Source organism: Panthera pardus, unplaced genomic scaffold, assembly GCF_024362965.1.
Source record: "Panthera pardus isolate Hobbes unplaced genomic scaffold, ASM2436296v1 HiC_scaffold_20, whole genome shotgun sequence".
NCBI lineage: Eukaryota > Metazoa > Chordata > Mammalia > Carnivora > Felidae > Panthera > Panthera pardus.
Genome location: NW_026526766.1, coordinates 79588673 through 79835294, shown reverse-complemented (window position 1 = coordinate 79835294; position 246622 = coordinate 79588673). Strand labels below are relative to the sequence as shown.

At 44.1% G+C, this 246622-nt stretch overlaps 5 protein-coding genes and 2 long non-coding RNA genes across 12 annotated transcripts; all 7 read left to right on the top strand.

Moving 5' to 3' along the window:
• The first annotated feature begins 14024 nt into the window (after positions 1 to 14024).
• LOC109269880 (complement C5-like) lies at positions 14025 to 56721 on the top strand. The gene is made up of 21 exons (XM_053908244.1): positions 14025 to 14154; positions 14739 to 14931; positions 17274 to 17436; positions 19019 to 19089; positions 20572 to 20663; positions 22321 to 22403; positions 27203 to 27305; positions 28233 to 28347; positions 28874 to 29000; positions 29783 to 29898; positions 30341 to 30526; positions 32894 to 33097; positions 34108 to 34317; positions 34412 to 34561; positions 35995 to 36124; positions 43409 to 43471; positions 45992 to 46186; positions 48779 to 48863; positions 50770 to 50843; positions 52930 to 53054; positions 56525 to 56721. The coding sequence occupies exons 1-20, from the start codon at positions 14090 to 14092 to the stop codon at positions 53013 to 53015; spliced, it is 2511 nt and encodes an 836-aa protein (XP_053764219.1). The 5' UTR covers positions 14025 to 14089; the 3' UTR covers positions 53016 to 53054; positions 56525 to 56721.
• LOC109269881 (60S ribosomal protein L6-like) lies at positions 16097 to 17011 on the top strand. The gene has a single exon (XM_053908245.1). The coding sequence runs from the start codon at positions 16097 to 16099 to the stop codon at positions 16958 to 16960; it is 864 nt and encodes a 287-aa protein (XP_053764220.1). The 3' UTR covers positions 16961 to 17011.
• Positions 56722 to 66299: 9578 nt separating the features above from the next.
• On the top strand, positions 66300 to 156144 carry LOC109269885 (complement C5-like). The gene is made up of 41 exons (XM_019454000.2): positions 66300 to 66404; positions 70039 to 70231; positions 73087 to 73249; positions 77236 to 77306; positions 80456 to 80547; positions 83794 to 83876; positions 86507 to 86597; positions 88637 to 88751; positions 90532 to 90658; positions 92694 to 92809; positions 94210 to 94395; positions 95679 to 95882; positions 97925 to 98134; positions 98261 to 98413; positions 99474 to 99603; positions 100975 to 101037; positions 102440 to 102637; positions 104995 to 105085; positions 107104 to 107177; positions 107875 to 108014; positions 110001 to 110228; positions 111676 to 111736; positions 116612 to 116701; positions 118571 to 118783; positions 119253 to 119328; positions 122644 to 122803; positions 124756 to 124851; positions 126128 to 126299; positions 129013 to 129218; positions 130509 to 130661; positions 133078 to 133140; positions 134941 to 135022; positions 135548 to 135605; positions 140489 to 140591; positions 140989 to 141063; positions 141180 to 141285; positions 142136 to 142219; positions 143149 to 143238; positions 145443 to 145526; positions 150963 to 151101; positions 151683 to 156144. The coding sequence occupies exons 1-41, from the start codon at positions 66340 to 66342 to the stop codon at positions 151819 to 151821; spliced, it is 5043 nt and encodes a 1680-aa protein (XP_019309545.2). The 5' UTR covers positions 66300 to 66339; the 3' UTR covers positions 151822 to 156144.
• Positions 156145 to 165374: 9230 nt separating this feature from the next.
• On the top strand, positions 165375 to 195838 carry TRAF1 (TNF receptor associated factor 1). Of its 5 annotated transcripts, none has more exons than XM_019454005.2 (9): positions 165375 to 165757; positions 176093 to 176344; positions 176443 to 176833; positions 178686 to 178770; positions 187351 to 187416; positions 187902 to 188312; positions 190132 to 190309; positions 192241 to 192389; positions 194640 to 195838. In XM_019454005.2, exons 3-9 carry the CDS (start codon positions 176694 to 176696, stop codon positions 194856 to 194858), a joined length of 1248 nt encoding a protein of 415 aa, XP_019309550.1. In that variant the 5' UTR covers positions 165375 to 165757; positions 176093 to 176344; positions 176443 to 176693; the 3' UTR covers positions 194859 to 195838. The 5 variants fall into 5 exon arrangements, with proteins under 5 accessions (XP_019309550.1, XP_019309549.1, XP_019309551.1 ...); XM_019454004.2 differs by lacking the exon at positions 165375 to 165757 and adding an exon at positions 172634 to 172868; XM_019454006.2 differs by lacking the exon at positions 165375 to 165757 and adding an exon at positions 172999 to 173448 and having other exon boundaries at positions 176093 to 176221.
• Positions 195839 to 196940: 1102 nt separating this feature from the next.
• On the top strand, positions 196941 to 201604 carry LOC109269888 (uncharacterized). The gene is made up of 2 exons (XR_002081309.2): positions 196941 to 198698; positions 198796 to 201604. It is a non-coding gene; the product is annotated as an uncharacterized LOC109269888 (long non-coding RNA).
• Positions 201605 to 203702: 2098 nt separating this feature from the next.
• On the top strand, positions 203703 to 212544 carry LOC109269889 (uncharacterized). The gene is made up of 4 exons (XR_002081310.2): positions 203703 to 203882; positions 207965 to 208079; positions 210105 to 210196; positions 211536 to 212544. It is a non-coding gene; the product is annotated as an uncharacterized LOC109269889 (long non-coding RNA).
• Positions 212545 to 223989: 11445 nt separating this feature from the next.
• On the top strand, positions 223990 to 243939 carry PHF19 (PHD finger protein 19). 2 transcript variants are annotated; one of them, XM_053908239.1, is made up of 16 exons: positions 224322 to 224489; positions 224957 to 225076; positions 226916 to 227116; positions 227606 to 227687; positions 230282 to 230377; positions 230872 to 230972; positions 231517 to 231665; positions 233254 to 233349; positions 234107 to 234175; positions 234380 to 234500; positions 236005 to 236072; positions 237574 to 237735; positions 238296 to 238383; positions 239175 to 239260; positions 240263 to 240358; positions 241462 to 243939. In XM_053908239.1, the coding sequence occupies exons 3-16, from the start codon at positions 226931 to 226933 to the stop codon at positions 241802 to 241804; spliced, it is 1743 nt and encodes a 580-aa protein (XP_053764214.1). In that variant the 5' UTR covers positions 224322 to 224489; positions 224957 to 225076; positions 226916 to 226930; the 3' UTR covers positions 241805 to 243939. The 2 variants fall into 2 exon arrangements, with proteins under 2 accessions (XP_053764213.1, XP_053764214.1); XM_053908238.1 differs by lacking the exon at positions 224957 to 225076 and having other exon boundaries at positions 223990 to 224489.
• Positions 243940 to 246622: the final 2683 nt, after the last annotated feature.

Genomic DNA, 246622 nt, shown 5'->3' with positions numbered 1-246622 from the left:
GACCAGTCAGGGAGCGAGACGGGCCCGGGAAACCGGGCAGCGAACGGTCTCGTGCGCTGTGCAGAATATTCCTCCGGTTGGGGACCGAGAAGCAAAAGCAAGCAGCCTCTGAGGAGACGTGGGTTAGGGCTTTCCTGAAAGTGCTACGTTTCACCACATGCATTCAGCATTCATTTAAGTAGAATTTGGCGGATATTGTGAATTTGGAAACATTCTCAAGAACACCTTCCTCCCCCTCCCCCCAGCCTCCCACTCCCCTGCTCGTACCTCGAACCGTGTCACCAACAGAGGCTGCACCGTCTCCAGAAATCTCCAGAGCAGTCACTACCTCTCTTTTACCGTAATCTTCGAATCTTGTTTGCGCAAAAGACCAACATCCCGGCATGATCTTTAACTTCGTTATGACCTCCTCCCCCCTCCCCCCCCCCACCCATCCCTAGTTCTTAGGCATTTGCTCACAGATTCTTCCTTCCTCAGAGTTCATGGTCCATCTTTGTAACACTTTTAGAAATTTCCCCCATCTGTGTCTCGGTTTCCTCCTCCACGAAATGGGATAATCACACCTACTTCCTACAGTTTTCCTGAAAATTACACAAGTTAATGCCCGTGAAAGAACTTAGAAAAGTGCCTGCCCCACAGTAAGTTCTCAGTATGTTTTAGTTATTTTGTTATCAGGCAAAGGTTTCCCAGAAGAGGTGAGCCTGAAAGAGGAGAAGAATTTAGTCAAGGTGTGGGAGAGTGGGGGAAGAATTTGCTTGGCAAAGGGGAACAGCTTGTGCAAACCCCAGGAGGAGGGAAAAAATAGCTTGAAAATCAGCTGATTGTTAAGTAGGTCATTATATTTAATGCAAAAATCTGGAATGAAAAAGCTAAAAATAAAAAAAAGAAGAAGAAGAAGAAGAAGAAGGTGGAAGAGGAGCCATATTATAAGCCACACCGGGCCCTTCTAGTTTTTCAAGTCAGGTGGATTCACTTCAATAAGAAATTCAGGTGACTTCCAACAGGGGGCACTATTGCCTTCACATTTTCATGAATGATGCTTCCCCACCTGTCTCCCGCTGTTTATGCAACACAGAAGGAAGCCCTTGGAGTTGTTGAAAAGGTGAAATTCCTGGAAAGCTCCAGGTTTTAAATTTAAGAGGAAGAGGTATTCATTTTTTTTATTGAAATTAGGTTGAAATTAGCTTGGAATAATAACGTGCACGTTGCTGAATTTCTGTTCGGTCATTTTGTTCGTTTGTTCGTTTATTTTGACACTCCTTTCTTTTTCTTTTCCCCCAGAGAATTGGATTTATCGCGTAACCTCACTGCTATGCCTCACAGTCTGCAACGATATTCAGGTGGGTTCCAATATCAACACATGGTGTGCTGGTATAGTTCATTATCAATGTTATCAGTAGCCACCAAAAATATACACAAAGTCCGGAGGATGGTGCGAAACACTTTTCCTGTGGGTAGTCTCTCAGTCCATATCCAGTCAGCCTTGATGGGTACTCTCCAGTCCCTTATTGCCAATTTTCCTCCTTCAACCAGATACAGTGCCCTCTATTAGTGTCTAGCATGAAGGTGTTGGACAGACCTTAGGCCTTGAAGATGTCAGAGGGGAAACCTTTCTCTAGGTAATTTGAATATTAACTGCCTCTCTTAGCATGCTACAGGAACCTCCCTCCCTAAAGCAAGAGTGAAAATTGGAAAGGAGTGAGGGTAACTCATTCATTCCACGCCAATATGTATTTATCCGATAACATGAAAAAGTTGTTTCTCTTCTGAGTTGCATTTACAATACAAATATTAGCCACGGTAGAATGACTTAGCTGTCCCTCGGTTCTTTCCCAATGATAGCAAAGTTATTCTGTTTGTTTGAACTTGCCTCATGTTATGAAACCCAGTTTAATCATTTGGCAAATTTGCTTTAGAGGAGAATCAGACTAGCTGATCAGACAGGGACGGCAGCTTCCATTACTGCCATTTCTGCCTGTGACTTTTGAAAGTTAACTAAATTACGGATGTATTTTTAAATAAATGCTTGTTTGTTTTTTTTAATCTCACAGAGTAAGGTATAATTTGCAATAGAAAAACATGTACTTTGTCTAAATGCAAATTTTGCGTTAGACACCTATGAATATTGATATGTGAAAATAACCTAACTCTTACAATAATGTACAATGACCTGTCTGCAAAATACCAAATTCTTTGGGCTTGGTTTGCAAAACTGTTGATCATCTTGTCTCAATGTAGTGGGTTCATTTTTTGTTTTTATTGTTGTTCATCTGTCCTTGGCTTTCCTCTCTATTCATTTTTCCTATATATATTAAAACCCTATTATGTGCCAGATCTGTGGGAATGCAGTGGTGAACGAGATAGTTTTTACCCTCAAAAAGATTGCAATCTAGTGGGAAATACAGAAAAGTAAGACACTCTGATAATAGAATATAATTAGAGACTTGGTGGTGTTCCACTAAAGTTCTAATGTGAATTTGTGTATGGGTTGAATCCAGAATGGGAAGGACCTGTAATATCCAGTGATTTATAACAACCCCATCCAGGATAACCTTGAGCTGTTTCCAGTGCCAAGGTTGGTAAAGACACCGAGACTTGAAGAATTTGAGGCCTGCTCTGTGAGTTCAGATCTAAAGGCCAGTAACAAGCTTTTTGTGCTCAGGTCCAAACCAGACCCACTCAAGCAGATCCTGAACTCCTCTGTCTCTGAATCATACCACCTGAATCCACACTATTACCTATCATTTACCTATTCAGGGTTAGAGTGGCTTTCCCGTGTGACCAGAGAATATTTGAGACCAAAACAGCCTCCAAATACTATTGGCTTGTATCTAGCTTTGAAATATTTTAAGCTCTAAATTCCTGTAACTTCCTTTTTTAAAGCTTTTGTAAGTTAACATTTTGAATTTCTACAAAAGGGAAACCCTTTCTTTCAGAAGCTTTCCAGCTATAGATGAAATGCTCAAGTTAGCAAATTGCCATTTTGCCACCCTCAACATATTTGATTCAAAGATCATCAATAGGTATTAAAACCATTACGTGAAAGACAGTTGGGGAATAACATATTCACTCAAGATATCGTGTACAGATATCAGCAAAAGGGAATAAATTCAGGATAGCATTAGAAAAGGAAGTGAACTAGAAACAAATTTCTAGAAGAAGGAAAACAATGTATTTGTATTGCCAGGTGAATCAGAGATGAGCAAGATTAACTATTCATGTAAAACTTTCCCAGATTCTTTTCAACAGATTTATAGAATGTAAGAACTAGACAGAATCTCAGGTTTGGTCATATCCTCTAGCTAACATCCTTCAATTTACAGTTAACATTATCATCTTTCAGTCTTAAAAGATAAAGTTATTTTCTTACCTAGAATTGGCCAGGTTCTAGTGTTAAGTCATTGGCTGAAGGCTGCCTGGGAAGAGCACAGCTTGAAAGCTAATGTGGGTCTTGAAAGCATTGACAACTGGAAGCTGTTAACTAATATGCTCCTTGAAGCTGGATGGCAAGCTCTTTCTTTTTATGTTTATTTATTTTTGAGAGAGAGAGAGAGAGAATGCGAGAGCATGAGCTGGGAGTGGGGGGAGGGCCAGAAAGAGAGGGAGACACAGAATCGGAAGCAAGTTCCACAATCTGAGCTATCAGCACAGAGCTCGACAAACCCACAAACCATGAGATCGTGACCTGAGCCAAAGTCGGACGCTTAACTGACTGAGCCACCCATGCGCCCAGCAAGTTCTTTCTTTAAGGGAAATCCAAGCAGACCATCTTCATGGTTGCCACACTGCTGTTGATCAACCAAAGATACCACTCTGTTGCCAAAGTGCCTATGTGCTGACGGAGTTGGTGTCTGATGATAAGTGTGCTTCTGTACTGAGGGAGGAGTCTCCTGAACCAAGAGGTCCTGGCCTCTTGTCATTATTTCTTTTTTTCCCCTTTATGTCCTTAACAGATATAACTGACTCTTTCTCATTGTTAATGCTGATCACTACTATGTAAAACCAATCAAAAGCATACTACTGAGCTCTTCTTGTCTCTCAATTCCCCATGGAGACTTAAACAATTTCAGCTAACCTGTTATTGGGGTTTCCTGGGAACTTAAGCATAGGCCTATTGAAGCTGAACCCAAGGAAAGCCAGGATGACAATATGTATTGTCAGAGTCCTCTCCCCATCTCCATGTAGACTGATGCAGGAACTTGAACTCCTCTTAACTTCCTCTTATAATGACTTCTGAGGACCTCCTTAGTAATTATGCCTTAGATGGCCCTCACTTAGGGTGACACTTAGATTCCAGCTCATACTCTAAAAAGTAAAGTAAAAGAGACCAAACTAATCTTAGAAGATGGTCCCATAGAAGAGAATCTACTTCTAGTACAGTGATTCTTAGCTTTGGCTACATATTTAATTACCCGAGGTAATGCCTGCCCACCCCACCCTATTCAGAGACCTTGATTTAATCAGACCAAGGTATGACCTAGGACTCAAGATTTTTTAAAACTCCCAAGGTGATCCTGATGTGCAGGTAAGACTGAGAACCACTACTCTTGGTGGTGGTGGAAGCCAAAGAAAGGAGCATCATTTGACAAAATCAACACGTGAGTTCTTCGATTTGTTCAATTCATCTGTTCAATGAATATGGCAAATATGACTCAGCCCTGCCTACCAGATATGACTACATTTCATTAAGGCAATGCAGACAAGTAGAATATAAAACGAGATTGGCAGAATTGTATAGGAAGTGTTGAAATCAGTAAGAATGGGTCGTAAAGGCACACACAGAAAGAGGCATTTATCCTTTTCAGAGTAGATCAAGGAAGATATCTTAGAAAATAGGGTTTGTAAGCTGAGACCTGAGGACAACCCGTGGAAGTTAGCCACATGAAAAAGTTGAGATGAGCATCTAAGGCAAAAGGAATAGGTAGCTTGTGCGAGGACCAAAGATATTTGAGAGAGCAACTTGAGGAAACCAGAAGTTCATCAGCAGGGCTAGAGCACAGTTGGAGCAGTAAAACTGTAAATTAGGTGCCACAGCCAAAGGGGCTCAGATGAGCCATGTTAGGTGTTAAATCTGTAGATCAGTTTGGGGCATATTGCAATCTTAACAATATGAAGTCTTCCAACTCATAAGCATGGGATGTCTTTCTATTTATTTAGGTTTTTTTAAATTTCTTTCAACATGTTTTATAGTTTTCAGAGTATAACTTATACTTCTTTTGGGTTTTTCCTAAGTAACTTTATTTTCTTTGATGCTATTATAAATGGAACTGTTTTCTTAATTTCAGTTTAGTCATTGCTGCTATATAGAAATACAATCTACTTTTGTGTATAGATCCAGTGTCCTACAACCTGGCTGAACCGATTTCTTAGTTCTAATGGTTTTTTGTTCGTTTGTTTTTTAAGTGGATTCCTTAGGATTTTCTAATACAAGATCATGTCATTTGAAAATGGAGATAGTTTTACTTCTTCCTTTTCAATATTGATGCCTTTTGTTTATTTTTCTCACCTAATTGTCCTGATGAGAACTTCCAGTATAATTTTGAATGCAAGTGCTTTTTCCTGATCTTAGGAGGAAAGCATTCAGTCTTTCATCATTTAAATATTATGTTAAGTGTGGATTTTTCTTAGATGCTGTTATCAGGTTGAGGAAGTTTTCTTCTATTTCTAGCTTGTTGACTTTTTTTTTTTTTAAATCATGAGAGAGGATTGAATTTGTCAAATGTTTTCTTCTGCATCTGTTGAGATGACCATGGGTTTTGTTCTTCATTCTGGTGTTACAGTGTTTTACATTAATTAATTTTGGGATGTTAAACCAACTTTACATTCCTGGGATAAATCCCACTTCCTCATGGCTTATAATCCTTTTTATATGCTGCTTAATTTAGTTTGCTTGTATTTAGTTTGTAGTATTTAGTTTGTAGCATTGTTGAGAACTTTTGCATTTATATGTATAAGTGATATTGTTCTATAGTTTTCCTATGATGTCTTTGGTTTGGGTATCAGGGTAACACTGATCTGATAGAATGAATTGGGAAGTGTTCACTCCTGTTATATTTTTTAGTAAGAGTTTGAGAAGAATTGGCATTAATTCTTCTTTATATGTTTGATAGAAATTCACCAGTGAAGTCATTGGACTTGGGCTTTGTGTGTAGTTTTTAAATTGCTAATTGAATTTCTTTACTTATTATAGGTCTTTCCTGATCGTCTATCTCTTCTTCAATTTTAGTAGTTTATGTATTTCTAGGAACTTTTCTATTTCATCTGTTTTTTTATTTCATCTGTTAGCATACAGTTATACATAGCATTCCTTTATAATCCTTTCCATTTCTGGAATATTGCAAATAATGTCTCCTCTTTATTCATTATTTTAGTGAACAAAAATTTAGTGAATAAAAATATTTAGTGAATAAAAATTAAAAAACTCTGACAATACTTTTTTCTTGGAGAGCTTAAAGATTTGACTAATTTGTTGATTTTTTTTTGTTTTTGTTTTTGTTTTTTTTTAAAGAACCGACTTTTGGTTAGGTTTGACTTTCTCTATTGTTTTCCTATTCTAGAATTCCAAATCTAATTGGTGTTTTTTCCTTTCTTCTACTTGCTTTGCACTTAGTTTTCTCTTCTCACTGTCTTAAGATGGAGATTAGGTTGTTGATTTGAGATCTTTCTTCTTTTTTAATGTAGATGTTTACAGTTACAGAATTTCCTCTAAGCACTGCTTTTGTTGCATCCCATATATTTTGGTATGTTGTCCTCATTTTTATTCATCTCAAAGTATTTTCCAATTTCCTTTGTGATTTTTTTTCTTTGAACCATTCGTTATTTAGGAACGTGTTGTTAAATTTCCACACATTTGTGGGGTGCCTGGGTGGCTCAGTCGGTTAAGCGTCTGACTTCAGCTCAGGTCATGATCTCATGGCTTGTGGGTTCCAGTCCCACGTCAGACTCTGTGCTGACAGCTCAGAGCCTGGAACCTGCTTCAAATTCTGTGTCTCCCTCTCTGCTCCTCCCCCACTCACACATTCTCTCAAAAATAAGTAAACATTAAAAAATTGTAAAAAAAAAAAAAAAATTTCCACACATTTGTGAATTCCCAATTTTTTTTGTTATTAATGTCTACTTTCACTCCACTGTGATCAGAGAACGTATTCTATGTAATTTAAATTCTTTTAAATTTATTGAGGCTTGTTTTATAGCCTACCATATGAGTGAATGGAGAATGCTTCTTGTATACATATGTCCTGGTCTGATATGATATAGTCACTCCAGTTTTCTTATGGTTGCTGTTATATATCTTTTTTTACCCAAAACCTATTTGTATCTTTGAATCAAAAGTGTGTCTTGTAGACAGCATATAGTTGGGTCTTGTTTTTGTAAAAACCCAGCCAGACAATCCTTACCCTTTGATTGTGTAATTTAACCTACTAACATTTCATGTGATTATTGATATATCTAAATTTATATCTGCCACTTTACTTTTTGTTTTCTATATATCATGTATTTTTTGTTTCTCTATTCCTCCCTTATAGCTTTTTTTAAAACATTAAATGACTATTTTCTAGTGTTAGTTTTAATTCCTGTAATTTTACTCTATTTTTAGAAGTTATTTTCTTTTCTTTTTTAATGTTTATTTATTTATTTTGAGTGAGAGATCGGGAGCATGAGTGGAGGGGGCAGAGAGAGAGGGACAGGGAGAATCCCAAGCAGGCTCCCTGCTTTCAGCACAGAACCCAACACAGGGCTTGATCTCATGACCTGAGCCAAAATCAAGAGTCAGATGCTTAAACAACTGAGCCACCCAGGTCTCTAGAAGTTATTTTCTTAATGATTTCTCTATGGCTTACCATAACTTATCTGAATCTACTTCATATTTATGCTAACCTAACTGTACCGATACATAAAAATGTTGTTCTCATAAGCTTTCCTCTTTCTCCTTTTTGTGCTGTTATTATACTTCGTGCCTAAATATATGTTACAAACACACCAATGCTTTAACATAATTATTACCTTATAAAATATAAGATTATTAAATAAGCTGAGAAGAAAAAACAAATGTATATTTGTAAAGTATATTTACTTTTCATTTAAATTTGATGTGTCAGAAGTCTCATCACTCTCAAAATGCATTATTTAATTTTCTTTTGCAGGGTATTTATTACTATATCATAAAGAAAGAAGAGATTGTAAAACATATAAGTATAGCTTGAAGAATAATAACATATTGAATACTTGCATATAGGGCACCCAGGTTAAGAAATAGAAGCTCTCGGGGCACCTGGGTGGCGTAGTCGGTTAAGCGACCGACTTCAGCCAGGTCACGATCTCGCGGTCTGTGAGTTCGAGCCCCGCGTCAGGCTCTGGGCTGATGGCTCGGAGCCTGGAGCCTGTTTCCGATTCTGTGTCTCCCTCTCTCTCTGCCCCTCCCCCGTTCATGCTCTGTCTCTCTCTGTCCCAAAAATAAATAAAAAACGTTGAAAAAAAAGAAATAGAAGCTCTCTGTGTGCCTGTATGTACCCATTCTTTATATGGTGTCCCATCCTCTTCCCCAAAAGAGGATGACTTTTATATTAATAATCCTTGCATATGAATAATTTCCTTGCTTTTCATTATAGTTTTACCAGGTGTATGTTTATCCTTAATTTGTATAATGTTTATTTCTGAATAACTGAATAGAAAGCCAAATATAGTTACTAAGGAAAAGTCAAGATTGCCATTAGTAGATGAAGTATTCCTAGAGTAGATAGGTGAATAGTTTCTGGGTCACAACCTAGTTTTATCTCTTGAGAATTTACAAGAGCCACTTTGGGGAATGTCTGTGCCTGTGTACATGGTAAATGTAGTGAGTTATGATAAGCACAGAAGTTACTGCATTTGGGCGTCTGGTTGGGGGTAGTGTAGATCAGGAATGGAGAGTAGGAATTTCATCAGAACAAATTGCAACAAGCCAAGTACAAATAAGAATCTGGGTCAGGTTCACCTGGGCATTCTGACTTCAAGTGAAAAAGATGATATAAGAGCAGAATGGGGGCGCCTGGGTGGCTCAGTCGGTTGAGGGTCCAACTTTGGCTCAGGTCATGATCTCGCAGTTCGTGGTTCGAGCCCCGCATCGGGCCCCGTGTTGACAGCTCGGAGCCTGGAGCCTGCTTCAGATTCTGTGTCTCCCTCTCTCTCTGCCCCTCCCCTGCTCAGGCTCTGTCTATCTGTGTGTGTCTCTCTCTCAAAATAAATAAATGTTAAAAAAAATTTTAAAAACCCAGCAACATGGATCTGGATGATGAAAATCCTCAACAAATCTGTCCCTTGAGTCTCAACTGCTACAAGTGTTTGGATTTCCTGTACATCTTGTGCATAGCTGTCATCCTGGACTTTCCCTTCACTATCCCATTGAGAAATCCTTTTGCCTCAAGCCTGCATTGGACCTTCTGCATATCTTTATTTTCTTGGTTTATACTCTTATTTTGGTAGAGCACATTCTCCTAGCACATTGAAGTCAGATATATAGGAGGCAATTTTTTTTAAAGCCTTGCATTTCTGCAAATGTCTTTATTCTACCCTTAACACCTCATGGATGGTTTGATTGACTGTAGAAACTAGAAATAATTTTCCTTTAGAAATTTGAAGGTATCCCTCCATTGTCTTCTTGCTTCCCTGTGGCTATTGAAAGTTCATACCATTCTCCATTCTAACTCATAATCCTTCTAACTCTTAATCCTTTATATGTCATATTTCTCTCTGTGTCTTTCTGTCTGTCTGTCTCTCTTTCCTTGGAAACTATTAGGATCTATTTCTTGTCCTCAGTGCCTCCAAAGTTCCAGATGATGTGCCTTGGTATCAATATATTTTCATCTTTTTACTTGGCCATTGGAAGGATCTTCTAATCTGACAACTCCCATCCTTCTTTTCTGGAAAATTTTCTAAATTATTTCACTGATAATAAGCTCCCTCCTATCTTTCTGGAGCTCTCATTTCTCATTATTCAGCTGCTGGGCCTCCTAATCCTCTTATTTTATCCTTCTTTATCTTATATTTTATCCTTTTTTCTCCTATTTACCATCTCTTTGCTTTTTTGAAGATTTACTCAACTTTATATTCCAGAGTTTCTTATATGTTTTTAATACCTAAGAGCTCATTTTGTTCTCTGAATGTTCCTTTTTTATGGTATCCTGTTCTTGCTTCATGATTGCAATATTTTCTCTTTTTTTATGAGTATATTAAGGGAGGTTTTTTTTGGGGGGGGGGGTAGATGAATAGTCTTCTTCACTTTGCATAACCTGTATATCCTCCAAGTTTTTTTTTCTGAATGTTTCAATCCTTGTCATATATGTTAGAAGCTGTCCTAATTTTTTGATATTCTGTTGTAGAGCAAGGAGATCTTTAAAGTTGTTGTGAATGTAGTAAGTTTAAGATGCTAATTAGATATCCAAGTGTAGGTTATGAGTAAGGCAATTATATATACAACTCTAGGGCTTAGGGGGGTGGTCCAGAGAATGAAATTTAAGTGCGTTGGTGTATGTAGACAGTATTCAAATTCATGTGATTGGATGAGATTGCTTAGTGGGTGAATGCACATTAAAAAGTAGAAAAAGGCCCAAACCCTGGGGCACTCCAACATTCAGATATCAATTGGAGATATAAATTTGGAAGCCATCAGTGGTCTTTGAAATAATGACCTTCCAGGGGTGCCTGGGTGGCTCAGTCAGTTGAGCGTCTGACTCTTGATTTCAGCTCAGGTCATGATCCCAGAGTCATGGAATCGAGTCCCCCATTGGACTCCACACTGAGCATGGAGCCTGCTTAAGATTCTCTTTCTCCCTCTGCCTCTCTTCCCGCTTGCACTCTCTCTCTCTAAAACAATTTTTTTTTTTTAATTAAGAAATGAAATAATGACATTCCTGTTTGTGGAAGAAACTAAGGGAATTACAGATTTCCATGGGAGCTTAAAGTAGCCAAATAACTCAAATGAAGAGCCTACTGAATTCTGTATCTTTTTTTTTATTAACAAAAAATTTCTCTTAATGTTTATTTATTATTGAGAGAGAGACAACATGAGCATGGGAGGGGCAGAGAGAGGGGGAGACAGAATCCAAAGCAAGCTCCAGGCTCTGAGCTGTTAGCACAGAGCCCGATGCAGGGCTTGAACTCAAAAACCATGAGATTATGACCTGAGCCAAAGTCAGATGCTCAACCAACTGAGCCACCCAGGCACCCCTGTATCTTTGATAGAGGCACAAGTAAGTACCTTCCTCATTCTCTCCTTAAATACTAAAACATACAGCAATCTAGTGATTCTCAACAAGAGACCATTTTGCCCTGCTTCCCATCAGGGGACATTTGGTAGTGTTGGGGACATTTTGTGGCCGTGACTAGGAAGAAAGTTCTGCTGACATCTAATGGGGTTGGAGGCCAGACATGCTGCTAAACAGCCTACAATGTACAGGGCAGCTGCCCATTATAATCACTCTGCCCAAAATGTCAGTAGTGCTGTGGTTGAGAAGCCTTGAGATAACTCCACCTGTGTAATTTCTCTTCCCATTTGTCACGAGGTTGGGGGGAGAAGACTCTGAAAGTTTCAGTATTAGGGAATATTAAATGTATGTGGCCTATTTAGGTTTAAGAAGTACTGATAATAGGGGCACCTGGGTGGGTCAGTTGGTCAAGCATCAGTCAAGTGTCCAACTTCAGTTCAGGTCATGATCTCATGGTTCATGGGTTCGAGCTCTGCATCAGGCTCTGTGCTGACAGCTCAGAGCCTGGAGCCTGCTTCAGATTCTGTGTCTCCTCTCTCTCTGCCCCTTCCCTGTTCGTGCTCTGTCTCTCTGTTTCTCAAAAATATATTTAAAAATGCTTAAAAAAAAAGTGATAATAGTGTGAAATTTGACCTGACACTTTTTTCGTTCCCGATCTTTGTCATTGTATTTGTTCCTTCTTAGTAATCATGTGAGTCCATGCATGGGACTGAGTACAAAACGAGTAACACAGATTGTCCTTTTGTGGCCCAAATTTTGAACCTATATGAGAAGAAGATATATATTAAATATGCCCTTGAAATAAAGTGATTTTTCCTTTCAGATGGCTTCAGTAACTGAGATGGTTGGCCAAAAATTAAAACAAAGCTAAAATTAGTCTCATCTCTGATGAGAGTGTTTTTGACACTGTTGGTTTGAAAATGTTCTGGACTGGATCTATGCAGCTACAATCTTAAGGTCTTTTTACATTAAATGATCCTTTTCAATACATTGTTGCTTACTAATTTTCCTATCAATGCTCCTGCTTGACATGGTTTAGAACTCAATCAATGGTTTAAATATTAGCTTACAGGCCCCTGTTCAAAAAAATGTGTTGCAACAACATGTATGTCAGCAACATCACTTCATGAGAGAGTTCATTAACTACTCACACAAGGCCATTAGTCCCGACAAAAGTATAAAGTCTAACATTATAGCTATAAAACTCTTGCTTATCAAAATCTAAAACTGTTATGATAGAACAGTTTTTAAAGTTGCTGTTGTGAATGAACATTTGACATCTCAGAATTTTATCAATTTCTGCTTGCATTTTACCGTAGAGAACATTTTCACTAATACTTTGCATAAAATGTACTACCTATTATTTCCATGGAACAAAGAACAGTAAGTCATAAGGAGATGGCAACATCCCCAGGGTCAGAGAAGCAATGCCGAAATTCTTTGTTTCCTGTTGCATACAAAATGAAATCCAAGCTCATTAACTTGGCATTCAGGGCCATCCACAACCTGCCCTCAACCTGCCTTTCAACATTATCTTCCTTGGCCCACCTTTTCATTCATTCATTTGGCAACAACTTGTTGAGTGTCTAAGTATCCTTTGGACAGTGTAATAAGTTCTGGGGTATATCCCCATTATATATGTTAGACCCAGTACCTGTCCTCATGGAACTTACAGTCTAGAGAGAAAAACAGTCAAGTGAAGATGCAATTACAAAACCCAATAACCTAACTACTAGCCACCCAATATACCTAGAGACTTGGCAGTTCAGGATGGGACCATTCGTGCAATTGAATGCAGACTTAAGGAAGCCTAAGACAGCAATAGCTTCATTGCTCCCTTGCCCATGCCCTGGTTGTCGACATTGAGGAGTCATTTCTAGTCCTAGAGTTCCCTGGGAACATTTCAGCATTTGGGGATCTGCCTTGGGACTTTAGACCTGCTCTACAGTGGATCAGTACAGACCTCGTGGGCCTCATTCAACCAGACCCATTCCATGGAAGCCTCAGAACCACTTCCATATCTGAGACATTCTACATGAGATCCAGGATGATAGTCCCTTCCCATGCTCCTTAAAATTAGAATGTAGAGCCTGAGACAGGGAGACATTCCTTGCAAGTGAGTTTATTACAAGACTTCTCTCAAGAGAACCTGTAAGCAGTAAGGGAAGCTGCACGGGGCAGGGCAAGAAGTAAGCAAAGATGTGGTTATCAGCTGAGGTCTAGCTTCACCCCGACCCTACCAGGGTGCTCTGTAGCATGGATGCTACCACGAAGTTGTCCCACCTTGAAGCAAGGAAGGTAGGCTGTTGTGCCCCCAGAATCAATCAGTTATTGACTATGAACCAATCCCAGACAGAGATGTAACATCTCAAGCATTTCTGGGCAAGCTGTCATCTGTGGCTAAGGTGAATTACTTGGAGAAGGGGGCAAGTGAGAAACTTTAACAGCCAGCACTCAAGGTATCTATAGAATGGTTGCACCAAGCCCAGTAAGGGGGATCTGGTCATGGCATCAACTGCATCTACTACACCCAGAAAATGTGCAAGACCAGAGCAGCCTCCAAGTATTTTGTGTCTGTGTCCAGCTTTGAAACATTTTTCTAGAAACTCCCATTTGGGTGTCTTTTCTGCTTTACTCATCAATATCTGCTTTATATTTCAAATCCCAAAATTACTTGTAGACATTCAAAGGTTATGATTTAAATTCTTAGCTTTCCTTCTCAGTGATCCCACTATCTAATGTTAATAATTAACCTGAAGACTAATTTAACCAAAATTTTCAAGCTGAGTTCACAAAAAGGAGGACAATTTCCAGAAAGTTGTCAACAGCTTAATGCTACCCCAGGCATGGACATTTTAAGTGTAGTCTGTATTTTTTTCTACTTGGGAAAAAGTTGGGCACAAGAGCAAACGTAAGTGAAAAATCCCGTTTTCATTTGCAACGTGTTTTGGTTATGCTTTTATAGAAAACAGAACTCAATCACTGCCACATGAAATTAATTTTCTACTTCTGAAAACTCCAGGTTAGCTTCTTCTTTTCTCTATTGTCCAATGCTGTTACTCTGTTTTCTGTATGAGTACTTTGTGAACACCACATGACTTGTATTCAAAAACTTTGTATTTTTCCCAAGCTGTTACCTCTGCTCCGGGGAAGGGTAACTTACTGATTGGTATTTTGATTAAAAAAGGTTCTTCAAAAGACAGAAGCATGATCCCTATTTGCATTTCTTATAGTGTACTCTATTACATACCCCCCCCCCCCCCCCCCCCGGCTGCAACTGATCAAAACCACTTGGATCTGCCTCCTTGAAATCTCATCCTTTGGATACTTTCAGGAAGCTATCCTGGCTTCATCATAGATAATAAAACATTGAGAAATAAAATATATGTTGTTAAATATAAGAAACAGTGCTAATTTCAGTTGATTCTCCTAAGTGAAATGTTTTTAAAAAATTATGTTTTATTAACAGTCTCTGTAATTTTACTGTTTCAACAGGTATGTTGTCTCAGCCCCTAAAGTATTCTATGTTGGAGCCTCTGAAAATGTAGTAATTCAAGTTCATGGATACACGGACTCATTTGCTGTGACCATTGCTATTAAAAGTTATCCTGATAAAAGTTTTACATATTCTTCTGGCCAAGTTAATTTGTCTCCAGAAAATAAATTCCAAAGCTCTGTAAACTTAACTGTATGTATTCTTATCATAGTTTCTTTTATATGCCAAGTGTTTCTTTATAAAACACACATTGATCCTTTTTTACATGTAGGTATAAAAATGTGTTACATCATACTATTAAGTTCATTGACTAGTTGAGAAGAGATAAGTGTCATATGTTTATATACATAAGTAAGTGGGAAATGTTAAGAATCTGCTTCTGATTTGCAGGCAATGTAAAGAAATGTAAAAGTGTGAATGACGCAGATTAAGGTTATTAATATGAAAAGATTTGATGACATGAGGTGAAAACAAAATCAGCCACCACATATACCTGCTTAAAAAATTTCAAGATAAATACAGTGGGGCCCCCCCGCCCCATCAGCTGTTTTACTTTTTGTGGTTTGAGTTAACCATGGTGAACCATGGTGTCCAGAAGCAGATGATCGTTCTTCTGATGTATCATCAGGTCAATAGTTGTCTAACACTATGTCATGTGTTTGCGTCATTCACCTCACTTCATCCCGTCACATAGGCATTTTATCATCTCACATCATTACAAGGAGAAGGGTGAGTATAGTACAGTAAGATATTTTGAGAGAAAAAGAGACCACATGTGTATAACATTTATTACAGTACATTGTTATAATTCTATTTTATTATTAGTTATGGTAATCTCTTACTGTGCCTAATTTATATACTAAACTTTATCATAGGTATTATGTATAGGAAAAAAAAACAATATTTATAGAGTTTGTACTATCCACAGCTTCAGGCACCTAGTCTTGTAATGTATCCTCCACGGATAAACTGTACCAGAAAGAAATAATTAAATACTTAAATTTTATATATTCAGAGGGAAAAAATAAGAGGAAGAGAAACATAGACATAGATTTGACTCTGTTGATCTAAAAAACTCAAAGAAGTGAACAGAGAACAATTTGAACATTTGTTTTCCTGAATTATGTACAACGTTTTAACCTCTTTGTTCTACAAAATTAATTTTCTCCTAAAGTATATACCTATCATAGGCTTTTTGTACTTTCAGTTTGGATTTGAATCAAGTAAGTTTTTCAAACAGATTTGTGAACAACGTTCAAGGAAAATTAGAGACATGTCCACAACCCTTTTCCTCACCCTTTAATAGATATGTTCTATTAAAAATTGAATTTTGGAGTTCTCTTTCCCATCTTGCAAGATGGCAGGCGAAAACGCTGAGAAGCCAGATGCTAAGGAGAAGAAACCTGAAGCCAAGAAGGCTGATGCTGGTGGCAAGGTTAAGAAGGGTAACCTCAAGGCTAAAACGCCAAAGAAGGGGAAGCCCCACTGCAGCCGAAACCCTGTCCTAGTCAGAGGAATTGGCAGATATTCCCGATCGGCTATGTATTCAAGAAAGGCCATGTACAAGAGGAAGTATTCAGCTAAATCCAGGATTGGAAAGAAAAAGAAGGAGAAGGTTCTTGCTACTGTCACAAAACCAGTTGGTGGTGACAAGAATGGTGGTACCCGAGTGGTTAAACTTCACAAAACGCCTAGGTATTATCCTACTGAAGATGTGCCTCGGAAGCTGTTGAGCCACGGCAAAAAACCTTTTAGTCAGCATGTGAGGAAACTGCGAGCTAGCATCACTCCTGGGACCATTTTGATCATCCTCACTGGGCGCCACAGAGGCAAGAGAGTGGTTTTCCTGAAGCAACTGAGCAGTGGCTTGCTACTTGTGACTGGACCTCTGTCCCTTAATCGAGTTCCTCTGCATAGAACACACCAGAAATTTGTCATTGCCACCTCCACCAAAATTGATATCAGCAATGTGAAAATCCCCAAACACCTCACTGATGCTTACTTCAAGAAGAAGAAGCTGCGTAAGCCCAGACACCAGGAAGGTGAGATCTTCGACACGGAGAAAGAGAAATACGAGATTACAGACCAGCGCAAGGTTGATCAGAAAGCTGTGGACTTGCAAATTCTGCCAAAAATCAAAGCCGTTCCTCAGCTTCAGGGCTACCTCCGCTCTGTGTTTGCTCTCACGAATGGAGTTTACCCTCACAAATTGGTGTTCTAAATTTCTTACAAAGAACCTAATTAAATAACAGATCCATCAAAAAAAAAAAAATTGAATTTTGTTCAGTGATTGTCATTTTTAACAGACATTAAATCTGGATAATTTTTTGAAGTAATTGTTTCAAACTAAATTTGAGAAGAAACTGAAATACATTTTTTCAGGAACACCTCTGTATTTGCTGTTTTATTTTACAAAATTTTTGTTACAAATAAACAATTATTCAACTCATTTTCATAGCTACCTAAAAGATAAATGCTTTTGTTATCTTAAGATTATTATATAATATTCCTTCTTTAACTTTGTTTTTAAACAGATACAACCAAAAGATTTATCTGGAGGACCAAATGCAGTTTCATATGTATATTTAGAAGTTGTATGTGATCATTTTTCAAAAGCAACAAAAATTCCACTCCGCTATGACAATGGATTTATCCTCATTCAGACAGACAAATCTGTTTACAATTCACATGAGTCAGGTATAAAAGAGAGGGAATCTTAATTTCTGGGGGGAAAAAAAGTGGGATGACCTAATTAATGGTATTGAGACCAATGGATTTTATCTTTGGGGGGGGGAATGGAATTAATTCCCAAATTTATACCATACACAAAACTAGAGTTGACAAACTAAAGGTTAAATTTTACATTATAAAAACAAAGAATCAGCAAAATATGAATATAATTTGGAGGTAAGGAAGACCTTTCTTAGAATGATACCAAGTCTCCTTTTAAATTCTTTTTTTAATTTGAAGTGACGTATTATAGAACTTAATACAAGAGGCTGAATTTTAACTTGAAAACAATCTCATGTTTATTCTCAATATCCTCTTCTTTTACGAATAGAATTTCAATTTCACATTAATGTAGAAAATTGTGAACCAAATTACAAAACGCACCTAGCAATGTTTGTCTCCCGTGTTTCTGTTCGAAACAGCTTTAGTCTTCTTCCGGTAAATTCCCTTTTAGAAATTATCTCAAGGGAGAGAAGGCAGGTGAAGTAACGGGTATATTGAATGCTGCAGTGCTTTCTGAATTGCCATTAAAGATGATGGCGATGGTGATGATGCTAATTAGGTGACCGAGGATGGAGGTCACCTCCATAATTTTAGCAACAGTACAAGCTCCCTGCCAGTACACATTAACTGCTCTTTAGACACTCAGAGCTGTTTCTTGGAAGCCTGTTGCAAAAATCACTGCGTGTCTAAGGAGAGATGAGACTCTCCCCCTGCTATGCATTTAGGTACTTCATTACACCTTGAGGTATGCAGATTCTTGCCTGCATTTTTTCTGCTAGAGAATGCTTCACTGGGTCTGTTGACACAAATAACCACTTATGTTCCTCCTCTATTCTATAATAATTTCAGATACCAGGGAGCTGCAGTCTTTCTTATCTATCAGTGGTTAAAAAATACAAAAAGTTAATGGGGCGCCTGGGTGACTCAGTCGGTTAAGTGTCCAACTCTTGATTTCCGTTCAGGTCATGATCTCATGGTTTGTGAATTTGAACACCTCATCAGGCTCTGTGCTGACGGCATGGAACCTGCTTGGTATTCTGTCTCCCTCTCTCTCTTCCCCTCTCCTGCTTGCTCTGTCTCTCAAAATAAATAAAAATAAACTAAAAAGAAATAAAAAAGTTCGAGTGAAAATACTCAGTAAGTTGAATCATATCTTAAGTACATAAAGAGGAATATTTAAAAGAACCCATTCAGGAAATTTTTGGTAAAAGAACATTTTTTTATTTTTTCACTTTAAAGTTCACATCCAATATTCTAACTCATCTTTTCCCTTTTTTTTTTTTTTTTTTGGAAAGTAAGCTCTATGCCCAAAGTGGGACTTGAATTGAATTCACGACCCTGAGATGAAGAACCACGTGATTCTACTGACTAAGCCAACCAGACACCCCTAATTCATCTTTTCCTTTAAACTAGGATTTTATGTTTGGGGTTTCTAAATTTTAATCTAGATTTCATGACCCTCATGTTATAGGGTTATTAATGATATTGTCAGAGCATTTAAGAGTTGAACAGAGTTTCTAATAATGACAATTTTTTTTTCTTGTAGTAAAAGTTAGAATTTATTCATTGGACGAAGACCTAAAGCCATCACAAAGAGAAGTTACCATAACTTTTATAGTGAGTATGCCTTTAATTTAAATCAAATTTTAACCTTGGCATTTTCATTATATGAATAGTTTTCCTTACTATAACACAAGTCAAATGTGGCATTAATTTATTCAGTATTGTATAGAGGCAGGCATTTATTTAGCACCTGTTGTGGGTGCAACCTGGTAATCTTATGCTTCTTTTATCCTGATTGCTAATTTTTGTGTATAAATTAAATAGTGAAATATATTTTATATGGCCCCATTAAAAAACACCCTTTAGTGACTCCATCTCCAAAGTGGATGTAGTTAATTAGTTTGTATCCTCTTGCCATCTGTGAAGAAGCATGGGCAGATGTAGTGAGGGTTCTAGAAGTATAAATTGTGGTACCTTGAGATGTGCATGGCATGCAGTATATCATTACAACAGTCTTATGCAATCAACATAATCATTTCCTTTTTATGGAAGAAAAGGCTGAGGGTTAAAGAAGTTAAGTAACCACTGAGATCATACTGATACTAATGAGTTGAATCAGGATTCAAACCCAGGTCTGTCTGTCTCCAGAACCTTAGCACTTAGCTCTCTTGATTTGTTTGGGGGATTATGGGATGTGTCTTTCTGTGGATATTTGAGTTTAGCCAACCTGACAAGCATACATAATATGGTAAACCAAGTAAAGAATAATGTATTGTCAATAACAGGCCAGCTTGAACAGGAGGCAAAGCTAGAGACGATTACTAAATTATTCTAGAGGGACTTCTGAAGGGACAAAGCCTGGTCCTGCGCTGGTTTTAATGGAAACCATGGAGAGAGTTTGATAGAAGTGGGATGGTGTCTCAGATGTCATGGAGCCAGGAAGAAGCACAATGTGGAGATGACCACGACAGTGGCTTGGCCACAGCAGACTGACCCAGAAACACTTTAGGGAGAGACAGTGACCACAATGAAGCATTATTTTACATTTGGGGACTTGCGGGGGGACAGACAGACTCAAGTGAACCTGTTGAGATTCTTCACAAATCCCATCATTCTCTTGTCAGAGGCCCCCTGGAGGTAAGACATTGAACAGGTAGAGAGGCTGCTGCTTTGGCATGCCCTGACGTGTTCAGGTTTGATCTTGAAGAAACATGGAGCCAAAGAAGCCTTGTGCGCATGGCACAACATTATGAAGATAGTGTTTGAAGATTATCCACAAGTCCTGTTCAGGAAGAAGGGTGGTGGAAAAAAGCCTTGCTGGGAGTTGCTTAATGTATCTTAAATATTTACTATACTACTTACACACCTGTTCAAAATATGTTTTTTGTGCCTTAGAAGTTAGTCTTTCTTAACAAGCCTGACCAGGTGTCATCACCTCAATGCCAGGCCAACATTGCATGTGCTTAATTTCAACAAAGTTCCTTAGCATTTACTGAATATTTCTATAAGACTGTCAACCGCATGTCATGTTTATGTGTAACTTCGGTACTTATAGTTGTTTTAAAAAATAAAACTTGCTTTTCTTTTCACTCAAAGGATCCAGCAGGGTCAGAAGTTGCCATGGTAGGAGAAAAAAATTATACTGGAATTATCACTTTTCCTGACTTCAAGATTCCATTTAATCCTAAGTATTTATTTTATTTTATTTTATTTTATTTTATTTTATTTTATTTTATTTTATGCAGATAATGGGTTTTTTTTATTGAATAACTGATCTGTGTAGTTGCTGAGACCACTATGTACAGACACAAGAGAAGGTGTTTTATTTCTTGGTCTCTTCTTACATGAAAGTGAAGGGCAATGTGTTTAAAAACAAGTGAATTTTCATGAAATCCTAAGTATTTTAACTTATTTTGGGGTAAAGTTGTTTCTCTTAAAAGCAGTGGAGGTGTCTGGGGTAATTGAACAGTCTGTGGAACCATTTACGTGTGACTGAAAGGTGCTGATGTACACAAAGATTTGTTCTGGCTATCCTTATCAGGCCCTATTGAGTATCCTTCCAACAGAAAGGAAGGTGGAGCCTGCTTGGGCTCTTGTGCATTGAGGCAGGGGGCCTGATGTAATAATGCCAGCTGTAAGCACCAAGCTAGTCTGCTGTATTCAGTTCAGTGAGCACCTTTTACAACAAAGTCCAGGCAGTAGACACTGTGGGAGACAGACCCTACCCCCTAAATGCCGAGAGTACAATAGAAGAAAGAAAAAAAATGTACAAAAGGAAGATGTCCACTAACATGTGTTTAATATTCTATAGTAGATTTGGAATTTTCTCTGACATTTATTCCCAGAACTTGGAAGATATTTTGAGATCCAATTTGAGAGTTACATTGCATAATGTCTTGAAAATGTAACACCTCAAAGCGGTATTTTACTGCAGTAAAAGAACTGACATTTATGGATCCTCTACTGTGTACCAAGCACTCTGCTAAGTTCTTTCTTATTGCCATTTTCAAGATAAAGAAATTAAGGCTCAGATAAATGTTTAGGCCTGTTCAAAACCACCCGACTTTAAATGGTGGACCTGAAATGGGAACCCAGATCTCTCTGGCCAGGTTCTTCCGTACTCTTTCCTTCTACCACACTGTCCCTCTAAAAGGAATTTCACTCTGGCCTCAGTTGTAAAATTTTCAAAACTATATATCTGTACCATTTTGGTAAGTTTCACCTGATCAAATGGTCCTAGAAATGTACCCTTGACTTTCTGGCATGTTATATAGTGTAACATATATTAATATGTTTAAACTTCAAGCTTGGTTCATCAAATGAAAAAACAATGCCTTTAAATGAAAAACATTTTCTAGCTAAATACTATGATATACTAGAGAGTGAGTCAGTAATATGAAAATAAATTTCAGTATATTTACAACTCCACCCAAAGTGCATATTTTTGTTTATAATTTTAAAACATCTTTCAAAAATAGTCTATTAATTAGGTGGTGCATAAATCTGAAACTGCTGTCAGGGTCGTCTAAACATGAAGTTGTGGTCAAGGGTTTTGGAGCCAGAGTAACAAAGTTTGAATCCCAGTCCCACCACCTACTAGCTCTGTGTCCCTGAGTAAGTTACTTCACCTCTGTGAGCCTCATTTCTCTGATGATAAAATGGGGATAATAATATAACTTGTTCTATGGTATTTTTTGAGGATTGAATGAGTTAATACATGTAAAGCTCTTAAAACGGTGCTTGGCCTATACTAAGTGCTCATTTGAATGTTACCTACAGTCATTGGATGAGTTAGAGATACATTACTTGGTGATACTTAAAGTTTTAAATGTATTTCTTTCACAGATACGGTTCATGGACAATTAAAGCTAAATACAAAGAGGACTTCACAACAACAGCAGTTGCAATGTTTGAAGTTAAAAGCCATGGTAATTTCTCATAAGTTACTGAGATTTCCAATGTGTATTTTTGAAAACTGTTCTCAATAATTTCATAGACTGAAGACTCATTAAAGAATAAATACAGGGCAGTGAGGAGTGGTAGACAGAAGTGGACTGGGGGACAGAAGGCCAAAGACCTGGGGCTCTTAATCTGGCTTACCTCAATTCGGTCACTGAACGCTCTGAACCTTGTTCCCTCGTCGTCATTCTGCAGAGAATCAAGTCCTGTAAGGAGGTAGGATTAGATAATGTTCTTGCAAGAACCATGGTTCTCTGACACTCTTAGGGATCATCTAGTCTGACCCCCTTGTCTGAAAATGAGGCCGGGTGAGGAGGGTCAGGCCCAGAGAAATGGGAAGACTGGTCTAGGTTTCACAACCACTTTGTCCAGGCCGACAAGGAGAATGGCACCTCCGACTTAGCCAGTGCTCCTTCCCATCAGCTGTAAAAATCAATGCTGTGTTTGGAAAATTACAATGTTTAGAAAAAAAATAAAGTATAACTTACTTTGGAAATATTAATTGTACTAATAACTAACTTATTAATAATTCCTTCTGTTCATTTCTCATAGGGGCTAGATTATTAATTTGTATGCTCTTATGTAAATTTCCTTTTGTTTTAATATGAAATTTATTGTCAAATTGGTTTCCATACAACACCCAGTGCTCACTCATCCCAACAGGTGCCCTCCTCAATACCCATCACCCACCCACTCCTCCCTCCCACCCTCCATAAACCCTCAGTTTGTTTTCAGTATTTAGGAGTCTCTTATGTTTTGGCTCCCTCCCTCTCTAACCATTTTTTTTCCTTCCCCTCCCCCACGGTCTTCTGTTAAGTTTCTCAGGATCCACATAGGAGTGAAAACATATGGAATCTGTCCTTCTCTGTATGACTTATTTCACTTAACGTAACACTCTCCAGTTCCATCCACGTTGCTACAAAAGGCCATATTTCGTTCTTTCTCATTGCCATGTAGTATTCCATTGTGTATATAAACCACAATTTCTTTATCCATTCATCAGTTAATGGACACTTAGGCTCTTTCCATAATTTAGCTATTGTTGAGAGTGCTGCTATAAACATTGGGGTACAAGTGCCCCTATGCATCAGTACTCCTGTATCCCTTGGTTAATTCCTAGCAGTGCTATTGCTGGGGTAGGTCTATTTTTAATTTTTTGAGGAACCTCCACACTGTTTTCCAGAGCAGCTGCACAAGTTTGCATTCCCGTTAACAGTGCAAGAGGGTTCCCGTTTCTCCACATCCTCTCCAGCATCTATAGTCTCCTGTTTTGTTCATTTTAGCCACTCTGACTGGCGTGAGGCGATATCTGAGTGTGGTTTTGATTTGTATTTCCCTGATGAGGAGCAACGTTGAGCATCTTTTCATGTGCCTGTTGGCCATCTGGATGTCTTCTTTAGAGAAGTGCCTATTCATGTTTTCTGCCCATTTCTTCACTGGATTATTTGTTTTTCGGGTGTGGAGTTTGGTGAGCTCTTTCTAGATTTTGGATACTAGCCCTTTGTCCGATATGTCATTTGCAAATATCTTTTCCCATTCCGTTGGTTGCCTTTTAATTTTGTTGATTGTTTCCTTTGCAGGGCAGAAGCTTTTTATCTTCATGAGGTCCCAATAGTTCATTTTTCTTTTAATTCCCTTGCCTTTGGGGATGTGTCAAGTAAGAAGTTGCTGCGGCTGAGGTCAGAGAGGTTTTTCCCTGCTTTCTCCTCTAGGGTTTTGATGGTTTCCTGTCTCACACTCAGGTCCTTTATCCATTTTGACTTTGTTTTTGTGAATGGTGTAAGAAAGTGGTCTAGTTTCATCTTTCTGCATGTTGCTGTCCAGTTCTCCCAGCACCGTTTGTTAAAGAGACTTTTTTCCACTGGATATTCTTTCCTGCTTTGTCAAAAATTAGTTGGCCATATTTTTGTGGGTCTAGCTCTGGGGTTTCTATTCTATTCCATTGGTCTATGTGTCTGTTTTTGTGCCAATACCATGCTGTCTTGATGATTACAGCTTTGTAGTAGAGGCTAAAGTCTGGGATTGGGATACCTCCTGCTTTGGTCTTCTTCAAAATTACTTTGGCTATTCAGGGCCTTTTGTGGTTCCATACAAATTTTAGAATTGCTTGTTCTAGCTTCGAGAAGAATGCTGGTGCAATTTTGATTGGGATTGCATTGAATGTGTAGATCACTTGGGGTAATATTGACATTTTAACAATATTTATTCTTCCAATCCACGAGCACGGAATGTTTTTCCGTTTCTTTATATCTTCTTCAATTTCCTTCATAAGCTTTCTATAGTTTTCAGCATACAGATCTTTTACATCTTTGGTTAGGTTTATTCCTAGGTATTTTATACTTCTTGGTGCAATTGTGAATGGGATCAGTTTCTTTATTTGTCTTTCTGTTGCTTCATTATTAGTGTATAAGAATGCAACTGATTTCTGTACATTGATTTTGTATCCTGTAACTTTGCTAAATTCATGTATCAGTTCTAGCAGACTTTTGGTGGAGTCTATCGGATTTTCCATGTATAATATCATGTCATCTGCAAAAAGTGAAAGCTTAACTTCATCTTTGCCAATTTTGATGCCTTTGATTTCCTTTTGTTGTCTGATTGCTGATGCTAGAACTTCCAACACTACGTTAAACAACAGAGGTGAGAGTGGACATCCCTGTCGTGTTCCTGATTTCAGGGAGAAAGCTCTCAGTTTTTCCCCATTGAGGATGATATTAGCTGTGGGCTTTTCATAAATGGCTTTTATGATGTTTAAGTATGTTCTTTCTATCCTGACTTTCTCGAGGGTTTTTATTAAGAAATGATGCTGAATTTTGTCAAATCCTTTTTCTGCATCGATTACAGGATCATATGGTTCTTATCTTTTCTTTTATTAATGTGATGTATCACACTGATTGATTTGCGAATGTTGAACCAGCTTTGCAGCCCAGGAATGAATCCCACTTGATCATGGTGAATAATTCTTTTTATATGCTGTTGAATTCAATTTGCTAGTATCTTATTGAAAATTTTTACATCCATATTCATCAGGGATATTGGCCTGTAGTTCTCTTTTTTTACTGGGTCTCTGTCTGGTTTAGGAATCAAAGTAATGCTGGCTTCATAGAATGAGTCTGGAAGTTTTCCTTCCCTTTTCTATTTTTTGGAATAGCTTGAGAAGAATAGGTATTATCTCTGCCTTAAATGTCTGGTAGAATTCCCCTGGGAAGCCATCTGGTCCTGGACTCTTATTTGTTGGGAGATTTTTGATAACCGATTCAATTTCTTCACTAGTTATGGGTCTGTTCAAGCTTTCTATTTCTTTCTGTTTGAGTTTTTGAAGTGTGTGGGTGTTTAGGAATTTGTCCATTTCTTCCAGGTTGTCCAGTTTGTTGGCATATAATTTTTCATAGTATTCCCTGATAATTGCTTATATTTCTGAGGGATTGGTTGTAATAATTCCATTTTCATTCATGATTTTATCTATTTGGGTCATCTCCCTTTTCTTTTTGAGAAGCCTGGCTAGAGGTTTATCAATTTTGTTTATTTTTTCAAAAAAACAACTCTTGGTTTCATTGACTATAAATTTCTTACTCAACTACTTAAACCATGTTCTCTGCTTACCAGGTTGATGAGGAGACAGAAAGGTATTTATAATTAGGAGAGAAGAGCAATCCCATGTAAAAATTTGAATTATTAAACATGCTAAAACCACAGCAACAGAATATCCTCTGAAGCAATTAAACTGAACTTTAGAGTTGCTTTGTTGACACTCTTAGACGCTGTTCAAATTTACAAAGTCCTTGCTCTATCTTTTCACTACCAGAGGGCATTTTTCTCTGACACAAAAAAGCAGCCAGTGGGAGCCTGGGTGGGTCAGTTGGTTGACCTTCCCACTCTTGATCTTGGCTCAGGTCATGATCTCATGGTTTGTGGGTTCCAGCCCTGTGTCAGACTCCATGCTGCTTGCGATTCTTTCTCCTTCTCTCTCTGAGCTTCTCCTGCTCATGCATACTCTCTCACTCTCTCTCAAAGTAAATTAACAACAACAAAAGGGCAGGCAGAACGTGAGACACTTGCTTTGCCCTTCTGCAGCCAGCCCCTCCCAATTTGTCCTGGTCACCATGGAGCCAAGTCTCCCTTCTCTCTGAAAGGCAGCTTCTCCTTTTGGGTTAAGCAGTCTGCAGAGCAGTGAATAAGTAGGATTGTGAAACCTAACGTTACTCCTTGAATGGGCAGAAGTGAAAGACATAGTCCTGTAAGCAGTCAAAAAGGATTCTTTGTGAGTTATAGCCTCAAAGAGCTGCACAGTCTAAAACTTCCCTTTGTTCTAATTCTCATTTTTGTAAGAAAGTTATTTTCTAAAGCTAATAACTAGAAGATGCCTTTCCTGAAAGTTGAAGATTTACACTTACATTTTGGACACTGAATGGAAAAGAAGAGTCAAACGCTAGATGCTAAAGGAGCAAAGAATTTCCAATTTAATAAACATTTATCAAACCCTATATGAAAGGCACTTGGGGCAAAGGTTTATACAGGTTAACAAGATCAGGGCTTGTCTTCATGGAGCTCATACTTTGATAGCAACACATGTGCTTTAATAAGGGCATCACTGCTAGAGCAGAAAGATGAGATTGATCCCTGATTTGAGTATAAAGAAGCTTCAGAAGCTTGATGATTGTCATAAAGAAGGATGGCTGTGTGACTGATACTGTTAAGTCCCATTGTACCGAAAAGTTTCTTGTTTGAAACATAGTTTAAACTGTATATCTTTTTTTTTTTTGCCTAGATTTACATTCAGTGAAACCACACTTCTTTATCTTAGTAGAACCAGAAAATTACTTCATTAGCCATAAAAATTTTGAGGACTTCAAGATTACTATAAAAGCTAGGTAAGAAAATAACTATTTTCAGATTAATGTAGCCCCTGAATGTGAAACAGCTTTAATTTCAAGAGTCAAAATTGACTGACTAGTAGTGCTTGCCTGAGGTCCTATGTTGAAAAAGACTTTGAGGTTCAATGTAAAAAATACTGTGATTAATCATATCTAATAGCTGTGGGAAGTAGATTCAAGGAGAATTGCCTGAAGTATATTGGCTGAGTTCAGTCTTGTAGTTATTCTACAGTCTTGTAAGCAAAGAACCCTAAAGATTGAAGTCATGGTGACTATTCGGATGACTATAACTGGTTAGCTATTAAAAATATGATATAAAAACCATTCAGTTCTTTATATTTATGACCTCATTAATATTAATTGATCATACAACTTAATTATCAAAAGCAGTTCTAGAACAGATTGAAAATGCTCAGAAGTCATACTTGGCAGATGAGCTAATGAGAACACAGACTTGCCTGTTTTATATTTAAATAGGGAAAGTTTGTGTTTTTCATGGACTCAAAGGCAAATATTGGGCTAAACTGAAAATGACACGTCTCCAGGTTGGATGTGATATTGCCCCTTTGGCTAAAAGGAGCACTGGGGAGTGGCTCCCTGTTGTTGCCACACCATGCCACAGTCATGGAAGAAGGTGGCTCTTTACAAAGAGACCTAGGTCCTAAGCTCACTTCTCCATGAACTTGCTGTGAATTTAAAACCGTGGGAAGTTGAGCAAGTTTGTTTTATCCCCCTGGGAACCAATTTCATCATCTGTCAATAGAAATAAAAACACTTACTTTCCCCTGCACCTGCAGAGTGTAACAATGAGATGTACTACTGTGTACACAGTTCAAGAGTACAAAGCAAATTTCGCATTTTATCTGTATGTCATTACTATAACTGCTTTATCAAAAAGCAATTAATTATATTCCGTTTTGACAGATATTCTTATAATGAGAATGTAACAGAGGCTAAAGTTTCTGTCTTTTTTGGGATAAGAGAAGATTTACATGGGAGTGGAAAAGAAATGATGCATGAAGCAACACAGAAGACAGAGGTAAAGAGAGATTGAGCTACCTTCACAGTCATGGAGAACTGAGGCAGTTCACCAGCACATGGAGACTGAAAGTGGGCTTTCACCCTCAAGAGTCCACGGAATTAAACAGAAGAGAACAAAACAAAACCAATAGAACTTCGGGCTTTGAGAAGTTCCACTGGTGAAAGCAGATAAGCTACCGAGATATTTGTCTTCAATCTAGAGAAGGTTCAATCAGATAGACAGTAATACCCAAATTCTAGCCTCAGATTCTGAATAGGATGAGACGTGATGTCGAATCAGAGATGTTCCATCTCTGATCCTGCAATATGACCTGAAGCTTCAGGCTTGAAAGAAATGACCTGAATATTAATCAGTTATAAGTATAGAATCAAGCTTATACTTTGTATTACCACAAGTTGTAACTACAATGTCATTGTCAGGTGAAGATTTTGCAGGCTGGTAAAAGCAGAATTTGTTATTCCCTCTCAATGAATTCTTCTCTAATATTATAACTTCTACCTTTTTGTTCCCCTTAAAAAATCAGCTGATTGATGGAGTTGCACAAATTAATTTTAATACTTCAAGGGCAATTAAGAAACTGTCATATAAAAGTCTAGAAGATTTAAATAACAAGTATCTTAATATTTTTGTGGAAGTACAAGAAAGTACAGGTGAGTTATTAAATTAATCTATCAAATTCATTTCTCACAGTTCTTGTTACAAAGTTTGAATAGAAATCTGCAGCTTATTATTGGTGCATTTTGGGGAAGTGCCTTTGCCAGATGAGCTCCACCAAAATACATGTCCACGAGCTCTGTGCAAGGGAAATGCTCATGAAAGTGATGACGCCCTACTCCCACATGCTAAGGATAGACTTTTATGTTTCAAAAAGAATAGAATGATGGTACCAGAAAATTTTACTTGCAACAATTATTCACATTATGAAAGCATCCCTGAGTCATTTGTGTGCTTGCTTACCTATTATTAAACATTTTACACATATCTTATACCATACTACCTGGTATTTGTTTGGATATTGCCTTGGAAATGAGAACCATCCACTTTACATGTGAGTGCCTCTTCTAACAGGATTATTGACTCCTTGAGGGCATGAGGCCCTGCTCAGTTATTTTTAAGTTAAAAATGGGATAAATAATCTGACAAGTGGTCTGGAACAGGAGAACACTGTATCTGAAACTGGTGAATGGGCGTCTTCCCAACCTCTTGCAAACTGTGCTTTACTGGTCATGGAGTGGCCAGGTTCTTCTAGGGCGACCATAACAATCATCGAGACTTGGGTTAATAACTGTGTGTGAAATGACCAAGGAATGAATGGATAGCTTGTCCTTATCCAAATAAAGAAATGCAGAGGGATGGAGTGGGTACCCGTGCAGGTCTATGTACTACAATGTAGAACTTGCCAAATTCTAAGTGACACATTTTATTACCTTAGGTACATTCTTCCAAGAAACCAAAATGACTGATATCAAATACGTCCTCTTACCTTACACACTGGATTTGGTTGCTACTCCTCTTTTCCTGAAGCCTGGAATTCAATACTGCATCAAGGTTAGATGATTAGAAAATCTAATATGGTGGATTTTATGGTCTGTGGGAGGACAGAGGAAAAGGATGTCTGATAGATCTTGCTTCTCTGTGACCTTCAGTACAGACCCATGAATAGAGGGTGAGGAATAGACAAGGCAATGACGAATGCTGTGAGGAAAACAATGGTCTTGATCCAGACATGGTAATAATTTCTTCCGACCCATGGCTTATGGGGCACATGGAGAAGTGCTCTGTTCTTATTAAATGTTCAATAACTGTACACTGATTGAATGTAATTCATATCATATATGCCTGGAGTGGTTAAAACATGACCTTAAGAGAACCACATTTGCTGAATTAAATCCTACAAAGTTTGTGCTTGGGACTGAAGGAGGGGATTATTTTGGGGGTTTTCTTTTCATAAAGAATCAATGTCAACCAATGAAATGGATTTGGTCAACAGGTACAGGTGAAGGATGCCTCTACCCATTTCGTAGGAGGGATTGAGGTAATCTTGAAAGCAAAAACAGTTGGTAAAACTCAGGAGAAGAGAGAACTGGATCCAATAAAAAGCACAACAAATTACAATGATGGAGTAGCTTCATTTGTGGTTAACATTCCCTCTGATGTGACAACGCTGGAGTTTAATGTGAGCTGAATTCTCATTTGTTGTATTTTCAAATGTCGCCTCAGTCTGTGTCATAGTGAGTACACAGGAAAGATACGTGAGATTTTATGCATAAATCTAGTGAACAACTCAGACATTTGACTTATAGGCACAGGCAATAACATGTAGTGTACTGAACATTCCATAAAGGGTGTGAATCTGTCAATTTTGTAATTAGGAAATAATTTTTTCTTATGCTAAACAAAATACTGCTAAAATCTAGAAAATTTAGAAAAAGAATTGCCAGGAGGATACAAGAATACAGTCTTCTCTTTTCCAGTATTTCCAGCTATCATCTCTCCCTCAGTTCCCATGCTAATTCTGCTAAAGAACAACCTACATTCTTCTCCCCGTTCCATACCTCCTCAGGCTGCTGAGATCTGGCTTCTGCCCCCACCATATCATTGAAACTGCTCTCACCAAAGATATCCATCAGCCATTTGCTATGACCACTGGATAGTTTTTAGTTCTTGTCTTTCTTCCATCTCTAAGACATTTGGTGTGATTGACAATTGTCTTTTTCTTTAAACAATGTTATGGCCTCTGTGATGCCACATTTTCTTCTTTCTTATTTTTCTTCTTTGCTTCCTTCTTTATAGCCTCCATTTTGGACTAATAATCCTTAGTTTGCCCTCTAAGTGGAAGTGATCCTTAGGGTTCTATCCAGACCTTCCTTTCTTCTTATGTGACACATTTTTTATTTGACATATTTCCTCTGTCGTTCCATCTGCTCTCATACCTTGTGCTGAAGACTCATCCTACAAGATTCCTACAGACACCATTTTCACCATATTTTTTTTCTTGGATATTTCAAAGAAGCTAAACATTGCTTTGTCTAAAACTGAGGACCACTACCAATCTCAAACCTAGACCTCCTCCCAGTGCCCTGTTCAGAGAATGGCCCCACAGCAAACCAGTTCCTCGCTCTCCTCCCACTCTCCTTACTGAGGCAAAGGGGGTGGAGTGATCTTTCTGAGACACAAATAGGACCTCAATTGACCTCATCCTTGCTGCCTTCTCCAAACTCATTGCTTGCCACTGTTCCTATGGCTCCTCAAACTCCAGCTTCACTGGAAAGTTTGCAGCCCCCTAACACCCAGTGCTCTGTTGCCACAAGCCCTTTGTAACCCTACCTGGACTCTCCAACCCCATTTCTCTGATTCCCTTGCTCCTACTTATTTGGGGGTCAGCTTTTAAATCGTGTCCTGCAAGAAGCTTTCTCTAAGTACCCTGTGCTAATCAGGGTAGGTATCCTTTACTCTCTGAATGCCTCAAGTTTTCAAATTTCTTAAGGGCAAGAGCTATGTCTATATTGTTCACCGTTGTGTCCCCAACAAGTAGCATAGTTCCTGACACATGTTAGGGACCACTAAACATTGATTGGCTGAATGTATATCTATTTCCAAACCTAAACAAGGGCCAAATGTTATAGTCTCCCTTTCCTCTAATAGCATGAACCATTTTTCCTTTACACTTGTTATCAAATTACCTTCCCCAGCAAATGACATCTAATTCTTCAGCTTCATGGAAAACATAAGTGGTTGTAATCTCTTGTTCAAGAACTGGCACAGCATGGCACATATATTTATAAGAGTGCCCTGTGACCCTGAACTTTACCCTCAAGAACAGATCTTGTTTACTCTCCTAAGAATTGAGATTATTTACCACCATTTCCATTCACAACCAATATCTCTATTAGCTTTTAAGAATTATTGATCTCACGGCTCATGGGTTCGGGCCCCATGTCCGGCTCTGTGATGACAACTCAGAGCCTGGAGCCTGCTTCAGATTCTGTGTCTCCCTCTCTCTCTGCCCCTCCCCAACTCACTTGCACTCTCTCTCTCTCTCTCTCTCTCTCAAAAATAAATATTAAAAAATTTTATAAAAAGAATTATTGCTACATCCCTTCCCATATTTTCCCCCTCTCCAAATTCCTAGTTCCTGCCAACCTGTGGCAGAAGGAAATGAGTCACTAAGCTGGCATGTCATTTAAGAAAGAGAGCCAACTTTAGATCTAAGATCTTTTCTTTGACTTCACTGCACTCTTCTACAATAGCCTAGATTTTCATAGTTAACTTTATTATTTTTAAAATTAACATCCTTTTCTGTAATCTCTTGATAATGTGGCTTACCATGATGTTAAGGCAGTAGAATACTAATTTGCCTTTTCATAAGATGTTGTGAAACTTGAGAGATGTATAAGGTATATGGATACATTCACACATGTCAAGCGCTAAAAGCCAGACCTGGCAGTAAATGGGTACTAGAAAAGTGTTAACATTTACCATCTTCATCATCATCATCACGTTAAGCCTCAGTGTTGTACTTTTTTTGACACTGTCTTTTTAGGTCAGAACTGATGATCCAGACATTCCAGAAGAATATCAGGCCAGCAATGACTATCAAGCTGTGGCCTACTCATCACATAGCCAAAGTTTCCTTTCCCTTAGCTGGACAGACAGTCACAAGAGTTTGCTTGTGGGAGAACATCTGAGCATAACTATTACCCCTAAAAGTCCATATGTTGACAAGATTACACACTACAATTACTTGGTAAGCTCAATAATATCTTACATTCACCCAGACCCCTGCTTGCAACATTTTCTTTACTTATGCAAATAATCCTTTAAATGATTTCTTACGTGACACAAAGTAGTACCCAATTGATATTTAGTGAATGAATGGATGAACTTACATAGCACTTTATAATCTGTAAAGTACGTTCACAAACATCCTCATAACAGAGCTCACAACACTTCTTTGAGCTCAGTGAACAATGGAACCAATTGGAGAGGTCAAATGACCTGCCATATGCACAAGTTTTTAGTGGTATGTTTAGGATTTTGTTCAAGGTCTTCTGAATCTTGGACTGATATTCTCTGCACAGCATGATGCCAAGGGTTGATCACAGCCTTCATTCAGTCCCCAGACTAGTCAGTGACCTCAGCAATGTTTCATGACCAACCAGAGCATTACCACGTTTTAGATTGCTAGGCCTTGCTAACATTCCTTAAGAACATGCCCTATTTGCAAAGGGAAGAATTGAAGTCCTGTGCTCAAGAACAGATATAGTGATTCCAGGCATTGCTCACTGCTGTTTAAAATACAAACTAGCAAGGATGGCAGCATGATATATTGAAAAAGACATGGGCTTTGAGTCAGAAAGATCAGAGTTCACTTCCTGGATAAATCCATGTTCAAAAACAAACCTTTAGAAGCAAATAGTTCCAACCTATCTTATTTTCAGTGACTGATGACATCATCTTGTTTACTAAGCCATTTGTTGGAGTAAGCAATAACCTTATCAATTCTGAGAGAGGAACCTTTTAAGATAATGGGGCAGTTTACATCTCTGAGCTTCAATTTCTACAACTTCTAAATGGGCTAATAAATAAAATCACAACATACAATTGTGAGGATTAAATATGTCCATGTATATATACCTAATGCATAGTAGATGCCCAAGGGATAGTAATTCTTTTTTTTTTTTTTTTAATCACTGCCTAATTACTAGTCCAACTTTAAGCCCACTTTGATAAATGTTTGTTGTTATGTATTTTTAGATTTCATCTAAGGGCAAAATCATACACTTTGGCACAGAGAAGAAACTCCCAGGTTCATCTTACCAGCTTTTAAACCTTTCTGTGACTCAGCACATGGTTCCTACAGCCCGTCTCCTGGTATATTACATTGTCACAGGACAGCAGATAACAGAATTAGTATCTGACTCAGTCTGTCTAAATATTGAAGAAAAATGTAGCAACCAGCTTCAGGTGAGCCACAGATACTCTCCTTAGCCTGAGGTCATCCTGAGTAACTGTTTAATTTCACCTTGAGATACTTTTTTTTTTTTTCAATTCATTTTAGATCTATCTGTCTCCAAATAAAGATATATATTCTCCAGGCGAAACTGTATCTCTCACTATGGAAACTCAGTCAGAATCGTGGGTAGCGTTATCATCAGTGAGCCGTGCTATAAATAGCATCCAAGAAAGAAGCAAAAATAACATGGAAAGAGTTAAGTAGAATAAATGCTGTCATTCCTGTCGTTACATGTCGTTACATGTTATTACATGGCTCGGGGCCAGGTGGCCACTCGTTGTTCTATGGGTCACTCATGGGAGAAAAATAAAGGAAAAAGATATGGTTGCACCAATGTCTATCTTCTCAGCTAAATTTAAGGATAGTAATACCAGCAGCTAACATTCATTGAACACTATATGCTGAGTATTATTGTAAGACCTTTTAATTTATTATACCATTGAATATTTACAACAATCCTATGAGATAAAAACCAACAATAAAGATATTTAAAATGTATTGAGTCCTTATTAGTGGAGTTCCTGTGTTATGAATGAGGAAAACTAAGTCACAGATTAGGTTTCTTGTGACCTGAGTAGAATCCCAGCACAGGATATAATCGAGTGAACTTGTTTGATCTGAGTTACCCATTTTGGTTATCCTTTTAGACATATAAAGGATAATGATCCAGTTAATTTACTCTCCAATTTATTTTGTTTTATATGAACACACTTTATTTGGGAATATCTTCAGTTAAATGCTAAAATGCAGTTTTCTCTGGGAATAAACTAAAATGTAATTAGATCCACATTCAGAAACCTTCAGATGCAATCAATTCCAAACTAGCTTCCTTTCAGAGACTGATGACATCATCTTGTTTACTAAACCATTTTTTAAAAATAACATCATTGACTCTCAGAGAGCAGCACGTGTGTGTGGATACCTTTTAAGCAAATCTATAAAATTAAATTTCTTACTCCAGGGCAGGGATATGAATAAAAATGCTGGGGTTTTGGTGAGTTGAATATATTAAAGTCAATGAAGAGGTATGGAGAGGGGAGCAGAAAAACAGGGGGTGGGGGGAGACTTTGTGGCCATGAATAGTTGTTTTGTCTGCTCCTGCCCCTTCCCCAGCCACTCTCAGGGGCCACTCGGGTCATGGTCACAAACTCTTCAGAGGAGCGAACCCTCGTCATCAAAAACAATTCGCTGGGTATCCCCAACCGATTTTAATGCTCTGCCCTATGTTGGGTAGAGGAAAACATGCGGTCTGATCCCCCTCAAAATTTAGAGCTAGAAAAGGACCATGAGAGGTAGTGAATGTTTTGTTTACTCATTCATTCACTCATACACTTGTGCAAAGGATATTTTATTAATTCAATGTACTGTACAAAGCTCTAAGAAGGGAGAATGTAAGCTGTTTCCTAAGAACTTCCATATCAAAGTTATATTGAATGAATTTTGATAGTATATATTCAAGAAGTGAAACCCAGTGAAATGCAGTAGGGTTTGGGAAAACCAGGGAACTAGATTTTAACATTTAATAAGTGAGAGACTTACAACTAACATTATCCCCAATTCAAGAATTCCTCATAATGGCCACTAACTGTTTTTCTTGGGGGGTGGGGAATGATTTCCTTTCTCAACAGATACTGCAATCTTTTGATAAAAGTGGCCAGGACTGTGGAGGAAGTGGTGGCAGGAATAATGCTGAAGTGTTTGACTTAGCAGGACTCACTGTCCTCACCAATGCAAATGGAGATGACTCCCAACAAGATGGTAATTAACTGTTTTCAACCAACTAACCTGAATATTCTTGTTATGAAAATACACCTCTTTTCCTGGACCCATACTAATTTTCCCTCCAAATCCTCCCTGTTCCACTGCGTAATTTTTTTAACTAAAAAAAAAAAAAAAATTATATTATTGTGGTAAAACTCCGAACATGAGATCTACCCTACTAACAAATTAAGTGAGGTGTTAAATACATTATTGTTGACTATAGGTACAGTGTTGTACAGCAGATCTCTAGAGCTTATTTGTCTTGCTTAACTGAAACTTTATTCCTTTTGATTAGTGACTCCCTATTGTCTCCTCCTCCAGTGCTTGGCAACCACCATTCCACTCTTTGATTCTATGAACTTGGCTATTTTAGATAGCTCATATAAGTGGAACCATGCTGGTTGCCTTTCTGTGACTGGCTTATTTCATTTAGCTTAATATCTTCAAGGTTCATCCATGTTAGTGCATATTGCAGAATTTTCTTCTCTTTTAAGGCTAAATAGTAGTACATGTATACATACGCACACATATATGTTGTGTGTGTGTGTGTGTATATGTATATAATGTGTGTGTAATATACATACACACAATGGAATACTATACATACACACTCTTTATTCATTCCTCTGTTAATGGACATGTAAGTTGTTTCTATACCTTGGCTTTTGTGAATGGGTGTTACAATGAACACAGGAGTGCTAGTATCTCTTTGAGATCCTGATTTCAGTTCTTCTTAGATAATAAGTATCTAGAAGTGGGATTGCTGGATCATATGGTAGTTCTATTTTTATTTTTTGAAGAACTTCTATACTGTTTTTCACTGCCTTACTTTGCATTCCCACCAACAGTGTGTAAGGGTTCAAGTTTCTCCACATTCTTGCCAACATTTATCTTTTTTTTTTCATCATACCCAGTTTGACAGATGTGATTTCTCATTGTGGTTTTGATTTGCATTTCTCTGATTAGTAACATTGAGTATTTTTTCATATACCTGTTGGCCATTTGTATATCTTCTTTGGAGAAATGTCTATTGGAGTCCTTAACCCACTTTTCAATTGAGTTATTAGGTTTTTTTGCTATTGAGTTGTAGGAGTTCTTTATGTATTTTGGAGATTAACCTTTTATCACATATATAGTTTGCAAATATTTTCTTCCCTTTCCTAGGTTGCCTGTTCACTCTGTTAGTTGCTTCCTTTGCTGTGCTTTTTAGTTTGATGCGATTCTACCTGTTTATCGTTTCTGTTGCTGTTCTTTTGTTGTTTTATTTTTATTTTGTAGCTCCTCAGAAATATTTTTTTCTTCAAATTTGTATTTAAATTCTAGTTAACATACAGTGCAATACTGGTTTCAGCAGTAGAATCCAGTGATTCATCACTTACATACAACACCCAGTGTTCATCATAACAAGTGCCCTCAATACCCATCACCCATCTAGCCCATCTTCCACCCACCTCCCTCCATCAACCCTCAGTTTGTTCTCTATTGTTAAAAGCCTGTTATGGTTTGTTTCCCTCTCTCTCTTTCTTGCCCCCCTCCCAAATGTTCATCTATTTTGTTTCTTAAATTCCACATATGAGTGAAATCATATGGTATTTGTCTTCCTCTGACTTATTTCGGTTAGCATAATACACTCTAGCTCCTTGCATGTCATTGCAAATGGTGTTGCTGTGCTTTTGATATCATATCCATGAAATCATTGTTATAACCAATGTCATGAAGCTTTTCCCGTATGTTTTCTTCTAGGAATTTTGGGGTTGTAAATCCTACATTTACATCTGTATTCATTTTGAGTTGATTTTTGTATATGGTATCAAACAAGGGCCCAATTTTATTTTTTTGCATGTGGACATCCTATTTCCCCAACACCATTTGTTAGAGAACTTCTTTCTCCATTGTGTACTCTTGGCACTCTTATTGAACATCAGTTGACCATATATGCATGAATTTGGTTTTGGGCTCTCTATTCTGTTCCATTGGTCTGCATGTCTGTCTTTATATTGGGATCATACTGTTTGATTACTGTAGCTTTGTAATATCGCTTGAAATCAGAAAATGTGATACCTCCAGCTTTATTCTCCTTTCTCAGGATTGATTTGGCTATTCATGGTCTTTTGTGCTTCCATATGAACTATAGAATTGCTTTTTCTGTTTCTATAAAAAAAATGCCATTGGGATTTTGATAGATTGCATCTAATCTGTAGATCATTTTTGGTAGTACAAACATTTTAACAATATTAAGTCTTCTTGTCTGTGAACATGGGATGTCTTTCCACTTGTTTGTGTCTTCTTTCATTTCTTTCATCAGTGTTTGTAGCTTTCAGCAAGCACATATTTCACCTCCTTAACTAGGTTTATTCTTAAGGTTTTTATGGAGAGGTACTATTGTAAATTAAATTGTTTTCATAATTTCATCTTTGGATAGTTCATTGTTACTGTATAGAAACACCACTGATTATGTAGATTTTTTTTATCCTGCAACTTTACTGAATAAGTTTATTAGTGTAATAGTTTTTTATGCAGTTTTTTTTTCTATATATATAACCATTTTATCTGCAAACAAGGACAATTTTACTTCTTCCTTTATGGTTTCAATGCCTTTTTTTTTCTTGCCTAATCACTCTGGCTAGAACTTCCAGCAGTATGTTAAATCGAAATGATGGAGAGTAGGAATCATTATCTTGTTCCTGATCTTAAAGGATATGCTTTTAAGTTTTTTCTTTTTTTTTTTTTTTAATGTTTATTTGTTTTCGAGAGAGACAGAGACAGAACGTGAGTGGGTTAGGGGCAGAGAGAGAAGGAAACACAGAATCCAAAGCAGGCTCCAGGCTCTGAGCTGTCGGCACAGAGCCCGACAAGGGGCTCGAAGTCACGAGCTGTGAGATCATGACCTGAGCCAAAGTCAGACACTCAACCGACTGAGCCACCCAGGCGCCCCCTTTTCAGTTTTTTACCATTGAGTATGATGTTAGTATGATGTTACCTGTGGGCTTTTTATATATGGCCCTTATTATGTTCAGGTACTTTCCTTCTATTCCCAGTTTGTTGAGACTTTTTTATCATGAAAGAAGGATGAATTTTGTCAAATGCTTTTTCTGTATCTATTGAGACAATTGTGTAGCTTTTATTTCTTTATTTGTTAATGTGGTGCATCACTGTGTATCACATTAATTGATTTTCATATTTTGAACCACCCTTACATCCCAGGTATAAATCCCACTTAGTCATGGTGTTTGAGCCTTTTCCTATGCTGTTGGATTCTATTTGCTAGTATTTTGTTGAGGATTTTTGTACTTATATTCATCAAGGAATTTTATTTTCTTGTTGGTGTCTTTGTCTTCGGTATCATGGTAATTTCGGCCTCATTAAATGAGTTTGGAAGTGTCTTTCCTATTTAATTTTGAGAAGAGTTTGAGAAGGATTGGAATTAATTTATCTTTACATGTTTGGTAGAATTTACCAGTAAAGCCACCTGGTCTGGACTTTTGGTTTCAGGGAGGTTTTTGATTATTGACCCAAAATTTGTACTAGTTATAGGGTTTTTTGGTCCTTCTGTTTATTCATGATTTAATCTTGGTAGGTTTTATGTTTCTAGGAATTTATCCATTTAATTTCTTCTGAGTTATCCAGTTTGTTAGCGTGTAGCTGTTCATAGTAGTCTCTTATGATCCTTTTTACTTCTGTGGCATCAGTTGTAATGTCTCCTTTTTCATTTCTGATTTTACTTATCTGGGTCTTCTTTTTTTCTTAGTTAGGCTAGCTAAAGGTTTGCCAATTTTGTTTATCTTTTCAAAATACCAAGTCTTAGTTTCATTGATTTTTTTTTTTAATATTTCATTTATTTCTGCTGTAATCTTTGTTATTTTCTTTTTTTATTTATTTATTTTTTTTTTTTTTTACTGACTTTGGATTTGGTTTGGTCTTTTTCTAGTTCTTTGAAGTGTAACATTAGGTTGTTTATTTGAGATCTGTCTTCTTTCTTAAATTAGGCATTTATTGCTATGAACTTCCCTCTTAGTACTGCTTTTGCTGCATCCTATAAGTTTTGGCATGTTGAATTTTTGTTTTTATTTCTTGAAGTATTATCTAATTTCCTTTTTGATTTCTTCTTTGACCTAATGGTTGTTCAAGAGTATGCTGTTTAATTTGCACATACTTGTGAATTTTCCAGTTTTCCTTCTGTTGTTGACTTCTAGTTTCATTCCATTGTGGTCATAAAAGATACTTGGTATAATTTCAGTCTTCTTAAATTTGTTAAAACTTATTTTGTGACCTAACATATGATCTATTCTGGAGAAGGATTGTGTGCCTTTGAGATTAATATATATTCTGCTGTTGTTGGTTAGAATGCTCTGTATATGTTTGTTAGGTCTATTTAGTCTATAGTGTTGTTTAAGTCCTCTGTTTCCTTATTGATTTTCTGTCTGGATGTTCTACCCATTATTGAAAGTGTGATACTGAAGTCTCCTCCTATTACTATATTGCTGCCTACTTCTCCCTTCAGTTCTGTCAATATTTGCTTTATATATTTAGGTGTTCTGATGTTAGATGCATCTTTAGTTGTTATATATTCCTGTAGATTGACTTTATTTATCGTTATATAATATCCTTCTTTGTCTCTTGTGACAATTTTGACTTAAAGTCTATTTTGTCTAAGTATAGCTGCCCTTGCTCTCTTTTGATTACCATTTGCATGGGATATCTTTTTCCATCCTTTACTCCCACAACACATTTCTGATAAGCTTGTCAGCACTCTGCATGAACCCCCCCCACCAGCATCCATGTCCCTCTAAGGAAGAGAGTCTGTCTTAGGTCAGATTAAACTGCTTCTGGATCTTTTCCTTTCTTGCATTGCTTTAGGGCCCTGTGATCAGACCTCACTTGTCTTCTTGGGGAGCACCTTAGAGGGGGTCTTGTTCTGTCAAACCACTTCCTGGCATGCCTTTCTCCTATCATTTGCCATAAAAGCTCAAGCTTCACCTTTTCTTCCAACCCCACTCCCAAGCTGGCCTTGGAGAATGACCTCTCCCCCTGTGCTAATTTGCTAGGGTTGCCAAAACAAAGTAGTACAGACTGGGTGGGTTAAACAACAGAAACTGTTTCCCCACAGTTTTTAGAGACTAGAAGTTCAAGGTCAAGGTGTCAGTAAGATAGATTTCTTCTAAGCCTTCTCTCCTTGGCTTACAGATGGCCACTTTCTCCCTGAGTCCTCACACAGTCTTTCTTCTGTGTGTATCTGTGTTCTAATCTCTTCTTATAAGGACCCACCCCATATTGGATTAAGGCCCACCCAATGACCTAATTTAACTTTAATTACCTCTTTAACAACCTCATCTCCAAATATTTTGAAGTACAGGGGGTTAGGACTTTAACATATGAATTTGTGGAGGAAAACTGAATTCAGCACCTAACAGTCCCTTTATACTCAGTCTGACGTTATAATATTAATAGAATGAAACCCCAATTTCATGTCTTTCTTTTTTAATTCTTTTTTAATTTTAATTTTATTTTTTAAATTTATATCAATTAGTTAACATATAGTGCAACAATGATTTCAGGAGTAGATTCCTTAATGCCCCTTACCCATTTAGCCCTTCCCCCCTCCCACAACCCCTCCAGTAACCCTCTGTTTGTTCTCCATATTTAAGTCTCTTATGTTTTGTCCCCCTCCTTGTTTTTATATTATTTCTGCTTCCCTTCCCTTATGTTCATCTGTTCTGTGTCTTAAAGTCCTCATATGAGTGAAGTCATATGATGTTTGTCTTTCTCTGAGTGACTAATTTTGCTTAGCATAATACCATCTAGTTCCATCCACATAGTTGCAAATGGCAAGATTTCATTCTTTTTGATTGCCGAGTAATACTCTATTGTGTATATATACCACACCTTCTTTATCCATTCATACATCGATGGACATTTGGGCTCTTTACATACATTGGGTATTGTTGATAGTGCTGCTATAAACATTGGGGCGCATGTGCCCCTTCGAAACAACATCCCTGTATCCCTTGGATAAATACCTAGTAGTGCAATTGCTGGGTTCTAGGGTAGTTCTATTTTTAATTTTTTGAGGAACCTCCATAGTGTTTTCCAGAGTGGCTGCACCAGCTTGCATTCCCACCAACAATGCAAAAAAGACCTTCTTTCTCCACATCCTCACCAACATCTGTTGTTGCCTGAGTTGTTAACGTTAGCCATTCTGACAGGTGTAAGGTGGTATCTCATTGTGGTTTTGATTTGTATTTCCCTGATGATGAGTGATGTGGAGCATTTTTTCATGTGTCAGTTGGCCATCTGGATGTCTTCTTTGGAGAAGTGTCTATTCATGTCTTTTGCCCATTTCTTCACTGGATTATTTGTTTTTTGGGTGTTGAGTTTGTAAGTTCTTTATAGATTTTGGATACTAACCCTTTATCTGATATGTAGTTTGCAAATATCTTCTCCCATTCTGTTGGTTGCCTTTTAGTTTTGCTGATTGTTCTCTTTGCTGTGCAGAAACTTTTTATTTTGATGAGGTCCCAATAGTTCATTTTTGCTTTTGTTTCCCTTGCCTCTGGAGACATGTTGTATAAAAAGTTGCTGCGGCCAAGATCAAAGAGGTTTTTGCCTGCTTTCTCCTCGAGGATTTTGATGGCTTCCTTACATGTAGGTCTTTCATCCATTTTGAGTTTATTTTTGTGTATGGTGTAAGAAAGTAGTCTAGGTTCATTCTTCTGCACGTCGCTGTCCAGTTTTCCCAGCACTACTTGTTGAATAGACTGTCTTTATTCCATTGGATATTCTTTCCTGCTTTGTCAAAGATTCGTTGGCCATACGTTTGTGGGTCCATTTCTGGGCTCTCTATTCTGTTCCATTGATCTGAGTGTCTGTTTTTGTGCCACCATATTTCGTGTCTTTAGATTTTTGTGATATCCAGGATAGGGACAGGATTTTACTGATTTTTGTTGTTTCCTAACTGGGAGACAAAAGGCACTCACTAAGTGTTTTAAACAGATGAACAAACACCTTAAAAATGTGTGTATTTGATGCTTTCTGTCTTATTATGTTTGAGCTTCTTGAGGTCATACTTTAGCAAAGAACAAATAATAATAGTGCTACCAAAAAATATGCTTACTCTGCTCTTGTACATCTCTGTTTTACGGGTATACAGATCAGAATTGTTGTGGGAAATAGAACAGATCTCTGATAAAATATACACAGTCCATTCTGTGAACTGGTCATTTAGATAATCTGATGGAAGCATTTATTCTGAGGTATGTTCTCTCTCTCTCTGTTTTTTAACAGGTGGATTGTTGGAGAAAATTCCCAGATCAAGAAGAGAATTAAAAGAGAAAATAGAAAGTCTAGGTGATCCAAAGTTTCATGTTGTTTTCAGAGGTTATGATGAAGTGATCCAGGATCTGCTACATTTTCTCATTCTAGCTAATTGATGTAGACCAGATGAAAAGATCTGTAGGCACACCCAGCTTTTGCTCTTTATAGGAGTAAAGCAAACTGGTTAAATTAACACACATTTACTTCGCAGAGTCTTAACTTAAAAGAAATAGGTCACCACCATAGCCATTCTCTATAGTGATGATAAAGTTGCTTTCTAATTGTCTCATAGATCTTCCTCTCTCTCTCAGAGTAGCTGGTGCAGCAGTTAAATGTGTAGCTTCCCCCCACATTCTCACAAAAGCTAGGTCTGATGAACTTTAGGTTGAAATAATAGCTAATGCTAATTGAGGACTGACTACATGCCAGGCACTGTGGATGCCTCATAATCAGATTTTCTCCTTAAACACTCACACCAATCTCATGCAGTAGGTACTCTTATTACCTCCATTTTCCAGATGAAATCATCAAGGCCCAGAGAATTTAATACTAAGTAACATGTCCAACATCTTGGGATAGTGAGTGGCACAGGTCAGATTGACAGCAGAGCCCACTACACTAGTGACTGCTGTGCTCTGCTGGGCACTACTTCTATCCTTTGGATGTTCAGAACCTGTCCGGGTCACTTGGAAGATGCGTGTGAAAGAACTGATTTAAAATTTTTTTTTTTTAACATTTATTTATTTTTGAGACAGAGAGAGACAGAGCATGAACAGGGGAGGGGCAGAGAGAGAGGGAGACACAGAATCAGAAGCAGGCTCCAGGCTCTGAGCCATCAGCCCAGAGCCTGACGCGGGGCTCGAACTCACGGACCGCAAGATCGTGACCTGAGCTGAAGTCAGATGCTCAACTGACTGAGCCACCCAGGCGCCCCTTTTTTTAAATTTTTTTTTTTAACATTTATTTATTTTTGAGACAGAGAGAGAGAACTGATTTTAATATAGCACTTACATTTCAGTTATACTATCAATAATGTCAAGGAGTTACAGATATTGTGCTTTAATAATAACAATGATAATATTGTCATTAGTATATGTCATTAATAATGACGATAATATTATTAGTAGAATAATGATGATAATAATATTATTATAAAGCGCCCCCCCCCATTTCCAGCAGGGATTTGCCACAAAAGCATATTTAGAAGGCATCACATAAAACAATGTTTTTAGAATTAGAGACCAGGTTTGGGTCTCAGCTTACTACTTACAGCTAAGTGATCTTTGACAAGTTAAATGGAGATAATTTTTCTCTGCTCTGCTCTTAGGAGAACTGAATGAGATCGTACAGGTAAAGCACTTAGCTTAGGAGGAACTAATGTTTAATGCTTTATTCTTTTTATTTTTTATTGCTTTAAATTTTTTGATGCCTATTTATTTTTGAGTGTGAGAAAGAGAGAGAGAGAGAGAGAGAGAGAGAGAGAATGAGCGAGAGGGGGAGGGGTACAGAGAGGGGGAGACACAGAATCCAAAGTAAGGTCCAGTCTCCGAGCTGTCAGCACACAGCCTGATGCAGGGCTCAAACCCACGAACCACGAGATCATGATCTGAGCTGAAGTCAGATACTTAACCAAATGAGCCACCCAGGTGCCCCAGTGCTTTATTCTTTTTAAAGCTCTTTCTCACCAAAGCCACACTCTGACCGAGGCTAGGCAGAAACTATAATCATTTAATGATGGCAAAATGAGTTTCTGAAAACTGAACTGTGTTGCAAAGTCCAGATGACTGGAAGAGGTGGGGCAGCTACAAGTGTCAGAGCTTCTATTCTGTGGCCCAGTGGCCTTTTCACTACATGATGCTGCCTCTTAGCTCCAGCCCCGGCCCTGCCTCTTAGCAGCTACACCCACTGGGACAAGTCTCTTCCCCTATCTGTACTATTATTTCCTCCTTTCTAAATGACAGAGAAGACATGACCAAGTCTAAGGTCCCTTTCAGAGGTTCTTGAGAAAACAGGAGGGCAACCTCAGTGAAAGTTCTTACTCTTCACTTCACTCACTCAGACTTTGTGCTGGCTGTCTTGACCTTCTTGGCCAAGTGCGTGTCCAGGGGAGAGTGACTGTACAAGGGCTTTGAAACCATATCCTGTGAAAACATGGTCCAAATAAAAAAGCCTCAGGGATGTTTACTGGAAAAAGGATGAGATTTAGGTAGTCATGATGACTGTCTTCAAATATTCAAGGAAGTGGTGGTTATGTGACTTTTGCTGCACAAGAGGATTAATTCTATGAGTACCTATAAAGAAATAGGAGTAAGAGTTTGATTTAGAAGATGTCAGAAAGAGTTTTTCAGCAATTAGAGCTCTCTGAAATGGAACAGGTTGCCTGGAGAGGAAGCAGCTTCCCATTCTGATAGCTGTTCCAGCAGGGGCTGGTTGACCATTGGTGCTGGAGGGGGTGGAGCCGGGGGTACCAGGGAGGAAGATGAACCAGAGCCTGTAAGTCTAGCCCCAAGACTTTGAATCTGTACTTGACTAAGAGCAGTTGTATTATCTCAGCATCCACGTTCAAACACCCATTGATCCAGAAGTGCTGTTATGACGGAGCCTTTAAAAGCGAGGAGAGCTGTGAGCAGAGAGCTGCAAAGATTACCCTTGGCCCACGTTGTTCCAGAGCTTTCTCTCAGTGTTGTGAGCTGGCAAATCAACTGCGGGAGGACACGTCTTACATCCATGTAATGATTGGAAGGGATGGTATGTGTAAGCGCTCCTGTTTTGTGTGCAGTACAGTAAGAGGGTGCCAAGCAGAGTCTGTGCTGCCATTGGAAGAAGTACTTCCAAATTTGGCTTCATGTAGGAAAGATGAAGTATGAACTCCTGCCAATTTGGCCTGAAAAAAACAGAGTGGTCAGTGGCAATAATACTAGTTTGGATACCACTAGTCCCACTAGTCCCACTGACCAGCTTTCTCACTAACTCAGTGTGTAGCGTTTGCAGGTCGTTATTTATCCTCTAAGAGCTAGTTTGTGAAATGGAAATATTTGACGGAATGATTCTGTGATACTCACTTTGTACACACATCATTGACCACACATGATACTTAAAATCTTGCAAAAAGACAGTAGGAGACTTTGAAGAATCAAAATATCATTATTGATTCTGCCATAAAGCATAACCAATAAGAAATTTTAGAAGTAGAAGAAATCCCAGTAAGTATATACAGAAAAGAGTTTCCTTTACTTCAATTTCACATGGTTTCGTGGAAAATCCTGATGAGTACAACTTATTACAATTTTGTTTAATTTTAATAACCTTTTCCACCTATTTTCCTTGGTTTCATCTGAATTCTACTTAACTGCCCTACTGTGCAGATCATGCAAGTTAAGGCATGATCATAATTAAGAAAAATATTGCAATGTTTGTTTAATCTGGTGCTTTAAAAAGTCAGTAACTTTTAAATTATTTTTTAAATTTTTTATTTTTAGTTTTTTTCCAATTTTATTGAGATATAATGGGCATATAACATTGTGTAAGTTTAAGGTGTACAACATAATCATTTGGATTATGTATATGTTGTGAAATGTTTACCACAGTAAGTTCAGTAAGTACCTCTCATACTTACAATTTTTTTCCTTGTTAAATAACTTTTTTTAAAAAAAGGATTTAATAACTTCTTTGTGCCTTTCCATGAACTTATAAAAGTATATAAACAAGTAAGCTCTGAAAAATATTTTAAAATATAAAACTTATCTTAAATCTTCAATAATAGTGATATTGCTGGGAAATCTTTCTAAACTTATGAATGCATATGATTGAAATATTTTTATGAGTTAAAAAATATATGAAAGTAATATAACCTATAGGCTTAAAAAAGCCAAATAATAAAATTTAGAGGAAAATCAACAAAATATTTAAGAATAAACATTAAAAAAAGCTCTGTCAGTTGACTGTTTTCCTTATGCTCTGCCTTATGTTCCCATGACTTATTCATTGCCTGTCTGGAGAGGCCTGTACCTCCCTCTCCCCTTCACCCATTTTTTTCTAACTCCTTACTTCCTTTCCCTCTGGCAACCATCAGTTTGTTCTCTGTGTTTATAGGTCTGATCCTGCTTTTTGTTTGCTTACTGTTTTGTTTTTGTTTTGTTTAGATTTCATTTATGAGCGGAATCATATGATATTTGTCCTTCTTAGCCTGGCTTATTTTACTTAGCATAATGCCTTCCATGTTAATTCATGTCCTCTTTTCTTCTCAAACTTGCCAGAGCTTTCTCTATTATATTGATCTTTTTAAAGAAACAATTTTTTAGTTTTGTTGATTATAATTGTTTTCTGTTTTATATGGTCCATTAATCTCTACCTTCTACTTTTTTTTTGTTTTATTGTTCTTTTTCTAACTTTGTAAGTTAACTACATTTATTTTTCATATGAATTATTGATTCAGGTGTCTCCTTGTATTTTTTACAGTTTTTGCTGTATGTACTTCAAAGCTGTGTTCTTAAGTACATAGTTTATGCCTACCTCTTCTTTTTAGCAAAATGTAACTCTATCCACATAAAATATTTTTTACCCCATTTAAACTGTTCTGAATTCTGTTTTATCAGAAGTTATTATTTAACTACTAGCTTATCTTTTGTCAGTATTTGGCCTGTATATGGTTTTCTATCCCTTTATTTTAAACTTTTCTCTATCACTTGGTGCTGTTGTATAGCTTTTAAATCTGTTTCTAGATAAGTTTTCTTTTCTTAACCTGTTTTGAGAATGTCTAACTTTTAATGAGATGTTTTAAGCCCACTCAAGTTTGTTGAGTTTATACTTATTCATGTTCTCTTATATTTTCTATTGAATATGCTTCCTTATTGTTTCTTTATATCCTTTCTTGCCTTTTGTTGATTTGCTTTGGCACATCCTTCTTTACCCTTTTATTAAAAATTTGCACTAGTTTTCCTTACAAAAACAATACTGTAATAGAAGAGTGTGAAGTACAAGGTAAAAATTCCTGACCCCTGTACTACCTGCCTTCTAAGACATTGCCATTGTTTAAAATTTTTTATCTTCCCAGAAATTTTCTCTGCCTATGTAAATATTTATGTCTACACCTGTAGCTGTATCTCTGTATAACATTTTGTTTTATACCTATGGGAGGTTACCATTCTGTATTTTGCTTTTTGCATGTAATGCATATTAGACACCTTAAATCGAGGATTTTATTTTCCTATTTTGATATTACAAAAATTAAATGTTTGATCAAATTCATTAAAATATTTAATTTAAAGTTAGCCATCATGCTTTAACATGTAACTCTATTGTATGTTATGTTTACCCTGTGTTTTCATATTTTTAATTTAGAGGCATCAAGCATGTACCCAATAATGTTTGAAAGAAGCATTTTTTTAGAAAACGGGTTATGGGAAGTACATCATGTCTCTAAAAGGTATTCTAAGATTTTATTGTCTTTTCCTTAGGAATTTTAAAAATTATTCAAATATGACATATAAGTGGTCTGTCAATCTTCAGAGGGTTTCTTTGATTATTAAAGATAGCACTGACATTTGATCAAGGTTAATTTGGTTGGCTATTGGGCTGGTTTTTCCCTCAGTAGCAGGGTTAACTGAGCACTGATCTTTGTAGACGAATGCCATTTCACTTACCTTGAACTTATACTGAGCATGTAGTTTGGGGTGATATCTGGGCATTATACTTCTGTGTAGTTGTTTCAGTACTTCTAAACAGACTCTGGTGTGTAACAAACACACCAACAATGTATATCATCCATTTAGGTATGTATTTCCAATGCTATTTATCTACATAACAAATAAGAGAAGGCAATATTTTCCTTGTATTATAAACACACGCTGTAAATAACCGATTATCCATAAGGTTTGAGAAATGATCAGTTTTTCTTCAGTTATCATGACTTGCCTGATGCCCAACAGCCTCCTTTACCCTCCCTGATTCCAGCTCTATCCACTTCTCTGATTCACTTTCTAAGCACAGCCACCCATGTGATTATGTTAAAATCCAAATCTGATCATGCCATTTCCCCACCTAAAACCATTTCTCCATGACCCATCAGGCAAAATCAATGTAGATTAAGACCCTCTCATCCACTGCTCTTGCCAATGGCTCCAGCCCATCTCCCAGAAGCCCTTGCCACTATCCTTTATTGTGCCCTCTGTGCTCCAGCAGTACTTGGTCTGTGCAGTTTTCTTACCTTTTCCTGGAAATCCTCTTTCTTAACCCTCCACTCCTAACAAAAGGCATTTCACATTTGACAACCAACTCAGACACTGGGTTCACCAGAAAGTGGCCCCCAAAGAATTAAATACTTACCTCTCTGCATTCTTACTGCTTGTATTGAAGCCCTATTACCTCTGTGATCATGTATTTGTTTACATATTTCTCTCCTCTTCTAGAATAAGTTATTTGAGGCAGACAGCTTGTTACTTATCCCTGTATTTAGTCTTAGGACTGTGCCATGCACATGATAGGCACTTAGGAAATGTACTGTTTAGACTAAATGGACTTTGATATTCTGAAAATTCCTTTTTGTTTCAATTGTTTTTGATTACTCTACTTTTCTTAAAAGTAGAGTTCACTGAAAATAATATAATTTTAATTTGATAACTTATCACAGCCCTTTCAGTTTATAAAAGTAGGGCAATGAAAACAAAACATGGGAGTATGTTGAACCATGTCTTAATCCATCTGGGCTGCTATAACAGAAAACCACTGACTGGGTGGCTTATAAACAAGACATTTATTTCTCATAGTTATGGAGGCTGACAAGTCCAAGATCAAGGCACTGGCAGATTTAATGTTCAGTGAGAGCCCACTTTCTGGTTCACGGATAGCCATGACAGAAGGAATGAGGGAATTCCCCAGGACCTCTTCTGTAAGGACACTAATTCAGTTCATGAGGGCTCCACCCTCATGACCTGAGCACTTCCCAAAGATCTCCCGTCTAAATGCCATCACACTGGGGATTATATTTCAATGTATGAATTTTGGGGGGAATGCAAACATTCAATCTATGCCAAACCACATGTATATGCCTGTAACCAAACATTCTTGACCCACACAGCAATTTCATATATTTCAACTTAATTGGTGTATAGGCAATCATTCTGAGAATGTAGGAGTCCCTTGTTGTCCTTTGTTCTTTTCTTGACTTTCTCCCCACCTATGGTCACTGATTTAACTTTGTTTTCTTGTGATTTGCTTCAAGAGCCCATATGTGAAAACTGTAAACATTTCTGATTAATAGACCATGTTAAATTGGTTCCAGGTTAACTAAGGCTCACCTGTGTGTGATAGCTGTGAAATATTTTATTTTCTAGGCATCAGATAGAGTTGACGCTACCTGATTCTCTACCTACCTGGGAAATTCAAGGTGTTGGCATCTCAAATCAAGGTAAACAGCTAGTATGATATACTGAATTAAGGAGCAGTTTATTCATTGCAATGTGTTTATCATTTTATTGACAGTTTATCCAGAACTTTGGCGATAGCATATTTTAGACTCTCATTGTAAGCTCGTATGAAAAAGAGTTATCTATATGTTTTTGAACATATTTTGTTCATTTAATGTTTTTGTAAGCCATCATTATATGAGCCACAGTTTTAAGTTCCTACTTTCCTAAAACTGTTATGATTTGCTGGGAGGTTGAGGTGGAGGATAAAAACAGGACTCATTACTGAGTTTTCCCTCAAACTATGGGTAACAGTGCAAATCAATATCATTTGTAAATTATTTTTAAGGATATTTATTTGAAGGGTGCCTGGGTGGCTCAGTTGGTTGAGCATCTGACTCTTGATTTCAGCTCAGGTCGTGATTCCAGGGTTGTGAGATCAAGCCCCACATCAGGCTCTGCCTGACCATGGAGCCTACTTGGGAATTTTTTTTTCTCTCTCTCTCCCTTTCCCCAGCTCACACACCCCCATTTGTGCACACCTTCTCTCTCTCTCAAATTAAAAAAAAAAGTTATTTCATTTTTTATAATTCAATATTTCACCCATTAAATGGTTTCCATAATGTATTCATGTCTTTGGCTACACTGAAAAATAGGATGGAGACAGACTGCTAAAAAAAAAAAAACAAAAAACAAAAACTATGCAATTTTGTAACCAGAGCACTAACAACAGCAACAAAAGAACAATAATCTGATAAAGTTCCAAAGATATTAAATTCTAACAGAAAATATTATAGTACATACAGTACTTAATCTTTAAAAAGAACACAAGTAAAGGTAGCTAAACAGAAGGTTGTGTGAGGGATGGCTGTGGTGGCTGAGTTATGGAGAAATGTGTAGACATCTGGGGAAGCTGATGGCCAAATGGAGCCGATGAAAATATGTGGGGCAAATGGACGTTGTGTCATAGTACTCGGTTCCTCATTTGCTGGCTGCTTTCAGCTGAGTAATGTACTTGTGTTCAGCTCCTATTACATGGTGGCCAAAAATATTGAAGTGTTAGGCGAAAAAGTGCACATGAATCACCAGGATGCATTGCCATCATTCCCTGTCTTAGCAGTCATTGCAAGCTAAGAACATTCAGGCCTATACCTGGAGCTGAACAGACTGTGCCTAAAAAAATGTTGTGCGTGTGTACTTAATATTTTTATCCAGTGCCTTAAGGAAATGATTCTCAGGCTAATGGAAGTTACTAATGTTTTGTTGTGGTGGTGGTGGCTGAAGTTCACAAACTAATAGTGCAAATGTGAACACTGAGTGGATATTTGATGATACTAAAAACTCTCATTGTTTTTGACAGTGAGGTTAAAAAAACGGAAGTTATTGTCTTTGAGAGATATATGCTGAAATATTGACAGAGAAAATAACGTGATACTGAGATTTGCTTCAAGATATTTCAGGAAGTTCAGGAGAGATGGGTACAGAGGAAACAAAACTGGCCATGAGTTGATAATAATCACTGAGCTGGGTAGTGGGAATGTGGAGGTTCATTATGCCATTCTTTCTACTGTTTATATAAGTTTGATTTTTCCTATAACCAAAAGGGTACTTTTTTAACTTTACAAATAATCATAATAAGGCCTCTTTGTTTACGGCCATTATTTGAATGTTGAAGACAAAGGCCTGCCCGCCAGATAGCCCCGTGGCTCACTCTGCCACAGGTTCCGGGCTTCCCCTGACCAACCTGTGTACCGGACCTTATCTTCTTTATATGTGTCACTGCCTGATAGTTTATCACATATTGTTTATGTCTTCGTGACTAGGGGGAAGATTTTGCCTGTCTTGTTCACTATTGTATCTGCATTAGCTAGAACAGTGGCCCATGGTAGGAGACTAAGTATTAATTGATTCGAGAAATAAGCATCACTAAGTAGAACTTTCAAGAAGAAGAGAGAAATACAGGGGGAAAACAAAGGAAACTCAATATCGTCTTTTTCTCTTCCTCCAAGTCAAATGCAAGAATTTTGGAGAAGAAGAAGTACCCTGGGGGCCCCCTAATGTGCTTCTGTGCTCTGTCACCCCTCACAGGTCTGTGCGTTGCTGATGTGCTGCAGCTCCAGGTGCACAAAGACAGTTTCCTGGTCGGAGACAACAATATGGCGATCGTCAATTAAGAGGGACAGTTTCCCACACCAAAGTTCCTGAGCAAGTAGGTAAATATGTGGCACCAGAGTCAAGGGCTGAGAAATCTGATGGTAAATCCACTACACACAATTCACTTTAATGTGGCATGAACACCGCCCTTAATGCAAAAGGGTCTGACATCAGGGAGGATTGGGGTGAGGGGGAAGGAGTGAGAGACTCTCAAGTTGTATATAATTAACGTATCGCCAGAGAAAAGGAATGGAAGTTTAGGTGAGAATAAGGTCATATTTTTGTTGGGAATGGTGGGAGTTGAGGGAAGTCTTCCTTAAATTAATCCACAGAAGCACAAGACTGGTGGTTGCCAGTGGTGGGGTTGGGGGCTGCGAGAGATGTGGAGTAACTGCCTGATGGGTAAGGGTTTTTTGTTTTGTTTCGTTTTGTTTTTTTGAGCAATGAAAATATTTTGGAATTAGATAAAGGTAGTAATTGCATAATATTGTGAATGTACTGAATACCACTGAATTGTTCACTTAAAAATGGTTAATTTTATATGAATTTCACCTCAAAACAAAGAAGTCTTCTTGTACTAGCTAATGGTGGGGAGGGCAGTGGAAGTCCCCTCCTCTGTAAAAGTAGGAGGATTGGCAGATAAAATCATCTCTGTCCCACCCCCACATCACTCTGGACATTTGGGATGGATCTCAGAGAATGGGTAGGATTTTCACAAGTAGAAATAATGACTGGAGTATTTTATGATGATAAAACAGCATACATATGGAAAGGGGAAACCATGGACAGTTTATTGCAGCCAGACCCTAGTAGGCTTAGAGGTAAAACATTCTTTTGAACTTCTAAATTATTCCCAGAAGCAGACTAAAGGACCCTTCCCAGTCTTACAGTGAGTTGATGGCAGACCTAAACCTAGAACTTTGGTCTTTTGACTTTTAGGCTTGTGCTCTTTTCGCTATAGAAAATAATTGATTCCATATGCTTTAGATCAACAAATTGGTCTTAAATAAATTGTACTAAGAGTTGCAGTATAGGGACGCCTCGGTGGCTCAGTCGGTTAAGCGTCCGACTTCAGCTCAGGTCACGATCTCACGGTCCGTGAGTTCCAGCCCCGCGTCGGGCTCTGGGCTGATGGCTCAGAGCCTGGAGCCTGTTTCCGATTCTGTGTCTCCCTCTCTCTCTGCCCCTCCCCCGTTCATGCTCTGTCTCTCTCTGTCTCAAAAATAAATAAAAAATAAAATAAAAAACCTTAAAAAAAAAAAAAAGAGTTGCAGTATATTTAAAAATGAATATGTAATCCAGGAATTAAAACCCCAAATCTCAGTCTGGAATGACCATATAGTTAACACCAGTTTGTCTTTCAGAGTTCCAGTGAGAGCCATTTTCTTGGGGAACCTTCTATTAGCCCCAAGCCCTGATAGAACTGTTACTTTCCTTTCTATTTATCTCAAGTCTATCATTACACTCGTAAGCATGCTTATATAGCTAATGTCTGAGTCTCCTACTAATCCGACCTAACATTTACTGAGGACTTAATCAAGGTCAGATCCATCCTAAGCTTTTTGCAAGAATTCATTTACCTAATTTTCACCATAACCCTATGAAGTAGATATTTCATTTGTTCTCCCTTTACGGATAGAGAAACTGAGGCACACAGCGATTAATTTGTGCAAGTCAAACAGTGAATAGCAGAACCAGGACCCAACCCCAGCAGACTGATTCACGAGTCCACACACTGAAGCTCCTCCCTGAGAGCAGCAGCGACTGTCTCTATGATTGCATCCTCGGCACCTGCCTGCCCAGAGCGTGTGCACGACTGTCAAACAAACGCATGGTCTCAATGCGAGCTCAGGAATGGCTCATACTTGGCTGTGTAGCCTGAGCAAGTCACCTGGCTTCTCTGAACTCAACATGTATCCTAACCACCATGTTTAGAGTTGTAAAGCCCAAATGAGATCATGGATGTGAAAACACCTTGGACAAGAATGAATGTTTAAATAAATACAAATGTACAGGATGACATAGTAAGGATGCTTCGTAAATTATATTCTTCTAAATACTTTAATTATTTGAGAGAATCATAGATTTGGATTCACTTTTGTTCAAAAAGCATTTTAAGAAAAGTTCAGGTAGAAGTCTTTTTCAGTGGCATGATTTGCCTCAATGAGACGCATTATTTGGTAACAATTCTCACTGGCTTGAGTAACCTGCCAGCAATGACAGCTAATTGCCTTTTGGACAGAGGCTTCACATAGATCTTAACTTCTTCCTTCATATATTGGAATAGGCTCAGTTTCATTTCCTTCAGAGTTCAGCATTCATAAGATTTATGTGTATTATTTATGCTTTTAATTAAGGCCTCAAGTAGAATAAAAGCACACTTAACCTTACTTGGGAATTGATTTCCATTTTAAAAACAGTAATGGGGTCACTCACTTTTGATTGGCTGTCCTAATTATAAAGCCACTAAATAAATGGTTACCTAAAAAAAGAAAGAGGTTATTAAACAGATGAATCAAAAGCAGTGAATTGCTCTTATTTATGGTGCCCACTTTTATTTCTAATTTATTTCTAATGCTTTTATTAGAAGTGAGGGCCCTGGAGCAAGCCCTGTAGTAGAGATCCAAACCTAGACATCAACCCCAAATTCTGGCACCATAACTAAACCTTCAGGTTTGTACTCAGCTCCTTGACTCCTTTGAAATACTATGGCAACTTGAAGTTATGGATTTCAAGTCATTCTATATTAAAGCAAGTAAAAAGAGGGAATCTCTCAGAGACAAATTCATTGCCAGTGTTCATTCAGCCCACAGTTATTAGCATTGACTCAGGTGGCGGGCACTGAGATGGCAATAAGAAGTGACTGCTGAAGCAGAAAAACAGAAAAATTCCCAAACACCACCTACCACTGTTATCAATATAGAAATTTCCTTTTTTTCTGCAACTGAGATAATTTTGTAATAGCAAGGTATGCTTGACCAAACTTGACCTGATACCCTGATTTGTACTGTTTGGCCCCGGGTCCTTGCCCTTGCCTTGAGTATCTTCGTGGTGGTTTGCTCATCTCTGGCTACTGATGGCCAGAGAAAAGATCTCCTTAGTTGAGTACATTCCTGGCAGAAAAATTCACCTTCCTCCCCCCCCCCCCATAAGCTCAAGGTCTTAAAATGAAATATTTAAATATATTTATGAATTCTGCCTTTCATTACAAAAGAATACTCTGTATTGCCAAAAATAATAATCTTTGGGAGTTCTGCTAGAATTCAACATCATGTTTTGATATTCAGGAATATGGAATGCAAAAGATGAAAACACTTGTGTCAGCGAGTACTAACTAACGTGGAATTCATTCTTTCTTTCCCCCTTATTATCAAAACCTGAATTTTAGCTGGCCTTCATTTCCCTTGAAGTTGGACACAGCCTATTCCCAAGTCTCTTAATGAAATGTATGTATGGGACTTTGGAGAAGGCTGCTCAAAGCAAGTGGATTCAACAGGGAGGGGTCTCTTTTCTGCCTTCCTTTTTGCAGCCCTCATCCTACAAACAATGGCTGGAGTTCCAGCAGCCAACATGGACCATGAGGTAACACTGAAGATGGAAGCTAGGTGATAGCATGGTGGAACAAAAAAATAACGGCCCCTGCCTCTGAGGACATATGGAAATGCCATTGCAGCCTTGGACTTCTGTTATGTGAGAGAGAAATAAACATATACCTCATTTGGGCAACAGTGATTTTGATTGTGTGTTATATACAGCAGAACCTAATTCTTTTTTTTTTTTAATTTTTTTTTTCAACGTTTATTTATTTTTGGGACAAAGAGAGACAGAGCATGAACGGGGGAGGGGCAGAGAGAGAGGGAGACACAGAATCGGAAACAGGCTCCAGGCTCTGAGCCATCAGCCCAGAGCCTGACGCGGGGCTCGAACTCACGGACTGCAAGATCGTGACCTGGCTGAAGTCGGACGCTCAACCGACTGCGCCACCCAGGCGCCCCAGCAGAACCTAATTCTAATTATTATAAACTCATTTTCTTTCTCTGGCCCTGTGTAGCTCCCCTGTCATAACGCTCATCACAGTTTGGTTTAACTGTTCATTTGATGGTCTGTCTTCAACACTAGACCCCAAGTTCCTTGAACATCCTGTCTAGTTCTGCATTGCTGCCCCAACCACTGTCTGGTACATTTTAGGTGCCCAATGAACATTTGTTGAATGGTTGACTGCAGGCACACCTAAATCTCAATTCTCTCTTCTCTCTTTCTCTTCTCCATCCTTTATAGATTATTCCTGCTATCAGACTTCTCCATCTGATTAAGCCATCCTTCATCTCTCTCCATCCCTAATGACAGCCCAGTCATCTCTCTATCTCATCCCAGCCTCTTGCCACCCCCTGCAACATTCCCATCCCTGTCCACCACATCCTTCATTCCTAAGCCAGGGATACCTGGGATGCACTCCACCAATTTCACAAGGGTGAAGGACATTATTCTTAAAAGGGTGAGCTAGGATGCTAATACAGGCCTTCTCGCCAAGTGCACTTGAAGCTAGATCCCATGTGGCACCTGGGGCTGGGGTTCCAAGGACCCTTGGGGAATTCTGAGAGACAATTCCAAGCCCAAACCATGGTCTTAGCAGTTCTCAAGGTGCCCCTTACCCATGGCCTGTGCCAGGGCTTGGTGCACAGGATCCCCCCCTTATGTGGCAGAATTAGCCCTCTCTCTTTCCCAGATCCCTATGGTCTCATCCCCAGGTTCTGTCCCACAGTAGCTGGCATAGTAGCTGCTCAGATGAGGAAACCTGTCCAAGCAAGTGAAGAGGCCACCAGAGATGTCCACACTGAACTGCCTTTCTTGCTCCCCTAACAGAGTAGGGAAAAGCTTTTAAGAGGCCCTACCCTCACCCCAGCCAGATCACATCCATCATCCCCCAAGATCTTATTTTCTTAAGGGAAAAGTGCAGAACTCCCAGAAGTGATTCTATGTGGTCTAGAGGCAAGATGTTATTAAATGCTGAGTACATGTGGTATAGGATTTGGCATCTACTTCTCCTTGCTCATATTATATATGCCTCAATTCTGATCTTTGAATGTCTGCCTCTTCCCTGGTCTTTTTTCTTTGCAGCTTAAAAAAATTATAGTAAAATATATATAACATAATATTATTTTAACCACTCATAAATATACAACCCAGTGGTATTAAATACATTCACAATGTTGTGTAACCATCAGTATCATTTATACCCCAAACCTTTTCATGATTTGTAACAAAAACTCTGTGCCTATTAAATGATGACTCCCCCCTCCTGGTCTGTTTCTTGATCAGGGACCCTGCCTCCATCGTGGCCATCCCCTGACCTCAGCCGTATAGTTAGGTAGGTCCTACCTATTTGCCAATAGTCCATCTTAATGTGATTTTCTGCCTGGCCTCTTGAGGAACGCATCCCAACATGACCTACCTGTTAAGATATTACTTTCTTAGACCCCTGATACTGGCTGCCTCTCTTTTGCCTCGTTTTGAAAGTGCTCTGTAGATGCTGGCTGCCAAAAGGAATGCTTTCTAAGCATCTACAAGCTAGGACACTGTCTGTCCAACCCTTGGGAGCTGGCTTGCTTCCAGGTCATATCTCCTAGCTCATGCCAGTCTGTACGTCTGCCTAAAGTAACTGAGCTATTGTGTCCTTTTGACAACCATCTTCCCAAACACTTCTTCCTCCTTATCATTCTCCTCCCAGATTGCAATCCCTTTGCTACTTGCCCTGTGCTATTTGAAGAGACTCCATGTGATGTTAAGAGACTTTGGAGTCCTATATGGCTCTGCTCCTGGCTTTGCTACTCCAGAGCTGGCTTCGTGGACATGCAGCTTGTGTAGTCACAGAGGGCCCAGCACTCAAAAGGGCCCACACTTCTGAATTTATTAATAGTTATATCTTTGAACCTGTGTCTTATAAGTCTGATGGGGAAATGGAGCATGTAGGTGAACAGAGGAGATATGTGCAAACACATGTGCCCACCATTCCTTTTCACCCCATTCACATAGAGCATTCACGATACCCCATGAACACAGAATACCAGTGGACCCACAATGCAGTTTAGGGAGACTCAAAGTGAATACAAAGTAAGTATGTCATGTCTATGACTCAGCAAGCAGGGTGCTGACAGCCTTTAGAGGCCATATATTCCTTTGGAGCCAGAACTTGGTTTGAATGCAAAAACAAACAAACAACAACCACAACGGCATTCTAAGAAACACAAATGACAGAGGAAACTCATCATATTCTTTCTTGTTCATGTTATTAGCCAATGACTTGAACTAAATATGATGACACAGAAGGAAGGGGAAATACAGGATAACCCATAGCTCCTTTTCCATTCAGGCTTTTCTTATTCTTCAGTAAGCAAAGGTAGAGAGTGTTGGTAGAATACACACATGTCAAAAAGTAAAATAACAATTGAGTTTGTTTTGCACTGCATTTCCAATGTTCTGATAAGAACAAAGTATACATGAATGTATGAGATCTGAAAAACAAACTGCGTGGTCTTGGTGATTCTACATATGAATTAAGGGCCCTTGTATTAGCATTTAAAACTAGCATCGCGCTAAATGAAGATGAATGGTAAAATTCACGCCATTAATTTAAACCTTTGATTTTGCTTGACTTAGAATGACATTAAAAATAGCAAGTAAAAAACACCATTGCAAGTTGAGGAAGAGACCACAGAAGAAATGGTTTTTATGTTTTAATACCGCACCTTTTCTTACTTTTTGAATAAGCAGGTCTACATTTTCATCTTACACTGGGACCCTCAAATTGTACAGGTGGCCTTGGCTACTTCTTTCTGTGTGATTCTAGGCCCCCTTCCTTCCTTTGAGCCCTTTCTGATCATCAGGGTCTTTGTGTGTAAAATGAGAACAATGCCAAATCATGCCAACCAACATCAAGTGGCCTCTGCTGCTGAGCAATCATTTTATTCATTCCTTATTTTCTTTCTAAATAACTTCCATGAAGATATCTGTGCAGCAGTCTGGTGAGGGGGAGTCCATGGATAAATGGAGGAAAAGAAAATTCTAAAAAGGGAGCAGACTAAGCCTTTGAGAGGTTTAGCAGTGATTTTTGGAGAAAAATCCATTGAAAAGTTCTGTGATATTTGGCTTTTTTTTTGTCCAATTAATGGAGACTTCTGCATGTTTGCAGGCAGAAAGAAAGAAGTTGATAAAGCAGGAGAGATAAGATGCTTAAAAAAATAATCATAAGAACTTACATGTTTATATGATTTCCAATGCTCAGGGATATCACATTTCAGGATTCCTATAAGAAGGCAAGGTAGGCATTGCTCTCTCCAGGAACTGAAGAAACTAGTTCTCAGAAGGGACGAGAAAAGGGAAGTCTGAGTCTACCTTGGGGAAGGTGTTAGGTGTTAGCACTGGCCATCAGCACAGCACAAATTATTCCAGTCTGCTTTGGGATGAGGTTAAGTTACTACCAGCAGGTGGCGCTTTCAAGGAGCTGTCTGAACCTGCTGCTCTTTAAGAACTTAAAGTATGCTTGGGAATTTTTATTTTTTAATTTTTATTTATTTTTGAGACAGAGACAGAGCATGAACGGGGTAGGGTCAGAGAGAGAGGGAGACACAGAATCCAAAGCAGGCTCCAGGCTGTCAGCACAGAGCCCGATGCGGGGCTCGAACTCACAGACTGAGAGATCATGACCTGAGCCGAAGTCGAACGCTTAACCGACTGAGCCACCCAGGCACCCCTAGAGTATGCTTGGGAATTATTGACTGGTAAGCAAGTGCCCATTAGTGGTGGTACTGAGCACAAGGAGCTTTCCCCAGCATTGTATCTTTAGAGAAACAGCTATTCTAGTGTACAAGTTTAGTGTTGCTAGGTAATGGCAGGGATTCAGGAATGCCTTAGCTGGGTCATTTTGACTTGGGTTCTCTCAAGGACCTAAATACAAGATCATCCATCCTTGGATTTGAATCGCCGTGTTTCCTAGGGTGTGGCTTACCTGGTTGTTCTCTGGCTGTGCCTACCTCTAGCCTTGTCAGGTCATCTCCCCAGTCTACGATCTGCCTGGTTGTCTGATCAGCTAGTCTTACCTCAGCACCCCGTGAGGAAGAGAGAACCGGACAGAAGTCAGATTAGTCCTTCACTTAATGTCATACCTATTCCCATGTAGTACCTTTGAGCCTTTGTCTAGAATTTACAATGGTGTGTAAATAAAAATCAGAATGTGTGGATAAGGCTGTATAAAGTATTATAGAGTTTATAAAATGGAGAATCAATTACAAATAGCTGGAGGAGGGGTCAAAGAGAAGCTAAGACTGCAGCCTGGTTTGGTATGTCTCTCTTCTTTTTCCTACTGACCCTACCACAATCAAATCCCCATCTCTGCTAGTTATTAGATGTGTTCCCTGAGGCAAACCACTGTATTTTTCTGAGCCTCAGTTTCTTCATTGGTGACCTGAAGGTTATAGCACCCTTCAGAGTGGTTGTGCAGATCAGAGACCATTTGTGTAACTTCATTATTGCAATAATGGATACACATTAGGAGCTAGTAATCGGTGGCTATTACGTTGTCATTATTTGGATAAGTTCTTTAAAAGTTGAGAACATGTCCTCTATGTCTGGCTCTCACAAAGCACCTATTAAAATTCACTGGAGTTCAATAGGTCTTGTTGAGATGGTGAATTAACATTTATGCCCTTCCTTCCTTTAAAAAAAATATTTACTTATTTTGAGAGAGAGAGAGAGTGTGTGCACACTCACAGGTGGGGGAAGGGCAGAGAGAGAGGGAGAGAGAGACATGGAGCTCGATCTCATGAACCGGTTAGATCATGACCTGAGCCGACGAAATCAAGAGTTGGACACTTAACCAACTGAGCCACCCAGGTGCCCCTATGGCTTTCCTTCTTAATTACTAAACCTCCTCCTGCGAAATAAGAAAATGCTTCAAACAGTATCTTTCATAAGGGTCAGAGTGAGGAGGACCTTTTTGAGCAAAGACTTCTTACGGTTTATAAGGAAAATAGTAGGGTACACATAATCTGCTAATGGAAATCAATGTCATAAACAAAAGCAAATTTTCTTTAAATGCCTTCTAAAAAGGTTCTGGTCCATAGAAACCTTTTTGTGCTCCTTTGCTAAGTTAGGCTATCAGACTCTCAGGATGTAGCAATTAGATAGATTCTTAAGATGTTAGTCATCTAATCCCAGACCTTTAATTGACATTTGCAAACAAAAGAAGTGGGAAGCAAAATCTGCTGGGTTCGATGATAAAGATAACCTTTCATCCTGAGAGTCATGCTACCGTTGTTGTTGTGGTCTGCCCGGCAGCGGCCAGGAAAATAAAACTGTATCAAATACAGATTGCCATGATGCTGTGCACATATTTCCAAAAAAAAGAGTAGGTCATAAGTCTGTCCTAGCCAATAAGAAGAACAGTGACCATTCTCAGATTCACGCTATGTGTCAAGAACTACATACATGTTTCATATCATTCTCCCATCGGCTCTATGAAGAATTATCATTTGATTTTATAGACAATGAAAGTGGATCTTAATTTGGCCAAGATCCTATCCATAGATAGGCAGTTAGGATTTGAGTTCGAGCCTGCCTCACTTCAAACCATCCTTTCTTTTTTTTCAATGAAATATTTCAAACTTTTAGAAAAGTACAGTGAGTGATGTATCAAACACCAGTATAACTACTGCGAAACTCCCCTGAATTATTTATAAAATATTGCCATACTGACTTCAGATCTTCCTTTAAAACAAAACATAAGGGATACAGTCTGTGTACCCTTTTCCTACCCCTTCCCCCATTCTCTTTCCCTTCCCAGACATTACCGTTTATCCTGATGCAGTATTTATCTTTCACAATCATGTTTATGTTATTACTACTGATGTAAATGTCTATAGGCCATAACATTGCTTTGCATTTTTTTTAATTTATGTTCGTGTTATTATGGTCTTTGTGTCATTTTGCAGGTTGGTTTTATCAGCCAACATTGCTTTCCATTGCATGAAAATACAGTCATGTATTTACCGTTTTTCTATTGTTCTAGGTTGCTGCCAAATTTTGCTATGACAAATAATGCTACAAAGAGCATTCCTGTGCTAGTCTCTTTAGGCAAATGTGTGCACATTTTCTGGGGTATATACCTAGAGTTTCGACCTTTCCATTATCCTCTACCAGGCCTCTTGGAGCTTGTGGTGAATTGCTGAGCAATGTTGGGGTACTGGGGTCTTGTAGGATACAAGCACAGGATTGTGAAGGAACAAGGGACTTATAGAGGACTTGGTGTTGACAGCCCAAGTCACTTGGGAGAGAAATTTTAATTTGCAGCTAAAGCAGTGGCTCTTGGGCACGAGATGAAAAAGAGATTAGTTTCTCCTTTGTCCTGATCAACTGAAAAACTAATTTCAAGCTGGACTTGGAGATGTTAGTAGAAGTAACGGGAAAGGACCAAGTGAAGCAAGAACGCTTGGAAGAGGTTGTTGGTACTTTAAGTCAACAATTTTTAAACCATGTGCCCAGGGACCCCAGAGTTCCCATTAAGCCTCCTCAAGGGCCACCTGGGGGTGCACCTGGGGGAGACAGGCAGACAGCCTGCACCCCACTGTGCTTCTCTCAAAGCACCTCTACTCCAACTATTTTACACATTGGAATTTTTGGCAAGACTTTGTTTCAGTAAACTATTGTAGCTAAGTGTTTTTTTTAATCCATTTAAATAGGAGCACCTGGATGGCTCAGTCAGTTAAGTGCCCAGCTCTTGGTTTCAGCTCAGGTCACGATCTCAGGGCTTGTGAGTTCGAGCCCCACATCTGCTTGGAATTCTCCCTCTCTTCCTCTCTGCCCCTTCTCCACTCATGCTCACTCTCTCTCTTTCTCAAAATAAATAAATAAACTTTTAAAAATCCATTTAAATATATAGGAAGACAAGTGACTAAGGAGAGATATTTATATATGAGGTTCCCAATTAGTTGTAGTTTGTACCCCAATATTCCCTCTCACGCGGCTGTTATAAATAGACTGAGTGGGCTGCATTCTTCAGTGCTGGTAGCACTAACCCATATATATCCCATATTTCTGATGACACACCAACTTGAGGATATAAATAAGTTAAGAATAATAGTGATAGTATTGGGCTGACTATTTAGGTGGTAGGAACACCTTCATATCATGGTGACTTCCGAGAATAATAATAAGGAATTACGCTATTTGACTGGAGTGAAGAAGGGCAACATTGAGGCTGAAGAATCAAGTAGAATCCAGATCAGGAGGGGCCTTGTGAACTAAGTGAAGTCATGTGGGCTCTGTCCTGAGGGTAGAATCAACATGGCATTAGCAGGAAGGCCAGATGACCAGCAAAGTTTCTGCCAGACTTGGATTCTCCTCTTTTAGAGTTGCATGTTTGTATAAAAGCTAAAAACTACCCCCGAAAGTCAACATTGTGAAGAAGAATCCACCTCTGAGCCATGTTTAAAAGGCAGTTAAAAAGTTTCAAACACACTTGAAAATCTGTGAATTGAATTTTGGTTTTAGTGGGGACCTCTGAGATCCATTATTTTAAAAAGTGTTTTTGGGGTGCCTGGGTGGCTCAGTCGGTTAAGCGTCTGACTTCGGCTCAGGTCATGATCTCGTGGTCCATGGGTTCGAGCCCCACGTCGGGCTCTGTGCTGACAGCTCGGAGCCTGGAGCCTGCTTCAGATTCTGTGTCTCCCTCTCTCTGACCCTCCCCCGTTCATGCTCTGTCTCTCTCTGTCTCAAAAATAAATAAAGGTTAAAAAAAAATTTTTTTTTTAATTAAAAAAAATAAAAAGTGTTTTCTTTCACAGAAATATGCCAATATGTTTGGAAATGTTTGGAAATGTTTGCAAATATCATTTATCACTATTGATTCTATAATACAAGCAAACTTCCTTGGGCTTAAAACACAGATATCTACGATGATTTGAGTATTCTTGCTTTCTCCTAAGTATCTTTTCCCGAAAATGATGGCAAAAGGACTTTGTTTGTTTTAACTTGACCCATCTTTCGTAACCCAGTTTAATCATTTCACAGATTCCCTTTTGAAATAAATGTACTAGATTGTCAGACAATCATGGAAGATTTTTTTTTATCACCTCAATAACATGTAAGAAATATCTTTAGTGAAATTTGTATATCAAATTCTCTTTTGTGTGACATTTTTCTAATGAGTTTAGTACTAAAATGTTGGTAAGGTTAAAACCTTATTAATTCAAAGCAAGGAATGCCAATGTGACCCTAAAACATCTGAATAATTGAAAAATGTCTAGAGAAATTGGTTCTGTTACTTTAGAATAAAGTACCTATTAGGTACTAAGGTAGATGAGTACAAATATAAGGAAGATTGTACATAAAATTTTTTCTAGCAAACATAAAACATACAAATCTCAAGGATAAAGTTTTATTTCATTCTAAGTTAATAGACTTGTTTGTTATAGGAAGCTTTTTTTTTCTTCAGCTCTTCTATTAAAATTATTAAAATCTTCATTGAAAGGTATAAACATGAGTTTATTTTAAAAAAAAGATATTCTGCATCTGAATGAATGCAAATTTGGAATTTGTGTCATATGAATTAATAGATATTGGAGGATATCCATTCCCTGCTAAATAGAAAAGTATTTGATGGGTTATTTCCTAGAAAACAATGCCAGTGTCCTCAGCATGGCATTTTCATTGCCTATCACAATCTTTCCTCTACCTAATGTTCAGCATCTTCTGTAGACTGGGACAGACCAAGGAACAATTCCATAGAGCTTCTCTGAAGATCTGTCTTATCCTTAGGCCATTTCCAGTGCCAATGACACGACCACTCAGGATTTCTCTAGAAAGATTACTTCATGAGCCTTGTCTAAACCAGACCTATCCTAAAATCATCTCATTTTGAAACAGAATCCTGGTGGGTCTCTGTCAGTATCAGAGCATATAGATTTATCAGAGGCATGCTCACAGATTGATACAACTTCAGAGCAGGTGTCCTGGTCAAAAGGGATAAGGCCAAAGGCAAAGAGACCTACTGGCTTCTAGCTTTGAGCCATTCATTCTACTGTCAAATTCCCATGTTAGAATCTCCTTATTTGTATTAATCAAAATAAATCTCTAGGTCTAAATCCCTTTCTAAAAGATCTCCTACCTCTGCATCTGGGCATTAAAGGGTGTTTTTCAGTTCTGATTTTAGTTTTCTGACTTAAAAGTCCCTCTTTCTGACATTAATAATTAACCAGTAAACTAATGTACCCAAATTCTTCAATCTCAGTTTATTTAAAAGGAGAGTAGCTTCAAAAAGGTTATATCCATGGTTTACTGATACCTCCAGCCATGGGCCTTTGGGGCATACTTGTTTTTTTAATCTTCCTGGGTAAAAGTTGGGGACAGGAACAAACGTAAGTAAAAGAACCCATCTTCATTTATCAATGCATCTTAGTTGTGATGAGTGAAAAATAAATTCAGTAGATGGTGCTAATTTGAAAATAACTTTCTACTTCCTAGAGCACCTGGTGAATAGTCTCACCTCTGAATGAGAAAGTCATGGAAGCATTTTGATTTGAGGAGTGGCTTACAACACAGCAGCTTTATGGGATTGTTATTTATAAAAATCTACATAAGTGATTGTTTGAATTCCTCTTCAGAAGAGCAGAAAATAAACTCAAGATAATAAACTTTCTTGCCATTGATTGCTTATTTCTATTTGGTTCATAATTTTCTTTGTATATTCCATGTACTTATTGTACATAGTAAAGCACATGTTACTTTGAGGTCAATTCTAATACTGTGATTTGAAAACCTATTGTAACTGTTTCTAAATTTATGAATTAATTCTTCACAAATTTTGGTGTTATAGAAATATTGTGCATTTTAAAGTATTTCTTAAAAAATACTGGTTTGGGGGCGCCTGGGGGACTCATTCAGTAAAGCATCTGACTTCGGCTCAGGTCACGATCCCGAGGTTCATGCGTTCAAGCCCCATGTCGGGCTCTGTGCTGACAGCTCAGAGCCTGGAGCCTGCCTCAGATTCTGTGTCCCCCCTCTCTTTTTTCCCCTCCCCTGCTCATGCTCTGTCTCACTCTGCCACTCAAAAATAAATAAATGTTAAAAAAAAATACTGATTTTGGGGGCACTTGGGTGGCTCAGTGAAGCGTCCAACTCTTGATTTCAACTCAGGTTATGGGTCAGGCTCTGCACTGACAGCGTGGAACCTGCTTGGGATTCTGTCTCCCTCTCTGTCCCTCTCCCGCTCGTGCTCACTCTCACTCCCTCTAAATAAATAAATAAATGAATAAATAAATAAATGATTTTGTATCTAGAAATAGCATTTTAGTACTGAAAAGGAACTGGAAAGTATCTAATTGAACCTACTTATTTCACATATAAGGATAAACCCAGACAGAGGGGAAAGTGACTTGCCAAAGATCATGCTGCTGGAGGGAGACAAAAGCAGGGCTTGTATTAAGGATTCTTTTTTTTTCCACTTTGGTTTGCTTTTTCTTTTTTTCATTTTGTCATAAATGTATACATAAATATTGAAAATATAAATATAAATGTATACTCAAGATGTCATAAATTTACAACACTCTCCCACCCCTATCTGATTTTCTCACATGGCCACAGTCTTACCCCCTTCCTTTGGTAGTTTTTATATACTCGCTTTTGAGAGTCAAGTGGCAAAAGTTCAGGGAGATTGAGATTAAGTGACTTCAAATTAGTAGTAGAATTAGGACTAGAACCTGGGTCTCATGATTCTGAATTCTTTCTACTACACCGTACTGGCCCTTAATAAGCATCTCCTTTCTTTCTCTGAAAAAATGACAGTGTGCTGTTTACAGCATAGCAAACAATATAATTAATTTGATTGATTGATTCAACAAAATTTATTGAGCACCTACCATGTGATAGGCACTGGGGATGTAATAGGTGGTATAAAGCTTGCATTCTAGTGGGAGAAGCAAATGATGGGTGGATGAATGAACCAATGAATGAATGAATAATATTACGTGGCTATCAGTACAAGGAAGAAAAAAATAGAGTCAGAGGATAAAGAAATGATGGGGCCTTACCCCAAAGTTGTAGAAAGTGAGAGGAAGCAAATTATGCAAATATCTGGAGAAAGAGTATTCCAGGTAAAGGCCAAAGTCATATTTTTGCCTCTCTGCAAGCTCAGTGGCCTGATCTTCTTTTCTTTTTAAAATATTTTTAATTAACTTATTTATTTTCAGAGAGACAGAGAGAGCGAGTGGGGTAGCAGCAGGGGAAGAGAGAATCCCAAGCAGGCTCTCCACTGTCAGTGGAGAGTCCAATGTGGTGCTCAAACTCACAAACCATGAGATCATGACCTGGGCCAAAACCAAGAGCCAGACACTTAACCAATTGAGCCACCCAGGCGTCCCTGGCCTGACCCTCTTAAACTGTTGAAAGAAAATAAGAAAAGTAGGATATATTTTTTTAAGAATGATTTTTTTATGTAAATAGATTGTGGTACTGATAAGCCAATAAAGACCAGAATCTGTATGAAGGGTGATTCCAAAGCCATCTTTTAGGGACTTCTAAATACTGAATACTTTATGTCTTATCACCACCACCACCACCACATGGACAATTCAAAATTAAAACAATATTAAACTGAAAAAGATAAAACTTACGAGAATGCTGAAATTAAAATAGCGTATTTTTCTAGATTTTTCAGATTGCATAACTCTTGCTATCTAGTCTAGTATAGCAATTGAAATTGTTAACCCAGGAAACGGGCTGCTTGGGTTCAATTCCTAATTCTGTAACTTAACTGTGTGACCTTTGGCAAGTAAATTATCAGTTTCTTCATCTGTAAAATGGGAGTAATAATAAGATCTTCCTCACAGAGTGGTTGTAGCACAAAGTGAGTATGTCTATCTACCTATCTATCTAGTTGTTAAAACAGTACCTAGCACAGATTTCAGGAAATGTATCTTATTATCAGCAAAACTTAACTTTTCTCATTTCCTCCTCTTCCTGGGTAAGCATTTGAGGAATTCAGATGACGGTTGGAAATCTGGAGATCTTTTCCCTCTTTTACAATTTGTTTGCTGCCAGATGCTTTAAAAGGACTTAATTGTTTCCAAATTAATTTCATTTGTTACCAAAGACTTCCTGACTTTTTAAACGTCATATTGTTGACAGGGGCCCGCAATAATTCTGCCAGGTGCCGTGGCAGGTGGTCTCCAGGCCTGTTCGGCCACTTGAATTGGTCCATCACTGTGACCTTTTGGGTTGGAGCACACTTTTCTTTTCCTGTGTAATCACACATATGGCTCTCACTATCCAAATTAGCCACTTTCATGAAATATAACTAAGAGTTTATATTTGTAAGTGTTCTTTTAATAAACCAATGAAAATACACACATTTAAAAAATTTATTTCAAAAACCTATATAGACTCATTTGCATTCTTGTGTAAACCATGTGAAAAACAATACTGGGAATAGCTTTTAACTCATTTTAGTCAAATTAATGAAACTTAACATTTATCAAGTACTAAGCACGCTAGGTGTTTTCATATACATATTCTCATTTAGTCCTTACTGCAAGCTGGTAAAGAAGGTGTTATTTTCACAGGTAAATTATTTTGGTCTTAGAAAGGGTTAGTGACTTTACCATGGTCACTCAACCAGTAGATGACAGACTGGAATTCAATCCCTGGTGCCTTTGTCGCCTTCTTCATTGAGTAAATATATTGACCTTAGGTACATATTCCAGTCAACAGCATTCAGAGTCTCTCTTTGCTGCAGCGGCTCAGGGAAAGTGTTATTAGTACCTTTCTAAATGCTAACTAAATCTCCAGCTCTGTTTCTCAAGTCTTAATTGCAAGCTTCTTCTTCTTGGAAGCCATGCCGAAATTATCATAGATCACTAATAAACTTTGATTTAAAAATACCACTTTTGAGAAAATGTGCCTATTTGAATTTCTCAAGTGAGATGAAAAAATAAGAAACACGACGAAATGCAATCACCTAAAGATAACGGCCCTTTTTTTATCCTGTTTCAACAGGTATGTCATTTCAGCGCCAAAAATATTCCGTGTTGGAGCATCTGAAAATATTGTAATTCAAGTTTATGGATACACCGAAGCATTTGATGCAACAATCTCTCTTAAAAGTTATCCTGATAAAAAATTTAGTTACTCTTCAGGCTATGTTACTTTATCCATGGAGAATAAATTCCAAAACTCTGCAGTCTTAACAGTATGTATTTATTCTTCATTTTCTTTATACATACAGAATATTCTCAACAAAATGTGTACCAACTTTGAATGTTGTAGAGATTTGGCCATTTATTATCACTCACCACTGTGTAATTATTAAATGATGTCAGTCACCCCTGATAATATGGATGAAACAGAAAACTCTAGAAGAGTTGTATCTGATTTTTGAGCAATGCATGTAAATTGTAATGATCGTATTGAAAAGTAAAATTGTACTAATGCAAAAATATTTGGAAATGAAGTGAAAATACTAGCTAACTGTGAAAATTACCATTACAAAGAAATTGAAAAATATGAATATGCATCTTGATCTGTAATGCACTGCCTACAAAACCCCAACTATGCTATAGAACATTTGTTAGCTTGAACTCCAATATTCTGCAATTATAGCTTCCCAAACTAATAAAATTATTGGTTACCTGAGTGAACAGCTCCCATTGACAAGCTGTATCATTCTGGATCAAATAACTTTTCCTTCTATGAAGATATTGTAGTGTACCTTGGTTAGAGTAGTGTTTGCAGCCATTTCTTATTTAAAATTCTAACTAAAAATTACTTCCTGCTCAAAATGCTGTTTTAAATTCTGATATAGATTCTAAAGTAAACAACCAGAAAATCAAAGACAACTAGATGTGGAAGGGGCTCTGAAGCTCATTTAGACCAGTGTTTCTTTAAAATGAGCTCCTTAAAAAATAATTTATATGTGAAATTTTAAAAGAGCTTAAGATTAGAGGGGTGCCTGGCTGGCTCGGTCGGTAGATTGTGCGCTTGTGATCTCGGGGTTATGAGTTCAAGCCCCACGCTGGGTGTGGAGATTACTTAAAAATAATAAAATTTAGGGGCGCCTGGGTGGCGCAGTCGGTTAAGCGTCCGACTTCAGCCAGGTCACGATCTCGCGGCCCGTGAGTTCGAGCCCCGCGTCAGGCTCTGGGCTGATGGCTCGGAGCCTGGAGCCTGTTTCCGATTCTGTGTCTCCCTCTCTCTCTGCCCCTCCCCCGTTCATGCTCTGTCTCTCTCTGTCCCAAAAATAAATAAAAAACGTTGAAAAAAAATTTAAAAAAAAAAAAATAATAATAATAATAAAATTAAAAAAAATAAAAATAAAAAGCAAAAGAGCTTAAGATGAGAATTATATTGATATTCAGTATTTTGAATTTATTTCATAAATCTGTTTTGGTTTTATAATTATATAAAACTCATAAGCATAAGAAGATTACACTGGTCTGAGGTTTTACATATTTAAGTAACATTGTAATAAAAATAAATTTTTATTATATTATAAACAATAAAAAGTCAGCACTGAGAGTCCTCCAGAACATTTTATCCATTATAAAAATTTTTAAGTTTATTTATTTATTTTTTGAGAGACAGAGAGACAGAGAGAGTGAGAGGGGGAGGGACAGAGAGAGAGGGAAAGAGAGAATCTCAAGCAGGCTCCACACTGTCAGCACGGAACCCGATGTGGGGCTTGAACTCACAAACCATGAGATAATGACCTGACCCAAAACAGAGTTGGATGCTTAACTGACTGAGCCACCCAGGCACCCCACATTTGATCCTTTAAATGGAGTCTGTATATTATTCAAGTTTGAGAAACACTGATCTAAATAAATTGTAACCAAATGTAGGAATTTTTTCATTAATGTTCTTGATTGCAAATCCTCTAATCTCTTAAATACTTCCAGTTACTAAGTTTATTAAGAATTAAAATTAATTTCCCAATTAATTTCAGTAGACACTCTTATATCTGATGTCACTGGCCACACATGTGTGGCTGTTACCTTTAAATTTAAATCAATCAAATTTAACTGCAATAAAAAATTCAGTTCATCAGTCACAATAACCACATTCTAAGTGCTCAAATAGCCACATGTGACTGGCGGCTACCATATCGGACAATGTAGATATTGAACATTTCCATCATCACAGAAAGTGCTCATGACTTGAGCAGACTTAGATAGTTAATTCAAAGAGTAGATTAAGTAGGCAATCATAAAATTTGATGCATATCTTCGGCATTTAATTTTACATCGTAATGTGTCTTTGTTTGCCAATTGTTTGATGTTGTGCCAAAGTCTTTTCTTTAAGCATGGGCACCCTGGTTGGAGTGTCAAATCTTATTTATTATGCATTGCACCTTTAACAAATCATCTTTGTTTACAGTTTCTGTTTCTTTAAAGCGGAGAAAGAATGCAAAGACACTTGTAAAGCAATCTGAGTGCAGTCTTTATAGGTTTTTACTGTCTTCCAAACTTTGACAGTGATCTCACAGATTTAATTCCACGGGTGTTGGTTTTACCCCATGTTTCCAAAGCCTGAGTTTTCATAGAAACACTTTTCTTTCTTTTATTACTCTTTATGTATTATATTTGCATATCATGCAAAACATATGTAAAGTAATTACAATTACATACACCAAATGAGAAAGCAGGCAGATCAACCCGTGGGGGCAGAAGGATAGAGAGAGTACAAAGTGTCCTGAACATCAGGCAGGATGTGGCACCGAGGGACTGGAGAGCACGGGCTAATCCAGTGAGCTGATGAAATGAACGTTTGTTAAGAAGCTTCTATAGTAGCAGCTTTATTAAGGGTATATAAAATTTAAGAAACATGGAAACCAAAAGACTTTTAATTGCTTAAGGCTAAATCCTGACTATGATATTTGACATGACACACTTTGGGTAAAATTTATTCAGTATTCTGGCTCCTCTACGACTTTTAAAGGGTTAAATACTCATACCCATTTTTTTGTTCTATTGAAATGACAGTAGGACTCAGAAAATCAACAGTTTTTATAACCTAAAAACTATAGTCCATCAACATTTTCTTTAACAGGTACAACCCAAACAGTTGTCTGGAGGACAGAACCCAGTTTCACATGTGTATTTGGAAGTTGTATCGAAGCATTTTTCAAGATCAAAAAAAGTGCCAATAACCTATGACAATGGATTTCTCTTCATTCATACAGACAAGCCTGTTTACACTCCACAACAGTCAGGTAGGGTATAAGATGCCTCTTCCTCTGTGGTGGAGAGGGGGGGATTAACATTATACTGTAGAGTTTTTTTTTACACTTGAAATTAAATGGACACAAGTTTCCCACTTGATCAAAAGAGTCTCAATTCCCAATGACTTCTATATTTATAAATAGCATTTTAATCTAAAATTTATATAGAAATTACTAAATACACCATTTAAGTATAAATTTTAAATTCGTATGGAAAGTACAAAATGAACCATTATATAATCTGCCCCATTAGTTGTTTCCATGGAGAAAAAAGCTTTTTTAAAAATTGTGAAATATTGTGTTATATTTTATTTATTAAACAAGTAGAAGATGTAATTGCAAATATAATTTTGGAAATGAGAAAATAATTTATTATGGAGCCATGTTCATTTTTTAAAAAGTTCCTTTGACTTTGGAGCTATTCCTCAAATTCAGAAAACAAATCCAACCCTAGGGAATCAGATGATTCAGCAAAGAATAAATTAGATAACAGACATATGGATATTAATTTTCTGAGGGACTCTACTTAAGAAAGTTTCTAATAGAATATTGCTTCATATTCGTGGTTCCTCTGTTAGTGGGAGAAAGGGCAGGATAGCAGGCAACATTCTATGACTGATGGATGACTGGATTTATTCCCAGTGAACCAAAAGTAAAACTCAAAAAAGTGTAGGGGTGCCTGAGTGGCTCAGTTGGTTGGGTGTCTGACTTTGGCTCAGGTAATGATCTCACAGCTCGTGAGTTCAAGCCCCGTGTCAGGCTCTGTGCTGACAGCTCGGAGCCTGGAGCCTGCTTCAGATTCTGTGTCTCCCTCTCTCTCTGCCCCACCCCTGCTTGCGCTCTGTCTCTCAAAACTGAATAAAGGTCACATGTCTGCAGTCAGTTGACTCCTCTGTATCTTCTTCTCACCATCGTTAACTTTTGAGTACATCAAAGATAGCATTATAAGAGAGCTACATGTGGGAGGGGAGTTTATGGACTTTCAATAATGTTATTGTTGGTGAAGGACAGGGGGAAGGGTAGAGGGACCAGCCAGCTTTGTGGAAATGCTTTTCACACAGTGCATACTTGCTAAATGTTGGTTGATGTTGGTGATGACAGTAGTAGGAAGGAACAGGCCTAACCGTGACCACTGCACTAGGGGTTCCTGTTCAGACAAGCTCAGAAAGGAAAGGCCTAGAAAGGGTGGGATATTGCTGTCAGCTTGGACAGATGGTCATTGGCAGAGTAATAGCATCTCTTGACTCCAGGAAGAGGACTTAGTATGTACATAGAGCCCATAAAGCTTGGGCCCTTTAAAACATAATCATACCTTGGGGTGCCTGGGTGGCTCAGTCGGTTAAGCGACCGACTTCAGCTCAGGTCATGATCTTGAAGTCCGTAAGTTCGAGCCCCACATCTGGCTCTGTGCTAGAAGCTCGGAGCCTGGAGCCTGCTTCGAATTCTTTGTCTCCCTCTCTCTCTGCCCCTCACGCACTCACACTCTGTCTCTCTCTCTCTCTCAAAAACAAACATTAAAACATAATCATACCTAGAAACAGACATATCTTTGCCCTTGTCCTCCTCTTATATCAAAGGACTAATTTAGGAGATTAGACACTCTGGAGCCAGAGTGTCTGGGTTCAAACCCCAGCTTGGGCTGTTGTGAGCTCTATGACCCTGCACGTGTTACTCAACCTCTCTGAGCCCCACTTTCCTCATCTGTAGAATAGAGATACTACTAGAACTTACCTCACAGAATCGTTGTAAGAGATAAGTGAATTCATATGGATAAAGCACTTAAGACAATGCCTAGCTCAGAGTAAGCACTAGGGAAGTGTTTTCCATTACTATTTGATCTGTGGAATAGCACAAAGCCTCATTTACACAGAAGAAAAAAAATTACTTAAAAGTAATTCTCTTAGAACTGATTAAATCTTGTTATTTCTAGCTCTCATGTCTTGATCCACACATTTAATCTGAAGATCCTTGAGGGATTTAGTGTAACCATCTTTAAGGCTAAAGGCTTAAGTCTTCAAGGCTTTGTAGGTTAAGGACTTCAGAATATTAACCAAAATCCTTCAATTCCATACAACCTGTGTCCTGCCTTCCCCTCCAGCCTTATCACCCACCATGCTCCCCCTCATCTGTGGAAACCAGTCAAACTGACCTCTTTCTAGCTGCTTTCTCACACTACGTTCCTGCCCATATTAAAGCCTGTATATCTCTGCCTGGTACATGCATGCCCCCCCGCCCCCACCTGCCTTATTAACACCCACTCGATTCCCACATGTTATCCATAGAGCACGGCCTTCTCTGACCTCTATGACTGCTTCGGATCTCCCTCTTCTATGCTCTCAGAAAGCCAGGCAGTGTCTTCATAGTGCTTCTCACCCTGGATTGCACATACACTTGTGATATCACGGGTTCTCTCTCTCCTCCACTCCGTGTCTGATTTTCTTACCGCCCTATCTCCAAGTCTAGCATCGTGTCGACACATAGAAGGCATTCAATACGCTTTTTTCAAAACCTAAGAAGCCATTATCTTTGGTACTAAAGAATTATATTGATCTTGCCTCCAATACACTGTTGCCATGAAGACAAGATTAATTTTCTAATCTAGACTCCAACTGGGTAAAAAGTAGATATGTAGCAGTTGTAGAAATAACAATACTAAAATAAAAGTAATAAGCACTCGTTGAGTAGTTATGATGCGCCAGGCTGTGTAACAGCTTTGTCTCATTTGGCCCTCACAATGCTACAGAATGGATACCAGCAGTTCTGTTTTACAGATGAGGGAACTAAGATTTAGAGGGATTAAGTCTCTCACTCCGGGGCATGCTAGGAAGCGACCTTCCCAGGAATGAAACCAAAGTTTTGACCTCCAGAGTCTCCAGGGCCTGAGCTCTTAACTTTTTGTGACATACTGCATCTGGCAGCATCCCAGTGACACTCAGTCTGAACTGGGTATGTCCCTAATGCAGAAGGGAGGACACGAGGCAGAAGGGGGATGAGGGCAAGGGGGACAGCAGAGTGTGCGTGGCGGGGGAGGGGGGGTGGGGGGTGGGCAGATTTACTGAACATTTTGCTTTGACCTTATTGAAACCAATTTTAGAGAGCTTAATGTGGCTTCTTTATGTAGAGCTTTGCATAATACTAACCCTTTAAAAGGATTATGGCTCCACTTGAATTTTATTTTGTGGCTAAAGTTTTGGCCATGAAATGATTTGAGCATCAGTAAATGAACATCAGGGAAATTACAATATGTCGTATTGGAAGGAACTAGATCAGCAGGTCTCAAGCAGGTAAGAGTTCAATTCTAAGCAGATGCATTTGCTTAAAAGGCAGGGAGGGATCTATTAGCTGGCGAAAACAAATGAAGAGAACTAATTGTTCCTGAGCCCTTGCCATTACACATTCAACAATGACAGAACAATGGTAGGATCTGGCTCAATGAATCTAATACCACACAATTCAAAGCTGCCATTAGCAACAATAAGGGATACTTTGGGGGCCTTGCTGGTTTTTATAAGTACAAAAGTATATAATGTTGAAATCAAACTACCTAATTTTCCACCGAAATCTTCAACTCTTATATGAGACATTATATTCCCATATAACCATATGGTAGAGATCACTATGAAATTCTTTTTTTATTTACCATGAAATTCTTGATAAACAGTGGCCTAATGTGTGTTCCCCAAAAAGTTGTATGGATATACATTTTAACAAAATGACCTGTACTTTACTTTCACTAGGAAAAGTAGCTCTTTAAAGACATCCAAGAGAATTCTCTTTAAAAGAAAATAATCTTCAGTAATGTATATGTCTGTAAACTAACTTTTTCTTTCTTCCAAATATGGATTTTTCCTGTGTAGATTTTTGTGATTGAGTTTTTTTTTAATTATACTCATCTCTTTTAAGGATGATTATTGTAAAAAAAATCAAAATACTCTTGTGTTTAATGGAGGTTTTGATAATATCAATTATTCTTACAGTAAAGGTTAGAGTTTATTCACTGAATGATGACCTGAAACCAGCCAAAAGAGAAACTGTCTTAACTTACATCGTAAGTATGTTATTTATTTAAATAATAATTTAGCTCATCTTCAGGATTAGGTATGTGGTTCCATAACTCTGCCCTAACCCCACAATAACTCATTCAATGTTTGGTAAACGGTTATTGAACATCTTCTGTAAGTATAACATTGTAAGTCTATACCTCGACAATAGATATATGTAAAAAAAACTCATAAAAATTAACTTTCAGCAGTTATGACTTTGAACTAAACGCTTTAAATATATCCTTCATGATTCCTTTCTTAAAATGCATCAATCAACCACTAAGAGTTGGTTGACTATTAATTGAATATTACATCTGAGATTTTTTATTTGTACCATTCAAGATAAAGAATTATAATCTGGGCCACTTACACTTAAGAAACTTAGAGTTTAGGGGCGCGTGGGTGGCTCAGTCAGTTCAGCATTCAACTCTGGATTTCTGCTCAGGTCATGATCTCTCGCGGTTCGTGAGATCGAGCCCCACGTCAGGCTCTGCGCTGGTAGTGGGGAGACTGCTTGGGATTCTCCCTCTCACTCTCTCTCTGCCTCTCCACAACTTGCTCTCCCTCTCTCAAAATAGATAAACATTAAAAAAAAAAAAAAAAACACCTTAGAGTTTAGTAACATACTAACACATGCGAAAAATAGTGTTAAAACATGAGATAAGTAAGGATCAGTAGTTATCAACCCTTTATCAGCCATAACATGCATAATAGAAGACATGCCTCCTGTGGTCTTACCAGTTTGTGTCACAGCCCTATAAAACTTTTGTGAGGAAGTAACACTCACCCATTAACAGCAGGTATATTAGTCATGGTCTTTCACAATAGGCTGCAGCCCCTTTTCTCCTACTAAAAAAGCCTGTAAGATGAAAACCTTACCAGAACACAAGAAGGAGTGAACTACAGGGATAACTTGGAATGCTGTATAGCTTACAAAAATCATAAACCTTTAACAAACTTTAACCTCTGACTATGTGATAACGATTTACTTGTGAAACATCAGAGTGTGCCAAGAATGTGGCTGATAACTATTGATATAGACTGTAAACTCCAGCAGTCCAGAAAAGAGTTTAGGATGGCCAAGGGATGGGTCAAGGAAGAAGTGAGATTTGGACTAGGCCTGTAACAATTGAGCCAAATTGAGAGTGGTGGAGAAGACATGGGCAGGTTGCTAGAAAGGAACAACCGAGAACAGAATCAGAGGTGAAAGGAACTGGACAGGAAGAAAGCAATCTGATTCCAGAGCAGAGGCATCCCTGGGAAGAGAGGGGTCAATAAGATCTGAAAGTTAGAACAGGGCACCAGAGGCTTGAATAACCAGACCTGGAAGTTGAGAGTTGATGTAGCAGGTTGTAGGGAAGAACCCCTGCGGATTTACTGAAGAGACCAGGGAAAAGAATGGAGGGCAAATGTGTAGTCATGAGCACCACTACAGTAGAAGTGAAGGGATGTGCAGTAAGGGAATCCCATGCTGGGCTGCTGCAGAAACCTAGGTGCAGGGAGAGGTGTGATAGCAGCAGCAGAAGAAGTGCAGAGAGAGGCCCCTCAGACTGCCTGAATGAGGGTGAGGAGAAGAAGCCAGTGAGAGTGGCATTGACAGCCACTAGGAAGCCAATGTGAATTTACCAGTTTATAACGGGTCTGTGTGGGCTGGCTTGTCCTAAAACTATGAGCCTTTTCCTCTGGAACCAAGACTTGAGTTGAGGAATAGCTATACATACTGGAGTAGATACTACAGGACAAAACCCACTGGAGTATAAACCAAACAAATTATACAGTAGGGCCAATGGCACATGAGATCAGAGGGAAGGCTAAATGGAGGTGAGAGGGAGGGCTGAAGCGATCCTTTTCTGGAATAGAACAGGTTTCAATTAAAAGAGTAGACCCAGATTTGTAAAAGTAGTGGAGAACTTCCTATGTAGGGAACAGGATGAGTTTTCCAATGGCAGCAGGAGGGAGTAAGAAATGAGATCGCAAATAAACTGGCCAAGTGGTATTGGGAGTCTGGGAGGGGACAGAGTGAGGAGAGGCAGTGTCAGCTCAAATGCCCTTTTTCTGTCAGAAAACACAAGAGGATGTGGACAGATGCTTTTTATTTTATTTTATTTCTCCCAGTTGAGCTTCAGTGCTGAAAAATCCTGGCACAAGGGAGACTGGATGCCAGTCATCCCATGTATAAGCTGCCCCAAGAAGAGAGGATTGAGGAATCTGATCCCAGAGCCACAGAGAATCTGTATACAGGAAGTGTCCCGAAAATAGTGCTCAAGAGAGATCATCACGGAAGCACTGGGTGGGACGAACTCCAGGGATAAAGAACAGCACAGAAGATATTTAGCTGCCATCCTGATTCTGGTTCAGAATAGGCCTTTGTACCTCGAGGGAAAAACACCTTAAAATCTTGGCCGTGAATTTCATAGTCATGGCACATGGTGGTAAATTTCTGGATTAAGGTCAAAATGGACCTCTGCATGTAGTCCAAAGAAAATTAAAAAAACCTCCTTTCAATAATTTTCAAACCCACACATAGAAGGAAATTTATGGGGGAAGCTTTACGAAAACTTTCAAGTTTGATTAACCATTTTGGGTGTTTAATCAAGTTCAAAATGTCCATAGGGCACAATTCTAAAATGTCTTGCTAATAAAAGCATTTTATAGCATGTTTGCTTTGGAAAACTTCACATGAACAGATATGGAATTTGGGTTGTGGTACCTATAAAGCCTGTAAGTTCACATTTGGTTAGTTATAACATCAGTTATTGTTACACTTCTTTTTTTAGTTATTACAACAGAAAGTTGAGTCTCTTCCAGATAATTGAGACTAGGATATGCCGAACACCAATATAAACCTCTCTCTCTCTCTCTTTCTCTGTCCTCCCTCCCTCTTCTTTCCCTCCTTTCCTCTCTCTCTTTGACTCTCTCTCCCTCTCTCTCCCTCCCTCTCCCTGTGGCAGGACATGGAGGAGAGGTTAAAAAGAGGGAGCTTAAATGAACCATATTTGCCTTTCACAACATTTAAGTGATCTTCCTCCTTCATATTTAATTTGGAGACATAGATATTCGTTAGTAAATATTTCCACAAGTCAAAGATAATATAAATCAATTGACTTGTTTAATGTGGCTTATGTGATTTGAGTTTGTTTGTTTTTATTCAAAGGATCCTGAAGGATCGGAAGTGGACATTATGGAAGAAAATGATTATACCGGAATCATCTCTTTTCCTGACTTCAAGATTCCATCCAATCCTAAGTACTTTAAAGTATTTGTTAATATAAGTTTTCTCTAAAAAGCACATCTGGAACTTTTGGTTGTGAGGCAGATAACCAGTCAAATGGAGCCACCTAGTGCTAACAAATGGTGTAAGCGTGAAAGAAAGGAGGCTGTGCAAAACAGTGCCCTTGTCATGAGCACCGGGTGATGCATGGAATGTTGAATCACTATATTATACACTGAAACTACTATAACGCTGCGTGTTAACTAACTGGAACTAAAATAAAATAAATAATGAAAAAGTAGAAAGACCCTAAAAAATGTTCTTAAACAAAAAGGGCACAACGTAAGTGTGAAACAAAATGTAAGTCTAATGAGAAGTGAGGCTCAGTTTCTGGCAAACAAAAACCTCCCACTTCTCATCAATCCTCTTTATATATAGAAATAAAAATTTGGGAGAGACAAAAATAGTCCCCAGGATTTTTTTTTTTTTTTTTTTTTTCATTAAAACCATCAACCCTCTACCCTTCAAGGAACCTAAGAGACTATCAGTCTAAAAGGCTGGTATGGTCCCATGCCTTGCTCTGAGAGTTATAAAAATATTGGTCCTCTGTAGTCTTTGTCTGTGTAGACTACCAGAAGACAGATTTCAGGAGGGAGAGTGTTCTCAGAGCCATTTCTTTTCTTTTTTCTTTTCTTTCTTTATTTATTTAGGCCTCCTGTGAAAAGGATTTAAGGTGGCGCCTAGGTGGCTCAGGTGGTTAAGCATCTGACTCTTGATTTCAGCTCAGGTCATGATCTCATGTTCATGGGTTCAAACCCCATGTGCAGAGCCTACTTGGAATTCTCTGTTTCTCCTTCTCTCTCTCTGCTTCTCCTCCCATGCTCCCTCTCTCTCTTTCTCTCTCTCAAAATAAATAAGTAAACATTTTAAAAATGGATGTAAGAACAGTTTAAACTGCTCAGTGTAATAAAATGAATTCAATGTAATAAATATTTAGTGAGCATCTTCCTGGTATGTGCAAAGCACATAGGGAATGAATACACAAAATGGAAATGAATAATCTACAGTCCGTGTCTTCATGGAAATTATAATAGAGCAAGACAAATAAGTGTACTTATATCTACCCTATGACCCAGCAATAGCACTGCTAGGAATTTACCCAAGGAATACAGGAGTGCTGATGCATAGGGGCACTTGTACCCCAATGTTTATAGCAGCCCTTTCAACAGTAGCCGAATTATGGAAAGAGCCTAAATGTCCATCAACTGATGAATGGATAAAGAAGTTGTGGTTTATATATACAATGGAATACTACTTGGCAATGAGAAAGAATGAAATATGGCCTTTTGTAGCAACGTGGATGGAACTGGAGAGTGTTATGCTAAGTGAAATAAGTCATACAGAGAAAGACAGATACCATATGTTTTCACTCTTATGTGGATCCTGAGAAACTTGACAGAAGACCATGGGGGAGGGGAAGGGGGAAAAAAAAAGTTAGAGAGGGAGGGAGTCAAACCATAAGAGACTCTTAAAAACTGAGAATAAACTGAGGGTTGATGGGGGGCAGGGAGGGAGGGGAGGGTGAGTGATGGGCATTGAGGAGGGCACCTGTTGGGAGGAGCACCGGGTGTTGTATGGAAACCAATTTAACAATAAATTTCATATTAAAAAAAAATCAATTTGAAAGTTAAAAAAAATAAATGGCTAAATACAACTTTAAAGCAAAATCTCCTTATGGTCATTTTTCTGACCTCTGGAAGGGAGTTTGCAGTTAATTTGCTGTTTGCAATTAATTCACTGAAGATGTTCTAGAAATGTGAGTGAAGTTGGGGATTTAATTTTTATAATGCATACTTCCTTGAAAATATTCCATGCTCTATCACACGGAACTGATCTTATTATTTTATAACTATTATCATTTCTCCAACTTCATCTTGTGCCATTTGCTCCCTAACAGATTTTATTTATATCAGACATGGTAGCCCCTCACGATCACTACTTTTCTACCCCAGTACCTTTGCACATGGTGTTCCCTCTGCTTAGAATGTGCTTCACCTTGCTCTTCACAAGGCTGGCTTCCTCTCATTCTTTGGGACACAAAGTAAATGCTCCCTTTTCAAAGAGGCTATTCCTGGATGCACCATCTAATGTAGTCCCTCTCTCTTTCTCTCTTTTTTTTTTTTTTAGTCTCTTATTTATTTACTTCATGGTACTTACCTCAATGTTACATTTATTTATATGCCTCTTTATTGTCTGTTTTTGCCCACTGTTACATCGTTAGCACTTCAACATAACAGGCACTTGGCAAATATTCATTGAATTGATGATGATGATGATGATAGTCACAATATTAAGTATATTGATTGCATAACCAACATGCAAGATAAATAGCATTTTTCTCATTTCACAAATGAGGTTAAGCAACTTGCCCAAATCCAATTTGCCAGTAAATATAAAAGTGGGAATTACAAATCTCTTGGACTGTAGCTCTATGAAGACAAATTCTTCCATTTTGTTCATTTTTATCTCCAGTTGTTTCTCCAGTGCTCAGTAAATATTTTTAAATAGAGGTTGTTAATTAAACCCAGGTCATTTTCCTCTTTAAATGAACCATGCTTTGTCTCTAACCATAACTTCTTTTATGTGAGGTGTGTGCTGTATCATCTGGGTAAGCTCGACTTGTATCTTTCTACAAACATTGTCCTACTATAGTGCGGATTTTAGTATTATGTTAGTATAATTATGGTTTAGATTAATTAAGTTAATCCTCAAGTTTCACAAGCTCTTCAAATCAAAGCCATTGACTAGATTAAGACAAAATTCCTGAAAAAAATAACAATATATGAAGAACTAATTACCAAACAATTTCTATTGTCCTGAAAATGCTCAATTATTTGTTTGTTACTTAAAGTTCTACACAAATAAAATACATTACGTAGGCTAAATGCATCTCTACTTACTTTCTCCTCTTTATTTTTTTTAACATTTATTTATTTTTGAGACAGAGAGAGACAGAGCATGAGCGGGGGAGGGTCAGAGAGAGAGGGAGACACAGCATCTGAGGCAGGCTCCATGCTCTGAGCTGTCAGCACAGAGCCCCAGGCAGGGCTCAAACTCACAAACCGTGAGATCATGACCTGAGCCAAAGTCGGACACTTAACTGACTGAGCCACCCAGGCGCCCCATTTTCTCCTCCTTAAAACACGAATCGATTGGATTTCCTCTGGGCAAATTAAAACTACTTGATGACTTCCATAATTTTAAATATTTTGCTTCCACAGATACGGTGTGTGGACAATCCGAGCTAAATATAAAGAGGACTTTTCAACGACTGCAACCGCATATTTTGAGATTAAAGAATATGGTAATTTGTGATAATTAAAAGCTTACCTGTAAAAAAATTAGTGTTTGTGCACTAATGCTTTCCATTAGTGAACTTACGGCAGAATCAGTCCCAAATGAAGAGGCAGCCCGGCTGGCATGGTTGTAAACAGTGGCTGGGGGCGGGGACGGGGGGAGGGGGTGTGTGCTCATTGTTGGAAGGCCTAGGCTCTGGCTCTAGCATGCCTTTGTTACCCTCCAATAAGCTCACAAACCTCTCTGGACTTGTGTTCCTCATCAGAGAGCCAGAAGAGACCTAGTCCCCCAGGGAGCTTGACTAATGACGGTCAAAAATTATGATTTTAGGAGAAGCTTAAGTAGGCTGAGATGAAGTGAGCAGAACCCAGTAAGACGAATGATTTACTCAAGTCATTAAAACCAACTGGTGCGAGAACGAGAGCAATTGGGTTTGCATCCCCCAAGTTCAGTGCTATTTTCCTTCTGGCTCACTAATCCCTAATATATTTATCTGAAAACTTAAGATATTCTTATTTCGAAATCAATCGTATTAATGGACTAATAATTAACATATAAATAGTTTATCTTTCCATTCTGATAGTTGTTTACTAGAGTATTTATGTGCTTTGATATCAAATTTAACTTTGTTTTGCTTGAAGTCATTTTTTATTCCTCCAGGAGACTCATAATAATATGGAGAATAAATCCACAGATGTTAACGATTGGCAAACAAAACAGTGACAAAAAATAACTTGTTATGCTGAAACAATTTCAAAGGTTCTAGCCTCTCAATAACCTATAAGCCTACCTGATCCCACTCCCTCCAAGTATGTTTGCTGCTTCTCATGTATATCTAGAATTCATCCACCTCTTACCATCTGAGACCATCCTCATCCATTCATCACCAGGCTCCCCCCGCTCCCCGGACTACTGCAAAAGTCTCCTAATTGCTGTCCCTTCTTCCAAGCTATTCTCACTTGGTATTGGCCAAAATAATCTTGAAATGCAAATCTCATCATGTTATTTCTCTATTGAAAAGTCCCCAATAGCTCCTTGTTCCTTTGCTAATCAAAATCAAAATCCTTATTTTGAGCTGGCCCCTGCCTACCTCCTCTGCAGCCTCATTTTATACCATTCATCCTCTTATTTCCCTCCAGCAGTGGTGACTTTGGACACAATGTTCCACCTGCCCAGAACATTCTTCCCCTCCTCCACTACCTAGCCAACTCCTACTCATGTTTCAAGTCTCAGCTGAAAAGCCATTTATTCAGCAAATCTGTTCCTAACTTCTCTTTCCTGGGAAGGATTCTCTGTAATGTATATTGGTTTTCATAACTGTGGTATAGGTGTTTTTCTGTGTAATTATTTGCTTACCACTGTCTTTACTGTTTGACTAATGAGCTCATTAAGGACAAGGTTTGTATCTTTCTGTTCACTGGGATATCCTTGTCAATAGGAGCATGCCTGCCACATAGCAAATAGGTATTAGATGAAAGGATGAAATGTTTTCCTCCATGTCATATCAGAGAGAACACACCTGCCTTCATCTTTGGTAAAATAGGGAATGCACCCTAGAGCAACAAAGTGCATTCCTCTTTATTTCCATTTTGTCAGCACAGAGCCCAATGTCAGGCTCAATCCCATGAACCATGAGATCATGATCTGAGCTGAAACCAAGAGTGGAACACTTAACTGACTGAGCCACCCAGGCGCCCCAATTACCCAATTTTCTATTAACAGTTTCGGTGGTTAATAGAACTAGAATCTATGGGACCCCTGGGTGGCTCAGTTGGCTGAGCGTTGAACTCTTGATTTTAGCTCAGGTCATTATCTCATGGTCATGGGATCAAGCTCACATTGGGCTCTGCACTGGGCATAGAGCCTACTTGGGATTCTCTCTCTCTCTCTCTCTCTCTCTCTCTCTCTCTCTCTCTGCCCCTCCCCCACTCGAGCACTCTCTCTTTCTCTCTCCCTCAAGAAAAAATTAATAAAGAATCCATAAGCCCTGGTACACAGCTTTAGTATAAAGAGAAGGCAGTGCCCTTTTGACAGGTGAAATTCTTTTTTCTTGAGCAATCAAGATACCAGAGAGAGACAGAGAGAGACAGAGAGAGGGAAAGAACTCCTTCCTGTCTACCCTAATTTTAAATTTTGCATGAATGTTCTTTCTTTTAGCTAATTATAAGCTTTCTCTTCTTGACTAAAGTCAAAGTTTTATGTTGGAATTTGGAGACTGGATGGGTTTATCTACAAGACAAAAAAGGGAACTGTTAAATCAGCCAGAATTTTCCTCTTCTATTTTAAACTTAACAAAACTCATGGAGCATATACTATGTTTAAGGCTCATGAGAAGCGTGGGAGGGGGAGAGATACAAAGATACATAGAGTATAGCCTTTTTGGTTTTCAAGGAGCTTATACTTTAGTGAATAAATGCTGTAATCAAAGTATAAGCAAAGTGCTTCTGGTACACAGAGCTGGATAAACCTCTGATGGGTAGAGTAGGAGGTGTCCCAGAGATATTGCTGACAGTGATGAGAAGGAGGATGACGATGGCAAGGTGGATGTTGTATTGATGTCACAGCTTGTCTAACTATACCGGAAAGAAGGCTACTCTAATTTAAATGGTAAAATTGCCTCTTTGTTTTTATTTTCAGTGTTGCCACATTTTTCTGTCTCAATAGAACCAGAAAATAGTTTCATTGGCTATAAGGACTTCAATGATTTTGAAATTACTATAAAAGCAAGGTAAGAAAGTTTTCTTTTTTCTTTTTTTTTCTTTCTTTTTTTTTTTTTTCAGATCATCCAGTTAAATTGAGTGCTAACTCTTATTGGTGATAGTTGCCCAAAGTGAGAAGTGTGATTCCTCCATCCACTTTATTGAGATATTGTTGACATGTAACATTGTGCAAGTTTAAGGTGTACAATGTGTTGATCTAATCTGCATATATATTGCAGAGATCTGTGATTTACTGGCAGTGTTTTTCGTGACTTTGGGATTGACTGAGGAAACATTGGGCTTATAGTTTATTTGTTTTGATTTTTTGCTGATTCTGATTTTAGTTTTGTTGGTTACTCAACAGCAAAAACTCCTAAAGTTTTAAGTTCAATGTGTGTGTTTAGGAACCAGCATGACATAAGGATATTGGGGTTGAGATGTGAAGAGTTTACTTCTCATCATTTTTTAATGGCTTAATCAACCAGCTAATGCTGCATGACCTCTTCAAGACCCAATGCTTTAAAACCACAACCATTTACAACACAGCTGGGCAGTTCTGCTGATCTGGGCCAGGCTGAATGTAAGCGGTGCTCCCCCGTGTGCCTGGGGTCGGTTGGCAGCTCACCTGGGGGCTGGCTGGTCTAGGGAGGTCTTATTTTCATGCCTGGCAGTTGACTTAGATTGACTGAAAGTACAAAGATAATTGGACTATGTGTATCTTTCATCATCCAGCAGATCTGTCTGTAGTAGCAGCAGTGCTCAGAGAAAGAATATGGAAGGCATAAAAGTCCATCACTTCTACCACGTTCTTTTGTCCAAAGCAAATTACAAGACCAGCCCAAAGGAAACAGATTTCTTTTACACCTTTTACCCACAAGGAGCTCCAAAGGTGGTAGATATATGGGGCAGTGGAGAACTGGAGTTAGTTTTGCAAGCAATCTCCCACAAAAGCTCAGGTCATTTAAAAATGACAATATAATATCATTATTAGTAACAATAACCAATTTGCATAACTATATGTGTTGGGCATCTTTCTAAGTACTCTGTATATATTAGCTTACTTAATCTTTATGAAATCGCTATGAGATAGTTACTATTTCTGTCCCCATATTACAAATGAAGAAACAGAGGTACATGAATGTTAAGTAATTTGCCCAAGATCTCACAGCTAGGAAGTCCCATGGTCTGTCTGGTTTCAGGGTTCAGGCCTTTCAACCCTATCCTACACTGCCTTTCTTAGTAGCATTTATTCCTAAAATAGAGTGTTACTTAGTCTAAACCAACATAAAGACTCATCTGACAGAGAATTAACAAAGTGACTTCTTGTAGTTTATTTTTTTTTAATGTTTTATTTATTTTTGAGGGACAGAGAGACACGGTACGAGCTGGGGAGGGGCAGAGAGAGAGGGAAACGTGGAATCCACAGCAGGCTGCAGGCTCCGAGCTGTTAGCACAGAACCCTATGTGGGGCTTGAACCCATGAACTGCGATATCATGACCTGAGCTGATGTCGGACGCTTAACTGACTCAGCCACCCAGGCACCCCAACAAACTGACTTCTTTTAATGGAGGAACTTACTTTACGTGTGCAGACCATGGATAAGGGAGGTTAACTCTAGCTATAGTATTGTTTTCTATGCAGCAAGTTTCCTTTAGCCTCTCTTTAGTTCTAAACTAAAAAAAGGAAATACAAAGTTAGAATGTTAAAAAAGAACTTATCTCCTCTAACAATGAGATTGAGCGTGCTGCTTCCAAAGGTGTCAAAGAAGGTAGGGCACAGTGCTTCACTGATACCAAAATCATCAAGGAAGCAGTGTTTCCTGATCCCGGACCTGAGGTCTTTTGATCTCCTCAAGCAAGATCCGTTTTTTTCATCTAGCACAGAGTCATAAAAATCCGCACTTCGGCTTTATTATTATAGCTTTATGAGGATGAGATATAATAGGGAATGGAAGACACTTTAAAGTGTATCGAGTGCTTTATGTAATTTCGAGTTGTTACATTTGATCTGAATTTTATTATTGTAACCATGTTAGCAAAACAATTCTATGGCATTATTGTTTGGCAGATATTTTTATAATAAAGTCGTCAATGAGGCTGAAGTTTATGTCACTTTCGGAATAAGAGACGACTTAAAAGATGATCAAAAAGAAATGATGCAAGAAGCCATGCAAAACACAATGGTAAGATGTTAAGACACGTGCGTTCACTTGTACCTAAAGATGCATCACAAAGGCTGGAGAAAAGTCACTTCCAAATCATCGAGTCCAACCCCCCATTTTACACAGGTGTGCAAGTCGAAGCTAAAATGCTCTCTTGGCTTCTCCTGAGCCTCAGGATGAAGTCCACTTTGTGTGACATCAGCCTCCCTCACCAGCCTGTCTCCTGCTCTTTCCCCTTTCCCTCTCACCTATTCGGGTCACTAGTTCCTGGAACTCTCACTAGTCTCTCTTGCCTCCAGGTGTTTGCAGTGCCGCTCCTGCCTGGGAATGCTCTGTCCCTTTGTGGCTTCTGCCTCTTTGTGGCCTGGCTAATCCCTTCCTACTCTTTAAGTCTCAGTGTTAACACCCTTTCTCTGAGAAGTCTTCCCTGACTCCCGTAAATTAGGTTGGCTGCCCCTGCCAGCTCTCGAGCCTCCCTTACTGGAGTACGTTTTGTACTTTATTACAGTGTTCTCAACCAGAGACATCATTTACCCCCAAGGGCACATTTGGCAATGTCCAGAAAACATTTGTAGTTGTCACAGCTGGGAAGGAGGGGGGTACTACTGGCGTTTAGTGAGTAGAGGCCAGCATGTTGCCAAATTCCCACAATGTGCAGAGCAGCCCTAACAACAAGTTATCCTGTCCAAAATGTCAACAGGGCTGAGACTGAGAAGCCCTTCTTTACTGCAATGGTTTACTTGCTTCTCTCTCATCCTCTACACTGAACCCTTTGTGGGTCTGAATTGTTCCCATTATATGCCCAGAGCCAACCTGGTTCCTGGCAAATGACAGGTGCTCTATGAATATTTCTGAGTGAATGAACTCATTGGGAAGTTATTTGTTCATGGTCAAGGGCTAGTGGTTGCCGGAGCTCAGACTAGAGCCCTGGTCCCCTTATCCCTTGTTCAGTGTTCTTGACACTATACCTCAGATGATAAGGGCTCATGTCATTCTACTGATTCTTGTATATTCTTGTATACATTCTACTGATTCTTGTATATTCTTGTGGTTTGTATTTAGCCTATAGTTTTCCAAAGAGTTCTATTTATTCAAGTTATAAATCAGACACCTCTTTTTAATGTAAGATTTTATGCTGGACACTGAGATTTGAAGGTAAATAAGACAAAAGTCCCTGGCCTCAAGCTACTGGATTTTAGAAGAAAAATAAGGCAACATCTATTTCACTGTTGTGGTTAATAATTAAATAATATGATATGACTTAACTCTATGTCCCTTTACCCATTGGGTGTTTTTAAGTTAGTGTTTCCATGTGTACGCAGCGAAGTCCAAATTAAATATCATAGAACCCAACAAACTCTCAGGAGCAAAAGTGAACTAAAAGCAGGCCCAGAAACATGGGTGACAACTCAAAGATTAGAAGAAGGAATCTGTGTCAGCTAGTATAAAAAACAAAAAACCAACAACAACCAACCTTGTTGAACCATATAGGGTTTAAGACTCTTCCTATACATCTACCCAAACTAAGTTAGAAAATAGTATTCTGGGCTCAACTGTAGACTCAATCATTGACTCTACTGGTGACAATAAACTACTCCTCTGATAGTTGCCTTCTATTTAGAAGGTAATAAAGGCAGATTTTGTTAATTTTTCCCTTCTCTGATGTCGGACGCTTAACTGACTGAGCCACCCAGGTGCCCCAACAAACCGAAATACCTCTTTCTGAAAATACCTCTTTCATTTTCTCTAAAATACCTCTTTCTTCTCTGAAATACCTCTTTCATTTTCCCTTTTCAAAAAGTTGATCAATGGAATTGCTCAAGTCACATTTAACTCTAAAATGGCAACCAAGGAACTGTCCTATGAAAGTCTGGAAGATTTAAACAACAAGTACCTTTATATTGGTGTCACAGTCATAGAGTCTACAGGTAAGTTTTTTTTTTCCTTGAATAATATTTAGACAGCATATTAAAAGTATAAATAATTTCTAAAATTCTTTCATATTTTATTTTCTTCCATAGCTAAATATTCCTTTTCATATCATTAAAAACAGATTAGAGTAGAGCTCTGCCACTCTATCATTGGGTCTCTATCACCCCATGTGCAAAAATGGGATAGCACTGCCCAGTTGACATCTTGAGTAGCCTAGCAGGCTATGTGACTTGAACATGTAGCACCCCAATGTTCTCACCTGGTAAGAATAAAAATCTAAATGACATTAGGTATGTACAAATGTGTGATAAAATGCTATGCAAATGGAAGATACTGCATTATCATTTAGTCTCCTTATCCGTACAACGAATATACCACCTAAAGCCCCTCTCAGCTGTAATATTCAGGAATTCTATCTAAAATCAGAGATAATGGTTTTAAAATGGGTACAATAATAGCATACATATAGGGTTGTGGTGAGGATCAGAGAGTCAATATATGCAAAGCACGTAAAATAATACCTGTCAGCTAGTGAATACCATATAAGGTATTAGCCCCCTCCTCCCCCTTCCCCTCTATCTTCTTTTCTCCTCCCTCCCTCCCTCTTCCTCTCCTGCTCCCTCTTCTCCTTTTCCTCCTCCTCCTCCTTCTTTCTACTTATTACTTTCCTAGCATCCTTAAAAGTATTTTGTGCTCTCAACCCCGACTCCAGTGGTTTGTAATAGTCATTAAATATTACTCCAAATTCGGTCAATTTGTCTTACTTCTGGCATCTTGATTACTGATGTTCTTTATATTTTCAGGTTTGTATTGAACCTCCAAACTAACTTGAACAAGTTATGTAACCACACTAGCCCCTCCTTTTTGTGGTGAAATGAGAGTTAGACCACATGGTCCCTAAGGCCCCTTCCGCCTCTTTGTATTTGTCCTTGAAGGGTAGTAGAATGAAGAATGGCGATAATTATCCAGTTATTGAGTACCTTGTATTTATCAAATGGTTGATAGATGTTGGAGAATGATACTCCTTGCCCAGGATATTACTTTCGACATTATTTTAATGTTTGTTTTTTACTTTTATTTTTTCTCAATTTATTTCAAATAAATTCAGTTTAAGCTACATTTATGAGATATTCAAAGAGTGTTGCTAAACATACAGGCTTACAAATATGAATGTGTGTAATCCCAGCATTCAAGTGGCTTACAAACTAGCATCGGCTGTAAGACAGGTAAACGAAGAATTCTGTTATAAGCAGGAATTCTATTTGCCCTCTAGGCAAAGTACTTAATGCTACTGACCTTCAGAGGTAGGTGAGCTCCTAGATGATTGCTGAGCAACCAAGTATAGCACCCTGAATGTAATCAGTCTTGAAGGATAAGTAGGGTTTTGAGGCAGGGATGGTAGATGGGGAGAAGTGGGACACCATCCATAGAGAGGACATACCACAGGTAGCAGGCAAGACTTGATCTTTGAGATTATCTGGCTGATTATCCAGTTGGCCGAAGTATAGGATATGCATATGGGTGTTACGGATGTAATATTGGAAAGGACTTTGGGGATACTGGAGCTTTGTATGTTATTGGGCCCCTGCCAGTGGACTCTCAGGGCTCCCTCTACCTCAGGCACTCTTTTTCTGTTTTCCTCTCCATATCTCTCCATATCCCTGTGCTCTACAGGTGAATCCCTGCAAAGCTCAGTGCCTAGTCCTTTCCCTCTCTCCATAATCCCTTGTACATATTCAACTGAAACTCAGGCCACTGAGAAAGAGTGGTGGCCCTTCCTCACCTTCCTCCCCAGTCCAACCCTGTAGCTCTCCTTGCACAAGCCTTGGATATAAGGCTTTGGAAAACACCTGAGGTCTAAACTTTTCTCTGCACTACCCCCTTTGAACCAAGACTACTGATAAATGAATGAGTGCAGGAATGGAGCAAGTAAGTGAATAAGTCTGTGGAGACATATACAGGTCAAACAGATCCCCGTAGGGATTGGCACATTCTTAAAAAAGGTCAACGTGATGCATGTCATTTCTTTAGGTGGATTTTCTGAAGAGGCAGAAATTCCTGGCATCAAATATGTCCTCTCTCCCTACAAACTGAATTTGGTTGCTACTCCTCTTTTCATGAAGCCCGGGATTCCGTATTCTATCAAGGTAGATAAAGGAGGGAAGATTGCTGAATATGGTTCTCTTTTTCTGTTTACAGAGAGCATGGGGATGGCAAACAGGGGAGGGAAGCTGGAGAAGGGAATCACAGAGGGAATTCATTTGTAAAACCTGCTCCTTAAGATGCAAAAGAAGGTGGGAAACTGCTGGCCAGCTTCAGCCTCAGAGTGATTTCAGCCTGTAGGGCAAGTGCCGGTATTTAGCAAGTAGTCAGGTAGCCTGTGCTAGGCATTCCCTTAAAAAGCATTACATTAAGTTATATGTAAATAAAACACCGTAAGTTTATAGTTAAAAAAAAATGCCAACGTTTGGGGCGCCTGGGTGACTCAGCGTTTGACTTTACCTCAGGTCATGATCTCATCAGAGTCCGTGAGTTCAAAAGCCACGCCAGGCTCTGTATTGACAGCTCAGAGCCTGGAACCTGGAGCCTGCTTCACATTCTGTGTCTTCCTCTCTCTGCTCCTCCCCTGCTCATGTCCGTCCTCTCTCTCTCTCTCTCTCTCTCTCTCTCTCTCTCTCTCTCTCCCAAAAATAAATAAAAAGTAAAAATTTTTAAAAAGTAAAAATAATGCTAACATTTAAAATTATTTGGTGGCATGTTCTTCAAAAGCCTTAAAACAGAAATATCACTCCTTGAAAATAAAACCCCTTTCTCTCCCCATTTTCTACTTCCCATGTGTCTTATCTGAGTTTGCATTTCTGTGCTTTTCAGTCTGCCCCTGTGGTCTTTGCATACACCTGTCTCACCTCTCTCTGTGTTATTCGCCATGCTTTCCATTTTGGCTCTTTCTGTTCTTGCTTCTCTGTTTCTCTCTTTCTCTCTCTCTCTCTCTCTTTGCTTCCTCCTTCCTTTTTACTATTTTCTCTCCTCCCTCTACTTTTCCTTTTTAAAATATTGGTAGTATAGCGTTAATGTGTTCATTTGACTTTCTAGTTATATTTTATTTAGTATTTTATATTTCACTATATATAGTACATGTTATAATTTATAATATAAAAAAATAATCATTTTTAAGATGAAAATTTTTGTTCCCTGTTCTTAACTTAGAAAGCTAGAACAGAGTGTTTTACTTTTTTATTCTTTGGAAATGTGTTGCTATTAAAACTCAACTTTAGTATAATTAAAATGTGTTACTTAATATTCACTGTGGGTCACTGGCTTTTAAGAGAGAAAGATTTACCAAGCTAAAGCAAGTTTTGTATGTGCTTAAAGTATCTAAATAGAATTAGGCCGTTCTATAATCTAAGGCCATGCCTCTCTCTACTGAGTTAAATGTGAATAATTTATACTTTGGTGGGGAAGAAGAAAAATTATTTCAGAATTGTTCCGCTTTAAAAAAAAAAAGTGATGAGCTGCTGAAATGGATCTGGACTGTTCTGGCAAACAGGTGCAGGTTAAGGATTCATTTGACCAATTGGTAGGAGGGGTCCCGGTGACCCTGAGCGCACAAACGGTCGATGTAAACCAAGAGATGTCTAACTTGGAGTCGAAGAAAAGTGTAACACGTTCCAGTGATGGAGTAGCTTCGTTTATGGTTAATCTTCCATCTGGAGCAAGGATGTTGGAGTTTAACGTGAGCTGAATTCTCCTGTTGGACTTTCTGGGACAATGTGTGCTTTTTGACTGTGTGTTTTGGCTAGTGTGCAGAACAGATGCAGCAGATTTTAAACATGAGTCCAGAGAACAGATCCGCAATTTTGCATTCAAAGGGGGTGGGGGGGGGGAAGGCACCAGAGGCAATATGCTAATCCATTGCCTGGTTCTTGAGGAAGATAAATCTATCATTTTCTATTTGGGAATTAATGATTTTCTCTTACATTAGCAAGACTTTATTAGGATAGGTATAGCTTCAGAATAAGTATAGCAGTGGAAGTCAGTGGTAGAAACATTCTCTCCCTCACCCCCACTTCTTATCTTTTTTCAGGGACACAAAGGGGTCACACATGGAAGTCTCCCTTTTTCCTAGCTGCATGAGCCACTCTACTTTAGAGCTCAGTTAACAGGTTTCTCTCTCAGCAACTAATGTTTAAGTTCCCAATCCGCCCCCCCCTCCCCGCCCCATAAATGATTAGTTAATGCACATTAATGACAGTGACATGCATACATTCACTATCATCTACTAAGCACTTAGGAAATGCTAAGAGCTTTCTGTTGAACACATTTAATACCCAGTTAGTCAGCTCTATGAATTAGAGAATATTATTTTTGCCATTTTGCAGCTGTGGAAATATAGGCTTCTAACCTCTCTTGTGATTAACTTATCCAGAGCTAATAAATGGTGGCTCTGGGATGCAAACCAATGCATAGCTCACTCCAGAGTGTGAGCTAATAACCCCTTTGCTATCAAAGGGGTTATTAGCCATGATATCATTTCTGCCCCGTTCCATATTTATAAGTACACTTCCGTGCTGCTCCTTTACAATGAAACTGGACCAGAAAGTCTGTGCGATGTTCACTCCTGTCCCCAGTCCTCAAGGCCTCCTCTTACCACCCTTCTCTTACCCCCAATCCCTGCTAACCCATGGGAAGAGGAGTCCCCAACTTTCCATGACATTTCAGGAAAGGTGCCAATATTTGTTCCAGAAGCATCTTTGCCTCTCCTCTTCACCAGACTTTCCCACCATAGCTCATAACCCCATATTATTCCAATTATTGTCCATAGTCTTTGTAAAGTTACTTGATATCACAGCTGTACAAACATTGGAGTAGTGGAGGTTTGTTTTTTTTTTTCCTCTTTAGCATCTGGTGTTGTGAAAGTTAGAAATTTATAAAGCAAAGAAAGAAATTTACAAGGTATGTTTCATAAAAAATATTTCATCACAGTCCACATGTCTTTTTTGAAATTTCCCTTTTCAGGTCAAGACTGATGACCCAGCTCTTCCGGAAGAAAATCAAGCTGGCAAAGTTTACCAAGCAATAGCGTATTCATCGCTCAGCCAAAGTTACCTTTATATTGACTGGACTGGAAACTATAAACCTCTGCTTGTGGGAGAATATCTGAATATTATTGTTACCCCCAGAAGTCCATATATTAACAAAATAACTCACTATAATTACTTGGTAAGTACAGGAATGATAGATTTAAAACTATCTATTCCCCCACCTTGAACATTTCTCTTTGCTTACAGAGGAACATTAGAATGACCCCTTATATTTGTTTTTACAAGGTACTTTCAAGGACATAATTCAATTTGATAATCAGTGTTTTCTAAAACCTTTGAGATGGGTCATGATTTTCATGACCATTTCCCAGAGGAGGAAACTGAGGAACAGAGAGGTTAAAACGCTCACCATGGTCACTCAGCTTGGAAGAGGAATATTTTTTTTATTTGAACTGGGAACCTCTGACTCCTTATCTGATACGCCCTTCGCCTAAGAGAGCCTGATTACTCCACAGAGACTGATTAAATTTTCACATTACCTCTGCTCTATTTCATGGCCAAAGATTACAGGCCTAAACCTATTTCAAATATGTGCATTTCACTGGCATAAAAGGGAGACTCAAATCCTGCTCTTAAGAGTTGAGTCATATGATATCTACCCCAATTCTACCCTTTAGCAACATCCCTATTACATCCCTTATATTAAACAAAGGTGGCCAATCAAGCCTATAGGTGAAACCTAGGACAGAAGGTGGGGGAAATCTTAAGGGCTTCCTGACATTGCCAAAGAAATGGAATGAATTATTCCAGTGGCCAGGCCAAACAGGTGGTGATAGCTTTTTCAACATTTTTGAGAAAGAAGTTTAAAAAAATAAATGAGGAACACAGATCATATTGATGGATGAAGAATTATGGGACCTGTTTAGGAACTATGTACCAAAACCACATATGCAGTCTATTTAACTATGTACCAAAACCACATATGCAGTCTATTTAATGCAGTCTATTTAAGGACAATTTAAGTTTGAGGACATTTTGGGTTCATGTGGTTTGTAACTTGTTTTTTAACCATATGTCTCCAATACAGAACCAAATCTCTGGCTTTAAAACTTAATTCCCAGGGGTGCCTGGGTGGCTCAGTTGATTAAGGCTTCGACTTTGGCTCAGGTCATGATCTCACGGCTTATGGGTTCGGACCCCACATCAGGCTCTGTGCTGACAGCTCAGAGCTTGGAGTCTGCTTGGGATTCTGTGTTTCCCTCTCTCTCTGCCCCTCCACTGCTTGTACTCTGTCTCTCTCTCTCTCAAAAATAAATAACATTAAAAAATTTTTAAAAAAGGGCGCCTGAGTGGCTCAGTTGGTTAAGCATCCAACTTCGGCCTAGGTCATGATCTCACCGTTCCCAAGTTCCAGCCCAGCATCAGGCTCTGTGTTGATAGCTCAGAGCCTGGTGCCTGTTTCAAATTCTGTCTCCCTCCCTCTCTTTGCCCCTCCCCTACTTGCACTGTCTCTCTCTTTTTCCCAAAAATAAATAAACATTAAAAGAAAAAATTTTTGGGGCGCCTGGGTGGCGCAGTCGGTTAAGCGTCCGACTTCAGCCAGGTCACGATCTCGCGGTCCGTGAGTTCGAGCCCCGCATCGGGCTCTGGGCTGATGGCTCGGAGCCTGGAGCCTGTTTCCGATTCTGTGTCTCCCTCTCTCTCTGCCCCTCCCCCGTTCATGCTCTGTCTCTCTCTGTCCCAAAAATAAATTAAAAACGTTGAAAAAAAAATTTTTTTTAAAAAAAGAAAAAATTTTTTAATTAAAAAAAAACCTTAATTCCCAAATAAGATGCACTCTATTCATCATCTATTTTGTTTTAATCAATAAAACAAAAGAGATTTTAGTGACAGCATGATGACTTTAAATAGATTTGGGATCAACTCTTAGCTCTCTGATTTCCTAGTTATGTGATTTTGAGCTAAAATCAGTATGACATTTAGTTAATTCCCAAGCCCCAGTCCCTTTATCAATCTACACAGTGGGCGTAATATTCCTATCCAACTGACTTGTGAGAAAGAAAAGAATTAAGTAAACGGAAAGGTTCCTGACCTTTCCTGGTTCCTGTTAACCAGGAACCTTTCTTTCTCTTTAACATACTTTCTACTCCGTCTCCAAGCTCCATACTGAAAGCAAAACTTTTGTTTTTTAACATGGTCACTACTGCTGTTTATTTTTAGATTTTATCTAAGGGCAAAATTGTCCACTTTGGCACAAGAGAGAAACTTCCAGATTTATCCTATCAAAACATAAACATTCCAGTGACACAAAACATGGTTCCTTCAGCCCGTCTCCTGGTCTATTACATCGTCACAGGAGAGCAGACAGCAGAGTTGGTGTCTGATTCAGTCTGGTTAAATATCGAAGAAAAGTGTGGCAATCAGCTCCAGGTAAGCCACAAATTATGAGTCACAATCAAATTTTCTTCTGAATAAAGGAGACTATAAATATAACTATTTGTGAAGTTTTGTCTCATGCAAATAACCTTGTCTTTTCTTTTTCAAATGATCTTTTAGGTTCATCTGTCTCCAAGTGCAGATGCGTCATATTCTCCAAGCCAACATGTATCTCTTAATATGGCAACTGAGTCAAATTCCTGGGTGGCTTTATCAGCAGTGGACAGTGCTATATATGGAGTCCAGAGAAGAGCCAAGAAACCTCTGGAAAGAGTTAAGTGGTGCATGGCTTTGGTTGCTGGGTCTTGGGGTGGCTCTGTATAATGCTTCACAAAGTGTGGCCCCAAGGGTAGGTTGTGGGGAAGAATTAGGGAAGACTGGATCTGCTCTTCTGTAAATATACTCAAAACAATGGCTCTTAGGAAGGTAAGCTATCCTCATGTTAGTCTCTAAAACATTGATTCATCCTTTTTTGTTTTTCCAAGTGTAGCATATGACCATAATGGCAATTATATTCCTGGGACAAAAGTGCCATCAATTTGGACGATTTTGAGATTGAACCTGGGGGCGGGGGGCTTTATAAAGTGGCAGCATAATGGAAGACTGGATAGGCAGCCTATGGAGACTTTTCTGTTTTTTGTTTTCTTTTTTACTCTCATTAAAATCTGGAACAAAAGAATGTGAGAATTATTCACTTCCCCTAAGTTCCCATTTATCTCCCCTATGCCCTGTTAACTGTTTTGTAGGCTTGAATTTCTTTGAACAAAAAAGAAAGATAACTATACAGTTAAAACCATTCAGAAAAGAAAAAAAAAAAACAAACATTTGGGATCAAAATTAAAACTGGAATAAGCTTCCCCAAACAAGTTCTCACCCACTTAGAACCTAGAGCCTTCTTCCTCTAAACATAAGAGGTTGTGCTCATTTCTTTTTAGCAACTTAAAAATTAATTTGTCTGTTAATTTAGTCATTCATGCATTTATTTATTTGTTTGTTTGTTTGGATCTTATATTGACCACAGCATTCGTTCTATGTCCAACACACCATGGGTTAGTTCCTAAGAATCTTCTCACCAAAGTGTAAAACTTAGTTCTTGTTTTAATATTGAATGTGTGTGTATTTATAAATATAAAAGGACACACTAAAATAATGAAGTTGGGAAATCTGGTCTTTGGCCGTTTGACAGATGAACGATGGCCTGATTTGTTCTACCCATGTGACAACCAGTACCTGTAATTCTTCGGGGAAATAATTTATACATCTAAGTAGACTCCACATTTTGCCTTGAGTTAATTCCTAAGAATTATTAAATTAGCTAACCACCTCTGGACAGGTATTTCAAGTCTTAGAGACGAGCGACCTGGGCTGTGGGGCAGGTGGTGGCCGCAACAATGCAGATGTATTCCATCTGGCTGGACTCCTCTTTCTCACCAACGCAAATGTAGATGACACCCGAGAAGATGGTAAAATGTTCAGCTTTTTTTTTTTTTTGGTTTATTCTTCAAAATGATTACTGAAATTTACATTGATCAATTTACATTGATACCGTTTTTGTAATTGTCTTCCACAAATTCTCTATGCTCATCTTAGAGAGACATGACTACGTAACGCCCCAGTACAAAATGTTTTACTGGCCATCAAGATAAAGTACAAAATCTTTAGTGTAGTCCTCAGGGATCTTCCACAGTCTTCTCCCCAGCTCTCTCCAGTTATCTTTTGTCTTGCTCTATCTTACCTGAGGTTTAAGCTGTGCAGACCCAAGTGTAGTTCTAGGGGTGGCTCTCTGCTATTTTATTTTATACCTTTAGGCCTTTCCCCATCAGGACTGCTTTCCCTTGTATTAGCCTGGAGAAGCCGATAAAAGAATCCCCTCCTCAATAAGGTTTCTTCCCCATACAGAATTGATCATTCCCTCCTCCTTTCACAGAGAGAATACTGTGGCGACTAGCTCTATTTATAAGTAACACAGTAGCAGGGCATCACTGAATATTCTTCCATTTCGTTATGTATTTTGCCTCAGCCAATGCACTGTGAGCTCTTGAAGGACAAGGACCACATCTTAATCATATTCTTTCTGTGGCTATAAAACTGTTCATAATTATATTTGACCTGTTATTCATAATAACAGAGCACAAAGAGCAAATGATAAAAGTAGCATACCCAACAAAAACTTTGCTCACTTTAAATGCTTAGATATTTCTCTGTAATCAGTGGGTCAAAGAGGTTGCAGGATTCAAAGCCAAACTTGGATCAAACAAGTCAAACTAGAGGACACTAGATCATGAGCTCCTCTAAGGTAAGATAAATGTTAAGATGTGTTGTGCATGGTGCCTAGTCAAACACAGGCTCTCAGAATTTGTGGAATACATGAATGACTTATGAATGTTTTAAGTACTTAAATAATTTCATGGAATTTTCTTTTTTGTCATTTTAACTCTTTTTTTCCTTCTTCTTCTTCCCCTCCTCCTTCTCCTCCTCCTTCTCCTTTTCCTTCTTCTTCTTCCTCTTCTTCTTCTTCTTCTTCTTCTTCTTCTTCTTCTTCTTCTTCTTCTTCTCTTCTTCTTCTTTTCTTCTTCTTCTTCTTCTTCTTCTTCTTCTTCTTCTTCTTCTTCTTTTTCTTCTTGTCTTCTTCTTGTCTTCTTCTTCTTGTCTTCTTCTCCTTCTTCTTCTTCTTCTTCTTCTTCTTCTTCTTCTTCTTCTTCTTCTTCTGCTTTTTCCTCTTCTTGTTCTTTTTCTTCTTCTCCTTCTCCTTCTCCTCCTTCTTCTCCTCCTTCTCCTCCTTCTCCTTTTCCTTCTCCTTCTCCTTCTCCTTCTTCTCCTTCTTCCTTTAACAGATAAGCCCTGCAAAGAAATTCTCAGGCCAAAGAGAATGCTGAAAAAGAAAATAGAGGAGAAAGGTACTCTAAAAGTTTGATGCAATTATAAAAAGGTTATGATCCTATTATTCAAAAGCTGGAGAGAACGAACCATTATCTAATTATTCCTAATCCAAATGGAATGGATGAAAAGAAAGATATGTACAGATGTCTTAGCTTACCTCTCTCAGAAATATTAATCCAAATAACTCTACAACTTCATTTGGCATAACCTCAGTCTGAGGAAAATAAGTATTATTTCTATCTCTAAAGTTAAAAGGTTAACTTTTTACTTGTTACAAATATTTCCTCTGCATAGACTTCATTTGGCAATTAAAATTATATTCTTCCATTTTCTTCTGACCAAAATCATGATTCGATTAACTTTGGAGTGTACCTAGAAACCTATTTCTTCTATTCCGTGTATTTAACAGCTGATAGTATTTTGGATTATTCTTTGGGAAATCAGTCTAACAGAAATTATTTTTGAACAATTATTTAAATGGAAATATGATCACTGGTGATATTAAAAGAGGAAGAATGTTGAACTGAAAGTCGGTGGCCAGAGTTCAACTAATAATCATGCTTAGAGTAAGATAAGAATTCCTTCCATCTATATAGGAGTTATTTTAATTCCAACCCTAGTTCTAAGTTCTAACAATATGAAAGACACTGAGTAGTTTGGGCACTTATGATAAAATATGAGCACTTATTGGGATGCCTGTGTGGCTCAGTTGGCTACGTGTCCAACTTCGGCTCAGGTCATGATCTCATGGTTGGTGAGTTCAAGCCCCAAGGCGAGCTCTATGCTGACAGCTCAGAGCCTGGAGCCTGCTTCAGATTCTGTGTCTCCCTCTCCCTCTGCACTGCCACCCCCCCCACCTCATGCTCTGTCTCTCTCAAAAATAAATAAACATTAAAAATTTTTTATTCATATTCATTTTTATACATTCAAATTTATATTCGTTAAAAATATTTTTTTAAATATTAGCTCTTACGATGCCACCAGTGGAGTTCCACAAACCACATCCTATAAGAAAAGTTTTAAAAAGCAGGATATGTGGCTTAAAGAAGGAAGCACTTATACAGTGCTGATAGCCATCTTCAAATATTTGAAGGCTTCTCCATTAACTTATTTCACTCAAAGGGTGCTGAACCCAAGGTGCCAGTGTCAAAAGTCAGTATTTAGCTTAATTGCAAGAAGCTCTTTAAACATTTAATATGAATGAGAATGATCTGCCTTGTGAGACCACATTCTCCCCATTCCTGGAGTACCCAGCTGAGTGTGGGGGGTCACTCACCTAGCCTTGGCTGTTGCTACGGGTCCGGGGATGGGGGCAGGGTCATGTGGCCGTAGACCCAAGGACCCCTCAGGATCCTTTCTGAACCTGGGGTGCTACGACTCTGTGCATAATCAAGGACATTTGCATCATTACTATTTCAGTTGCTAAATACAAATACACACTATTCAAGAAATGTTGCCTCGACGGAGCCTACCGTAACGACGATGAGGACTGTGAGCAGCGTGCTGCCCGCATTACGCTAGGTCCCAGATGCATCAGGATCTTCAAGGAATGTTGTCTTATAGCAAAGCAGCACCGTGATGAGGATCTTAGTAAAAACATCCGGCTGGGAAGGCTGCGTGAGTTTGACATTTTCTATCAGAATTCTGCTCAGTATGGGGAATTTTGTGTGATCCTGTTCTGCTAAAAAAGGACAGTTTTCATGTTCTATTTAAAATTGAAATTAGACTGGGGCTCCTGGGTGGCTCAGTCAGTTAAGCGGCCAACTTTGGCTCAAGTCACTATCTCACAGTTCATGAGTTTGAGCCCCACGTTGGGCTCTGTGCTGACATCTGGGAGCCTGGAGCGTGTTTCAGATTCTGGGTCTCCCTCTCTCTCTAACCCCTCCCCTGCTCATGCTCTCTCTCTCTCTCTCTCTCTCTGCCCCTCCCCTGCTCATGCTCTCTCTCTCTCTCTCTCCCTCTCTCTCAAAAATAAATAAACATAAAAAAAGAACAAAATTTTTAATTGAAATTAGGAAAAAAAATGCCCATTAGAAGAAAATCAGTTATTGTTTTGGGGAATCAAAGGAGGCATATGTAGTAGAGAACAGAGCGCACGGGGCCACAGTCAAGACCCAAGGGCAAGTGTAAGGCCAGCTCTTTCTATAAACTTGAATCATTATGTATCTCCTCTGAGCCTCAACCTCCTCATTTTTAAAGCAAGAAGTGTAGGCTTAGATGATCTCCAACATGCCTTTGAGTTCTAGAATTCTAGGGTTCTGTGATATTACAACCATTAAAAATTTTGTTGATGCCTATGTTGACCAAATATAGCAAACAATTTCTAAACCTAGCATGAGGTTAAGTGTACTTACACAAAAGATTAAATCTTCCATTTCAATAAAATATATTTTCAGGATTTAGAAAACTCTCATTGATATGTTTCCAGAACTTTCAGGACTTTCATTGCATCTATATCTAATCAAAACAAAAGGAACAAAAGCAGAATGACAGCTCCTGTTTTCAGAATCTGTTTCTCTTAACAGTGTGTCTTAAACAGCGTCCATCCGAATGGATATATTTCTGCAAACGTAAATTTTTGTGGTCATTTCTTAAAAACCATGTTATTAGATATATTTAGGTTGTTTTCAGATGTTTGCTTATTTCAAGGAGCATTTTCACAAGCCACCTAGTACATATATTTTTCATTGTCCGGTTTTTCAACTATAATCATCTGGTTTGGCTTCCACTGCATGGAACTGAGTTTCTGCTATTGCCCCCAATCCACCCCACCTCTCTGGTGCTCCGCTCTGCCCCTCATTCTAGACAGGTTGGCCTCCCAAAACTCCTACGGGTTTTGCAACTCTGCAAAGGTCTATATGGGTTTCTTTCCCTGTTCTGCAGCCTGAAAACTGCCTGCAGACAGTAAACCTGGACAATTTCAGGGTTCAACAAACCAGTGTCCCTTCTCTCAGGAATCATGGCCCTGGGTCACTTATGCTCTAATGTCTGAAAACTGTTGTTTTATATAACGTGCCTGGTGTTTTTAGTTCCTGGGGTTTTTTTCTTTCTTGATTTTTTTTTTTTAAGGCAAAAGAGTAACTCTTATCAGTGCATCTTGGACAGAAGCAGAAATTCTGTCCATTTTATTAAGGGAAGTAGAAATAAATTTCCCTTAGGTAAACCTTCTTTATTTTATAATATAAACACAATTACTGTAATAGAAAAAATGCAAATAACTTTATAGATTGATGAGTATCTTCTATAATCTCAGGAACACTAAACATTTAGCAATTTAAGAAACAAATCATTGAAGATATTTTTGTGCTTTATTTGTTCTCTCAGTACTATTAGTGGAGAAATTCCAAGACCTTTAAAGTTCTATTTTGTGGGGCGCCCGGATGGCTCAGCCCATTAAACGTCCAACTTCAGCTCAGGTGACGATCTCACGGTTCATGCGTTCAAGCCTTGCATTGGGCTCTGTGCTGACAGTGCAGAGCCTGCTTGGGATTCTCTCTCTCCTCTCTCTCTCTGCGCCTACCCTGCTTGCACCCTCTCTTTCTCAAAATGAATGAATGAACTTTATTAAAAAATAAATAAAGTTCTATTTTGGGGGGCACCTGGGTGGCTCACTTGGTTAAGCGTCTGACTGGCTCAGGTCATGATCTCACGGTTTGTGGGTTCAAGCCCTGTGTTGGGCTCTGGGCTGACAGCTCAGAGCCTGGGGCCTGCTTCAGATTCTGTGTCTCCCTCTTTCTCTGTCCCTTCCCCGCTTGCTTTCTCTCTCTCTCTCTCTCTCTCTCTCTCTCTCTCAAAAATAAATAAGCATTAAAAAAAATTAATAAAGCTCTATTTGAAAATCACTAAACAAAATGTTTCATTGTCCTTTCAGAAAATATTTAAGTTATAGATTAATGTCTGTCCACGTTTTAAAATTTGGCTCTAAATAAAATGCGTGTTGTTTTTTCATAATCACATATACTTTTTCCCCCCAGATATAAAGACCCTGTTACCAGTGAGCAAGCCAGAAATAAGGAGCTATTTTCCAGAAAGCTGGTTATGGGAAGTTCATCATGTCCCCAGAAGGTATTATACTTCTTTGACTTTCCTCTGAAAAATGTGGGAAAATGCAAATATTATGGCCATAAATCTGGAAACTACCCATTTCCCAATAGTTTATTTAAGAGTTAAGGCAATATTACCATTTGGTTAAATTTTGTTTTATTTGCTTTACCTTTTTTTTTTTTTTTTTTTAATGTGTGCTTTGCTCTAGTCATTACTTCCAGGACAAAATTAACTCTTGGTAAGGAAGGGTACTATTCTATTTAATTTCATCCCGCTTCAGTAAGCCTTTGCTCAAATGTGTGCTATATGCTGCAGTGAGCAGCCATCATCTTGTCTTGTCTTTTCTTTTCTGTTCTTTCTTTCTTCTTTTTCTTCTTCTTCTCCCTCATCTTTTTTTTTTTGGGGGGGGGGGGGGTGGGCGGGGAGAGAGCAGGGAAGAGACAGATAGTGAAGGAGAGAGAGAATCCCAAGCAGGCTCCATGCTGACAGTGCAGAGCCTGACACGGGGCTCAAACTCACAAACCCTGAGATCAGGACCTGAGCTGAAATCAAGAGTCAGATGCTTAACTAACTGAGCCACCCAGGTGCCCCATTTTATTTATTTATTTATTTATTTATTTATTTATTTATTTATTTATTTTTATTTATTTATTTTTGTGACAGAGAGAGAACAGAGGAGAGGCAGAGAGAGAATTAAGCAGGCATTTTCATCCTGAAATATCTGTATTAGAAAATAAATACTGATTAATAAGAAGAAAGATTCTCTTCTTGTTTTTCAACACACTCTTAGGGAATGCCTACTCTATCCCAGGCACTGGAAACAGTGATGAACAGTGCTGAGTCCCTGAGCATCACTGTCCCTTGGGGGCTCCAAGCATCGACTTTTCAAGCCCCAAGGCCCAACACTGGCATCAGTCTTAAAATGGGTCTCCTCGTCTCTACCCTCGTCTCCTCTAAGTTTTCCTCCACAGTGTCACCCATTTCAGCTGACATTCCCCCGGGGCTAGCACTTCCTCTGGTAAGCCTTCCCACCACTCTCCCCCACCCTATCAGTGACTGGGGTAATTACCCCTCCCAGTCAACCCTGTTGCCTATATCATACAGTGTTATAATGGCCTGTTTACCTGCTGTCTCCCACATGAGAAGGACTCTTTCAGGGCAAAGACTAAATTCAGATTACTCTTTTATATTCCAGACCTGGCATAGGGTCCAGCTTGTTAGAGGCACTCAAATAAATCTGTTGAATCAATGCACACTGGCTCTGAACTTTTTAGATGATTTATTGGTACAGTTATTACAATGAACTACAATGTATTTACTTAACTGTCTCTTCTACTAGACTATAAACTACTTGAGAATAGGTTTTTATCTCGTAAGTGCTGCATATTCAGTATTTAGTGCTATGCCTGACTCAAGGTTGGTGGACAACAGCTGTTTGTTGGATCAAAGAAATAAATGTATAAGCTTAATCTTAACCAGAATTTTTTCATTATGGGGGCCCCTGGGTGGCTCAGTCGGTTGGGCATCTGACTCTTGAGTTCAGCTCAGGTCACGCACGGTTCAGGATGGGGCCCTAGTCTAGCTCCATGTTGACACAGCAGAGCCTGTTTGGGGTTCTCTCTACCTCCCTCCCCCACCCCGCCCTCTCTCCCTAAATATATATTAAAAAAAGAAATTCTTAGTTATGTTGACTTCGTTATGAGCACCGTTAAGATGCATTACCTTTCTGCCCTATTTTAGAACATAGCACACGAGAAATATTTTTTCTGTATGTTTTGAGTTTGCGGTGTTTCAAAGGCATCTTTCTGAATTTGAATTCTCATACAAGTGAAATATTTAAAAACAAGCAACAAGTAGGAGACTTAATGAATATATTTTTCTGGTTTGATTTTTCCTTAACACCTGACGTCATTTTGCTTTATTGTGAATTTTTTCTTTCTTCTAAAGTAGTAGGCAGCAAACATTCTGTTTAGTGAATGGGGGCAAATTGGGCTACTCAATGTTTCACTGTATTTGAATATTAACACATTAATTTTCAGAAGCCAATTGCAGTTTGTGCTACCTGATTCTCTAACTACCTGGGAAATTCAAGGTGTTGGCATTTCAAATAGTGGTAAGCAAACTTAAGTTGTATGCTCATTTAAGGAGTGATTTTGTTAGCAAAATGTGGTTTTTTTGTTATAATTTATAAACTCACCCAGGACTTCAGTGGTGTCATTTGTTAAATATCTTTTTAATATACTACAAAAAGACTTGGATATGCCCATATCTCTGACCATATTGACGAGCATTTTATAAATGCTAATGTCCATTTCCCATTTCCTTTGTTTTTCTCAGTGACTGGGAGCTTGAGTAGAGTTAGAAGCAAATGTATTACTTTTCCCTTGGGCTAATTCCCTTTTGTGGTGATTTAGTGGAGGTACTTTATAAATCACTTCAGGGTTGGTTTCATCTGTTTGTATTTTTTATTTCTTTAAAATCGTGGTTTCCACAATCAAAATTTTATACCTATTAAATAGAGCCAATAATGCATATCCAAAAAGAGATTTGGCACTTCAGTTGATAAACATTCTCATGCCTTAAATAGAATTAAATATTTGTTGGAGAAATGAAGTTTTCTGTTAATACCAACAATTATTGAAATAAAGATCAATGAGTGGAAAATTCAAGGACATGACAGTACACAGAAAAATATGATACAGTATTCCTTTTTCCTTGAAGGACAGCAATTCTTAGGTGTAGTAGTACTAACAAGGCATTAATAGGAATTCCCTAATATGCCTCTACTTTGCTTTCCCTTTGGACCGAAGGTATATGTGTTGCTGATACTCTCAAGGCACAGGTGTTCAAAGATGTCTTCCTGGAAGTGAATATACCATATTCTGTTGTGCGAGGGGAGCAGATCCAGTTGAAAGGAACTGTTTACAACTATAGAATGTCTGGTATGCAGGTGAGTAGGTATTTATGGTATGTTCAGATAAATGGAAAAAGGAAGAATTCTCTGATTTTATATGAATTCTATTCATGGAATGATCACGTACACACACAAAACACAAAAATTCAGCTCAGTGAAGGGATGAAGAAAGGCAGACTTAAGACATGTATTCTTATAACTCCAATTTAAAGAAGAATACAAGTCTGTAAGATAATCAGTATACTGTGGAGGCTCAGAGAAAGGGCTTCACAGGCAGTTCATTTATGTCCCTGGATTCTGAGTTTCTTCATCGTCTTGCATCTAACAGCCCTTTCCTTCTCTCTGTCTTTACCAGTCATGCTCATCTTTGCTTTGTAGATGTCCGGGTCCCCTCTGAAAGTTATTTCAGACATCGCACCGTTACTTTGTAGCTACAGGTCTGCACATCACTGAAACCTCCAATCCCTTGACTTCCTCACTCCTCTGTTATCCATTAGCCCTCTGCTGTCTTTACTTCGCTCCTTGTTCAGGTTAGAATCCATAAACTACCACTATAATAATAAACCACACTAGTTAAAGTCATGTTAATTCCCTTAACTCTCTCTCACTCCTGGGTACACTCCCTGAAAAACTCCAACCATGGTTGGACCCACCATTTCTCTTCTTTTTGCCGCACACAGCTAAATAGAGAATTATGCAATAGGGTGACTGATTTCATTTGAAAATCACAGTCACAAAACTTTATATGGGAACTCAGTGTGTCCAAAAATCTAACTATAGTTTTTATTTATTTTTTAAAATTTATGTATTATTTAATTTACATCCAAGTTAGTTAGCATATGGTGCAACAGTGATTACAGGAGTAGATTCCTGAATGCCCCTTACCCATTTAGCCCATCCCCCCTCCCCAAACCCCTCCAGTAACCCTGTTTGTTCTCTATATTTAAGAGTCTTTTATGTTTTGTCCCCTTCCCTGTTTTTATATCATTTTTGTTTCCTTTCTCTTATGTTCATCTGTTTTGTATTTTAAATTCCTCATATGAGTGAAGTCATATATTTGTCTTTCTCTGACTAATTTTGCTTAGCATGATACCCTCCAGTTCCATCCACATAATAACTATATTTTTTAAAAAGCTCTAATTTCATTCTCAGCGGTTTCCAAAAATTTTGCTTACATGCTCTCTAAATGCTGAGGGGAAAGCTATATACCCCATTGGCATATTTTGAATTAGCTTCTAAAATTTTTTATCATAAGTTCAAAAAATATGCTAATCTATAACTTTTGGAATATTTAAATATTAATATTTTAATGAAATGGTTATATCAAATTTCTGAATGTATATAGCAGAATCTAAATGCCATAAAATTCCATTTTAATATACCCAAATAAACTGTAATTACCAACAGATTAAATACCAATTCCTCTGTGAATACATATTTCCATTTCACTCTCCTAATGTTGTATATGCTATGCTTGAATGTTTTCTATTGATCACCCTCATACTATGATGCAAAAAAAGTAGATATCTGAAATCAAAATATTTTTTTAAGTTTATTTATTTATTTTGAGGGAGAGAGAGCATGAGCAGGGTAGGGGCAGAGGCAGAGAAAGAGAGACAGTGAGCACAAGCTGTGGGGGAGCAGAGAGAGGGAGAGAGAGACAATCCCAAGCAGGCTCCACACTGTCAGCATCGAGCCCATTGGGGGCTAGAACTCATGAGCCATGAGATCAAGACCCAAGCCGAAACGAAGATTAACCAACTGAGCCACCCAGGTGCCGCTGACATTGAAATATATTTAAATTCTATGATTATAAGACCCCAAGTGTCAAGTAATTGCTTGAGGATTTAGTTTAAATTGTATAAGGATTTTGATACACATTTCTCCTCTGCCTTAGAATCTAAGGGATTATTTAACACTGTAAAAATATCAGGGAGAGTTTGTATCCAGACAAACATGGTCCAGGCATACTTTCCTTATCATAAAGTGTTTTAATGTAACTGTTTACTGGTGATATTTCAGTTCTGTGTTAAAATGTCTACCGTGGAGGGAATCTGTACATCCGGAAGCCAAGCCATTGGCCACCAGGGCATAAATCCCTCCAAATGTCTGTCCCAGAGAGTAGAAGGTTCCTCCAGTCATTTGGTGACCTTCAGCGTGCTTCCCCTGGAAATCGGCCTCCACAACATCAACTTTTCACTGGAGACTTCACTTGGAAAAGAAATCTTAGTAAAAACATTACGAGTGGTGGTAAGAAAAATATGCTTTTTCTGATTCTTCTTAAAAACACTTTTTTCATAGAAAGGGAATTAAGAGTACACTTAACCGTAATGAGCACTGAGTAATGTATAGAATTGTTGAATCACTGTATTGTACACCTGGAACTAATATAATGATGTATGTTGATTACACTGGAATTAAAATTTTTAAAAAGAAAGGAAAAGAACAATAACAACAAAAAAACCCAACTTTTTTCAGTCTGAAAAAAATGTCAGCAACTTATCACTAAGTGGTTCAGAAAGAACACAGAGAAGAATAATGTAAATGTAATAAAATGGTAACATTTGTGGGAAACTGGGGGGGGCGGTTATCTCAGATTTTTTTTTTACTATTATCATAACTTTTCCTTAAGTCTGAAATAGTGTTTTAAAATTTAAATAAAACAATGATACTTGCTTATTGTAGAAAATATAGAATACTGAAAAACCACAGAGAAGAAAATTAAATCACTGATAACTCCCACACCCAGAGATATACAGCTTTAACAATTTGGTATCTAGCCTTTCAAGCTTTTTCCCCCTAGCACATTCAGAAGGTCTTAAAATCTATGTGCCAGACATTATGCCAGGTATTGGAGATATAACAGTAGATAAGATACAGCCCATGCATTTACAGTTTAGGATTTATAGTCTACAGAAATTTTCCATTTACAAATGAGTAAACAGGGTAAAAAAGAAAACTATCATTTATTAGAGTACTATTTACCCACATAGTCTGTTGAGTGTTTTCATGTTATTTTACTAAGATTAAGATTCTCACCAAGAGTCACATGGCTAGTTAATGACAGAACTGGGCCTTCTTGGGTCTTCATTCTCTGATTTCTGTTTTAAGCCATGAAATCACTTCAGTAAACATGTACTGACCTATTTTGTCCAAGGCATGCTCTATGCATCCTTGCATGGTGTTTCCATGCACAGACTCTGAAGACAGGCTCTCTGTGTTTGAATCCTGGCTCCACTGCTTACAAGCGGTGTGACATTGGATAATTTTCTTGATTTCTCTATGTGTCATTTTCCTCATCTATCAAATGGGAGTAATAATATCATCTACTTCATAGAGTATTTTTTGAGGTTAAATGAGCTAATACATACAAAGCACTTAGATCAATTACCTGGCTTATAATAACTTCTATTTAAGTATTTGCTCTATTATGAAAATAGCCAGAAAATCTTATCCTTGCATGTATGAATGTAAATATCTAAACATATTTGACCTTTAAAAAAATGATTTTTCAATCAGAAAGTGGTCAAGTTGATCCAAGAATTCAGGTCATATAAATTTAATTATGTTCTTTTGTCATTTGAAGGGGGCATCCAAAATCCAGTGAACAAATTAAGTTACAGTTAAATGAGGAACAAGTTAACTGAGGGAGTTAAGTTTAATTATATTCTTGACTGAATGTTTTCTGCCTTTTTAGCCAGAAGGTGTCAAAAAGGAAAGTTATGCTGGTGTTACTCTGGACCCAAGGGGTATTTATGGTAGGCAAAATGATTTTGTATTTTATATGTTATCTTTTGCCCTAGAAATTCAAGTGTATAGGTAACCTGAAACACTGTTTTTTAAAATGTTAATTGTCTGGGGGTGCCTGGGTGCCTCAGTTGGCTGAGCAACCGACTTCAGCTCAGGTCACGATCTCACAATCTCACAATTTGTGAGTTCGAGCCCCAAGTCGGGCTCTGTGCTGGTAGTGCAGAGCCTGGAGCCTGCTTCAGATTCTGTGTCTCCCTCTCTCTCTGCCCCTCTCCTGCCTGCACTCTGTCTCTCAAAAATAAACATTAAAAAATTTTTTTTAATGTTAATTGTATGGGATCAGAAATACCACTTCTTAGTTCATTGACATTCTTCATAGCATGTGTTATACTGTAATCTGAACGTGTTTAGAACAAAGAGAAATAATTCCATTAGTTTTAGTGCAAAGCATTGAAATAGTAATAATTGCATGATTTCTCTTATATATTAGTCATTTTGTATCTATCACAATAATTTACAATACTTTCTTATAGAGCTATCAATCCAAAGAACACCTAAGAAAAAGTCTTCTATGTACTAATTTAACATGCATGATTTGAAAACACAAAAATGCTGATTAATCACTTAACTAACCCATTCCTCGTTGTTCCTGCTTCCCTGATTTTACCCATCAATAAAGATATTCTGAATCTTCTCACAGTTAGAATTTTGCAAACATTTGAGCATCTAATCAAGGCCTAAGTATATACATACATGAAATAAATATGTAAATATAAATACTTATATTTATAATATATATATATGAAATTTAGAATGTGTTCAACTAACAATTCTTTTCAACAACAAAGAAGATAGCCTTCCATAGTCCTTAGTAAATGGTTAAAATTTACCTTATTATTGCATCGAATCATTTTCCTTTCTTTCAGTCATATAGCAATGAGAAAAAAAGTTTACTTACACATCAAGAAAGACATTTCCTCTGAGAAAGCAAAGAATTCAGACGTTTACATTTAAATCAGCTGAGAATCATAAGCATACTAAGGATGACTTCAACAGAGTAACAAAAAGAAAAATTCATCCTACATGCATATGCTAACTTTTTTCTTTAATTTTATCTTCCCACAGACCTTCTTCCAGCCTGTCCATTGTGAAGGATCTGTGGGTAGAGATATTACAAATCCTGAGGTTTGGGGCCTCATGCAATTAAATCAACCCTCAGAGCCACTGGGTCCTTTGGCTTTCCTTCCTTTGTACCTTTAATGCCTCCTGTGCCCAAAATGGCCCTGTCTTACACATCCCAGGCGTGGACATCAGGGCCACAAGATGGGATTGATCTTTTATCTGGAGATAAATCTCTCCATCAAAAATCTTGATCAAATAAATAATATGTCTATGTCTCTTTCCAATCTTGCCATCTGATTTTTTCCCTTATTGTTTGAGACAATTTAGATTTAAGCAGCTTTGTTACTTTCTGGAGAGCTAAATAGGGTAAAGATGACAAGTAATTCTGTCCAGTTGAGTTTGGAGATTTTATTAAATACTTCCAATATTTATATATTGGAATTTCTATACCAGTATGATACTTTATAGAATTCCATTTTTTAAGTGTTTATTTATTTATTTATTTATTTATTTATTTATTTATTTATTTTTGAGAGAGAAAGAGAGAGAGTGTGAGCTGGGGAGGGGCAGAGAGAAAGAAAGAAAATCCCAAGCAGGCTCTGTGCTGACAGAGGCAGAACTCCAACTCACAAACCTTGAGATCATGACCTGGGCCAAAGTCTGACGCTTAACCGACTGAGCCACCCAGATGCCCCTAAAATTCCATTTAAAAAAAAGGCTAAGATGTATTTGGAAAAGTAAATGGACAATAACATCACTGAAAATTTGAAAAACTATATGTCAGTGAGGGAGAAGGAAGTGTCAGAGCAAATTGTAAAGTAATTAAAATTGCATGACATCAGCTTAAAATGAGAACTAAATTTGGAAACTCAGTCCCACAAGCCCTCATCTTGACTTCCTGCTTTCTCTCCCCAACGAGCCCTTTGCCTCCAAATCCTTTCTTCCCTCGGCTGCAGGGAGCCCGTCTCGCCCTCCTCTCTTCCTGGCACACCACATCGTTGGAGGTCAGGGCAGGCCCCTCTCGTGTTTTCTCCCTGCATTGCTGACCCCTACTCTTAGTTCCATTCTCTTCCTGACATGCACTCAAATCCTCGTCTACATCCTATTCTATCTACATCCTATTCTATGTCGCCAGTTTGTAAACGCAACACTCTGTCTTAAAGAAATAGTCACTGCTTCTTACATAGTGTCTCAGAGTCTATTCCACCACAGTTTTTCTTAGAGACAGATTTTCCACCACCATAAACCATGCTGAACATCCTTACACGTCTCCCTTTACAAATCCGCATCAGCCTTTAGCTGGACTGTATATCCAGAAGTGTGACCCCTGGGTCAAAGGGCATACATATCCTGAATATTATTTACAGCTGTCATATTGGTCTTCAGAACCACTGTGCTGCTTTCAGATCCACCAGCATTGCATAAAGCTTGTCATCTGCCTACATCCTTACCAACCCTTGGTATTATTACCTGCATCTGTAAAATGTGCCGCTTGGGCATACAGTATCTCGTTGTTTTAATGTAGAGTCTTCTGATTACAAATGATTTTTAACCTTTCTCCATATGTTTATGGGCCATTTGCACTTCCTATTCTGTGAATTACCTATTCTTATCTTTTGCCCTATTTCCTATTTGCCATTTGGGTTTTCTTGTCTATTGATTTTTGTCTCTGATGTGCTTGCTTTGGTAGCACATATACTAAGATTTTTGTCTCTGGTGTACTTTTTTGAGCAATAATTTTAACAGGAATCCTTTACTCTGATACGGTCAAATTCATTATAATTTTACCTTAAGGCTGTTATATATTTGGAGGGTAATCTTTAAGAAGTCTTTCCCCACCCTTAGTTCACAAAGATAATGTTGTATACTATTGGTTTTATAGATTTAACTCGTAAATGTTTTAATCTCTCTGGCATCTACCTTTTTTTTTTTTTTTTTTACAATTTTTCTAATGTTTATTTAGTTTTGAGAGACAGAGCACAAGTGGGGGAGGTGCAGAGAGAAAGGGAGACACAGAATCCAAAGCAGCTCCAGGCTCTGAGCTGTCAGCACAGAGCCTGACACAGGGCTCAAACTCAGGAACTGTGATCACTACCTGAGCTGAAGTAGGATGCTTAACCGACTGTGCCTCCCAGGGGCCCCACCTCTGGCATCCAGCTTCTTATGTGATGATGAGTCTTCTATCATGCTTTCTGACAAAGAGTAAAATTTACTTCTCTTAGTTTTAGTTTTCTCTTCTGTACCTTTTCCATCTGGGAGCACAGTTGCTAATGAGAATTGAGATAGTCAAGGGTGGGCATCAGTGGAAAAATAGTGGGGGATCGAATTTAGATAATTTCAGAGAGCCTACTGTCATTAAGTACAATGTATTGAGCATGAACTGTTTGCCAGACTCTTTGTCTGTATTACTTTCGCCCTCATAAAAACCCTTGGAGGAAAATGTGATTGCCTCTGTTGAACTGAGGAGCACAGTGAGGCATAGAAAGCTGAAGTGTCCTGCCCCGTGTCACGTATAGAGTGAGCTCCTTCTGAACCCCATGCCCTTTCAACCACACCGCAAATCTCTTAAATGTCTTCACTGAGTTTTATTTCAATATTATATCCTCGGCATTTATTAAAGGTTAGTGAAGAAAGAAGTTACCTGAGGAACATTCCTGTCTCTTCTGCAAAGTCCTCTGGCTTGTCCATTGAATGGCAAAATGTCACTATTTTCTGTTAACATCTGCCCTGTGCCAGGGACTGTGCTAAATGCTGGGATTACAACATTTAATAAGAGATGGTTCCTGCCCTCAGAGCTTTCTTGGCAAGACAATAGTGTGTGTGTGTGTGGGGGGGGGTCTCTTTGTGATGACTGCTGTGGGCTCTGCAGTAACACTTCCTGAGCTCAGATCCAAGCCCCATCTGCACAGCTCTGTGACCTTGAGCAAGTTGCTTTCCAAACCTCAGTTTCCTCATCTATAAAATAAAAATAATGACAATAGACTTGGCATACAGGATTGTTGTAAGATCCAGTATAACAATGCATTTAAGAGCTCAGCAGAGTGCTTGTTCTACCAATAGAATGATAAATGTCATTTGTGTGAAATAAACCAACGATTAAAGTAGAAAAATGCTCTGATACAGGTATGCTAAAACTCTGTTATTGCGCATAGAGCAAAAGTGTCTAAGTTAAATCAAGCGAGATTGGAAAGAATTTCAGGGCATGTTTCCCAAAGGAGATAATCTCATGTACCCTTGACTAAGGAATTACTTTAGTTATTTTTAGCTTTCAGTTCTGAGAATAATTTTCTCTCTTTGGACAAAACGGCGTGCTCCTTTTTTCTGGTGGATAAAATTTATATATCCTATTTATTTCCTATCTTGTAATGACCAGGAAGCTTACAGTTAAATTGAATGCTCTATTTAAAGAGATTATATAAGCCTAGGGTCTGATAAAAATCCTTGATTATTTTTAATTTCCTTTTTAGATTTTAATGTTATTATAAAAGAGTCTTTTAAAACAATTCCTTGGAAGCTGGTATATTATAAATAATCTGCTACTGGTGCTCCCTCAAGAATTCTGTGTAAATCCAATAATTTTTTAAAATGTTTATTTATTTATTTTGAGAGAGAGAGGGAGGGAGGGGCAGAGAGAGAGCCCAATGCAGAACTCAATGTCATGAACCATGGGATCACGAACCAAGCCAAAATCAAGAGTCAGATGCTTAACTAGCTGATCCGCCCAACCACCCCAATCTAATTTTTTTTTTTTTAATTTTCAGGTGTCGTTACTAGACGAAAAGAGTTCCCATACAGGATACCGTTAGATTTGGTCCCCAAAACAAAAGTCAAAAGGATCGTGAGCGTAAAAGGTAAATTGACATATGCCATTTTCATTTCTCATTTCACTTTATGCTTTGCACTACAATCAAATATCCTCGTGATTATTCTGTTTCTCCTCCTCTCTCCTCAGCAGCATATACAAACCCATCTCTACCCCTTCCACCTTCAAACCTCCAACCACTTTTCCGACCGTCTTCTTCCACTGGCCTGATTTAAATAGAGGTTCATGCTCCCATGATGGAGGGTGGGGGGCTGTCATTGACCCAAAGACTTCTCTAAAACTTTCCATGATCTTAGCGACCACTCTTGCACCAGACAAGGCTCTATGACATACACGTGGCCTCACCAGGGGTGCACTGCTCTACTGAAACACAACATCAGTCCCAAAGGGGTTCTCTTCCTTCTGGTACATTGGCGGAAGGGGAAGCTTTGGTGGGCTTTCCCTCGTCCCTAGCCTTTATAAGTCAATAACATATCATTAAAATAATAGAATGTCCTGACTGCATTTTAGCTCAGAGAGAGCCCTGGACTCACAGAATGTTAGTACTGGAGAAAACTTTTAAGTTTATTTATTTTGAGAGAGAGAGCATGCAAGTGAGTGTGAGGGTGGGAAGGGCAGAGAGAGAGAGAGAGAGAGAGAGAGAGAGAATCCCAAGCAGGCTCCACGCTATCAGCACCGACACAGGGCTCAATCTCACAAAACTTGAGATCATGACCTGAGCTGAAATCAAGAGTCAGATGTTTAGGGGCACATGGGTGGCTCAGTCGGTTAAGCTTCCAACTTTGGCTCAGGTCGTGATCTTGTGGTACATGAGTTCAAGCCCCGCATCGGGCTCTGTGCTGACAGCTCAGAGCCTAGAGCCTGCTTTGGATTCTGTCTGTCTGTATGTCTGTCTTTCTCTCTCTTTATTTATCTCAAAAATAAATAAACATTAAAAGAAAAAAAAAAGTCAGATGTTTAACAGACTGAGCTACCCAGGCACCCCAGGGAACAACTTGTCTAATCATGTGCAATCCTATTGGATGTGTAAATACTGGTTTGCCCAACATTGCATGATGAGTTATGGACAAAGCCCTCACAGTCCAGGCTTTTGCTTTCCTTTGTGGGAGCAATTGATTAATAGGGTCTACAATGTCTAAAGCTATCAGGTTGAACGACAACTAATTTTCCATGTCCTCTATGCAGTAATCTGCCCACTACATTATACCATCTTACCACCATATTTGAGTGGTTATTTTTAAGGCTATTCTTCATGTTTCTTTCTTTTTTGTTTTAATTTTTTTAATGTATTTTATTTTAAAGAGAGAGCAGGGGAGGGGCAGAGAGAGAATCTTAAGCAGGCTCTATGTTCAGTGCAGAGCCCCAGGTGGGGCTCAATCCCATGACCCTTGGATCATGACCTGAGACAAAATCAAGAGTCGGACGCTCAATCACCTGAGCCACCCAGGTGCTCCTTGGTGTTTCTTTTAAATCCATATTCCTGACCAGATCTATTTTGTCTCTCCCCAGCTAAGAAGGAATTCAATTGCTTAGATAAAAAGGAAAGAACAGAGAGAGTTGCTCTTCTCTGTATTTAAAAAAAAATTTTTTTTTAAATTTTAGTGTTTATTTTTGAGAGAGAGAGAGAGAGACAGAGTGGGGGGGGGGGCGGAGAGAAAGAGAGAGGGAGACACAGATCCTAAAGCAGGCTCCAGGCTCTGAACTGTCAGCACAGAGCTCGACATGGGGCTCAAATTCATGAATCATTAAATCATGACCTGAGCCGAAGTTGGACGCTTAACCTACTGAGCCACCCAGACACCCCAAGTCTGCTCTCTGTTTAAAATATACCATTACTCAGAAGTTGATAACAATTGATTTCATCTACCTTGAGTTTTTGTTTGTTTGTCTATTACAGGACTGCTTATAGGAGAGGTCATGTCTACAGTTCTGAGTCAGGAAGGCATTGACATTCTTACCCACCTCCCCAAGGGGAATGCAGAAGCAGAACTGATGAGCATTGTCCCAGTATTCTATGTTTTTCACTACCTGGAAGCAGGAAAAAATTGGAACATTTTTTCTACTAATTCACTTATTCAAAACCAGAACCTGAGGAAAAAATTAAAAGAAGGTAAAAAAAAAAAATCCATTTTACACATTATACCTAAAGATCTTGTGGTTCTTAAACCAATGGTGCCATTAAACCAATATATAATTTTATGAATTATACAAACACATAATTGTAAAAGCATTTCTACAAAAAGAGAATCGTGAGGTAGATGCAACTACATAAATAAACACTATTTTCTGTAGCATTTTGGCTTAACTTACCAAAATGCCTGGATGAGAGACAAGACATCTGCCTTCCAAACTCTACAGAGCACTTCCTTACTTCTTGAATGAGCTCAGAATGTTCTACTTGATAATTCCCAATTCAAGCAGTTCACATACTTCTTTTGAGAAATTTAACGTTGGCCACAGAGCACATGCGTGCTGCCCAACACCGAAGGAAGTTTACCATTCCCAGGAGCTAATAAAGCACTCTGTGAGTAGAGATAGAGGTCAGTGAAGCACTGTGTTCTTTCTCTGGTGCCTCGTAGGGATGGTGAGCATCATGTCCTACAGAAATGCTGACTCTTCTTACAGCATGTGGAAGGGTGGCAGTGCTAGCACTTGGTGAGTATAAAGGTTTTGATTTGCATTTTCATAAAATGGTTGCCTAACTAACTAAAGAATAATGGTCTTAATGGAAAGTCCATTCATCCAGTTGCTCAGGCTAAAAGTCTAGTAATTTTTCATTGCCCTCTTTCTCTTACAAGCCACATCCGATCCAGCAAATACTTTTGGCTGTACCTTCAAAACATATCCTGAAGTTGGCTGCTTCTCACCAACCCCATCACACCATCCTGGTCCAAGCCACTCTTGTTTGTTTGTTTGTTTGTTTGTTTCTTTCTTTCTTCCTTTCTTTTTCTAACTTTATTTAAATCCAAGTTAGTTAACATATAGTGTAATAATGGTTTCAGGAGTAGAATTTAGTGATTCATCACTTATGTACGACCCCCAGTGCTCATCCCAACAAGTGCCCTCCTTAATGCCCATCCCCTCACCCACCTCCCCTCCAACAACCCTCAGTTTGTTCTCTGTATTCAAGTGTCTCTCATGGTTTGCCTCCCTCTCTGTTTTTATCTGAATTTTCCTTCCCTTCCCCTATGTTCATCTGTTGTGTTTCTTAAATTCCACATATGAGTGAAATCATACAATATTTACTCTTCTCTGACTGACTTAATTTGCTTAGCATGATACACTCTAGTTCCATCCATGTTGTTGCAAATGGCAAGATTTCATTCTTTTTGATGACCAAGTAATATATCATTTCTTTCCTGGGTTATTGCACTAACCTCCCCTTGTCTTTTGTCTTCAGCCCTTGCCCTTCTTTGTCTATGCTGAACACAGCTGCTGGAGTGACCCTGTTAAAACATAAGTTAGGTCACGTCACTCGAAACGGTTCAGGAGCTTCCCAACTTACCCTGGGTAAAAACCAGACTTCTTACTGTGAACTACCCTACCTGGTCTGGCCTCGCCTCACCTCTCCAACTGCATCCCTCACTTCTCTCTTTTATTCCACGCAAGCCCTACTGGCCTCTTCGATGTTCCTTGAACCTAGCGGGATGCTTCCACTTTAGGGCCTTTGCACTGACTGTTCCCTCTGTCCGAGATGCTCCTCCCCAGGCATCAGTGCCTAGTTCCCTTACCTCCCTCAGGTCTTTACCAAAAGTCACCTTCTCAGCGAGGCCTCTGCTAATCATTCTAATCTCATTCTCATCCCAACATTTCATCCCAAGCTTTCCTTTTCTCCTTAAAATTTGTCACTAACATTCTTACTTATCTCACGTGTAGTCTATCTTGCCGCTAGAATGTACTCTCCACACGGGCAGTTCCAAGGGTTCCTCGTGCCTGGTACATACCTGACACATAGCAGGTGCTCACGAAGTGCTTATTCAGTGAAGCATGATAACCTCCTTATTTCTGATGATTTGAAGGAAAGACCATTGGAATTAATTGAAAGGCTACAAGGCAATCTGCTTTCAAAAAATGCTATCGTGTGCTGACGAAATATTTAATGAAAACATGGTGTTCCAGGTGCCTTGTAGATTCAACTGTGTGAAACACTTTTAAGGATCTGACAATCCACGGGGCGCCTGGGTGGCTCAGTCTGTCGAGTGTCCAACTTTTGCTCAGGTCATGATCTCACGGTTCATGGGTTCTGTGCTGACAGCTTGGAGCCTGGAGCCTGCTTCCAATTCTGTGTCTCCTTCCCTCTCTGCCCCTCCCCTGCTCACACTCTGTCCTCTCTCTCTCAAAAATAAATAAACATTAAAAAATTAAAAAAAAAGAACTTTACAATCTGGAATAACTGACTTTTATATTATGCCCTTTTAACTACTGACAGTCCCCAGGATTTCATTCTTGACCCTCTTATTTTCTGTAGTTTCTCATTGTGCAATCTCATCCTAACCCATGATTTCCATAATTTCTACACAGGTGATTCCCTAATTAATGTCTCAAGGCCTAACTTTTTTCCTAAGCTCCAGATCCATATTTCTAGGGATCTGGGAATCAAAGCCCTTCAAACATAATCTATGCCAAATTCATTCTTTTGTTTTTGTTTCCTTAATATGTGGGCAGCAATACTCTATACTAAAGTTTGAATCTTCCCTTTCCTTTTTGTTCTATATCCAATCAGTGATCAAGTCCCATGGATTGTACCTTAGAAGTGGGTCTAACCATGTGTGGGTGGCACATTTTAAAAGACACATAGACCCCTGGAACATGCCGACTGGAGGATACCAACCAGGATGCAAGGGGTTGGTGTTGGTGAGACTGGAAACCAGCACAGCAGCAGCTGGGGACTAAATGCCTAGAGAACAGAAAATCCCCCTTTCCCCCCAGAAGATACAATAACCTCTCAGTAGACACCTCTCAGTAAATACCTCTCAAGAGTTCTAGGCAAGCCAGAGTTCAGCCAGAAACACAGAAATATTTGGGTACTTTCCCAGACCCAACTCTACAAGTTCCTTGAGAGAAACATATACACAGAAGAAAATGGTCAGTACCTGAATACTTTCAAAATATTTTTTTGAGAAATATAAGGAAGATACAAAAAAAGTACGTAGAATAATGCATCATTCCTTGTAGAAAGAAAAATGAAAATAAATTTCTTAAGTGAGGGTGAAAGTCAAGTGGGCTGACTTTCAAAAGCACCCGAGGGGCCGAAGAGTGGGCAGCTCTTGGCAGCTCGGAGAGAGAGAACGGGAGCGGGAGGAGGGAGTAGAGGCGTTGTGGGCTTATGAATTAGATACTCTTATGTATTCTTTGAGAGATCTTAGTAAAGACTGACATTGCTTCAAAAAGCAAAAACAAAGCAAAACAAAAAAACCAAACACCTCAGTAATCATGACAGTTCAAGCTTCCTTGTGAGGTGGTGAGTTCTGCATCAATGGCATGGCTCAAGGAGAAGCGAGGCAAACACTCCCACGAATGTTGGGGAGGAAAATTCAGGCTTTGGACAAGACTTTAGATTAGACCGCTTTACCCATTTTACAATCTAGAGTTTTAGGATTTTGCTCCTCAGTGTCTCAAGTTCATGTGTCCATGCCCTGACTCAAAACTATTTGCTTCACCACTATTGTCTTTAACTTTAGAGTAATTTTGTTTTTAATCATCAGGCACCACTTTTTAGTTTGTGTGCTGGTCAACAATACTGCAATCACCAAAGATGTGCTGTTCACATTTGTTGACTGAATGCTTTTGGAGATCTTCCTAAAATCTTCTCTTCCTCTGTGCAATGGTGACAACTTACTTCAGAACTGTATGATTAAAAATATTATTTTCTTTTAAAGAATAAATATTGCTTTAACTAAAACACACTATAAATTGGGAGCCCATAGGGACTGAACATCTAAATATTCATCATGTGATTTTGTCTTAAAGGTTAACAGCCTTTGCTTTAAGAGTGCTTGGACAATTAAATAAATACATAGAACAGAACCAAAATTCAATTTGTAATACTTTATTGTGGCTGGTGGAGAATTGTCAACTAGAAAATGGATCTTTCAAGGAGAATTCGGGCTATCAACCAATAAAATTACAGGTAAGGAAACCAAGTATACAGATTAGCAACAGTTTAATTTACAAGTTTGAGTTTTGTTCTCATCCTATTTTAGGAGTTTCAAGAAGAGAAAACATACGTAACCCTTTAAGAAAGTCCTGTCACGTACAAGCAAAGAATATGAAAGTTCAGAAAATTCAGTATAGGTCACATGAGTGATGTCTTTGACATCATCTTGTGTAACAGGCATTGGTGGCTCATGGGGTGTAAGTGCTAGAGATCTCAGAACAGGCAAAATGTACTAATATGTCCCCACACCCTTGGTAGAGAACCTGTATGTGAAGTTCAGAGCCCTCTTACAGGTCAAGGCTGCAAGGTGTTGTCATGAAAGGTGAGACTCTATTTATATCCTGTTAGTAAGAGAGATTGGGGTCAGTCTGTTAAACTGCAACAAAGTGTTGTTTAAGGTTAGAATCTACTTATAAACTTGAATTACAAAGCAATTATAGTATCTCTCCAAAATGTCATTACAGTATCTTCTGCTCCTTAGAATGTTTCTTTAAGATTCAACAGCCTTTTTTTAAATTTTATTTTATTTTTTTGCCTGCCCTAACCCAATCCCTCCCTGGCTAACATGGGGCTCATAATGGTACTCTGCTGCACCAATAGCAGATTAGGACTCCCACAAGAAATGGAGGGCAACTGACACCATGCAGGTGCTATTTGAAGAGTAAAATACTACAACAGTGTTTTACTTAAGATGCCCACCTATCCATCCATCCATCCATCCATCTATCCATATTTATTCGACAACCATTCACTGAGCACCTAATACAGGCAAGGGTCTATTTTGAGCACAATCTGGGAGGAGGTGTGGGAAGGATGGCCCGCCACAGAGAAGCTCACACACTGGTAAGGAAAGTAGGCTCTACATACTCACAACACTAATCTACATATAACTGTGTGTGTTCATTTATTCATACGAGAAACGCTTACTGAATGGGAACTAAGGGCTGCATGGTAGAGACACAACAGTGAACTAAACTAATGTGGTCGCTGAGGCCATAAAGCTTACGATCTAGCAGAGAAGTCAGACACTAGCAAGTTATTTCAAGTGTGCGATGCATGTTAAGAAAAGGGAAATACAGTTTCACTGAAAGCAGGGGATCTAATCTGGTGTGGGGGAATTGAAGAAAATGACTTGGCCAGGACCCTGGGAAATACGTAGGAGGGAGGCAGGAAGAATGTTCCATCTGACGCAAACAGTGTGCCTGGCACTTTGAGGTGTAGAGGGAGGAAGGTTCACTCAAATAACTGGGGCTAAGAGAGCTAGGGGATGAGTGGCATAAAATAACGCTGGAGAGGTAAATAGAGGGCACTTTGGAAGGTCTTATAAGCATCGCATTGGAATGTTACTGCCCTAAGAGGAAATAGCATGGGAGAACAGAGGCTGGATAGTGCTGCAGAGAGGAGGTGGCATTTTCACAGGGTCTTTTTTTTTTTAAATAGTTTTTAAAATTTTTCTAATGTTTATTTATTTTTGAGAGAGAGAGAGAGAGAGAAAGAGAGTGTGAGCAGGGGAGGGGCAGAGAGGGAGACACAGAATCCGAAGCAGGCTCCAGGCTCTGAGCTGTCAGCACAGAGCCCAACGCTGGGCTCAAACCCATGAATCGCAAGATCATGACCTGAGCTCAAGTCGGTCACTCAAGCAACCAAGCCACCCAGGTGTCCCTCACGGAGTCTTGAAGGAGGGGGAGAGTTTGTGGTGAAGAGGTATGAATCGGAGCTTCAGAGGGGGGAGATGAGGGGGAGAAAGTCACGTGAACATATGCAAGTAAGAAAGACCCAGATCTTGCTGAGAAATGGCAAGTAGTCCTGCAGGACTGATGATGAAGGGAGAGGGCGAGATTAGGCTCAAAACGGAGATTAGACCCAGGTCATTTTACTGTGAGGACGCCATTTCATTCTGTTTTTAAAACATTGCTTACTTGTAGGGTACCTTGCCTGTCGAAGCCCGGGAGAACACCTTATATCTGACAGCCTTTGCTGTGATTGGAATTAGAAAGGCTTTTGATATATGCTCCCTGGTGGTAAGTAAGAGTTTCCTTTCTCCAACACCCATCCTCTGTTTCCTAACCATTTAGTGGGAGGGGCCACCTTGAAAATGAATTTAGTTTCAGGGTCAAAGGATTTCAGAATTATGATAGGTATTAGAGACCCTGGGTAAGGTGAATTCAGTTGTCCAGTGTCACAGGCCAGCAAACTGTGGAGCTGACAGCAGAACCAGTAACTTTTGGCTGACATGGGAAAATGGCGGTGTCTCCTCTGCCTCCTGCCTGCATCTCTGGTAATGTTCTGATGCGGATGTGACTGTTACCCTACACCCAAGGCATCTCGTATTGTGGAACCTCTGAGAACACACGATAGCCTGTCTGCTTCTTTGGGCTGTGCCATTTCATTTGCTTGGAAGTTGTGGGGAGAGAGGAGAGGATTCGCCTGCGTGGATCAATGTGAAAGACTCCAAGGGAGCAGGAGCTTCCCTGATCGGGGGAGAGACCATCCCACACTGAGGCCAAACGTGCCTGCTTACAAATCGGAAGCGAATGAGACATGTCCTTCAAACCAGCATAGAGAACAGACATGGAAAATCCCAAAGGGGGTTATAGGGTTTCAGCCACAGAACAAAATAATGTTTGTAGTTTTTTCCAAGAGAATTGTTATTTATACTTAACGAGGCAAAATAGTCAACAAGGACAAGTTCCCAGGGGCCTAGAGGACAAGCTGACACCCACTGGTGCGTGAGGGAGGGGCAGGGGAGCTGGGACGGGAGGAGCCAGGAGAGCTGACCACGACATCACTCCGGCTTCCTCCTCACGCACTTAGGTCGGGACCGAGTAATAGAGACGATGTTCCCAGGAATTCTTAGGATCAAAAAGCACTTTGGTAGCTTTTGGTTCTTTTCCTGCTATTTATGGTTTTCTTTAGTAAAACTCTGTTTGAAAATGTGAGTCTGTCCCAGCTCTGCTGAGGGGGAGTGATGAAAGTCTAGGCCTGGCTTCTCCTTCCCAGGGGCTGCATCTGCTGCGGGAAGCAGAAACTAAAGGCGAAAACGTCTCCAGAGATGCCCTTTGCCAGGGGCAAAAAGCCTAACCCGGTTTGGACGAGCATGTTTCCCCTTCTGAGATTAGGCTCTGCTCCTTCTCCCAGAGGGATCTGTTCCAGTGAGACACCATCCACTTCTATGAGGACAGTCTTCTTTCCACCCTTCGCCTTGCCTGCCCCAGGATGGTGCCCCCCCGGGGGTGGTTCCCATCAGTTGACAGGTTGAGGCTTGACAAACTTAGGTACCCTCTGCTCTTGTTCCAGAAAATCAACACGGCTATCACTAAAGCTGACACCTTTCTGCTTGAAAATACCCTCTCAGCCCAGAGCACCTTTACACTGGCCATTGCTGCTTACGCTCTTTCCCTGGGAGATAAAACCCACCCGCAGTTTCGTTCAATTGTCTCAGCCCTGAAGAAGAAAGCTTTGGTTAAAGGTATGACTTATTTCACACAATTTTTTCAGCAAGCATTTAAGCATGTAGAGTGTGCCAATTCTGTGAAGGAGGTTAGGGCAGGCAAAGTTGAGTAAGGCACGGTGTCTGCCCTCGAGAAACCAACCGTCACAATACGATATATTAAGTGCTGTTATTCATTCACGCAGCTTATGTACTGAGTACCTCCTATGTACCAGATACTGTTCCAGGTTCTGGGGATAAAGCAACAGACCAAAATAAAACAAAACAAAGCAAAAAAAAAAAAAAATCCAGGTCCTTGTGAAACTTACATTCTAGTTATGGAGAGACGGACAAACATGGTAAGTGAAATACTGCATACAGTGAATAGGTTGGATGATTGATATGAAGCAAAATAAAGCAGGGAAAGGAGACAAGGAGAAGGGGTAGGTTGTAATTTTAGATACAGTGGTCAGGCTTGAGCCTCACTGAGCAGGTGGTACTTGAGTAGAGACCTGAAGGAGGTGAGGAAGCAAGCTGGTGGATATCTTGAGGAATGTTCCTGATGGAGAAGCCGCATGTGCAAATGCCTGAGGCAGGAGGGTGCCTGGAGCTCCATGAATGACAAGGAAGGTCATATACAGCCTTGGAGGTCATCACAGGAGCTCTGCAAGACCCCTGTATACAGTTGTGCAATGTAGACAGCCCCCACCCAAGCCAGTGAACTGAGGCTGAAATCCAGCCCGGGCACCCCCCTAGCCATGCATCCTAGTTTGGGTCTGCTTCTGCCCAGAGCAAAGGGTGCCTGTGTCTCATTCACATCAAGGTACTGGATGGGTGGGGGGGAGGGGGGCAGTGGAAGCACTAAAACTTTAACTTCTGCTTTGAGTGAAAAGGGAAGGCATTGGAGGATTTTTTATCAGAGGTGTACTGATTACCAGTTTATTGCACTTTCCACTCTGGCTTATATTGTACTGAGTTGGCTATATACGTATTTCATTTTGAAACATAAAGATACCACTTCCTATAGGTCAAGAGTAAAGAAATGGAAAGAGGGTAGCAGTGATCATTGGCCAGTGTGCCCGTACCAGCATGGATATGGTTGGGTACTTCTGAGCCCTCTTCTGGCTGAGGTTTTCTGAAAGCTTAATAAATCTAACACGAGGTGTGTCACTGTTTACAAGATTTTATTTCTGTCATCGTTTAAAAATGACTGAATCGGGGCGCCTGGGTGGCGCAGTCGGTTAAGCGTCCGACTTCAGCCAGGTCACGATCTCGCGGTCCGTGAGTTCGAGCCCCGCGTCAGGCTCTGGGCTGATGGCTCGGAGCCTGGAGCCTGTTTCCGATTCTGTGTCTCCCTCTCTCTCTGCCCCTCCCCCGTTCATGCTCTGTCTCTCTCTGTCCCAAAAATAAATAAAAAACGTTGAAAAAAAAAAAAATTAAAAAAAAAAATAAATAAAAATAAAAATGACTGAATCATAAAATACACCTCGAAACCACTTGTACAGTGCTTTTAAAATAACACAAAAGAAATGTCTTGGGTCTTGTAAGACAGGGATCATAAAATCATAGAATTGAAGAGCTAGAAGAGATCTTAATAATTCAAATAATGTTTGAGCTGCAAATATCTTTAAAAACCAAATCTTTTATTCTGAATACAGCAAATCTGAGTCTCTGAGAGGGAGGGGAAGCATTACCCAAAGTCATGTAAATAATGTAATTATGAATTGTAAACAGATACATCAAAATTTTGACTAATCTTCAAAAATAATTTCCAAATATGCCTCACTGTTTTTTAAAATATAATTTGCACAAAAAAAGGACTTAAAGTGACAGTTTAAATTACTACAGCAATAACAAATATAATTTAGAACCTAATTTATGAAAAGTGCTACATATATGAAATTATCTTTAGTGCTTTAAACTTGAGGAGATTAAAAAAGAATGAACTAAGATTTTGGGTGTGATCTCAATTTCTAGGTTGTAGATTTTTTTTCTGTCAGGGAGAAAAGTTCTCCAATCTATCTCACCGCGTCAATAATCACAATAAAGCTTTCTATGTGTATGGTGCTCTCTGGTTGATAAAAAGTTACATCTGGTATCTCATCTGAGTTTCACTACAAGGAAATAAGTACTACGTACACTTTAGGTATTAGAAAATGAGTCCCACAGAACAAAACAGAATTCTTCCAAAATGACATGGTCATTTCCTAGTAGAGCAGAGATTAGAACCTGGGTGTACTGGTTACCAGTTGGTTACACTTCTCCCTTTACAGTACTGCTTCTCCCCAGTACATGAGGGCTTTGCATGATGACCTTTTTGAGTAAAGACAAAGAGCACTGTATTAAGAGATCTTATTATGTACTGGTCACCTTGAAGAAGTTCTTCTTACAAAAGAGTAAGAAACTTCTAGAAATCAGAAGGCCACTACCAGTAAAAATGTCTAGAAACCTGCTAGAAGTATATCAAATTCACATGTATTTTTTTAATTTATTTATTTATTTTGAGAGAGGGAGAGAGAGCAAGAGAGCACAAGCATGAGCAGGGGAGGGGCAGAGAGAGAGGGAGAGAAAGAATCCCAAGCAGGCTCCGCACTGTCAGCACAGAGCCCAACATGGGGCTCAGTCTCACAAACTGTGAGATCATGACCTGAGCTAAAATCAAGAGTCAGACACTTAACTAACTGAGCCACCCAGGCACCCCTCGAATTCACATTTTTAATCACATTAATGAATGTGATTTGCTGATGTTCAGGCGATCCAGTCATTTATCGCTTCTGGAAAGACGATCTTCAACAGGAAAGCACATCCACACCTAACCCCAGTACAGCACACGTGGTAGAAACCACTGCCTACGCTTTACTCACCAGTCTGAGCTTGAAAGACATAAATTACGTTAACCCAATCATCAGATGGCTATCTGAAGAGCAGAGGTACGGAGGCGGCTTTTATTCAACCCAGGTAACATTTCTCTGTCTGGTTTTACCCTCCTGAAGACATTTGCCCTCCTCCTGCATGACATGTGCCACATTCATTCTGTCGCCCATGCTTTCGTCCTCCCACCAAGATCTGAATAAATGACTAGAGTCAAAAGACCCTTGGAGATTATCTGCAGTGACACCCTTCTCCTACAGCGGAGGAAGTCAGCCCCAAGAGGTTCGTTCATGGAGTTAGTGGCACAGCCAAAATCAAAACTCACATCTCCTGACTCTAAATCCAGTACTTCCTCTATGATTCTTAATGATCACGAAGGGCTAGTAAGGTTATCAGTGATTCCATCACATCCTATGTAATGAACAGAGGCCACCGTGTGGACCAAAGTACTGAGATTCCCTCCCCCCCAAAATGAGTAAAAAGTGAGAGAAATACTGACTGTTACGGTTTGCCTAGCTACCAGTGTAAACTCATTTATGTATGTATGTTTTGTAGTTATTATGTAGTTGTATAATATGCTCTGGTTTCAAAGATGAGCTCAAACGTTAGCATCTTCTCTGTTCCTTGAATGTTTGGATGATCGTAGAATGTGTTTCTATGTGTTTATAAAATTTAGAGCTAGAGGGGTCCTTTAAGGTTACTTTAGTGATTATGTAATCTGAGGAGGCAAATGAATTTCATCTTGGAGACAAGTGTAGGCTTAGCAGGGAAGAGTGTCCCATTGATTATCATGCCATGTCACAGGCAGACGGGGTAGCCACGTGTTTGACGCCTCTGATCTAGTCAGTCACATTTCCCAATCTTGCACATGAGGAAGAGGAGACCTAGAAAAATAAAGTTCACCCATTCATTCCTTCAACAAATACTTGTTCAGTAGCTACTAAATGTAATGGATGCTAAGAAATCTTACATTACAGTGGTAGAAGCAGAAAATGAAAACGGAATAATAGAGAGGGAGAATGTATTTATGGCCTCACTGTGGAGTTATCTAAGGTGAGACTTAAGGATAAAAAGGAGACAGTCATGCAAGGATTAGGAGGCATTCTGCAAAGAGTGACTGGCCTGAGGTCATGCACCCAGGACACCTGGAGAGCCTGGAACTGAGGCCACACCTCCTTCCTCTCCCTGCCAACAGCAGCGTCCCTACTGGGGAGGGAGAGACCTCCACCTAGGAGCCCTTCACCAGTTTCACTCAGTCAGCTGGAGTTTCCCCACTGGTCAGTGCATCCTCACTCTCTCATAAGAAAGCGGATTTGTAAATACAGGGAAGATATAAATGAGCTAAACCTGTTTTTGTGCCTTGCTGATTGCTGACAGGATACGATTAATGCCATCGAGGGCCTGACGGAATATTCACTCCTGATAAAACAACTCCACTTGAACATGGACATCAATGTCTCTTACAAGCATAAAGGTGACCTCCACCGTTATAAGATGACAGAGACGAATTTCCTTGGGAGGCCAATAGAGGTAAATTAAGGACTTTTTATAAAATTTTATAAGTGGGTGGGCCCTTTGAAGTCATGTGTTCCCCTCTTACTTTACAAATGTATCTATTTACTACTTAAAAATACATTGAGTACCTGCTATGTCCCAGGGCACTGGGAATTCAAAAGCAAAGTGTATGAAGAAACTGGGTACTCGGGGAGACTGCTGTTTTAACAGACAGTAAAAAAATAAGAGCCTTGGTAGGGACATGGAAGGACAGAGCAGGGCCTCCTGACCCAAGGTGAGAGGTAGGAATTTGTCAAGTGCGTCCAGATGCGCAGGTTAAATCTGGGAGAATCAGGATGAGTTAGCAAGGTGAAGAAAAGGGGGAAAACATTCTAGTCAGAGAGAACAGTATGCACAAAGGTGCAGTGGTAGAGTGAGAGGGAAGACACGTGTGGACATCCACGTGGTTCCATGTGGGCCCGTCATACACACAAAGTATGGCCAAACTGAGGGATTGGCCTTTGGGTCCCCTGACAGCTTACCCCATGTACCCCTGCTGAATTTTTTTTTTTTTATGAAAACCTCAATGGCCTGTGAAAATTTCCCAAAGTAAAGGACACGTTGGAAGAACTAGTTTCTGTGTCGATAAGAGTAGCTGCTAGTAAACGGCTGCTAACATATATTTTTCTAATTACCACATTTCAGATTCTTTTAGGTCATATTTAAATACACAGATGACTGGAAATAGTTTTTAACTGTCTACATGCTCTACAAATCCATGGTTGGGAGAAGTAAGTAGGCATGAGAAATAAAATTGAACGCGAAAATTAAAAACAATTGGCCCACAGATAAAAGAAAAAGATAGGTATGGATACGGATATATAGACAGAGATATAGAAATATTCCAACACTTGAAAGTCCAGAGACCTCAAATAAAAATCTGCCTCCAAACTCTTAAAAAACCGGACGATCAGGCAACAGGGTGTTGGCCACAGCAAGCACTCTTCAGCCGGTCCCAGTTTCTGGCAGTCACGTGATATGTGTTTGTGTGTGTGTGTGTGTCTGTGTGTGTGTGTGTGTGTGTGTGTGCGCGCTCTTTGTGTGCCCTTGCTTGGTGCCTGGGCCTCTGCAGGCACGTGTGCTTATGGCCCCCAGGGTTGGCAATGTGTCTCCTTTCTCTGGGAGCGTGTAGACTTCACCAGAGGTTCACATTCCAAGCCAATGGTGTAAGATCTCATGAGGAGCTCTTGACCTGAGCGGCAAGGTAGGCCCACCAGAGATGTAACCGCAGTCAATTCTTCTCTACAGGGCTAATGCTGTAAGGGCCTCTTGCCATTTTTAAATAACTAAAACTCAGCCCATGACGCTGTCTTTGTATAAAACTCAGGCTATGAGTATCTAGTCTGGAATATCTCTATGCCAGCATTTCCTGAAATGCATTACCTAACAAAGGTTTGGTGGTCAAGTTAGTGTGGGACACTCTAGTTTAAATGAAGTTAATCAAGTTTGTTCATAGAGGATTCCTACCCCACCCTTCATATGTATGTGAGTAATTGTGGTGACCCGGGGGAAGAATGGGCAATGGAGGGACATGGGGACGGGGGCAGGGCAACAGTATTCATTTCCCAAACCTATCTGTCACTCAAGTTCATAGAACCCATTCCTCATGCAGCATCTTGATGCACTGGCTTTTCAGTAAATGCTGCTATCTTCCATCAGGGAGAACAAGAGAATTGGCCTTGTTATCTACATTTACTAAAATCTAGAGGAAGGGCTGACAACTCTTCATGCACACCGGATCCCCTTTGCACTAGTGTGCTAAGTGAGGGAACGGGCAGCCCGCAGCCTTGGAGCGAGCAAGAAACCTACTCTTTGGGCCTCTTGCTCAGGATGGCCTCTCCCACGCCTTCCACACATCAGGGAGCATTTGTACAACAGAGCTTCTCCGGAGGGGAGGCTTTCTTAACCCAGTCCTGACCTTCGCTCTCCTCCTGCAAGGACGGAAGAAGAGTGTCAGCACCTAAGGATCTGGCAGGCTTAAGTGAGGTGCCGGATGGGGCAACGGGGTTTGAATAAAAGACCAGTGGAAGTGGAGGAGATGAGCCTCCTCCTGAGGCACTGAAAGGGATTTATTCCGTTGGCAAAAGGAGATGAAGATCCAGTTCTATCATAACCATATATAAATGAAAACATAACCCAAAGTGGCTTCTGCTGTGTTGGTTTTGCGGGCTTGCTCAGGAGAGCTCAAGACGTGGTATTCATACGGACAAGGGAAAAGGAATTTCCAGCACTTCTAGCATCTGTGTGCACAGGATCTCCACTGTCTTATCCATTGAATCTCACAGAAGCCCAGAGAGAGGAAGCTGGCAGGTGTCAGGCTACTTTTCATTGTTCTGTCCTCCCTCCCTATTGAAGAAGAAAACAAAGCACAGTTTCTCATCCACCTTTCCAGGTGCCCCTCAATGATGACCTCGTCGTCAGTACTGGGTATAGCAATGGCGTGGCTACGGTGCACGTAAGTATTTCATTGAGAGCCGATTTCAACCATATGTCTGCTTGTCCTAAGTAACATGAAAGAAAGTTAGGGACTTTGCCACAAAGTTACAGAGATCTAGACTTGGGCAACCAGGACTAAAGTAGGATTCATTTACTCGTTCTTTTTAGCTGTCTCAGTAGCGGTCCTCACAATTTCTTTTTGCAGATGGCTACGTTAATCCTTGTACGTATATAGTCTTTGTATTTGTGGAAATTATATATATATATATAATTATACATATATATATAATTTTACAGTTCTGTAGTTGTATGTGCATATGATGCATGTATGTGATTATACACACATACATATCCCTGCTTTCTATGGTTAGTAACATAGTCACATCGCAATTCTCCAGCATCCTTGCAGATTGATGAATATATGTAAGGACTTAAGTTTCTATTATTTTAACTGTAGACTGCATGCACATACACAAACAGCTTAGAGAAACGTGTGACTGACTGCCGAATGGCTAAGATGAACTACATATTCTAAGCATCAGTTAACACTCTACTGATGATTTCAGTTACACTCTTATCTTTGGCATGTCCATTCCGTCTAAGACTTTATGAGATTGCATGGTTGGGTTGGTGGGGGAGACAGACTGTGCATTTTCTCTGTCACTTGTAGTTGCTCTCAGTATATCTACTTCTGGCAGCACCTCTGTCCTTCCCTGCACACCTGTACTTTGTCATTTACTATGGTGGCATGGGGGTTAGGAGAAAACCATACTTCCTGGCCTTGAAGTGTTTTGCATGAAACTAGAGTATACAGGTTCCAGGACAAGAGGCTTAGGAACTTTTCTATACAGTAAAGTACTCAGATTTGACCACATGGGATTTGGCAAGATTCTGCCTGGCTAGATGTCATTTTTTTTTTTTTTTTTTTTTTTTTTTTGCCTACTTGGGCTTCTCAGGTATGTTTCAAATTATAGAGTTCGCTGAAAGTCCAGATGTTGGGAAATGAGTCTTTGCTACACCCCATTTGTACTGGATTGTGGAGTCAATACTTTGGGCATTTCACCTGCAGCAACAGTACAGCCATGATGCCTTCCCCACTGTCCTGTTTTTTGTTTTTTATTCTTAAGTTAGTTAACATACAGTGTAGTCTTGGCTTCAGGAGTAGAACCCAGTGATCCATCACTTACATACGACACAAGTGTCCTCCTTAATGCCCATCACCCGTTTAGCCCATCGCCATCAACCCTCAGTTTGTTCTCTGTATTTAAGAGTCTCTCTTATGGTTTGCCTCCCTCTCTGTTTTTATCTTATTTTTCCTTCCCTTCCCCCATGGTCATCTGTTAAGTTTCTCAAATTCCACATATGAGTGAAGTCATGTGATATATGTCTTTCTCTGACTTATTTCACTTAGCATAATATCCTCCATTTCCATCTATGTTGTTGCAAATGGCAAGATTTCATTCTTTTTCATCACCAAGTAGTATTCCATTATATATATTTGTGTGTGTGTGTGTGTGTGTGTGTGTGTGTGTGTGTGTGTGTGTATACATACATACATACCACATCTTCTTTATCAGTTGATAGACATTTGGGCCCTTTCCGTACTTTGGCTATTGTTGATAGTGCTTCTATAAACATTGGGGTGCATATGCCCCTTTGAATCAGCACTCCTGTATCCTTTGGATCAATTCCTAGTAGTGCAATTGCTGGGGCATAGGGTAGTTCTCATTTTAATTTTTGGAGGAACCTCTACACTGTTTTCCAGAGTGGCTGCCCTGTCCTGTTTTAAATAGACTATTGTTCACACGTCCCAACGTAGGTAACAACCGTGGTTCAGAAAACCAGTACTTCTGAGGAAATCTGCAGCTTTCATTTGAAAATTGAAGCCCAAGACATAGAAGGTAAAACAGAACGATACACACTGTAATTGTGTGCCTTTTTTTTTCTACCTGTGGCCTTCACATCCCTCTCCTGGTGGGTTGGTGCTCTCCTCCACTCCAAAAGCAAGCCCCCTTGCACCCTGAGGTACCCCTCTAACCTTGGCTCTGGGGTCAGGGTACATGCTCTCCTCTGCCCTGATAGCTTCCATTTGTGGCTCAAAGGCCTGTTCCTACAGGAAACTTTCCGGCCACCAGTGAATCCAAGCATCGGCCCTTCCTCCCTCCAACCTTCTGCAAACACGTTACCTTCAATAACTCCTTCCTTAAATCGTAACTTCTTTGAGAGCAGGGAACTGTTACAGCTATTGGTATTGTCAGCAGCCATGAATTGCCATTAAAATCACCAGCAGCGCCAGCTTCCAAGTCAAAAATCATGTTTAAATGTGTTCAGGGACCTTTTCGTTAATTATTCTGTTGCGACAGGGCACAAAACAGCTAAGAATGGTTTACTCTCATTTTTTGTTTGCTTGTTTTTTGTATGTGCAGCTTCCAGCTACAGACGCTACAGCGACTCAGATTACAAACGCATAGTAGCATGTGCCAGGTAAGCCTGTTTCCACAGAGGGGAGCACAGACTCAGGGCCTCACTTGTGCCGTGGTATTATCTCTTTACATCTTTTGGAGTTTTAAGATGGCCGGAAGATGCAAAATTGTGCGCTTGTTAAAATGCAGAACATAATGGGTATTCTTTTAAAAAAATTTTTTTTCAACATTTATTTATTTTTGAGACAGAGAGAGACAGAGCATGAATGGGGGAGGGTCAGAGAGAGGGAGACACAGAATCTGAAACAGGCTCCAGGCTCTGAGCTGTCAGCATAGAGCCCGACGCGGGGCTCGAACTCACGGACCACGAATCATGACCTGAGCCGAAGTTGGCCGCTTAACCGACTGAGCCACCCAGGTGCCCCCATAATGGGTATTCTTAGCTACTTTGTAGAACAGCTTCATTTTTGCTCATAGTTTTCCCTCCCACATTTGGCCTTCTTCTAATTCAAACACTATAATATCTATTTTTTCTGTCTTCCAGAAAGGTAGAGAGGAGATAGAAGGATGAGGAAAAGAAAAAGCAAAAGATTTTCTTGTAAGCAGCTTCTACTCTCTTACTTAGATCCCATTCCCCCAGAAAATTCCCTAGCCATTATCAGCCAGTGGTTCTCAACTCAGGCTGCACATGGAAGTCAGCTGGAGAGCTTTTCGAACTATCCAAAACTCTAGCCTCACCCCCAGAGGTTATCCTGATGGCAGCCAGTGTCGAGAGCCACCAGCCCTCCGCCGGCTAACTCAAGAGCCCTGAACTGGCCACTGTATCAGTTTCCTGTTGCTCCTTGGTAACAATTTACCAGACACTTAATGGTTACAAAGCCCAGATTTATTCTCTTACAATTCTGGAGGTCAGAAGTCCTGCCTGAAATCAATGGGCTGCCTTCCTCCTAGAGGCTCTAGGGGAGAATCCACTTCCTTGCCTCTTCCAGATGCTGGAGGCCACCATCTCCCCTGCTTCTTTCCCTTATAAAGACCCTAGTGATTACACTGGGCACCCCCCCTCCCCCCCCAGATAATCCAGAATAATCTCTTGATTGCAAGACCCTTAAATTAATCACATCTGCAAGTCCCTTTTGCTGCATAAGGTAACGTATTCACAGGTTCAGGGAATTAGGACGTGGACGTCTTCAGGGGCCATTATTCTATGTGTACGTATCTTAGTGCTCACATAGAGTGAATCAGTCAGTGGCAAAGCCATGTTCGAGCGCAGGCTTCTGCCTTCTTCCTTTCATTACCCCTCAGCACTTCCTGTTGGGCTCTGTTTCCTTATTCTTCATATTCTCAATAGCTGATTTCTGTGGTTGGTACTCTGCTGATTTTACTGATCATCACATGTGATGTCAAAGCACTCAGTATGGATAACTCAGAAATTCCATCGCGTTGTGTCATAGATTTGAGATGAAAAGGATTTTAGGGATGATATTGTAATCCCTTATTTTAGAAATAAAGACGGGCGCCTGGGTGGCTCTGTCCGTTAAGCCTCCGAATCTTGGTTTCGACTCAGGTCATGATCTCACAGTTTGTGAGTTTGAGCCCTGCATCAGGCTCTGCACTGACAGTGCTGGGCCTGCTTGGGATTCTCTCTCTCTCTCTCTCTCTCTCTCTCTCTCTCTCTCTGCCCCTCCCCTGCTCATGCTCTCTCTCTTTCTCTCCAAATAAATAAATTAACTTAAAAAAAAGTTTAGAAATAAAGAGACAGAGACACAAAGAGGTGAGGTAACCTGCCAAGTTGTCACAGAGTTGGTGGCAAAGCCAGGGCCTCAAGCCGCAGACCCTGACACCCAGTCCAGGATCTGAGCCACCTCCTCCAATCAGTATAACCTGAGCCCACTGACCTCAAGGAACAGCACACTGCTTCCCACTGCCTCCTTCCCAGCCATTGCCAATGCTTGCCCAATCTCTCTCTCTTCAGGATTCCCTCACTGGCCAGTCTGCTCACGATATCTCCTTCCATCCCTGTCCAGTCTCTGCCCTCTGTTCCCTCTCAGACATCCTTCCTCATTCCCTCATGTCTTTCTGCGAAGAAGGTTCCCCTTTCCCTTCCTCCTAACTGCCATTTCTGCTCTTGGGTACCTCTCTTCTGGGGGAGTTGTCTTTATATTCACAATACTTGTCACAGGGAGAGGTGAGCAAACTTGTTCAGGGCAAAGCCAGAGTCACGGCGTGGGACCCTATAGTGGGCGCAAAGGAGGGCTCTCTGATAGTGGAGGAGGCCACCTGGGGGGTAGCCTCTGCTGCAAAGTCCTCATGTGACCTGTAGCAAACCAGCTCACTTCTCTGGGCCTCTTCTGTAGGGCAAGGATACCGAACTATCTCATCCCCAGGTGTTTTCCAATTCTTATGTTCCACAGCTGTGCAATACCTACAAAGGCTCTTATCAAACCCTCATTCATGAGAGGGACACCTGCGTGGCTCAGTCCGTTAAGCTTCCGACTCTTGATTTCAGCTCAGGTCGTGATCTCACAGTTTTTGGGTTCAAGCCCCACATCAGGCTGTGCACTGATACCGTGGAGCCTGCTTGGGACTCTCTCTCTCCCTCTCTCTCTCTCTGTCCCTCTCCCCTGCTCATGCTTTCTCTCTCACTTTCAAAAATTTAAACTTAAAAAAAAAACCAAACTCATTCATTTGAATTCATTGACAGGAGGCCTAATTCCAGATTGCTAACATACAAAAGAAGGCAAATGGAGATGTAATATTGAATTTTCTATTTTTTGACTTTTACAAATTCGGAACAGAATGTTCAAAAAAGCCAGGTGGAATATGCTTTGGCTCTGTAAAGCTGAAGTGAGGTTGGATAAAGTCCAAAAGTGACTGTGTAGTACTTATTTATGTGAAAAATTCTCTGCCATCCAATATTCTCTCTCCTGATTAAAAACAAAAAACAAAACAAAACAAAAACAAAAACAAAAAACCACACCAGCATACAGTTTCTGTATTCAGGGGGTCTCTTTCCTGTATTTAGCTTCTTATAACCTCTCTGTTGTATCCATAAGAGAAGAAAAAAAGGATTTCTCTTCTCTCCTCTCTGAACAAAATGCCTTTGGGGGAGATTGCTGTCTTTGGCAGCAGGCAAGGGGCTTCTTGAAAGGAAGGTTTCTGTTCCATGGTTGAAACAGTCACCATGGCAACCAGTCATCAAGGCTCCAGCAACTTTTCATAGACATTCTCCATTCAGGAGGCCCTTTTCCATTCTGTTGACAGAGGATTTGCATCTGTGAGCAAGGGGTCTCTGCTTCTGGTGATACTCACCCGCCCAGTTACGGGGAGATGTCCAGATATCACTTTACAGTTCCACGTTGTCTTACAGTCTGTTGTTAATTGTTAATTTGGTGAAGAATGGGGTTAAATTTCTGTAACCAGAGATTTTATAATATCTTTTACGGTAACTATTACATGCAAGACATCTAAGGGGGTCTGCCCTGATTAGGTGCAATTGGGGGAAAGAGATCCCTTGCCACCTCTATCTCAAATAAAGCCTCCCATTTAATTAAAACTCAGTCCTTCAGGTGAGATCACTTTATCTGCCCCCCTACGACACTGTCTCCCCCGTTTCTTCCTTTAATCCTGATTGATCTTTAAGCTCCACTCTCAAAAGTCTGGCTACCTGTCAAGCATCTTGAGGTGAAGCTGGGACCTGAAACTCAACCTTTGCAGAACCACACTCTGCCCCTGTCCCTGGGCCCCAGTCCCGGACCTGCCAACTTGCCCCTTTTAAATCTTCTAATTCTGCTTAATGGTAGCATCAACCTCTGCCACTCAAAACGAAGCCTTGGAATTATAAATATAAAACTAACACACAAGTTCATTCTTCTTCACAGTTTATTTTACAAATAAGAAAATCAGCTCTAGAAAGGGAGAACAATTTGTGGAAATGTCTCAGCCGAACTGGGTGAATCCCAAGTTTCCTGATTCCCCAGTTCAGTGGTTTTTTTTTCTCTCTCTTATCAGAAAAACAAAAAAAACTTAAACACTAAATCTCCCATTTTACCCCCTTTGCCTTTTTCCTTAGCTTCCTCCCAAACACAATTCCTAGCAAAGGATAGTCCTCAAACACTTTTTTAAAATAAATTATCTATTGGGGCACCTGAGTGGCTCAGTTGGTTAAGCACCTGACTTCAGCTCAGGTCATGATCTCGTGGTTTATGGGTTCGAGCCACGCATAGGCTCTATGCTGACAGCTCAGAGCCTGGAGCCTGCTTCAGATTCTGTGTCTCCCTCTCTCTGCCCCTCCCATGCTTGTGCGCTCTCTCTTTCTCTCTCTCTCTCTCTTAAAAATGAATACACATTAAAAATTTTTTTAAAGAATAAATTATCTATTATGGAAAATTTAGAAAACACAGAAAAGCATGGGTAAGAAAAAGAGATCATCACTTATAATCTCACCATCCAGAGAAAGTAGCTGCTAACATTTTAGGTATTTCCTTCCAGTCTTTTCCTAAACATGTTTATTGAGTCTTTTTCCAATATAGAACTAATTTTCTTTTTCAAATGTGCTCTGTTAGAAAAAAAGAACTAGAATAGAAATCAAGAGGTTTATGCAGCTCTGGGGTGAACTAGTCATGTGACCTTGAACAAGTACCTTACTCTCATCCTCAGTTTCCTCAACTAGTTAATTAAAGAGCTTGGACTGAATGACTTCTATGATGTTTTCCAGCTCCAGAATGGTGGTCCATTTAAAGTATTTGCCAAGTGAGCAAGAGTTAGAATAGATGACTCAAAAGTCTCTTGCAACTCTAAAATTTAGAGATTGCAATGCATGTATTGTAGAGAGGCAAGGAAGTGGAGGCCCAAATTAAAAATTAAAGCCTACTAAGAAATAAGACCTTTTCTTGAAGAATCTTGTCCACGTATCTATTGCATTTCCTAATCTCTAATTTGTTTTAGCTACAAGCCCAGCAAAGAAGAATCATCATCGGGATCTTCCCATGCAGTGATGGATATCTCTTTGCCTACTGGAATCGGTGCAAACCAGGAAGACTTAAAAGCTGTAAATGTTGTCTTTTACATATGGTTATGGATGTTTGGTTTTCTTTACTGCATTATTTTACAGATAAAGCTATTTTCTTTCCTTTTAATATATCACTTTCATGGAACCACCTAGAATATTCTTTCCAAACCAACAATCTACCTAAGCTTTGATTTTCCGAAGTAAAGTGGGGACATATGTGTGCATGGTCTGAACAAAATGTGAGTGCATATGATAACATGTCCAGACTTCTTCAAGAAGAGGAGCTGCTTTTCAGCTTTTTTGAATAGTGGATTACATCCCCATGTCTAACATCCCAATATTGGATGAAAGAATTTAAACAAAAAGATCAACTTTGAGAAAAAAATTTTTTTAAAGATCATGAAATTAAATTCAAGCCTTCACTTTCCTCTCTTAGCTTGTGGAAAGGGTGGACCAACTATTAGCTGATTACCAAATCAAAGATGGACATATTATTCTGCAACTGAATTCGGTAAGTTCCACCTCCCACCGTTCTCCGTTTCCAATCACTATCCAAAATCTACAGGCTAAAAATGCTGAGTCTCTTCTCTCCCATTAATTTCCTCAAACCTTGAATTTGTCGGACAGATTCCTTCTGATGAGTTCCTTTGTGTTCGGTTCCGGATATTTGAGCTGTTTCAAGTTGGGTTTCTGAATCCTGCTACTTTCACGGTGTATGAATACCACAGACCAGGTAATCAGCTTGACTTGAAGATTTCTGCAGAGGATGACTTTGCCTTCGTTACACTACTCACCGCATCTCTCGTTTTTGGAGAAGCCCATTTCCCCCGCCCCCCTATTTCTTTCATCCTCCAAGAATCACCTTGTCCACTGATAGTCTCATCACATTTTGCCAAGGGCTCCGTTGTAGCAGTTGTCACATTGCTTTGTTGTTATCTGTTTGCATGTCTTTCTCACCAAACCCAGATGGAAGGCTTTCGTCCTTGTGCCCCCAGCATCTAACCCAGTGTTCAGTATATAACACGTATTGATAAATGTTGAGTGAATGACCCCCACTTTTGATCACTCAGCCTCTAATACTAAGTGATTGGAGAGCTCTTTGGGTCACAGGGCAGACAGGTCCACATTAAGCAGTTCTACTTATTCCAAAAAAAAAAAAAAATTCTTAAAATGAACCAAACTCTCATATCCATTCATTCTAGTTGTGTCTTCTGGAATCACATGGAACACACTCAGCCCCACTTCCCCTGTTCTTCTCCAGCCCAAACAATTACAGCTCTTTCGATTGACTCTCGTGTAACACAATTTATTTCCTCTCATTTATGGAAGCACCAAATATTTTAATTCTAAGAAATAAATATGAAACAGTAAGTTTCAAGCATAGAAAGGCAAGTCTTTGAGGGAGGGTGGAAGGGGCCCATGCCAGGAGAGGCAATTCACAATTTAACCTCCCTGCACCTAAGTTACAAAATCGAAAGGTTTGGGATACGTGATCTCCAAGTTCCCATGGGAGACTCACTGATCCATGAATGTATTGAGAGTTAATCAAGCCACTTCTCCTAACTATGTTTTCATTGCCACAGATAAGCAGTGCACCATGTTCTATAACCCATTCGATGCCAGACTGCAGAAAGTCTGTGAAGGAGTAACATGCAAATGCATAGAAGGTAAACTTCATTTAACATGTTTAGGCTGCATGCTTGTTTAAAGCAGCCACTCATAATCCAGGGCTAATCTGGGGGAAGCTATTTGACAAACTCATTTCTCAGAAGTAGACATATAATCTCAGCTGATTGAAAGCTGATTCCTTTAATATGATAAAACTACTCAACAACTCGTGAACATCCTGATAGCTTCTACTATACAGAGCGGGAGAAACACCCTCTAGACAATTGTTGGATATCAGAGGGATAGCATGATGCGAAATTTTTACTTTTCACATGGTCTTTTTAATGTAATAGGACCACAACCTAAGAGAACAGAGGCTCAAGACTGAGCCACTAGCTCCTCTTTCTTTTTTTTTTTTTCCCTTGTCCTTCCCACTTTGTGACATCTCTGTTTATTGTTCAGTTACCTTCAGTCTTCTGTAAACCTAAGACAGTCTTCTTGGTCAAGAAAAAGACCCAGAACCCAACAACAGTCAACAACCGATTCCATGTGGGTCTGAGCTGGTTTGGGGTTTATTTTGTTTTTCAGAAACCTTAACATCTATACATTTCTTAGGTACCTACTATACCATTTTATAACCGTAAATCAGTCCAGTTATCATCTTGGTTCCTTCAAGGCAGGAAGGGAATGGGAAAATTTTCCTCCTTTCTTCCGTGAAAACATATACATTTCTAAAGAACTGAATGTGGAGTGACTGCCCATTCTAAGCCTTCATGTTCAAGATTTTGTTTGTGCTTGTGTCTGTTTTGGTTTTGCTTTGCATAATGTTTTACTTTGTGGAAGAGGAGAAAATGGACAGGTTGTAGGTGTCTGGTATTTGTAAGGTTATACTGGATTGTCTCAGGACTCATGAGAACTGTGTTTAATGCAAAGGGAGTGGCTGCTTCTTTACGTTAACCTAACTTTTAGCACTTTTCGCAAAATCCAGCTGACTGCGGACAGATGCAGACAGAATTGGATCTGACAATCTCTGCAGATGCTAGAAAAGAAACAGCCTGTAAACCAGACATTGCCTATGGTAAGTTCAAAGGTTCAATGTAGAGTTCCATTAAACATGAGATGTTATGAATACGTGATCAGTTAGAAAGATCAACAACCTTTCACAATGATTATATCTGTGAATACTGTACTCCATGTGTTCCCTTGAAGGAAAATGCCATCAATTTTTGGCATTAACATGCAAAATTATTCATCCTTCAGGAAAGAAATGTAACTTTCATTTAAAATGATTGGAGTGATGTACACACCTGGCCAAGACACTTTACTCCAATAGATCACATTGAATTAAACATATTGAATTAAACTGAACTAAAATATAGTTAAAGAAAACTTTTGAGAAGCCAGGAAGATGTAAGATTTCACTAGCATATTCTTCCAGTCAATAGAGCAGAGGGAGAGACAAAGGTGGTTCGGGGGCTTGGAGTTTTTTCAAACTCCCTTTAAAGACAAGGTAAAAATATTGGTACTAAATCATTTTAAATGTATGCAGAACTGCAATCTTTCACTTCAAAAGGAGCATCTCCTTCTGTTTACCCGGAGCACAGAGCTAAATCTGATGCCCAGTATGGTTGTAGTCTTGTTTTCTACCCATAGTTTCTAGTGTTTATTTATTTCTGGTGTGTGTGTGTGTGTGTGTGTGTGTGTGTGTGTGTGTGTGTGTGTGTGTTTTGAGAGAGAAAGAGAGCATTTTGTACACTATCTCAAACCATGTGTGTGTGTGTAAGTAGGGTGTTATTTATAAATGAAAGATAAGTACATCTAATTCAGCACTTTGTGTTTACCAACTGTTTTCATATATGGCTCCTCTGTGGGGTCCCCTAAGACTTCTTTGAGGTAACAGAGAATTATCTACATTTTGCCAGTGAAGAAACTGAGGCTCAGGGAGACTCAGTAATTTGTTCAAATTTATGCAAGAAGTCAGTAGGAAAATGAGGATGCATCCTGGTCTCCAGTGTCATTTCCGTTATATTATACTGACCTCTCTTAGTGGAAATGCAGCCATCTCAGGATGAATTGGGTATGGTTTATAGGCTTTCTTTTTTTAGAATTCATCTTGATTTTTTTAAAAAAGCTAAAAAAGCTGCCTAACTCAGCCAAGACCCACTGCAGGTTTTAAAACACATTAAGATTTGAATACTATATTGTTTAATAAATAAAAATTTCACCAAATTATTTCTTCCCTCCATTTTAGAACTATTTTAACTCTTGAATATCAAAAACCTGTTTTAACACATAGAATAAATGCAATCTGGATGTAGTTTATTATTCTCAAGAAAAGGCTTATCTGGCTTTTTTGAAGACTATGGGTTGATATTAGAATAATAAAATAAAAACAAAATAAAATATTTCCCTCTCTCCACCTATGTCCAGAGCAGGTACGTTGCCCATATGCACCATAGAGACATAAATCTGAAATTCGGGACATTTTAAAATCTGTTTTAAACTACTAATTCACTCAGCTTTTGTTCTGGCACAATGAGTTCATTCATCTAGCTCGCTAGCTAGAATCCCCAAAATGGGCAAACCTTTCAGATCATTCACTTCAACCCCACCCAAAGCAAAAGTGAGATCTTTTCTTAGGCCACATAGATGGGATAGATCTCTTTAAGCTTCCCATTCCAAAAGTGAGATCAAATACCATGGATTAAAAGGTAACGCCTGAAGGAAGAGAAACCAGGGTAGAGAATGTCTCGTGTCAGATAGCTGTCAATCCAAGCAAAGATGAGTCAGAAAACGGAATCCTGTCAAAACCCAAAGATCAAAGCCAGTGGAGGTAGGCAAAGGATCAAGGCAAGGAGACAGGAGGCCCACAGGGCAGGCCTGAATGGTAGATAAACTGTCTGTGGGCCTATGGAGAAGGATCTCCTCCACGTTCCCCATGGGTGTGACCCCACTAATCTTAAAGGATCAGAATCTGAACACTCCATCTAACAAAGGCATATTTTTGTCTGTTTAGTGTGCTTCTGTCTTTTAATTTAATATTGCTCTTATCCCGATCAGCCCGTTCTGTAACAGTGGCGAGGGCAAATGGTTCTAAGTAGAATGGAACCATGAGTCATTATCAGAATCTAGGAAGGCCTTTTGAAAGAAATGAGATTTACCTCAGGGTGCCCGTAAAAGCTTGCTATGCTTCCTTTCTCATTTGTTTGACAAACTCTGGCTTCTACTGGACACGGCATTAGTGACATTAAGCATGAATTCTTGTGTTGTTTCTTCTACCAGCTTATAAAGTTCGTATCACATCCATCACCAAAGAAAATGTCTTTGTTAAGTACACGGCAACCCTCCTGGATATCTACAAAGCTGGTGAGAATTCATTCATTTATTCTTTCACTCCACCAATATTTAGTACTTACTATGGGCCATTTTATTAGACACAGAGAAAACAACTTGAATAACACAACCAGAGTTCCTGCCTTCATAAACCTTATATTCCATAATATAAGGAGACACGTGTTTTTAAAAAGGAAATGAAAAAAACAAATTAAACAATTATTAATCATAGCCAGCACTATATTTGAGATATGGAATTAGTGTGGGAAGCTTCTGTATTGTGATAACAGACGGCATCGTTTAGGGGTGTGGCCATTAAAGGGACGGGGCAGAGAGGGGACCAAATATGCAAAGGCCCGAGACAGCAAGCAACTAGGCATCATCAGGGAACTGATGAACCCCGGGTGACTGGGCTGTAATGAGACAGGGAGAGCCTAGCGTGAGAAGAGGCTGAGAGATAGACATGAGCTGGGTCATACAGGGATTTATAAGGCATGGCTAGAAATTTGGATTTTATTCTAGAAGTCCAAAGGGAAGCTAATAAAAGGTTTGAGGTAGGCAAATAGCATGATCTGATTTATGATTTTAAAAGATCACTCTGGGGGTGCCTGGGTGGCTCAGTCGGTTGAGCATCCGACTTCGGCTCAGGTCATGATCTCACTGTTTGTGAGTTCAAGCCCGTGTCAGGCTCTGTGCTGACAACTCAGAGTCTGGAGCCTGTTTCAGATTCTGCGTCTCTGGCTCTCTCTGCCCCTCTCCTGCTTATACTCTGTTTCTGGCTCTCTCTCTCTCTCAAAAATAAATAAACATTTAAAAAATTGAAAAAAAAAGAAAAAGAAAAGAAAAGATAACTCTGGCTTTCTTCTGTTGGAGGGAACACAAATAGAAAGAGGGAAACCAGTTAAGGACATCTGTGAAGTGCAAAGGCTTGGGTTAGAGGCTCAGTGAAGATAAATGAGAGTTTCAATAACCAATAGAATAAAATGAACTTGTATGTAAAATAACACATAAAACATTTAAAAATATGTTCCCTTTTATTCTCTAATCAAACTAAGCTATAAATGTTATAATGCTGCTTGTCAAATTACATAAATTACCACACAAATGATTCATTAAATCATTCTTTTTTAAATGTTTATTTATTTATTTTGAGAGAGAAAGTGAGAGTATGTGCGCACGCACAAGCTGAGGAGGAGCAGAGAGAGGGAGAGAGAGAATCCCAAGCAGGCTCTGTGCTATCAGCTCAGAACCTGATGTGGGGCTCAACCTCAGGACTGTGAGATCATGACCTGAGCCGAAATCAAGAGCTGGACGCTTAACCAACTGAGCCACACAGGCGCCCCCATTAAATCATTCTAATAATTCCAAATAAGTTTTTTATTTTTAGAAATTGTCAGTTTTATTTTGCTTGCCTCACTACAGGATTGCCCATCTGAGCTTTGATTTGACAATGAGGAACCACCTCAAACATTTCCAATTACATCTTTATTGCATTGATAGTCTTTACACAACCTATAATCTCAATAAGTAATTTCTCCTATAGTGACAGTATTGTTCATGGTAATGAAGTCTCTCTCAGCTCAAGCTAAAGTGGTAGTAATTACATTCAAAATGTTTCTAGTCCTTTGGATACTGTCTGACATTTTTCATGTTCAACATATCTCTATTATCAGCTAAATCATAAAAACAATTTATTGAAATGCCATGTTTAGTTTTCCCAATTTTCTTCATTTTTATTCCCCTTCAACCCTCAGTTTTCCAAATGTCATAGGCAAAACTGTAGACTTCATAAATTTTTTAAAAAACTGAAAAGTTTGTCATATTTTTAACTCTTGTCACTAAAACAAAAATATTTTCATAAATTCGCTGTTCCCTTAAATTGACTTTATTTTGTTTTATGTCAAATTTATGATCATTCTTGATTTTATAACACCTCTTGTTCCACTTTTGTAGTTTCCTTTACTTATTTTTATATGGTTTTATCATTCTGTAATCTGTGAGCTTATCAAAACTGAAATATCTTTTCTTGAACAGCTAAAGATGATATTGACAAAATTGCTAGACTATCATAAGCAAATCACCAAAAAGTATATCTATCCACTTTCTAAATATTTGCTCCTATAACACAATTGTGTACATAATTATGAATCAAAGTGAATCTATCAAACTTATAATTTCCAAACTGCCTTCACGATTCTAGCACTACCAGCTGCCCATCAAAATCCCAATATTTTTCCAATTTTGATTATTGCAATTGTTTTCATTATTACAATTTTTAAAGCTTTCTTCTTATTACTTACTTCTGTCTAGTGTGTATTAGATATGTGGTAGTAAACACTAAATTTATTAAGACAATATTTAAAGTGATCTTTTGCTTGGCTCGTATCTTTATATTGTCCAGAGACACTTGATATCTACTTGATACATAATTCAGTCAAAGCCAAATTGAACAGCTGGGAACTTCCAAATTTTTGCTGAAGCCCAGACTCCTCTTTGGCATTGCATCTGCACCAGTAAGGAGTTCACATGAATATTCCTCATTGACTCCATTCTCTCAAACAGTTGTTCAGTTATTCCTTCTAGTACCTTGATATCAATAAAACCCATTAAGCAGTCTTCGAAGTCGGCAGGTTTTTTTTACATTATTTTAAACACTTTTGATGTTAAGTACTTGATTTTCTCAATAATTATTGAAATTTAAGGGGCGCCTGGGTGGCTCAGTCAGTTAAGCGTCTGACTCTTGATTTCAGCTCAGGTCATGATCTCATGTTTCATGGGATCAAGCCCCACATCGGGCTCTGTGCTGACAGTGCAAAGTCTGCTTGGGAGTCTCCCTCTCCCTCTGCCCCTCCCCCACTCTCATGTGCTCTCTAAATTAATTAATGAATTAATTAATAAACAAGTAACATTTTAAAAAAGAGTTTAATAAAAAAATATTGGAATTTAATTTTATCACCTTATTTAGATTTTCCAAAAAGCTGTGCTCTCATTTCAGTAGATATAAATTTTACAATAAGTAGGACCATAAATCTAAATTGCAATATGTTTATATTGATTTTCTTTCTCTTTTGATATTCTATCAAGAGTTTTGAGTCTGAAAATGCTTGATCATTGTTAGCCATAGACTAGAGTTGGATCTAATAATACTTTCCAAATATTTATTTGGTGGATCAATACTCTGATAAAATGCTTTTCTGGTTTTTATTGTTTCAAATGTTTCACTGTATGAAATTGATTTAGCATGTTATTCTGTTTTTTTCTCATTGATGATCACAAAGTTTGTTTATTTGAACCATGATCGTCATTCTGACAAAACAGGTGTTTAGCACTTTGATCGTTTCACAGCCCAACTTTTGCGCACCAATTGCATCCAGCTTTCACCTTATAAGCAATAATAAGCCATTCCTATTTTTGCTGAAATAATCAAGTGCTTTTCATTACAGAAATGCAAGTTATTTGTTTTATTTTGCACCGATTCTTGCACAGAATCAAAAGACATTCCAGACTGTTCTCAATTTTGTGCAGTATCAGATGATTCCCAAGCTATAGTTCTTTTAATTTTTTTTAATGTTTATTTATTCTTATTTATTTAAATTTTTTTTTGTTTTTTACATTTATTTTTGAGAGAGACAGAGACAGAGACAGAGCATAAGCGGGGAGAGGCAGAGAAAGAGGGAGACACAGAATCCAAAGTAGGCTCCAGGCTCTGAGCTGTCAGCACAGAGCAGAGCCCAATGCAGGGCTCAAACTCACGGACCACAAGACCACGACCTGAGCCGAAGTCAGACACTTTACCAACTAAGCCACCCAGGTGCCCCTAATGTTTATTTTTTGAGAGGCAGAGAACAATGAGAGAGAGAGGGAGACACAGAATCTGAAGCAGCTCTAGGCTCTAAGCTGTCAGCACAGAGCCTGATGAGACCATAACCTGAGCCAAAGTCAGGCACTTAACTAACTGAGCCACCCAGGTGCCCCCCAAGCTGTAGTTCTTTTTAATATCATTTCTTTTCTGTTCTCCTGTCCATTCAGAAGATTCACATTTATGACATTTAAAAGGAAATGTTAAGAAAATTTTGCATAATTTATTATCTCTTCTTTCTGGGTGTTTATTTTTTAATATATACAAATTTTAAATGTCTATAAATATCAAAACATCACACATTTACCACTTACCCAAGAATTGCTGCACACTAACAATAAGCCAAACTAAAACCTAAACTATTTAAAACAGAGAGCAATTATACAGTTCAAGGATAATGACAAGTTGGTGTTTCCCCCAAAACACAGGGTGCTTGGAGTGAAGATATAAATGGGGAAAAAAAAAAAAAAAGATCAGTGATTGTTGAGCCAAGGTTAATTATTCCCTCTTTCTGAATATGCTTGAAATTTTCCATAACCAGAGGCTTTTAAAAATAATGATAAGGCCGTGACAGGGGCTGAGTTGGTAAACAGTGCTGGGAATATTGTTTAGATATTGCTGCCAGGGGAAGTCATGTATGTTTTAATGGTCATCAGGAGAGCTGATGTGTGCACACTAGTTAAAGAACACTAATTAAAGTTTGCCATTGATGTAGTTACTATTATGTACAGGTTCAGAAGATTTTCAGGATTTAATGCTTAGGATAACTCTGTCAGAGTTTAATAACTGATCATCAGTCCTGAATCTATAGCGATGAATCAGGCCCAGTCCCTGCTTCAAGAAGCTTCCAGCCTAGCTGAAGATACATGTGGGGTGAAATACTGTGATAGAAGCTCAAGTATAATGGGAGTAAGGGAGAGACAGAGAGATATTTATGAGAAAGAGCCTCTGGGAGTGTTTACTGGATACCTTGAGAATTGATGATGTGTTTGAGGATGGGTAGAAATTTAACAGGACAACATGGGGAGGAATGCATTCCAGGTAGGAGAGATAGCTTTTTGCCAATCTCTGAGTTCTTTGGGAATCCCAAGTTATCCTCCTTAAAATTTTCCAAGTCCTTCACACGGCTTACATTTTTCTACAAAGTTGTCCATTGCCAGCTACCAAATACTTTTTTGGTATTTTGGGGATTAATATTGTTTAACTATAGAGACGTTCTTTTAATTCCTGTTTCTACAGGAGTTACAATAACAAGCACTTATACAGCACTTGTTGTGTTCTAATCACTTTTCATATATATGTTAACCCATTTAATCTCACATCAGTTTCCCAAGGTGGGTTTCATCGTCACTCCCATCTTTCAGATGAGGGACCTGAGCCTCATTTGTCCGGGTCCACACAGCCAGCAAGCAGCAGAGCTGAGGTTTGTCCCAGAGAGCCTGATTCCAGATTCCAGAGTCTTAACCATATAGACATTGTCACTTTCCAATTGCCACTCGAGATAAACATATACTCTTGAGTAAATAGCCACGAGGTACTAGAATTCTGAGAGTTTATAATCGTGACATTATAACATGAATGTGATAACCTTACATGTGTGTGCCTCTCAGGAGAAGCTGTTGCCCAGAAAGACTCTGACGTCACCTTCATTAAAAAGGCAACGTGTGCTAATGCTGATCTGGAAAAGGGAAGACAATATTTGATTATGGGTAAAGAAGCCCTCCAGATAAAATACAATTTCAGTTTCAAGTAAGTCATTTTGGAGTCCCTCTGATCTTTCCTTCAAAACTAGGTGTAATTTATTCTTAAATACACTATACGTTTCTCATGTGTCCTGCTATTAACCAACAAACCATTAGGAGCATAAATAAAATAATGTGAATTTACACTTGACCTTAGCCAAAAGGCCAAGAAGCAATGAAACAATGAGAATTGGAAACAAAGAACTACTTATAACCATAAGGGTAGCCGGGAACTCAATGACGGACAAACCGACTGAGCACCTGGGTGTGTAGGTGTTTCTGAAGGCGCCCCTCCAACCCCCTCTCCGCCACATCTGCCCCCTCAATAAGTTCTCAGACTGTTCTGTTTGTAAAGAGGGAGATGTTTAAATACGCATCTTATGATCTCTTCTTAAAAAAATAGATCTTGAAACAGATGCCATTCCCGCCTTTAATTGTGGGGCCCCAAGCAGCTTCATGAGATTTGAGGGTTTGTGGCCCTTCCCAGGGGGAGGCCGGCCCAGCAGAGTCCGGCTGACACATGGGGTGAGCAGCCTGAGTGCCTTTGAATTGGGCTCTTCGCTATTCATTTTCCTTTTTTCTCGGCAGGTACCTCTACCCTTTGGATTCGTCCACCTGGATTGAATATTGGCCTACAAACGCAATGTGCCCATCATGCCAGGCGTTCTTGGCTAATTTAGATGAGTTTGCTGAAGACATTTTTCTAAATGGCTGCGAAAACCCCTGAGGAAGTTCAATCATGTAGGGTTTTCACTGTGGACTCCTGTTGTGGAAGTGTCTTCCTTTTCTTTTGTTTCTTCTTCTTCTTCTTCTTCTTCTTCTTCTTCTTCTTCTTCTTCTTCTTCTTCTTCTTTTTAACATTCACAGCTGGTCTTATTTGGAAAGCTCACTTTACTTAGAATTAGTGGCACTTTGCTTTTAGTAGAGGATGATTTTAAGAGCTGTAACTTTCGGAAATAACACGGCCTTAGGGGGCATGGAGACAGACACCCGTTCCAAGGTTATCGGACACCAGAAGCAATAAAAATTGGACCACCTCCTAAAACCTACCGCTCAGGAATGTCTGCCGGGGACCAAAGAATAGCCCCCATTGAAATGGAGTATCTTACAATAACATGGCCTTTGCTTGAAAGAAAATACCGAGGGGCAGAGAGCTGGTCATTAAAACCTGACTTTGCTTTCAAAATGTGGGAAAAAGCGAAGAGGCCTATTATTTTATGCGAGGCCAGCTGGACCCACACAGATGGGCAAGTTGAGAGACAGAGACCTGAGAAGGCCCAGCCTCAGAGTCCTCAGCAAACTGAGAAGGCGGGAGCATTCGCCCCTGTGGCTCCCCTTCCCCCCGTGGGGGTCCCACGACTCCCTCCGCTCCCTCCCAGCACCTGTCCATTTCCCCCAGGGTCTCCCTCAGCAATAATCACCCTGGGAGGCAGCCCGCAGTGCAGCACCTGGTGAGGAGAAGCCAAGTGGTGATCAGGAGACCTTCCTGCTGGGCCCTAACCAGGTCTTGGAGCCGTGTTTAAACTTTTCTAAAAGAGGGTCTATAACAGGATGTTCATTTCTTTTTTTTCTTTTTTAATGTCTATTTTTTGAGAGAGAAAGAGAGAGACAGAGCACAAGCAGGGGAGGGGTAAAGACGGAGGGAGACACAGAATCCCGAGCAGGCTCCAGATTCCGAGCTGTCAGCACAGAGCCCGACATGGGGTTCAAACCCACGATCTGAGAGATCATGACCTGAGCCAAAGTTGCCCGCTTAACCGACTGAGCCGCCCAGGTGCCCCTAAGTGACCTTTAGATCTTAGGAAAGAATTTTCCCAATAGATTCCCATTTAATGTCTCAATAATCTCACAAGGTACAGGGATTATTATTATCCCCAATTTATGGAGGAGGAAATGGAAGCTCAGAAAAGTGAAGCAATTTTCCCAGCCTGGTAAGGGGCAGCAGTGGAGACCAAACCCCAAGGCTTTCCCTCTGTCCAGACAACATCCCTCTTCCACATCATGACCATCACATTGCTTGTCAGGTTTAATTTTCTAAGACCAAAGTAGGATGCAGTTGGAGTTTCTTAGGTATAGTTTAAGGAACTCCATTGAAATCTCACCAGGAAACAGGATGATAAACTCTGGCTGTAACAGTAACAGTGACTGTAACACATTCCCTTTTTGTAAAATCTGCATTTTACCAGTTAGGCAGAACTACACGAGGCTCGCAGTGTGCCTTGTAAGTAATACTAAGATTTTCCACTTCCAGGAGCTGAGAATTTATTTTCGTTAATGTCAAGGCTCACATTGTGGGCACTCCCTTGGCAAAAACAACCATGCCCCGACTCTCTGCCAGCAAGGGATGAGGCCCCCCTCCAGAGCTGACCCGAAGCGTCTCCTGTCCCCCTCCTGCCGAATGCAGGATGTATGGAGCCGGCCGCTGCAGTGCTGGGAGGCACGGGTCTCTCTTTTCCCCAAGCACTGTGGCAAATAGGTTGGGCCACAGTGGCCTAATTAACCCACCATACCTCAGAGCTTTCAAACATCAAATCAAAACTTTCTGAGTTAGCCCGGCACCCGTTAGAAATCCACCAGCATACTTCTTTAATGAGGCTTTCACAACACCCCAAACAGGCTGGGGTCCCTGCTCCACCCTGAGCACTCTTCCAAGGCACTTGCAACTATGTCTCCAAGCAGGTACATTGTTTATTCAGGGTGCAGCTTCCTAGCTCCATCTTCCGCTCTGTGTGGGCAAGTCTGGATCTGTTCTGTTCACCCCTGTCTCTGGTGCCTGGCACAATGCTGGACGTGTCACAGGGACTCATTAAGTGTCTGCGGATTCCCGCTGAGTATGGGGCATCAGAAAGCCCAAATTCTAGTCTTGGCTTTGCCCCTGCAGGGACTTGGGACAAACCTTCTCATCTCTTTGGTGGTCTGTAAACAAGGGAGTGGAACATTCAAACGCCTTTCTACAGCTCTAAGAAGGTATCTCATAATTTTATGTTGGGAAACAGAAAACAAAACCACATGGCATGTAAGCAAGGCATGTATTTCTTTCTGGAAGTAGGAAGGGAGCTCAGAGAAGTGAGTGAGTGTGTGAGCTAGAGGGCTTTCCGCGGACCTCCTAAAGACCGGGCGGGATTTGGGTAGGGAGAGGGAGGCAGAAGGATCTTTCTGGTTGAAGGGAAAAGCATAAGGCAGGTTTCCACTGGAGGCAGTAAGAAGATTTAGATGCTACAAACGAACGCTATTCATTTTAATGGCTAGATGTTTTTTGTTTTTTTTAAGTTTTTACTTTAATTCCAGTTAGTTAGCATACAGGGCTATATTAGTTTCGGGTACGTGATATAGCGATTCAGCTATATGTTTGTGTTAACATATATTAGAAAAAATACAACTAGCACCTCAAAACCACGATATACAATTTTTTTCAAAAATAAATGTATCGGTCAAAAAATAAGTCTATTTAAGGAAAAGTTTTAAGTAAACAAAAGTATAGGTTGTTCTTGGGAAAATCATGAGGTTGGTATGCACAAGATTGACGTTTAGGAAACTCTGTCTTAAGAAAATATGTGGAATTGACAGTGTGCCAAGCTTGAGACAGGCAGCCTCACTCCATTTTCCTCAGTGAGGAATCCTGAGCCAAAGTCATGTCCAGTCTTACCTCCCAGCCCCGATGATGCTAATTTATTCAGCAACATCCAACAAACATGCCCTGATTGCTAATTGTAGTCTAAGCCCAACTCTAGGCGCTTGGTACCCAGATCCCCACCCTGATGGAACTTCGATCCCGGATGGAGAGACACATCATGAACAGTAAAGACAATACCTGGGCACCTGGCCCTGACTGTCTGAAGGGGACAAGAACTATGAGGAAAAGAAAAGGAGAACAGAGTAAGGGAGCTGGGGAGTAGCTGAGGAGGGGTTTCCATTATCAATAGAGTGGTCTGGTCAGAGTGGGCTTCAAAGTGAGACGTGAGCAGAGGCTTGGAGGTGACGAGAGAGGGAGCCAGGTGGCCACCTAGGGGAAGAGTGTTCCGGGCAGAGGGAGCACTGAGTACCCAGGCCCAAAGCAGGAGCAGGCCTGGTGTCTTACAGGAAGAGCAAAGAGGCTGGTGTAATAGAAGGAGAGTGAGGCATAGGGGAGGTGGGTGGAGATGAGGCCAGAGACTGCACAGAGACCAGATCAGGCCTGTCACGGACAGGGTATTTGCTTTACGCTTTACTCAGAGGGAAAGGGGAGCCATTGCGAGGTTTTGAGCAGAGGAGTGCAGCAGGAGGCCACTGTAGTAAAACAGACAAGAGATGTTGCGTCAACCAATCGAACGAGGCAGAGGTCATTGACTCTGCAATGAAAGAGAACACACAGCACGGGAACCATAGAGCTTCTCAGAAAAGGATGTTAGATAGGACTTATTACAGGATTTGGGCTTGTGGTGAATTATTTTAGGGAGGGTTTAAGGAAGGAAGGCTTAGCTCCGGATTGGACGCTGTCAGGAAGCAGGAGTAATCTGCTTTACTTCCGTAAGCCTCTGTCTTCACATCTGAAAAATGGGAGCACTCAGATTTCTTATCTAAGTGGAAGGAAAAGAAGTAGCAGTCACTCACATTAGCCAGGAAAGGGGGAGATGTTTGCTCGTTTTTGTGGTTTGGATACTGTTCCTATTTTCTGCTCAAACATGATTATGGCAAAGTTTAGGCTTTTTTTTTTCCCCCATGTTGATCCATTTTGCGTGATGTTTGTGTTCCATGACATCAGACACAGACAACAGGATAGCCTGACTCTGAATACCAGGTCAACTCCTACGGTCACCAAGCCCAGCTACCAATCCAGCACCCAGCTGTCTTCTCTCGCATAGACTCTTTTTCCTAGAAAATGCACATTCACAAACAGTGCTCAGATCTGTGCCTGATTCGGAGCCCCTGTGAAAGTCCACGCGTGGGCCCGACACCTGCCTCAGGAGCCGGGATTTCAGCTGCCCGATGGGAGAGGCTCTCAGAGACATAAGGCAGCTCCGTGTCATGTTTGCATAGGTTTCTCTGCTCCTGAAAACAAACTGATTCTGCACGCTTGGTGTCATGTGAGAAATGAGTCACCAGGGACATGATCTTTAACTCTGATGGGGAGATTGAAATGTGGCTTTATGGTTCTGAATCAGAAAGGAATTGAGGAGGAAGGAAGGAAAGAATGAAAGAGAGAGGGTGGAGAAGTGCAGGAAGGGGAAGGGAAGGAGGGAGGGAGGGGTTTGTTTTAAGACAAGATGAGAACTCCATTTCTAAGAACCTTCTGGATTCTTCTCAGCTGGCAGGGTCCCCACCCTGACAGACATGTTGGCAGAAGCAGATCTGTTCCTTGGAACACAATGTCCACTCCTTCACTGTTTCCATCATTATAATCAGATATGTGTGCATAACACACACGGAGACTCACGAATTATATGATCTGAAATGTCCAAGCCAGGAAGGACCTAGAGCCCATCGCATCCAATTCCTTCATTTTCACCTGGGAAAACAGGCCCAGAGGAGCAGCCTGCCGGTGGTCAGAAGGCTGTTAAGTGGAAGGCCTGGGACACCAGCCCACGGCATCCGACTCTTAGCCCAGCGTTCTTTCCGCCACGCAGATGAGGGGCGGTTACAGAGAAATTGATTTGGGCTCCCTCCAGAGAAGCATTTTCTTCCAACCAGAGCCCTTCAAGGACAGACTAGGCTCTGATGGAGGGACCAAGTGTCCCGTCACTAACCCCTTCCAGAAGTGTTACAGGAACCATTCGGTGTGGGAGGTCTGCCCCGAGGATGCCCAATGTGCCTTTGGCTCGGAGAGGTCATTAGTAGAAACGAAAGCATCTGCTTTACTTCCGTAAGCCTCTGTCTTCACATCTGAAAAGCGGGAGCACTAAGAATTCACCCTCGGGAGGATTTCTGCGAGACTTCAGCGGGAGAGCCCACAGAAAGTGATGCGCACAGGGCCTGGAATGACGAATGTAATTGGGGTGGCTAAGAACACATCCCTGGCACGCCATGGATGGTGACGTTCACACGTTTCTTGCCCCGCGCCACACTGATTGCATTTCATGGAGCACCTATCGACATTTCACGGCCCTGGGATGGTTGTCACCATTCTTACTTTTAGGAAGGAAACAGCCGAGGGTCTGGGAGGCCGCGTTGCCCTAGGTCACACAGCTTCACAAGTGGTCGGGCATCTTTTGGGCCCCAGGGCCCAGGCTCTTAGCCACCGAGGTACACTCTTCCCTCCTGTTAGGGCCTGGTGTCCCCTCCCACCAGCTGGGCCTCACCGGCCAGCACAGGTCAGAGCCCCTGTGGGGCCCAGGGCTAACAGTTTCAACAGAGGAGATGTGAGAAGTCAGAACTATCCTAGAAAGAGGGTTTTCTGTTTGGCTGGAGTTGGGGTGGTCAGGTGTGTGTGTGTAAGAGACAGAGACAGGACCTGTTACTAAGGGGAAGTAACTATGGTGAAAAGTAGAACTGCTGTTGTTTGTGACCTCGGGAATGTTCCTGAACGTTCTTCTGTGAAGACAGAGTAGCATTGTCGGCCTCGGAGGGTTTCGAGGATTAGAAATAGTACCTCAGTGCCAGCCCAGGGAACACAGTCTGTGGTGGCCAACGGCAGCCAGCCGGCTGTGGGGTTTCTACCCCTCGTAACTCTCTGCGCCTCGGTTCACTCTTTTGGAAACGAGGTGAGCCTTTCTCCTGGCTCAATCTACAGGGTGGTTGCAGGATGAAATCAGATCAAACACATGAAAGAATTTATAAGCTGTAGGATTTTGAATAAATATGGAAATAGCATTAATAATCAAAAGCATCTTTGTGCTAAGATGCCACAGGCAGAGGCTGCCTGACGTGCTTTTAAAAGACTGGGAAGCGGTCTGCTGTCTTAAAAAGCCGTCTCCCCCAGGGCCTCAAATTTTCCTGTTTGGGCTTTATTCCTTTGATCCGAGAGGCTGTCTTAGGTCAGCATCCCCATCACCCTGTGGAAATGCAGATTCTCAGGCCTCACCTCAGCCTACTGAACAGAAACTCTGAGTGGAGCCAAGAAATCTGTATTTTAAAAAGATCTCCAGGAAAAGCAGAGGCACATTAAAGTTTAAGAAGAATTGTTTTGGAGCTCGTGGAAATGCGGGCTCTGATTCTGTAGGTCTGCAATGGCCCTGAGATTCTGCGTTTCCCAGATGATGCCTACAGTGCTGGTTCTCAGACATAGCAAGGTTCTAGAAGTGTCCCATAAAGTCAGGATTTTTGCATGAGCGGAAGCAACCCCTTAACAGCCAGCACTTTAGTTAAGAGTAATGGTGCCTGGGCCTTTCAGGAATGGGTTGCAGGAAAGGCTGAGGGATTCTGGCAGCCAGAGAAACACGAGGCAACAATGAGAGATCTTAAGAAAAAAAAGAGAAGGTAGGGGGTCATTAAGGGAAACGTAGGCTACCCTTGCGGAATGTGTTCAGGGCAGATCAGAGCATTCATTAAATCCATTCGCTCACTAAGTGCTGTCTATATGTTAGGCACTGTCTGTGCTTTTTGCATTCATCAACTCAATCTGCTAGAAACCCAATGAGGCTGGTACTTTCATTATTACCATTTTACAGAGGGGTAAACTGAGGAACAGAGAAATTAAGAAATTTGCCCGTGATCACTCAGCTCGTAGGTGGTGGAGGCGGGATTTAGAACTGAGGCAGCCTCACCCATTAGCACTAGACTCTTCTGCCTCAAATATAGCATCTGCCATCAGGAAGCTCACGGTCGTCCCGTGAGGAATAAGAGCTAGGAGGAGTAATGGCCAACACTTGGATGACGCCGACTATGTGCCAGCCTTACACACATCTGCTATTTTAGCCCTTGCAGCAATTTTAGGAGACAGGGCAGGGCACTGCTGAATGGGCCCGGCTGTGTGCAGAACTGTGCAAAGCAGGTGCACAGACGCCGAAAGTTCCAGACTCCAGGTTCTAAGAAGAAGAGCTCCAATCCAGGAATAACCTTTGCAAAGGGGCCTCCAGTATACCGGGTGCAAGCCCCACTGTGTGTCCTCGGCTTCCACACCCTCTCCGCTTCCCGACCTGGCCTCCAGAACTAGGCCCCGCTGTACCAAAAGGCAGGTGTAACTGCCAGCTATTCCGCTCAGGCTGGCTCCTGCAGCTGCACCCAAGTTCATGCAGCGGGTGAGGCCCCCTGCGTGTGTGGCTCCAGGCAGGTCTGTAGAGCCAGGCTGTTGACCCTCCTGGAATGGGTGGCCTGCTGAATGGTTGGTCCCTGCTGCCGCTGAGGCCTGACCCACCCGTCCATCCCTGCCATCCCAACTTGTGTCTCGCGCCCTCCGTCCCTCCCTCCCCCACACACCAAAGATCACTACCTTGGCACTTGGGATTCAAAAAGTTGCCTAACAAATGAAAACTGACCTTACATCTTTGCAAACCACTTCTGGCAATACATTTTATGAGCCAAAATATGTTTCTATCCCTTGATCCAGGAATCCTCCTCCTCTTGGATTATTTATAATAAAATAAATTTCCAAAAGTGGGTAGGGAGAGGGGGAGTTCATACACAAAGATCTCCTGTGCGGGATTAATTATTCATTTGATAAATATTTATTGAGTTCCTCCTGTGTGCCAGACACAGTTCTAGATGGTGGAACCAAGATAAACAAGGTCCCTGCTCTCCTAGGAATGACATTTTAACTGTGGAAAAAGACAATAAATACCTACATAAATGAGAAAAATAATCTATTTACAAAATTCTCTGCAGAGAATTAAAATAAAGGTCTGTGGTAGAGAATAACTCGGTGGCTGCTTTTGATTAGGTGGCCAGGGATGGTCTCTTAAATGTCACTAAATAAGATGACCTTTAAGCTGAGATTCTCAGGACAGGAAGGGGCAGCCATATGAAGGTCCAGAAGAGAGTATTCCAGAAAAGGAGGTCAGTGTTCCAGGGAACTGCCAGAAAGCTGATCAAAGAAAGCAAGTGATCCAAAATGAGTTCGGAGGAGGGGAAAGGGCCAGATCAATAGGATCTTGCAAGCACGGGTGAGGTGTTTGAACTTTGTTCAGTAGATAATAAATACTAAGCAAGGGCATGAGACCAGATTGTGGATGAGAAAGGGGCAGTTAGGAGCTCTTGCCGCTGTTCCCGTGAAAAGGGATAGTAGCTTGAACCGGCATGGTGGAAACGGAGAAGAAGTTGATGGATTTGCGATATTTTTGGAGGCAGGGCTAGAAGGGTTTGTGGAAGGAATTGGGATGGGGTGATGAAGGCAGAGAAGTCAGGATTACTCATGGATCCTCGACTTGAGCTACCGTTGGGAAGACGGGAGAAGATCAAAATTTGGGAAATGAGAAGGGAAGACGTTATGGGTTGAACTGTGTCCCCCTCAAAAAGCTATGTTGAGGGGCGCCTGGGTGGCTCATTTGGTTGAGTGTCTGACTTCTGGTCAGGTCATGATCTCATGGTTCGCGAGTTTGAGCCCCACATCGGGCTCTCTGCTGTCAGTGTGGAGCCCGCTTCGGATCCTCTGTCCCCCACCTCTCTGTCCCTCCCCTGCTTGCTCGCTCTCTCTCAAAAATGAATAAACATTAAAAAAAAAAAAAGAGAGAGAGAGAGAGATGTTGAAATCCTAACCCCCAGCACTGCAGAACGTTACCTTATTTGGAAATCGGGTTATTGCAGATGTAACTAGTCAGGGTAAGATGAGGTCCTGCTGAGTAGGGTAGGCCCTTTCTCCAACATGCCTGGCGTCCTTATAAGAAGAGAGAAATTCAGACACAGAGACAGAGACACACAGAAAGGAGAAGAGCATGTAGAGACCTTGACACTTGAGGAGAGCCAGCCACATGAGGAGGGGGCAGAGATTGGAGTGAGGCATCCATAAGTCAAGGGATGCCATGAACTGCCAGCTCGTCATCAGTGGACAGGAAAAGGCACAGCAAAGGTCCCCCTTCAGAGCCCTCGGGAGGAACCAATCCCGCCGAGATCTTGATTTCAGACTTCGCATCTCCGGAACTGCAGGAGAATACATTTTTGTTGTCTTAAGCCATCCAGTTTGTGATATTTGGCTATGGCCCTAGGAAACCATACAGAAGAGAAGTAGGATTTCTGTTTGTTATGTTTACACGAGAAGCCTTTTAGATGCCCACATGGAGTTACTGAGTAGCCATGGGATATACGCGTCTAAGACTGTGGTCTGTAAAGTAAGGCGCCGACCTTTGGGGAAGTACTTTATACGATAGAGCTACATGACATACAAAGTGATGTCCTAGAAAGGGAGAAACGATTACATAAATGATGGCATACACATTCTATGAAATGGTAGGTCGCCTCTGAAAGAGAATCATTCTAAAGACAGGTAGGAACCTGGAAAATGCTTATGATACTGTTAAGCACACAGAGCCAGCGACTGCCATTACGTAACGACCATCTGCGTGCGGATGAGAAGTAAGTGTCGAATTGTCTGATTCAGAGTGTCTACCACAGGCCAAGCATTGTGGCAGCATCAAAGGTTAGACTTGGCGAGGGGCGCCTGGGTGGCTCATTTGGTTAAGCATCGGACTTCAGCTCAGGTCATGATCTTGAAGTCCGTGAGTTCGAGCCCCGCATCGGACTCTGTGCTGACAGCTCGGAGCCTGGAGCCCACTTCGGATTCTGGGTCTCCCTCTCTCTCTGCCCCTCCCCCACTCATGCTCTGTCTCTCTCTGTCTCAAAAAATAAATAAACATTAAAAAATTTAAAAAAAAAGGGATAGACTTGGTGAAACCTCCAGTAAGCCACCCTCTGTGAGCACACCTATGCTGGAACTCTCACCACACACCGAGTGTCCTGATGGCTTATCCATGTCCCGTCATCGCTATGTGAGCTCCTTGAGGACAGGGGCTCCTCTCTGTATCCCGAAGCACAAGACCTGGCACAGGGCAGATATAAACTGAAGGCTGTTACATTTACTAGAACAGGAGAATCAGAATTTGATTGTCATACAGGAACGTGCAGCAAAGGAAAATAGATACCGAGTCTGTTGGCCTGTGGACATGAGGCTCCTTAAAATCTTCCTCAAGGTAGGTATCTGAAGCCTGAAGCCCAGCTCAACGTTTAGTGCCCGTTAAGTGACTTTATCTAGGCGGAGCACGGGGACTTAACTGCTTTGGAAGAAGTGATAGAAGCAAACGCTGGTGAGTAGAAAAATGTAACCGAAGAAGACATCCCACTTTACAATAGCGAAGAGAATCAATCCATTGAGTAAGACTCACAGTGTATAATCATAAATCAACTTAATTTCATTTCCCAGCCCCCCGAAGGAGGGTCGCCCTTTCTCTGCCCTTCAATGAGACTTCAAGCATCCTCCAACCTGTCTGCCACTCCCAGGAAATGAAAAGTCCGGTGACCACTCCAATCACCAAACAAACGCTATTCCTAAATGAGATGCTCAGTCCCAGACAAAAGCAAAATCCCAAATTTGATTTAAAATTCTGCCTTTTAGGGGGCGCCTGGGTGGCTCAGTCAGTTAAGCGTCCGACTTCGGCTCAGGTCATGATCTCGAGGTCCGTGAGTTCAAGCCCCGGGTCAGGCTCTGTGCTGACAGCTCAGAACCTGGAGCCTGTTTCAGATTCTGTGTCTCCCTCTCTCTCTGCCCCTCCCCCCACCCATGCTCTGTCTCTCTCTCTCCTTCAAACATAAATAAACATTTTAAAAAATGTTTTTTTTAATTCCACCTTTTGTTCCAACAGGGCTTGCTGCAGGTAGGACTGCTATAGCTGGGGACAGGACCTGAGCCGAGGTCGGATGTTTTAACCCACTGAGCCACCCAGGCGCCCCTCTCATCCTTCTGATTTCTATGGTGGCTGTGAGATGCCAGTCCCCCTGTCTCCCCGTCTCAAACTACCATAGACACATATTAAGCTTTCTGAGTAGACTCCAGGGAACATCTGTCTCTCTCCGTCCTTCCTTCTCTCTTTCAGTATAATTAACATACAATATTATATTAGTTTCAGGTGCAAAGAAGCCCCGCTTTCTTGACTTGAGAAATGGGGCCACACAAGAGCTCACTCTAACACAAAATTTGTTCAGCTCTAATCTAAAGGCAGCCCCAAGGGTCTTGGGGCTTTTGCCATTACACCATACCGCTAAGTAGTATGAAGGGCACATGCGCGTGTGTGTGTGCACACGTGCGCGCACACACACATGTGCTCACACAGGGGAATCAAAGATGCCTCCACCACTGTTTCTCAAGAGTTCCGGTCTCTGAGGAGAACTGGCACATGTATCCGTAAGGCCAGCCCGAGGCAGCATAGTCCCTGCTGGACGCAGTAGAGAAGGTTCCATGGAGAAGGCAGCCTCTGAGCTGGGTCCTAAAGAAGGAGGAAGACAAGCAGAAGCTGAAATGAAGTCTTTTCAGAGAGGGGGAACTGTGTGGACACATGCCCAGTGGTAGAATCGAGGAGGAGTGTATAGATTACCACTAAGTAGTTTGTTTAAATGGGACAAGTGAAAGATAAGGCCGAGCCAGACCCGACATGAACAAGACACGGGGTTTGGATCTTTGTCTGCAGGAAGTCAGTCCTGAAGGTTTCCAACGGGGCAACAAGATGGAGGGCGGGTTGAGAAAGGCAGTGACTAATTCTTGGTGAAATGTGTTCTTCATTTCCTTGAGTCATTAACCAGGGTCCCATTAAGAAGAAAAACAAAACAAAAACCTTCCAGGACTTGCTTTCTTTTCCAGGAAAACCCTTGCCCTTTGGATCTTCTCCTGAGTTCAGTTTATAAAGACACCCAATCCTCTTTTTACTCTTAGTTAAGGGGTCTTGGCACAGCTGCTCGTCCCAGGACCCTCCTTCCAGCCCTGGGGCCCTCAGCTTCAAGCCTGACGGAGCTGCCCAGCCCATTGCCCTGGGGCCCCCCAAGCTGCCCTCTGCGAGAGGCCTAGGGGAGGGCCGCCCTTTCTGAGCAGAAGGGCCATAAAAACCTTGTGTCCATGAGCCCAGCCACAAAATCTTCACCCTGGGCCCACTGAAGCCAAATGGGAAAAATCTAGAAGCCTGCAAAGCCAAGAAAACAGCAGGTTCGGATTCAAACCCCAGCTTTGCCCCTACCCTTTCCGATCTCGAGACCTCCCTCAGCCTCTATGCGTTAACCTGTAAAATGGAGACAAAACCACTTACCTCAGCAAGGAGGCTGCTGTGACAATTAAGCGAGAGACCTTGTCCACACAGCTACCACAGAGCCGACACTCAGAGAATGTCACTCCTGCTCCTTCCCCCAACCTCTCTCCATGTCTTGATTTCCTTGCCAATTAAATATGATGGGGAGTCAAGGAAAAAGTTGAAACTGACCAAGTTCCCAGACCTCTGCCTTCTGCCCCACGCAGAGGCCAGCGAGAGCAGAGAGCTTTTTCTGCCATGTTTGAGCTCTGAAAGCTCTTTCTTCTTCTTCTTTTTTTTTTTTAGTTTATTTTCTTTTTAAATATAACTTATTGTCAGGTTGGCTAACATATATCGTATACGGTGTGCTCTTGGTTTCGGGGGTAGATTCCCGTGATTCATCGCTTACATACGACACCCAGTGCTCGTCCCACAAGTGCCCTCCTCAGTGCCCATCACCCATTTTCCCCTCCCACAGCCCCCCCCCCCCATCAACCCTCAGTTTGTTCTCTGCATTTAAGAGTCTCTTAGAGGTTTGCCTCCCTCTCTGAAACTATTTTTCCCCTTCCCTTCCCCGATGGTCTTCTGTTAAGTTTAAAATCACAAAGCCACTTAGTTGTAGCACACATTGGCACACACTTGGAAGGAGCCTACCTTCCCCAACCTCACCCCATTACCACCGCCTGACTCAGTTTCCCCCTCTGTAAAGTGATTGCATCTGAGACAGGTCCCGTCTTTCCCCCTCTGCAACTGCCCACTGGGTTGGGAGGACCGAGCCCGGCAGAGGGCGTGCTGAGCGTAACCTCTTGGCCAAGGCCCTGGGGAGAGGCGTCCAGCCAAGGAAAATTCTAGTGGAAAAAACGAAGAAAGGATTCCAGGTTTATGAGTCCCAGACTTTGAAAAACAAAACTGCTGAGTTGTCTCCTGAGTTAGGGAAAAAGAACACCACAGCCGCCTTGAGATTTCCAGGAAACGATTTGTGAAGGTTTTGGGCGAGGCTGGCAGGGGGGCTCAGGGAGGCCCAGCTCGGTTGGATGCCCTGGGAGGTGGGGGACGGGGGCAGGGGGGTGTTCCCGTGGGAGGCTGAGTGTCCAGATGTTCCTGGGCATGGTAGGGTTAGGTGACTGTACGTGGGTTCGTAGGGACTCTCTATGCACACTTGTCTGTTTGCCTGAGGACAACCCCCCCAACCAAGTATTTATTGAGCACTATCTATGTTCCACTGTGCCCTGTGCTAGGGGATGGGGACGCAGCGACAGATGAGACACAGTCCCTGAGTGCAAGGAGCTGAGTTTAGCAAGGGATGCAAATCAGCAGGCTTTCAGTTGGGAGTACAGGCACCTGGGAGGCGGTTTGGGTGGCCACACTAGCTTTGTGGTCTGCAGCCCAGGGTGCAAGCCCAGCCACACGCTAGCTACTTGACTTTGGAGATGACACTCAGTCTCCTTAGCTGGAAAGTTAACAGACTACGATGACGTCGTAGGAGATAGCGAGTGTATGTAAACGTCTGATGACTTCTCTCCATCACGTGCCTGCAAGGTCTGCACCTGTGTAAGTACACAATTCGTGCAAAGTCTGGGTGAGCTCTGGGCAGGGCTTGCCTGCCTAGGTCTCGTGTGTGCCAGGCTTCATCAGGGGGCGCAAGTAGGAGCCCACAGTTTGTGGGGACGCTCATCCAGTTTGGATTTGTGTTTCGGCTCACGGAGCGTTCTAAAAATCAGGACATTCTGCATAAAAATCCAGGTTTCCAGTCTTTCTTCAAACCTCGGAAGACCTGGCCATCCTGCAAGCCTGCCACGGTCTCTGCTTCCCATGGATGCGTCCTTCCCAGGAGCACCCTCGCTCCTGGCTGGTCTCCAGGTCTGTCCTTGGAGGGATTCCAAGCTGGTTCAGGAGGGCTTGTGTGCAGACATGTTCTCTCTGAAAGGAGAAGCAACACTGGGCAGAGGCTGGTGCCAGGGCCCCAGCCTCCCCGGGCAGCTCCAGCTGCAGGCGTCAGAGGGGCAGAGAGGCCTGCGGACCCTACCCAAGGCTCAGGCTGTGTGGCCGGACACTGGTTACCAACGATAGTACCCGAGGATGGCAGCCAGAAAGAATGGCTTTTCTGGCCTATTCGATTTTTACATTTCCTAAATGCGTCAGTTACAGCTCCCAAATGATTAAGACAACGGCTCTCCCCCAGAAAGTGTTGCTGAATGTATATACTATGGTTCTTTTTAAATGAGCAAACACGGGACACCTGGCTGGCTCAGTCAGTCAGTAGGGCATGCGACCTTTGATCTGGGGGTTGTGAGTTCAAGCCCCACATTGGGTATAGAGCCCACTTTAATTTTTTTTTTAATGTTTATTTATTTTTAATTTTTTTTTTTTTTCAACGTTTTTTTATTTATTTTTGGGACAGAGAGAGACAGAGCATGAACGGGGGAGGGGCAGAGAGAGAGGGAGACACAGAATCGGAAACAGGCTCCAGGCTCCGTAATGTTTATTTATTTTTAAGAGACAGGGAGCTACAGTGTGAGAGGGGAAGGGTCAGAGAGAGGGAGATACAGAATCCGAAGCAGGCTCCAGGCTCTGAGCTGTCAGCACAGAGCCCAACGCGGGGCTTGAACTCACAAACCATGAGATCATGACCTGAGCCAAAGTCAGACGCTTAACCAACTGAGCCACCCAGGCGCCCTGAGCTCACTTTAAAAATAAATAAATAATAGGGGCTTCTGGGTGGCTCGGTCGGTTAAGCATCCGACTCTTGATTTCAGCTCAGGTCGTGATCTCAAGGTTCGAGAGTTCAAGCCCCGCATCGGCCTCTGTGCTGACACTCGGGAGCCTGCTCAGGATTCTCTCCTTTCTTCTCTCTGTCCCTCCCTTGCTTGCTCTCTCTCTCAAAATAAATAAATAAACCTAAAAAAATAAATAATAAAATAAAATGAGCAAAGAGGCTCAAGGTTTAAGCTAAAACTGGATTTGTTAAACTTCACGTTGGGAACCTACAGGTGTGAATGGTAGGACGGATATCCTCCTCCTATCCCTGGATCCTCTTAAGATGGCAAATAAGCCCCTCATAACAGATAGTTACCGGGCCCCCACTGTGTGCAACATGCAGGCTGGAACAAGACAGGACGAGGCATTACTGAGACATCTTGGGACAAAAGAGCCCCAGAACATAGAGGAAGACCCCTCTGGACCTGTGACTTGCTGTGCAAGCTCCTTCCCCTCCCCGGGCCCCCATTTTCCCTTCTGTAAGATAAGAAGGTCAGAAGAGATGAACAAATACCAACCCCACACTCACAACCCTCCCCAGCCCCGAGCTTGGGCATTGTTTTCTTATTTCGACGGAGTACTAGCTCTAGCCGTGATTCTTAGCCTCTTACTCCCCATCCCACATTCTTGCTGCCAAGTCTTGGCTTGTGCTGGGAATTCATCTGGCTCGAGCTCTGAAAGAAATTCATCAGAGGAGGTTTTTCACATTGTTTTCTCTTATTAAAAAAAAAAAAAAAAAAAGTCTGGAGTCCAAAAAGACGAGGCATCCGGTGGAAGCTTCCAGCATCCGTTACAGAGGTGGTCCTGGTCCAGGTGGGGAAAGGAGCCCCTAGACAGGTGGGAGAGCGGTACCCCTTCTCCAGCCCCAGGGCGTGAGTGGCTAAAGGGTTTGCCCTGAAGGATTCCTCTGAGGTCATTCTCCCAGTTCACAGATGGGGGAAAATGAGGCCCAAGGGTGGATGGGACTTTCCCCACAGTCCTGAATCCTAAGCAAAAGCTCTCCCCACTGCCTGATTTTTCTCTCTCAGGCTGAGTCCTCAGGACGGAGTGGGATATGCCCCTCCTCAGCCTGAGGTTGACTGCCGTTGAGCTAAAACATCCAGTTTTCTTGTTTTGCACCAGCCGAGAGCCTGGGAAACCCAATCTCTCAAAAGCATGTGTAAAGGCACAGCAGTGTGTCTGTAACCCAGGAAAAGGCCTTGGAAGCCCGGGGCGTCCACCTTTAGGAGAGTCTTGATGGCCAGATCCCGTGAAAGAAGGAATTTAACACACGTAAAACCAAGCTTTTAGAGCGGGGTACACAGGTGACCAGAGACAGTGAAGAGAGGGAGTAGGTGACTAGTATTAATCCAAAGATGTTTGCCTTCCTCATTATTGGCCTCTTAGGAGCTTGTCCTTATCAAAGGGTCCACCAGTCAAGCTCTTTGCCTAAACCACGTCGCTATCCCCATGAGTATCACTGGCATTTGTGTCATAAATTGAAATCCCCATTGCGGTTTCAAAGTGGCCAGTCCCACAAATAATTGGGAACCCCCTAGGGACAGCTGTGAAGCCTGCAATTCAAGGAACTTCAGAGGCACTTTGTTCCTGACCTTACAACCTGAAACTCTGTGGAGAGTGGAAAACTCACCATTTTAAGATGGTGAAAATCGCCAGACTTAAAAACTCCCTTCCACAAACAACCCCAGATTTCTTATCAAATTTTTGCTACCTCTGTGATCACAACACCCTAAAAACGGCCAAGTCTAAGATACTGAAATGTGTTCTGATGATGCATCATTAACGATGCTCGCCTTCCCTGAAAATGTGCACGGATCGTTTGTTACACAGTAGTCCCCATGGAACAAATGTTTATCGAACGCCTCCCATGTGCCAGGCACTGTGCTAAGCCGACAACAATAATGAAGAAATCAAATACAATCCTACTTTCATGCATCTAATTTCCTATATTCCGATAACTCCTATACTCTAGTGGGGCCACAAGAAAAAAAAAAAAAACTTGTAAATAGGCACATGTTGTAAATTGCCTATTATATTATTCCTACGGAGTAGGAATTATAGTGTATTATAATTTTTTTATTATTATAAAAATTACATGTATTATAATTATTTTTATATTATTATTTAAAATTTTTAAAAATTATATGTATAATTATTTTTATATTATTATAAAAATTATATGTATTATAATTATTATAGTGTATTATAATTTTCCTACAGAGTGTTAACGGAGGCTGAGGGAAGAAAACTCAGGGGACATTTTTCGTCATCGCACCAAAGCAGGGAGGCTAAAGTTTTCACAGAATCATTTGGTGTATTTCTTTGTTTTGTCGCTGATATCCCTTGTACAGAAGTTATCCTGGAGAAGTATGGAATTTGGGTGGAAGCACCCAGTATAATTTGGTCTCCTCCTCTCCTAGGTGACCGCTAGCCTGTAATCATCTGTTTAATTACATTTCCTGGCGCAGGAATCAGCAGTTATCAGAGGGGATTAAGATAATGCTAACGGGAAAGCTGTTCACTAAGTGTTTTTACTAAACACAGGCTGTGAATATGCGGAACAAGGCAGGTTACTGGCAACGAAAAGAAGGAATATAAGGGAAAAATCGGGAGCCCTCAGTATTTAGAAGTAGAGGGAGGATAGCCCCTCCTGGGCTCCACATTTTAAGGGTTGTTGACAAACAGCAGCATGCCCAGTTGGCTGTCATTAGCTGACTGGATTCACGCAGTTGGTTCATGTACATCCAGATGGTAGCCATGATGGGTAGGAGCCATGTCTGTGTCATTCACAGCGGTAGAGTGGGGCCTTGCTTATGGCCTAACACCACGTAAATGTTCAGTAAATATACGCAGGGTGAGGTCGATGAAAATGTCTGCAGCAACTGTGACACACCTTCTATCCTGCCCCAGAATGGACTCTCTGAGTTCCTTCTCCTCTACCAGCCCGCCCTCAGGAAGATTCCCCCTGACCTTTAAATGGATCACCATGACTCAGCTCCTCTCCTCTCCCCGAAGAAGACATTAAGGTGTCTCTTGTTAAAGAAATGTCCAGAATTAAGGGGCTGGAGGGTGAGCTGCCATATTGGTCTGGAACAAGGAGTCGGGTGGCCCCACTTCACACACCTGTACCCTAGACCTGGATTCTGTAAACTGAAAGTCATGGTGTGCGAAGGATCCCTGAGGGGATCTGTTCCCCTCTTGTCACTGTTATCATTTTTACCATAACCACAGACCCCAAGCCTCCGGATGCTTAGGCTGACACCTGATCCTGCCTTCCCCCAGAAGGCTGATGACCCAGTCCAGGGTAACGTCTCCCTTCCCCTAATGCCCTGGGTCACCAGCAGCTAAACTCCATAGTTCCAAACTCCAAAGTCACGATTGTCAGAGTTCAGGGTGAACAGCCTGGGACAGCTGAGGCAAGTCAGACCAGGAGAGAATCCCGGTTTCCGCATGTGGGACCTGAGAACATCTCATTAGGTCCATGATTTTCTAAACCACTTCCCCAGAGCCCAGAGGTCAGGCTAGGGAGGACAGAAGCCCAGTGCACAGGCTCCGGGCCACCTGCTCTGTTTGACACAGTCTCTGCTCCTTGCATTTTTATCTATTTGGGTTCCATGAGAGAAAGCATTCAAAGACACAGTCCTACAGCTAATACGAAGTTTGAAAAAACCCAACCCATTCTATGGTCTTTAAGGTTATTTTCCACTATTAAAAAAAAAAATCTATGAACTATTTTTTTTTGGACTATGACTTAAGCATTCATTTATTTATCCCAAACAACTGGTTAGAGGCGAGGAAAAACCAAACGGAATGCAAGTCTGACTTCTAATCCAGCACTCATTTCAGTATATAAATATATCCTACAGCATATCGCTTAGAGATTTCGGGTGGGGGCAGAGAGAGGGAAGATTACAGTCCCTTTCCTCCCAGTACCAAGTTGTCAGAGCGTGGTCAGCTTTTACCGTTTTTCTATTCTCCATCTTGGAAGGGATTAAAAATCTCTGCTCTAGGAAATAGGGCAGGCCAGGAGGTGGTCGGACACGTAAGGGGCTTGTCACATGAGCTCGAACAGTGCAGCACGGCTCACAAAACTTTAATTACCCAGCGTCCTTCTGATCGTTCAGCACATAGCTCCTTTCAGGAGCCACAAGCTCAAAAGGCTAGGAGCACAGGAGGGCAACTTCAATATCAAGAGCCTGGTGGCTGAAGGTTTAGGGCAGAAGTGGAGGATGGAAGTCTTTTGGTGCCTCTTAGAACGAACCCAGCAGATACAGATGTGAAAGGAACCGCTGAGGCTCAAACCCTCCCTACTTCCCTGTGTTCTCTTTCTTGTTCCTCAGTCGCGGCCTCATGCTCAGACCACCAGATCTTAGGGCTTAGCCAGACGGACTACATTTCTTTTTAAACTTATTTTTAGAAAAAAAAAAAATTTTTTTTTTCTCTACCGGGTAGAGATGAGTGGTCTCCAAAAGGTTTCGTTTCCTTTCTGAGTCAGATTCAGCCTCATGGGGCTTGGCTTTCAATTTCTTCAGCCTCGCCATTCCCTGAGCACTCAGAGGTCCTCTGGTGAGGCCCCCTCAATTTCAAGAGCCCCCCAGAATAAGCCAAATGACTACAGATAAGTTTTTGGTACTTTCCAAAATTAAACTATTTCCCTTGGTGAATTTCCACCAAATGAGCTCATTAATTTGAAAACAGGAAGTGACACATGAAGAGAGTGAGGTCAGGCTGCTGGTGCACTTACACTGCTTTGTTTTGGGGGGCGGAGAGGTGGTTGGGAGAGAGGTGGGACCAGAGAATGGCTTTCACAGGTCCCAAATCCTTCCCGGATTGGACTAAGAGTCGGGAATCGGTTTTTTTTAATTTGAAAACATTTTTTAATGTTTATTTATTTTTGAGAGAGAGACAGAGAGACAGAGCACGAGTGGGGGAGGGAGAGAGAGAGAGAGAGAAGAGAGAGAGAGAGACACAGAATCCGCAGCAGGCTCCAGGCTGTCAGGATAGAGCCCGGCTGGGGGCTTGAACTCACAAACGTGAGATCATGACCCGAGCTGAAGTCGGACGCTCAACCAACAGAACCACCCAAATGCCCCGAATCAATGAGTTTTTAAACCAGAGATGCAAAACTCAATCCTTTCCTCTCAGGATTGAAGGACCCTCCAGAGGACACCACTGGTCAAACTTCCCACAGACTGCCACTATTAGAAGCCCCTGAGACCCTCTGCTTGAGCAGGTGTGTCCCCTCCAGGGAGGACCTGAAGGCTCGCCCTTCAGCAGCACAGCTCTCTGCCTGAAGCATCAGCTACTCCCTGAGAAGCTAGAAGAAGGTCTGCCCTGGGGAGGAGGCTTAAACACATCTCAGGTTAAAAAACTAAACCCCGGGCGTGGGGGGCGGGGGGGGGGGGGGCACCTGGGTGGACACAGGTGCTTAAGCATCAGGCTGATTTCAGCTCGGGTCACCATCCCAGGCTTGGGGAGATTGGTCTGCCTCCAGCTCCAGGCTGAGGGTGGGTGCCTGCTTAGGATTCTCTCTCTCTCTCTCTCTCTCTCTCTCTCTGCCCCTCCCCCGCTCATTCTCCCCCCCCCCAATAAATAAATAAATAAATAAGAAAACAAACATTAAATTTCTTTTAAAATAAAAACACAGTTAAGTATCAGACAAAAAAAAGAGAGACCCTGACACATAAAGAGAACTTACTAGATGCCTCTCCCAGTAACTAAAACCGAAGCAAACCAACCAAGTGGGCAGCCTCACTCCTCCCTCAGCTAACAGCCCTGCAGCTATCAGAGGCGTGATGAAGAAGGAGCCTTCGTCAAATTCATAAAACCGAAAGCCGTTCGTATCTCTTAAAAATTCCACTAAGTTCCGTAACGATTTTGACTGGTGCACCCAAACGCACGGCGGGTAAGTGGCCTGGTGTGCGTGCGTATGTAGGTGAAACCAGACACGGTGCCTTAAAACATCCAGTTTGGTCGCGTGCCTTCGGAACCGCTCTGCAGCATCTCTGCGGACCGCTGCGCGCCAACCGGGACCGCGGCGCACCGGGCAGCCCGCAGCCGCGCGAGCCCTGGGCCCGGCTCCCCGCGCGAACCCAGGAGAGCCAAGCTTGGGGGTGTTGCTGCTGCTGGTCCCGTCCCCACGCGGGATTTCAGGCAAGCCGGAGAGGGGGGCGGGCAGGGGGGCGAGTCCCAGGTGCGCATTCGTTTCCTCCGCGAATGCTTTTCTGAGTCCCGCATTTGTGCCAGGGGAGAAGGGCCGTGGCCGCGTGCCGGCGCCCACGCTGCAGACCCCAACCCCGAGCCTCAGTTTCCCCATCGGGGAGGCGCCCGGCCCCCGGGGCGGCCGGGGGCGTCGGCGGGGGCCGCGGGGACCTGCCCCGGGCCTTCCCGGCTTCCGCCTCCCGGGCCACGTCCCCGGAGCCCCACCGGAAGCTCCCGGTGGGCCGCGGGGAGGCGACGGCGACGGCGGCGGCGGCGGCGCCGAGGTTGGTTGCACTGCACCCCGCCCCCACCCCAGGCCACCCCGCCCCGGGGCTGCCGGCGGCCCCCGCCCCCGCGCTCCCGGGCCCGGGCCGTCCCGACTCCCGCTCGCTCGCGCGGGGGACTCCCCAGGCGCAGGCCTCCCGGCGCGGCCCGTGACCTGGACGCCGCGGCTGCGGAGCCCGCCCCCGGACTCCTACCCCAGCCCTTCCTGCGGGCAGCGGGGGCAGCCCCGGGGGTTCGCCCCCTCCTCGAGGAGTGGCTGGCGCCGCTCTGCTCTCGGCACTGGGCACGCACCTGATGTGGCGGTGGCGAGGCGACAGTCACCTGCCCGGGGGCGGGAGGGATGCACGACTGAGGCTGGGGGGCACAGACAGGCAATCCGGCATCGGCCTCATGGAGCAGGGGGCTGTGGGGGACGCTATGGGATCGAAAAGCCGGGCGCCCAACCCCATCCTGGGGCCAGCCCACGGAGACCCAGGGGTCTGGTCAAGGGCGCCGGAAAGGGCAAGTGGACGGCTGGGAGGAGGGGGTGTATGCGGCGCGGAGAGACTCCAACCGTGCAGATCCCGCGTTGGAGCCACGGAGATGGGGCCAGTGGAGGTTCAGAGCAGAAGAGAAAGGGGTCAAGGAGAAGATAAGGAGTGTCCGGAGAAGTGGGGGGTGGGAGGTACACGGAGAGGGTGCGAAAGCCAAAGGGAGGAAGGGAATTTGAAAGGAGAAGCCACCAATGGTGTGAGGTGCTGGCCAGAGGGCAGGTTGGATAGCCGGGACAGGCCCCGGGCGTTTGGTGACTCCAACGCTGAGAATCTTGGGGAGATGGTTCCCGGAGATTCGAGTGAGGAATTCTCCATGCAGCCAGTCTTTTCCAGAAGTTCTGATAGAGTGAGGAGAGAGTGTCGACGCAGGGGAGGACTTTGGGATAAGGGTGAAGAGCAGTTTAAAGCAGACCGTGTGGTTAAAGCACAGGCTCTGGGGTCAGGGGTCCCCGCACACTATCTGCGAGATCTTGGACAAGTCACTTAACCAGTTTGTGCCTCAGTTTCTGATCTGTAAAATGGGGATGATGATGATGATGATGGACAATGCCTGCCTGTTAAGGATCACGTGAAGATTAGCTGAGACAGTTAAAAGTACTTAACGTGGCCCTAAAATGCCGTACCGATCATTTTCCACTTTTATTATTGGAACAACTTGGGCATATTTTGATGCTCATATGGAAGAGCTGGTAGAAAAGGAGGCATTGGAAGATGGAGAGGAGAGAAAGGGGACTAGGAGAGAGGGACCCAGAACTTGGATGGGAGGTAAGTGCCTGTCTATGCCGAAGGAAGGGAAAGAGAGAATTGGCGGGGATGCAGGGAAGTTTGCAGGTTTGGGGTATGTGGTTAAGGGACTGCCTTTCCCTTTCTCTGAAGTAGGCCTCAAGGCCGTTTGCTGAGAGGGCCAGGCCATGGCTGGCCCTGGTGAAGAGGGAGGTCCCAGTTTACACTGCCGTGGTAGGGTACCATGCCCTCTTTGCCAGGAGCCCCAATGTCATTCCAGCGAAGAGGGGCAGTTGAATTTTTCTGGGGTCAGAGGACAACATCTGACCTGCCTTGCCCACTTACGAGGCTCAAGTAAAGTTGATGGGTGTGAAAACGCTATATAAGCAAAATTTACCATCTTAATTCTGTTCCCTGATCTTGAAGAGCTGGGAGCATAGTGGCCCTGAGTGGAACACCATGCCAAAGCCTTCCAAGCGGTCCCCTTGGGCCATGCACCACGCCAGGTTCCCACCCTTCACTTCATTCCGCCATCACACCAGACGGGGAAAGTGGAAACTATTATCCCCATTTCACAGATGCACAGACTGACATTCAGAGGAGTTAAAGGCCATGTCCCAGGACCCAAAGCTAGTAAATGGAAGACCCAGGATCCCAACTCCCATCTGTCAGACCTCAAAGCCCATGATTTGAAATCACTATGAAAGTTTGCAAAATCCAGCAGGATAGGAAGATGTGGAACTAGGTGAGAAAACAGGCTGGGATCCTTGCCCTCCATCCCAGCTCTGTAAGCGCCACCAAGTTGCCTTGTTTTTTGTCCCTCGCGCTTGGGTAAAAGAACACAGACCTTAGAGTCCCACAGACCTGTTGCTGATGCTCCACTACTGGGGGCTTTGACTTTGGACCAGGCATCTCGTTCCTCTGTGCCTATATGCGGCCAGTGGATTCTCAGCAGGTTGCTCTATGGAATAGGAAGGAAAATGTTGCCCAGGATGCAGAAGACATACCAGCGACCATAGTTCCTACACAGCCATGGGTCTCCGTCCCACTTGGCCGCTGAGCCCAACTCCCTGCGACCTAGTATTTATTTCGAGCTTTGTTCTCCTCAGAGCCAGGACGTGGTAGCGCCTGACCCAAGTATGTGGCCACCTATGACTTCCTGAGTGGGGCATTGCGGGGGGAGGGCCCAGATCATGGTCCCGAGGCCTAATTTCAAAGGAGGGGAGAGCCCTGTGTCATCACCGTGACTGACGAGGAATGCCACGGGCAGGGCCGGGGCATCAGAAGCCTCTCAGCTGCCTCCGGTGGCTTGGCCACCGGCTTCCAGAATCTCAGAGCCCAGAGGGGCCTTGGAGACAACCTGTTACGACTCCTTTTTTTTTTACAGATGAGGTTAAGAAGACCCACTGTGAGGAAGTGACTGTTACCTGAGACACTCTGGCCAGCGCACAGCTAAAGCGCCTGGAGCTTGCATTTTTGAACCAGCCTCAGAACCCTGGGGATTTCCACTGGGGCAGTGAGCACCCTCACCGAGAATTCTAGGCTGCGTCAGGGTGCCAGGGAACACCGGCTGTGACCGCACCACTGAAGTCCCCAGGAGGAGGAGGAGGAGGAGGAAGCCAGCAGGAAGCAGCCCAAGGTGCTCAGAGAGGGGAACTTTTCACTGCAGTTCCTGAAAATCCGCGGCACGGTTCTTTTTTCTCTCTGACTTGTTTTCTTTTCTCTCTCACTTTAAAGAATGACTGGACACTCCTAAAGCCTTCAGTCACCATCCAGGGGATTTTTTGCACCACAAAGGGTAATTCCTGCCCCATCCCTGCTGTGACTCAGCCGTGACGTTGAACCACACAAGCCAGCAAAAAGATAAAGTTGTCAGACTCCTGCTCACCAGAGAGAACTCACCTCTTCTCTCAGCACAGACTTTACAGGCCCGGTCCCCGCCCCAGAGGAGCGTAGACGGGCCCCCCAGGCCAGCCTGGGACCCCGGGATGGCCTCTGGCTCAGCCAGCAGCCCCCGCCCAGCCCCTGATGAGAACGAGTTTCCCTTTGGGTGGCCCCCCACCGCCTGCCCGGACCCACCAGAGCCCAGGGCCCTCTGCTGTGCTGCCTGTCTCTCTGAGAACGTGAGGTGAGGGGTCGGAGGAGCAAAGGGTGGGTGGGCAGGGAGGGACCCCTGACAGGAGGAGAGGGTGAGAGGAACCGATGGCTTTAGGCAGGTGACCACCTGGCCGGGCCTCAGTTTCCACACCCTTTCCATGCAGTCCATGCCACTGGCCCTTCTGACTGGTGGTGGAGAGAGAAGCAGGCACTGAAAGCTGTACTCACCCCTGCAGAAGGCCACCCGGGGCAGGGGGCGGGGGGGGGGGGGCGGGCTCTGCAGCCAGCGGGGCTACTTTCTGCCTGTGTGGCCTGTGCAAAGTGCCTAACATCTCGAAGCCTCAGCCTCTCCGTCTGTAAAATGCCTGCAAAGCTCTTTTCTGCCTCCCGGGATTGGTACGAGGCCCAACCAACAACGCGCGAGCGAGTTCTTGTCAGGATGAGCATAAGCTCCCGTAGCAAATGACAAAGTGTCATAAAATACATCTCTTTCCACGATACCACCTACCTCCTTATACTGTGTGCTGGCAGTGCTTTTAAAGGGGAAGCAGATGTCTATGTTTATACACATCTATATTTATCTATTTTTGTATAATATATTAGATTGTGTATATCCGCATATAAATACAGATACATGTATTTACATAGAATATACATTTTACATATGTATCAAGTACATATAATATACATCATACATGCTGTATATAATATGTAAAAACGTGTATATTTGTAGTTACAATATAAATAATTCAGGTGTGACAATATGATCATCCACATCCCATCCGAGGCAACTATTATGCGCCTGCTGTGTGCTAAGCACTGTTTCCTTGGCTCTTCCAAGAAGGCAGGAAAGGTGGATACCGTTATTATCCTGTTTTACAGATGGGGACAATGAGGCCTAATGGAGAGATTAGGGCAGCCTGTCCCCGGTCAGCTTCCTGGCCAACGTGCTCCCAAACTGCCTTGCGCCAACGTGACCTTTGCTTGGGGCTTTGCCTGGGGAGGCTGTGAGGAGCGGGGAGGATGTGGCTGTGGAAAAGCCAGGTGGGGAATGGGGGCGGGGGGAGGGCGGGGAGCAAAGCTTGACTGCTTTTACCATCAGGCTGATTTTGGGGGGGTTCATCTCAGGCTTTTTGCAACGGGTCTCTTCTGCCCAGCTCCTGAATCGGTCTGCACCTGGCCAACCCATACGTCCCCGAGGCCTCGTTTTCCTCCCGTGTAAGCTGGGCCTGACGGGTGGCTCTCACTGTGGCTCAGAACCCCTCGGGAGCTTTCTCAAAGCACACAGATCCAAGTGTCATTGCGCTCAGAGTCTGACACCCACTCCTGGTTAGGAAACCCAGGCTGGTTGTTCTCTGAGGCCCCTTCTTATTCTGACTGTGCTCATCCAGAATTACTGAAAGTAAGAGACCCAAAGCCTAATAGAGGAAGCCGGGAAGAGCAAATATAACCACACATCCACAAATCCCTACCGGAACCCCTGGGCTCAGGTATATTTTGGAATTCGGGACTTTTTCAGATTTTAGAAAAGGAAGTCAGTGCATTACTACTTTATTCTTCCAGCGGGGACGGGGGCATGTTAATATTTCTGCCGTGAAACAGAAGGGCTCACACTACGTGGGGTAGATAAGGGTGATGATAGCCTCCAGTCACCCCAGGGCAGGTGTAGCAGCTAACTGAGCTCACTGCGAACCATGGGAAGGTACCGGGTGCCCAGTACTTTTGAAGTTTGGGAATGGTGGGTCTGGGGCTGCGGACCTACCTGCACCTGAAATCAGCTGCGAAACCGGGCACGGCCTGGGCGTTTGCAGCGACAAGGATGGAGGTTGGTGCCGAGAAGCCACGAATGCTTCACTCAGCAGGCTTTGTTCATGTGTCCCCAGGAATGGCGAGGATCGGATGTGTCCAAAATGCAGAGGGGACGACCCCCAGTCTGTAAGCCCAAGAAGCCTTCTGTCTCAGGAGAAGGTACGTGGCACGGCCTGGAAAGAGTATTTGTCCTTTTTTTTTTCCCTTTTGTCGAGGTGGAAGCCATTGGGCAGCTGCCCACAAAGTCTCTGGAAGATACCTGCCCCCTTGTCTGGAGTCTGGACTGCATCAGTTTGTAAGCAGTGGGGGGACTGACATTCACAGTGGCAAAGGGACTTACCCAAAGATACCTCGCCGATCTGTGACAGATTCAGGGCGAGAACACCAGTCTAGACCAGAGGTCTGCAAGCTACGGCCCATGGGCCACATCTAGCTTGCCCCCTGTTTTTGTTTGTTTGTTTGTTTGTTTGTTTTTGTGTGTGTCCCACAAGCTAAGAATGGCTTTTATATTCCAAATGGTTTTAAGAAGCCAAAGGAATGGCATCTTGGGACACGTGAAAATTTTATGAAATTCAAACTTCTGTGTCCATAAATAAAGTTTTATTGGTTTGCAGCCACTACCTGCTCATTTATTTACGTATTGTGCGTGGCTGCTTTTGCCCTACAACAGTAGAAGTGAGTAGTTGCCACGGAGGCTTCAAAGCGCTAAATATTTGCCATCTGGCCCTTTATGGACAGGTGCATCACCTCTCGATCGAGACACTTCTTTCTGCCCCTGTATCCAGGGACAGGGAGAGGCATTCTCAGCTTCTGTCTCAAGTTCCGCTGTGCTTCTAGGAACAAGAAATAGCTTTGGACGTGTGAGGGGCCAAAGACACATTCTCAGGCACTGCAGTTTAGAACTCTGTCCCTACCAAGCTGGAAGAACCCTCACCAGGCATGTCTCCAGGGCAGATTCTCGCATGCTGACCGGATCTGGTCCAGTCCCCCCGGTATATGACAAAGTGATAAGAATAAGGAAATTGTAGTGAGTTTGTGGGGGTTTTTTTTTGTTGTTGTTTTATATAAAACTAGAATCTTTTCCACTTATAGAATCAACCTTTACCCTGGGATTATGCCCTCCCTGTACGTGTCTTTGTACAAATGAAACGACAGTGATAGTAGATGGCGGGATTTTTGATAAAGTGTTTACTTGGTAAAATTTTAAAAAAAGTGGCAGTCTTTATGTTAATCTTCTGGCTTAAAAAAAACAAAACAAAACTTGTATTGGTCCCAAGCTGTAAGAACCATAGCTCTAAATCCACACCCCTGGTCTTACACGTAGGGCCCCAACACCCACTGGGGAGTCTCGGCATGAAACACCCTAGTGACCAGGGTCTCACCATTCGACCACCCTCCCTGTCTGCGAGATACCTGGCTTCTTTCAGCCCAAGTTCCCTCCTTGTCCTGAAACCACAGCCCAGCGGTCAGGAGCCTGGTGACCAGGGATGTTGTAGACTCCGTGCACGGCCAAGATAATGCCCGTGCCTGCTTCTCCATCTGTAAAACGAAGAAGCGAACTTGGCTTCTGCCAAGCCTTTCCAGGACCTGTGATGTCCAGAGTACCTGTGTGGGCGTCTCTCCTTCCCTCCTGTGGAAGCCAGAGGCCGACAAGTCTCCACACCTTCCTCTCCCTTCTCCATCCTGGCCCCCTTCCTGCAGAGAGTTGGAGGAATTTCCTGCCCCCGACCAGAGCTGGTTTTGAGGCCCCCCCCCATCCTTTCCTCAGCAGCCCCTCCCCTGCAGGCCCTCAAGGAAATAAGAGTGAGGACCCGATGCATTTTTCTAGAACTGTACACGTTGCAACATGGTGTAAGAGCTAATTGGATACACTGAGGCAGGCCTCCCCGTTGGGACGTGTTAGTGAGCTAACCCTGAGACCCCAGCAGACCCCTGGCTCTGCGGGGCACCCCCCAACTCCACCCGCAAAGAGGAGGCCGTATGCTACATGCCTTCTGAGGCCCCTGCCTGCTTGAGTGCTCCAGGAAGATCGTTTCCAATTTGGTTTATGTTTGCCTCTTAACAAAATTAATACACACGCCTTGTAAAATCTCGGATAATATAAGTAAGAGAGAGTTTAGATCTCTCCAGGGCTTTTAATTTCTCATCCTTGTGAATCTGACTGAGGGGGAGCCTGACACCCCGTAACCTTTAGTTGTCCCCTTTCCTTCTGTCCCAGCTCCCGAGGAACTTTAGGGGATCCTGGCATCCTGCAGGGCACAGTTTGAAACTTGCCGCCTTAAATCCAATGAAATGACTCTAATGGTGGAATGATAGGAACCGTGACAGGCTTCCAGGTGGGAGCGGGTGCTGCCTGCGTGGGAGGCCTTTGCCTCTTGGGCGCAGGCAACGGCAGACCCCATCCCCACCCCCGCTTCCCCGCCTGAGGAGGTCGGCACTGCACCCCCAGTGGAAAGCTGGGGGCCAGCATGAGCCAGAAGTCTCACACCTGCACAAAGCCACGACTGGAAAGACCAGAGGTTCCTCTGACCCCTCCCGCCCCTGATGGGAACTTTGGGGGACTTTTGACCAAAGCAGCTGATTAGGAGTCAACACTTTGCATATGTGGTCATCCTGAAGTTTGTGCATCTGGGGAAACCTGGGAGATGGGGTGCGGGGTGGCCCGAGTCCGGCTGAGTCCAGCCCAGAGGTGCCCGGCCTTGTGAACACTTTCCATGCCATCTGCTTATCGGCGTGTCCTTGTCTTCTGACTTCATTAGAGTAACATCTGTCCCAGAAATGCTCACAGCCACGGGCTGATTAGCTAACGTAAGACACAGATATTAAAGGATCACCGTTGGCCTAGTTAGAGGCTGCATTCTTGCCTGGAATGACGTTCCTATAGAAGTGACCGTGAAATAGGGGGCAACGCAGTGGCTGGAAAATCACGTTCAATTCTGCCTGCCTGCGACACTGTGAATACGGGGGCGTCTCTCACTCTCTTCCCTTGGAGACGGCTCAGGAAGGCCAAAAGCAAGCTGGCATCTGATGCCGGTGGCTGACAGTAAGCCACGGGCTCGTTACCTCCTGAAACAATCACTTCTACCTCTTGGTTCCTCTTTGGACTGAGCCGAAGTCTGTTTCCCTTATGGCCACGAAAGGCAAGTCAGTCATAGGCTTCTGTCCCCCAAAGCAGGCCTGCATCTGTGAGAAGACACTGACCGTGTCCCTCTGGAGTCTGTCCCCAGTCTCTGTGCGTTTGAGATAACTGTTTCTCCCATTTCTCGGTGTCCCTTGATGTGTGATGCCTGGAAATGAACCCCTGCACCCTTACACTTCTGAACTTGATAGTTACATCTGTAACCTTGTCGACCCCATGACATCCTATGTCATGGGTGATGGTAATATTCCTATTTTACCTAGATTTTAGGTAATATATTGAGGCTCAGTGAGAAGGTGTGCCTGAGCCAAAGTCATACGACAAGGGGGGGAAGGCAAACCTAGGCCGATGGCGTCTTCTCTTGAGGGATCACCCCAAGTGTTTTATGCAGGTTTAAATAACACAGTCGGCCCAAAGTACTGGAATCCACCAAGTGCTGTGGAAAAACAGGAATAGGCAAGACTGCTTTCTACTAGGAGACTCAGGGAGGGCTTCCTGGAGGAAGTGGTGAGCTGAGCAGAAGGTCCCAAAGAGGAAACTGGCTCGGGTACAGAGGAGGGCAGGAACTGGCAGGTAGACAAACACTGACCGGGCCCGCCCTGTCGCCATAAAGTGCCTATCTCTCAGCTGACACCAGAGCAAGACCTGAGCCAGCCTCTGGGTCTGATGCAACAGTATGGTCGGTGCCTGGCCCACCGCAGGCCCTGTGTTCTGTGCAGTGGCTTCACAGAGGCCCTTCTTCTGCTCTGGCACTCTCTTAATGCTCTCACATTCTCGGAAGCCCACAGGCCCCCAAGTGGGGGGGGGGGCCTCTGGATGACCCCATCACAAAGGGCCTGGGTAAGCAGGGTGGCTGGGAACACCACACGCCCCCAGACTTCTCGGATACAGACAGAAGGACAAGTGTTCCCTCAGGGCTGGGGTTTTGTTTTCTGTTTCTGTTTCCTCTTCAGAGAAAATTCCACTGCGAATTTTATTTTTAGCAGTTTGCAGGCGGTGAGGCCACTCACACAGGGGCCGCTCATGGCACCAGACATATACCAGGCTTGGCCCGGGACAGATGCCCCGTTCTTCCTCTGCAACCCCAGCCTGATTCCCTCTCCTGCCCCTCAGTCCCCAGCCTTCAGGTGAGGCCACCCTTTGGTGAGAGGAGGGACCCTGGTCATGGACTCCAGGCCCCTGGCTTATACCTCGTCTTTGCCCTGGACTTGCATCACCCCCTGCAAATCACTGGTCGTCCCTGAGCTTCAGATTCCCCACTTGGACGACAAGCAGAACCTCAAAGCCCCAACCTCCTCCTCATGGTGCCGTGAGATCCGATGGGGCGGGCGCTCACACAGGTGCCCAGAAGGCAGCAAACCCTTGCAAGGTCCCGGAACTACGGGACAGGAGACCCAGACCCAGCCTGGTGTGACCTCAGACGCGCCATGACTCAGTTTCCCCATCTGTATGAAGAGGAAGCTGCTGGCACCCTGCCTGCCTCCAGAGATCACTGCAGGGATCCCACGAGATAACACGCAAGAGTGCTTTGGTGCAGTTTCAAGACGAATACGCCGAGGATGTTCCTCGCCTCCCCAAGGAAATCGAACGGCAAAATAGGGCTTTACGGGATTAGTTATTAAGAGTTCGAGAGGTGATAAGTAAGTGAGAAGCACGTATGTGACAGCAACAGGAGAAAGAAAAAAACGTCCTAAGGGCAATGCTTAATCCATAGGAATAAAAATACAAATAATATAATACCACTGCTACTAATCGTGGCTAACATTTATCGAACACTCTGATGGGCAGAATGGTATCCACAGATGTCGGCATCCTAACTCCCAGAATCTGGGACTGCGTCATCTTACATGGCTGGATTGGTCTGCTCAGCCTGCGGTGACGAAACACCACAGACCACGTTGGCAGAAACAATAGAAATTTATTTTCTCATGGTTCTGGAGGCAAGAAGCTGAAAACGGGGTGGGTTTCACCTGAGGCCTCTCTCCCTGGCTTTGTCGATGTTGTTTTCTTCCAGCATCTTCAAATCGCCCGCCCTTGGTGCCCAAACTTTCTCTTGTTATAAGGACGGCAGTCCTATTGGATTAGGGGCCTTCCTAATGCCCTCATGTTGACCTCTGTAGAGACCCTGTCTCCAAACACAGTCATGTTCTGGAGGTTAGGACTTCAACAGATGAATTGGCGGGGTCAGGGGAGGGCGGTGGGGAGGGGGGTGGGGGGAACACAAGTCCGCCCATAACAGCGGCAAAAGGGACTTTGCAGATGTGATTAGATTAAGGATTGAATTGAAATGGAGAGACTACCCTGGATTGTCTAGGTGGCTCCAGGGTCATCACAAGGATCCTCATAAGAGGAGGGCAGAAGAGTCAGAGTCAGAGAGTTTGGCAGCTGTTGTGCTGCGGACTTTGAAGGTGGAGGAAGAGACCGTGAGCTGAGGGACGCAGGCTGTGGCTGGAAGAAGCAAGGGAACGGGTTCTCCTCCTAGAGCTTCCGGAAAGGAACTCAGTCCTGCCGATACCTTGAGGTTAAGGCTTCCGATCTCCAGAACCGTCAAGAGAATAAATTTGTGTTGTTTTAAGCCGTTGCGCGTGTGGTATTTTGTCACAGCAGCAACAAGTAACTCATACCACCGCTTGTAAGCATCGGCTCATGTAATCCTCACAACTCCATGAGGCGGTTGGGGAGCGTACTATGATTATCCCCGTTTTGCGGATGAGGAAACTGGGGCAGGGGGCGGTTAACGACTCTCCCAGGGCTGAGCAGCCAGTGTGTGAGGTGACTGAGATGGGCTTTGCACCCCCACGGGCTGACCCCAGAGCCCGCTAACCCGTGCGGCAGTCCAAGGAGCGAGAGGCGGACTGTGGCGGGCCTGTGGGCAGCCTGGCTGGCCACCTAGGCCTCGGAAGGCCTCCCGCGTCCACCTGCCCGTCCCCTGTCAGCCACGGGAGGCCGATCACAGGCCACGCCCATCCACGCATCCTGATACATCCAGAAGGTGCTTTCCGTGCCGCAGCGCGCTTTGCCCGCACAGACCACACCAGCAAGGTGCAGCGGCCAAAAGAACACGTGCTCCTCCACCTGCGGGTGATGTCTGAAATTCCACCCTTAGTTTTGTCACTTTTGCTTCGTTATCCCTTCTGTGACTCACTTCAGACTTAGGGGGCGAGAGCTTACCCCTGGTCCGTCCCTTCACTCAGGAACCGGGTCCGCTTCTAGCCTCAGGCACTCCATTGTTGCCAAGTGTTGAAAGCTACCTGCTGGGAGAGGCCCTGTCGCCACAGGCTGGGTCTCTGCCAAAGCTGCCCTCTGCCCCCGCCCCGGTGAAACATCTGTGTTCCATTCCTTGCCGGGAACAAGTTGTGCTTGAAGCCCCGGGGCAGGCGGTGAAGGGGAGGGCGGCCCTTTGCTGAGCTGTGTTCTGTGCCCCACACCAAGTATACTCAGTAAACCCACAGCTCTTGTTTATTTTACTTCTAAAGAATAATAACTAGTGTGGCCTTGTATTTGCTTAGCCTAAAAGACCTCTCCTTTCCCCCCACTTTTCTCCGTATCTCCCTTTATTTTGCCGCATAACATTATTCTTTTTTAAAAACAAACAAGCTCTTGGAAAAATCAAGGTATTACTTATACGCAATAAAACTCACTCAAGTGAATTTCGCTCGAGTTTGACGAATGCCAAGCAATGTATACATCGTGTGACCATTACAGCAAAGGTGGTGAATGTTTCCACGCCTGAAAAAGCTTCCTCGTGCCCCCCGGCTAGTCAGTCTCCCCAGCTGCGGCCCCAGGCAGCCACTGAACCCACTTTCTGTCGCCAGCGTTTATTTTTTTCTAGAATCTCCTAAGAATGGAATCATAGTATGTAGTCTTTTCTTGTAGTGTTTGACTTCTTTCACTTACCGTAATGCTCTGGGGGTTCTTCTGTGTCATTGCACGTATCGGCAGTTCAGTTCATCTGATGGCTAGGGAATGTTCCAGCGTGTGGACACAGCACACTTTGTGTATCCATTCACCCCTTGATGGATGCTTGGATTGCTTCCAGTTTGGGGCCATAATGGAGAAAGCTACTCTGAACATTCACACACACAGGGATGTGTGTTTCAGGTTCCCTTGGGTAAATTCCTAGGAATGCAATGTGTGGGTTGTGCAATAACTTTATAAGCGTGCTTTATAAGAAAGTTGCTTTTTAAGTATCATTTGACTGTATGATATACTTGCATCAATTTTTCCAAAGTTGGGTGTATCATTTTTCACTCCCAAGTTCCTCCACATCCTCACCAGAAAGTGATATTGTCGCTCTTTTTTAATGTTGGCCATCTAGTGAGTAGATCGTGGTAGTTCACTGTAGTATTTCGTTATACTTCGCATTTCTGGGATGATGAGTGATGTTGAGCATATTTCCATAGGTTAGTTAGTTCCTTTTCCAATGTATCTATTCATTATTTTGCCCATTTTGTTAGGTTGCTTGTCGTTTATTGAATTGTGAGAGCTCTTTATATATTCTGGATACAAGCCCTTTATAGATAATATGTTTTGGAAAATTTTTTCTGCCAATCTCCCATGAGTTTGTTATTTTTTTTAATGTTTATTTATTATTGAGAGAGAGAGAAAGGCAGAGAGAGAGAGGGAGAGAGAGAGCACAAGCAGGGGAGGGGCAGAGCGAGAGGGAGACCCAGAATCCCAAGCAGGCTCCAGGCTCTGAGCTGTCAGCACGAAGCCCGATGCGGGGCTCAAACTCACAAACCGTGAGATCATGACCTGAGCTGAAGTCAGATGCTTAACTGACTGAGCCACCCAGGCACCCCCTCCCATGGGTTTATTCTTGATAAGAGATGGTGATATTGTGTGGAAAGAGCTCTGTGGCTCTGCTGCTCCATAGCTGTTCCTTCCTGGGCAGACTCTTTCCCCTCTATGAGCCCCAGTTTCTTCATCAGTAAAATGGGAACCAAAAAAACTATTCTGCCTTCCTGACAGTGTTGTTAGGGGCCCTGATCAGAATCATGATCATGAAAGCATTTTGTAAACTCCTCAGGTGCATAAGTTGGTTAACAGTGTTGTCAAGTTGCTGTCACATCCTGTCTGCGTCCCTCCCCGCAGGGCACACATTATCTGTAAGGGACAGCAGTGCAGAGCAGACATGCCTCAGTCAGTCAAGGATGGATTGCCAAGGAGGGGGGTGCATTTGGGAGCAGCGGCCCCCTGGGCTTCAGGAGGAGGGAGGTGCTCAGTCATGCAGCCCAGCATGCTCCCAGTGTCTCCCCTGGGACAATGCTGGGAGCACAGCTGTGACAGACCCCCAGACCCGTGGGGCCCACCAAAGAGCGAATGACACCTGTAGGGCTGGGTGGAACATGCCCCAGTGCAAGAAGTAGCAGCACTGCCCAGGATCATGACAGAGGCCTTGACCCTGTTGTGAAGGACAGTCCTGCAAGGGCTGATGCTCGAAGGAGGGCAAAGAGTCATCCAGGCAGAAGGAACAGCCTGTGCAAAGTCATGTGAGCCAGCCCAGCTCATGCCCTGGCAGATCCCAGTGCTTTGCAGGGAGCCACAGTGGTGGCCACTGGGACACACGTGACACCTAATGACCTGGTTATTGTTTCCAGGATCACCCCGAGGTGGCTGAGGCTGAAGTTGGGTGCCCCTTTGCTGGTGTTGGCTGCTCCTACAAGGTAAGCATCCGGATGTGAGAAAGGAGACCTGCCCACTTCAGCCCCTCCCAGATTTTCCCACAACATCAAGCTACTCCTCTGGATGTCCCTTACGTTAATGACTTCCCCAAGCAACAAATCCCACTAGTGAATCATCCCCGTACTCAGGAAAGTTCTTCTTAATGTCTCACCTGGGCCCTGTAGCATCGCTAAAATACACCCCCTCCCCCACCCCCCCACCCCGGGCCTCTGTCCGTGGTCCTGAATTATCAATGCACTCAAGGGCTGGGCAGAATTGTTGCTCTAGAGGCTGGGGTGCACATGGCTCAGCCTGGGTGTGTCTGATGCCAGGATCCTCATCCAAATCCCTCTTGCTACACACACCCTTGTGCTGGGTGAATGGATCTGACTTTCCTTGGCAGCCGTTGGGTGGCAGGTGTCTCCCCCGGTCCCTGGTTCTCCTCAGCCTTCTCTGTTTTCACTGACCAGCCCCGCTGTCTCGACAGGGGAGCCCAAAGCTCATGCAGGAGCATGAGGTCACCTCCCAGACCACCCACCTAAACCTGCTGTTGGCGTTCGTGAAACAGTGGAAGGCCCAGCTGGGCTCTGGCCTGGGCTCTGGGCCCCTGGCCCTGGAGCAGAATCTGTCAGACCTGCAGCTACAGGCGGCCGTGGAGGTGGCTGGGGACCTGGAAGTTGACTGCTACCGGGCACCCTGCTCTGAGAGCCAGGATGAGCTGGCCCTGCAGCACTTAATGAAAGAGAAGCTCCTGGCTGAGCTAGAGGAGAAGTTGCGTGTGTTTGAGAACATCGTCGCTGTCCTCAACAAGGAGGTGGAGGCTTCCCACCTGGCTTTAGCAGCCTCCATCCACCAGAGCCAGCTGGACCGTGAGCACATCCTGAGCTTGGAGCAAAGGGTGAGCATGGGAGGCAAGCTTACCTTCAAGGCTGGCTCGGGGGTCCCCTTTGCCCCATCTTGTCTCCAGAGCAGCGGACCAGCCGCCTTCCTTCTAAGCATTCTCCGCCCGCAGAGCAATCACCCCTGCCCATCAGAAATATCTCTCCCGTGCTCAGGAAGAGCACCGAGTCTCAAGTTGTAGTCCAGGGCAAACTCCTCCATCCAGCATGCTTCATTTCCTTTGCCTGAACTTCTTCCTTGAAAGGATAGTCCCTTCCCAAGCATCTCATTCCACTGGTAGACATTGTTCACTATGAGAAAGTTCTTCCTTATGCTAAACTAAAATCAGCCTCTCTGTGTCTCCCCTGCATTGTTCACTATGAGAAAGTTCTTCCTTATACTAAACTAAAATCAGCCTCTCTGTGTCTCCCCTGCATTGTTCAGGGCCCACAAAACAATTCTGCCTTCTAGTCCCCATAGAAGCCCTTCAGATATAGTGTTTCCTTCTTGAAGCTAAACATTCCTGGTGTGTTCACACCTTCATCAAAGCACATTGCTTCATGCTGTCCTCATATGCTCTGTCTCAGTCTCTAGAGAATTCCCCACACTCGGAGGGTGGTCCCAGACCAACTCCAGATAATTCACCTGTCTGATAGTTCTTGGTTGAGCAAGACTATGCCCTCCTTTGTTCCAGAGCTTATACTTTTCTTGATACAACCAGTTACCATGCTAATGTTGTTTTTTGTTGCTGGGTTTTGGTTTTTGGGGTTTTTTTTTTGGGGGGGGGGTGGAGGGGTGATGGTCCAGCAATACTATATCATTGTCTCAAGTTGAGTTAGGCCTGGATTTTCGTTTCAGCTCCACCATTAACTTGCTGGGTAGGTCTGAGTAAGTCGCTTCCCCTCTCAAGATTTTAGCTTTCCCATCAGTAAAATCAGGGATTCAATTTCCTCAAAGCATACTCACTTCCATTCCTACCTTCCCTACCTGAGCATACCCAAGAATAAATCTGTATTTTTTTCAAATGTCAACGGGGGAACCCACCAGAAAAGCAAGGCACTGGGTTCAAGTGACCGAGTAAAGCCTCTCTTCATGTAACTCTTGCCCCAGTTAGAAGGAGGGCTCTCTGAGGGCAGCAACCATGGCTTCAGTCCATCAACAGCCTTCCTGGCTCTACTCTTACATGCCAGGAACTTTGCAAGGCCTGGACACAGAGAAAAATGAGCATGGGCCCAGCCTTCGTTAGGAGAAATCATCTATCTAGTAGGAAGGGCAGAAAGATGCATCTTATAAACCTGCTGTAAGGGGGCGCCTGGGTGGCTCAGTCGGTTAAGCGTCCGACTTCAGCCCAGGTCACGATCTCACGGTCCGTGAGTTCGAGCCCCGCGTCGGGCTCTGGGCTGATGGCTCAGAGCCTGGAGCCTGCTTCCGATTCTGTGTCTCCCTCTCTCTCTGCCCCTCCCCCATTCATGCTCTGTCTCTCTCTGTCTCAAAAATAAATAAACGTTAAAAAAAAAAAAAAGATAAAAAAACTGCTGTAAGGGCTCTGTAGAACACAGACAAGAGAGAGAGACCAGCTGAGCGAGGGCAGTAGTTGGAGGCTTCCCAGAAGAAGGGCTGTGTGTGCCAGATTCCTGATGGATAAATAGAGGTGGCCGGTGGAGAAGAAAGGCAGGGGGATTCCAGCCGGGAGGGACAGCATGAACAGAAACAGATACTTGAGGGAGGCATGGTCTCAGGAAGGCATACTTCCAACAGATCTGTCTCTCTATCCTATCATCCGCTCTCCATCCCCAAGCTGCATTCTGGTGTCCCTGGCTGAATGGGCTTCCCCACAGGTGGTGGAGTTGCAGCAGACCCTGGCCCAGAAAGACCAGGCCCTGGGCAAGCTGGAGCAGAGCCTCCGCCTCATGGAGGAGGCCTCCTTCGACGGCACCTTCCTATGGAAGATCACCAATGTCACCAGGCGCTGCCACGAGTCGGCCTGTGGCCGGACCGTCAGCCTCTTCTCTCCAGGTACCGGCTCCCCCCGGGGCACAGACCAGCAGGGGGAGGCAGGCTCTCCTGGACCCAGGAAACAAGCAGGGACAGCAGCCCAACTCTGTGACTGCCATGCTGTGACCGCTGAGGCCACACTGGGACCGTGGAGGAGGCAGGCTCCCCGCCCAGCCACATGGAGCTCAGACTGTTTGAACCGGGCACGCCTTCTGCCTCCCTGAGATCAGTCACATTCTGCAAATAGGAATAAGATTGTTGTCTACTTATGTGGCTATGGGCTACGAGAGAGTGCTGGAACCAGAGCTCGAGGAAATGAGAGGGGTGCAGAGGATGCTTTCCACAGGGGCATCCCGCAGGCCCCTGCCGTCAGAGAGCCAGTGGCCTGAAGTCAGGCCAGTGGAGAGTTCAGTAAAACGTGCCTTCGTAGCTTGAGGGTAGCGTGTGAGTGAGTGCTTTGTAAACCTGGCCACTTCGCATTCATTTCTGGGGCCCCTGGGCCTGGCTGGTTACTCAGTAGACTTTTCTCTGAATTAACCGGTGTCCGTTTCTGTAACTGTGTATATTTGTGCACAAAGCTCTCCGACCTATGTGCTTTTCCCGACTCCTAACACACATGCGTCTAAGTAAGGGGGTGGATCGTTAGGAGGATTTCTGCAAGTTACAATCTTATTATGGTTTGTTTTTTTTTTAAGTTTTTAATGTTTATTTGTGAGAGAGACAAAGACAGAGACAGAGCGCCAGCAGGGGAGGGGCGGAGAGAGAGGGAGACGCAGAATCCAAAGCAGGCTCCAGGCTCTGAGCTGTCAGCATAGAGCCTGACACGGGGCTGGAACTCACGAGCCGCCAGACCATGACCTGAGCCGAAGTCAGACACTTAACTGACCAAGCCACCACGGTGCCCCTCTGCAAATTACAATCTTAACAGCCTCTCACGTTTGCCCCAGCTTCATACCTTCTCTGTTCCTCAGCTCCTCTGCACCCGCGACCAATAGGGCTGGGAGGAAGAGAGGCATTGGCCTTTGCTCCACAGCACAGAGCAGGGCTGGCTCCCAAAGCCGGGCCCCTTTCCTCAGGGGCAGCCCCCTTCATGGGGTGGCCTCACCTCCTCCACGTAGGCCTTTTTTCCTCACTTCTTTCCAAAGGGGGGGAAAAAGCAAGCAGTGTCTCTGGCTTCCTGTTTTACCAAAATGTAAGGGGACAGATGAGTCAGCCTGTCAGTCTGTCCCTCCTCCACGTCTTTCTGCCTGCCCCCGCCCCACCATCTTCCATCAGCCCCTCCCAGAGGGGCCCTCGTGGTGACAGCCACTGGCACCCACGCTTGGATGGCCCCTTCGGCCACCCACGGAGAGAGCCCACGGGCCCCTCTGCGTAATCACCGGGGGATGATGATTCATCCCTCAGGGGCCTTCGCCGAGGTGGCGGGCAGAACTGTGAGCTACCCCAGTCTCCCCCAGCTTCCAGGGGACCCCCACCACTTGGCCTAGGGCAGCAGAAAGAGGTCAGTGTTGTGGGGCCCTAGGCCTGGCTCTGCCCCAGGCACACTGTGAGACCAGGGCCAGCCCACTTGCCCTTGCTGGGCTTGGTTTCCCCATTGCAAAATGCAGGTTAGTTAAATCAAAAGTGTGGTCCGGGAGCCAACAGCATCACCATGCCCCTTCAGAGATGCACATTCTCAGTCCTCGCCTGGCACGAGTGCATCAAAGTCCAGGCCCGGCAATCTGTGGTCTGACGCCGGGTTAACAGCCACTGAGCTAGATGATCTCCAAGAGCCTGGTTCTCCTTGATGCCCTGGAATGGAGAAGAGTGCTGGGTTCCAGCCCCAGACGGCTTAGTCGGCTTAGTCGTAAGCCACTGACCTTGGGCACGCCTAGCACAGGTCCCAGATTCCTCGCCTGCAGGTGCAATGCCCTCCAGCTACCCCTGTGCTGACTCTGGCTTCCACATTTCAGCTTTCTACACTGCCAAGTACGGCTACAAGCTGTGTCTGCGGCTCTACCTGAACGGGGACGGGACGGGGAAGAGGACCCACCTGTCTCTCTTCATTGTGGTCATGAGAGGGGAGTATGATGCTCTGCTGCCCTGGCCTTTTCGGAACAAGGTACGGGCTGGGGGTGGGTGGGGGTGACCGGGCGGGGTGGGGAAGCCTGTGCCCTGGTCCTCCCTGCATTTCAATTTCACCTTTTATAAGAGAAGAGCCGGAGTTCACGTCTGGTATCCATGGCTATCATGAGTCCAGGGACTAAAATGCCTGGGCCAGCTCCCCGGGATGGCACACAGAAATGAAATTCACATGCTGGGGTGAATAAGGAGAACTTCCTGGTGGAGGTGCTGGGGGGCTAGACTGAACTGGCAGCATTTTCAGAGAAAAGGGAAGGAGGCAGTTAACCGCTGCGCACCTCTTAGAATGGCTGCGATCCAAAACACTGACAACACCAAATGCTGGCAGGGACTTGGAACAGCCAGAACCCTCGTTCGTTGCTGGCAGGATTGCAAAATGGGGCACCGCCACTTTGGAAGGTAGTTTGGCAGTTTCTTACAAAATTAAACATACTCTTACCATATGATCCAGAAACCACACTCCTTGGTATTTGCCCAAACGAGTTGAAAGCTTTTGTTTTCAAAAGCCTGCACACAGATGGCCCTAGCAGCTTCGTTCATAATTGCCAAAACTTGGGAGTAGCCAAGACGTCCTTCCGTAGGTGAGTGGATAATATTATCCGTGCTAAAAAGACATGAGCCACCAGGCCATCGAAAGACAGAGAGGGCCCTTAAATGCAAATCACTGAGTGAAAGAAACCAGTCTGAAACGGTCTCTACAGACTGTGTGGTTCCAGCCATATGACATTCTGGAAAAGGCAAAACTATGGAGACAGTGAAAATATCAGTAGTTGCCAGGGGTTGGGGGCGGGGGAAGGGGGCGATGAAGAGGCAGAACACAGATATTTTTAGGGCAGTGAAACTATTCTGTGTACTATAATTCCGGGTACATGTCATTGTACATCTGTCCAAACCCAGAGGATGAACGCACAGCACCAGGGATGAACCCGGAGGTCAGCTGGGGACTTTGGGTGATTATGATGTGTCAGTTTAGGTGCGTCAGCAAATGGACCACCCTGGGGTGGGTGCTGGGGGGGGAGGGGAGGCTGGGGAGGAGCAGAGGGTATGGAGAGATCTCTACATCTTCCATTCGCTTTGGCGCTGCACCACAAACTGCTCTAAAAAATAAAGCCTATTAAAAGTATTTAGAAGGAGGATAGGAGCAGGGAGGTGGGGGAAGGCTGGGCACTCCCTGCAGGCAAACAGCAGTGGCAAGGGGGCAGGGTAAGGAAGGGGTGGGGTCGAGCATACAGACCTCAGCGAGGGTGGAGGGTGGAGGGTGGAGGGTGGAGGGAGACGGACGGAAGACAGGTGGGGCAGGGGTGGGGACGCCACAGTGGTCTGGGTATGAGTCAGTCGGCAGGTCGTGGTTCCCATGCCTGTCAGGGAGAGTTTTAAAATACCAACGGCTAGTCTCACTGCTGTAAATGGTGAGGCCTGAGCATCAGGGTTTTTAAAGCTTTCCCAGGGCTGCCTAAAGTGCAGCCAGAGGCACCCGGGTGGCTCCATCGGTTAAGCGTCCGACTCTTGGTGTTGGGTCAGGTCATGATCTCCCAGTTGGTGAGTTCCAGCCCCGCATCGGGCTCCACACTAACATCAAGGAGCCTGCTTGGGATTCTCTCTGCACCCCTCCCCCGCTCCCCTCCCCCCCCCCCCCCCCCCCCCCGCCAAATAAATAAATCCACATTTTAAAATAAAGTGCTGCCCAATTCGAGAACCACTATGGTAGGCATCGGGTGTTTCAGTGACATGCCGGAGAAAGGGGTGTGTGTCACACGTAGATCATTGGCTTCTGAGGGGCCGCGTATCTGTGCATCCCAGAAACTCCATTCACATTTCAGGGCATTGACTAACAGCCCCTCTGCAGAAGGCCTGTGTGTTCTTGCCCCCAGCCTTGCCCCAGAAGATTCCAGCCGTAGTTGATGGATCAAACAGTTCCCAGCAGGAAGGGGCGCTGGAGGCCATGGAGTCTGGCCTCCTCGTCGGTGCTTGGTCCCGCCTTTAGCACCCGACCAAAGTTGACCACAGCTCTGAATTCCCTCCCTTCTGATCCCTACTCATGGGGCAACCCTTGAAGACTGCTCAGAAACCAGATGCTTCCATTAACCGGGTCTTGCCGCATGCCAGGTGTGGTCCCCACATTGCTGCTTTGGCTACCAGTCTGCCTGAGCTCAGGGGCAGAGGGGCTGTATAGGTGTCCCTCGGTGCTGCCGCCCAGGGCCTGACCTCCCACCTGCCCCCTGCCGCACAGGTCACCTTCATGCTTCTCGACCAGAACAACCGCGAGCACGCCATCGACGCCTTCCGGCCCGACCTGAGCTCGGCATCCTTCCAGCGGCCGCAGAGTGAGACCAACGTGGCCAGTGGCTGCCCACTCTTCTTCCCCCTCAGCAGGCTGCAGTCACCCAGGCATGCCTACGTGAAGGATGACACCATGTTCCTCAAGTGCATCGTGGAGACAAGCGCTTAGGGCGGGTAGGGACTGTGCGAACCACACCTGACTCCCGAGCGAGCACCACTGGGGGTTTAGTAAGATGACTGAGGTCCTGCCCTTGGCGCCCAAGATCCCAGGGCACAATGTTGGGCCGGGCTGGCAGGATCTCAGCGGGCCTGCTAGACTGACCGTGGCTGGCCATCAGCTTAGGTGGCAGGGCCTTGGGCTGGGACCACAGGGGCAAAGGGTCCAGGAGACGGCAGCCGGGTCGTTCGTTGCCCTCTGCACCGAGCACACAACCCTGCAGGTTGAGGCGACTGTGACCAAGGGAGGGAGGGACTACGGACCAGGCCTTTGGCATGGATGGTGAGCATAGGGAGGAGCGCCTGAGCAAAGAAATTCTCAGACAGGAAGATCTCTGCCCAGGGCGGGAAGGCATCAAGTTGGGGCTTGGATTTAAAGATGTTCAAGTTCCTTCCAGCCCAGAAAGTCTCCAGTTTTGGGCCTCTGGCCCAGAAGAGACCTAGGACTTGAAGGGGTTCTGGAAACATTCAGGAACCTCATGCCCACCAGGCTTCTGACTCTCCTTCAGTACCACCAGGTGGGCTGGGCTGGCCCACACAGCACCTGCCATGCCGGGTCTGGCATCTCCGTTCCCCACTGTGCAGGGGCCCGCGTAGTCCTGAGCCTCGTGCCCGCCAGCAGGACTCCCCTGCACCTCCTCCAGGTGAAAGCTCCCAGGATCAGCCGGAAGAAATGTGGAGAAGGAGGGGGGCACAGACTCTCTGCTCTCCTTCCCTTGGAGGCCCCACCACCTTCGCACTTTCCTGCATCTCGTGTCACCTAATTAAGCAAGGTATTCACTTCTCTCAGTTGACTGATCAGGGCCTCTGAGCCACTGAGCAGAGGCTGTCCTTTTCAATATGTATAAAACCAAAGAAAGAAATTTTTGTACATTTCTGTTGAGGTTTCCATGAAGTGCATATCCAACCTGGGCCCAAACCAGGTACCCCACAGCGCCTGAGCCTCTTTATTTGAAAATGGGGGGCGGCACCCTCGCTGGCCCTGCCCCGCGCACGGGGTTTCACGAGGCCCAAATACAGCAAGGAAGCACGAGTGCTTTGTATGTTCGACAGCACCTTGCTGTGCGTGAACATGCCAGGCTTCCTTCTCTTGCCCCCGCGGCGGACAGCTGGTCAGTAGTGGAGACTTCCCTGCTTCCCCTGGACAAGTGGAAGCAACACGTAGAGGTCTGGCCCAGCAAGTTCTGGGGACTCCTGCCTCAGCACCTGTGTCCTGGCGAATGACATCTTTGTCCCCCCACCCTGGGTGCTGAGCTGACGGGATTGAGGACAAGCTGCTTCTAAAGACAACTGCTGTTCTTGCCTTTGCTCACACGTTTCTGATGGGAAGAGACACATCCTCGCTTCTTACAGCGTGAGTGGCAGCCACTGTTTCAGCAAAGCCTCACTGAGCCCCGCCTGTCCTCCCCTCGCCAGACACTAGGGAGGAGGGGTTAAGATGTGCGCCCTACCCTGGAGAAACTCTGAGTTCAGTGGGGGGAACAGGTACATGAGTAGATCTTTGAAACTGATGTGGAAGAGTAGCTCAGAGAAGGCACAGGATCCCAGGTCCATTGGGTGAAGCAGGAAGGGAGGGCTTCATGGAAGAAGTGACATTGAAACTCAGCCTTAAAGTATTTTGAGACGCAGAGGATAGGAGTGTGGGGGAGGGGGGAGACACCAAGGTGGGAGACAGTCTTGGCTTCAGGGAGGGAGGGTGTGCGAGGCAGAAGCATGGAGGGGAAGGGAGGGGAAGGCTGTAGCACCCAAGGCAGCAAGGCAGTCCCAGCTGTCTGAAAGCAGCACCAGGAAGTGGGGTGGGGGGGGAGGTTCTCAGATCGCCCGCAGGTGATCCTTTGGGCTGTTAACAGCAGGATGAGACGATGATTTAAAACATTCAACGGGCGCCTGGGTGGCTCAGTCAGTTAAGTGTTGGACTTCAGCTTAGGTCATGATCTCACGGTTCGTGGGTTCGAGCCCCGCGTCGGGCTCTGTGCTGACAGCTCAGAGCCTGGAGCTCTCTCTCTCGCTCTCTTTCAAAATTAAAAAAAAAAAAAAAATTAAAAATTAAGATAAAACATTCACCCATGTGTTTTCCAGCAAAGCCCTGAGATTAGTGCCCTGTCACCTCACTTGTCACCTCACCTCTCCTCTCTCAGGTGATTCCAGGGGAGGGAAGGCAAGGTGGAGGCAAAGCCACTGTTTCTTGGGTCCCCACAGCTCCCCCGTGAGGCGGGCACCATGTCACCCCGTCTTAAAGATTGGGAAGCCGAGACCAAAGAAGCCAGGTGCCTTGTGCAAGGTCAAGTGGGAACAGGGAAGTGGAGGAGACAGCTGGAATTAGGAGTCGGGTCTTGGTTTCATGTTATTTTCCTTCCTCTTCAAGCTTCCCTTTGGCTGAAGTCTGTGTCTTCTGCCCCGATGAGGTCACATCCTCATGGGAGGCCTCAAGAGGCAATGGGTCCCTCCGCTGCCAGCCACAGGGGCCAGCCCTGTGGGCACACCCCGACCCTGATGCCAACCCCGACCGCCCCTAGGAGGAGAGGGTGAGCACGGTCAGCACCGAGAGCATTTGCCCACAGCTGGGGGCTCACCAGCCGTCTCCTCACTGTGGTCCACCAACAACCCTGAATAGTAGGGACAGCTATTTTTTAGGCCTTTAACTGCTCATTTCTTACTGGAAGAGACACACACTCATTGTAGAAAAACTAGAAAAAAAACAACTACAAAAGTAATATATAGAAGGAAGTAAAAGTCACCCATGAGCCCAGCATCCAGAGGGACTAGGGACGTTTTAGTACATTTTCTTTGTCTTTTTTGAAACAGTGGATGCAGACACACGTAGACTTTTAATTATGCAGCGAAAATCATAGCAATGACAGCTTTATGCCCTCCTGTTTTCATTGACATCCCACTGTAACATTTTACCATTAGCCTCTTTTTATAGGCAAAGGCACAGAAATTAAGAAAAGGGAAGTAACTTTCTCAAGGCCACTCCAGGTAAGTGGTGGAATAGGGATGCACCCTTTTGATGGGATTCCCACTCCGATGGAGAAACGGAGGCACAGAGAAGCGCAGTGACCCACATGAGGTTGCACTTCTGAGGGGTGAGCCCCCAACTGAAGGTCTGGACTCTTCTCTCTCCTGCATGGCGTGCCAGCGGGGCTCCGGGGGAAGTCCCAGGACAGGATCGGCTTTGTGGGTCTGGAAGAGACAACACGTCCAGAAGCTGGTGGGCGGGACACCACACCCACAGCCTGGGCCAGGGGACAGGGATCTGTCCTCTGCCTTCTGGGATCTGTCCTCTGAACCCCAGCAGAGCAAACAGGACGTGCTCTCCCCTACTGACCCTGCCTCCCTGCTGAGCTCGAGAGCAGACACTGACGAAGCCTCAGTTTTCACTTGTGCCACGAGGCTGAAAATTCCAATGTCCCAGTGTTGTGGCCAGGGTGCCAGCGTCGCAGAAACCACTAGCTTTGTACACGGTGGAGTCCCAGTCTGATGAAAACAGAAACAAGGATCCCAAACAGCCGTGGGTGCCTCACCGAACAGCAGACCGTGTGCCGAGGGCTTGCGTGTGTCACTTCAGGAACCTTGCGTAAAAGCCCACGGGGAAGTGTGGTGGTTTTCTCCCGTTTCATGGAGGAGGAAACGCAAGCTCTGAGGAGTAAAAATCATTCACTCAAGGTTACACAAGGGCCAGGAGCCAGGACTTGGATCCAGATCAGTCTATGACAGGTCCAAACCCTACAGTCCAGTGACTTGATCCACATAATGTCGCGGAAATGACACAGAAGGGAGAGATCCGGTTTTCGTTCTGGGCAGACCACAAGTTGATTTTTTAAACAGCCGTAACAAAATGATGATAGCTTATTTATTGAGCACCTACTTTACTTGGCTTTACTTGCAAGGACCACACTTAATATTGATAACTGGCTTGGGAGGAAGGTTATCATTTCTTTCACTCTATAGATGAAGGTACAAGTTCAGAGAGGCCAGGCAAGTTCCCCAAGGACACACAGCTGATAGGCAGGTTTCTGCCCCCACAACCAGAGGTTTTACCCACTGTGGCATCCTCTCCAGTGCTTTGGGGGATGGTCAAACAAATGAGAAGTTTGTCCAGCAGTCTTCTGGGCCAGCTGCCATCCCTTCTTCTCCAGGGGAGATGCCCACGCCCAGAGCACCACAAGGATGGAATGATGCAGGCCATGAGGAAGAAGGATGAAGTCAGGGGAGCACTGGCGTGCCAGTGACCCTTTGCCAGGAGCTGGATCTCATGTGCCACCTCAGCATCTGGGACATGTGTGTTTGTTTAAACAAAGCACATTCAAGTGGCCCAGACTTTGGGGGACCATTCCGGAGGGGGGTATCACACTCAGCTGGGCCAAGGGGAAGGACGCCCCACTCTTCCTTTTCGGATCCTTTCCTCAATCCCCGCCCATCTCACAGATGAGGGGATTTTCCTCCTCAGAAAAGCTGGGGAGCACGGTGCTGGTGTTGTCATAGCTGTTACATGACCACCGTCCAGGCAGGGAGACCCAGAGCACTCGGCGGGTTGGGGGCTCCGGTGGTGGCCTGGGATTTCTCTCCTGGAGGTCAGCTGAGCCATCGTCCCTCCCTGCCCGCTGTCCCGACCCTCTCCTCTCGCTCTGGGGCAGTAGGCTCCACTCTGGGAGAAGTGCAGCCTCTGTTCTCTGCGTACCGATGAAAACAAGGAGCTCAGAGGAGAAAAGTGACTCACCCGGGAGCACCCAGCTGCCAAGGGGCAGAGCCTGCCTGGGACCGGGGTCTTTTGCCACAACGCCCGGCCCTTCTCCCTGCACCCAGTAGCTTGTTGGTATGGATACTAAAGATTCTCTTTCTGGAAACAAGGGATTTCTACCCCCCAGCCCACCCCCAAGCACAGCCCCACCTGTCAGGAAATCCCAGGGCCAGCAGTGGAATGGAAACATTTGGGACGGTGGGTGAGAAAGCTCCCCTCTGCTGCTACTGTCCTCCCACATATGGCTATAGGGGGCCAGGTGGGCGGGGTAATGAGGACACTCTGAACCCCCAAGACCATCACAACGTCCCGTGTTCAGCCTGCTCAGGACTCTATACTCTTGCTGTGGGATCTTGGGCCAGTCATCTGCCGTCTCTGAGCTCATTTTCCCTCTCTGCACAGTGGACAGGTGGTTGGCGAGAGTTACAGGTCTCCAGCACTGACCATGTTGGATTCTGAGCGCAGAGAGTCTGACGGAGAGAGGCCCTCTTCCCATGGGAATCTCCGGTGATATCTTTTCTCAGTCCTGGCCCCTGCTCCTTGAGGAGGACCTAAGGCTCTGGCCCTGTCTGCCCTCACAGGGCCGCCAGTCACGGCCTCCCCACAGTACACGGGCTGGATTCCCTCTGAGATGGGTCAAGGGGTGCAGGTCACTGAAGACTGTCTCCCCAAGCCTTACACTTGCATTTGGTCTGGGATCCATGTGTTGGAGTCCAACAGTGCAGTTCAAGCCACGCCTCTGTCATTTAGTAGCCGCGTGTCCTTGGGCATGTTATTGAACCTCCCCGTGCCTCAGTTTCCCCATGTGTGAAATGGTGATATTAAACTTCTACCTCATAGGGGCATTGTGGGATGAAGCAGGCCAACGTATGGCAAGGACGTGGTGAGCACATGGCCTGCCCCTCATATTACTACTACAATCCTCATTATAGTCTTAACCCTCGGCCTCCAGCCCCCCGAGGATCCATCAGTCAAAGCCATAACACCCTCTTCCCTCTTCCTGCCTCTGCCTCCAAATCAGTGAATGACTTTAGACCAGCCCCTTCCCCTCTGTGGGCCTCGGTGACCCTGCCTACAAAATGACCCTTGAACCTGAGGAGGGCAGGGCCACCGTCTCTCTCTAGGGGTCTCCCCAGGGGGGGCCACCGGACGCAGCACAGGGTCTGGCACTCGGGGGACAACACAGATGGATATCCAGCATGCTCAGCACCGTGCCGTTTCTGCCAACTCTTACATCGCCAGGATCCCAAGGAAGAACACGCACCTCTTTCTCCCACAGGCATGGAACCTGGCTAAAGAGCGGATTAGGTTGTTCATATCTGGAGCATTCCTTTCTGAACTGCTGCCGGCTGTTTTCAGAGCCTTACCACCCATTCCCACACCTCCTTCTGGCCCAGGGGTCTCCCTGCAGCTCGAAGGACAGCCCCGCCCCGTGCAAGGTTCAAGATGGAGCTGGAACACTGGTCTGGAGGGGGAACCTGACACAGACCACAGCCACCTCGGGGTTCCTGCTCCACTCCTGCCTTTCTCCCTGGCTCCTGCCAGCTGGCCAGCCCCGCCCACTGGTGCAGGGGAGAGTTTGGCTCCGGAATAGGCTATCTGTTGGCCTCCAGAAAGACAGTGGAGGGTGCCCCAGAATGCAAGCACCTCTGGTCTAAACCCCAGCCTCCCACTGTTCAGCTGGGCACGGAGAGGCCAGGGCAGGTGCCCAGGCCAGCAGGGCGAGCCAGCGGGAGAGCTAGAACAAGAGCCCCAGGCCTCAAAGAGCACTTAGCTGGTCCCCTGCTCCCAACCAATCCACAGCCCACACAGGAGCAGAGCTAGGTGAGAGCCGAGCCTTGGGGAGGTCACCTGCCAGGAAAGAGCTACAGGCCCCTTGTCAACAAGGAGAAAGCCAGCTTCCTGCTGCTCCCCAGACTTGGTTCTAGAAGGGGGAGAGGAGAATAGACAGAAAGACAGGAAGAGCTTGTGAGGATGCTCAGCAGGTCCCTTGAGGTCCTCCGAAGTATCCAGAGGCCTACGAGCCAGGGAGGCAGAGGGCACAGCCGCCTTTGCCCTGGAGAGATACTCAACGCTGTGCCCAGATGTCATCGAGACCTTCCTTCACACAACCCTCTGTCCCCAGAGCACGTTCAAACCTGGACACCCTGGATAAACCTGGACATCCTTTGACCTTCACCAGAGCCTGTTACGAGTTGCCTTTTACGGGTGAGGCAACTGAGACTCATAGCGGTTGGGCAATGTGACATGGATGGGAAGGGTTCCCACTGGGTCCCCTCCCTGGCTCAGCTGCCACATCACTAGGAACCTTTTGCAAGCCTCTTCCGGCTCTGGGCCTCGGTTTTCCCATGTGTAAAACGAGGCCGCTGTACCAATGGCCTCTGAGGACCCTCCAAGCAGTCAGGTGTCCTGGCACGGGGCAGCCCCGGCCTCCAGCCTGCCAGTGTATTGCCACCCCTCTTGCAGTTGAACAAGCACTTATATGCCCGGTAGCTTGTTGCATTTTCTCAGGCGTGGGCATTAGCAGCCCCATCTTATGCACGAGGCAAGTAGAGTCAAGCAGGGACATGAAGTGACTCGCTCAAGGCCCCACAGCGTGTTAGTGGTTGGGCTGCACTGTGAAGCTAGGAGATCTGACCAGACTTTCCACCTCGATTCCCTAGAGCTGTGCCGTCCAGCCCGGTAGTCACCGATACGTGTGGCAGGCTGACCTCCACATCCTAATCCCCGAAAGGGTGCCTACGCTGCCTTCCATGGCAAAGGGACTTTGCAGATGTGATTAAGGATCTCGGGACAGGGAGGTTATGGATCATCTGGGTGGACCCGATATGATCACAAGAATGCTCACAGGTGGGAGTCCGGGAAGGCAAAGCAACAGACAACCAAAGCAGGGGGAGAAGATGTGCCCACAGAAGCAGGGGTTGTGATGATGCCCTTTGGAGGCGGAGGAAGGGACACATGGACGGCATGTAGGTGGCCCCCAGAAGCTGGAAAAGATAAGGAAGGAATTCTCCCCCGGAGTCTCCAGCGAGAACCCAGCTCTGCCAACACCTTGATTTTATTATTTTTTTAATTTTTTTTTAACATTTATTTATTTTTGAGACACAGAGCATGAACAGGGGAGGGTCAGAGAAAGAGGGAGACACAGAATATAAAACAGGCTCCAGGCTCTGAGCTGTCAGCACAGAGCCTGACGCGGGGCTTGAACCCACGAACTGTGAGATCATGACCTGAGCCGAAGTCAGACGCTTAACCGACTGAGCCACCCAGGCGCCCCAACACCTTGATTTTAAAAGCCCCCATAAGACTCATTTCAAGATTTGCGGCATTCAGAATCCTAAGATGATACATTTATGCTGTTTTGAGCCACTGAGATTGTGATAATATGTTACCGCGGCAACTCGGAACTAAGGCCGCACTTGAAATGTGGTCACTCTAAATTGAGATGAGCTGTACGTCTAATACACGCACTTTGGGGCGCCTGGGTGGCTCAGTCGGTTGAGCGTCCGACTTCAGCTCAGGTCGTGATCTCACCGTCTGTGGGTTCGAGCCCTGCGTCGGGCTCTGCGCTGACAGCTCAGAGCCTGGAGCCTGCTTGGGATTCTGAGTCTCCCTCTCTCTGACCCTCCCCCGTTCATGCTCTGTCTCTCTCTGTGTCTCAAAAATAAATGTAAAATACACGCATTTCGAAGACTCACTGCAAAGAGGAGAATTTATTTCATGACAATTTTTATATTGACGACACGTTGAAATGACCCGCATTTCAATATATTAGATTAACTATATGATGACAATTAATTTCCCCCACTTCTTTCTTTACGTGTCGATATTGGAAAATTCAGAATTACACACGCAGCTCGCACTGCATTCCCATGGGTCAGCGCTCTCGAGGTGGACTTTTCTCACTGCCTCTAGCTGGGCTGGGCAGACCGGGCCCCACCCCCTGTGCTATAGTTGGGATGGGGCGGGGGGCTGGTGCTGGGGAGAAGAATCAGCCCCCCACCCACCCTGCAGGTGGGGGTCAGATCAAGACCCTCCTCTCCCACGCCCCTCCCCCTGGGGCGAGTCCCGCTTCCGGCCCGGCCCACGTCCCTGCGAGACTTGACTTTTATTTTTAGCAGCCTCAGCGCCGCTGGCTCTCAAGCTTACTGGGTGTGGGCCAGCCCCAGGCCACCATTTCCCTGCCAGCGGGGGTCTCCGGGGACCGGGCTCCACGTTTGGAGCCTCTCAGGGCTGGTAAGCAAGCCTCTCAACATCCCACGGCAAGTAAAGTTTCCATGCGCGTTTTCCATGTCGAGGCCCAGGCCAGGAGGTCTCTACAAGCGAGGAGGGGGCTGAGCAGAGTCTGAGCCTTTCCTCCCAGAGGCCTGACCCTGGGGACCCAACGCGGGCCGCTTGCCAGGTCTCATGCAGCCTTTCTCTGGGGGCATTTTATACCTTGGAAAGTATCCTAAGCAAGGGAAAAGGCCAGAAGCAATTTGGAAGGAGGTGGGGGTGGCTGAAACTTAGCTTCAGGCTGTGCAGGCAACATCTTCTAGAATAAAGTGGGTCCGAGTAGTAAAAAAAAATCCATGCAAACATAAAGGCAAAGCTACATGAAAACCAGAGTGCCTGATGGCTCAGAACCCAGACTCCAGCATCAGGAATACCTGGCTTCCAGTCCCTGCCCCATCCCTTAGAGAGCTCTGGGTTGGCCTGCTCTGGGCCTCGTCTCCTCCCCTGCCCAGTCTGCACACATTAGCACTTGGAAGAGTGCTGACCTCATGCAGGAACCTGCCTAGCACGGTGCCCAATGCTGGTGCCCAGCCCTAGAGAATGTTCCATGTTGTTAGTATTTACCAAGGGCTCCAGGTGTATCCAGCACTGTGTGAAACAGTTAATTCTCCCCATTGATACACAACAAGCTCATGAGGTCCCCGCTGTCACTATCGCCATTGAAGAAAAGGAAACTGAGGCAGAGGCAGGGGATGTCCCTCTTTCAGCTATTGTGAGGGGCAGAGCCAGGAATTTTTTTGGTAATGGCTTCATTGAGATATAATTCACATGCCATACAATTCACCCCTTTAAAGTGTACAAGTCGGTGGTGTATATATATATATATATATATATACACATATATATACATTATATATATATACATATATACATATACACACACATACATACTGGTGTATTATTTTTGTTTCTTTGGTGGAATCCTAACTGATACGTCTAGACTCGTTTTTAGTTTTAAATCACGTTCTATTTTCTAAGTACACATTTGTTTTTAAGTGGACAGATTATATAGTAATTTAAAAATAATATAAAGGTAGGGTATATTTTATGGCGAATAAATGATACTTCAATAAAGCCATTGAAAAATAATACTATAAAAGTGACAGCGGCTCATTACTTTTAAAAGGGAAGGGGAAATACAGAAAAGCATCCGACTACTCAGAGATGACCACTGTTAACATGGTGGTATATTTCCTTCCAGACATAGATATGGGGTATAGGTACAGATATGGATGAACCAGACACACACACAATCATCAATATTGGGATATGTGTACATCATTCTTTACCTTGCATTTCCTATTTCCTATTGACAGTTTTCTATACCATTAAAAAAAAAATATAGGGGCACTTGGGCGGCTCAGTCAGTGAAGTGCCCAACTCTTGATTTCAGCTCAGGTCATGACCTCACGGCTCATGGGTTCGAGCCCCACATCGGGCTCCGCGCTGACACTGCAGAGATTGCTTAGGGTTGTCTCTCCCCTTTCTCTCTGCCCCTACGCCACTGGCTCTCTCTCTCAAAATAAAAGAATAAACTTTAAAAAATATTAAAAAGAAAAAAATCTAGGAGCAACTGGGTGGCTCAGTCGGTTGAGCATCTGACTCTTGATTTCAGCTCAGGTCATGATCCCAGGGTCGTGGGATTGAGCCCTCCAAGCTGAGCTTGGAGCCTCCTTAAAATTCTCCCTCTCTCTCTCTCTCTCTCTGTCTTTTTTCTCCCTCTGCCCCTCTCCCCCACTCGCACTATCTCTCTCAAAATAAATAAACGTTAAAAAAAATTAAATGGAATTGTATTTCATATTGTGTAATATGTCCTCATCCAAGTAAGTTCTGTGGTTTGTTAATAGCATTGTACCAATTTCAATTTCCTGGTTTTGAAAATGTCCCATAGTTACATAAGAAGCTGTCGCTGGGGAGAGCTAGGTGATGGGGTACCTGAGGATTCTGGACTATTTCTGCAACTTCCAAACAAAAGGGTAAAATGTAAAACCAATGTAGAAAAAGAGTCATTTTGATTCTCTTTTAATTTTGATGGACTCATTTTTTTATTTTTTTATTTTATTTTTTTTCAATATATGAAATTTATTGTCAAATTGGTTTCCATACAACATCCAGTGCTCATCCCAAAAGGTCCCCCCCTCAATACCCATCACCCACCCTCCCCTCCCTCCCACCCCCCCATCAACCCTCAGTTTGTTCTCAGTTTTTAAGAGTCTCTTATGCTTTGGCTCTCTCCCACTCTAACCTCTTTTTTTTTTCTTTCCCCTCCCCCATGGGTTTCTGTTAAGTTTCTCAGGATCCGCATAAGAGTGAAACCATATGGTATCTGTCTTTCTCTGTATGGCTTATTTCACTTAGCATCACACTCTCCAGTTCCATCCACGTTGCTACAAAGGGCCATATTTCGTTCTTTCTCATTGCCACGTAGTACTCCATTGTGTATATAAACCACAATTTCTTTATCCATTCATCAGTTGATGGACATTTAGGCTCTTTCCATAATTTGGCTATTGTTGAGAGTGCTGCTATAAACATTGGGGTACAAGTGCCCCTATGCATCAGCACTCCTGTATCCCTTGGGTAAATTCCTAGCAGTGCTATTGCTGGGTCATAGGGTAGGTCTATTTTTAATTTTCTGAGGAACCTTCACACTGTTTTCCAGAGTGGCTGCACCAATTTGCATTCCCACCAACAGTGCAAGAGGGTTCCCGTTTCTCCACATCCTCTCCAGCATCTATAGTCTCCTGATTTGTTCATTTTGGCCACTCTGACTGGCGTGAGGTGATATCTGAGTGTGGTTTTGATTTGTATTTCCCTGATAAGGAGCGACGTTGAGCATCTTTTCATATGCCTGTTGGCCATCCGGATGTCTTCTTTAGAGAAGTGTCTATTCATGTTTTCTGCCCATTTCTTCACTGGGTTATTTGTTTTTCGGGTGTGGAGTTTGGTGAGCTCTTTATAGATTTTGGATACTAGCCCTTTGGATGGACTCATTTTTTTAAACTCTTTCCTCCATCAGAAATTTATTTTATATATAGTGAGAGGCAAGGCTCTGACTTTTTTCTGGATGGCTGGCCAATCGTACTAGCCTTCCTATGGAACCATTCTTTACCTGGTGATTTGTGCTGCTATCTTTATCATATACTGAAGCCTCTAGGTGATAAGGACTGTTTGTGAGCTGGTTGTGTTTTTTTTATCTTTTTTTTTTTTTTTTTTTTGCCATTTGTTACATCCTTTCCACTCTGTTTTGATTTTTATAGCTTTAGTATGTTCTAAAATGTTCCAGGACAGCTGTTATTTTCCTTCACACATCGAATTACTCTTCTTAAAAAATGACTCTTGGGGTGCCTGGGTGGCTCAGTCGGTTAGGCATTCGACTTCGACTCAGGTCTTGATCTCAAGGCTCGTGAGTTCAAGCCCCGCCTTGGGCTCTGTGCTGATAGCTCAGAGCCTGGAGCCTGTTTCAGATTCTGTGTCTCCCTCTCTCTCTCTCTGTCCCTCCCTCACTTGTTCCCTCCCTCCCTCTCTCTCTCTAAAATAAACATTAAAAAGAAATTTTAATGACTTATTTTTCAACATATTTTGATTTTTTATTCTTCCAGATACAACAAACGTTATTAAATATTTCAAAGATTTCTTGTTGGACTCTCATTAAACTTGCAATGTAACCCGAGGGAAGCTGACATCTGTACAATATCCAGTCTTCCCATCCAAGACCGTCGTATGACAGAACCTCCCTTTATTTCTTTGTGTGTTTCTCAATAAGAATTTGTCGTTTCTTCTTGTAGATATTTCAGATTTCTTGTTCAGTTTTGTCATTGGTATTTTACGACTGAGATCTTCTTAATAAAAATTCTATTTTCTAGTGGTTTTGTTGGTACATAGATGGTACAGATATACAGGACTGTGATCACCTTTCCTATCCAGTCGCTTCACTGCATCTCTTATTAATCCTAGTAGCTTTTTCAGTGAATTCTCTTGGTTTCCAAGGGGCACAAACAGATCCTCTTTAACTCAGCTTCATTTTGCCTCCTTTCCAACAGCAGTAGCACTCTGGAGCCACAGGACCATTGGGTGGATAAACATAAGCGAGTGATTTATGATCTACAAAGTTTAATTCCCTTGCACGTAGACTACGAAAATAATACCGAGATACAAGTAAGCACTGCCCCCCTTGCTGAGGTGCTACAAGCATCAGATAAAATTGTCGATATCAACTCCAATTTCAGAGTCCTTAAGCAGTAATAGTGTCTTTTTCTCCCCCTCACCTTCTTGCTTCACATCTTACTGGGGTGGCTTACACTTGAAGATCAATGTTGAATAACAATGGTAACAGACGTCCCTATTAGGTTCCTAATTTTAACTGGAGGGCTTTCAGGGCGTTACCAAAGAGCTTGTTAATCACGTGATCATGCTCCTCTAGCTGGAGCAGAAACACAACAGGAAAATCACAGACCCTGTTTAAGGCCATCGGGCTCCCTTAAATTTGAGAGCTCAAAAACCTCCCACAATTCTATGTGTCGACTATACATCAATGAAGCTGAAAACAAAAAAAAAGATTTTGTTGAAAATCTTGCTGGAGGTTGCTATGCTTTGTTTTCTTTCTTTCTTTCTTTTCTTTTTCTTTTCTTAATTTTTTTTTTAACGTTTATTTATTTTTGAGAGAGAGAGAGAGACAGAGCATGAACGGGGGAGGAGCAGAGAGAGAGGGAGACACAGAATCGGAAGCAGGCTCCAGGCTCTGAGCCATCAGCCCAGAGCCCGACGCGGGGCTCGAACTCACGGACCACGAGATCGTGACCTGAGCTGAAGTCGGACGCTCAACCGACTGAGCCACCCAGGCGCCCCTTCTTTTTTTTGAAAGACAGAGAACAGGCAGAGAAAGAACAGAGAGAGAGAGACAGAATCCAAAGCAGGCTCCAGGCTGTCAGCACAGAGCCCTAGGCAGGGCTCGAACTCACCCACCGTGAGATCATGACCTGAGCCAAAGTCAGACGCTTAACAGACTGAGCCACCCAGGCGCCCCTGTTTTGTTTTCTTAAGGAGTCCATTCCTTTATGAGTTTCAGCAACTCTGGAATCCAAGTGAGAAAAACCCCCAGGATGCCAGGGTAAAGTTTCAGCAGGGCCTGTCTCCTTGTGGAGCTCAGACAGAAAGAGCACTGGACCTGGGTCCTTTAACCTGGCTTCAGATCCTGATGGAGTGGGGGAGGGAGGGGGAGAGCTCCTTGCTAGCTGCGTGACTTTGGACAAGCCCTATTAGCGGCCCTGAGCCCAGCTGTCATCAAGGGTGGAGCTGAATATCCAACCCCGGGGCCATTCCCTGGGATCACACTCTGAGATCCTGACACAGGGAAGCTTCCCCTGGGAATGGGAGGTGGGAGGGAACTGAGCGCTCTGGGGGACTGTGGGCTGGGTTTAAGGGGGAAAATTCCTAAAGCCTTCTCCCAATACATTGTCTATGAAGTGTGTTGACTCATCAAATCCTCCTAACATCTACGTTCCTGGCACCGTGCTAGTCCCGGGAATCAGTGGTCAACAGCCCCGCGCCCGGGGTGGCTGGGGAGACAGACAACACAGGAGCACAGATAAACGTGCTTTCTTGCAGGAGGACGGGGCAGGGGCGACCCGCGCAGCGCCCGGCCGATCGATCGCAGGAGTCGGCTTCCTCCCTTCAGTCCGCTCGGGCCAGGCCCAGCGCCGCCCAGCACCCGCAGCCAGAAGGAATGCGTTGAGCCACGCTTGCATTCCAAGCACGCGGTTCTGCTCTCCCAGGAGCCGGTTCCGGACCGCCCCAGGCCCTCCCGGGGCAGCCAGGGCCTCTCCAGGCCTCCGGGGCCTCCTGCCCTGCCTTACCCACCCCCTGCCGGAGCGCCGCCCAGGGGGGCGAAGGGAGGGCCTGACCGGAGGGAGCGAGCTAACCTGTGTAGTGGGGGACGCTGGGTGCCAGCAGGTGCCCTTCCAGCAGCCCCACCAGGGACTTGCCCGGGACTGCAATGTGGTCTAGAAGGACCGGGGCAAGGCGGCCCCAGGGGCCTCAGGAATCCCAAGGATCCTGTTTTTCTGTTGCAGAAAAAAAACAAACATTTCAAATAAAAATCCTAAGGTTGGCATTTAGGGGCCCAACCAACCCTTCCAATCAGGTTTCCGGTAACTTTGTCTTCTTTTCTCCTCCCTGCTGAAGCCCTTGTCTTAGGGTCTGTGACTGACGGCGCCCGTCCAGGAGCAGCAGCAGGTGGCAATCAACACTCCAAGGTTGGCTTGATGCTTGACCAGGTGAGGGGATTGCTCGGCACCCACCGGGTGAGGCCCGATTCCCACATCAGTCTCATTTCCCTGACAGACTCCTACTGTAGAAGCACCGGCCTTCTTTACAGATGAGGGAGTTCAGGCTGGGAGCTGGAACCCAGGCTCTACTCCACTGGTCTACAAACGGCACGTGCATCCAAATCACCCTGAGGGCTTATTAGAACACAGAGTGCTGGGCCCACACCCAGGTTTTGTGACTCAGTAGTTCTGGGGTGGAGTTGGGTGATTTGCATTTATCACACATTCCCAGTTGATGCTGATGCTTTTGGTGCCAGGACCACACTTTGGGAACCTCTGCCCTCCACAACGATGCCCCCTCTGGATCAATTTTTGGCATTTAGGCAGACCTTACGTTCCCCATAATGCCACTTCCCGCGGCGAAGATCTGTGATGAATTTACCTAACCCATCACGATACTACAGGACTACGTTCCTGACTGTCCATCTGATGTTCCGTCCCCAGAGGACTGCCCTCCCTGTGCTCCGTTCAGTCCTCGGGAAGTGCTCCCCCGAACACCAACAGGACCCAAATTTCCTACAGTGGGGGTGCGGCCATCAAGCAATGAGGGCAAATGACCCTTCATGATGAATTTGCTCCTAAGTGATCTCTAGGAAAGGGGCCGCTCAGGGCCAGGGAAGGAGCTGGAAAGCTTGGGGAAAACTGCCAGAGGCTTCCAGAAAAGGGGTGTTCAGGACTTGGGCTGGGGAGCTGAGTTATGCACGGGGCAGGACAGGGTCTTCAGCACCTGAGCACGCTGGAGAGTGATGCCCGCCGCCCCCACCCCCCCCTCCACCCCCCCCCACCCCCACCCCCACCCCCAACAGGAAGCGACCTGCCATCACTGCTGTAACCACGGGGGCCCTGGGCGTGGTAGGCAGAGACTTGGGACAGAGAGCTGAGGAACTGGAGACCTTCCCAGAACTCATTTCCATTTTATTCCCCAGCGTGTACATGTGGCTTCTTTGTCAGATTCTAGAGGGCTTGAGCAGAGCAAGAGTCTATTCTCACTCATGCTGCACCTTATTAATTAGGCTATGAAAGAATGACATCATATATGAGGGAGCTCTTATTAACAGTCACAGCCGCTATTTATCAAGTGCCTGCTATGTACCAGGCACTTTACATACATAATCCCACTCAATCCTCCAACAGCTCTGATGAATAAGGTGAGTGCTGAGATTATCCCCATTTTACAGGTGGGAAAATGAAGGCTAAGAGAGGTTAAATAATTTGTGTAAGGTCCTAGTGGCTGGGAAATGACAGACCTGTTGTCTCTCCATCTCTAAACTGCCGCTTTCCACCCTAGCATCCTGCCCTCGTTTCCTGAACACCTGCTGTGCAAGGCTCTGGGTGGTTCTGCAAGATGAATCATTTAAGCAGTCACTTACTCAACAAACCTTTTTTTGAGCACTTGCTACTTTGTATGGGCTTATTTATTTATAGCATGCCTTGTTCCAGAAAACACATAACAGAACTTCTGTATTTGAGAGACTAAAATTTTAAAGGTGTGGTCACGGGACGAGTGACAAATGGAAAACAGAAGTTGAAAAGGTCAGAAGAGCCCAGGAATGAAACAGCGATCCAAAGTACAGGCCTTGAGGTCCTACGTGGTACAGAGACAGGCTACAGGTTGTCCTCTGAGCTTTCCAGCAGCCAAAACCAGATCCCACGCCGTTCGGGATCCATGAACCAGTTGCAAGAGGAGAAACATGACTCACGTAGGTCCCAGGACCAGAGAGGCCTTTTCCCGGTGCGTTCGCAGAAGAGACAGAGCATCATCAAACGTAGGGAGCGATGTCCACAACGCTGCACATACAACACAGGTGTCAGGGGACCTTTCCCTTAGGCCCTTCATGCTGGCCCAAGTCCTGTAGCCTTTTTGCAGCAGGGAGAGGACGACAGCACAGGGCAAGCATGCCTCGCCCTGGCTTAATCCATGTGCAGTGTTTGTAGGAAACATTTACAGCAAACTTGCAGTCAACTGGCTAAATGCAGTCCTCGGGTGAGCTTTGTTTGGCCCGAGAAGGATATTTAAATTGATTGGATTACAAGGGGGTATATGCACCCCGATGTTCATACCAGCGTTATCAACAATAGGCAAATCACAGGGGCGCCCGGGGGCTCAGTCGGTTGAGTGTCTGACTTCAGCCCAGGTCATGATCTCATGTTCACAAGTTCGAGCCCCGTGTCCGGCTCTGTGCTGACAGCTCAGAGCCTGGAGCCTGCTTTGGAGTCTGTGTCTCCCTCTCTCTTTCTCTCTCTGTGCCCCTCCTCCACTTGTGCTCTGTCTCTGTCTCTGTCTCTGTCTCTCTCTCTCTCTAAAATAAATAAACATTAAAAAAAGAAACGATAGCCAAGTTACAGAAGCAGCCCAGGTGTCCACGACTGACGAATGGATAAAAAACATACACCACGGAGGGGCGCCTGGGTGGCTCAGTCGGTTAAGCAGCCGACTTCGGCTCAGGTCATGATCTCACGGTCGGTGAGTTCGAGCCCTGCGTCGGGCTCTGTGCTGACAGCTCAGCCTGAAGCCTATTTCAGATTCTGTGTCTCCCTCTCTCTGACCCTCCCCCGTTCAGGCTCTGTCTCTATCTCAAAAATAAATAAACGTTAAAAAAAAATTAAAAAAAAAAAAAACATACACCATGGAATATTACTGAGTCATCAAAAGGAATTGGAATCTTGCCATTTGCAATGACGTGGTTGGAGCTATAGTGTATTATGCTAAGTGTATTTGTCAGAGAAAGACAGATATCATATGATTTCACCCATATGTGAAATTTAAGAAACAAAACAAATGAGCAAGGGGAGAGACAAACTAGGAAACAGACTCTTTTGTTTTTTTTAACGTTCATTTTTGACAGAGAGAGAGAGCATGAGTGGGGGTGGGGGAGTGCAGAGAGAGAGGGAGACACAGCATCCAAGGCAGGCTCCAGGCTCTGAGCTGTCAGCACAGAACCTGACACGGGGCTCGAACCCATGAACAGCAAGATCACGACCTGAGCCAAAGTCGGACGCTCAACCGACGGAGCCACCCAGGTGCTCCGGAAACAGACTCTTAACTATGGAGAACTGATGCTTACCGGGGGGGGGGGGGGGGGGGAGGGGGGATGGGTGAAACAGGTGATGGGGATTAAGAAGGGCACTTGTGATGAGCACTAGGTGATGGATAGAAGTGTATAGAAACGCTGAATATTGTATACCCGAAACTAATGCTACATGTTCACCGACTGGAAATTAAATAAAAACTTTTAAAACGTGATTGAATCACTTGTCAACTTTAAACTGTTAGATTTCACAGAAAAATCCAGATTTGGGAGGTCTATTAAAAAGGAATGGGGGGGGTGCGGAGAATGACAACATGGGGCCCACATTCCCAAAGAACAAGGATTGGCTAGGGCTAAGTAGTTTTCCAATCCCCTCCCGTGGTTCCCTGAAGACGCTTTATGTTGTTAACTTCCTTGCCTGGCTTTGCAAGTCCTGGGGAGCTCGAAGCCCCGAGCTGTAGCACTCGGGCGTGCATCAGAATCATCCAGTAACTTGTTCACATTGCGGGGTCCCAGAGGGGCTCCTTGGATCCGGGGTGGGGCTCAGACAGGCATCCTTCTCCCAAGTATTGTGATGCAGGTGGTCCCTCCTAATAGGCCTGGGTTATTAGGGTTGGGAGGGGGGGTGCAGCAGGGCAGGGGTTGTATAGCTACTGAGCACCGCTGCTCCAGGTAGGAGCATGAATAGTGCTTCTTTCAACACGACCTGTGGCAAGTACAATGGAGCTGTGAGTTCAAGGTCATGCTCTGTGAGAGGTGCCCTGAGTACAGCTCCTCTGAGCTGCCGGGGAAGTCCTAAGTCAAGTGCTATAAATCACAGTGCTGTTCAACCTTGGCCACACATAAGAACCACCTGGGGAAGTTTTCAACCCATGCTCCCCAACCCCAGGCGCAGCCCTCCCCCCCCGCCCCCCTCCGACCAATTAAATCTGAGCTTGTGGTTACGAGAACGCAGTTGTCTGCATTTCAAGGCTCCCGAGGTGATCTCAGTATGTGCTGCCGGGTGTGAGGCACAGGACTGCAAAACTGAGCACTTTCTCTGAGCCAGAGCTGGTATTGAATGTAGAGAAAGTGCGGTGAGTACCCTGGGGAGCCCTTGCAGGAACACTTAACCCGGCCTGGGAGACTCAAACTGTCTCCCCCTGTCCTCTGGAGGAGAGGCCTGGGCTAAGTTTGGGAGTAAATACCACCCAGCCACATAAAGAAGGAGGAGGAAAATCCCAGCCAAAGCAAGGGTACAGTCCAAGATGCTGAGGCCCAAGAGGAGGGGGGAGAAGGTGGAGCTGAAGGTTGTCTGGCACTGCTGGATCAAAGCTGGGGGTGGGGAGCATAAGAGGCCACAGAGACGGGAAGGGGCCAAATCACAAGGCGGTTGAACTTGACCCTGACACTAGGAGGCACCTCTGGAGCGTTTTAAGTCAAAGAGTCAGAGGGCTGAACAAACCCATGATTTGCTGGAGTTACCAAGGAGGGCTTCCTGGAGGAGGTCAGACTTGAGTGGAGACAGGGGTAGCGTTTGGAACTCTGGCAGGGAGGGAGAGCTGGGGGCATTCTGATCGGCCGGGGCAGTTAAAGCTCTTGAAAACCCTTCCCTCCCCCACGCCCTTTGAAACCCTTTGAATCACAGCCTGCCTGGGTCAAAGACGTGTTTGTTATTTGAAAGCTGTGTTTTCTCTTTAAGAGATTCTGGGCCCCATCCTTTGACTAGGAACCAGGAAGGAATGAAGAATGCAGCCTCTTGCCCAGAGAGCTAATTGTCGAAATGCTGTGGGCCTCACCAGGTTTTATGGTGTCACTGATCTCTATCCCCCGACAGCCCCTCATCTCTAACCGGTCAGTTTTCAGTATATTTTTATGGGCTGCCCCAAAGCCAGCTGGAAGCTTTTTTTCCTATAAACCTTCCCTGAGACAAGTAGCCGAGTTTCACATATTAAAATGAAAATGTCAAAGGGGTTGTTTAAAATATATATATACATAATCTCATTTGTGAAGCTTCAGCTCACGAAACCCACATCAGAGTCCAACAACGTCCGTCCTTTTTTTTCTGCAGAGCTGATGGTCAAGTTAGGACGACCATAAAAATCGCTTGCTTGTTTATCCATTCACTCGACAAACATTTACTGGGCATTTACTAGGTGCCAGGCTGTGAACTGGGCACCAGGATGAAAAGATGCCTCGGGCATGGACACTCCAACACCAGCACCCTCTAGGGCTCAAAATACAAAGTGTTTTCACCTGCAATTTTGTGAGCTGTCTGTGCTGTTATTCTCCCCACTTTTCAGAGGAGGAAATCGAGGCTCTTAGAGGTGAGATAACTTGCCCAGAATCAGGATGCCAGTAAGTGGTAGAACTTGATCTCAGGACATCCAAGTTCACATCTAAGTTCTGTCCACTTGGCTGCTTTTTAAGCAACACCATCTAACTGTTAGTGGCTTAAGAAGGACAACGGCTCCAAAGGTTTAGCCGTTACTTGTAATCTGTCCAATATCTACCCCCCACCTAGAACCCTGCTTTCCTTTGGGGGGAATTCCCATCGTGAAGAAGGAAAAAACTAGCATCCATTTCCCATGGCCACCATTACTGTAAAAGCATAGTGAAGCCAGATTCTTCCCCAGCGTCTCCTCCTGCCTGGATAGTGAATAGGCATGTGTGAAATACAACCTCAGCCAATCAGGTACTCATTCCATAGGCTGACTCCCGAGTGAGTGGTGAGTGGATCCTTGCTGGTAAAATTCAGTCTCAGTCGAGGCCCCTGGATCAGACTGTGCCTGCAGTATTCCATTGGCTGGGGTTCCCGTGGTTCCCTTGACTGCCCTCACAGTCTTCCCTTAAGTCCTTCCCTGCTGAAGATGGCCACAGACAGTCCTGGTTACTTGTAACCAAGAATCCCGACTACTACAGAATCATAGGTCCCCAGCCCGTTTACAGAGCCGGCAGGAAATAGCCACCTTCCCATGGTGCTGTGGGCACTGATCAAGGAGATTCTTCCCAGGAAAACCATTTTCGAATACTGGGAAAGGCTGGGAAAACGTTGGCATAGCCTCTCTTGCCAACGCCTGAAAAATATCCTAGCAGACAGATCCGTTTGTCCAGGCTGCTGCTTGCATCCTGAAAAGCCAGGCACGACCTGGTCTGTCTCCCCACACGGTTCCAGACATCTCGGCTCTTCCAACTGCTGCCAAGCTTGCTCTTCTACAACCCCATTCCCACCTGGATCCTTCTGGACCTTTTGTGGTCACGAGGGTGGACAAGGAGACTGAAGTGAAACCCGGGGGTCTGGTCTGCGTAAGGAGGGATGGCCTGGGGTATGCGGACAGAGGGCTAAAAGGGTAAGATCTGTTCTCGAGGCGTGAAGAAGTTCTCCAGCAAAACAGAACCAACTGGAGAAATATATATAATGTCATTAATTCATTAATTCATTCAGAGATCCCTTTATTTTAGGAAACTGGCTATCATGGCTGTGGGACTGCCAAGTCTAAAATCCACAAGGCAGGGCTGGAAACAAGCAGGAGTCGGCGCTACAGTCTTGAGAAGGCATTTCTTCTTCCCCAGGAAACCCCAGTTTTTGCTCTTGAGGCCTTCAACTGATTGGATAAGGCCCACCCACACTACAAGAGGTAATCTTTATTTAAATGAACTTATTGTAGATGTTAACCACATCTACTGGATACCTTCCCTGCCATGCCTAGATCAGTGTTTGATCAACAGCCAAATGGATGCAGAAAATTAACCATCACAGAAGGGTCACCCCAGTGGGGTATCCCTGATCAGTCCCATATGCTCTTCCTTCCTGGGTACACACTGCTCTGGACTCCCTCTCCAGCTTCTCTTCCAACCACCCCAACCCGGCCACCATACACACCCTGTGTCTGTCCAAGCCTCACAGGTGAGATCCAGACACTAAAGCTCAGAACCACATCTGGAATGAAGAGCTCTGAGTTCACAGCCTCCTACCCAGGGTGTCTCCCACGCCAGCTGGGGAGCTGCCTCCATGCGACGCTGGCCCAGATGTTTCCTCTCTTCCCTGGCAGGAGGCAAATGGGACCTTGAATTGTAATCTTGGAAGAAGCTGCTGCAAGACACAGATCTGAGCGGTCCTAGCTAAACTTCTTGGAACTACTGCCCCACTCCAGACCCAAAGATCAGGGAGCAGGACAGACCCCAGAGAGAGACCAGACTTGAGATTTTCTTCTGAGAGCACCAAAAGAGCGAGGATTATCTTGGAATTGCTGTAGAATTCTGGTGGCAGAATCACAGGCTCTCCAAGCTGAAAGGTCACTTAGATGTTCCCCCACCCTCTGAAATTCATGAGAATGTCACGTATCACAGAACACTCAACCAGAAAGGTTTTTAAACAAAGTCTGGCAGTCGAAAAACTCAAGAGGACTGTTGGAGATCCGACAAAAGCAACATGACGTAAATCTCTGGGCAAGGAGGCAGAAGCCTTGATCACATGATGGCTCGGCTGCTGATTTACCACTTGACCTTGAACAAATCTTTCCTGGACGACCTTGAGCAAGCTTGCTCTCCAGGCACTGGTTTTCCCACCTGAAAACGAGGAGTGGGCAACTTGACTTGGAAAGTCTTCTCTGGTTGTTGTGACGTCCTGCCTCCCGAGTCTGGTATCTAACATGTTCTAGCTGCATGGCCTTGGACATGTCACTTAACCTCCTTAACCTCCGTTTCATTATCTGCAAAATGGGGGAATCATAATCCCTGCCTTGCTCGTCTTGTATACTTGCTGTGGGGATGGAGTGAGAGGTGTGAGGTTACCCTGGGTGAAGTACAAAATTCTATTCACATCTAATGTATTATTGCAAGGTGAAATATCATTGTATGATGTATCTAGGGTATCTGAAGCTGCACAAGCCCCTACAAGACCCAATTTGTCCCCAATTCACAGGGGACAAAGGGCACGGGGGTTAAAGGCTCTGGAGCCAGACTACCTGGGTTCGTGGCTTACCTCTGCCAAGTTTCCTCACGAGTGAAATAGAATAATAATAGCTCATGCGAAGCCCAGGGCAGAGCCTGGCGTGTGGCATGGGCTCCATCCACGTCGGTGATTATCGTGATCATTCTATCATGAAGCAAAGGAGGCAGGGTGGGACCATGAGAGGACCGGTGGCTTTTGAATACACCAGACCCAGCTGGGTTCAAGTCTCAGTTCTACCATTACCAGGTGAATCATACACGTGGCCACATTCTACATCCACTGTCTTCTTTTTTGCTCTCCTCTGATGGCTCCTGGGTCCAGTGCTTGTCCATTTTCCCTCTCTTTTGGGGCTGGACACTTGGTTACCCACGTTGATTGATTGATTCATGGACTGCTTGATCCAGAAGAGATGCTTGGTAAATACTGGAATTCACTAGCATGAAAGGCTCCTCTGTATTTTAATGTGTGGATAATTTGAAAGATGTCTTTAATCCTTTCTGGAAGTATCTGCTATAAAATGGCATAGATGGACTAAATACCAGTGCCCTTGCTTTGGGCTTGAATTCTGTTTGTCTGTCTATCCATCAACTCTTTCTTTTATAACCACACTACTTGTATCATATCAATCAAAGTTCTGATTGAATGTAATAATGTGGACCTAATTCATATGAAAGAGAAGACAAAATATAATAAATGCAGCGTTTGGTGGTCAAATCTTTATAGAAAAGCCTTTGTGGAGAAAGATTGGGAACGACTCACTTGTTCTAAATGTTAGGGTTTAACCAGTGAGTAAGTGGGAAGCCCGGATTATTCAAAGTTACCCAGAGAGGGAAAAACCAAGCTTACGTTAAGTTCATAGAATGAAATAACAGTTGTCAGAAGGAACTTAGAGACCCTCGATATTTGCTCAGGGCCATCACACCTGGTGCATTAACCCACCATCGCAGTCACCTGTTGATCGAGGAGTGTGTCCCTCCAATCCCACCTGCCAGCTCTGGACCAGACATTTTTTGAGCCCAGAGGCTGTCTTACTCATCTTCACGGTGCCTCTCTCTCTCTCTCTCTGCTGCCCACCTCCTCTCTCTCTCACACAGTGCCCGCCTGCAGCATGTTTCCCTAAAAGGCTGCTGAATCTTCAAATGTGAGTAAAGCACCACTTTAACAGATGGGGAGCCCGCATTTTGGAGGAGAGAAGAGGGCCCCACCTACGGTTCCGCAGCAAGTCCGGGGGGAGGGCCAGGAGGATTCCCCTGTGTCTCCGTGTAGTCGCTCTTCTACCCTCCTGAACTCCAAGAGGGGGACAGGCTCTTGCCTTCTCTCATTTCCTCACAAAAGCCACAGGTAAAGGCGTTTATGGCCTGGCAGCTAACCAAGACCATGGTTCTTCAATAGGTCACAGTCTGACCCCGCCAAATGTTGTTGCCGTTGTCTTTAATTTTTAAATGGTGTTAACAGTCACGCCTTCTACTATAATTTGGAAACTCTCCGGCACCTCATGCCGGGGACATTATAAACTGACCCCCAAGTTCAGGCAATGAAACACAGACCCACCTAGCTGGTCACCTGGCTTCAAGGTGAAAGTAACTTTACTATAGTTATTTCCAAAAATTGTATTACAATAATAATTACTCATATTTGTGAAATGCATTTCTTCTTTGTTCAAGCACGTTCATATACCCCCAGCTTATCTAGCATCAGTGCTGTGCTTTTCAAGTAGGTGATTTTACTGTGTAGGAATTACATATACCTCAATGAAGCTTTTTTTTTTTAAGCTTATTTTGAGAGAGAGAGAGAGAGAGCAGGGGAGTGGCAGAGAAAGGGGGGGGAGAGAGAGAGAGAGAGAGAGAGAGCGAATCCCTAGCAGTTTCCTCACTGCCAGCACAGAGCCTGAGGCGGGGCTCAAACTCACAAACTGTGAGATCCTGACCTGAGCCAAGATTAAGAGTCGGATGCTCACTGAGCCACCCAGGCACTCCTCAGTGAAACTGACTTTAAAAGACAAAGGGTGGCTCAGTGGGTTAAGCATCTGACTCTTGATCTTGACTCAGGTCACCATCTCACAGTTCATGGGTTCGAGCCCCACCTCAGGCTCTGTGCTGACAGCTCAGAGCCTGGAGCCTGCTTCGGATTCTGTCTCTCTCTCTCTCTCTCTCTCTCTCTGCCACTCCCCTGCTTGTGCTCTGTCTCTCAAAAATAAATAAACCTTGAAATTTAAAAGACAATGAAAACCACAGGTGACGTTCGTGTTCTTCCTTGTGCTTTTCTGTATTTTCCAAGCTGTCCCTAATCGGAAGGAAAAAATAGAACAGTGCAGTGCACCGAAGAAGGATGAATTACTGTAAGGCCCGTGATCTGCTCTGGAGGTTCTGGCCTTTGGGAGTCTCCGGTGATGGGCAGGCGCTAAGACACAGCGGAGGGGAAGTGACCCGTCTTCCCTCCCTAGGGTATGTGACCCTGGAGAAATCACTTCCCCAAGCCTCCATTCTCTCCCCTGTAAATGGATCTGAAGCCTGCCGTGCCCAGCTCCCCAACTCTGGCAAACCTTCTTGCCAGATGTGTTAGGACACTGTAGCTGTGATGGCCCTGCACCGGTGACAGGTAGTGTTATTACCAAACCTCCTCTGCTCTACAGTCTCCTGGTCTCCTCACCTCCCCCATCTTTAAAATTGCCAAATATTTCAGAGGCGCCTGGCCGGCTTTCTTGGGAGAGTGTGCGATGATCTTAGGGTTGTGACGGTGAGCCCCATGTTGGGTGTAGCGATTACTAAAAAAATAAGCCACCAAAAATCCTAAACATACAGAAAATAGAGAAAAAGTTTCAGGCTTGAGAAGGAGAAGGATCAGATGGACCAGCTATGGACTGGCCACCCAGCTCTGTCAACTCTTCACACTTTGCCACCTCTGCTTGAGATATTCTTCTTTTTCCTAAGAAATCCTCACAGATAGAATTCAATCCCCTGTGGGTCTCTTTCTGATCGCCTTCCCAACCCTCCCCTCCCAGAGGTTATCCACTGTTCTAAATTTGGTGTCTTTGGTTTCCTGCACACGTTCTAATACTTTTTGGACCCGACTGTATCCCTAAAAATATATACATGGACAGTTTTGAGTGTTTCAAAAAAAAAAACCAAAAATTTTTCTATCACCCTGTACCTATTCTATAACTTGACGTTTTTTTTGTTTGTTTTTGTTTTTTCTGGATAATATCTGTGTTCAAGCTTATTGCCTTGGTTTATTTTCACTCCCAGCAGATCATTCCACTGTATGAACAGATCACGATGTGTCTATCTCTGGACAGCTGTAGATGGACAATTAATGAAGGTCTAAGTTTTCAGAATTATATGCTGAGTGACTGGATCACTGTAGCACAGAAACGGGCACCTTTGAGTTTATTAGAGGTTGTCAACACTTCGCCAATGTAGCTGGAGACACTTACATCTCTACCAATGGTGTATGAGGGTTTTAGCCATGTCACACGCTCAGCACCCCGCCCCTCTCCCCACGTGGACAGACTCTCACTCTTGGCCTGTCTGGTGGACGTGAAATGGTGTGGCACAGGCTCTTCTCGTTTGCATGTCTCACATGGCCAGTGAGGTTGAACTTCTTTTCATATTTTTGGCCATTTAGGTTTCCTCTTTTGTGAATGGCCCATTGATATCCTTAACCCTTTTTAAACCCCCCCCCCTTTTTTTTTTTAGCCATTGGATTGCCTTTTTCTTGTTTGTCCACACTTTCAGCCCACTTCTGCCAGATCCCAAAGCAAATTCAGATCATGGCACTTCCCACAGCTCTCTCTAGAACATCCAAAGCTTAGCTTGTAACCTTGCTAGTGGCCCTGGTTTGCCTGTGGGCTGTAAATCAAGTTCAACCCCAAACTCAGCTCCACTTTCTTTCTCTTCAGACCTCACCTTCCACTGCTTCCCTCCATACACCTGAACTTCCAGCCCCATAAACACAACCTTCTCTATCCCAGGCTTTCTGCAATGCTGTTCCCTCCTCCTGGAAGGCTCACCTCCCTATTTCTGCATTCTAGCTACTGCCACTTTCCCCGTGAAATTTATACTCTCTTCTCGATTCAGAGTCAGAGCTGCCTCTAAGTAATCACTGGTGCCATCATACTTTTCTGGTGGCATTTATTATTTCCTAATTTGTACTGTTTTGGCAACTCGCTTTAGGGGTGCCTGGGGGGCTCAGTCAGTTAAGTGACCGACTTTGGCTCAGGTCATGATCTCACAGTTCGTGGGTTCGAGCCCCGCATCGGGCTCTGTGAAGACAGCTTGGAGCCTGGAGTCTACTTCAGATTCTGTGTCTCCCTCTCTCTCTGCCCCTCCCCCACTCACACTCTGTCTCTCTCTCTCTCTCTCTCAACTAAATATTTTTTTAAAAAAACTCGCTTTGCATACCTTTTCCTTTACAAAGGTACCTGCTCCTTCATTATGTTATTTTAACCTTCATTCATAGTCTGATTTTAACTTCATCCATGCAACAGCCTGAGATGGGGTGGTGTTAATAACTCCTTTGGACAGATGTGGAAACATGGCCCAAAGGGGTACTCGCTTACCCAAGATCCCATACTGGCCCAGAGGCAGAGCTGGATTTGAAGCCTGGACTCTCCCAATTCCACTTCTGGATCACTGCACCACACCTCTCATATTTGTATGTGTGTGTTGTGTCAAAGCCCGATTCCCCCTTGAGGCTGTGCCCCCCCCCCCCCCCCCCCGTGGCTCCCAGCTCTAGGTCCCCCCAGGGTGCACTCAATGAATATGTAATTCCTTGAAACTACAAGGATCGCAGGGTGCCGGGGACTGTGCAAATGTCAACTCTGATCTTCACAGCAACTCTATTCAGATAAGGAAACCCAGGGTCCCACGGCCAGCAATTAGTGGAGCTGGCCTTTCAGACCCAGAGGTAAGCTTCTACTTCCATAATCTCTGCCACTGGCATCCCGAAGGCAGAGCCAGCCAGCCGGAGAGATCAGAGCCCAAGGCGGGGAGGCAAAGGGCCAATGGTGGGCAACTTGACAGTGAACATGGAAGGCTGGGATGCGGATGCCCACTGACCACACCCACGATGTGCACACTGCCCCCAGACTCCACGGAGTGTCTGCAGAACGCGACCGGTAGCAGGTCAGAGGAGGGCTGAGGGATGGGGTGGGGGCTGTTTGCAAGTGTTCACCCCACCCCCACAGAGTGAGTCTGGATATGGACAAGTCTGCCCCCCCTCCCCAGGGCAAGGACTCTAGAGGTGACTGGAGTCATGTCCAGTGCCTCAGTCAGCTATTCCTATGACCCTGTGTGTTGTCTTTCACGGTGTGCCATTTATTTATACTTTGTGTTTGTGTGCCTGGTATGTATTCGCGATTCTATCTTTGTGTTCCGTTCCTGTGCGTTGTGTTCGTGTGCCATGCGTCTGGTGTTGTGGGCCTGTTGTTTGTCTACCTTACGTGCATGTTCCGTTGTGTGTCCGTGCTGTGCACACTGTGTCTCTCCTTGTATCTGTGTCCAGTCTGTGTCTCTATTGTGTGCCGTGTGTACCGTGTGTCGGGAACTTGGGTCTGTGCTGCGTGCGCTGTGGATCTACGTTATGCTTGTGCTGGTCTCCGGCCCGACTGTCCACGCGGCGAGCGCCGGCTGCTGCGTGTTTACGTGTGTGAATCCCGTCCGGCCGCCCCGGGCCTGCGTCCCCGCCTGCAGCCAGTGCGCGTCCGCACCTCCCCACCGCGCGTCTGGGCCAGCGGGAGGTCTGCGCCCCGCGCGTTGCGTAGTGTGTTTCCTCCAGCGGCGCGGGGCGGTGCTTCCGCGTGTGCCCGCGGCGTGGCCGGGTCGCGGCGGGCTCCGCGTCCCCGTGCTGTCGCGCCGCGTGCCTGCGCCCGGCGCGCGGGGCGGCGGGGATGCGCGCGCGGGGGCCGGGGGCGCGCGGGGGCGGGGGCGGGCGCGGGCGGGAGGCGCTGCGGGGCCCCGCGGCCGCGGGCTCCAATGGCGAGGCCGGCGCGGCCCCCGCTAATTACATAAGCGGGACGTCAATAATTCGCGGGGAAAACGCGAAAAAGATGGCGCCCCGCGCCCGGGGGGCCCCTTCCTGAGCGCCCCGGCCCCTCCCTCCCCCGCCTCCCCCCCCTCTTCCCCGCGGCGCCCCCGCCCCGCCCCGCCCCCGCCGAGACCCCGACCCCGGCCCCACGGGCGGACACTCGGCCGGGCAGCCGCGGGCCGCGCGCAGCCGCCTCCGCCGCCGATGCGCCTGGTGGCCAGACTCCAAGTGGGACCGGCCGACACGCAGGCTCGCGGTAAGCTCAGCGGGGACTCCCCGCCACACGCTTCGCTCCCGGCACACATCCCTCCTCTCGAAATCTCCCCGGACTGCGGCGGGCCGAGCGCCTCCGGGGGTCGGGGTGGGGGGGGGGTTGGCGTCCCGGGGAGCCGCGCGCCTGGGGCTGGGACGGGAGCGAGCGGCGTCCGCGGGGCCGGGGAGCCCCGCCCGGGTCCCCGAGCCTTAGGGGGGCGTGGGTGACAGGTCGCTGCTCCCTAGCCCCAAATCTTGACTTTTCCCGTTCGGGGCGGGGGGGGGGGGGCGGGGTGGAGACCGACGGCGGCATTTGGGATTTTGCTCACGTCCGAAGTCAGGCTGCAGCAGGACTGGGACGGGGGAGGCTTGGCGTCGGAGCGACTGAAGAGAGGAGCGCTTGAACCCGAAGGGGGTACCTCTGCAAGGTTGTTTTTTTTTCCCCCCTCCTGAACACCCTTTTTTAAAAAGCCAACGGCTGCCCTGGGAGAGGCCCCGGCGCATGAATCATCCTCGCTTCCTGCCCCCGCCCGGCCCCGCGCTCCGGGTGCCGCGGATTTGAACTGGACGCCGACGGGAACCCGCAAACAGGCATTTCTTTGCAGATGGGTTTGAATCAGCCAATCACAGCCCGCGGGGGCCCGCCCCGGGAGGATGGAGGCGCGGGGAGGGGGCCGCCACCCGGGGGCCCCCGCCCGGCCAGTGGGGGCGCGGCGACCGGGCCGGCTCCCAACGGCGCGAGGGGGGAGGAAGTGTCAGTTTGTGAACCTGCCGCGGCCCGGGGCCCAGGCCCGGCGGGCGGGGACTTCGCAGCGCCTGGGAGCCAGGTGGCAGGGAGAAGGCAGGGATTCAGAGCGCTGACCCTGCCCAATGCCTGCGCTGCCCTGCTGTCCAGAAAAGGGCAGAATGGCCTGCCGTCCAGAAAAGGGCAGAATGGGTGTGTGGGGTGGAGGGGAACGTGGCCACACTATCGTCTGGGGGGCCAAGACCCCAACAGTGCCCTGCCTGCCCCATGGCCCCTGACATGCGCACGCATGTAGTTCATTTCATATACCCACTGACATACTGCTGCAGACATCATCAAGCCCAATCTCACCGGAGTGCACATGCACTCACACAGAAAAACACACAGAATTCTCTCCCTGTCTATAAATAATTGTAACACCAGGTGCCGGGTGCCATGGCGGGGGGGGGGGGGACCAGAATAGGAGGTGCAAGGCTGTGTTTTGGCTCAGTAGGGAGTGTGTGGAAGGGCACTGAGCCAGGTGAGCCCAGAGAGGGGAGGAAGGGGCCTTGGGGAAGGCTTTCAATGCCAGCGGAAGACATGGGGGAGCCACAGAAGGTTTCTGGAAGGGAGCCTAAGAAAGGGAATTGGGGGCCCTGGGGAAGAGTCTGGTAGGAGACAGGAAAGCAGGGAGTGACCTGCACTGGGCGCTGGTGTCTCATTCCCCTTCCTAGTACCCAGCATAAGTGAGCCTTCCGAACCAGTTACCGAATGAATGAATGAATGAATGGCCCAAGCAAAAGAGGCCTGAACCAAAATGGGCTTGGAAGAGAGGGGCCAGATGCCAGAATTCACTAGGCTTGAAGTTGGCCGACTGTGGCAATTCACTGGTTGGAGAAGTCTAAAGATGCTCGGGTTCTGGGGAACATCAGTGGTACCATTAGCAGAAAGAAGAGAGCATTGGGGCAGTAGCACATGTCATAGGATGGTGAGAGAGACAGGTGTGCAGAGAGTGACCAGCAATGACTTCACTGTGTGGAGCACATTTGCATCTGAGTAGAAGCATAGTGAGTTTAAATGTCCCAGAATTGGTTTTCATTAAATCACCCCACAATTGAGAACAGAAAGGGGGATTACAAAAGACACAGGTGGCCAGTCTATACTGGGTCACAAGCCAGCTAGGATTTTTCCTTCCTAGGTGACTTTCCTTGGGCCAGATCTCAGGGCAGGGGCAGAGAGGGGGGAGAGTGAAAACTTTCCGCTGCTCCCCTGGAGAAGACCCTCCACTCAGATAGCCCGTTTGCTTAAGGGAGAGAGCTTCAGGGTCCTAAGCCTGGGATTCAGGCCCCCTGGGTGCGGAGACCACTCTGTGGATGGTTGAGGGGTTCGTTGTCTTTAGAAAGCAGCATGGTATGGGTGGGAAAGAGAGGTGGGGTTTAGAATCAGCCCACCTGGTTATGAATCTCGGCTCTGCCTCTGCCCCACTGTCCACTTTCCCTTGCCAAGCCTCAGTTTCTGTGTATAATGGGAGTAATAATGTCTCCCTCGCAGGGTTGTCATGAGGCTCCAGTGAGATAATAGAAGTGCCTGGCACATAGCCCGGGTTTCGTAAGTGGTAGCTTCCTTCCCCGGTAAGCTTCCTTCCCCGGATGGACTTCTGGAGCAGGGGAGCGAGGAGTAAAAACCCTGTTCTCTTTCTCTTCCAGTGTCAGGGGAAGCTGATGGAGAATCGCGCTCTGGACCCAGGCGCTCGGGACTCCTATGGTGCCACCAGCCACCTCCCCAACAAGGGGGCTCTGGCAAAAGCCAAGAACAACTTCAAAGACCTGATGTCCAAGCTGACGGAGGGCCAGTATGTGCTGTGCCGCTGGACGGATGGACTGTATTACCTCGGGAAGATCAAGAGGGTAAACCTTTCCTCCCGGGCCCCAGTTCCGAGGCTCAGCCTCTCTGCTCATCCTCTGGCCTAGGCCTCCCTTCATCCCCCTCATCCTCCAAAGATGAACATGGAAGGAGCCAGAGTCTGGTCTTGCAGGTGCCATCCTTAGGGCCAGCATCATCCAACCAGGTCTTTAGAAAAGAGCTCTGCGATCCTACAGAACAAAACAAAGGCAGGTTGGAGAGGATCTCAGATGACCACCTGGGCCTGTGCTGTCCTCAGCATTTCCACCAAGTTGTGGTCCCCTGGCCCCTGACCGTGCAGCTCCAGGGACTGGGCGCGCACTACCAGGACCTGCTGCCCTCCTTCCCCTTCCAGCCCAGCTCTGCTTCCTGGAGCGCAAGGAGTGGGTGTAATCTCTCTGTCCTGCAGGGGCAGAAATGGGAGAGGAAGACCACGTCCCAGTGGCTTTTCCCCAGCCACTTTCTCACGTTACCCCTCCCTCTCCGTGCCCCAGGTCAGTAGTTCTAAGCAGAGCTGCCTGGTGACTTTTGAAGATAATTCCAAATACTGGGTCCTGTGGAAGGACATACAGCATGGTGAGTACTCCTAAGAGCTTGGGCCCCCTGCCCCGTCCCTGGCCCTCTCTCCTCCTCCACTTCCGTTTTGTCCTCCTGTCCTTCTCTCTTGCACTCCTGGCACCTGGCCTTGTCTCCCCACTCCCCACCAAGCCCACCTGAGAAGATGGTCAGGTGGCCGGTTGTGTTTTTCCATGGAAAAGGGCTTCTGACATCTGTCATGCCCTTGATTACTCCCATGTCTCCCCTGTCACAAGGGAGGCAGGAAGGTGGAGAAGGTGGTTCGGGAAGGTGCCGGGAGAACTGGGATGGGTCTTGGGCCCGTGTCTGCTTTCTTGCTGTGCTTCACCCCCTGCTGCACGAAGCTGTGGGTCAGTCTGGGGCTAGGAACGGGGAGGGGCCCAGGCAATCCAGACGGGCACCTCTAGACGTGAGCACAGTGTGCCGTACCCCCGTGTGAGGAAACCTAGCAGAGGCAGCTCTAGCCTCGGTGGAAAGCCAGGAGAGCAGAGACGGACCGGGCAGGGTGAAGATGATCATGCCTGCGCGGGGCTGGACCAGCTTCAGGGGCGAAAGGGAGCTGGGCTGGGTGCCACCCCTGCACTCGGAGAGCTGACATCTTCCTGTCTTGCCACCGCTGTCCCTTCCCACGGACACGACAGACCTCGCTAAGCAGTCACGGCACTCTCATATTTCCAACGTGGAGCTCCAAGTGGAGGCTCAGTAGACCTCAGACCAAGTTTTAGCTCTGCTGCTGGCTAGCTGCGTGTCGTTGGGCAAGTGACGACACCTCTCTGAGCCTGTTTCTTCATCTGAACAATAAGGAGATGATGAAAATACTGGACTCCCAGGGTGGTTACGTGAGACTCCACGTAAAACTCTTAGCCCAGTGCTCCGGAGTTACAGGGAGGCAGTCTCTAAAGAATTTGTTACTGTAAGAAATGATCTCAAGGAGCCTGCCAAGTAGAGGCGGCAGAACCCAGCCAGTTTGTAGAGATTCCAAACTGCCCTTTTCTCTAAGATGTTGTGGCTAATGTAGACTTGGAGGTTCTTCTCCAAGCTTCCCTCACCCTCAATTTATAATACAGAGATCCAAAGCAATGAGGAGCTCTTCTCCCAAGTTACCCTCTTATTGAAGACACAGAGAGCCAACAGGTGAGAAAGACCCCTCAGCAGACATTGAGTAGAAGGTCCAGCACGTGCCAGGGACTACACGTGTGCCACCGCCCCTGGGGAACGGCTTGTCTCCCCCTCCAGACGACTGTGCATCACCGGCAGGATGGGGCCCTGTCCTTGGCTGTGCCCAAGATGAGAGCACAAGGCTGAGCAAGCCGTAGTTATCGATTACTTAAGCTTGTTGCTTTATTGGTTTTTATCAGTGGCTTTACTTCCTGAAGCCAGTGCCGGCTTAGTGCAGCCCCTGCCTGGGGGCGTATTGTGGGATAAGAGGCAAGAGACTGAGTGTTCATGTTCAACAAACATGTCTTGACCACGTGTTATGTGCCACACACTTTATGAGGTCCTGGGGATATCGTGAGGAGCAGCTACCATTTCAGCCCTTAACAAAACTTTTAGTTGGCTGGGGGGAACCAGACAGAAACATGTTTCAAAATGTATTAATTTATTCACGCAAACCTTTCACACATAAATACACTTATTCTTCAACAATACCCCCCCCCAAAAAACAGAGAAAAAAAGAGATGAGAAAGAACTTGTAGATTAGAAGCAGTTGAACACATTTGTGGGGCACCTGGGTGGTCAGTCAGTGAAGCATCCGACTTCAGCTCAGGTCACGATCTCACAGTTTGTGGGTTCGAGCCCTGCTTCGGGCTCTGTGCTGACAGTTCTGTGCAGCTTCAGATTCTGGGTCTCCCTCTCTCTCCGCCCCTCCCCTGCTTGTGCTCTGTCTCTCAAAAATAAATAAATGTTAAAAAAAAAGGTTAATAAAAAAAGCAGTTGAACATACTTGAACTTATTATATTTTTATATAAGAGACAGTTGGAAATGTGAATAGTCACCGAATTTCTTGGTGGTAGTAAGAAACCGTTTTTAATTTTTAGGTGCAATAAAGGCACTGTAGTTAAGTTTTTGTTTTTTAAAAGAACATCCTAATCTTTCAGAGATACATACTGAAATATTTTCAGAAAATGATTAGGTATCTGGGAAGTGATTCAGAATAATACAGGAGGAGAAAGTGGGTGGGAATATAGGCAAAACAAGACTGGCTATGAGTTCTTCATTATTGGTAAGAACATGGAGTTTCATTAGAACGTTCTATTATTAACATAAAATTTTGTTTAACAAACAAGCTAAATTAGGCAGGAGAGGCAGCATGATATGGTCAGAAAGAACAAAGGAGTTGACGTTAAAGAGCCATGGGTTTGAATCCGACCTCTCCTACTTCTGGGACTTCTCAGAGCCTCAATTTCCCCACCTTTAGAATGGGCTAATGATAATAGGTACCTCAGAGTAGTTGAGATTCAGTGAGTTGGCCCATGGGGCCCAGCGCCACGTCCAGTAGAGGCTCAGAAACTGGAGGGTGATTTTTTTAAACTCTTCTAAGTCCTGCGAGTGAGCAGAACCTGACCCCGAGGACCTCCCTCTCTCCCTTTCAGCTGGCGTTCCAGGGGAGGAGCCCAAGTGCAACATCTGCCTGGGGAAGACCTCAGGGCCGCTGAATGAGATCCTCATCTGTGGGAAGTGTGGCTTGGGTGAGTGTGGTGAGCAGGGCACATGGGAGGCCCCCGCCCGCACCGGCCCCAAAAGGCATATATATGCCTCGCTACTGGGATCTTAGCCGGCTTCCCGTTTCTCTTGGAGCTCCAGAGTGACAGGGGGCCAGTCCATGGGAATGAGGGCCCAGGGAAGTGACCCCTGGGGAGAGCTGGGGCTCCAGGAAAGTGAGACAAGGTATGCAGTTTGGAGCTCCCCCTAACCCAGGAGAGAGGAGGGTGGAGAGATGGGGCACAAAGGCTTAAGCCAGGTTGTCGTGCCTCCCCTACTGGGGCCCAGCCTGTCTTTTAGTCGCCTGCTTGGACGCCAACTTGGCTGCCTTGGTGAGCGTCGCCTGCCAGTGCCCTGGCAGCTGGCAGGCACCCGGCTCCTCCTAGCTGCCGCCACCCTCCCCAGCCCTGTGGCCTTTGGGCTGCCTGGCTTGGGGTCAGTGCTGCCCTGTGGGCGCTCAGCAGCCCCATCTCTTCCTCAGGTTACCACCAGCAGTGCCACATCCCTATAGCAGGCAGTGCCGACCGGCCCCTGCTCACACCTTGGTTCTGCCGACGCTGCATCTTCGCCCTGGCTGTGCGGGTGAGCCCTTCCCCCTTGCAGCCCCTGCCTTTCCCCAGGCCAGTCAGGGAGCCTGGACTCCCTGGGCTCCCACCTGACGGCAGGTCACAGAGCCTGCACTTTGGAGGCAGACAGCCCTCCTGCCACTGACCAGGGAGCGGTACGTCCTTGGCCGGGTTCCTTAGCCTCCCCGAGCCTGTTTCCTCAATGGTAAAATGGATATGGGTTGGTGCCAGGGGTAGGTGGCCCCCAATAAATGGTGCTCTACTATCAAAAGACAAAATCCATGTAAGCAGCCACCCTCAGTACCTATTGGTTATTATTGTCACCTTTCTTGCAGCGTGCGACTATTAATACTGTTGTTAATAGAGATCTTTCTGGGATGGAGAGAGCATAGATTTGGGATCGATAAGAAAAAGCTTCTTGCGTTTCTGACAACGTTGGAATAATTGCGGGTTCCCGACTCAGCGTTTCCCCCGTGCTGGCCGCACGCAGACCTGTGTGGCCGCGCCCCCCACCCCCCACCGGGACCCCGCCGCTGAGCCGGACCCTCATCTCCCCGCAGAAAGGCGGCGCGCTGAAGAAGGGCGCCATCGCCAGGACGCTGCAGGCCGTGAAGATGGTGCTGTCCTACCAGCCGGAGGAGCTCGAGTGGGACTCGCCCCACCGCACCAATCAGCAGCAGTGCTACTGCTACTGCGGCGGGCCCGGAGAGTAAGGCCGCGGGGGCGGGGCCTCCGGGGGCGGGGAGGTGGGCGGGGGCTCCGCGGAGGGGCGGGGCCCGAGGGAGCGAGGCTGGAGCTCAGGCTGTGTGGCTCCAGGAAGGGAAGGAAGTGTGGAAGCGCGGCTAAGAGCCTAGCCCCAAGTGTCCAGATCCTCCCAGCCCCTTGGGGCTGTGTGCAGCCCCTGAGTGCAGTCCTCATCGCAGTTTTCACGCTATACGGTGTGGTGGACAGGGCGCGATTAGATTAATTCACATAAAGGCTCATGCAGTGCCTGTTACTTGGAAGGCACTTAATAAATGTTAGCTGTTACTACTGGTGCATGGAATTGAAGGTAAACCTTGCTCTTGTCCGAGCCAATGAACCAGGCTGCCGGTGAGGCATTAAAGTACTTTGGCCTGGAAGTGTGCAAGCAGGGGTAGGGGGTCATATGTCAGGGATGCTGTGGATGGGATTCTTGCCCTGACTATAGGACAGGAGTCTTTGATTGATTCTTCCTTGCCAGCCTGGGCCTCCATGTAGCCATGGGAGATTGAGCCTGCTCTCTTGGCCTGACTGCACCAGACCTTGTGGCAGGAACCACAGAAGTGACAGATGGGGTCTCTTCCCTCAGGACATATCCGTATGGGATGCCCTAAAGTCCTGAATCTTAGACCCAAGCTCTGTTGACAACCAGTAGGTATCTGGAGGCTGGGCTTATCCAGCCTAGCAGGGTAGCAGGCCTAGCTAGGCTTATCCAGCCTAGCAGGCCAAGGGATTAATTACCTTGGCCCCATCAACTTCCCTGAGTGTGGGGAGGTCTATGGGATAACAGAGGAAGAAATGCTTATAGAGACCTTCACAGAATTGAGGCAGTGGTTCTCAGTGCATCTCCCGCCCTCTCCCCCCCCCCCCCCCAACCAAAGATTGAGTAGGTCCGGAGTGGGCCAAGGAATCTTCGTATTTTAACCTGGACCCCAGGTGATTCTGATGTTCACGGTCCATGGACCGCACCTGACAAGTTATGAATGAAGCATCGGTTGTCCGTGAGGAAATGCCACTTTGCTCTTTGTTCATATTCAGTGCATAGTTGTTGAATGGCCATGACAGGGTAGATACAGTACTGGGTGAGAAAAACCAGACATGGCGCTGCCCATGGAGCTTACAGGAGCCATTATATTCCTGCCAAGTCTCTAGGGCAGACCTTCCCATGCGGTAGTTTTTGAGAAGCTGTGTGTGGGGCCCAGTCCAGAGATGGGGGCTCCAACTGTGTCATGAGGAGGGCAGGCTTTGAAGTTAGGGAGGCCAGGGTTTGAATCACCATCCACCATTTGCTTCCTGAGTGACCTTGAGCAAGCCATTTAAGCTCGGAGTCTGTAAAATTAGGGCAGTGGCCCATCTTTTACCAGAGGGTGAGATCAAACAATATAGCATATGCCTGCTCCCTGGACCTCCCCCTGGCCCAGCCTAAGTGCTCGGTAACTGTGAGTTCTCTTCCTTTTCCCCCGGTGGAGTGCAAGTTTGTGTTGGGAGAGGTTGCGGAGGCTGATGCCTGGCTAGCAGTGTGGGCCTGGCTGACCCTGGCTCCTCTGGCTCTCCAGATGGTACCTGCGGATGCTGCAGTGTTACCGGTGCAGGCAGTGGTTCCACGAGGCCTGCACCCAGTGCCTCAATGAGCCCATGATGTTCGGAGACCGGTAGGTGCTAATCTGATCCACTTCAGCCTTGAGGGGACAGGGGACAGCGGTGGCGGTGGCTCTTTCAGACTGCCTGCCAGGCCCTATGCAGGTGGGGGTCTGTGAGGTGGGCGCCTGTCCACGGGAGGCAGCTCAGGGTGAGGGAGGCCTTCTCAGTAGAGGACTGTGCCGGACCACAGCCCCAGTTGCCATTGACTTGTCGGGGACCTTAGACAAAGCCCCACCTCCCCTAAGCCCCAGTCCCTTCCTGAGTCTGGGCGGAGGGGGAGGGATGCAGGAGGCCCCGCCTCACCCCTACCCAGGCTACTAGAGGAGCCACTGGGAGCTGGATGATTGATCTGGCTTCTAATGAATGGGGCTAAGCTAACAGAAGGCTTCTGTGTGTCACACCAGATATTGCATGTCTTGGTTGGTGTGTCAGGGTTGTGATTGCGTGTGTGCACGTGGGTGTGTGTGTGTGTGTCTCAGAGGGGAAGAGGGTGCCCACTGCAGCCCAGCCTAGCTCAGCTGGCTCTGAACTCAGCCACACTCTGGGATAACGACGTTTGGGAAAGAGTTTGGCACAGGGGAAGGTCGGGAAGTATTGTGTGGTCTGTGTCCTGCCCCATCCTAGCCGCTGCCTCCTGCAGGGACCACTAGTGGGAACGAGGACAGCACTCACTGTGGGAAGGCCGGTGGGGAGCGAGGGCGGGGGAGGGCTGGGCTTGGGTGGGGTGTCAGCCCCTGCCACCACAGGCCTCTCTCCACCTTCCTCCAGGTTCTACCTGTTCTTCTGCTCCGTGTGTAATCAGGGCCCGGAGTACATCGAGCGGCTGCCCCTGCGATGGTGAGACGGGGGGGCTCGCTCGGCCAGGCCCACCCCTGTCCCCTCCCAGCTGCTCCACTCCCACCTCCCTCCGGGAACAATTCCATTTCCAGCCACCAGGTCCCAGCCTTGCCCCTGCCCTTCAGCCTGGGCCCCGGAGGCTCCAGCCCGGGCCGGGCAGGCTGCCGCCTCACCCCAGCCCCACCTACTCGCCCCCTTGCCCAGGGTGGATGTGGTTCACCTGGCCCTCTACAACCTGGGGGTGCAGAGCAAGAAGAAGTACTTTGACTTTGAGGAGATTCTGGCCTTTGTCAACCACCACTGGGAGCTCCTGCAGCTTGGCAAGGTATGCAGGGCCACGGGAAGGCAGAACGGCCAGAGCCCATTCCACAGTGGGCTTACCGAGGTCCAGAGAGGTGAGAGGTTTGCCCAGGGTCACACAGTGCAGGACTGGTGTCGGGGTCTCTTGAGGACTCACCCTTCGGCAGCACCACCTGCCTGCAAGGGCTGTGGGCTGGGAGAAAGACCTAGAGCCTTGCAGCTGCCACATCCCCTGGTCCAAGCCTCTGAGCCCTTGCCCTGCGAGGGGCTTCCTTGACCCGGGTTTTGGCAGCGGGCGGATTGGGGCCACCCTGACTCAGCAGCAGGGGGCCGGGGGTGGATCTGGCTGCAACAGGGCTCCCTACAGAGATGTTGGACCTGCTCCAGATTACCTGGCTGTAGTGGAAAGTGAAGTGGGCCTGCCCTCTGCTGATCTTACTCTGAATAGCAGAAGTGGTCAGCGGGAGCCTGCGAGCCTGGAAGCTGGGCAGTAAAGTAACAAACCACAGACTTTCAGGAGGTCAGAGGTGGCCGGCACAGCTTTGGAGCTGAGCCAGGATTGGAGCCAGGGCATCCCAACCTCTCTCATGGTGGGGCCATGCCCGCTTTTCCCTAACAGTAGCCTTAAGAGACCTCTCTACCAATCCAGAGTGGGGCATATTCTCTACTGACTGCCAGAAATCTTTCTTTGATGAGACAGGAATTTACCAAAAACAATTTTTTTTAAAAGGATGACCCTTTATGCTTTGCAAAATCTTTTCATATAACAACATCTTCATTTATGGTGTTTGATAATTTATAAAAGCCATATGTGTTGTAAAGCCTTGAAAGACAGATAGAGCTGGTATTTTTAATAACTTTTTTTCTGATATATAAAAAGAACATACATGTTCCTGATAGAAAAATTGTTAAATGCCAAAAAGCATAAGGAAGTAGACTTTAAAACGTCACCTACCCATCACACCACACAGAAACAACTGCTACTAATGTATTCCATCCTTTCTTCTGTGTCTGTTTTTCCTTTTTCCTTGGCTTAGGTTATACAGTAAGTAAAATTTTAAATCATCTTTTTTTTTTCAATTCATATTATATCATAAATACGTTTCCATATTCCAGAAAGAGTTTTCATCAACATTTTTAATGGTTTCCTTGGTTTCTAGCATGGTTTACTTAGTGCTTTCCTTCCTGTTGGGCAGGTAGTTTCTTGCCCGCGTTTCATATTTGGCCGTCATTAGGAACGACGCTGCAGTGACCATTTTTGTACTTAAAGCTTTGTGTTTCACGTTAGATCTCTGTGATAGATCCCATGGCGTGGCATTACTGGGTCAAGGGCATGGGCATTTTTAAAGCTTCTGATACATCTAGGACGGGAGTTACTCTCCCCATTTCCAGATGGAGAAGTGAGCTCAGAGAGGTGAAAAGATTTGGAATCCTGGAAGAAGTCAGGGTCCTCACCCGGAGATTGCAGGGAGGGGACAGGGGCCCCCATGTGCCTGGGTCTGACTATCCTGCTGGCTGCTCTCCCTCAGCTCACCAGCACCCCCGTGACGGACCGAGGACCGCATCTCCTCAATGCGCTCAACAGTTACAAAAGCCGGTGCGTGCAGGGAAGGGAGCGCGTGCATGGGCCCTCCCCCCCGACAGGTGGGATTGGGTGTAAAGCATCTTCCGGCCTCGTGGTCTTTGCTCAGCCTGTGCTCCAGCCTGGGTGTCCTGCCCCTTCTCTTTGACTAGATGAGTCCTACCCATTCTTCAAGATCCAGGGAGCACTCCACCTCCTTTGTGATGCCTCCCCTGAGCACTCCAGTGACCAGATGCATTTTGGCCCTGGGCTCGGCTCCACAGGGGGTACACCCCTGATCTCTGAGGGCCCGTCCTGCCCTGGCCATCTGTGGTTCTGGGCCAGGCACTGAAGGTTCCATTCATCATCTCTTGGGTGGGCCACAGCCTCCTAGCTTGTCCCCAGCACCATGTTTTCCCCTCCAGACTTCTGACTCCTCAGAACCTACATCTGGCACATCCCTTGCTACTCCTGCACAGAATGCCCAGGCTCCTGAGCACGGCATTCAAGGCCTCTTATGATGAGACTCTGCCCACTCCTTCTGCCACTGATTCTTTGCTTTATTCTGGGTGTCAGCCATTCTGAACGCACTGCTCTCCCACTCAGTGCTTTTGCTCAGATCTCTCTGTTTGACTAGGATGCTCTTCCATCCATTTCACTCATTTGTTCCATGAACGACTTTAAGTTTTTTAAACGTTTGTTTGTTTTCGAGAGAGGGAGAGAAGGAGGGGCAGAGAAAGAGGGAGAGAGAGAACCCCAAGCAGCCTCCACACTCAGCACACAGAGCCCTACTCAGGGCTCGAACTCATGAACCGTGAGATGACAACCCGAGCCGAAACCAAGAGCTGGACCCTTAACCGACTGAGCCCCCCAGCCGCCCCCAGGAACAACTGTTTATTGAACTGCTACTCTGCGTCAGCCCTTTGTGGATGCTGAGGACACAGGGAGGAATAGGACATGGTCCCTGCTTCTGTGAAACCTCTCCAGACATTGCTAGACAGAATTAGCCACTCTGTTTTCCTTCTGCCTTCTCACTATTCTTGAGTAGTGGGGCTTCCTGCCCTCCCTGTAGATAGTCTCTTGAGGGGGAGGACTGTCTGAGTCACCTCTTCACCTCATGGCAGCTCGGCTAGTGTTGGAAGGATGAGGGAAGTACCTGGAGGTGTTTCCAGTCTCCCTGGGGAGACCAGAGAACAGAATGGTGCAGGATCCAGTGTCTTGGCCATAGCAGTTCCACTGAAAGCTGGAACTTCCGATAGAAGGCGACCTTGGGGCTGGCTGAGGGAGAGGAGGAGCAGCAGGAAGCACAGACATGCAAGAGGAAGGATGGGGGGGACCACCAGCCACATCCCCGGCCACCACCTGGGACCCCTGGTCCCACAGGCCTTGAGGAATCAGCATCTCCATGGGCAACTCTGGATTTCAGTTCTGGGTCCAGGGAGACAGAGAGTAATTTTAAGGCTTGACTCTCCTCCCCAGGAGGATGGACCGACAGACTCCAGAGCTTTCTCCTCCCCCTGTCCACCCCCCCCCCCAGGTTCCTCTGTGGCAAGGAGATCAAGAAGAAGAAATGCATCTTCCGCCTGCGCATCCGGGTCCCGCCCAACCCGCCAGGGAAGCTGCTGCCCGACAAGGGCCTGGTGCCCACTGAGAGCGTGGCCTCCTCTGAGCTGCGTAAGAGAGGAAAGAGCAAGCCTGGGTCAGTGCCTGGGGACCGAGCTCGGGGTCTCCGCTGCTCCCGGCTCCAGCCCCGGCCTATGTGCTGTGCGGTGGGCCCAGAGACCACAGTGACATCCAAGCGAGCAGGGAAGAACTCCACCTGGTTAGGCCCCAGCTGGAGGCACCCTGAGAGGGCCAGTCAGCGGCTGGACTTGATCCCCCATCTGGGATTTCTTCCGCCGCGGCCCCTATTGCCTTGCTTGGAGGGAAAGGCAGATCGTGAGGTCCCGTCTTGCCGGGTTAGAGCTGAGGCAGAGAGGGAAGAGGAAGCGAGAGTGTGTACGGGGTCCCTAGCTCTCCTGGCCAAGCTGAGCCCCTCATCCTGGGCGCCCGGGGCAGAACATCCTTCCCTCTTTTCTGCCCACCCCACCCCCCTCCGCACCCTCCTACACCCGCTGCCTGGAGGATGTGCCCTCCCCAGACGGCCCTGTGAAGGAGCGCCTGTCCCTACCCGCCCTACTCTGACCCCAGCCCTGCCTCTCCTTCCTCCGGGCCTTCAGGCTCTGACCCGGCCACCCTCTCCCCTTTCTGTCTCCACAGTTTGTTGCCTCACGAATTCCAGCAGCAGAAAAGGCGAGTTTATAGAAGAAAAAGATCAAAGTTTTTGCTGGAAGATGCTATTCCCAGTGTTAGTTTCTTGTTTTCTTGCTCTCCACGTTCACACACAGGGTCAGCACATTAATTAGGGATTCCTATGCAGGAAACTAAGCACCCCAGGCCCCAGGGACTCTCCCACATCCCTTAAAGGAGAAGCCAGTTCCTTCTGCAGCAAAACAAGCAAAAACCAGGCACTTTGAGACCACCACTTTCTCTCCCTACACTCTCCCACGACTGCTTTCTCTCCCCAAACTCTCCTGAGAAGCCAAAGGGGGCGGGGCAGGGTAGGTAATATCCTCACCTCCACAGTCCAGTGGGGACACTGAGTGCCAGGGAGGGACAGTGACTTTCCTGAGGTCACACCTCAGCCAGTGGCAGAGCCCAGCCTAGAACCAGGGCTCCGGAGCAGTCTTTCCTTGGCCCCGCATCCTTGCTGCAGCCCTCCCTGGAGGACGAATACTAGCGATGCTCACACCTCCCTGTCACCTGACAGCGAGCAAGTTGCTTTTACAGCCAACATCTCATTCTTCTGTGCTTCCCAACACCTCTACCAGGGAAGCACGGCAGGTGTCGCTGGCCACCTTTTGCGGTTCAGGTAACTGCGGCCCAGAGTTGGGAAGGCCATGTGCTCAGCTAGGGACAGGGCTAGAACCGGTCTGATGTGGCTCCCTGGTCAGACAGAATAAAGAGCGAGTGACGAGTCTAACCCTCGGGAGGCCCAGCCCTCAGAAACCCCGTGTGGCCCTCAGCAGAGAGAGGGTGCTGTGGGGGGCGGGTCTGATGCTCACTGACCCATCCTCCTGCTCCTTCCTGTGTCCACAGAGTGACTTTACCTCAGCCTGGAGCACTAACCACCACCTGGCCAGCATATTTGACTTCTCGCTGGATGAAATTCAGAGTTTGAAAAGGTACCAACCAGGAACCCGGCAGAGAGGGCTGCTCTGGAGCGTGGGGTAGAGGCAAGCAGTGAGACCTCCATTCCCTGGCAATGAAGGAAGGCTCTGGAAGGGGCAAACGAGAGAGCCTTTTGAGGGAGTGGAAGGTCCCTTGGGTCATTGCAGTTAAAAGGGTCCACGCTGCATGAGGCCTACTGACTAGGCTGCCTGACGGGTCTTCCCACGATAGAACTTTTCAGCACGACATCCTCCTGCTGTAGGTGTGCGGGGCTCCCAGGGACAGCTCCCCAGAGCAGGGTCAAAGGCCGCCTCGCCTGGGGGCCCTCCCTACCTGTCCAGCCCCTGTCCTGCTTCTCCCTGCCCTCACACCATATACCAGAATTGCTTTGGCCACCCTGCATTCCCCTTCCTCCAGGGAGCCTTCCCTGGCCCTCCGCAGGCTGTGTTGGGTGCTCCTGTCTGTGTATCCCCACAGCTCCTCATGCTCGGTACACCCACGGGGAGGGGACACACAGCCCACTGTTCTGTTTCTGGAAGTGTCGAAGGCCAGTTGGTGCTTCCTGAAGGAGAGGAAGGGCTTCAGTCAGGCCTGGGCTGCGGCCCCTACGTACCAATTACTGACTGCAGCGTCAGGGTCCTCCAGCCTCTCTGCACCTCCCACCTGTTTCCGCGTGGTTGTTAGGAGGCTCGAACGGGTGCTGGAAATGAAAGCCCTTTGGGTCTATATAGCACCCAGGTGGCGGTGGCCAGGCTCCTTAGTGCACCTCTCGCCACGGGGGCAGGTGTGGGGGGAGGCTTCCTCTAGCGTCCCGAGGCTCCTCAGGCTCTGGAGGCCGCTGCGTAGGAGATGGACAGGCCGAGGAGCAGCCCCTGCAGGCACGGTGGTGGGAAGCGCCGGGGAGGGAAGGCGGGCCTTCGCTTGGCCGGGGGAAGAGGGTGGCGCTCAGGGCCGACTGGAGGGTCCCACGGGGTGCCGAGGGCCGGCGGCAGGCTCACCCTCTCCCCCCACCGCAGCGCCAGCTCGGGCCAGACCTTCTTCTCCGATGTGGACTCCACGGACGCCGCCAGCACCTCCGGTTCGGCTTCCACCAGCCTCTCCTATGACTCCAGGTGAGCCTCCCGCAGGATGGACCCTGTCCGTCGTCCCCCCGCCGCCTCGCCTCCCCCTGGTGCCGTGTGGCCCACTCTGTGTGCTGGGGTGTCAAGCTTGGGGCTCGGGACCATCTGGTTCTGATGTGGGCCTTCAGGTGGCTCTTCATCAGCTGCAGGTTATGTGACACTTGTTGCCGAGCAGTTTCGGTTCTAGGGTTCTACCTGCCATGATTTTGCACGTCTCTACCCCTGACTATAGGGTCCCCTGCTTCCTGGCTGTCTAAATCTGGTGTCTGTCTTCTGGGTCACTAAGGAAAAGAGCCACTGATTTTGGAAGCCTGAGGGAGGGGAAGATGGCATCCTGCAGGGTCTGGGGTCTGGGAGAGGGGCAGAAGAGCCTGGGGACCTAGCCAAGGGTGCAGCCTGTGTGGCAGTAGCTGGTGCTCGGCAGCACGGGAGGCTCCTGTGACTGTATGTGAGGACTCTTGTGTCTTGGCGTCTGTCAGAGCATCTCTAGTTGTCGGTCTCCTTTGCTGCCTCTGGATTTGTAGTTATTTCCTCTCGTTTCTTTGGTTCTCACAAGCTCTCCGGGGCTTGGCTTCTGTTTCTAAGCATCTGTGAACACATGCCTCTTCTTCTGTGTGTTTCCCCACCACCTCTCTCTGTCTCTTCGTCTGTGTGTGTGTGTCGCCCACGTACATCTGTCTGTCTGCAATCCAAGACTCTGGGTACGAGGCCCGTCAGTCCCTCCCTCCCATCCCCCACCCCCGTCCGACTCCCCAGGGAAGGGCCTCCTCCGTGCAGGCGAGGCCTCCGTGCGGCACTTGGGAGGCGCAGGGTGGTGCTCCTCCACCTGTGCGTGCAGTGCTGAGGTCCTACGTGGAGAGTGTGTACTTTTAGAGCCGGACACACCCGGGTTTGAATGCCTGGCTCAGCCACTCGCCCGCTGGTGGCTTCTCCTGTTCGGCCTCCTTGGGACCGTGGTGAGGACGGTGGTGAGATGCTGCAGCCCCCCGGGGCCCGGCCCGGTGCCTGGCTCCCGGGAGGGGGCTCAGGGAGAGGGGCTGGTCAGCATCGTTCCACCCCGTTCCCGCCGTCTTCCTCCCCCCACCCTGACGCAGACGGACAGTGGGCAGCCGCAAGAGGAAGCTGGCGGCCAAAGCGTACGTGCCCCTGCGGGCAAAGCGGCGGGCAGCCGAGCCGGGTGGACGCTGCCCCTCAGACAGCAGCGCGGAGGGGGCTTTGGGCCCCGAGCGGCCGGACGAGGGCGTCGACAGCCACACCTTTGAGAGCATCAGTGAGGATGACTCATCCCTGTCCCACCTGAAGTCCTCCATCACCAACTACTTTGGCGCGGCCGGGCGGCTAGCCTGTGGGGAGAAGTACCAGGTGCTGGCCAGGAGGGTCACGCCCGAGGGCAAGGTCCAGTACCTGGTGGAGTGGGAAGGGACCACCCCTTACTGACGAGCCCCAGGGGACGCCGGCAGCCCGTTCTCTCCAGGCCTGGGCGGGGGAGGAAAGCAAGACAGCTGCGAGTGCCTGTGGCCGAAAGGCCCTCCCGCCTGCCTGCCAGGCCCAGGCCGGCGCCTCTCTGCGTGCCTGTTCCGCTCTTGGGCCTCGTCAGGCTCGCCACCCCCTTTGCCTGTGTGTCTAAGGTCCCACTGGCTGTCACTCAGTGTCTTCACAGTCTCCCTCCAACCATTTACCTGTAACTGAATGTGTGTCCCCGTGGCGCTAGGACCCTTCTCCCTGAGGCCCGAGTCTTTCTCTTCGTCCCATTATGTCCCTTTACCTCTCTCCTACCCCGTTTGGGGCAGGGGGTGTGTTTACACATCTACGCGCGCATGGCTGTCCCCGTACCGGATGTCCTTCACAGCTGACCCGCGGGCAGCCGGTCGTCCTGGGGACCCGTGCGAACGGGAACCTTCGAGCATGGCTGAAGGTGAAGAGGTGAAGAGGACGCCCCTCCGAGCTTTTCCCTACCCCCTCTGCTGCCTCTCCCTGCTGTGAGAGTGGGAGGCTGCCTCTGCCGGTGAGGCAGAGACCCCGGGGCTCTTGGGATCCCAGGAGCCAAGAGGCTGGGTCTCTGCCTCAAGGCACCTAACACCAGAGCCCGGTTAGTACGGCTGCAGGTGTCGGCTTCCGAGGTCCCAGAGCTGGTCCTTTCTCTGGCCCCGCCCCCTCAGCGTTGCCGAGGTCCTGGCCTCAAAAACTTGCGGGACAGGAAGGGGGAGGAAAGGAGACCTCAGGCTGTCTCCTGTGCCTCCCACCCCCAGACCCACCTCACACCCAGCCGAGCGATACCCACTCTCCCAGAAGCTGCCATCCACACGTGCGCTTTCACCCTCGAGGCCTACACACCACCCGCACGCGCACACGTGCACCCCGCTCCCTCCGGTGGCAGCCTGGCTCCTGCCCTCTGCTCTCCCGTGGCCCTCTTCAGGGGCCCTGTGCTGCAACTAAATGTGAAAGTCCAGCTCCGGCCCCTTCGTCCTGCCCACGAACCAGCTAGGACCCCACAGGGAGGCGTGGAGGGCGCACACCCTCTTCCTCACCCCCTGCCGCACCCTGAGACTGACAATCACTTTTTGGGACAGGTTGGGATTTTTAAAAGGCTTGTGTTGTTCAGTCCCCCCAAAGGGAAGCCTTTGTCAGCGGGGGTATAAGTAGAATTCTTAGAACTGACATTACAACTCATACCATCTGGAGGGAAACCAAAAATGAGAAGGGGAGGGGACCCCTCATTTTTGCTGCTTCCAGAGATATTAGAAACTGACCCACTTGATTGGAAGGTAGGAAGAAGTGCCTTGACTAGGGCAGGGGGTGGACCAGATGGGGACCAGCCTTGCCAACTGCCACCGTGGCCTCCAGCCTGAGTTCTGCAGGCTGCCAGCTGCAAGGCGAAAGTGGGTGAACGAAGGGGTGGCAGTGGGGGCAGCAGGCCTGGGGAGCTGGTTTTTCCGTGGCTGTGCCCAGCCCTCCCCAGCTGTGCGCATCATGGAGTCCCTGAGATTGTTCAGACGCCCCTTGCCTTAAACCTCAGCTCCTATAGTGCCTTTCACACGGGACCTCACCTCCTGAACGTGGCCCACCCACTCCCCTCTGCTTCCCCAGCAGGACCCAGGCAGGGAACAGCTGGGGTTGGGCCCAGTTCTCTCCCTTCTCAGCCCCACAGCTGCTGCCACGGAAGCCCCCCCGCTGGGGCCAGATGGAAGGGGAGCCGAGAAGCCAGCCCCCAGCCTAGCAGGGGTGTGGGACCCGGCATCCAGTCTGTGGCTTCCTGCCTGGCTTCGGCTTTCTAGGCTTCTGGGAAAGCACTGGATGAGCAAGGCCTGCCACGGTGCACCTGTACCTTCTCTACTCAAGCTCCAGAGAGGCTCTGGGCCGGAAGAGGGGAGGGGGTGTCTTCCTCACTTGGGAAGTCAGCGTAAGGCCTGGGAAGGCCACCCTGGCTCCACACCCCAGCATTTCATTCATAGCAGATAATAGCTGCATTACTGCCAACTGACCTTATAATAACCCTGTGCACCTTTGAAAAGATTTATGGTTTTGAATTGCTGCTTTTAATAACATTTGTTATATTAAAGTTATAATTAATATGTGTGATTTCTAATTTAAAAGCTCCCTTTGAAAAATGAACTATCTTCCCCCTGGTGAATGAACCGTCTGTCAGCCGTTGGGTACCGGGAGGAATGGTCTGGTTTCTGGTCTTGGTTTCCTGGAAACTGAGGAGGCATGACAGGACTCCATCTGGCCACCTGCCACTCCTACCCCTCCCTCCCACATTCTCCCCACAATATTCTCACCTTTGCCACCAACAGGATGTGGAACTTTTTTTCTACTGTGAGTACCTGATCCATGGGGGCAAAAAACAGCTGAGGGCCATGAAGTAAAAGATGGGGAATGACCTCAAACTGACCTTATTAAAATAGTTAACGTACAGCCGCTCTAAAACTACTTAATGCACGCAGTCACACAATCCGAGAAATCTGGTGTTTATTGGCCTATGCCACTCTACAGCAGGTGCTTTTGCTTTCCTCACCTCCAGATGCCAGCAATAGTCCCTGCCGAGTTTAGTTCCCAGGTGTTTGGAGGAAACCCTTCTACATATGCGTGTGATGTGATGGGTTTATTACTTCAAACTTGTCTAAATTTGGGACAGTTAGAAGAGAGAAAAATAGGCCATGAAGGGATAAGAAAAAAATCAGCCATAGGGAGGTTCAGGTCATTGGTTCAAATGGATTCTGTAATTGCAGGGACAAAGTGTAGCCTGTTAATCACCCTGAATGTTCATGTCTGCACTTAAAAAAATTCATTAACCGTCGCTCCCACTTGTTTCTACCATGGTTTCTGGTTCAGCCTTTTAGCTGCCCTTGGAACAAAACCACAGCTGAAGCCAGGGTGTAACGGGGTGGGATTATTCTTTGGGCTGCCAGCAATGTGATGGAATGAAAAGTGAATGGTCTGAGGGGTCAAGAGACCTGGGTTCTAGTCCAAGTTCCACAGTGAACAGCTATATAGACCTCCTGCAAACAATGGTCCTGCCCAGGCTGGAGAGTGCCTGGTTCTTCGTAGTCTAGATGTGATTACAAATTTACAACAAATACTTACTTTGGAGTTTAGGAGCAAGAAATTAGAATTCTCAGAAATTCTCTAGATCACAAGTTATTCTTAAAATACTTGAAACATTCCTCCCCCCCGTTATCATAGATATCTGAAAAAAAATTAACAGGAATATTAGGCTTAGCAGTAACTACAAAGAACTGTAGCCTATAGGGAATATTTAAACACTGGAAACCTCCAGGGAACATTACTGGCTAGTATTCAAATAACATTCAAATATCTAGCAAGGTTAAGAATACATGGAATCACGTGTCAAAATTGTTAAATTAAAATTTATTTTGCTTCCAAAGCTTATTTCTTCAAACAAAGCTCATAGGATTTGTATAAAGTATATTATGTGTATTAACTTATTTATACAAATAACTCAGTTTGCAGCAGATAGGGCTCGACAGACACACCTGGGACATGGCAACAATCGCAAGCAAGACTCATTGGTTGGTAACCATTTCTCTCCTGCCCTGGGTCCCTCCACCCTCAACTCCGGTGTGTTGGTATTTCTTGCTCTGTTTTGATTTGATAAAGATAGATTCCTTCAAACCAGTTCACATCTTTATGCTTTTAAGCGTTAGTATTTACAGATAATTTTTGTATTTTTCATTTCAAGTGATTTTCTGGGGATTCTGGATTCAAAAAACATACCTTTCCTGAGAAATGCTGGGAAGGAATTCCTACATGGAGCCACTCATCTAGGTCCTATCCCAGGTCCACAGGATGACTCAGGGGGCAGGGTGGGGGGGCAGTGTGGTCTAGGGTAAGTAAGCTGGGAGTCACGCAGACCTGCAGAATCACTGAACTCCTCTAGTCCTGTGCCCTGATGTGCAGAACAAAGATACTGTCACCAGGCTCTGGATCTGTGGGGACAAGTAAACACTGCAGTACATTTTCAAGTGCCAGACCGATTACTGTATACATGTTTTCAGAACGACTCACCCTTCCTTTAGAGTTGGCTACAGTAGGCTCTCTGGGCGTTTGGCCTACAAAAGGGTACGTCCACCTCTGAAAGAGGCAGTAAGAGCATCAGATCTAGAATCAGACTTGGGTTCAGAGTCTAGCTCTGCCACTTATATGTTAGGTGTCATGCTCCCTGATCTCAGGATTCTTCTGCAGGCTGCGGAGAACACTGAGTTAAAACCAGCAGAGAGCTGGTATTTTGTTCTCTCCCATTTCCTGTAGGTAACTATGACACTGAGGCAAAGGAAATCCACCAAGAAAGTTTTTCTGTGCACAGTCAGCATCGAAAATGACCCAATGAAGGCCAGAGATAGAAAAATCTCCTTTGGAATTAGTCCCACTTTAAGAAAGTTCAAGGAAAAGCAGCTGGATTTTGCCAGTTCCATAAGTTAGAAAGTAACTGGGCTATAGAGAAAGCTTTATTCAAATCCTTGAAACATCAATTTGGGAAATATTTGCCAACCCTGTGCAAGAGATCACAAATTGATTCAGACATACTCTTGACCTCGAGCAGCTCACAATCTAGAAATAGAAAGCTGGCTGTAATGCACAAGGATAATAGGAACACTGAGGCCGGAGAGATTCCTTCCAACCCAGAGGGAGCCTGCCTTGTAAAGGAGCAGCCAGATTTCCCAGGCGTTCGTGGAAAAGGGCACTCCAGGCGGAGGGGATGTCCGGAACGCAGGAATAACTTCACATAGCATACTG

Coding starts and splice junctions, on each gene's coding strand:
- LOC109269880 (XM_053908244.1), top strand. CDS start 14,090: ATGGACATTTTAAGTGTAGTCTGTATTTTTTTCTACTTGGGAAAAAGT. Junction 29,001..29,782: donor GGAAGTACAAGAAAGTACAG/GTGAGTTATTAA, acceptor TTATTACCTTAG/GTACATTCTTCCAAGAAACC. Junction 50,844..52,929: donor TGTTGGCATCTCAAATCAAG/GTAAACAGCTAG, acceptor CACCCCTCACAG/GTCTGTGCGTTGCTGATGTG.
- LOC109269881 (XM_053908245.1), top strand. CDS start 16,097: ATGGCAGGCGAAAACGCTGAGAAGCCAGATGCTAAGGAGAAGAAACCT.
- LOC109269885 (XM_019454000.2), top strand. CDS start 66,340: ATGGGCCTTTGGGGCATACTTGTTTTTTTAATCTTCCTGGGTAAAAGT. Junction 119,329..122,643: donor GGTGGCAGTGCTAGCACTTG/GTGAGTATAAAG, acceptor TTTGTCTTAAAG/GTTAACAGCCTTTGCTTTAA. Junction 135,606..140,488: donor CGCATAGTAGCATGTGCCAG/GTAAGCCTGTTT, acceptor AATTTGTTTTAG/CTACAAGCCCAGCAAAGAAG.
- PHF19 (XM_053908238.1), top strand. CDS start 226,931: ATGGAGAATCGCGCTCTGGACCCAGGCGCTCGGGACTCCTATGGTGCC. Junction 231,666..233,253: donor TACTGCGGCGGGCCCGGAGA/GTAAGGCCGCGG, acceptor CTGGCTCTCCAG/ATGGTACCTGCGGATGCTGC. Junction 240,359..241,461: donor AGCCTCTCCTATGACTCCAG/GTGAGCCTCCCG, acceptor ACCCTGACGCAG/ACGGACAGTGGGCAGCCGCA.
- TRAF1 (XM_019454005.2), top strand. CDS start 176,694: ATGGCCTCTGGCTCAGCCAGCAGCCCCCGCCCAGCCCCTGATGAGAAC. Junction 188,313..190,131: donor TCCTGAGCTTGGAGCAAAGG/GTGAGCATGGGA, acceptor GCTTCCCCACAG/GTGGTGGAGTTGCAGCAGAC. Junction 192,390..194,639: donor CCTGGCCTTTTCGGAACAAG/GTACGGGCTGGG, acceptor CCTGCCGCACAG/GTCACCTTCATGCTTCTCGA.